Source organism: Melopsittacus undulatus, chromosome 9 (assembly GCF_012275295.1).
Source record: "Melopsittacus undulatus isolate bMelUnd1 chromosome 9, bMelUnd1.mat.Z, whole genome shotgun sequence".
Lineage (NCBI taxonomy): Eukaryota > Metazoa > Chordata > Aves > Psittaciformes > Psittaculidae > Melopsittacus > Melopsittacus undulatus.
In genome coordinates this window covers 32,020,457-32,308,814 of record NC_047535.1, presented here as the reverse complement: position 1 = coordinate 32,308,814, position 288,358 = coordinate 32,020,457, and the positions used below count along the sequence as shown (strand labels likewise).

The following is a 288,358-nucleotide window of genomic DNA, read 5'->3' as shown; positions in this document are numbered from 1 at the left end:
TTTTCCCCCCTCCCTCACTAGCTACACAATTAGAGGATTATTTTTTTTCCAGTCCAAGCCTTATCTCCACATCTGGTTCTGAATGGAAAAACTAAGGTCACACACTCTTAACATTTCTGGAATGCCACCACCCTCTTCCAACCTGATAAAAGTTTCATTTCTGCTGCATCTGCTCTGATGAAATGTTCATACAAACTTTGCTGAGAGAGCACAAAAGATTTGCACAATTCTTCCCTCCAGCACTGCTCCCCCTTTTCTGAACTCCTCTTTTAACCTCCTTTCTCCGGCACCATACAAACACACCTGATAACCACCCAAGAAATCCAACATTGTGCCCGCTTGAGATTTCCAGCACAAAAGAGCCTAGAGGCTCTCTTTTTAATCATTTTAGATTAAAAAAGAAACACAGAAAGAAAAGATCTAACTAAAGCTATATAAGATGGCAAGTCTGAGACTCAGAAAAAAGGTAAGTCTCTGCCATTTCCTGAAGACAGACACTGTGCTCTTAAAACAGAAGACCTGGCACTGCCCCAGTGTTACACACAGCATATTATACTGGCAGTTCATCAGTCCTCCTGCCAACCCACTGACCCTTCTCCCATTAAAAAGGCATCAGCTCTTCCCTCTATTGACATTTGCCATTCCTCAACCCCCTGAGCCCATCCCTTCAGCCTAGACACTCATTGCCTTTTTCCAGGTAGCCACGCTGGGCATTAGTCTGACTCACTGCAATTTCACACCTTCTTTCAGCACTTGTTCTAATAAGCTCAGGCAAAAATTAATTTTCATACATAAGAAAGGCTGAGAATGCTATATTTTTGTTGAAAAGCACAATATTTTTACTTATTTCTCCTGAATATCACAAATGTTCATTGTGCCACACTATTGTATATTGTTATTTACATGCACTGGTGTTACACTGGGAGCAAAGATGACCAGTTCAATGGGCTTTCCCATGGCTTTGTGCTACTCCTTAAGGCAACTGGTGTGATGTTTTCTTCTTTCTTTTCTTTTTTTTTTAATAACCTGGATTGTTATTATTGCTGCTGTTGTTGCTAAAGAGCTCTAGGGGGAGATGTGAAAATAGTCTGCTCCCTTGTGTAATGCCTGAAATCAAACCAGAATACATCAGGCTGACACTGCCTGCCTGTTATTGCCTGAAAGCTTGTTATTAAAAACAAACACAAACAACTGCTGCACCCCTGTATTTCACCTCCCCCAGAATGGAAGGGCAATTTAATCTAGTGGTGAAAGGTACACAGGACTCCAGACTCCTCACAGCAACTCAGGCCAGCCAAGATCACCATATGCATTTACATCCCAATCTCTTTGGGATATAGGAAATGTGGAGAATACCCAGCCAAAGCAAATCCCATTCACTTATGCAGTTCTGTATGTATGCTGTTTGCACTGGAGAATGGCAGATCACTCAATAGCAGAAGAATTAACACAAAACAACTTCAGGAAATATGCATATAAATTCTTTCACTTGAAAGGCAATAGAATAATAAATTCTGAGCTCTGAAATGTGCTTTCAAAAGCCTGTCAAAGTAAAACTCTCCTGTAGCATCACAACAGCTGAACCAGTTTTGTATAACATATTGTAATCATCTGAGGATACATATCTGCAGAGGATGTGTTCAAATCCAAACCCCAGTGTTGCAGTGCTTTGTGTGCTGTTTAGAAAGCGAGAGGCACACCACCCACAACACAGAGGTTTTCAGCACAACCCCTCCCTCAAGAAGCCAACGTCACTTGCTGTCTTGCTCGCTGCCCTCACAGGCAGCTCAAGCACCTGGAAGAACCTGACAGAGCACTACAGAGGCAGCTATTCTGATCATAGAAAACTCCACAGTTTGGCCTCCTAAAAGAAAACTGTGAATCATTTCTCTTTGGACCTGACAAACGCTGATGCTGGAAGTTCTACATTTTATTAGTCTTTACATAAAGAATTTCTTTCCCCTCCTCCTGCCCCCCAACTTGGAAAGAGTGAAGGCTGAAGAGCTGCTTTAATCTCTGTGAAACATTATCTCAGTTGAAACTATTGTTCGATATTTTTAAACTGTCAGCACCAAAAATAGAGAGACTTTCTCCACAAGAAATGCTTTTAAAATACCAGAAAGGCCACTCCAGGGAGAACTGTTATCATGAAATAGTTATGCCCTTTTGGAATATGAATATGTGACTGTGCTTTATGGATTACAGCAACACCCTACATGAACTACAGCAGAGCAATGTCTCCTGTTGTGCTTTTCTCTTAAAGGCAGGAGGATTCCTGTCCTTCCTCTCCCATTTCCAGAAGATGATTCAGGCACCTGAGTGAAAATTGTGCTCCTAAGAATTCTAGGAGAACAAACAGTTGGGACTTTCCTACTCTACAGCCATTTGTGTTTCTGTATTTTTAATGAATTATTTTGGCTATCCATTCAGGTAATAGTTGTACGTGATTTGGTATTTGGAGATCATCTCATTACCAGACAACCCTTTCGCTGCTGAGCAGGCAGCTAATATGACAGGAGCTTTACTACATGGAATCTGAATTGCACACTATGGATGAAGAGAAGCATCAGGACTGCCTTCTGTGAGAACAAGGCATAAGCCCTTCACAACTGCACTGTCCTTACAAGTCCCACAGTTTGGTTTCACAGAGGCAAGTAATTCAAACCCCCATGAGACTATCAAAGTAGATTCAAAAACACTGTCAGCTGTATGTGAGGGAAGTACAGCTCCAAATCCCCATCACTTGCACGTCTTTACCCTACTGATCATCTCTAGGTCACATAAACATACACACAAAATAGTGCCTTACATATATTGTTGTGTGTGCATATACAAAGTAGTAGAGCATTTACTGTTCATAATACAGCAAGGCTAGATATAGCATTTAAAATATGGACATAAGGACACACCTAAATATTAGAAAAGGAATACAGTATTTAAAGATATTAAAGCAGACTTAGAGGCAGAGCCACACAGATGCAGGGAATTTCAGTGGTGAAATCGAGGTGAGACAGGGCCAGATTTAGGGACTGGGGCCAACTCTAACCAGAAATTCACAGTCAGCAGTGCTGACATCTCTTATCTGAAGTAAAGAAATTAAAGCCTTTCTCAACACATACACAGGGAGCTCCACCTGCATGAAGGAAGCCACCCTGCTTCCAGAGAGCCATGAGAAGGCTCCCAGTGCAAAGAGCTGCTCTGCTGTCTCCCTCTGGGAGGTCCCACCGAGTGTGGAGCTGTGGCAGAGCTGGGTCCACACCATGCAGCTCATCCCAACCAGCTCAGCTCACCTATGCCTGTCTCCACACCTCAGTGCCAGTAGCACCATGAAAGTTGGGACTCTTTTAAGGTTATTCTTTTTTTCCTAATCAAAATGAGAAAAGGATGTAATGTCTGTGAGGTTTTGGACACTCTCCCAAAACAGTCATCACCTGGTTTGGAAAACAGCCTGAACTGCAACACTAGGGACCTGTTTACACAGAGAGACAAAGTCAGGACAGGGCCCACACCCACTGAGGGCAGCAGGCTGAGGGGCCAATTCAATGGCTGATAGGAGCTGGGAGGATGGGAAAAACTGCAGGCCAACAGGGAGCTGGACACCAGAGTGTAGACAGAGAGGGGGTGGGAGATGAGAAAATATTAGAGTTCAATAGGGGTAGGAGGCTGACATGGGCTGGGACACTGACAGTGGGTTGGGAAGCCAGGAAAGAAGTGGATATTGACAGGCAGTAGGAGGCTGGCAGGGTGTGGGAAAAATGTTGAGGCTGACAGGGGTGGGAGGCCAGAAGAAAGGTGGAGGCTGAATGGGGGTGTGAGGCCAACAAGTGTGGGATTCTTACTGGGATTGGGAGGCTGGGAAACAAATAGAGGCTGATGGGGTGTTGAAGGCTGACAGGGTTGAGAGGCTGGGAAAAATGATAAGACTAATAGGGACTGAGACCAAGAATAAAACAGAGGCCAACAAGGTGTGGAAAGCCAAGATGGGATGGAAATCCAGGAAAGAGTTGAGGCCAGCAAGGGTTGGGAAGCTGAGGAGAGGGTGTATGCCAAGTGAGGGGTGGGAGGCCCCAGAGGGAGAGCAGGCCAACTGGGATTTAATCACTGGAGTATTGACAGGAAGGTTTGGCTCAGTACTTCTAAGGGAAGAAGCAGGCTAAGGGAAGAGTTGAGTCCGGAAGGGAAAGGGAAGAGTTGAGGCCATAAATGGGAGAGGAAGCTGAAAAGATGAGGGAGGTTAAGGAGGAAATGAGGGTGAGAGAGCCAGGGTAGAGTTGGGGGTGACACAGGGTGGGAGGCAAGAACCAGTGGACTTTCAAGAAGAGGAAAATGGATGACCCAGGGAATTACAGACAGTCAGTCTGATCTCTGTGCCTGGCAAAATCTTGGAGCAGATTCTCCTGGATGGCATGCTAGGGCACATGAAAAACAGCAAGGTGCTTGGTGACAGCCAGCATGGCTTCACTAGGGGGAAATCCTGCCTGACCAATTTGGTGGCCTTCTATGACGGGGCTACGGAACTGATGGACAGAGGTAGAGCAGTTGATGTCATCTACCTGGACTTGTGCAAAGCGTTCGACACTATCCCACACGACATCCTTGTCTCTAAATTGGAGAGACATCAGTTTGATAGGTGGAACACTCAGTGGATAAAGAACTAGCTGGATGGCCGCACGCAAAGAGTTGTGGTCAACGGTTCAATGTCCAGCTGGAGACCAGTAACGAGTGGTGTCCCTCAGGGATCGGTGCTGGGCCCAGTCTTGTTTAACATCTTTGTCGATGACATGGACAATGGGATTGAGTGTGCCCTCAGCAAGTTTGACACCAAGCTGTGTGGTTTGGTTGATACGCTGGAGGGAAGGAATGCCATCCAGAGGGACCTTGACTCACTTGTGAGGTGGGCTGATGCCAACCTCATGAAGTTTAACCATGCCAAGTGCAAGGTCCTGCACCTGGGTTGGAGCAATCCCAGGCACAGCCATAGGTTGGGCAAAAAGGAAATTCATGGTAGTCCTGCAGAGAAGGACTTGGGGGTGCTGGTCGATGAGAAAATGAACATGAGCCAGCTTCAGTGTGCGCTTGCAGCCCAGAAAGCCAACCATATTCTGGGCTGCATCAAAAGGAGAGTGACCAGCAGGTCGAAGGAGGTGATCCTGCCCCTCTACTCTGCTCTCGTGAGACCTCACCTGGAGTATTGTGTGCAATTCTGGTGTCCTCAACATGAAAAGGACATGGAACTGTTGGAACAAAGCCAGAGGAGGGCCACGAGGATGATCAGGGGACTGGAGCACCTCCCATATGAAGACAGGCTGAGAAAGTTGGGGCTTTTCAGCCTGGAGAAGAGAAGGCTGCATGGAGACCTCATAGCAGCCTTCCAGTATCTAAAGGGGGCCTACAGGGATGCTGGTGAGGGTCTGTTCATTAGGGACTGTAGTGATAGGACAAGGGGTAACGGATTCAAACTTAAACAGCAGAGGTTTAGATTGGATATAAGGAAGAAATTCTTTACTTTTAGGGTGGTGAGGCACTGGAATGGGTTGCCCAGGGAGGTTGTGAATGCTCCATCCCTGGCAGTGCTCAAGGTCAGGGTGGATGAAGCTTTGGGTGATATGGTTTAGTGTGAGGTGTCCCTGCCCATGGCAGGGGTGTTGGAACTAGATGATCTTAAGGTCCTTTCCAACCCTAACTATTCTATGATTCTATGATTCTATGACTCTGAAAACAAAGGGCAATCATATCTGCTCCAATCAAGGCAGCTTTTGTAGTCTATTACTGACAAACCTTAAATTCATGAACAAACTCCCATGTTAATTATGATTTCTGTTAAGGAATTAGAGAAGAAAATGACAGATATATCAATGTGCTATCACAAAATTTGCCTTTCTGGTGCAATACCAGCCATAGGCTAAAACAACCAACAGAAAAAAAAGATCATTTGGCTATGGTTACTGCAGTTCAATAGACGGCTCTTCCGCTGGGAGAATTGAGCACAGAGTGCAGTGATTAATGTGAAAAGCTGGGTGGTGTATCAACTGTTTAACAGAAGACAGCACTATGGCATGCAAACTGAACTAAACCAAACATAAATAAATTTAGGCACCCTTGAAAAGATTTATAAAGATTAGATCCTCTTTGGTGTCATGTCAAAAAAGGGGGGGGGGGGGATTTCTTTGCTTATTTATACAGAGCAGAATGAAAATAGCACTTCAGAAAAAGGAATCTTTCACTTCTGCCCCCCAAGACAAAATTAAGGAGCATCTTGGTTAAAAGTCTCCTGAAAATTTGGACAGTAAAATCATGTTCATCATTGCTACATAATTACATAGCAAATATTTATTTCCAGGGTTGCAATTAATACAGTATAGAAGATGAACAACACCAAACTGTGTCTCACGCAGCTTCCAGACAGGTTCAGCATTTAAAACTGTGCCCACACTGCAGATTAGAGCGGGCTTAGGGGTGCCAAGCCCTGAGCAGTACAGTTCTCACAGTCAGAAGAGCAGAGTCTATCACATATTCACAAGAGATGATTACAGAACTCTTCACGTTCCAGCAAGCCCAACTTCATGAACGGTCTTTGGTCAAGCAAGGAATTGTTATTTCGTCGTTGTTCAGACTGCGTGCCAGAGCAGAACTTGCTGTGGGATGCCTTTCACTAACATGACAATACCTGCTGTATGCTGTTCCAGTCTAGTAACCAAATAGCACAGTTAAATAGGGAAGTACTGAGCCAAACCTTCCTGTCAATACTCCAGTGATTAAATCAAAGGCTGTGGAAATTCATCTCACAGTTAAATACAATTGGATTTATCTTTCCAGCCCTATGTACCACTGCCAAGCATCACGTATTCTGTCATTTGAGCTCAAGTTGTGGAGGCTTTGGAATCCTGATGTACACAAATCAATCCACAAAATCAAGAGCAGCAAGCATGTCATTGTTTTCCCTGGGTGCTCTGAGGTTTCTCTGTAAAAGTGAGGCCAAGTTTAAAATAAATCACCACAAAGCAGAATGTCTGGATCTGAACCTTGTGCATCTCCTGCAACACAGACTCCACAGCACTGGTGTACGCAGGGGACTCGGGATGCTGTGCATCACCAGACACAATGCACAGCCCTCTCCCAGCTCAGGCTGCACACTGAAGGCACGGCCTTTGCACTAGGTTATATAAAAGCACCAGGGATTGTAACCAAAGACATGCTCTTTACCTGTTGCACCTCAGAGGGCTGTAGGTAAAAATAACAAAGCAGCATTAACACCACAGTTGGACAGTATCATCAGAGTTTGGAAGACAGATTTTTTTATATAAAGAGTTTTGGATATTTGCCTCTATTCATCCACATTGGGCATACTCTATATGGAGTTCCTCAGCAACAGATAATGCCTTCAGCCTGAAGGCAGTGGTGTCCCAATGCTTACATATATTTATAAGAGAGCCCATCTTTCTCTGAAAGCAGGATATGCCTAAGTCTCATTTGAAGTTTGAAGGCTTGGTTCAGAAGCAGAACAAAGCCTCAGGGTTTTATCCTTTTTATTGCTGCAAATGCCAAGAAAAGTTTAAAATTAATAGCAGCCAGCATAAAGTGGAATGAGAAATAAAAGAAACATTTACTGCCTTAGATACAGGCCTGTGCCCCTGACATCTCCATATCAGGGCAGTATTCCCTCTGCTTTAGCAGCAGGCAAGCATAAAACATGCTCTTACTGCAAACACCATGAATTTTTCTGTCCTTTTAAACTTAGCCATGGAAGCCTGCATACTATAAAAATAGAGAAAGAGAATAGAAGACTTTCATTCTACATAAGGCAATTACCAGGGCTGTCAGCAAGAGCAAGATTTACTACATGGAAAGGGTAAAGAGAAAGGAACGTGCCAAGCAGTTGAGAAAAAACTGAAAGAGACAGGGTTGTGGGATATTTTGCCAATCACAAATTTGGTAGAGGCCTGAGAGGTAGAGGCTGCAGAGCAACCTCCAAAACCCCAAACACCCCATAGGTCTTTACTTGCACAGGAGGCCTCACTGAGACCAGGACAGGTACCTGTGGGATGTGTGGCTCCTCAGAAGCTGCATCTCTAACAGGAGACACAGGGCCACAACCCTGATTTCTGTGCAGTTCTGAGGTTATCCCAAATAGGCATCTGCAAAACTAGAAGCTATAATGGGAAATTCTGCCAAGAGACACCTGACTTCTCAATAAATTGTATTAACTCTCCAGACTCGAGAGATGAACCACAAGTTCTTTCAGTGCTGCTGCCATCACTGGGAGCGTTACCAGATGGTCCAGGCAAAGCAGGTCATGAGCTCTGTGTTCTTATTCAGTGGTATTGCCCAGGGAGCTCAAAGGGAAACCATTGCTCAGACTCAGCCATCCCTGGTTCTGGGTGATTAGAAATAAAATGCCACATCTCAGCTTGAAGATCTCAGAGCATCTACTGACTGCAATTGGTCAGTAACGCTACTTAGGAGTCAAGTTCTTTCTCTTATAAATTACCCTGCATCACAGGTCTGTTTTGAGCATAGCACTACTGTAAGCAGTAACTAAATATCATCTCACCCAAATCTTACTGTACTCGAAATTCAGGTACTAATATTAATAACATGAAATCATGGTCATGGTTGGAAAGACTCTTTATGCTTCTATGACACTCTCAGCTGCAGAAGTTATCTTCCATGGTGGGCTAAAGTGAGATATTCATACAGAGGATCAGCTGAGGTTCTGCCCAACAAATCTCTATGCAATTAATAGTCCTTGACAATGTAAGACTCTCCTAAAGACTGACTGCTGCCTTTTTCTTCAAATAGCGAGAGACTTTGAGAAGATAGATTTCTACCATTCTGACATGAAAAAAACACCAAATTAGCATTACAACTTTGAGAATGTGATACAAACTAAAGAATAAGTACAAAAACCTTTGGCAAATTCCCAAACAAAGCAAATATATTGGAAGACTCAGCCAAACAAACTTCTCACTGGAGTAAAAAAGGGAATTTATTCCATGCAACATGTGTTGATGGTTTTTTTGCCTTTCTTCTCAAAAGGATCCTTGCTCAGCCATGACTGGAGGACACCATAGCAATGAAAGCTATAAGAAGGTTAACACTGAACTGGCAGTTATTGCTATGATTGCTGGTATCCATAATTTTGGATTCTCAGCTAAGAAATGATTGGTCCCTGTAGACAAATTGTCAGCACTAGCACAAAGTATACCTGGTGCCCATACAGCCAGTGAGAAAAGCAGCCTTTCAAGGCACAGGCAGAGAAGTGCGTGAAGCTGAAATCATTCTTAAATTGCTAAGCCATTGTTATGAAAGATTGTGCATAAATATTAACACCACTACTAAGCACTTGTATTTCATATTCCTGCTGGAAGCAAATTTTTATTGCTGAGTTGTAAGTGCCTGAAATTAACACCTTTTCCTGGAAATGCTGACAGATCTTTCATTGTAATAGTGCCATAAGGCACAGAACACAGCTGTAACACTAATACCAACCTATTTAAACCAAAAGGTAAAGCAAAATAGAGCTCTGGGTGTTAACATTAGCCAGCCCTAGAGCAGCCCATCCTGCCTTTACAGCCCTATGAATTTCCACAGGGGCATCAGCAAAATACCCACTGTGAGTTGGCATTGCTACTCTGTGCCTGACCTGAGACACTGGGGCTGCTGCTGGGGAATGAGCATCAGTAGAAGGCCAGGATTCAACTGAATGCCACAGATGAACCAATCTGCCATAAACAAATCCATTTTGCTGTTGTTTTTCAGGAGATATCAACATGGAGCAACATGATCATCCTGACCTGGCTCTGATTATCTTCTAGATGTTCGTTTCCTACCCTTAATTCCATTCCACAGAAGCAAGCTGACATGAAGCACCTCCCCTCCCAAACCAAATGGAATAATGAAGGGGGCTGAGAACGTGTCAGATGCTGAAGCAATTTCACCCCCCATATACTTCTCGCCTTCCCTTTCTAAACAAGCACACTTGCAAGGAAATATTTACTCATTTCAAAATTCTGTAACATCTCTTTTTAAAAACATTGATAGTAGAAATGCCTGAAAGAATTGAAACTCCAACCACACTGCTTTGTATATCTACTTTGATAAGGTTTTTTTCCACAAGACATTTCAAGCTGACAACTTTGTTGAAGTTACAGACACAACTTCTACTTCCTTTGCAGCACAATGTCCCCAGAGCAATCCAAACCTTTCATATTGATCTCAAGTGAAACCCTCTCGCTAGGACACTGTTGCCAATCCCAAACTAAGGTGAGATTTGTGCACAAGAACCCTGGCCATGCTTTTGACAAACTACATTTATGTCTCACTTTAGCCAGTTTGGATGTGGCCCAAGCTGCAATCCCAGAAGGAGAACCCTTCTGCTCCATCCTTGCCACCTCCCAGGCAGAGTTCCAACAGCTCTCACCTCACTGCTCAGCAGGAAAGCAGCTCACTTTTTCTCTCCATATGCAGCAACAAAAAGCAGCTCATAAAGCAGTTGGCTGCCTGATTCCTGGCCATGAACAACTCACACAACCTCACAGGAAACTGTAACGCTCTGCACTGCTACAGTGGTTTCCCCCCATTGGAGTATTGCTGGTCCAGGGTTTCATTCTATACTCCCAAGCTGACATTGGTCATTGACATTATTTGGGGGCTTGGAAGAGTCAAGACATGGGATGAAGCCCAGCTTTTCCAATTTCTGGCCTTCTTGCCTTCAGCAGGTAAATTAGTGAAAAGGCCTGATAGCATATTTGCTCCACTGCTTCCAGAGAGCATTAAAACAGCTTACCTTGAAAACTTCAATGCACATCAAAACTGGAATATTTTGTCTGCTCTGATGACTGAAGAGAACCTGCCATCTCAACACTGCTGTTCTGTAACACACTATCCAGCCATACATTTCAAAGTAACCTGCCTCTCCTAGCACAATGCTTCTCTTTTCACAGTTTGGACAGAGGCACCAAGAGTCCAGCACTGAGCTTTCCAAAAGGCACTTAGCTTTAGGCTAACCTCAACCCCTTTCGATGTTAGCAGGAGCAGAGTTAAATCAGTGCTGTCAGGTACTTCGACAACTGAGGCCTAAATTGACTCAGCAAGTGGTGGCAAACTCAGAAGGGTCTTGACTCCCATTAACTTGTGCAGCTTCTTTTAGTCACAAAGTAAGAGCATGCAGAAGAGCTCTTTTATTCTGCATGGGTCATTCTGTATCAGATTTTGGAAAATGCAGCCCAAAACACTGGCTCTTTATGTAGCAAACAATACCCTGTACACACTTGTTTCATGAAGAACAGATTTCCTCATCAGCAATCTTAAAGGTGAATTTCTGGTTTTAACAAGGTCCTTTGTAAAATACCTGGGGGAGAAGGCAGATCACTGAGCTGAAGTAGTTTTTCAGGCATACACTTTAAGACCTTACTTTTAGGATCTATCTGATATTTCCAGATTCTGAACCAAGAGAAGGGAGGAAGAGCTTAAAATTTCAATGAAATACATAATCCATTCTTTGCCTAAATCCTCCAACTCACAGCATGCTCACCACCTGCTTTACTTTCACACATGCAGCCTGGGCTCAGCGGGGAAGTCTGTTGCAGTGAGGATTTCAATACAATTGCAAGGGCAAATGCTACAACTCAGTTTTAAAGTGAAAAGAGAGAATTATAAACAAAATCTACTGAGTCAGGCTTGCAACCATTAACACCGTGTTTCATGTACATGCACCTGTGCATCTGCACACATAGCAAGAGCCCAGAGACCTACCTTGTGACACTGGTTATAATGGAGAGGAACAAGCCTGCTAGACAAAAACACTACAATGTATTTCTGCAACCAAAGACTGAGATGATTAAATATATATCAAAGGACACCTAGCAGAGTGGGGGAACACCCAGAATAGCTTTTATCACAAAGGCTCGCATATATGGGTTTATATATAGATACCTCAATTTCTGCAGCTCAGTGATTTTCTTTGTGTGTTTAAGAAATCTAAGCAAAACACACTCTGGACCCCCAAAGTGAAGGAAGTCTGTCTTTGCCCACTCGTTTCCTACACTGCCTTGTTGTTAAAGGTATGCAACACTGCCACACTGCCCAATGCTTTGATAATACCCTGATGAAACACTGTGTAATCACAAAAATAGCTAAAGTAATCCATGAGGATCTGCAAAAGCCATTATTTATACAGGAAAGGCTGAGCAGATGCTGACCTTCCCTTGTGTTCTTTCCTAGCCCAATGGCACATAATCTGCACCATAGTTATTAGCAAAGACAGTCCTGTGAGCCCGACACGGTTAAATGATTTAGCACCTACAGGTACAACTTTTATACTGCATCTTAATTTACTACCCACTAGCGACCCTTCTTTTTTATCAGTCAGAACAGGATAGATTAGATCTTCCATGTACATTTTATGTTTTGTCATCTAGGAGATTTACGATCTTAGTTGCACCTACTGCATTCAATGAGGCAAAGCTGTGTAATAATTGTCCTTTTGCAATGCATGAAGCTGTAGAGCATTACACTTCTGTAAAGTATTAACCAGAATACAGGTCAGGATTGTATAAAATCAAAAGGCAAACAAGAGGCACACTACAATAGGAAAGCTCAGACAGACCCTAGCACTACCCTGAGAAGAACTGGGCATGAATTTCCCACCAAAGACTTGAACCTGTTTCCTGTGTCACACGACTGCTTTAACCATGAGGATACCCTTCTTTACCAGCTGCTCTTGTGGAAGCTGTTTTGTATATACAGATCATAAGCTTGGCCACTGAGGACTTGTCCAGCAGAGCCACCGTATTCCTCTTTGGGTTTACACATATGAGCTACATTGTACACACAGAGCATTTCAGAACCACTGCATGTGACCTGTGGACATCTGCGAGAATACTGATAGGGCTTGCAGAGATTCACAAATTCCAGCTCATGTTTCATGTAAATTTGCCAATTCCAGCCAGAGAAAATGTCTAAATAAAAAAAAAAAAAAAAAAAAAGGATGGATCTGAGGAATCCTTGAGTTTTAGTCATGGTGCTCATTTGGAACAAACCACCTTATTAAAAAAAGTCTTTGTACTTCAAGCTGGCAGGATTCAAAACGATCACCATTCAGTAAGAAAAAAAAAACAACACAGTTATTTTAAGCATTGTTTTTATAAAAGAAAATCATTATACTCAGCCCTTCAACTCAAACAGGAGTATCAGTTGTCAGGTATCTCATGTACTTTGGTCGACAACAGCACTGGAAATAAAAAGTTGCAGAAATACACACACCCAATTTGTACATAGAAACCTCTGTTACCAACAATAAAATGGTTGAGATAAAATCACATACGTATCTCCTTAAGTACATACTTAAAATAAAATACAGGCAAATACAGCTAACAATCCATTTGCATATATGTTTTTTATCAAACACAAAAGCACAAATGATGTTAACCTTAATCTTCAAAGATAACTTGTGTGTGCAAGTGCATTATCTCTTTATGTGTATGAAAATCTCCAAAGCCCTCTCAAACCTTTCCCTAAAGGGTTAATGAAGGCATCAGAGCATCTGTGAGGGTTTTTTTTTGCATGGCAGTGCCAACACTTTCTGTATCAGGGATGAAAACCATGAGGACAGTTGTAATGGGATGGACAGGTGTTTGATTACAGATAAGATCCTCATTGTTTACTAAGCCACATCTGAGCTTCCTACAAAGGGGTAGAGAAGACAGCTAAGCAGGCTGTAATTCAGACAGACAGAACTTTGCTTAATGAGAAATCTTGACTCCACGTTTAATCAAAATAAACTAGATTATGAGCAGTAGGGCAGTCTAGCATGGGTGCTATTAATCATACATCAAATAAGCTCTGGGAACTTGCTACTAAAAATAAAATATCACTATTCACCAGCAAGTTTATCAGAAATGTAATCAATATAAAGAGCAAGAATGTAGCTTAAAAATGTATTACATGAAACATTAAGGTTAAGCATAGTACCTGAAGCATCAGGTATTATGTATGCACATAAAATACTAAGCATTAAGAGCACATCTTTCAAGAACACCGACATGATGCATCAAAGTGAAATTTTACCATCTGCAAAGTAAACGTAAGAAGTTGCTCACAGGCTATGAAAAAAACCTCTTTTCTCAAAACCAAGTGAAACTGAGAGTACCTTAAGAGTCACTCCAGTTATCACCCATTTAACATCAGCAGGATAACATTTGTCCAAATATGCAGGATAGCACATTTGGAAGTCCAGTACCATTCTGAGCAGGACCTCATCATAATCTGATTTGAAAGTTACACTCTTGTTTGGATGGATATGCTTCTCAAGATTAGTGTCAGCACCCCAAATGCAATTTGACTGCATTTTGGGGAGCAATGATTTTTATTTGGTTTCAGTCAGAAGTGAGATTCGTGTTTATCATTCCCATGGTGAGGCAGATATAAAATTAACTTATTTCAGTACTTGGGATTAGCTATGGAAAACTGCTGATTCCTCATATAAGCACTGGGTATGTCTATCCCAAAGAGAAGTGTGTTATGGAAATACCTGAGCCACCCAGCTCTGCAACTGGGAGCAGTGCAATTGCATCAGAAGGTGCTGAAGCTGGAAGGAAGCACACAAAATGCAATTGTGCTGCTGCCAATCCTACACCACTTTGTCTTCTTAGATCCTTACTAACAATCCCTGAAGCCAACTCCAGCCTGTGGTACTGACACCACTCACCTCTCTATCAGTATCTTGCACATCAGAGGTAGAGCCACAAGCATTCCTTGTTCTTAACTCATTATAAATGTTGCCGCTCTGTGGCTGTTTTGTTTTAGTCTATCTTTAAGTTAAATTTGGATTGACCAATGATTCTGGTTTAAAAGCAAGTATCTTCATACCTCACTGTCTTCTGAACTTGTGGCCTCACAAACCATAGGAGCGCTGTGGAAACTGAGTCTGTGAGGATGGAGAGAAACCCTTACTCTATAGGCATTAATTCCTTTCAAAAACTGAGACCCTGAGAAACCCACATTTTCAAAAACCCACCTTATTAAACTGTTTCCTCTGCCTTAATCCTTGTGACCGATCAAAATTCTCTTTATTCTCAGTTTTCATCCAGGCTCTTACTCTACCAAGGAACCTTCTTAGTTCTTTCTGCATAACTGAGGACTTAGGCTTTTAATTTAGACTGCAGCACATGCATCATCTTCTCTATACAATTCCTCAAGTAAGGCTGTGATTCCCATTGATGGAAAACATATCTGTATGTGTAGATGCAGACATAGATGCTAAAGGTACTGCTCAAACCAGTCTCAACAGAACTGAGGGATCATTTTTAAGAATGGTTCTGAGCAAATCAGAAAAAAAAGAATGTATCGTATGAATTAAGTACAACCCTTGTCAAATATCCACCCACTTTGTTCTTTACCAAAATATTATCCTACCATAACACTGTACCCCACCATAAGTAATATCTAGCAAAGTATCCCTCAATAGCATCCCCTGTTACTCTAATCTAGCTTTATTTTATTACACAGCCACTTCCTTATTAAAACCCATTTCTAAAGACAACTCAGTGATTGAATGAGGTAAGAACTTTTGTAACATGGAAATCCTTATAACAGTTCTGTACCTGTGCAACTGTAATAACATTGCAAAACACACCACCCTGTGCTACCTACCTGAGGAACCAGAAGGGCTCTGTCTCAAGTGTGAGAAACAGCTTAATATATCTTCATTGATTTTGTTGTTGGACTCCTCACTGAGAATCTCAGCTCATATGTCAGCAGTTATGCTGCTTTTTCTTCCATGAGTATCTATTATGGACCAAACTAAAGTCACTGGCTTATTGTATAAATATCATGGCAATGGTGTGTTTTGGTTATTATTCACCAGGATCAGATCTCAAGTGAGGAAAAAAGCTCTGAATTCCCTTCCCAATTGCCAGAGAGATCAAGGACCCTTTTTCCCCATTGATTTTTTGGTGTTATTTACTTTACAATAGTAGGAATATCCCTTTGCATGTTCCAGAAATAAGAAAGCTAAAGAAGTCATCTATATGAGCGTAAGATAGGATATTGAACTAGATTCCCTGAAGCGGAAGTCGCTGGCATAGAGGTAATATTTCAGAAGGGTGGAATTGATTTTTAACCCACTACTTCAGCATCCTGTATTCATGAGAGCTCATATTGGATGAAAACCAGTCAATACAAGGGGCATATGAGATTTAGAATGCTATGAAGTACAGTAGGATAACAATGGATAATTTACACATGATGCTTAATAAGCAACTGCAGAAGCTACTTTTTTCTTTTTTTTTACAATTACAATTAAACTTTATTGGGTGATCTTGTTAAACCTAAGCCAGGCCAGTAGCTCACACTCCTGCAAACCCTTCTCTTTCTAATGTAATAGTAGACTACCCAGCAGACCAGCATATTGCTTCTTGCAAGTGTATCTCACTAGCCATTAGCAGTAGCAGCTAAGGGGCACCCAAGTGGAAATGTCTGCCCATCCAACACGGTGTGAGCCAGTCTGACAGCTTCTTCCTCTGGGAGGGGCTGTAGGTCCTTCGTTGGAAATATACTTGGAAAACAGACAGCTTCCTCCTTGCTCAACTGGAAACGCTGGTGGAACACTGTGCCAAACCAATGTTTTCCTGAACTGAATGCGGTGGTTTAGTATTAAAGAGCACATGCTGAAGAGGAACATTACTACAAGACCATTTTATTATTCTCTGTGGTACTCAAGCTGCTGTTTCTGGTTCTTCCTCAGCAAGTCTTGATCAACAGCAATCTTTCCAATTTTATCTCAGTCTCCCAGGATTTATATCCAGGAAAGCTAGGAGAATTTGGCCTTGCTCCAATTTGTCAAAATAACCAAAATGCTTCTTCTTTCACAAAAATCTGTGTAATGGGACTGTTCTGAATACCTTTAGTTCATATTCAACACTAACAGATTACTCTTGAAATCAAATACCCAGTCTTACATAAGAAAAGCCTGATTCTGCCTCTTTAAGTAAACCTATATAGTAACAATGCCAAGTACTGTCAGGTTAAAATATGAGACAAATTAACCCTCATTAAGAAAATGCACCTGCAACAGCGTCTATCAGCTGTGAAAAAGCAACTGTGCTGGCTTTGTACTTGCATTGTCTTCACCCCTCATTAAACAGCCCTGCTGCAACCTGCTGATCAGCCACTGCCTGCTCTATGTTCAGCAAGAATCATCTCCTTGGAATCATGACAACTTTGAAGAATCAAATTATTTACTTAAAGATGTTAGCTGCGTTTTTTAAGTATCATCACTCTCCCCACTTCCCCCAAAATAGAAAACTTTCATGTAAGAGTCTGGTTCGCTGCAAGGCATAGTTTAAGTTACAAAAATAGCTTCTTAGATATTTTATTAGGGTTTATTTTTGAGCGAGCAGAACTAAAAACAGTAGATGAAAGCAGGATTACAATTTGACATAAAGGACTACAAAAGTAAACAAGACCTAATCCCATCAGAAATGTTTTCAAGCGACTTCTAGAGACTGATGCAGAAGTTTTTGTTGAATTAAACATTGCTCTATACAGCATTCATTTTCATCAGTTCCTAAAGGCATAAAGGTACGCATAAAGGTACACATAAAGTAATAAAAGCAAAAGTGAAATAGCCCAGGCTTTGCTTCTCATTTCAATTGTGGTGTAAGCAGCAAAACTATAAGGATGCTTGACCACTTAAGCACTTCCAACTATATAATCCAAAGGATATTAAGTTACCTGTAATACATTTAAACAAAACTAGCTTGAAGAGATGTTGTATTTGCTTTTACTACATTTTGCATATGGGGACCACTAAGTTTTAATTAATAGCTCAAGAAATATAGAATCGTAGAATCAGGACCAGACCTAATAACGACAAAACACAGGTATTACACAACACAGCAATGGGAATTGGGAGAAATTAGCTGAAAATTCTCTACAGCTTCTGTTGCACCATTCCATTACAGTGGCTTTTTCACAGAGAAAAAATACTGCACATACTTATCTCACAAGTGAGACTCAACCCATTGCATGCAACTGGTCACACAGGTGTATGTGCTGCATGTGTCACTTGAAGCACAGAGACCAGTTCCACAAACTTCAGTAAGGGCAGAAATAAGAAAGCATTGAACATGGCTCTTCTTCGCTTCTGCACTATTTGTTGCTGCTGTGCTCCAGTTTTCAACTTGTATTTAATTCAGAACTTTTAAAACACCATTTTTTGTGTGTTCCTTCCCACCTCTACCATGCTTTTCTACACTTGCTTATGGTTAAAATATCAAGTACATCTGCTGGAGGGATTTGCAAGACCGCATTACTCTAAGTTTGCACCCTTTAAGCACATAAAAAGGTGATTACTTGGTGAACCAATATGTGATTATTGGTCATCAATACCTGAAACACAACCAACTTCAGACAGCTTCCAGCTGGGTCTGAAGTTCTGAAGCCATGCACAGAACATACTTCAGAATAGGTGAGAGAACGATGACAGGAAGTTAAACGAAGGTTTAACCATGATGATCGCTCCTCCAGCAACCCAGTGTAAGGCAACTAACTGGCATAGGTTGAAGTTCTGCAGATGGGCAGCTCTGTGTACCCGGCTCACAGCACTTCCATTCCATCTCTGCCAAACACTCAGTCAAAAACCAGTGTTCTTCAGCCAAATTCACACAGAGTGTGCTGTACAGTTGTACTAATTCTTCACACGATGCTCATTGCTTAAATCAGAGCCATCCCACTTAGCATGTCAACCACACCAGAGGCACTCAGCTTTTGTTTTTCTGGTCTTGTGCACAACTGGCATTAGCTACTACCCAGAGTGATTTGGGCATAGACCCTTATGGAGGTGAGCCTTGTAATCATCACAGTAACATTCTCTGTTGGCTGCCCATCACAGAGGTCTGCTGCAATGCTAAGTTTCATGTAACCCAACTTCTGAAGCCACCTCTGGATCTAAGCCTTCCCCTAATATGTTGTCTAATCTTGTATTTGAGTGAGGACCTTCCAAAAGTCTGATTTAGAGAGAAAAGTTTATTGGTTGCACATAAGCATGACTACAGTGGGTCAGGCAAGAATCCATGAGAGCAATACCACCTCCATCAGCTGCCATTGACAGACATTGATGAAAATGAAAAATGTACAGTGTGCATGTAGTGATACTTCTGTTAAGAACTCTCCACAGCTCAGTTATACAAGTCTGGCTTCCCTGTACCTCACGGCCTACCAGAGATTTTTGTTCTGTGTTTTCCACACATCATATGAAACAAGAAGTTGGCTTTTGGACAGACTGCTAAACATCTACACTCATCTGCAAGCACACATGCCTATGTGTGCATCTTTGACAAACACAATAGACCGTCCTCCACTGACTACTATAGGAAAGATAATGCCTCACAGACCTCATTTGATTTCTTTGTGTGCATTTTTCCCCTGCAACTTATAGCATAATTAAACTAAGAGATTTAATACTCATGGATCATTGTCTGGAAACTGGGGGAGGGTGTGTGGAAATCATTGCTCTTTGATTTTCAACCTACTCAAAAAACCCTGCTCACCCAAAGTTCATCCATCAAATGAATGGTTAAGTTATATATTATCCAAGACAGACAAAACAAAATTCTTATATAATTCTCCATCAAGAAGTGCTGTATCTTCTGTAGTCTTTAGGTACATTATTCATGTAGATCTCATATAGCAGAGTCACAAAGATAATGTACCAGGCACGAAAAATATATCACTGCTTCTGTAGTATATCTGTGCTGGATTCAAATGTGAATTGCTTTTATTTAAACAGAGAGTATTATACATAGCTCTTTTATACCTCTATAACTATATTGAGGTCTATATTCACATAGCCAAAACTCAATAGGACCATTGTTGCCATGTGTTAGTCCATTCCAAAGGTTTCCCAGCTGATGAAAGCATATTATTTGGAAAAACCTGTCTTGATCTAAAACCTTGAAGTGACTCCATCCCCTGGCTGGGTGTTTAATTATCTGTATTAGTACAAATATTTCCCTACGCAAACAGCCATTTCAGAAGCATTGCAGTACAGACTCAAGAGAAGCCACCACATTTTTCCCCCATCAGAAATGCACCCTTTGGATGAGCTGCAAATGTATTTTTATATTTCTGGAAGGCTGTAATCATTGCCATGCATGTTTGCAGCTCTGTACTTTGGGTTGCCAAGACACTGCCCTTCTTAGCCCAGCAATCAGCACATAATTAGCTCTGTATTTTACTGCAGAACTGATATTTGCAAAATCAGGTGCTGCTATGAATCATAACAGCTTGTGCTTCAAACAGAAGGTGAACTTTTTACAACAGAAACACAGGCCACATGAAAGAACAGGGTTCATACTTCCCTTTAGTTCAACCACTTTGCTGTGCCACTCACAGCAAAGTCCTCCTGTGACAAGGTCACAGCCTAATTCTACAAATACTTTGATGTTACTCATGACTTCATGGCCTACCTGAATCCCTTTGATTATTGTGCTTTCAGAGGTGCCATCAGACAACATATATCTACCTGAATTGCATGAATCTAAAGATTATAATAGTGAAAATAATGTACCCAAGAATGGAGTAATCTCTGTTTCCTTGGGAGTCTTGAATTTGAGGCTGATTGTTTTTCTAAAATGGATGTCAGAGCCCAAAGAGAAGCTATCGACTTGATACAGAGATTGATGGGTGAGGGTCTGTTGCTTGTGTGGCACAGGAAGTCAGACTAAATGATGGACTGCACTTTCTGGTCTTCATAAAAGCTCTTGTTGAGGTATACTATTAAGACCTCACCATTACAGCCCATGAAGCAGAGAGGCTGTGGACAGCACATGCAATCTGTGCTGAGAATATTGCAGTTAAAAGCTGATTTATTTTTAACTTTCCCATATCAATCTGAGAAGAAGAAACTAACAGCAGAAGTCACATGTATGTGGTTGTCTCTGCCAAAAGCAAAGTCCTGTAAAGGCTGCCAAAGAGCAAAAGGGTAAGAAACAAGACATTCAAAGACAGTACCAGAGATGTAAACATGTAAATACTCACAGACCTCTGAACTGATACAAAAGGGGTCTATTCAACCTCTTACAAAAAAAAGAATCAATGAACTATCAGGAAAATTAAATTAGAGGTCAGCCAAGGGCTGCACCAAAAGAAGCGTGACCAGCAGGTCAAAGGAGGTGATCCTGCCCCTCTACTCTGCTCTCGTGAGACCTCACTTGGACTATTGTGTGCAGTTCGGGTGCCCTCAACATAAAAAGGACATGGAACTGTTGGAAGAAGTCGAGAGGAGGCCACATGGATGATCAGGGAACTGGAGCACCTCCTGTATAAAGACAGGCTGAGAAAGTTGGGGCTATTCAGCCTGGAGAAGAGAAGGCTGCGTGGAGACCTCATAGCAGCCTTCCAGTATCTGAAAGGGGCCTACAGGGATGCTGGTGAGGGACTCTTCATTAGGGACTGTAGTGATAGGACAAGGGGTAATGTGTTAAAACTTAAAACAGGAGAAGTTTAGATTGAATATAAGGAAGAAGCTTTTACTGTAAGGGTGGTGAGGCACTGGAATGGGTTGCCCAGGGAGGTTGTGAATGCTCCATCCCCGGCAGTGTTCAAGGCCAGGTTGCATGAAGCCTTTCTTGGCATGCTTTAGTGTGAGGTGTCCCTGCCCATGGCAGGAGGGTTGGAACTGTATGATCTAAGGTCCTTTCCAACCCTAACTATTCTATGATTCTATAAGTACCTCAGTACAAGTGAAATCCACAGCTAATGGAAGACAAGTACTGTGATGTCTCAAAGGACATTGATTGTTCAAGGAAGTCTGACTTCCATCCAAGATCCTGAGAAGCATGTAAGCAGTAAAGCACACACTGCACCTAAGTACCTGCTGCTGGGCAGACAGACACATCTCACTCTGCTCATTCTCTGTACAAAAAGCTATACTGGCCATCTCATCTTAATAACTCTGCTCTGTTTGGCAGCAGTCCAGTAAAAAAGTGGGAAAGAACTGGGGAAAAAAACATTAACATAACAGAAAAATAGAACTATAAAACCATTCATTTAATTCTCCCAACTGCCATGGTGACCTTCTCCATGTGCTCTTTCAATGTTTCCCTTCCCCTACTAGAAAACCGTGACAAAGAAAAAGCTGTTCTTTAGCAGGAGCCCAAGTGTCTGGTGTAATTTCTGTTTACTCTGAAAGTAATGTCCACTTTTTCTAGTTGCTCTCCTTCTGCAGGTCTCCATGGGAACCTTGGTGCAATTCCACCTTTCTGGAACATCCTTGCATGCCACAAATTGAGTAATTGTATTGCATGACCCATTATCCCACAGAAGTTGAGTCACAGGACAAAATGATTCTGTAAGGAACACAAAACTTCCTGTTGAGATCACAGACCAGCAGTTTACATTGTCTCTTTAGTGTACTTGTACAGAGTGTAATGAAGGGGTCAAATGATGAAAACCTGGCTTGTTGAGTGATGTGTCTGAATTAATGTGTAACCTCAGAACAGAGTATGGCTAGAATCTAGAAAAGGGACAAGAAGAATAAGTATATGTTTGTTCTTTATAGCTAGAAAAAGTAAAAGTAGAAAAAGGACAGCTGGACAACGGTGTTCTTGCTATCATTCCCAATGAGGACACCCAAACTTCTTGTACAATTAATTTATTTCTGTACAGAAGCAAAGAAGCCCTGCTGAGCTTGATGTGAAGACAGAGTTACATGTTCAGGCCTTTTGGACCTTCGTGCCTTCTGAGGGACTGCCAACAAGAGAATCAACAGGGAAATCCTGCTATAGCAATCACGTACAAAATAATAGACAAAGAGCTGCTGCACTGCTGAGTTGTGAGGTTTTTGAAGAGAACACATTCTTCATTTCAAAAAGAAGCTACAATAATGAAATACAGCTTGTAGGTTATAAGAGCTCTGCACTGACCATAGAGTCAGATGATTATGTATGAAATGTAACATCGGAGAGGCTTAATCACACTGGCTTCATTCCTACAGCCTACCCTGCCAAAAGGAGAGTAAGTCACCTGAAGGTACAAAAACACCATTAAGACACAGAACCACCACCCCATGACTGAAAACCAGACTTGTTTCTACCTTACCTCATCATCAGTGACATTCCTACAAAGTACAACATGACTCTACTGAGCAAAGATTCTTCAGCATCAGTGGCAATGTGTGCTTTTAGCAAATTCCAAGCTATAATGTGCAGGAGTAACTGCAGGACAGTAAATTGATAACAAAGAGCAAATTAAGTAAAACATGCTAATAAGAAGTCTCTTGCAGAGTAAAGCTCTTTGCAGCATTAAATAACAGCAGCAAGAACTGTTATCTCAGATGCCTATAGGACGCCTTTATGTATAATTACACATTCATCAGCGCTGCAGGCAACAAAGCAGACACCTCCTAACCACAAAGGGTTGAAACACCATGTTTTGTTCTTACCTTTTTATCTTGGGGAACCATTTACAGGATGATCATAACAATGTGAAGCACTGCATGGCAGCAAATGCAGCCAGGGGCAGCAACAGAAAATGGACAAGTATAGCCTGCTGGGTCCAGATGTACTGTCACCTCCGTACATTCAAGGGTCAGCATAGCAAAGCTATGTAGTGAGAAACACTGTCTGACCTTTGCTGTGCTGGAGTTTTGTTCCATCTTGCCCAGCCCATTACACTGCTTCTCTGTAGCGTTTGAGGATTATAATTGACACAGATAGCCAAATCTGTTTTCTCCCAGTTACTACTCTTTGTCTTATGTTACTGCACAAGAGCTCTGTTCTGACAGAGGGTTTCCACAGAGCACAACCCTGACTATGAAAGGCAGCACAGAATGACTGTGCACACCCCACAAAAGCACATCATTTAAAGAGCAAGTTCAGAGACAACAAATGCTCAGGGAATACAATGTGATGCAGAAATCCTTAGCCCAGTTACACACTAAATCTGACCTCAGGTTTCTGAGCCTATTATCTGTACAGTAAGTGGCAAGTGTGTCACAGGGTAACAAACCTAGCAGGGATGCAGGCTTCAGCTCAGCAAATGCCCAGGGTGCTGGAAAGGCTTGTGCAGGGAAAAGAGAGAGGCATTATCAGCAGCTCTGGAAAATGTTAAGATAGATCTAGAAAGTAAATCTTTTAATTATGAATGAAAATTCAGACTACATCATTTATGGTTTTGTATCACACTGCTGCTTACTCTGCTTAGATACCCTTCCCTCATATGATTATAAAAGTAAAAGCTCTATAAGAATCAAACACAAATGCTATTAAGAAGCAAAAATAACACCCTAAATGTTGGGGGGTGGGGAAATGTAGGTAAAAATCTATCTAATAACCATTAAGCTAAAACTGGGGAAGCCTCTAAACAGACAAAGAAAAAAAAAGAACTGTTGCAGGTTCTTAAGATTTCTTCTAAGTAACCACTACTGTTTTCTTTAGGCTCAGCTCAGAGTTTCGCAGCTCAATGGCTTCTGGGGTTTGGCTCAGCGCAATTTGGCTGGGCCATTTCTACTGAAAGCCCAGTGATTTTGGTAATACAGGTCTTATCAGAAATGGGATAAATCTTCTGACACAAGAGTCATGCAAATGTGTGATAAATACTTTCATTAGTCCAGGAGACTAACTTCAGATGTAGAATACTTCAGTTGTTAGCTACCAGTCAGATGATTATTCTCCTATGCCCCATGCAGACACTTGGAGTTTCTCCCTCCTCAACCCTGTTTTCTAAAACCTCATATTAAATATTGATTGGAGCAGGGATTTGAATCAGGGTCTTTCACTTCGTATGCAAGTGCTGCAATTGCCAGGCAAGTGCCTATTAAGACCTAGATGCCCCTCTTCCATTCCAACACTGGAAGCCTGAAATCATGCCACAGCAACGTGGGGTTTAAAGTCTCAATGTTTGCAGATGCAAAGTAACATTTTCCTATTCACTACCAACTTTAAAGGAGAAGTGAAAGCACCAAGTTCTCTTTGCTTCCTAATAAGACAGCTCCACAGATAGCTGGGAATGTCACATTCCAGCTTCCTCCTAACAAGCTTAAATGCTGGGCTCAGCAGCACCTCCTAAGCCACACACATCACCAGAGAGCAGCAGATGCCTCAAAGCCACAGGCACTGCTAGAATTGGTCTTGCTAGGTACAGCACTGCACAGAATGGGAAATTCCCCACAGATTTCTAAACCATTAAAGTAATTCAAATGGATATTCTGTGGTTTGCTTTGTATCATTCTAACTCCAACTGGATGCAGAGTATTACTTGCTCTGGTAATCCACAACCCAAGTGTAGTAATTATGTAATTTAAAAGAAAATCCCCCCCCCCCCCCCCCCCCCGCCCCGTTCACTGGAGCTTACAACAAGCAGGTAGCTTTTTGCTTTGTTTTTATTATATGTAAGAAGCTTCCACAAATCTGCGACCTCTACAGACAATTCTTCAAAGCAGAGAGTTTGTTACTTTATTTATCTAGTTCTACTCCAAGAGCACCAGTGCTCCAGGGGGAGAGGGAATTCCCAGGACAGTGACTGTGCTCGATTTAAACTCAAGAGTGTGATACAGATTACAGGGCTACATAATTCCACATCACCTTAAAAAAAGGGCTTATCACAAGTTAACAGTGTGAAAGTATCCAAATAAAGACAAATATTAACACTAGCCAAAGAACAGCAGCAATTATTCTATACCCCCAAACAGTTCTTCACCGTTAGGTAGCTCTCAGCAGAAATATCCATGCTCAGTTTTGGAATGCTGATACGCTCTTTGCAAGTTCGCACTTGTGCACAAGCTTCAGCTCATGCCTTTTGGTAAAACATTTAAGCACTAAGCAGACCTTGCTGTTGCTTGTTATCCAAGTTGTCTTAACACATACTTCGTATTCTGGAATCTCATTCACAACACTGGCCCAATGCTGCTACACTTTTACAAAGTCCAAATGAGTTTTCCAAGTCTTCCCTGCTTTACCTTTGCCATTAAGAGGAAGAGACAGCATAACTGTATAGGGCACGGTCCTGTCTAAATACAAGTAATTCCATTCATTTGGTGCTTTTCAAAACCAAAAAGATGCAACACAATTTCCTTATGGAAGAATTGAAATTAATGTATTTCTGAAGCTTTTAAAAACAGTTTGAACTTCATTACAAAAGGACCATTGCACTTTCAGCTTCAAATCCCTGACCTGTTTCCCACAAGTGTTCCACTCCTTTCTAAAACACAGAATTTAGTCTGCATAACCCTAATGTTAGGTAAGGCTGATAAAACAAAAGGATCAATTGCCTACCAAATACTGTAACCAAGAAAATAAACCTCCCATTAAAAGAGCCCTGGGAAATGACATGATGAGATTGGCATTCTTAGTCTCTGGGGAGCTCAGGCAGACCATCCCAATGCATCAAGTCCTTATTTATGCTGCCAGCAGCACATTTGGGAACATCAGGATGACACCTGCCCACCTACCAAAGGCTCACATACAGTCGAAACAGTTTCCATGGGGCAGAACTGGTTTCCATTCTATGAGCATGGGGAAAAAGAAGGTCTGGGCAATGGGTTAAATGCCTCCTGCCAAATCTTGCAACTTTGTGTATCAAGAGTTTGAAGAGCAGTTAAGTGAGGGGTAAGTGGTGCCTCAGGTTTTTCAGGTTGCACTACACCCATCCTACTTCTCTTGCTCTTCAATAGCTTCTTTAGAAGCCCTAGGTGGTCTCATTTGGCCATTTTTAAGGAACAGCTGTCAAGCACAAAGCAGTCACAAGATGGGTATGTGGGTTTTCTAGTTTGGAAGGAAAACAATTCCCAGGGCAAGTTTTAAGAAATCCCAGAATTCAGTTTCTCATGGAGGCACCAAGTAATGTAGTTAGTGTTGAGAACACCAATCTTACAGTGGGACATGGTGGTTACTGGACATTAAAAAAAGCAAGCCTATGTTCCTCTGTATCCAAACCAACATAGGAATTCTTTCACTACTTTACATGCAGGGAAGTGAGTGTCATCTACAGTTTACTCTGAAAAACAAACACTTTCAGACTTTGGAATAGGGAAAATTCCACACCAATTTCTTTAGACTTAAGTTATTGCTCTTTAAAAGGAAATTCAATACAAGCACAGATACCTAATTATTTGTGAATCAGTCCTATATAAATATTAGACCATAAATTAGGCTGTTTGAAAGCAATTCCTCTGCTTCCTGAGGTCTACTGAAAAATAAATTATAATAAAATAGCACCATGCCACAGCACAAAAGCCTTCATATTTTACCAGAGCTGAGATAATGAAAGATTCAGAAGCTTTAAATTCTCCTTGAGATTCAAAATCTTGGCAAATCCATACATAGACCCACATACAAACTCTTTTATGAACTGCCAACAGCCCTGCTGCCTTCAGAGCTCTATTTTACCAAGTTAAGCCTAGGACTCAAAGCCTCCTAGCAGGGGACAGATCCTTTCTCTCCAACTACTATTATTTTCAGGTAGGACCTAACTTTAGAAAGCAGAAGAGTTTTGATGAGTTCCAAACTGGCCAGAATAGATCCGGGCCCTTATTATTTCAGAAGTGTCACTTCAGTGCTGAAGCATCAGTGACAGATGGAACAAGCTGCATCAAGAGAGTAGCAACTGAACTGCCAGTCTCCAGAGGGATATTTAGCTACAGACAGGCACATATGTAGTAGAAGACTTCAAGTACCATTTGCACCACAGCATGAATCTTCATCTTGTAATGGATGTTAACAGAACTGACACTTGGCATCATAGCATTCTCCAAAGACCTAGGTGTTCTCTGACACAAAGTGCTATAAATCTCCAGTAAGGAAAAGAACATATTTAATAATTAATCTCCAGTGGGATTTTAACATTGGCCACTAGCAAACTCTGCAAAGCGTTAAAGATTGAGCAACAGAGCTGCCTTGTTGACAGGTGGATTTGCCCAGCGACGGCTCCAGCAAAGATGCTGCTGTAACTCAGCATCACATTCTTTAACAAAGAAGCTTCAGGCTTGAATGAGTTCTGCAGTGGTAGCACAAAAATACACAGTTGTACCTTTACCTCCCCACCACAGTGAAACTGAAACAATCCGTTTAACTCCTTTCTCAGCACACACACACAACTTTCCTTTCTTTCATACATGTAATCATTACATAGATGCATCCACCACATGCAGCTAAACCAAATGATGACCTAGCTCTGATCCTGAGGTTGCCAAATGTTATCTGCAAAGCCTGGTGCTGAGTGATAGGGCATCCTAACTACACCTCCTTCAGGGATAGCTTCTGTGGCACTCATGGTATCCAGCTAGTAGAAAGGTACAAGCCTAGTTACTAGTTACCAAACTTCCATACACAGTGTTTACACCATGTACTTGCACCTATAGTCTGAATTTCCTCGCAAAATCTAAGACCAGACAGCAAATCAGTGTCATAAGTTACAGATCATCACAAATCAATGGGTAGGATTAATTCCATTCCCCACCATCCACACAGAACCGTACTAATCTCAAATGCATCTCCTTTACCTACACAAGAAAATAATCCTGTACAAAGTTTAAATAAAGGTTCTTATGATGTCATCCAGGATCTCTCCATGAATGAATATAAGCTGTGATCGTATTCATTTAAACCTACCTGAAACTGCATAATTAAATTATATTGATACTGAATTTGATCTAACAGTGTACTGATAAAAGAACTAAAGGTTGAGAAGGTATTATAAAACACCCCTTTATAGCTCCTCATCAAACCACTGCCAGTGATTTTAATCACAGTTTGTGAGGTCTGGTATCTGGAGATATTTTTGTTCTTACAATGTGCTGTCTCCAAGATTAGCAGCACAGCAACAATTTTATATTCTTGTATATAAGAAAAACAATATGCAAAAAATGGTTAAAAAATAGCACTTTGCATAATGTCCACCTTCAGAGAAAAGCCTATCACGTAACAAATAGCCAAGAAAATTACTAACTTTGTCCATCTCAATGAAAAATACCATTTCGAAATCAATTTAAACATGTTCTGTACAAACAGCCTGGATGCCTTGATCCAATCATCTTGGTTTGATATTATGGATATAACATTTAAAGCCAGGCTCAGCAGTATCTACATGCCTGCATTCTTAATACAACTGTTGTCTTAGAGGAGAGAGAAATGTTAACACATTTAAGCATTTCATCTATGCATTCTTAAAAAACCCCAAACCACCAGAAAGATTCATGTAGGAATTCCTGTACATTAAAAAGCTAAATATAGCCCTTTGCTCAGCCCCCCCCCCCCCCCCCCCCTTCTTCTTCCAGGCCCCTTTCACCAGGCTACTTTCAGAAAACTGCTTTTCTTTAGCTGCATTGCCAATCAAGATTCCTGATTGCTTTCACTGTGTTAACAAGTGTCAGTCACATCCTGTCCTATCACATTGACAGTAAAATTCAAAGTGATCAGTATACCTCAATGTGACAGGGACACAGGGCACAGCTTCTCAGATTATGCTGTGACAAGGTGTGGCATATGCTAAAAGCTGAACGTATGCTTACTAATAACCTGCCTTGCTTAAACAGCAGCAGCATTGGCCTTGCAGCAATACTGTGGGATATAGAAGTACTCCTCAATCTGCTTAGTCCATCATTATGTAGAATTTTATTTTATGACAATCTCCAGCAATTTCCAGCAAAACTACTCTCATTAATGCAAGTAAGAACATGCAGGTATCTGCAGAATTGGACAGCAGACTAAACAGAGTCTTTTTTAATTAAGTGTATGAACAGTGCAATGAAACCTGAATTGAAGTCTCTCAAGGTTACAGCCATCCAAGTAACAAAGCCACCACAATGGCGAGACACTTGCCATGTGCAATTGGCACATTAGGTCCCAGCACACCAGTTAATAATACTGATTTACAAGAACACACATACTCACTACTGGAAGGGTCTTGATCTGCTCTGACTCAACACACGCAGGTCTGCATACTCTACAGACTGTGGCTATATTCAAATCACATTTCAAGTGAATTACCACCCAGCAGCATTTGTGTTTTCTGCACCCCAGCTTCTTCCCCACTTTATTCTCCAGTCACTAGAAGTTAACCCAGCTCTGTCTCTGAAGCTGGCCTCTACCATTCAAGCCTGGAATATGATCAGGCAAAGTCGGATAACTTCTAGACAAACACAATCTATTTTCAGTCAAGTTACACACCTCATATGCAAGCCAAAATTTCTCTGGTTCACAAATTATTTAATTAATTATGATCTAGTATTAAAGAAACCTGGATTAAAGCTGTCCAGAAATACCAGTGCTAGGTAAGACTTCAACCGGTTTGGGTAGAAGGCACAGAACTAAACCAGAAGCCATCCATATTTTTGATCCAGCAATTTTCACCAATTTTTAGTTCATATAAAACCATAAACCCAAAAATTAAACTCTAGAACCATCTTCTCACTGAAACCACGGGGGGAAATATCTTTTCACACATCAAGCAGACATCTAAAGATCTGCTTCCACTCAGCCCCATTAACCATATTAGGGTACAAAATAACAGACCCTTGCTGGGTAAATTGCTGCTGACAGTTGGAGCTTTTCCAATGAAAATGTCTTATAAGCAATAGGGACATCTCAAATGAGGGGGATATTGGAAATCCTGCTCTGAAACAGCTGCTATTTTTCATGTTATCACCCCCTTGGGAGCTCACGTCCTTGCACAAAACAGATTTTGCATGAGTAAGCCATGTAGCTGGGGCTGGAGCACTTAAAGGTGGCTCACAATCTATTCTCAGATGTGCTCCATTTGGCTTCCCCCTAAAAGAACCTATGCCAGCCAAGACTCGGGCATGAAGCTGCCCTCAACCGGACATCAAATACACTGTACTGATTTACAATGAACCTGTAAAGGGCTAAAGTTCCTCTATTCCATCCCTCATTGTTGCTTTTTTGCACAATGGAATTTCAGTAACAGGACAAATCATAATGGCCTTCAGGAAGCAGACAGGATTTTATCCTTCCTCAGGAAGTAATCCCTATGAATACTGGCATGTTCCTACCTCCATCACCTGTAACCAGCTTTCAAACTAAAGTATGAAGTTTCCTGTGGCTGCTTGCATATTTTATATTTCATTCTTTCTGTGACTGGTGTAATTTTTTCTCCCCTTCTTTCCGGGGTTAGTGGTCTAAGAAACTGTATATTTAGTTTTTCTTATTATAGAGGCACAATAGAATGCAAGTCTCAATCCTGTTTCCCTCTCACCCACAGCTTAAACACAATTAACTTTTCATTTGATGCATTCTTCCTGTCTGCACTCATAATGCTCCCCCAGGAAATGAGAGCCAATAAGTCCTACACAGGAGTAGGAGAGCAGGGTACTGACCAAATATTGTATAATGCTATATTATAGGCCTATGGGAATAAAGTTAATTAAAGACCACAGATATCCTCTGGGATAATGTTTAATATATCAGCTCTTGCAGCAGAGCAATACAATATCAACAAACCCCTCCTTTTAGAAACTGTGAATGTATCACACGTTCATGGGGAAAAAAAACCCAGCAAAATACAACACTATTTTATTAGTCATTGGCTACAAATATATCTAATAAGATATACAAAGAACACACTTAAAGAATATTAACTTCAACAAACCTGATTTCTGCTGTGGCCTATATATCACCTTCCTGAATTGGGAAGCCCCTTTGTACAGTTCAGGTCCTGTCACGAGTTTTATCACAGTAATAACAATTAAAAAGCATTTCTACCTAGCTCCTAATGCTTGGTAAGCATACAAAAAGGCTCAAAACCAAACCCAGGCTTCTGAACACTCCTGGAGCAGAAGCCTTGGAAGTCTGAACAGTTGTATCCAGAGACTGATTTCAGAAAGTCTCTCTCCCTGCCTAACTCTCCCCAAAGGGATGTGCAACATTAATATCCTATAAGGTATTAATTTGGAAGGTCAAAGACTACATGCTCCAATAGCCACACATTTTGTGCAGAAGAGAAGTGGAAGTTTATAATTAGTAAATAGCTTACTCATTAGCATACATTTTCGAAGGAACAAACCCAGTCTCTAAGGTAACATTAAGCAAGCCCCATGGCTAGGTTTCCTTTTACTCACGTTATTAACTCTGCTGGAGTAGATGCCTAATTTAAGCACCTGCAACAGGCTTAAACAAGTGTTAGCATTTGCATTTGAGTGCAAATAGGATGTTTCTTTGAAAATTAAGTGCATTTTTTTCTGCAACAGGTTCCTATAAAAGCCTAACTAAGCTAATTCCAATCTCAACTTCCACAGGCTTTGATAAGGTATAGGCATACTGTTACTCTGTCTCTTTGGATCTTCCACTACCATCAGCAGGAAGGATAGGTGTTCAGCATTGCTCTGGAAGAGCCTGTGCTTGTTTTGCTCCAAACTGATGGATCACATGAGAGGAAGTCTCTAGGCATGCAGACTTTGGCCAGCATGTTTGGTGACATAAGTTCCTTAACCCACACCACAAAACAAGGATAACATGATTTGCAGTGGGGTCTGAGATCTTGCCTGGTGTGATTAACAGTCCCTCACTTCCTGCATCCAGTGCCACAGCATCCCAGGTATCACTGAAGTGTCAAACTTCAAGGCAGAAAGATTGATCTGGAAGCTGAACTGAAGGAGCTGAAGAAGCTGAAACTGAAGTTGTGTGTTCAGTTTAAGTGAAGAACAAATACCATTTGAAAGTGGTTACTTACACAGTTGAACCATAGGCTTTTAAATGACACCAACATTTTAAAATCATATATAATATGCAGCTTTCTGTCCTTCCTACTTAACTAGAACACTGACACTTACTGGATCTTGCCATAAGAATTGCTATGTATACAGCTTCTCCCTTCTCACTCATGCTCATACATGTTTTCACCAATATATCTTAGAACATTTTATTTCAATAGGTATTCTAGTTGAGGAAGGAGGATGACATGGCCTATCAGGCAACTGCCAAAGAAATAATGCCTTAAGTCAGAGCTGAATCCTGTAGGCAATATTGCCAGCTCCAACAAAGAGGTCAGCCCCCTGTATCAGGTACTCATGAGACTCACAGCAGCAGTAGCCAGGTCAGCTCAAGGGAATGTCCTCCTTGGTATTTGTTTTGGGACTTTGAATACAAAAAATCCACACAGAAAAAAAAAAAAAAACATAAACTAACCCCCCAACACACAGTTTTTATCATACATATGTTCTTTTTCTGGTTCTTGGAAAAAAAGAAAAGCATACATCTGCAACTAGGCCACACACAAACTGAAACATGTCATTTGTCTAGCAGCGTTTCTTGGTGGAATATGCAACAAGACAGACACAGCCTCTGTGCTAAAATTAAGTGCATATATTTGCTATGTTTAAAGTTTTAACTTTCAGCTTCTCTCTGAATAGAGCTATTGTACTTATGATTTACCAGGCAACATATTGCTATTTACTTTTGTAATTACAGGCACCTTTTCCAAGAACACTCAGATGACTGTCAAAAATAACCTCACATGAAAGCAGCAATAAGCACAAAATGATGTTTCATTAAGACCACTAAAGAATTTTTATTTGCAGTTCCATCAGTTTTAAGTAGCATCTTTAGTATATGCACGTGCATATGTATAAACTGTGTCAGATTTGTCAGCTTTTGATGGATGTTTTCACTCTCAGTGTTATTATTACTCTTATACAGAGTAATACTGGCAATGGGGACCTAGTTTATTAAACCTTATGTTGCATCTGCCACAATGCCCTGGGGCAGAAGTACAGTCATCTATTCCAAACACTATTTCTTGCAATTACACTTGATTGTTAACTGTGTATGTTCAGTACCACTTACATTTGACTGTTGCTGTTCTGAGGTTTCCTTCTGATAGGCCATGCTTGAGCTCCCAAATGGTTAATGGGATTACACAGATCATTACAACTGAAACACAAAAGTTGCATTAATGTAGTTAACAGTGGATTAAAATATCCATGATAACATGACAATATCCATGATATCCAAGACAACAGTGTGGCTTTGAAACCTTTTGGTCATATACTTTAGAGGCAGCAGGTTAAAATTTCAACACTGAAGATCTGATGTGCCAGTGCATTACAGCAGTGCCAGGCAAGCAGTACTTCATCAGGCGCTGTGCCACCCAGCCCCTCAGTGCATTCAGGCTGCACTTACACCATCCCTCCCAAAGCCAGCAGCATCCTCCTTCAGCCTACAAATTATCAACCACCAGAGAAAAACCCAGCAAGATAAAGCCTGATGTTGTCAGTAGCACATCACAGCCACATTCAATGAATGCCCATTTGTGGTAGCGCACACACTGAAAAAGGAGGGAATGGATTGTGTCTGTCATTCAACCCTGAGGTGACAGACCTCCAAGAGCATGCCAGTCAAGAAAGAATACACTGATTTACATGGCTGCTGCATCACTGTTTGAGCATATAAAACATAAAGCCAATATCTTCCAAGAGGAGATTTACTTGAGATGTCCTCGGGACTCAAGAACAAGGAACACAGAACTAACCTGACAAATAGCAGCACAAGGCAAAGCAGGAAAGCTACATGCTGAACAGTCCTACAAGCAACAAAGCAAAGCAAGCACACCTACTGCTCCACAGAACAGTTAACTTCAAATTACAGAGTAAACAACCAAGAAGGGAAGCCAGCCCATCCACAGTGTTTGAACAGAGTTGTGGAGCTGCTTTTCAACAGCAGAATGTGCTCGCTTGTCACCAAATCTGGCAGTTTAGCCTGAAAGGGTGAGATTAAGGACAGAGCTTTGTGTGAAAGCTACTTTTCTGAGGTACTGCGTGCAAGTCTCCCATTTGCAGCAAAGCCCCTGCAAGCCAAACAGCAAGAACAGCAGAGAGTGGAACTAAATGACAGTATTTGCTTCCATCAGGTCAGAAAGCTCTTCGCCAGGTAAGCTTATGAGGTAAGCTCATAGCTCAGGTACAGCAACGAAGCAGCATAAACCAGAGACATGGAAACAACAAAATAATTTGATAGTGGCAGATGCTTAAGTTATGCTTAAGGGTTGACTGATACACTTTTAACATCAAACAACATTAAGCTTGGAAGCTCTGAGATAGAGTCATCATTCACCAATTAAAGTTTCAAAAGACCCAGTGAGAGATATTAATTAATATGGAAGCTGTTAAGATGTCTGTGTGTAATTGTTGTTCTGCAACAATTAGGAAGTAAGTTTGCATCATTTGCTATAAGAAATTGCTAAACCTGCTACCAGTAACAAATCAGGTTCTCTCTAACAAGCTGTTAATCTTGAATAGACACTTGCATAGACATCTTTGTTCACAATTTTCTGAGTACACTCATCTACTGAACATGAGTTTTTGTACATTGAACAAAGTTTGAGTTATTTCATATTCAGAAAAATGAAAAGTGTACTTTGTAGAAGTAACAGAAGCATCATAGCAGTCTCCTAAAAATAAATTGAATAATTAAAGTCATACCAACAGACAAGCAAAGATGGTCTAAAAAATATCAAGAGACTGAACGCATAAATCATGATTACAACCCATATAATCTTTGACCTACACACAAGCTACAGGGTTCAAAGGTGGCATTGCATTATGTATTTATTGCTTGCCTAAGCCATTATTCACCAGTCTTCGTTTTAAGAGGTAAGTATGATAGGAGTCTCATACAGGGAAGAATACATCATAAAATCTTCCACATAAAGGATGGTACATCTCATTTATCTTGTGTTGCCTTCGTCTCGATTTATGGCATGGCAGCTTTCTGCAAAATGAAGATTCACAATGCAATGCAAGAACAGAACAAAGTGAAACCATTCCCAGAGCAGCCTGTGTGTTCTCCATAGGCCTCAGAAGATCAGCTCATCATACTGATAATTGAAAAAGGCACTATACCATCAGCATGGCACAGAGCAACAAAGCACAGAGCTATTCCAATGCCAGCGCACCACCATAAACCAACACCTACAGTGTTTAACACAAGACTGAAGCACCCCATCTGCCCCCATGGCACGAGGATCAGGTTGCCAAGAACTCCCACTAGAACCTGCTGGTGTGCCAGAGCAAACACACCCCGAATCACGTCCAAGCTTTAAACCACAAGCACTCTGCTGTCTTGTTCCCTTTCTCCTGTGCATTTCTAACAGTGCCACACTTTCAGTTAATAGGACTCCGGTGAGGGTGAAGTTTCCTATATTTGACAGGGAAACCACAAGCAGCACTGTATTGGTTTTGCCTGTTTGTTCTACAGCTCTGAAGTTCTCAAAGGTCAGTGAGGACCTTCTCTGAGCCATGTTGGAGAAGTTACACCTTTGGAAGTCATAAAAAGAGCAATGCAAGATCAAAAACAGATTTTCACATCACCCACAACGATCTAGAAAGCCAGGAACTCTATTAGACCCAATAGATCCCTATAGAGAATCTTATTTCTGATTTGAAGTAAAACCCTAATCAGAGCATCACATTTGGTACATGAAACTTGTTATGCTCTTCCCCATACAAAATTGTTAGCATTCCTTGAAATTAGCAGGAGTGAGATGTTCAGCTTTTGCTAATTCATTGGAAGAGCTGGCATCCTGGCCTGTGACATTCCCACCCAGACAGCCAGGATATGGTTTGTCTCTTAAGGAGCTTGTGAAAGGCAAAGGCCAACTTTTCTTTTTCTCTGTCAATCACAAGAGACTTCTTGTGAGCTGCTTCACTTAGGAAGAACAAGACAATTTTTTTGACTGCACCTCATGGAACACAGGGTTGTTTTAACCACCCAAAGCCAAGGAGTTGTACCTGACTAGGAAAAAACACATCCTAGACACTCCTCTGCCAATATTCAGCTCTTCCCAGTAATCCAAGAAAACTATACACCAGACACCTTACTGCAAAATGTTCACAAAGAGCACAAAAAATATTGCAGCTTACTAACAAATGTTCATCCCATTTCTTCTGCTTCGACACCAGCAGAGGAAGCCATTTCTGTAACAAGAGTTCTGCTGCACAGTGATCCAACATGCCCTCAGGCACTTATCTGTAGGATTTACATTTTTCACCAACTTACCAAGAGAAAATGCAATTGTTCCTAATGACAGTCACACTGCGTTGCCCGTTCCCATATACACGGAAACAGTATTAGCCATTTGTGGTAATTAAGGCACTGATGTTATATGGATCCATAAAGCCACGTTCATTAAGCAAACAAAGGCTTTCTTTTTTGACTCTCAAAGCTGCAAAAACATTTATAACTAAAAGCTGTTACAATGCATAGCACAGTTTGAAGAACAAACCTGTATCAGTGAATCTAGAGTGTTCTTAGGACTGGAAAATAAACCCATGGTCCATAAAATAATTATTTTCCCAGCATTAGTTAGAAAGAAACAACATAATTAGCTATAAAAACATTAGAAAGATAGTGTTTGACAATGACTGTATTGAGCTTACCTTGTGAAATTGTTAAGCAAACTGCTTTACTGCAAGTTCAAGGTTATGTATTACCAGGGGAGGGGAATCTTCCATATCCTTTCAGACACTCACATTATTTGTTTCGGATAGATTTAAATCAATACTAGAGGAGTGCTGCCAAATGCCACTGCTCTTGCCAGAGACTTACTGAACAGTAATTGTACTGAATGAATGTAACATTTCCACCAAAGGACTCTACCAAGTCAAGCAATTTCTTTAAAACCCAGCAAAGTAGAGGAACACACTAAGCCCAAAACATACAGAACAGGTTTCATTACCTGTTTATTATTTTAATTTCATTTATTATTTCATTTATTTTATTTTATCAAACATGTAAATTAAATGCACTAAAACCAGTTAGACCAATTAAAGCCAATCTAGACAAGTTAAATATCTAGTCAGGACCTTAGACCCTCACAAACAGGACACAAACCCTCTGCCACAACAGAGCTCTCTGTACTTCAGAGAACAGGATTCCAGCACATCACCATCACAAAATCCTGAGAGGCCAGGCGAAAACCCAGAGCCAGCAGAGTCCATGAGAACACTTATGTTAAGCCTTGGGTTCATTCTGCATCTTCTTGTTCCTCTGTAGACACACTGCACAGCTGCAGAATTTCATGCAAACATCAATTTTATGTCATTACGTTTATTCTTGTGCAGGACCCACAGAGCACCGGCATTCCTCCAGCAGAAACACAGCTCTTCATTTCTTGAAATGATCTTGCTTCACATCAAGTCCTGCTATAATTTCTCTCTTGGCAGGGATATCCACTGTAACACATGTGAACTAGCGTTGTAATACTGTACAAAATTATTTTCTTCCCCTAGCCATGCAGCAAAACAAACGTTCCTCTGCAAACCCCTCCTGTAAGTGCACATACAATTCCAAACACAACAGTCACAATGACTTTCTTTCCCTGAAAAGCTGGAAAAAGGGCAAATTCATCTCTTCATGGCACAGATTTTAAATGTTTGGAAGAGGTATCTCACTGGAGCTGTATGAAGTTTCTGTGAGGATGACCAAATCTTTGCAAGTCTGGATTTCAGTGCAATATGTAAAATTTGGCCTTTGTTTTCTGAATTTTGAACTAAAGCCCAAATCTGCCTGGAAGGTTTGCAAACAGATCTGGACTGATTTCTATTTTGTTTGAAACTATGCCTAAAACTGTGATTAAGTAAGACAACTCAATGGAGTGGTCTCATTTTCCAGCACGATGACTCCTAATGCATGCACTCTACAAAAGGAGGATTGTGTGAGCAAGCTTCTCCCAGCATATTGAGATGAGCAAAGAAAGAGGATGCAAAGACAATGAAGTATAACACAACACTCAGCTCAGGTGTCAAGAAGTGACACAGTAAAACAGCTTTGCATACATTTCTCTTGATTAATATCCCAATTTAAGAGCAACTCACACTTTATCCTTCCAATTTAAGCAAACAGTGAGTGTGCTCTGGTACTGGGGAACACATTCCTGTTTTATTTTTCCCCTTTGATAACTGAGGGCAAAGAAAACCAGCTGCTCAGTTGGAAGAAGTCAATACAACACTGAAGTGAACACTAACCTAAAGCAAGAGATCTCTTGGGCAGGGGTTTAGCCCTGCTACAGAGGTGGTCTTGCAATTTACAGTCATTTCCCAAGCCTTCAGTCAATCAAACCTTAAGGAAAAGGAATATGCTTTCCATTCAAGGAATGAAAACAGCCTCAGAGCCTCCAGACTGAAAAAGCAGGGTAGACACTACCATCTTCTGTGCAGATTTTACTTCAGCAGCTTTGTAACAGCTTATCTATTAACTCCACCTTCAGCCTGATGAATCCAGATTCCACATCACACATTGACATGTTTGATTTTAGCATGCAAGATACAGCTATCCACATGTAAAAGCTTTCCAGCATATACCCCAAAGGAGTTTACAACCAGCTAGTGAAGTTTAGGGGTGACAGTATATATGACTTACTTTTTAGGACCCACTCCAATCTTCATTAAAAAATTCCTCAGAGCGAATGGGACTGTGTGTTTAGGACTGTTTCTCATTGCTCTGCTTCATAACATACTGCCAAAAGTCAGAGTTCGTCTTGGTGGGGGGTTTTAAAAATCAAAATCTATTTGGCACTTCAATGCCATTGCATGCTACACAGCATAAGTGGAATTACTAATTATGAATATGACATTTTATTTCTATTATAAAGGCTATTTACATATATATTAAATCCAGTTTGCACTTAAAAACATAGGAAAAGTCATGTGTTCGTGTTCTATGACCAGTTTCATGGCCTTCTACGATGGAGCTTCAGAACTGATGGACAGTGGTAGAGAAGTTGACCTCATCTACCTGGACTTGTACAAAGTGCCCAACACTGTTGCACATGACATCCTGGTCTCTAAATTGGAGAGACATCAGTTTGATAGGTGGACCACTTGGTGGATAAAGAACTGGCTGGATGGCCGCATGCAAAGAGTTGTGGTCAATGGCTCAATGTTCAGCTGGAGACCAGTAACGAGTGGTGTCCCTCAGGGATCAGTGCTGGGACCAATCTCGTTCAACATCTTTGTCGGTGACATGGACAATGGGATTGAGTGTGCCCTCAGCAAGTTTGCTGATGACACCAAGCTGTGTGGTTCAGTTGATACGCTGGAGGGAAGGAATGCCATTCAGAGGGACCTTAACTCACTTGTGAGGTGGGCTGATGTCAACCTCATGAAGTTTAACCATGCCAAGTGCAAGGTCCTGCACCTAGTTTGGAGCAATCCCAGGCACCGCGGCAGGCTGGGCAGAGAAGAGATTCAGAGCATCCCTGCAGAGAAGGACTTGGGGTATTGGTTGATGAGAAACTTCATATGAGCCAGCAGCTTGAGCTCACAGCCCAGAAAGCCAACTGTATCCTGGGCTGCATCAAAAGGAGCGTGACCGGCAGGTCGAGGGAATTGATCCTGCCCCTCTACTCTGCTCTCATGAGACTTCACCTGGAGTATTGTGTGCAGTTCTGGTGTCCTCAACATAAAAAGGACATGGAACTGTTGGAAGAATTTGAGAGGAGGCCACGAGGATGATCAGGGACTGGAGCACCTCCCATATGAAGACAGGCTGAGAAAGTTGGGGCTGTTCAGCCTGGAGAAGAGAAGGCTGCATGGAGACCTCATAGCAGCCTTCCAGTATCTGAAAGGGGCCCATAGGGATGCTGGTAAGGGACTCTTCATTAGGGACTGTAGTGATAGGACAAGGGGTAATGGGTTAAAACTTAAAACAGGGGAAGTTTAGATTGGATATAAGGAAGAAGCTTTTTACTGTAAGGGTGGTGAGGCACTGGAATGGGTTGCCCAAGGAGGTTGTGAGTGCTCCATCCCCGGCAGTGTTCAAGGCCAGGTTGGACAGAGCCTTGGTTGACATGGTTTAGTGTGAGGTTGGAACTGGATGAGCTTAAGGTCCTTTCCAACCCTAACTATTCTATGATTCTAGGATTCTATAACAAGGTTGGACTTTATATTTTCAATTATGTATATGGTTGAAAGGAACAAAAATTGTAAAAGAACCAAAACTGAGTTTCTACAATACCTAAAGTCATTTTACAGACAGAAAGGTGGCTCAGGACTAATATCACCTCTAACTGCATCTCAGCTTCAATACCAGGAGTTGCAATTCCAGACAAGAATTCCTGAATCCTTTACAATCCTAAAATTTGGTTCCTCAAAAAAAAAAAGCATCTCCACAACTGAGCAGAGCTTACAGCACATACCAGAACACATCACAATCAGCATGTTACCACAGATTGAGATACGTCGAGTACCAAAATGAATATTTAATCTTAATTGCTGCATGATTCTAAAGGAACAGTCCAAGGTTCACACTGAAAAGAGTCAATACAGTTCTAATATCCCAGTAGTAGTGCAGTGAGTATCTTTCCTAGCCTCCAGCTAGCCACTAAGGGAAAAAAATCAGCCTTGTTTCTCCCTGCTCACATTTCTCAGTGTAGAGATTCTCATTTGCATAAGCTTTAAAGGTTCACATCTGTATTAGCAGTATACAGCCTTGTAGTTGTATACATTCATACCACCTACCTCAGTGACATGCTGGGCTGGGTGCACAGATCTGCTTCCCACAGGGAAGGAGATAGAATTTGCCATGTGAAGCTCCTGTCTCCCTTTACAAACAGGCAGGTGATTATTTTTTTAAAATCAGCCTTCACCTAAATATACTTATATCCTGGGTCCTGATCAAGTCCCATCTTTATAAATAGGAAAAGAAATGCTCTTATTCTTAAACCACAGATAAAAATCACATCTGTTTTGCTTCAAATGCTTAGCATGGTATTGCCAGGAAGAGTACTTAGGAACATAACCACTCAAATTATTTGCTATAATGGTGCCATGCTATAACTCCCAGCAGAATTGGAATTGCTGAATGCTACAGTCTCCACAAGGAAGGAAATGCTGGTGTGGTGCTTATCTGAAAATTCACTAGTTTTCTGCTCTCAAGGGAATAGTTTCCTCCTGTGATAACGCTAAACATAAACCTCACTGAGTTTTACACTGATGAAAATAAAATTGGTGTGAATAAATTATTATTTATATAAAAATGTACAGTCAGGACATCTACTGCATATATAAGCCCATAAAATTTAACTATCTTACTTTGTTTCTATAGCATACTCGTGAAAGCTATTGTCCATTTGTGGGCACACGTTTGCTCTAATCATCTACAAGGATCACTGCCTGAGCAGTGCATTTCATTAGTTAATGGAAAAGGAGATACAACTGCTTGAGAACTAGGCTGTCACTTGTGGTACACACAGTGAGAAGACATGCTCAGTTCACTGGAATGCTGTTAGTTTTCCCTTTGACTTTGAAGACCACACTTCCCAGTAATCACTTGCACCATTACCAAGAATTCAGAACAAACAAAACATATTCTACAGAAGAGCTTTATCATAGTTTTCACAGAGTGGCCTCCCATGAATATCATTGCCTATCCTCTTCCTCACCATCTCTACTTCAACTGAAAACTTGTCAGGGGTAATAGTCCTGCTAGAGGTGATACAGATGCTAGAAGGCAATGTACTTCAGAGATGCAAGGTAGTGCTTTATCAAGCATATGCTAATGACACAGGCTGTTGCATTAATGTGACACAAGGGCTTAATGCTAGTTTTAATAAGGGTTGTGGTTTCTTGTGATTTTCTAGCAAAGGTAGAAATAGAAAAGCTACTCTGGCTTAACCTGAAGTCTACAACTGACATACATTATAAAACCTTCCTTCAAACTGAGAGTCACTATTAGAAAAATACACTTTGCACAAAGTTTCTAGAAGGCTTAAGATTAGCATGACAGTTGCTTAGATAGAGGTAAAATGCTTTTGACAAGTTTCTCTGCTAGAACTTGATTCAACAAAGCACTTCAGCAGATGCGCACGAGCTTTGCTGAATCAGAGCCCAGAAGAGACACCCCTTTTGACAGCTTCCTTATAACTGTTCGAAGTTAACCCTCTTGCAGGGACCTCTCCCCTCCCTCAGGCACTTACACGTGATGGAACAGACATACGGCCTGGCGCTCTCCTGCAGTGATCTGGGACTTGCATCATACCGGAGGACAGGATCTGGTAGCAAATGGCATACGGCAGCAGATGCACACGGCTCCTCCCCTGGATTTCTGGTCCAGCAAAAACAGCTGAAAACCAACACAATTGCTATTGCTAAATGAGGATTACAGAACTACTGTTTAAGAAAAATAAATCACTGAACAACTACCTTAAAAGGTGGATAATTCTTTCTTGATGGCATTTCAGTAACACCATTACTGAGGTTTCCACCCCACTGCATGTTGACAGAGCTGGTTATTTTGACAAGTATAAAGAGAAACTTCAGCTAGCTGTGTAGTGACTGCAAGTTACTTGTATTCTCTATTGTGTTATCTACTGCAAATATAAGCTAAAAAAATTCATCTGGTGGAACAGGCTCCCAACAGTTTGCTGTGTGCCACAGCATTCAAATCAATCGGGTCTAGCATCTGATTTTTTCATTTTAACAAAAATCCCCTATTGAGACAAACACTGCCTGTGAACTCTGTGTTGCTCATGCATGTAGAAAGAGTCAAACTCTTCCTCATTTCTCCCCTCTCACTTCTGTCATCACAGCAGTCACTTCTCTACAGCAGGTTACTTCCACAAAGGGAAATGGTTTGGTGTGACGAACGCTTGCCTGCAATGTCGTGCTGTGCACACACAATGTGGCTCTTTGATCCAAGCTGCCCCCTCTCTCTCAGCCCAGCAGACTGGAAGGCAGAAAGGGCCAGTTTAGTATCTGATGATGTCAATCATGTAGACAGGACTGCTGCCAGCTGCTTTTATCCTAGGTACCCTGCTCCACAAACATCCCACAACTCTGGATTCGCAGCTGTCCTGCAGGTATGTCGAACCACCCATCCAAATCAGCCACTCCACCTTTCAGCCAGGAGTTCATCACTCCTCTGTATGAGGTTCCCACCCCATAAGACCTAGAGTCAGGGCTCATCACCAGGTCACTGCTGCTCTCGTCCCCTCTGTGCATGCTGCCCAATGCTCCGTACCACAGCCCTGTCAAGGCTGTAGCAGCTGGGCTCCCCAGCACCTATCACTTGCAGGTCACAGATTTTTATTCCAGACTGATTCAATGTTTGTAAGACATAAAACTTAGAGTCTGCTTCCTAAAGATGGGGAAAAAAAAACCCCAAACTCTAAGGCTATTGTAAGATGTGCTTTACACTCTCCAAAGCAAGATTTAAAAACCTCTATCTATTGATCAATTACTTAACCATCAAATAATACATTTTACAGTCCAAAGGGTGATTTATAAAGATATCTAAAGAAACTATAAGAGGAAATAATACCGTGACCTATTGCTTAACATTTGCAAGTCAACACACATAATACTTGTTTAAAGCCCCGGTTCATTCGATTCATGACAGTAGTGGCTAAAGCCCTCATGCACAGCCTGGATTTTCATTCCCCACCACTATCCCTTAATGCTTGCCCAAATACAGCACTCTTTTTGTGCTATAAATTGAATACTAAAAAATAATAGTTCACTGAATGCAAGATTTACTATAAGACATAAAAATAAAATGACAATAAAAGCACATACATAAATTAAGCGAGAAGCCTGTAATCTAGTCTGTATCAATGCTGTATTTTCCCTCATGTCAATGTCTCATTCTTCACCTTCTCTGAAGTACAATAAGTTACCATTATTGGTAAATATTTATATGCAGTTCTGCAGTATCAAGATAATGACAGTTAATATAAGTCCTCAAAAACACACTCCCATCTTCCCAAGACAACCCAAATACATGTCTTTCTGAAGCCTTACGCCTTTTTGGGAATGAGTGTTAGGATTATCTTTATTCTTGTCTCAGCAACTTTCAGCTAAGAAAACTCAAACAAATTAGGACTCTGTTAGCCACATGCACACCAGCTAAAATCAATAGCTTTAATTTTCACATTTAAACCTACAATTTTCCTCTGACAGGCTCAGCAGGTTTTAATGCACACAACAATTTACTTTTACTGTTCTAATTGTTTTTAGTCAATCACTTTTATTGCTTCTCTGCATCTCACTAAACAAATTAATACAGCTACGTTCATAAATGATTACTCTGTGAAATGGCTTGAGAGATACATTTGCCAGTTTCACCTTCAATTACTGCCAACATTAGTAATATTTAGACCAGAATACACATTTATCCAGGTTTTATAATTGAGTAACAGGAGCAACGAAAGGAAAAAAAGGAGGGGGAAAAAATCTAGTCATGAACATGATGGTATCTCATTCCATCTTTCTAACAAAAAGGGCCCCCAAGGCCAAAGGAAAACCAGCAAGAATGACATTATTACAGGGCATGAGAGACCTGGATCATATTCCTTGTTTTCTTCGTTATGCAAGAGCAGCCAGAGTCCAAACTCCAGAAGAGACTTTGGAGTCTCCTTGTTCCCACCCAACTCTGCTTCTTGACCAGACTGGATCACAGAATCACAGAATCCCAAGGGTTGGAAGGGTCCTCGAAAGATCATCTAGTCCAACCCCCCTGCAAGAGCAGGAACTTGTCCAGGCGGGCCTTGAATATCTCCAATGCAGGAGACTCCACAACCCCCCTGGACAACCTGTTCCAATGCTCTGTCACTCTTACAGTAAAGAAGTTCTTCCTGATGTTAACGTGGAACCTCCTATGCTCCAGTTTACACCCACTGCCCCTTGTCCTACCACTGGATATCACTGAAAAAAGCCTAGCTCCATCATCCTGACACCCACCCTTTACATATTTGTAAACACTGATGAGGTCACCCCTCAGTCTCCTCCAAGCTAAAGAGACCCAGCTCCCTCAGCCTCTCCTCATAAGGAAGGTGTTCCACTCCCTTCATCATCTTTGTGGCTCTGTGCTGGACTCTTTCAAGCAATTCCCTGTCCTTCTTGAACTGAGGGGCCCAGAACTGGATGCAATATTCCAGATGCGGCCTCACCAAGGCAGAGTAGAGGGGGAGGAGAACCTCTCTTGACCTACTAACTACACCCTTTCTAATGCACCCTAGGATGCCATTTGCCTTCTTGGCCACAAGGGCACATTGCTGGCTCATGGATGTGGGTCAGGTACAGGATAACCAACATCCCTGGCTCTCCACACATCCACAGACACACTCCTCCAGTGTATGTATAAGTGCTTCAGCTACAGCTAACATGACATGTCAGTTATTCTTCCTACTCTCACCTATCATATCACCATTTTCCTGGCATTCTGTGGATTTTGGGATCTTTCTTAAACATCTTGCCTTGTGATTGGTAAACACTTACTCAAAGCTTTCCTCTCACCTTTACAGAGCATGTTCTTTCTAAGTAGTCACCAGAGTACTAAACCAGCTGCTGCTTTTGTACAAAAGCTAAAAATTATTCTACATTGGTCAAAACTGCTGACATCAAACTAGTTTTTTCATTTAATATTCCTACATAATATCCCCCGCATTTGATTTAAACCTTCATTGGACACGTGCCCTCAGAAGCATCTGGGTCTTAAGCTGCAGAAAACTGATAAACTGCATAGCATGGCAGAAGGGCTTTTTTTCTGTTCTCTTAGAAACCTGCATAATATTTTATACAAAAAAGCCCTGATCTCTGGCTGAGGCTGCTTGGTACTTCATTAGTATAAACCAAATCTATTAATCCTTTTGGTCCTTAAGCTACCAAGCCTACATTCTACTGCAACAAGGAAAAAAAACAACATGAAAAGCCTGCATGAAAAAAAAAGGCATCTTACTTTTACTAAACTGTGTGAACAGCAAAGAACAAACCTGATTACTTCCTGAGGTCTGAGATTCATACAAAAATACAGACTCATAGAATGGTTAGGGTTGGAAAGCACCTTAAGATCATCTAGTTCCAACCTCCCTGCCATGGGCAGGAATGCCTCACTCTACACCATGTAACCCAAAGCTCTGTCCAGCCTGGCGCTGAACACTGCCAGGGACAGTGCATTTGGATTTGTTTTAGTATTTCGATATTCCTTGAATCAGCTCCCTAGTCTGAATATATATATTTTTTATTTTAGGCTGCTTGGCATTAAACAGAGTCCTTCTCCACCAGCAGCTTCCACAAACCTACCCCTTCTCCCCTCCCTGCAGTGAGGGAACACAGCTGCTCCATAATCCCATCTTTTTATCCTCAGGCAGGACAGCGCTCACTGAAATGTCAACCCGAGGACAGCCCCCTCACTTGGATGACTTCCCCCAGAGCATGTCTGCTGTTCAGGGCTCTTTATTGAAGAACTAAATCTAAAAAAACCTAAACAAACAAATCTTGTGTCACAGATTACCCAGACTGCTGCTACTCACGGCAGAGATTAGCAGGAAGAACAGATAAAGCCAGAAGCAGCAACAGCATCTCTACCCACAGCCAAATATATCTGTTTTGATTAAACAAAGCCAGTCCCCATCACCACTGTATCACAGCAGAGAGAAGTGATCAACAGAGCCACAGCCACAGCAAAGAGGCACATCTGTATTCCCACAGAAAAGGGCCAGCAAGATCATCTCAGTTCTGTGTGGCAGCTCAGCATGGCAGCAGCCTCAGCTCATTTTTGGACTTGCCTTGAAATGGTACCAAGCAGCAAAAAGTCATGTATTTTACTGCAGGCTGACACCCTGGGACACTGACTCACAGACTGCTTGGAGAAGGATTAAACTGGTATCCAAAAGTGGCCCTGAACTGCCTTGTACAAGACACATACAGGCTGGACTGACTCATTAGAAGTTTTACCGTGGTCCAGCTATAGAAAATTTCATAGTTCTATCAACTAATGACAATATTTCATAAAGAATAGTGAAGAGTTCGTGGAATTGCATAATTTCGAAGGCCAATTTTCAAATATGGGCAAGGTGTGCCTCATTGCACTCATAGACAGAGACAGACAACATGATATAGCTGATGAAAAAGTTTGTAGATCCCCATCAATACAGTCTAAATAAATAGGTCGACCTGCTCCACATGTTTCAATTAGGGACAGAAATCAGCACTAAAACGTGCTCATGGTTATGAAAAGTTCATCACTTGGCAAGATCCTTCCATCTCGTCTACCTAGAAAGGAAAAGATATCACCATGCCAAGAGGCCACCACCCTGCAAACATTCAAGACTTTTACAGAGATGTTACAGGGTATATTCCCAAGACATAAATACATGAGGAATGCATCATTTTCTTGCCTTCACTGAACTCTCTAGCATACAACTTGCATCTCACAGTTCACTTTCCAGCAGCCAAAATAGAAGAAAAAGGATCACGTCCAAGCTATAAATCATATCAGCCCATTGCAATTAAACACATTCAAATTCTGAATCCCAGAAAACCAACTTTGTAATGATACAATTGCTGACTGCATCTAGCAAATACTCTATTGCTGCCCTTCAAACGTGCTTTCCATTTACAAGCACACAGAAGCTACTTTACTGCCAATTCCTCCACTGATGGCACATTTTATTGACAAAATACAGCTAAGCCACCTAAAGCAATTTCAGCTACAGACTAACCTTTCACACAAGAAGTTAACCAGCTCCTCCAGCCATGTGCAGTAGATTTAGATTAGCAAACATCACACAGACACATTTGGATCCTTTGAACAGCCTCATGCCCAAGTGACAGCTAAGGACAGCGTAATGTTAGAACAGTATTGCATGCTTTGAGTTCTGGGAACTGAGCTCTTACTTCCTTACTCAGAAGTAAGAGGTTCAGATTCACACTCTGCCACAAACTGTTTGATCTACCCACACCTTTCCTTATCCATTTCCCCTTCCTTTGTCTTCTCCTTCTCCTGCATTACACTTTTATAAAGACTGACCTAGTTCAAATAATGCTGGTTTAAAATTAAAAAAGCTGCCCAGTCTTCCTACATATTTAAATAGTACCAGATGTATTCGGGTCTAAAGGGCAACCACTGGCACAGGAGCCCTGCTTCTAACAACCACCAGCCAAAGAAAGGCTGCGCAGCCACAACCTGACAGGTTCACCAGCAAATAAATAATTTCATTACTAAAAGCAGGAGACTCCAACGTAAAATTACACTTCTTTTAAATGAAGTTATAGAAAATATAACTCTGTTTAGAGTTATATATATCTATATATATATAAAAATTGCTCTGTATTACTTCTGGAAGGAATCACAAATCTTAAGACGTGCCAAGACTTGGAGCTCCACATCAATGAAACTTGCTAGGAAGAGAAAGTTCTAGGAACTACTTTGTCAGGCTTAATTCTGCATTCCTGTCAAGTCTGCCCTTTAAGTGAGTTTGCCTGATCAAAGATCTTACGGCTGACCTCTCAGATTTTGTCCATAGATCACTCAAAGGACTAGCTTACTATCAGTTGCCCTTCCCATCTGTCCAGTGCTAGCTGTCATGCCCTCTTCAGTGTATTCTGTACTAAACAATTCCAGGGGTGGGTGGGAAAGGGGAAAGAGCCCATACAGCAGCACATTCTCTCATTAACTCACACATAAAGCACACACCAGATCAGGCAGTCTGCTGGAAGAAGCTAAATTCACTAACGTATCTGTACCAGTGCAAGTCCCAGGCAGAGACTGCTAAAGCAGAAGTGAAGCTGAGTAGTGTTTGGAATCAGAGTGCACGTTTCCAGAGAAACATCAGACATCCCCAAGTGTGAATACCTACCACATGAAAGCAGGCAAGGCCCTGCATTATCAGATCATACGGTTCAGCTGCTTCTCAGCCTGAAAGCACGCACAGGAGAGCAATGCCAGACACCACACTCAGCCTGCTGCTGACTGCAGAAGAATAATACAGCTGCAAACAGAGATGTATCCCTGCAGAAGGTGCTATATGGGAAATTATTTTAGCTATGGGAGGTTGGATGACTTCTCTCAAACTTTTTAATTAACCCCATGCAAAAGAATTCAGCACTCCCACCTAAAGCCCTTTTATGTTTCATAGGTCAAACCCAGTTTGTCTTGGTGTGTACACACAAGCTGAAGCTCTTACTGTCCCACATGAACTTTTTTCCACAGCTCAGCTAGAAGGAGCAAATCCAGTCATTTATTCCTGCATGCTGGGAAGTGAGCAGAGTCATAGTTAAAAGTAGCACTAAAAAGAAAATCAAAGACAGATCTAACAGCCAGACACCACACAGAAAGTAACAATCAATACGTTACTTGCCCTGGACAGAAATTCACACAGAGCAAGAGAAGTCCTTGTGCTCACAGGGCAGCCTGCTCCATCACACCATTAGCTGGGGGGCTCAGTTCTCCTCACTATGCTGCTGTTCTAGTTCACCTGTGGTGAGATCAGATATTCCTTGCACTGCTGCTTTGGAGAGCACAGATGTATCAGCCTGGAAGGGCTCATTTGTTTGTCTGCCTTTACTTTTTAGTTCACCTGCACAATAGCAAAATGATTTTTATGCTGTGGTAGCCACAGTTTACACTTATTTCTTTGTGCTTCATCTTCCCAAGGAGGTCACCTAATACTTCTTTTCTCTGTGCAACCCAATGGTAACACAACCATCCTGTGTCAAACTTCGAAAATCACTAAAGTACTTGCTGGCATCTCATGAGAGAAAGATACTGCTGTTGGAAAGCGAGTGCATTATTAGTTGCTTCACTCATTTACAAAAGCTGATCAAAGCCATACTGGTCCCTGAAGATGTTGCACTTTATAAACTACTACAGTTTCCTAAAAGGAGACAGTGGCTTAAGTCCAAGCTGGTAATGCACTATAGGCACTTCTCTTGTCATCCATTTTAAAACAGGGCAGGAGAGGCTGGTCAGCCCAGCGTTAGTTGGCTAAAATTCAGCTGAAGTAACATCAGAGCTGGGCTTCTTGCCTCCTTTCCCATTCAGAAGGAAATACACCTCCTTCATCAAAACCACATCTTTCATGTGTTAGGTCAATGTCCCAGCCATTTCATTAATACATCACACCTCAAACATCACATAGCCTTCCTTCTAGTTAAAAGAGATTTAACTGAATTGAAAACAGTAGCTTAGGTTCTACTAGGGGAGGAAAAGTCACAAAGAAGTTACAAGAAATGTCCATCCTTACCTGTAGAGAAACAGTAAAACCCAACAACCTCAAACCTGCACCAAGCCCAGCCTCTTTACCCTACTCCACTACTGCTAGGCTGATGAGTTTGCATTGCTAAAAGACATCCTCCCAGCTGAAATAAAGTAGATGTTAATGGTGAAGATCCCTCCTGCATACTCTTGTGAAGGATTCTTCTCAAAGTCCTCAATTTTTCATTGAGAATCTGTTTTTAAATTTCTAGGGGAGTTTTGTGTTACTCTAGAAAATTGTGAGTAGCCTGTTTTATAAACATCTGAGAGTTTATTGCCAGGCATTACAAAAGATATGTCTATATATTTACCCTCTTATGAAGATACAAAGATTGGGTTAATGTTTTTCATGAAGTTCCTAAACTGGAAGTTCATTTTATTATTTAAAAATTATTTAACAATATATAAAGATGAAATGAACACTGTAAGTATTTCAAATGAATGGAAAGAAAATGTTTATGTTCAAGAGCTGGTTCTTTTGCAACTGCAGAGTAACTTACCTCTAAAAGTTCCTACCTCTCCATATTCATATATAGCTATATAAGATAGTTTTGTGTGCTTATGAAGGGTATTCATTTGGCTGAGAAAGCCTGCGTAAGGGTTCTGTGAACCAACAGAGTTCTGCAATAATGCCTTGGTAATGCAAAACTCTGCTGTTTAGAAAACCATCTCCTTTGAGATCCCACAGCCAGGTCTATTTTTTGTGGGGTATTTCAGCAGTAGTACTGCCAAATCTCCAAGCAGAGGCTCTGTGCCTAGTTCTCATCTTTGCCACACACAAGCCCCTTTGAAAACATGTATTTAAACACGATAGCAAAGGCCCACAGTCAGAGATCTGAAGATGCAGGCCTTTGGTGCATGGCACACAGCTCTTTTGACTTGAAAGTCAAAGAAAATGCAAAAAGGAATAAATAATCAAAAGAACAGAAGTAGAAAGAAGCTCGTAAGACTCTGAGAAGCACAGACATACTCTGATATTCTTAGATCACTGAGAAAACAAGCATTCCTTTTGCTGTTTAAACTAGACTTTGTTCTAAATTACACTATTACATAGCAAGAAGTGCCTCATAATAAGTTTTTTATTATCCACATGACTTTAATTTATCTCTTGTACACAAGAAGAGGCAAAACGGAATCCTCTGTATGGATTCAGAAAAAAAAAAAGAAAGATCAAGTTGGGGCATCACCTGACAGCCCAGTGATCAGAGCAGTCACTTTGGCAGGGAATAGACGTGTCAGCACCCTGCTACAGGTGCTTTTCAGGAACCTACAGGAATCACTCCTTGAATAAACTTGAAGTGCAGACAGTGCCTGACCAGGGCCTGCTGTTTTAAGAGGATGTGCCAGCATCTGTAACATCCAAAGGCAAGGTCCTGGGCGTGGTACCTGCACGAAGGGAGGAGACCCATATAAACAGGGACAGTCACTCCTCACTAAGATCCCCAGGGAGATAAGTGACGCCAGTGATAAGTAGGAGCCTCTCTCTGTCTCACACATAAACAGTCATCTACTTGATGGAGAACCCAGCATGTCTCCTTATCATCTTTACAAGTTGTAATAAAACGCACCACAGGCCCTGGAGTTCAGGAAGGAGCACCTTAAGTCACTGGGACTCATTTGTGAGCAAAGACAAAGAGTCGATATGAAACACATGAGAAGAGTGGCCCCAAAGGGAAAGGCTTGTCCCACAATAATAGATGTAAGTTAGAAGAACTACCATACCTTCAAGTATATCTTGGGGAAAGAGGATGGAATAAAGAAGGTTTATGAGGAACTAAGGGGAATAAAACCCAAGGAACTAAGGGGAATAAAAACCAAATAACCAACCATTCCTGAAAAGCAAGTACACTGGAGAGTAGAATTATCTTAAACACCTCAAGCAACTGAGCTTTATCACATCTCTTGAAACCAGACTGGAAAAGGCTTCAGGTACTGAAATTTAGAGATAGAAAAGAAACTACCTGGAGAAAGAAAGAGAAAACCAATTAATCTCTCATTTGCCGTGTAACTGGCACTAGATGATCTTAAGGTCCTTTCCAACCCTAACTATTCTATGATTCCATCATTCCTTGCAGGAGGCATCCTCAGTTTCCCAGATACTGCATCTGAGGATCAAATTTGAGGTTCTGAATTTGATGTATTTTGCTTCCAAGGGCAGAGCAAATGCACAATTTCATACTTTCCCATCACCCAATAAAATAGAAACCTTCCAGAAGCGCTTACAAGGAGTGAAAAATAGAGGCAGGAATTGCCTGAAGAAGTCATCTAGTCCACCCTAAATCACAGGGCTGGGCTCCATCATGGGGCAGCAGGGCTTTATGAAAGCTGGGTGACCTATTCCAGCACATCACTTATCCTCACCACTACCCCAGCACCTGGCCTCTTCCCTGTGGCCATCTAAATCCATAACTCCTTTTCTCAAGCACTATGGGCAAGGAGAACAGATGATGGCCCTCCTCAGTGCAACTCACAGTGCATAAAAGCTTCCTGTTACTCAGACTGATTTGATGAAACCTTTTCCATGGTCTTGCTGCAATGGTTTGTGAGGTTTGGGGGACTGCAGAGGGGAAGCAGAGGCTGGGACACGACGCAGGTGTGTTGTACTGTATCCCTTCCCTTGATTTTCCCAATAAGCTGGGCTAGCAGCACTCTTGCCATGGAATCCCTGACAGGATCAATCCTGCTCAAGGAAACTTGTGTTAAACCTTCAGCCTGTTGTAACCTGCAGATACAGTAACAAAGTTACAGCACTCTGCAAATTTGGCCAGGGAAGGAGCAAAAAACCCTTCTCAAGGCTCACTTCTTAAGCTGATACTCCCACAGCATCTCCAGTACCCATTCTACTGTGTTGTAGCATCTGTTTAAAAGCTCCACCTTCTGGAGCCATGAAATCAATACAGAAACAGCCCGACTTTCACTTGAAGTAAGGGTGCGAAAGTTTGTGAAGGTGTGGATCTTAGAGGGCGAAACTTAGAATTACAGAATTATCTTTGATTTAAAAACAAACAAACAAAACCTTGAATTTGGATACTCATCTCCTGATCTGGAGGGAAGTCAATTTAGTTTCTCAGCACTTAGGTGCGGTGTTTGACAGAGTTGCTGCAACAGCTCTGTTTAATGTGTCACCACATCCCACTGAACTGATGATTTAAGGCTATTTCCGATTTAAAAACATAAAAGCAGTTATGACTGCTATCCCCCCTATTTAAATCGTCCCCTCTTTTCACGCCTTTGTCCTTCCCACGGCGGGCATTGCGCAGCGACCTCAGAGAGAGACCGCTGCCTGCCGGGCACACACCTGCACGGCGCGGACGCCATTGCCGCTACCTCACGGTGAGCACCGCCCCACACAGCCAGCGCCGCGGGCACCCAGCGCCACCCGCCGACCGCAGCATGGCGCCGCGGCCCCTTCCCGACGCGGTGACGCCCTCTGCCGGCCGCAGCCTGTCCCGGCGGGGCGGGAGCGGCGCGGAGCAGTTTGCAGTGCCGCTGCCCGCAGCAGGGCCCGCCGGAGGGGCACAGGTCGGGGGCTCTCGGGCAGGAGGGTTTTGGGGTCTGCGCCCCCTGCCCGCCGCTCCCTGGACCTCAGAGGCCGCGTCCTCCTCACAAAGCGCCCACAAGGCCGGCGGGCCCCTCGGCTGCTCTGCCGGGTGTAACCGTGTGTCTGAGGGAAGAGCACTGCCCAGAGAGCTTTACTGTCACTGTCAGGTGCCACAGACCTCTCCTCCACTTGGCGCACACAAATGTAGCAGTGCCACAGGGAGCCTCTGACCTTAGGGAGAGAGGGAATGCAGGAATGCCATCCACGGAATGCGGGTCTCCACTTAGGGTGCAGCCAGAGGCCCAGCATCTCCCATGCGTGCCTCAGATTCTTCCTCATGCCTTGCCCCTGTGTCCCAGAGGGCAGCTCTGCATTCCCCGCTCTCAGGTTCCTCATTACAGGAATGAGCCTGAACATAAGTTTCCTCTTCCTGCTTACCTACCCCGGGAATCCATGTCCTTCTGCTCACTAGCTGAAGAGTGTGAAGACTGCTGTGCTTGGCTGGGCTCACTGTCTCCACACTCATTACCACAGTGTGCTGCTGGTGCTGCAGGCAGAGAAGGCTTCACTTCCTCAACAGCCTTTCTATCAGTCACCCTCATCTTGTTTTCCACAAGATCATAAAACAACGTTAAGGGCTGTTGGCCACTCTGCAGCCTGGTTTGAACCTTTTCACCAGGCATTGTTCAACTGCCCTGCATTGTTCAACTGTACAGAAGCAGAATCATGGAGTCACAGAATGGTTTGGCTTGAAGGAACCCTAAAGCTCATCCAGTTCCAATCCCCTGCCACAGGCAGGGACACCTCCACTAGACCAGGTTGCTCCAAGCCCCATCCAACCTGGCCTTGAACACTGCCAGGGATGGGGCAGCCACAGCTTCTCTGGGCACCCTGTGCTCACTCCTCAGCACCCTCACAGGGAAGAGCTTCTGTTTAAGAGCTCATCTCAGTCTCCCCTCTGTCAGATTAAAGCCATTCCCCTTGTCCTGACCCTATAGGCCCTTGTCCAAAGACCATCTCCAGGTTTCTTGTAGCCCCTTTAGGCACTGGAGCTGCTCCAAGGTCACCTCAGAGTCTTCTCCAGGATGAATAACCAAGAAATAAATGCTCAAGGAAGTCCCTCTGCCCCATCCTGCTTTTGAGCTCCCTTCCTCAATCCTCGTGACTGATGTTCTGCAGGTGTGAGCATTAGAAGTGCACCAGGAAGACTTTTTGGTCACTGCTGGAACAACCTCAGAGCCCAGAGCGAAACAGGCAGCAGCTGGCAGCCAGGCAGCTTTCCCAGGTCATCCCTGCAGTTCTGCCTCTGAGCATTGCAAAGGCCTCACCAGCAGCCCCAGGTTATTGCAAGAGACAGTAGTGAGAGGTGAATGGTACCAATGCCGCCTGAGGGGCAAGAAGTCTGGACCTGTTGCCTGCCACAGTTCACCTGAAACCGACAGGGATGAGCCACTTCTGCCACACCAGTACCGATCCTCACTGAAGACCCTAACGCACAACTATTGCATTTGTTGCATAAATACAGAATAAGGAAACAAACATGAACTACACTGTCTCAGACATAAAGGTTGGGCTCTCTGCCTTCACTGTTCTCACCTCCAGCACAGCTTAAGGCCAGTTTGAATACCACAGGTATCTGCCGTCGGTCCAGTTCTGCTTCAGACTGTTAATAACAACACGGCACTGCAGATAAAGTGCCCCTGAGAGCACAGGGAAGGGAAAACCACTTTTAAAGACCTCGTGGAACAGGATGAGAATTAAAGATAAATAAATTGGAAAGGGTGCAAAACATCACAATGTAGCTGGGAGAAGATGAGGGAGGGGAACAGTGTGCTTGAGATAAAATACATGCCACAGGACATGGCAGCTCAGAAACAACTTGGGCAGAAAATGACATGGAGGTCATGATGGACCTCAAATCAAATACAGCTGAATCTCACCTGGAGATGTACACAGGACACCCCAGAGGCATGGCTTGGGAGGCCCCAGCTGGCATCCTGGGTCCTGGTTTGGACACAGCAAGACACATGGGAGAAGAGCAAAGGCTCAGAACAACACATACAGTGAGGGAAGGGCGGGAGGACGGGTTTGTTTAGTCTGGCAAGCAGAAGACAGGGTGGCTGGATAAATCAAGTGGGTTGCCAACACAGTGAAGAAGTGCCTGCAGGAATTTGGTCACCAGCCGTGTTCCTCATAGAGTGGAAGGGGGGACGACATGAGGAACGATAGCTTAATTTGCTGCTGAGGTGATTTACCTGAAGTATCTGGGGACACCCTCATTGACCTGCAGCGCATCCCGAAGGCTGTCCCCTTGCGGAGGCCGGAGTCTGTCAGCAGGGGTCTGTCACCGGAGCCACCCGGCAGAGACCCCGCCGCCTTCCCGGGATCCCACTCGGGAAAACCCTCGTTTCCCACCGCAGAGCTCTGCCCGGCCCCACAGCCTCGGTCTCACTCCGCACTGCCTCACGGAGCCCTGACCGAGGGCCGCCGCCGGCCGCTAGATAGCGCTGCCAGGCTGCACTGGGCCGCTGGGGTAAGGAGAGCACTGAGCCCAGCGCAGCCCAGCAGCGCGCCTCGTTAATGACCTTAATGAAGCGGTGACCAGCCTGGGTTAGTGGGAGACATCGCTCTGGAGGGGGGACGAGCCTTTATAACCCCAGCACATGCTGCAGGAGCAAGCTTCCTCTATTGCAAGTATTAAAGTCGGGCCCGAGGCCTAAAAATCAAGGCTGACAGAGCACCTCAGCTACTTTAAGGAAATGGACTACCCAAAATAGCAGGGTTCTTTTTAAGTATCAGAAGCAGAATTAAGGGCTGTCCTTTACCTTGTACGCAGAAAAGTAAACTGCCAACCCCCTCTCCATTCTGCTCCTATATAAGGTTTTTAATGGGAAATATACCCATGAACACTACCCAAGCACAATGCAGCTGCTTAAACACAGGGCATGCATTTGGGGCTTTAAATCCACACTTAGAAGAAATCGCTGATTTAGTAAATGCAGTCTTTAAATGTAGGCCCATACTTAACACTAAGATGTTTACTATGATGTTAAAGCATGATGTCATTTTATTAGTCATGGTGACAACAGCAGATATTTAAGTGCCTTTATATGTCAAAGTTCTCCTGCAAGGCTTGTTGCTAAAACAAATGTATCAGAAGGTCAGAGGTGCTTAAAGAAGAAGTTTATTGACAGTATCTTCACAAATAAACAGTCTAAAGAAAACTTCAGAAATCTCTGAACTTAGAAACCTTAAAATTGTCTCATTGGCAAAATATTAAAAAAAAGAAAGACCCAAGACCAAAGCAGTGGAAGATGTCACTGTATTTTCAACTTTCCTCATGCCAACGTTTTGGTTCAGTCCTTTAGTTTTGTAACACACATCCAACCCTTCAGCACAATGTTAGTGAGTCACAGTACAATTTTCCTTCTGTAAGGGGACTTCCATCAATGAGATGTTTATTGTTTTAGCAAGCACCTCCCTGAATCCCATCAGCTTAGAACTTGAAAGGTAACATCAGCAAGAAATAGCTTTATAAATACTCCCTCTGAGCCAAATTATTCCGGTATTAATCAAAACCTTAGAATCTCCCCAACTGATCCCAAGCATACCATGTAATAGTACAAGAAACTATCAGCATGCATTTTAGAGGTCATTTTTGTACTTCAGCTCTGAACTTAAAAACCAAAAAGAGGGACAATTCTGATAAAAATGTACTCGGATATTTCATAACATTAATATTTATTGCTTTATATGAATACTGTATTGAAAGCCCAAGCATTCAGTTTACACACAGGAATTATACAATTATATACCGTTCCACAATGGCAGTGAGCACTCATTACAATCTACAAAAAATCTACTTTACAGAAATTTAAAAATTCTAAATATCAAAAAAGTACAGTTGAAGAAACAGGTAGAAATTTGGCAGCCAGTAATTGTGACCGGGAGGTTGCAGCTTGCATGTCTTTAAATATGGGAACTGGAAAATACCAAGGGTTTAAAGCAGTAGTTTGTGCTTTGAGCTGGTCTGGAAAAGAAAACGTAACACTGGCTGTCAAAGTAGCATGTTCAAAAATATCTAGTTCACTTCCAAAATGTTGTACAAATTCATGGTGATTTCTCTGCACCCCTAAACCTTTCAGTCGTTCAGCTCAGGTACGTAACTATGGTCATGGATTAATCCTTCCAATACAGTAGTAGTGTGAGCTTACCAATGCTATCCTCCTACCTTCGGGTAATTGAGACTTCTCTACAATGTTCACAATGTTCCAAGAAGCATTCAAAAAGGCAAGTACCTGTTTTGTTTCTTCCAAGGTATTTTTCTTATCATGTTTTCAAACATTTCTCCTACAAAAGTTGAAGCTAATGTTTTGATTACAACGTTCTCAACATAAAGCACATATTCTCATAAATAAAATGAAATCCTTTCACTCAGGCACCTCAGAAGTATACAAAAGTGTTGTAATCTGAACAGTTCTCTTGGAATGTGTTTACTCTGGTGTTTTCAACGTTAGTAGTTCCAGGGTTTCACATGGGCCAGATTTCCTTTGTTTCATTTTCCAGAGGCAAAACAAAGTGCCTTGAGAGGTGAACTCAAGTCTTTCCCTATAGAAAAAAGTATTTACTATGTTTATCTTTTATAGAAACAGAAAAATATACCATTTCCCCCTTAGAACAGTGAGGGTACACGTAAGTGTGCATGCGTGCATATATATGTGTGTGTGAAATGTAACACATTTGAAACACACAACATAAGGTTTCATAGTGTGTATTCAAATAAAAATCTGGAAACCAGCATGAAACCCCGTAAGTTCACATGTCAAATGTCCAAACTGTAACCAAAACATGAAGTAACTGCTAGAGCTGTCAGAAAAAGACAAAGACAAAGAAAGCTTTCTTGCTTACATACAACTAGGTGTGGTAATTTCCAAAAAAGTTGTCAAAATTATAATTGCCTTCCAGTTTAAAAACTTTTATTCTAAATTAAAAAAACTATACACAAACCACTGATTTGACCAAACGAAAGTTCAGCGGTAAGCAGGACCTGAAGGAGCTGGTAGTCACAGTTCTTATCATGTACAACTCTTTCAAGGTTCAATCCTTGGAGAAGTTTATTTTACAACCTGCTTTTTTTTTTCTTTTTTTTGTAAAACTAAAGGTCCACTTTATTACATAAAATTATTTATACAGTGTAAAACTGGAGCCTTATGGAAAATACTGCATCTAAATTTATTTAAATTAGTCTTGCTCCATAGGTTCATCTGCAGCTTCTGTGGCTTCACTGCTGTTTTCCATCGGGGTCTCTGATGATGTCTCTGGAGTTTCACTAGCATAGGACCCTGACTCATCTGCTTCACTGCAGTCGGCTCCACTACTGGCAGATCCACTAGTTTCACTGTCATCCGAGTGTAAACCCTTCTCTGCTTGAGACTGATCAGACTCCTCCATTTGATTGTTCTCTTCGGAGGTCTCTTCATTCACAGTTGAGGATTCAGTGTCTTTTTCTTGATCTTTTCTGTCTGGACCAACATTTCTGGGAGACATGAAGGACTCTAAAAAAAGTGAAAGTACAGTATTACTGAGGCATTTTAACCATTTCTTAACCCTACTACTCTCCATCCCCGGCAATACTTCTGCAACATAGCCTGGGACAAGCTCTGATGTTATCAGAAGATATAAAGTATTAGCCAGCATCATCAGGACAGCCAAACCATCCTAATATACCAGAAAATAAAGTCTATTATTTTAATTAAATAGGTTGTTTTGCTTAATTAAGCTTCAGTGCACAAAGACACAGGCTAACAAGTATTTTTAACTTGTCTCCCCACACTCCTTCACTTGTCTTCAGCTGCAGTCTTTTGGATGCATTGAAGACAGTGTTCCAAGTGTACACCCGCCACCATCTAGAGAAATATTTTCCAAATGCATGAGTCTCAAAAACATAATTATCAAAGGAAACTCTGGAGAATATGTAAGAAATAAGTATTTTTTTTTAATTAGGTACAGTGCCTGCATTATACTGAGGTAGTTTCTACTGTCTTAAGGATCTGAAGAGATTGTTGCTCTGCTTCCTCATTCATACGGAAAATGAACATAATTCATTTTCAACATGGAAAGAACACAACTTTAATCTGTATTTCAGTAATTTATATTATTAACAGTCATAGACAGAACCCAACCCCATTCTAAATAACGTATCTCATGATATCACAAAGTAGTGATGCTCAAGTTCTTTGTGCATCATTACAACCCTCGTGTCACTTATTGCCCATGAGGATTTTAAGTACATTTTGTAAATTTAATAGAGATGTAGAACAAAGAAAGCAAGCAGATTGCCAAGTAATGCAAAACGGAAGGATGAACAAGCAGTCTATTTTTATGCACAACTGGAGACATTCAGCAATCCCAGCACTGGCCTCCAGCAAAGAAAATCCCATCTCTTTGGAAAATGTACACAGCAAAGACAATAAAATCTGAAATACCTTCCTCCTCTTCCTCTGTACAGTGCTGCCTGGCACAAGTAGCATCCTTTTCTTTATCCTGAGATGTAGAGGATGTCTCTGTCTCTTCCCCCATGCCTACAGAAACTTCACTGGAAGCAGTTTGGTTAGGTGCATCTCTGGCTTCCCCTTCCTTGTCAAATTTAAGTCTTTTTACCTCATGCCCTTCTGCTTCTGCAGGATCATCTTCAGAATGTTTATTTTTTACTGGGCTGCTCTGAGCACTTTCTGATTCAGATGCTGGTGATTCACTATAAAGAACAAGAGCACCTGTAGTTATTACTGAAGTAAAACATTCTGTATCATCACATACAAGAATGTAGCAGCTATCTCAAGTTAAACACTCTGCAAGAGGTAATGGTAGAACTCACTTCACTTATTAGACAACAAAACCTCAAAGCCATTGCTCCTCCCGATCACTGATGAAAATACAGAGTGGTCAGGCTATTCTGGTGGGTCCAAATTACAGACAATTGTGGATTCCTGAACACTATTATTGACTTTTCATTTTTACCATACATTGCATGTACCTACAAGATGTGTTACTGCAACTGTGGGAACTTGAGCTAATTGTCTGGACACTCGAACAGCAGCAAAAGTACACATCAAATCCTGCTGCAGATAGTTGCCTGTTAAGTTATTAGATGTTATTACGCATACCTGAGGTGGCCATTCTCTTTTAGAATATTTTTTGTATGTAAACAAAAAAACTGAGAATAATAAAACCTCACAATATATCCTCCTCACCAACCTGTGTTTTTTGTCTTCTGCTTGCTGCAAGCTTGAGTCTTTATGTTCTGCACTGTCTGGCAAACCATTTGTTGTCATAGGAGCTGACAAAGAAACCTTCGGTCGATTTACTGGTCTGGGAGTTCCAGGACCATTCACATTAGACCTTGAAAAAGAACAATACAAAAACAACCCATCCTTTTAGCAGTGATTTGTTCATGATAGGCAGAAAGCAGCTAGAACTTTGTTTTAAAAAATTCCTCGCACACATAATGTAAACTATGATAGAACTTTAAATAAACATAATTCTAAACAAGAAAGCCACAAAGATCAAAGAATAGAGTGAATAGTGTGTATGTTCATGGCTCCTCTACCCTCCTTCCCCCAGTATTCCAGGTCACACCCCATTTTTGAGGCTACCTGGTTTTGATCAGAATAGGCAATAAGGGATCTGAACCCACTATTTCCAGAACTACCTTGCTTTAATCCAAAGAAAGTTAACTCCAAAACTAAACTTACCTGTCAGAATACCCTGGTGAGTTTCCTGGGAACATAACACCATTCATCCGATTTAAACTATTGGAATTATTTTTTCTAATAAAAACAAACAACAAAGTTATTAATAAAGGAATTTTAAATTACATGTTTGCACAGAGTTCCCCCCAGCTCAAACAGTCCCTCACTGTCAGTCCTCAAAGGGTTTTCTACCTGTATATTATATCAGGGAAACGGACTGGGATATGAATTCACAGTACAACAGTTAGATGGGTATCCATTTTTCAACCACCAGCTATAGGACAAAATAAGAGCTTAGTGTTCAGGGATAGTACCGAACTGTACCATATCCAATTACGAAGCTGGTTGTTCATTTTCAGATTACTACAGGTAATGCTTGCAGACCACTATCACTACTGTTAACTATTGCTAAGGAAAACTGAACTCTGCACATCTGTCTTCTCAATACAACTACCGCCAGTGAAATATATCAGACACATTCTCCCTCCTAACACAAAGTTTCAAGGAAAAAAGGTTATACTTACTCTGAAGATGGATATACACAGCTGACAACCATGACATTCTGTAATACACAAACAATGTAAAAGTTCAGAAACTGAAGCTTCAGCTTTTGACAACACCCCAAAACTAAAGAGTTACAGGATTTTGGTCACATCTGCTAAAGTATGTCTACAGAAAATTGGGATGAAAGCTACCAGCAGATGACAGATACATAAAAAAATACCCTGCTCCTCCTTCATAAAGTCAGTCCATAACTGCACTAAAAGTGAGTATTTCCATAAGTGGGCTACTCTCACAATGAGACAGGCACATTAAGCCTCAGGACAAAGTGTTTGTAATTTCTAACTGAAGTATCTCTGGAAAACAAAGTATACCAAAATGCTGATCAAATTCTGAATTGCTGGAGCAAGGCTCTATTCACACACAAGTCCTGCTTCCAGAAGTGCACAAGCACTATTAGTTATTTTTGGCACAGCTGTATTTCCAATGTTAAATTATTTCATCCCCACATAAAAAAGGGCAGAAATAAAGATTAATTCAGTACGTTTTGCTCAGCCACCTCTCCTCCTGCATGACACTGCGAACTATGTCAGGTTTTACATCCAGAAACCTAGCTTAAAAGTCAGGCAAGTTTCTCTCTTCAAATCAACACATAGTCCAGTTATACAGGGGGACTTTTATCACAGGGCCAGATGAATTAACCCAGATGAACTCTGATGAGGGCTCTTCATAAGGCCTGAAATGTGGTTTCACAGATCTTGTTGATGGCTAAGAAATGGGTTTGTGAAATCCCCGCCTCATTTATTCCTGACCATCTCCTTCCCATCTTATCTTCCAAGAATACAACTGATTGCATCCACTGTAACAGGGGGGATGGGGAGAAAATCACTCCATTCACGAGTTAAACTTTCTTTGGCCAAGAAGTTGAAGTAGGAACCTCAACCCAATTTTGCCATCCAGAAAATCCTATGTGGAAACATCCTGAAACACCATGATCTACTTTTGAATGATCCCACATTCTGAAATAAGCTATAAAATACTATTAGACATCTGTATGCTTTTATGAAAGCACAGTCCTCTACAAGAAGGATTTAAATACTGAAACAAAAGACACTGAGGAAAGAGGCCTCCTTTCTCCTTCTTCTACTGGATCTAATCTGAACCCAAATGTGGAAGCAAATGCCTGGTCAACAAATTCAAAACTATTTCAGCTAATCAGCTGAATAATCATTTCATTTTAGCTAGAACTCAAGACAAAAAGTGACATTACACCCCTACAGACTACAGCTCGAGTACTGCACAGAGAGGAGGAAACACAACAGTTACAGCCCTGAGATTTATGTCTTAGCTTCTAACATCAAAAAGCAGTTTTAAAGTAAGTTATGAAACAAACTTACATATTTAGAGTAGCTATTAGCTATACTATGGCTATGAGCCATAATGAAACTAACAGACCTTTGGCAGCAATTCAGAAGTTATTTAAGCAGTAGTTGTGCCTGTTTAGCTGTGTTCTCTCTCAGAAACATACATACCTTTTCCACACCTCTTAAAAATTTGTCTGTTCCTGTGTAATTCCTCCTAGGATCTGTCAGCAACTCACAGAGTCGCTGAATAGTGAAGGGGATGCTGCAAGGAAATAGATTTATAACAGTTAAATATGATTTTAATGAGCATGACTGTGAGGAAGTAACATTAATGCCTCCTCCCTCTTACTGCGAAAAAAAGAAAGAAAACAGCATCAGTCATCAGCAGCAATATAGAGCAGTAACTCAAGGCCTTATTTTCCCCCCATCTCATACACTGAGGTAACAACACACCATGTTTTGTGCTCACCACCACAAAACACATTGGCAGAATCCTAAATACATCATCCCACAACTCAAATGATTCATTAAAACAATGAAAAGGAAATCACATTGTCAACAGGAAAATAGTTTAAGACTGTATTTATTATTCAAATGTATGGAACAAAAATAGTAAGTGATGCCAAACAAATTTGAGTCATACACTAGAGCTAAAAAAAAGAAAAACTCTCAACTCATCTTTTATTTCATATTTTACAAAATACATTTACAGAAAAAACATTAAACATTGGAATCAGTAGAACTAATAAGTCTTTAGCTATTACAAATACTCTACTTGGCCACAACTGGGCAGTATACTTATCTATCAGAGATCAGCTCAGCAACAATAACTAAATTCAGAGCAAGGTACATAAACCCATATGCACCACATTCACACATTCCAGTTCCTGACAGCTCTGCACTGCATTTCATCCCTACTTACAAGAGAAAGTGACCTTCTAGACAATCAATTCTTTACATACATTTCCTAGTTACCTGAGATGTCACACACTTTCATTGCACATTCACAGTATCACACTTTAACAAACTTCTGACAGAACAGCAAAAAGTTAAAGTTTTTTTCGATAAAATAATGCAGAATCATACATTTTTACAGTTCACTATTTGAAGTTAAAGCCATAAACATTTCAGTAATCAATCTATGAAGAATATCTGATACAATACAGCACTGAAGAACCATTGTTTTTATTGGGAATATGACTGATACACCAAATCCAAAGCAGTATGTGTAGAGACTTACGTACGTGTGTGCGTGTGTATCCCTATACCGTAAGTTTCGTAAAAACTGAATTTTTATTTTCTGATGAACTCTCTACAGACTCTTAAGCCTATTTCATTAGCTAACACAGTATGTGCCTCAAGCTTAGGTCATTAGTTAAAAAGCCACATCTTAAAGATGCACAGACCTACCATTAGTTCAGTGCAAACAGGCCGGCATAGCCATGATAAATCATACTACATGACACTTCACTTTAACTAAAAGCCAGGAGTAATCAGTCCCCAGTGTCAACAATTTAATTCTGTTTTTAAAGAACTGTCAGTATACCACCGTTACTGCAGGAGTTATAACCCTCAATTGGAAGACTCTAAGGAGTTCCAACACCACTATCTGAAAGTACAGAAGGTACATACCACATTTACCCTACAAGTTAATGCCTTCCCTTGCTATTTGCCCTGAATTACACCACACCAACTTAAGTTTTACTTAACTTCTGAGAATAGAAAAATTAACTTCATCAATCAGCTGTGCCGAGTTAAAATACAGTTGATGAAGCATTAAATACATGAACACTTGCAGAAAGTAACAGTCTAAGACAACAGGCTTTCCAAAACATTTGTCTTACTATATTATTGCTTAAAAGTAAAATGGCAGAAACCAAGTGTTTTGGCACACAAGCAAGATATTCCTGGGTCAGAATAAGAAGGTGAAATATATCTCTTCTCCCATTCCCAAAAACCAGTAAGTACAAACAAGAACAAACCAGGAAGAAGTGTTCCTTTTAATTCAGTTTATTACATGAAGGGTTTTAAGCTTGACAATGGTGCTGACATTATTCGTTTCCTAAAGCTGCCTCAGTATCAACCAAATTGTGCTGCTGTTGAGCAATTTTTGGTCAATCAGTAATCTTTCTGACACCCAAATTCGTTATTATGTTCAGCGTCTGTGTAATGACCTCTTGTAACAAAATTCCTAACTCTAACTCAGTCACAAAGAATGTACCTGATCTATTAACTTCTCCACATGGGTACACCACTAACTGTATCTCCCATTTCTCGCTGATGGCCATTTTGGGTTTGGGTTGACAAGTCCATAATTAGAGACTTTGTAATTTTTTAGACTGATTATACTGTCCATTCAAAATCTATTTATTTCACAGAAATAAAATACACAGCTAAATCAGCAAGTGTTCTGGAGAATCATTGCCTAACATGTATCCAGCTGTACCTGGCCAGTCACCTGAAGTGCCAATGCAGAAACTATTCTGTGAAGATCCATAATTCCAGCTACATGGGGAATAAGCATACTCAAAGTGTGCAGCCTCAACTAACTCCAGAAGTTGCCTTTCTATTTTACTCTCAGCTGTAAGAAGTTTGTTTAAACAAAAGCTTAAAGCAGCTCATTTCCCTCCAAAATTTTCCACTACAAACTGAACTTCGTTTACTGAGCAGCAGATGGCACCAAGTGTCACACTATCATCTCTGCATGTCATTCCTTCAACATTCGTCAATGTTTCTGGTTGGCAAAACCCAGTTAACTTTCACATAATGAATTCTTTTCAGTAGAACTTAACTTCTTTAAAATAGAAGTAAATGAACCTGGTGTAAGTTTATACATGAACACCAATGCAGAAGTTTGTGAGCACTACGGGAATTGATCTTCAATGCTCAGAAATGTAATTAGTTCAGTGCATGAGCTGCATGAATAGTCCTAATGTGCCTGCTGAAGATAACCACTTCAAATCCTATACAAACACCACAAATCAGCACTATAGTTCAGACTGAATGACAAACCTAACATTCATCAGATGGACAGGATTTAAGAGGGATCTGGGAAAATGTCAGTCTAACAACTGTACTAAATAGTAGCAAAAAATATACATAAATTAACATCTGGATTATGATGTTGGCTATTTTATTCATGTTGTGAAGACTCCTCTTTTGGAGATCCCCAATAACTTACTGCAGAACTTTCTGCTTCACTAGCAAAACATAAAGAAAATGCAAAGTCTTTCAAGAAGTTCCTACTCCAAAGCATTCTAAAGTACAGACAGCACGAGAATTTGGCTCTGCAAGCATATTACACAATGTCAAGTGAGGTATGGTAAGGTTAAACCAGCCAATTTGTGGGTTTTTTTTTTTTAAAGACATTTCCTCCAGAAAGACCCCAAACCAGGGGTCATTCATTGCTTCCTTGACTATAAAAAGAAATTTTAAATCCTTAGGTACTTTTACTGAACTCTTTCACTGACTCTTATACAAACACCAATAAAACCATCCTAATAAAAAAGTTACATCAAGTAGCTTCCTTCTCCACTACAGCAACCTGAAACGGCTTCAACAACTCTAAACAAGAAGCCTGAATATATGCAATTGCACCAACGAAAACCTGCTGTTGATGCTTTTTGGACACATCACCACATGATTCAGCTTTCACAACAACCACTGTATGAGTTGCAGGATTGACTAAATTAGCTAGTCTACAATCCTAACTTCTGAAACATCACAAAGTATTATTTTCTTTAAGGTCACCAATGCACACAGCTTGCTTCCTCAAAGACTGGGTGGTTCACTTCAAAATATGAGGAAGTTGAGCGCTGAAGTGTTACAGCAATAGATCAAAATAGCAGGGCCACAGAATAAGCTTCAGACTTGTTATTAAGAGGTTTGTTTAGTACACTTCAGAACAAGAGAAGATAACAGCAGCCCGTTCATTAGCTCTCTCCCTGTGAGAACATTACAAATTTTGTGGGCAGAGAAGCATTAACAAAGAGCTGGGGGAGGTGGGAGAGAGAGGCATAAAGAATAGGTTTGTTTTTAAATTCCTTCAGTGAAGTAGCCTGGTATAAATATTGGGTAGCTGAGATCTTGCTGAATCTCACATTCTTATAAGTACCCTACACAACAACAATGGGGAACAGGAGGGCAGAGGAGATCTGATTTATAAGAGACACTTAAACTGCAAATAAATTAAGTAGCATGGAACAATGACAGTAAAAATTATTAACCTAGCATCAAAACAGTATACTAAGGACATGTTAGTACCACCAGCAAATCTGGAACATCAGGGTTACAGGGTTATTTACTGACAGGCCGAGAAAAAATGCTGAAGAAGTCTTTTGTAAGCATTGAGACCCACAGCAGGATGACTCAGCTTATGGGAAGTCATCTAAGCTAGAAACAAGAACAATACTACACGAGCTATTAAAAAACAGACACACCAAGTGAGACACCAAAATCAATCAGGAGCTTTATTTCAAAGGAAACAAAATTTCCACAATTACGAAGCCAGCAAAAGGGACACACTTTAAGACACTGTCAGCAATAGATCAAATGCCCCAAGTCTCTCAGTTAGCAAATATTGCTCTACCTGTAACGTTGAATCTGGAACACCTTAAGAGTTCAAAGCCAGGGACAGTTTGCTCCTGGCCAAGCCAGGTTCATCACAGAATCACTTCTTCAAAAGCTACTGAACTGCCATAAAGGAGCTGAGAGCTGAACACAAAAGGCTTTTCAATTGGGTATTTCAAAACAGACTGAAAGAAATCTTACTTTCCTGTCTATTTTACCTGTTAAATGCACAGTGATGCCATGCTTCACTGAATTGTGTTACTTAAAAATTAGCTACATATTGAAAACACCAAAGTGACTGATTTGTCACAGGATGTCCTAATTTTCATTCAAAGACAGAAAAATAAAGTAAAAGTTCTGAAATTACTATCATGTATTTCCAAGGTATGTATTTTGCTTCTGCCCATCTACTTGAGGAAGCAAAACAGTCACAGATAGATACTAAGTTAAAAACTGGAAAAACACTTCTGTTATCCTGATTTTATAAAACAAATTATACATACCCATTAAATCCAGTGACAATTTTCAGGATTCTTTCTTTCATTTCTTCAAAAGGAATATATTCCACATTTGGATTGGGGGGCCCTCTTGGTTCAGGAGCTGAGGTTCTGAAATCATCCATTACTTTCTCCAGTTTGAATATGAAATAGCCTTTGAACTGAGACCACTGAACCCTGCAAAAAACACAAAACATGTGCAACTCAGCCCTAAACCCACAGAAAAACAGTGTAACTATGTTTGCAAAACAACACTGATGCTGGTTATGCCAGTTCTAAGATAAATGAGGCAAGTAACGCAGTATTATTTTTCTTCTTGAATCTAAAGCATGGTAACTCTTCAAATAATTACAGAAGAACAATATTATGGAAGTCAACTGCCATTAACAATAGGGTAGCCCATTTCCTTTGAGAACCAATACCCACTTACAATTCAAACCTCAATGTGAAATATGTGCAGTTTACTAGTAAGCCTACATGTCACCTAAAGCCTTCACTGAGCACCGAAGAGAAGGGGGGAAAACCAAAAAAGAAAAAAAGGAAAGGGAAGAAGTGTTCTCAGTCTGGAAACCACACAGCAACTGTACACAGCATTATCTGCTTCAGTTACAAAATGTTACTGAAAGGCCTTTTGTAACTAACTGCTCAGTATCCAGGCACCTTAAAAGCATTTAATAGCACCTCTTTTCCCCAGAAAGGCAAATATTTTGTGTAACAGTTAGAACTTGCTGATGAACATTTGAGCAAAACAACTGACTCCTGAAAAACTTTCCCACAACAGTAAGTAATTAAGGTCTTTCCGAAGTACCTTCTACCTTATAACTTAGAAGCCTTATCATTTACAGACTCCTATAGAGAGAGATTTTCCAGCAAATGTGTCTCACATTGCATACAATGGGCAAAGTGGGAAAGAGCTGAGAAACCCTTCTATGCCCATCACCCTACACAACAGCCAGAAGTAGTTCTGGGCCTCCTTTGGCTACTGAGTTTGTTAGCAGCATAGGGAGCAACATGAAAGCAACTGATTTAGCTGTTTTTATTGTTTTAATGCTGATGCAGGATGGGGATGCTGATGGAGGCAAAGAGGAAACAAGGAGAATAACAAATCAACAGTAAAGAAAGAGAGAAACTATCTTTTACATTTATCTGTAGCACATGCAATCTGGAAGAAGAGGTTCAGATCAAACAAGCATAAGATCTGAACTGCTGCTGAAAGAAATACTATTTAGCCACAGGCTGTACTTCTACAGGCTGTCACTGGTAGCAACAGCCCTGACTATTTTCAACCCTTTGTAACATATGACCTTCTGTTGGGCTGATGCAACTGTCTGTGCTGTGAGGTACATGTGGTGACTCCCCAGCAAAGTGACAACGCTTCTTTTCTGCACACTGTTCCCAAGCACTGGTACTACCAAATATAAACCCACACACCAATGAAGTCACATTTGCCTACCCTCTCCAGAAACACACTGCCATGTTATCTGTGCATTCATTTTCTCCTTGGTCTCAAAGAAACGATTATGAGATTAAAAGGGGGAAAGCTTAACTTAGGTTTTTACCTACAGAGATTCAAATAACCCCCAGCCTTTTATTAAGAAGGATAAATTTGCAAGAATGGGGGAATCTGATGAGGAAAGCAACTTCCATTTTTCTTACAAGAAACCATTAAGCACCTCACAACAGAGAGCACAGGCTGCAGCGAATAACAGAACCAGAAACTAAAATGGAAAGTAATAAGAAACAAGGTCCCAGAAGGGAATGTCATAGATATATTAAACAGCATCATTGAGCAAAACAACTGGATTATTGCTCCAATCAGCATTATACTGGCAAAGCTGAATACTATGTTTCCAGCATACAATATCAGGCATTACTACTACAAATGTTAAATTAAAAAGCTATGCAACTCTGCAGTGCTACCACCATGATACCAAAGCTTGCATAATAAGCCACAGATTTAAGACATAAGCACATCACAAAACACATGCAGAAAAGACCCAGTAAATAACCCCATGCCAGAGCAGGATTACTCCCAACAGAGCATCCCAAGAGCTTTACTTGCCTTATGAAAGAAGAATCCACTATTATTCTAAATATTCTTTGACACCCCCATTTGGGTATGTTTTTTCCATGCTTTAAAGCTTGAGCTGTTCTTCGTTTTCATTGTTACTTCTTTCTTGCTAAAGACTTCTCTTTCCACAGACTAGTAACCCAGTGTTGTGTTGCTGAAATAAACCCAAGTCTAAAATGGCAACCTACTGCCTGACAGCAGAACCCACCAGCTCCTCTTTACAGACTGAAGTCTAGAAAACTGTCACTTGTTTTAAATCCATGTAATTTGATTTAGTATTTCTTCTATTATAAAAAGACCCAGAACTTGCATCTGCAACACACTGCACTATTGATATAAAAAGCCTCTTTCATCCTGTATTTCAAATATACTCGGTAAGTGACTGCCAACCAGGTGATACAGTCCAGCTTACAGACAAAACCAGCAGAGTTTAAGGATAAACTGATCCTGCAGTCACAAGCCTGACAACAGCTAACCCAGACATAACAACACCAACTTGAGATCAACTAAACGAGCTGTTGCTAGCAGCAGTGTAACCACAGCGGCAGGAGTTCAGGCCAGGTTTGCTGTCCAGGCATTTACTCTGTTTCTCAAGCAGGTTTTTCTCACCACTGCTGAATTCCCTGCTGCTGGGGCTGCACTACTAGCACTGTGAAAGCTAATTGGTTAAAAGCAAGTGTTATGTTCACATTTCAAACCACAGATGGAAGCAGTTGTTTATGGTACAAAATGCAGTTACAAGTCAGAGGTGTCTCATGCTTCTAGATCTCCTAAGCTCAGTGTTGTAATTTAGACATTAAAATACTCTCCCATTTAAGGGACGATCTTGAAGCACTTTCAATCTATTTGACTAGTTTCTAACAAACAGTTTGATCCCAGTAGCAGAAAGTTACACAAACTCCAGCCACTCAACAGGAAGTAGCATTTGTACCGTGAAGACTGAGTCAGCTCCAGACTCATCGATCGTGTAAACAAAATTCAGTCCTGCACTGGAAACACTGTGGATTCCTGGACAGCAGGAAGAAAGAGTAAAGGTTTCTAGAGTCTACAATGCAGGTCACTTTTCACTTTTAGGCCTGACACCTCTATCATTATCCTAATATGAAGGACCTCCGACTTGTGCACACCATCCTTCGGTTACCTCCTTCCTGCCAACCCAGTAAGCAACAGTCCCTCTTCCCCTCTTACCTCATCTACTTATCATTCTCTGTCTGTCATTCTTCTAGAAAAGGAGCACAACTGCAAGCTATTCCTACATAAGAGAAATACTTAGAAAGCAAGGGGGAGCAGTGCTGGAAAGCTGGTTTCTGCTGTTCTTGCTTTCACCCAGAACTGCAACTGCTTCCTTTTCCTTCAAATCCAGTCTCTTCCTCTGCAACAACGGCATCTAGCACAATATTATCTGACAGTGACAGCTGCATACTCTGCCTCTACCTTAAGATAACTCTGAAAAGTACTCAGAAAAGAAACGTAATATACAAGATAGATTTACATTAAAGAATCTTAATTCAAGCAAGCTTAATTACACATATTTGTTAAAGAAACTTATCTACACTTGTGATAAAGTCAGAACACTTAAAATTGTTTATAAAAGATTACACTCAAATCAACCTACAAAACTGAAAAGAATCTGGCTTGTATCTGAAAAAAAAAAAAAAAAACAGCATTATTTTAAATTAACTCACTTCTGACCAAAAACCCTTATTTCTGCAGGGACAGTAAGATTTGCTTGATTTCCATTTACTCCAGTGGAAGTGATCAAAAAGAGGGAAGTTACCTTTCCTGTTTTACCAGTCTATAAAAGTGCCATGGAGAAACTGGTATCAGCTGAACACTTGGAATTCACATCTCATCCACAGAGAAAAACAATTTATTCATAAACAATGGGTAGAACTAATAGCCAATACAGAATAAAATTTAATATTAAAAATGTCATATTCTCCTACTTATCACAGCAATCCATAGCTACACCTCTAGACATTAAGTTGTCAGCATGCACTGAAAGCCTGGTCACTTAAGACAGGTGGACAGCAGTAGTGAGAAGAGAGAAACAAATGGCAAACCCCAGTTGTCAGAAGAAAAATTCCTCCACATGTATCAAGCTCCTCGAGCACAATTCCAGCATTAGGATGCAAGACCTCTATTGCATCTGCTTTGTTACCAAATGGGAGACACTAAAAATGAGCAGTTTGGTCAATAGTTCTGCAGTTAAATCAAGAGCCAAAAGGAAGTGAAAGATCACTCTTCTGCACAGATTTACGTACATCTCATTAAGTTTTACACTGGAAAATAACTGACCAACACTCTGTAACAAAACCCAATTGAAGACATTCCATGGAGAAAATGCTATTCATGCTTTCTTCTGAGGAGGCTTCTTAATAAATACTTGCTCTTCCCACACAGCATTGCACATAATCAGCCTTTTCTAAACACACACTAATGTCTTCTAAAACATGCTTTTCCTGCCTGCTAACTTTGCTGTTAGCAACTTTGAGAGCTCCTTTATAGTCACTTAGAAAATACAAATCCTGTGAACATTGCATGATCTGTAATATTATCTTCAGAAACAATGCTTCAAAAAAATCAGTGTTTGGGTTCAGTGGACTCTCATTCTATTGTATGCAATGAGAGCATTGAAGCTGTTTACATTTTATGTCTATCTAAAGCACCTTTCACTACAATACGTGGGTCATCCTGTGTAAATACATCTGTACAAGGACATCTCTCCTGAGCTAAGAAGCCTGTAGCTCCAGATACTCCAAATCATCATAAGCTGGCATTTTTTCTTAAGAGTCCTCTGCTTCCCCTGGGCCAGCTCCTGCACCATCCTTCCCTTATAGCAACCTAAAGGTTTTGTGCTGACATACAGGGAGTAAGAGGAAGAAACTGATTTTATTAAAAAAGCATTTAGCAAGGAAAAATGTCACCACAGGCAGTAATGAATGGCTGAAAGGAAGTCCCAAAAGCACACTTCAAAACTACAGCTTGTATAAATATATATGTATACAATAGATATATACCATAGCAAAGCCACACATCTCAAATTCTCCCAGGACCAACATAAGTGCTAGTAGTTTAACTCAACAATTTATTTTTTTCTTTAAAAAGCACCTTTAATAGTCAAGCAACACATGAAAACACAGAAGTATCGGAGTCCAGCACTTCAGGCTCTGTACATTACTCACATATGATACTAGGGTAAACATACGCCAGTAACTGTGCTTTAAGGTATGAAAAGATGTTTAACACCACAATACAGTAGCAGAGTGCAGCCCCTGACCTTGCCATTTATGTAAAAAAACAGAAACATAACAGAGAAACATGGATAGAAGACTCTGGTGTTAGAATACACTGAGTTCTATTTTACAGAAATTAAACAGGAAAGCAGGCATCACCTGAGCAAACAGCCAATGACATGAGAAACATAAGCAAGTTCTGAGAATATTTACATATAATGAGAAGCAACATGGTAAAATGCTAAAACCACCTCCCAGTAATAAAAGGTAAAGAAAAAAATCCACCCTCCAACTACACAAGACACGAGGATGGGTAAGAATTACTCAGGACATGAAAATTAAGCTCTGTGAAGTAAGACACAAAGGAGTGCAAGTGAACTCCACAGTCAGAATGGTACTGCCCTAATGTACTTTCTCACTAGAAGTTGATGAGGCAGCAAAAATAGCAACTAAACAGGGCAGGAAAAATAAAAAGATAAAAAAAAAAAAAAGAAACCCCAAAACCCTGACTCATGTAAACAAGGGACATTCCCTGGCATTACCAGGGTGGATACAAGGCAAAACACAATCCTAAGTAACTCTGTTCTCCAATAAAAACAAACCACTTCACATCTGTACTTGAAGTACATGATTTTCTGTTGGAACTAATCCTTTCTGTAGAGATCAAAGTTAGCCAAGTTTGGAATCCGTCAATTTTATTTGCTAAACAGCACACTTCAACAAGGGACAAAAGTCACCTTCCACAGAAAGCACTTAAGTCACCTGATGCTATGCTTTGATTCAAAAGATGAATTACTAGCACCAAGTTGCCTGCAAGGTACAATTGCTTCTCTACTAACACAATTTGCACAGAATTAATCTTTCCAAACATGCATATCAAAACCAAAATCACATTTTACACGGAAATAACCTAATCCTATCACTCCCAGAGCACAAAAGACTTGCCCCATTTCCTTATCTCCTGCTTACTCAAAATGTTTGCAGTGATGAAACAGAGAAAGCAGCTTTTTCCCTTCCAGCACTGATAATTGTGAAATAGGAGAACCCTCAGTCTGCACTATCAAGATGATTTTTGTATGCCATTGAATTAACTGATTATTTTCTTCCAAACATTGGGCAAGTTTTTATATTTGATTCTGTTGCCACTTGGTATATTCACTTTGGAAGACTTGAAATCTCAAAAAGCAAAAAAAGCCTGAAACATTTAACAAACATTAAAAGCCAAGTAGCAGAAAGAACAGCAAAGGGCACCTTAAGAACCTGAAACAGAGGGGAAAGTCTTGTAATCTGGAGAATCATAGAAACACATGAACTGTCAGAGAACTATAACACGGAAAAGTGAAGTTATGACTGCAAATCCCCACCTCCCCTTCATACACACACAGTGCTTTCCCTACATTTAAGGAAAACTACTGATGTCAAACAAGTGTATGTAGCACTCACTATACTGAAAGGCTTTACTACAACACAGTGGTCCCCAGCACTACTACATGAGTTGGGACACTGAGTGTAAATTGCACTGCAAGTCTCCACAAGCGCAGAAGACTGTTCAGATATGAGACATAACACTAAAGAAGTTCATCTGGCTTACACACACTTTTGACAGATTTTAAAGGATTTCAAGTTTCAAACTTCAATAAGGCCCATGGAAGGAAAACAGGACAAAACCTAACATTAATTGAAAAACAAGAGGAAGAATTCAGAGTGTCTGAAATAAGGCAACCTCATGAAATGACGGTACTGCAATTATTTAATAAATCTTTCTGGAATTGCTTCACAGATTACAGGTTTAATTAAGAAAAACATTATATTGAAAGGATATTAAGCTTCTAGAGACTTAGCTATGTACTTAAAACATTAAGAGTCCCAGGAGCCCTGGTGGGACGTCTGGCTTCAGACTTCAGTGTTTAAGTTCATTACAAAATTACTTGGTTTAAATTTTAAAGAGGATGCCATCTGTTTTGGAAAGATGTGATATACCACAAAGAACATCAAATGAAAACAAAGTAGATCTACTATTGATTCTGTTCATTGAACAGGCTATAAAAGAAACGCTAGAACTTAGTAAAAGAAAGCAGCACTTCCCTCTCCACCCTTCTATTGTTAGCTCTCTGACAAGCAGGAATTAAAGTACTAAATCGTGTATTTAGGAGGCAAACACTTAATGTTGAACTAAACTGATTTTAAGGCAAACTCCTGAGAACACAGAGGGTAATCTCTGAGGGATTCACTTACCACATGAGAGATGAGTCACTTAGATTAGCTTCCCCCCCAACTCCCATTTATTGCTGATTTAGATTATACTCCCACAGAGACTTGTAGTAAGTAGGAAACAGGTGGTTTTAAGTGAAATAACTTTAATAACCAATTCTTCTCTTTTGTGCCTTGCTCTAGAGCTCTTAGAAGATGAAGATATACTCTAAGACACAGTCATTTCCCCAGGCTGTCAGAAGGAAATTAAAGATTCACCCAAAACAAGTTAATTCCTTTTCTACTCAGGTCTATCAATGGTATTTCCAAAACTCTTTGAAAAGTCAGAGGCACAGAATAAAGCACATCCAGCATTCACATATTCAATTCAAATCCCAGCACCAGGTGGCAAAGCTTTCCAGCATGCTCTTCCACAGCCTCTGCATGAAATGTATGCAATCAGGAATACTCTGGACAAGATGAAACACATCACTTCTCAAAACAGAAGCCCAGTCTTTGCCACCAGGGAGCACAGAACCTTGCTGCAGACTGGTTGCCTTCCTCCAGGCTGCAGAAAGGGCCGCTCCAGGGAGCCAGTGTCCCACTTCCTGGCAGCAGTACAGCAAGCTGAACACTCTCCAGGACAGTCAGTAGCTAAAAGTGCAGAGGAACTGGTAGACTGCAGTCCTCTGGGGGAAAGAAGTCTCAGGCCATGCTCCTCACTCACCTCCTTATTCTGTTATTGCTTTTCTTTGGAATGGAAAAGCAGCAGATAGCGCCTATTCACTCCATTGTTTTGTTCTTTTGTTTTAATATTCACCTTACCTAGCACACTCTAATTTCAGCTACATTGATTTGGTATAAACACGGATACCTTGAAGCATGAAGTTAGACAGAAGTGAGTGCACTAGATAAAAATCCTGGTAAGAGCTTCTGTAAAACACAACCCCAGCATTTTCATTTAAACACAAACAAACAAACAAAAAATCCTGCAGTGTGAAATGCAACAGCTTTTTACAGGAATTACTATTTCATTATTTATTATAAAAATAATAAAGAATGCTTCCTAATGAGGAGTACCCGCTGGTAGAGAAATGGCTTTCAATTTGTTCAGAAGATACCTCTGAACAGTTCTAGGGTAGAAAGGTGGCAGCACTGAACTCCCACAAGCAGGAGATGAGCCATACTGCAGGGATTTCATCACAGCACAGAGGGAGGTGCTGCTCCACCACATACTTAACCTTCTATCTGGTCTACACCAAAAAGGACAAGCCTGCTCTGCTGCTCCCACACATTCCTGTGATCCCACACACAGGGAGGTGAAGCACATCACTAATCTAACCACAAAATTAATGCTACAGATAAGGAAGAATGTGTGCTGTGACTCGTAGAGAGCAGAGCCATTGCCTTAAGCAGCTGCTCTCAAGTACCAGATAAAAGAAGGCACCTTACATAATTCCACTTTCACTTCAAATATTCTTCTAATTTAAAACTTATTTTTCTACTTAATTTTAGGGTCCTCATTTTGCTCACTGTTGCTATTTTCACCATCCACACAGTGCAGATTAATACAGGGAATTCCAAACACTGACAACAGATTTACATAGTAAAATCCCCCGTGCACCAGTGCAGACTAGTTTCTTAAACGCTTCTGGCAAGCAGACAAACCTTTCAACCTAAGGCTTAAACTAAAACCATAAGCAAGTCCTGGATTCTTTATCGGTGTTTCTAAAAGAGCAATAAATGTTAAACTTGAGGTGATAAAGCAGGGTAAATTTACTGAACCAGTGTACTTTGGTGTAAAGGGTATGCTCCTGTTCAGAAACACACTGACAAGCATCCCTCCAGAGGGAGCATCCTGTTCACTTTCACCTGATAACTCATGTAAAATGCTCTCACATTTTATCTTCAGTAGCATTTGACCTCATGCTACCTTTCACTTTAATTAAAAATATATTGAAAAGCTCAAAAGAGGAAAAACTGGTTATTTCCCACAAGCATAGGAGGTGTTTTGCATTTTCACTCACTGATTGTTGTCAGCCTAAATTAAGTCTTTGCTCTCCTTCCTGTGAGTGATGAGCCTGTTCCAGAACCACAGAAACTAATAGATTAGAACTACATCTACTTCGGCAGAACGAGCCTTCACTTCTCTACTACTTGCAATTTACTACTGCTATTGCCAGGAACATAGATTAAGACTTACTTATGAAAACAGCTGATGAAAACATTAAACTAGTATTTGTAATTATCAAGGGACTAATTCTGATCTCTACTGATAAATATTCAGCCGACTCCAACAGAATACAGCTGTTCCACAAGACAGAGAACATCTGACCAGGACTCAGAATTTTCCCAGAAACTATATTTCTTAGAATAGTTATCTAAATACAAGCTCAAGTACCTTTCACTTTCTGTTTTAAAAGCAAAAACTGACAACAAAAAAAAAACAACAAAAAAATCACAAAAATAAAAAAGTACAAGTTTAAAACAGTCTTCATTTTAGAATTCAATTCCTTACAGCAGAGGGCAAAGCAATACACACAATGTAACTGAAAGCCTTCAGAACTTCCACAAACCACTGACAGTGGTTTATCTACAAAGACAAAAGTAGATGGTACTGTCATTAAAGTTCCCTCTTCCACTTGAAAACTTACTTGAAGTTACCTTTAGCTGCTAAGAATGAACTGGTGTATTTACTGGACTATCATGCTTCTGCACTCTGTACCAATTAAGTCTTGCCTTACTCTGGTTTCTTCATATAATTTTACTTCTGTGCATATTCAAGTAACATTTCTTACAAATCTCAAGTTTTATTACAAGTACAATGATCACCCTAGACAGTGACTTTCCATGAACTGCACACCAGCTACAAAGGTCTCCAAGCATCAAATAAAACACCAGCGACGTCTCTTCACCTGAGCAGCATAAACCACACTTACTTACAATTTAGCTAACCAGTCTAGTGAACACCAAACTTATGCTAAACAATACATGCACATTTAGTATCTTCCTGCTGTCACGTATTTTACAGAATACTTTACCTCAACAGATTTTCTTTCTCTAGTTCTGGATCATTTTTTTAACCCATGTTCTGTGTAATTATTAAAATCATTTAGTTACACCCTTTGTTCTGGATTATTTAAATAATTTGAGTTCCATGCACTTTCTAATCTGACTGATCATCTTCGAAGCAGTATTTCCTGCATAACTGAATTACAAAACACACAGAATGGTTCAGAACTGTCAGTAACCACTTCATGTACCACAGCTGTTCTCGTGCCACATTTCTGAAGAATGGATCTTCAGAACAGCGACTAGGTGACTACACGTTTCTGCAACACTTAACTGCATCAAATTCTAACATTATTACTAAAATAAACTGTACTAGAAATATTATTTCAGAGGCATGATTCCAGTGACTATATTCTTGAAATTTAACTTTTTGTCTTTAAACGTCCATTAAAGTACACTCACATCAACCTTAGAATTGTAACCAATGAGCAAATAGCATATAAAGTTTAGGAGAAAGGAAGCTATCCAACTTCTCTCACAAGTTACAAGCACGGGAGCCTTAAGAACATTCATATTCATCTGCTCTACCAAAGATAACTGGAGGTGCATTTGAACAGCACCAGCCAAACAGACAGGCAGTAGCAGATAGGCATTATCTGTGGCAAAATACCTCCTCAAAACCACTTACACATAGCTCAGATCTGCCTTCAACACAATTGAATGTTTTGCTGAAATTCAGACAACATTTATTTCAACTCTAACAATTCTTCGGATTGTTCTTAGCTTTTAGTGATTTCTTTTTCAGATAAAATTTGACTGAACAGATCAGTGTTTGCCGAGGCATGTTTCAAGAGTGATGCTGTGCACTGTGTAATAGAGATTCTGCTGCAAAGCACAAGTCAGAGTGCAGCCCATTCAATAGATACTGCACAGAAAAATACCAGGCAAATACACAGCATAACTCTGTAGTACTCTGGATTGGATGCAGGCAGAATACACAAACATTAAATGGATAATGCTTTCTCAATAAACCTGTATAGAAGCAGCCCAGGAGTCAAAGTTCAAGAAAAGTATGCAATAGGTGAGGCATATTTGAGTTTTTCTGAACTTGCAGGAAGGAGCTCCCTATAGAAAACTCACTCCAAGTAACATAAAATTAATGTTTGTATAATTTCCTATATAAATACATCATTTATTCCATACGCTAAATTCCATATACGCACTAATACAGGACACTGAAGTGGTTCCAGGTATCACCAGTTTGCACAGAAGAACCAAATGAACAAAAGAAATGCTTTAATACTCAGCTGGTAAGTGTAGCTTTCCTTGGTAAGTGACCAGTGCATACAGATCCACAGGTTATCACAGAAGAGCAGCAGAGCACACTGAGATAATGCTATCAGATCTTTCCTATATTGAAAAATAAAGCTGAGAAACCAGATTAAGGAAAATGTACACTGTGCAGCTTCTTCTGAATCTGAACTTACTTTGCCCTGTATTCCTATGCCTGCCAGTTCATGCATGTCCTCAATAACCCAGGCTTCACTCAGGTCTGAAAGCAGCACTACTAGGATCAGGTAAATTGCACTACTATTACTAACTCCTTCCAAACCAGGACAGAAGCAACACACAATTGACTTCTACATAAGGCAGTTCAGGTGACAGACACTAAGCTTGGACTCAGAAGGTGTACCCTACCCCAGTGACCTAATGCAAAGGCATTAGGTGTTTCTGTGTCACCACACTCCCTTACCACTCCTGAGCAAAGTCTCATTTGGTATACCCAACATGGAAAGCTTGTCACTGTCTTCAGGTAGTTATTATTTCTAGAACTGAGACCTGTCAGGCACACACCAGCTTTGTGGAAGAGTAAGTCTTGTTTATCCAAAAACCTGACAAATCCATCACCCCCAGAAAATCAGACTGCTTCTATTCGCCTTTCTGCATGTACCTTGTTCCTTCGCCCCAGCATACACCACTGAGCATGAACCTTTCCAAAATCTGAAGACTGAAGAAGTACCAAGGCTCATCAATTACAAGGTCAAAACATAAAAACATCCTTGCTGTTGTAAAGCGTAATACAGAGTGGAACACCCCCCCCCCCCCAATGTTTGAGAAAGTACTTCAAATGAAATAGCCACAAGCAAGGCCACCATGGAACAGGAGGCTTGAGGCCCACTGGAAAAGATAGAGGTAATACTGAAGCAGCCCCCACAGCTGTGAAGAAACATTACTAAGAGCTAAAGGTAAGAACTTAGAAAAATTCTGAGGATGAGAACAAATCCAATTGAACAATGCAGGAGAACTGAGCTTGAAGACTATTAGGATGCCAACAGAATACTATCAGAGTTCATAATCAGAAGCACATGCAGCTGTACCAACTGCTATGAAGTTAAGTGGCAGGATGGTTTTCTGTGCAAAGTAACAGTGAGCTGTCTGCAGAAAGAATAGCAGGGACCATGCTTGTAAAATCAGACTATACAGCAACAGGGAAGAAATGTACTTACTACTGCAAGTCTGCATGTGCATACATTACATCTGCAGTTATAATAGTGCAATGACACTGAAAAGTTATAATTTCTATGAGAAGCTGGCCTTTCGTCTTTCCTTACATGTGTATTCTAGAGAGAGACTAAAGTTTATTAGGATTGGTTCATGATGCATATTTTATGATGGCAGTTAAAGCTTGACCTTTACACTGTAAACCCCACTCCCAACAGATATGAAGTGGCAGCATTTAAAATGAAACACTATGACAGTGCATGTTTCCTAAAGTAGCAAACAATCTCACCTGTATCACAACTAACTCTCCTGGGGTACTGCAACTGTACATTTGATTATATATATTTTTTTTGTAATATAAGTAAAAAGAATAAGGAACCTAAACCATCTTTGACAAAAATATATCAGCAGGCTTTTCAAATGTCTCCTGTCCTCTGGAGACATCAGAGGATTATGAGACAGAAAACAGTGTCAGTGGAATAGGAATTAGTGGGAAATAATTCCAGCCGCTTAGTTGAATGGAGTTAGTGAGGGATAATAGCAGGAAACAATGCAAGGAAGTTTACTCACATCTCTTGCTTCACTGAGAACATGGAAGTGGAAGAGGCCTACACTAACAGAGGCACAGACTGCTTCAGCAAGTATTATCCTGCTTCTTCTTGCAGCAACTTGAGGATTTAGTGTTTTTTTCAAAAATCCTATGGAATTACATTCTCCCAATAGTTCTGCAGAATTCCAAATAATGATGTGCCTCCAAATCAGAACAAAGTTTTCAAACTAGTCAAAAAATACTAGCATACACATGGCAAGCAACAAAACTGCTGCCTATTTGTGACATAAGGAAACTACTATACAGGAGTTCAGAATACACCATTATAACACTAAAGCCAAGAACAGGAACATATTCTCATTGGTGTTCCTTGCTAAGATACCTCCCCTCACATCCTTCCTCCAGCTGACAAACTATTTCATTGCTGTAACACAATAATATAAAAGCTAAGCTAATCTAAACAAGTGCTCAAAAAATGCAGTTAAAAAAAAAGTTCACTGATACATAGGGTACATGAAACAGTATCAAAGGGTTAAAAATACTTCTTGCCATTATCTTTGGTTAAGTTACATAACTTACCTTTACAGCTGTATTATTTACCAACAACAGCTATCCCTGATCTACCTGATGGGCCTGTGGGCACTTAACTGAAGCAAGACATACAGCACCATTTCCCATAGCATCTCTGTAGCTAAACTGGGTAGCTGCAGACTCAGTGGACCATCCGTCCAACACAGCAGCCTTTGTGGCTGTAACTGCAACCAGTTACAGATAGTGTTGCTCAGAGTCATGCTGATGCTATAGGTATTACATTTGCTTTATAATGACATGTATTAAACTTGACTCAAGAAACTACACAGAAAAGCATTTAAGTTGGTCCTCAAGGAAAGCAGCAAAAAGACATTTCTGTCTTCAGGCTTAGATGAGGCACAAATTAGCATTTCAGATCTTCCAGGGAAACTCTGAGGAAAAAATCCAACTACTAAAAGAAATAAAAACAAAATGTATTTTAATGGCTGTTTATACTGCATTCAGGGCAAGAACTGGTAGAACTACATTACACCCTGACCTAGAACTATTTTACAGCTAATCACTTCTGCCTATAAATTGTATTTCTCCAGATTTTGGTACTCCACTACTTATTTCTGGACGCCTTCACTGTCACTAAGCACTTACATTACACTTGCCACTATAGTAAGCCATCAAAACTATGCTTTATAGACTGCTAGCCCCAGGGCAGGAGTGGGGCAAACAGAAAAAATTGACATAAATTTGGTTTTCACTTCCCCCACACACAAAGTTTTATTTTCAGCTTTAGAACCAAAGAAAAATTATAGTTTTCCCTTCTAGTTCAATAAATTATATTTTCTTGGTGCAGTACCTAAATAAATGGTCTAGAAACACTTTTGCTATTGGGAGGGTGGAGTGATTTTAAATCCAATAGAATTTCCTAACAGATAAGAGAAAACAAATTTTAAATACAAGATCACAATTGATAAGTGATTCTCACATCCTAGAATTCTTCTTTGGAATAAAAAGTATTTCGTTTTTGCATTTCACCTCTAGTGCTGCAGGTGCTGTGACTTTTGTACTGTCTCTTAAAGCCATTTCTACTTCACAAAAAATAGAAACGCGGATTTCTTATGCAAAAAAAAGAAAAACATACCCTATTTTAAAAAGGTCTTTCAGACACTGTGAAGTATTAAGACTAACAAATTTTATATCTCTTTACCCAGTCCCACTGATCTTTAATAAACTAGAGAAAAGGAGATTATAACAATTTTTCCCTAAGTACACCTAGTCTCACTAATGAAATTCCATGTTAGCTTCTTAGTAAAACATCAAGTCACTTAAGCAGTAGATCACTTGTGAAAGTCCTAAGACTTAACACAACATTAAAAGAGGTTGAACCATAAACTCAGTATTTCACCTAAGGCTAAGTCTTACCATAGCAACTGTTAAGAAACAAAAACACTTGGAAGTAGCCAAGCGATCAAACTTGTGCTTCTGTTCACAAATAATAAGGGAAGTTTAGACTGGCTCTTGCAAACACAGCTATAATCTTGCAAACCATTAAGTGAATGGTTAACTTTTTACAAGATAGTTTAAACTTCAAATAGGCGAAGTTAACACATGTGATTGCATGATCAGGCTTTTACTGCAATGTACTGATAACACAATTACATTTGTGCTCATAATATAACCAAATTTAGCAAAGTTTTTATTCGAGACCTTCCTTGTAAATGAAGAAGACTCTTAATTACAATAAAGACACACTCTGAAGAGCCTTAGCATAGTTGTAGTGCTGGCTCACACAACTCTAACCCTCCCCTACACCACCTCTGCAGCTACGCTGGGCTTTGACATACCAGTTTACAGAGACAAAACAAGATGGATCAATGAACTGAACCCTGTTAAAAACAAGCCCTGCCAAAAATAAAGTTAGTTTCAACTGTGAGCAGTTCCCTACACTTGGTTACCAAGCAGCTACATAAACAGTTCAACAAGCCCCAGTGAAATAGTGACACAAAAGCTGCATTAGCCAACACTGCTGCCAAGAGAAATAAATACTAGTAAAATTACAGCCTAACCTAAACCTGCATCTACCTGTTCATAACTCATTCGGGTGAATAAGCAGACTGAAACAAATGGGGGCAGGGAGGTACCCAACAGCCTCAAATGAGCCTCCGCTTTCAATCTGTTAAGCAACTTAAGAATGCCATGGTCATGCTTTGACAAGAACCTTGAAAGTCATTTTAATTTACTCCATTGCACCCTTTCAAACTAAGTTTACTAACTGCTTACAAGACCTGCTGCAACTATGTGCAGAAGAAATGGCAGGGGGAGTGAGAACAATCTACATTTAACATATGAACTGCAGTAGGTCACCTTTAAAATAAATAAATAAAATCAGCATTTGTCATTGACTAAGTTCAAAAGCTGAAAAACACTGCAACTGCTAGAAACAGCAACAACTCAAAGCAAAAAATACTTCACATCTCACTTGTCCTTATTTGCCTTGGTCCTCAAATGGGTACTTTTTGTTTGTTACTTCAGGAGCAGGCTGTGACTGAGCATGATCCATTGTTTTTCAATAAATAGGTCTGCAAACCATTTGTGTTTGCACAACCCCTGACTTCAGCATAATTTTTTTGAGAAACTGAGCTCTGAACTTCATAAAAATCCTACAAAATGTCTACAAAGTATTATTTTAGATTTCATCTTCTCAATCCAAAGCAATCAGTTTTGTACAGTTCTTAAACTATGTAACATAATAGAAAGGTTCAAGTGCATTGAAGAAGAGCATTCTTTCCAAGTCACAGACTTGGGGAAAAAAAAAGCAAAAGAAAACCATGGCAGTGTATGCAGCCAGGGTCTGCATGAGGTTCCAGGTAAAAGCTGCCAGTTTAGGTTTAAGCAATAGCTTGTAATAATCAATAAACGATAATAATAATCTAGAGTTCCTAAACTGGAATAAAGTCAGGGGTCTGTTCATTCTCCAAGTTTCACATCTTCCCAAGAACCTGCCCCTGTAACAATCACTTTTTTAAATTACTTTGAAATTCATATAATAGTGGCAAAAACAATACAAATAGCCTGAAGAAATATTTTAGAATAAGGAAAATACTTTTAACATATTATACAGCACAAATACACCGCAGTGAGCCCATTCTAAAATAAGTACTATATCAAAATATTAAACATTATGTGTTTCTGCTGAGCCAATGCCTTCTCTTCAAAGAGCAAAGTACATTTCAGAACTTGTTTTTCTTTCAAAACCATTAATTCAAGCAGTACCAGCAAGCTGCAGAAAAAATAATGAAAAGAAAATCCACACACACCAAAACCTACAAACCTCTTACAATTCAGAGGGATTCTAGAAACCCAAACAAAGCCCCTGCAGTCACTGGTTGCTAACAAAACACTGGTAAAAGCAGGTATCTTCTGCAGAAGCCTGTAGTCTGGCACTAGGCCTCAGAAACAAGGAGACAGCCTGGGAGCCAGAAAGTGAGCAACTCTATAGCAACGCACCCAGGGAAGCCTTTCCTCTTCCTGCCAAATAGTGATCCACCAAGGAAGTCACCCAGCGCAGCACCAGCGCTCATCCTTGACAAGGAGCACGGCTGCTTCCAGCCCCAGCGCACCTCCGGACGGGAACCCGCCAGCGTGAGCTGCGAAAGGAAGCCCGAGAAAAGCGGAACTCCTTCGAGCTGGAAAACGGAAGGCTACAGAAACACGGAGCAGTTCCCACAGATCTCCTCTGCAGAACGCACCTACCGGCTGTCCCCTCCTCATCAGAAGCACTTAAATGCAATCCCCACACAGCGTGGTGTACAAAGCCTGGAAAGAAATAATCTAAGCCATTCGTATCTTTATGTAAATAATGCTATTAGATACTGTATACAACAGATACTGCAACAGTATACAACAGACACCACCACAGTGAGCTAAACTTTCCACTTAAAAACCCCCAGATGTCACATAAAATGTACAAAGCGCAACAGGCTTCCTGTACTGAGTAGGACAAGACCTGAGAGAGCCCCCTGAACAAAGCTATGCAAACCCTGTCAGATAAAGCTACTAGCAAACAAAACTGCTCCATCCAAAATTAAATGGAAACTAAGGCAAGCTCGTTCAGCTCACATATACAGGCAAAAACAAAACCCACGTAGCATCCCATTGACTTAAAATGCAGACGTGTTCTAAGGTACAACTGAAGATTGCCAAGAGTCACTTACATCGTCTCTCCAGTCTTAGCAACATGACAAAGAAACTGATCCAGTATTGGACACACTTCCTTCTTCCCTCTCTTCTCAAAATCTGTTGGTATGAGAATGACACAAAAGAATGGTAAAAGAAAACAGAACAGAAATTAAAAATAGTTATCTAAGTGATCAGTACAGCTCCCACAAAATTATTTCCATGCTTTCACAATACTTCAGTTGTTCCCAAGAGCTCCACCAGCCCTGTAAAACACTTAATATTGTCATGTGGAGAAACATGCATCTGACTAGCAAAAGTTGATTTGCAACTTCTTCTGAGCAGCTACAACAGAGAAGGAGGCTGGTGTCCTCAGGCTGCATCCAACAAGGCAAGCTAGCACAGAAGCGGGCTGCGGAGGCAGAGAAGAGCAGGTCGGGGCGAGGGCCGGGGACGGAAGGCAGGCAGGCTTGCGGGGGCCAAGAGGGCAGCAGCCGAGAGGAGCCCCGGGCCTGCAGGAAGGGGGCAGCCGCTGGGGTCACCAACCTCCCTGGGCTGCTCCCCCTCACGCAGCCCAGAGCGAGCCCGGGGAGAGCACCAGGGCAGCGCGGAGCAGGGGTTCACCGCTCCCCTGCCCCACCGGGAGCCCCCCAGGCCTCTCCCCGCTCTGCGGGAACCGTTTCCCTCCTACGCGAGCAGCCCCTTCCCCACAGCACGGGCACCCCGACCCTCGTCCGCCGGTGGAGGGGAGCTGAGGCTCCCTGCCCACAAGAGGGTCGGCGCTGCGAGGAGCCTCTGCCTCCCTCAGCGTGGGGACACGGCTCCCCCCACCCCCCGCAAACCCCGGCACCACCTTTCAGAGCCTCCTGCAGCCTCTCGATGTCCATGATCCGCCTGGGTGTCTCCCCCCGGCTGCGCGCTGCTCCCCTCCTGCAGCCCCCCCCCCCCGCCCCGCGCAGGAACCGGGCTGCAGCCGCCGCGCACACACAGAGACCCCGAGCTCAGCAACCCTCCAACATGGCGCCCGGGCCGTCCCCGTGCGCGGCCCCGACAGCCCTCCCTCCCTCTCGCCGGGGGGCGGGGGCGCGCGGGAGGGCGGGGCCGCGGGGCGGCTCCGAGGGAGGAACCAGGAGGGAGGAGTCTGGGGCGGCTCCGTTGGGCGGGCGCCCGCTGCAGGTCTCACGTTCCTCCTCCTTCTCTCGTTCCTCCTTGCCCTCCTCCCTCGTCTCCCTCCTCGGGCCGGCAGCTCCCGACCTCCTCACGCCGACCCAGCCGCGCGGGTCCTGGGTGAAGGGGACCGCAACGCGGAGCTCCCGCCTGGCGGCGGCCCCTCAGGGAGCTCCTGCGCCTTCCTCCTCCCCCCGCCTCAGGCTGAGGCGGCTGCTCTACCCCACCCTCAGATCCAGCGCACAGATAACGCCCGACTCCCTTTTACTGTCAAGAATGAGCTTTTTTTCCCCCCTTCCTCACTCTTCCTACCTCTCTCTCATCAAGCCCCCCAGCTGCGCTCCTTACCTGTGTTCAGGAGATAAGCCCTTCTACCACCCTGTGCCCTCCTGGCGAAGAGGAGGTGAAGTCCAAGCAGCCTCTTGTCACCACCTCAGCGGGAGGCCGGGAGCTCGGCACAAAGCCGGTAAGCAGAAGCCAGGCGAACACATACATCTTGTTCACCCCACACGCTCCAGTAGGGCTGAGGGACATGCGGTTCCTGGAAGGAGAGGGAAATGGTGATTTAACACACAAAAAAGAAGTTGTAAATAACGTAGCCAAATATTGGTGCCAACTGTTACTCCAGGTATATGTGAGCTGGCACATCTGTGGTGATTCACTATTAGGTAAAATGCCGATATAGCTCTGGATCGTGTCCCTGTCTCCTCTTGAGGCCTGCGCTTGCGAGCAGCCCTGTGCACAGAGGTGGCCTTGCTCCCCTGCAGGCAAATCCGTCTGTGCTCACGGCTGCCGCTGGCCTGGCAGAGCACAGGGTTGATGGCAGGCAAGGGTGGCCAACTGTGCACAGCAGAAACAGCCTCAGCCCTACCATTGCAGGGAGCATACAAAGAAATGGTGGTATCAGCAGCGGTACTACACTCTCCAAGCACCACCTTGACAAGAGAGAACCTCCAACATGGCTATGTTTCTTAGAAATGCTGCCTAATGTCAGTGACACAGTTTGTGGACCATCCCAAATAGGTAAGAGACCGACTTGGCACCCATAGCAAGCAGTCCTGTGCTGCAAACTGCTTTCTTTGACCCCTGGTGTTGATTTTATCATGCAGGAGATAATCCAGAAGTTGTGCAAGTAATGGTCTTCACTGGTAACTGCATCACATAGAAACACTGACTTTCCATAGAATCATAGGATGGTTTGGGCTGGAAGAGACCTTACCAGTTCCAACCCCCTGCCATGGGCAGGGACACCTTCCTGGCCTTGAACACTGCCAGGGATGGGGTAGCCACAGCTTCTCTGGGCACCCTGTGCCAGTGCCTCAGCACCCTCACAGGGAAGAATTTGTATTTAAGAAAACGTATGGTTTATAAAAATAAAGAACCTTTCAAGTTTCTGACAGTTTGAGGACTACATGACCCTATTAGGGATATTTAATGTTTCATATCTACAGATCCCCTATACAAAATGTTTCATACTATTATGAAAACCTTTGTTACAATAAGCAGACTTTACAAAGAAATTTCTGTGGTCTCTGTGAGGGCTGTGGTCAGGCAGAGAGGAGCTAATGACCCTTCTCCAGCCCCTCTGCCTCTGTGTGTCAACAAGAGGAGGGAAAAGCATCAGCATGAGTTAACAAACTGACGTTATGGGAGAGAGACAAAGGTACAACTTGCCCAAACCTGTAGGGAAGGAACAAAACAAAACCCAGCAAACTCTTGTGCATGAGATGGCATTAAAACCATGGTGAATTTAGCTGCTGTTTTGCTTCTGACCACTTTGTTCATCATAGAGACATGGCCACCCTTAACAGTGGTCATTACTGGCCATCTTGCCCTTGCAGCTGTGCTATACCATGACTCTCCCTGCCTGAAGCCCTCTGCAGCACATGTACCTTTACAGTAAAAGACATTTCTCTTAACTGAAGCTACACTGGTCTGCTTTTATAATGAGACAAAAACACTCTACATGGAAAGCAAGTGAAAAATCTCTTCAACACAGAAAAAAGCTGTATTGTGAGAAGAGCTGGAAGAGGATAGGACAGGGTTTCAAAGCAAGCAGCGCATATTGGGCTGAAAACAGAAGCACTAAGGCCCATATGCAGATAAGCCAACAATTGAAAAGGGCAGTGCAATTCAGACTACAAGTTAGTCTATACCCTTTTCCTTGAAGTCCACTCTATTGTTTTAAAAGAGGTATCAAAGTCCATTTGAAGTAACAAAAATACTAGCTTACCTTTGCAACCCTCAGCAAAACTGAGGGGCAGAGCTTCTCTTATATGATTTCTATAGCGCAGCTGACCACATTTCCCTGGCAGCAAGGGGATATCCCAGCCCAGCTTGCTCTTTGCAATAACTATTAGAGCTGGTCACATGCTCTCAATTTTCAGCTCCTCCTGAGGAACTACATTTCCCAGCATCACTGGTCTTAAAGAATCCCACCAGCCAAAACAAGCTTAGAGAGGCAGAAACATGCATATTCCTGTCCAGTACAGTTACACATTCCACTCTAAAAACCCTAGGAGAACAAATTCAATCATTCTTAACAATATCCCATTCCATTTACAGGTGTCACCAACACCAACTAAATAAAGCTCATACTTACCAATTTGAAAAGTTGTATTGTTAGCCTGTTCCTTTAAAACAGAAAAAAAAAATGCAGTTGTTTCTAAGATACCTGGAGTTACAATTGAAAATTGGGACAACGAAGTATTTCTTCACTAAAAAGGCAAGTTGCAGGAGACAGAAATAAGAAATATACTCTTTCTAAATTCTTGTGCTACATTCTATGGAGAAATAGAAAGCTAATGCCACAGTTATAATCTCATAAAAGAAGCTCAACCAATTCATTAAGTGCTTTAGAGCTACTTCTTTGCACTCAGCAAGTTGCAGGTGAGGTTTGATGCTAATGCTGCATAGTGCAGTGTGTATGCTTGCAGCCCTCTGACTTTCTGCACTTCTGCTATTGACAAGTTCCACATCTCCCTGGTGCTGTTCAGTCACACAGGCCCTGCTCCAAGGGTGGGTAAAGCCAATGGAGGACATGGCTGTCTCTAAAAGTGAGATATCAGCTAACAGGGCAGTTTCTACAGGATTTGCCTGCTACGAAATGCCTCTGGTTTCATTCCAACTCTTCTATTTTGTATTAAAAGTGAACTTTTATTTTCTGAAGAAGAGCATTTATCACACAGCTGTCATACATCAAATAAATTATCACTGTGCTACGTTGGGCTGAAGGAAGATCTTTGTTTCTTTTTTTGGCAGAATCCACAAGAAGTGAACGAACTGTATGTTAACATTGACTTTTCATTGCTGAGAAGCTTTTCTAATTCTTCCCATCTAGTCAGACTAGGTGGCAAATCTTTCCTACATCTAAAAGATGATGGCATTTTATAGTTCACACAGGTACATGTCTGACACATAAGAAAAAACTGGGTTACATCTACCACTCAGCCATAAGCTTAATTCAACCCTTACTTGCCGTGGGCTCATGCTGGCTTCCTTATTAGCCAGCCAAAGGCAAAACTTATGGGAGAGACAAAATGTTAATGTGCTGGTTACAAATACCTTTTAATTCAAATGACAAAACACTGACAATCATTAAAAACAAAAGACAATAATATGACTGTTTTGCATGTAGTAGCAGACTACAGAAAACAGTGTTTCTGATCAGTTTTAGTTTGATGTGCCTTCACATCCATGTGGGCACTGACACACCAGAAACTATTTCCTTCTCTTTCTTGAAGTCTTCTTTTTGATACTGGTCACTAATAGAGAATGTGCACATACATCTACCAGCCACTCTCTGTTTGCACTGAAAAAGTATTTCAGGGAGACAGGAATCTTTCATTATTAAAAATGTCATTTCCCATCTTACAGAAAATACACACTAAAGCCACATTCCCTATCTTCTGATCTCCTGCCCTCCTAGCACAGGAGGAACAGTAAGAGAAAGCACTTTCCATTTTCCAGCCCCCTCTCTCTTCCTTCTCCTATTAGAGGAAAAAAAAAAACCAAATAACAGACCTCTGAAAGCTTTTTGTTTTCTATAGGAAAGACATTTTAAATTTCATCAGTTTTGGGGGGGTCGAGACAAACATTGAACATGAAGAAGTCCTGGGAATTCAATGACAGAGATAGATTTAATGAAAACACTGTTTGTTTGGGTGTGTTGTCTTTTGTTTGTTTTTTATTTCAGGGAAAATGCTTAGAGATACACAAATAATATCTACCTGTTTCTGAGGAAATGAGAACCACATCCTCTGGAGCAGGAACAAAATAAAACCCATAATTATTTCTATGGAAATAAAGCAAAGAAAGCGCATGAATGACTTGTGTATTTTTGTGGTAACAAGGATTATTTCACATGCATTTCAGGATACAGCTCAGCATGGGGGAGGTTTGCGTATTTTGAAACCCACATCCCCTTAACTAACTGAATCATATTTCAATTCACAGCAAATGATCTTTTCCTTCCATTTTCAAAGGAGAAACATTTAAATACAACCCTAGAATACAAAAAAGCTCATATGCATCTTCATTGATGTGTTGTGTGATCTCCAGCAAATGGGTTAGGCAGTCATCCTGTGTTTCTTCATTAATGAAACAGGAATGATAATTACTCTTTTTTGTAAGGTATTTGGCACACCTTGTAATAACATGCACAAAGAGTATGATTTCATTTGGTGTCAGTTCCTAATGCCGCTGGTAGAGTACTGAGAATCAACAGTGAAAACAATCACCTTGTTTGGAGAGGAGATGTGGTAGGTTTGAACATTTAACAAAAGAATGAGGAGAAATTGTCTGACAATCCAGAGTGAGTTTTTCTTCTTGCACTGAACTTACACAAAGCCTTGTTCAGGTTTACATTTTATGTTTGTTTTCAAGCCTCTGCAAGACACTGAGACTTTTCAAAGAGAGCAGGTCCAGGTCACATGTACAACACGAGTCCAGCTCAAGTCAAGTCCCCACATGTTTTCTTGCATCAATCTGAGCCCATGGCAAACCAGGTTTGCAGTTTCCTTCCCAAGCTGTTCTCTCACACCTTCCTCCTGTGCATCTGCAAGACAGAAAGCTTCATGTCGACTGCTTGACAAACTGCAGGATCATTCAGATTAAAACCAGACTTGTTTTCCCTCCCAGCGCCCCAGGTGTGAGGAAGCCAATAGTCAAAACAAGCTGCCCTTTAGCAGCTCTGAGCTGAAGAGGTGGGAAGGCTTTAAGGTGTGCACTCTGTGAGGGCACCTGCCTTGCACTGGTCTAACCACCACAGCAGGGAATTAACCACTTCCAGAAAGGTTTGGGAAGGATATTTCTGCAGGAAGAGGTCAACTGATACCACTTTATGCTTTAGAAAATGGGCCGTGTCATTTTAGCATCATTATTTCAGTATGACCAAAATGGGTTAGTTCTAAGACACCATTACACATTGTTGGACTATACTTATTTTCAAATAAAAGCAATTATGATTTATTTATAGAAATGTAGAAATCAAAACAAAACATCTTACTTCAAAAGAAAACACAACCAAGTGCTTTGTTAATCTTAAATGGCCATTCTCATCTTGGTGTTTTGTCTCAATTTTCATTTCAAAGGAAGTGTTGACAGTTTTGTTTTTAGTCTGAGCAGAGATGAAAACAAAATTTCCAAACATTGCTATTTCTTTTGAAGCAGGAACAGCAGTTCCTTATCTCCTGTCAATGGGAGCCTGTGCTCTGCATGGATCCCGGTGTAGATGTGCACTGGCCTCACAAGCACAGTGGAAGAACAGCCCAGCCTCTGCTGGAGACAGCCCATGTTCCTGTGCCATACCCCCTCTGGGGGGTAGTTGGTGTCCCTTTAATGGCATCATGTTTGTATCTAACTGAGAGAAGCAGAACATTCTCTGACAGTTGCCTCCCTTATAGTTACATTCTTGGGAGAGGAATCTCTTCTTGAAGCAGTGGGAAGGAAATTATTTGAAATCAAATGATCGACAGTTTGTGCTGAAGTTGGTAACGTGTCAAGATCTATCACAGTATTAAAAGTCTTCAATTTTTCTTCAGTTAGTTGTACTTTATTCGCAGCTCTGAATGCCACAGAAAACAGAGAAGTTACCTCTGCTAGGAACCTACTTATGAGATGAATGTAAAATGACAGCCGAGCTCTGTTTAGAATCAATGCTCCATGATGTATCCTGGAGTCCAAACCATGGCTACTGATGTGTGTGCAGTAGTGAGGACAGGGAAGAAGGAGATGATTCCAGTATCCATGTCCCTCAGCTGTGGGTAACGAAGCTCAAAGGCATTGCCTCAGTGAACCGAAGTGTGTGTGTTCCAAGAAGGAGAGCTGCAGACACTGAGACTTAGACTGATGTAACAAACCCAGCAGTACAGCAGTGGGGACGGGAAAATCACAGCTCAGCAGCAGCAGGGAAGTGCCCATCCTGTTTGCTGTTGTGCCTGGGATACCTCTGCAGAGCCTCTACCTCACAAAAACTGTGCCTTGTGCCCACAGCAAAACTGACTGAAGCCATGCTTGCAACTGAAAAAAACCTTGGCTCAGGACATCAACAACCAGTCTGATCATGGAGCATGTAACCAAAACATCACACAAGTACACACCTCCTGGGCACGGACAGAGCAGCACTGGACAGAGAACTGTTGTTTTACAGCTGCCCTTACCTTTTCTTGTGAGTATCAATGGGAGTTTTATTCCTGACTTCGAAGCGAGCGTGGCTGAGCCCAATATACCAAACAGTGAGCAAGTGACGAATCAATTTCATCACCAGGCTGGCAACTGGTTTGGCTGAACAGACACCTCACGAGCTTCTGTCACACAGAGATGTTGTGGCACAACCAAGGAGATTGCAGCAGTGACCATACAACAGTGTCAAAAGTTAAGATTTAATACCAGAAGGGAAGGGAAATGGTGCTTAACGGCCAAGTCCTCCAGGGAGTAAACCATAATGGAGAAATGTTAAAAAGGTGAAACTGGTTTCCTTTGAGATCAGGTTCTGATCTATGGCCACCGTAATGCAACTGGAGTTGTAGCAGAACACATTAGCACTTTGAGGCAAGTTGCAGGTATGGATTTGTCTCTTTCAGTAACATACCCAATTCAACAGTCTCTTGCTACAGTGAAATTGTAAAAGAGGAACACTGTTCTCTGCTCAAGGCAGACATACTTTGTATACACACACTGTATCATCACCAATACAAAACTCCATCCCAACCAGACCCATCACCCCCTGACACACAGAGACACAAAATCTTGTATTTAAAAGGAAACTATCAAAATACAGAGCTTGATTAAAACTTCATTTATTTGTACTGTAAGCCAAAGGATCTTAACAAAGAAATGCACTGCTAGGCCTCCTTGGGAGCTATAAACAATTGGTGCACTTGTCAAACAAAAATATACTAGTAATTAAATGATAGAGAAAAGGTACAGAATTCTTTACACACACACTCCTGTTACACACACACACACACACAGAGCAGTTTCCAGTTTCCTCTTCTAAGTGACAGGACAGTGGAGCTATCTAAGCCCGTTTTGTAACATGCAGGCAAATGGCCTGGAGAAATTCTCACATTAGAGAAATGATGCGACCAAATGCTTCCCACTCCGGCAGTTCTTTGTGCTACAGTGTGCACTGGTAGCCTGATGCCTTTTAAATGAGTTTGAGCTAAAAGAAGGTGCTCAGCAGCACTTACTACAAAGCCCCTATTTATCTGTCTTCAGCAAGTTCAAGTATAATATAGCAACTTTAAACCCTGAATATCTAGCGCTGATACAGCAAGGACTTGGTTACATGCTTAGCATTATGCGCTGCACATAAGCCCCTGAATACACGGGCAAAATTCAGAGTATCCAACATTTGCTGGGTTGGGGCTTAAGTTCAGATGAAGCAGGCACAGTTCTTTGCTGTACCCTGCTGCTTCCTTCTCAGTGTGCAAGGGGATTCTTTCCCTTTGTTACTCATACATTCCATGTGCTGGAGTGTAAAGAAAACTGGTTTTGTTTCCCCCCTAAGTTAGCCTGACACTGCTGAGGATGTTGCATTAGCAAAGGTGGTTTCACTACACTGTGTCATTGGAAATAACTAAAATACATGAGAGGAAGGGGGAGTGAGGATATAAATTCTATATACGTATTTACATATCCCATTATTAAAATAAATGAAGGCTAATTAACAAGGAATTAGCCACAAGTATGAAATAGGAAAGGAATTCAAACTGGTTTCTAAATAAGATTAATATTAGAATCAACTACTGTTAAAACCAAAATATAACATGGTTTTGGAAGCGGTAATAAAACATATCTTAATAACTCTAAGAGCAACAAAACTGAAATTACAGAATTGGTTTAAGCCACTCTGGGGAGCTCAGAAGCAGCTCAGCAGGGGGGAGCCTCCCCCTTTCTTCCTGCAAGTTGATATTGTATTTAAAAAAGTCTTCATGTTAAAGCATATACTTCATATATTTTAATAGCTGTTGAGAATGTAACACAATTCCTTCTAAACATAATGTAGCACCTCCTGTAAACAAAAAAAGCGCTGGTTTTATCTCTAATAATTTTAAATGCAAAAATGGTTTTGTTTTGTAATGAATTCCATTCCTTCATTTTAATGTGCCTGTAGTTGCTGGGTTCTGCTGAATCACAGCTTACACAATCCCAGCCTCCCAAACTTCAGAGGCTTAGCACCAGAGTTACAACTGTCTGGGCAACAGGACTTTTGCTATGCAACTTTCCGTGGCTTGTAGCTACCATAGAAATGAGGAATTCAGAGAGCCCAGCATGTGCCTCATTTGGCCTCATCTGACCCACAGTCAGCTTTACCCTGATACTTGAAAACAAACATCAAAAAGCAAGCTAATATAAGCAAATATTTTTTACAAGTTCTCAGTATTGCTATCCTGAAAGGTTTACCTGTACTATGTTAGGCTTAGATGATCTTAAACTTTTTAAAACAGCATGCTGAATTCTCCTTTCATTGCCTTCCAATTCTGAAGTCTTCAGTGTTCATTTGGGTCACATATTCACACTTCTCTCTGTAACTACAAGTGTTCTGTTCTTTTTAAGTGGCAACTATAACTTTAGTTAAACCAGACAATACTAAGTTGGAGAAGCAGTAACATCTACACTTTAAGTATCTTTCTGGGTTTTGTGCTTTCAAGAAAAACAGATGCAGAGCTGCCAGTCTCCTTTGCATGTCAATTTACATGTTAGTGGCAAACTACAAGAGAAGGGACAAGAGTCAGAATCACACAGATCACTGATTAGAATTTGCAGCACACAGCCTGCAAAGTTTCTGTCTGTCTGTCCTACCTGTGAGGACTAGCAGAGAGCAGCAGTGAGACTGCTAGGACCAAGATAGTATGTCCCTTATTCCAAGCCTCTATCTTAACACCTCCTCTACTCAGATGACTTTGTGATGCCGTTAGCCACCTTGTGTCATTCACCCAGCACTTACGGATGTGTCACAGGCATTTTCACACTCTGGTGTTTGCCGGCACTTCACCCTGTGTACAGGCTGTTCACTGCAGCTGAGATGCCAGCAGGGCCTGCCTTTCCCTCCACTCAGGAGATGCCACACAGGGAGAGAGGAATGTGCAAACCAAAAGGACTTTCTCTTGGAGTCTCTTTTCCTATGAAATTGTGCATCAGTCCTGACTGGACATGGCAGAAACCCCCAGAATTGCAATTTTTCAGAAATCCTACATTTTGAGACACGTATCCTTTTTGCTCATTCCCACCCCCTAGGATGGTTATCACTAATAAACACACGTTACGTGTACAGGATATACAATCTCTATCAGTTTGCCCTTCAGTACAAGAAAGCTCCATGTATCTCACCCTTCTCACCCCTCTCCTACTTTGTCTATTAAAGTGAGTAGTTCCAAGCAATGGCTAATTTTACCTGCTGAACAGACCTGGTAAGATAATTTTCTCTGCTGTCTTCCTCTAGCACTTACACACACACACCCCTCGGGGCTTACACTTAGCAAACACCCTCTGGGAGTCTACTCTTGTATCACCACTCTTTAAGAGCATCTTCACTTTCCCAGTGACTTGTGCCAAGCACCTTTCAGCTACTTCCAGTTTTAATAAGCTGTTGTCTGTGAATCTCATCAGGTGATCATCATACTTGCGAAACCTAAACTACATGAAGTATTTTATATAAGCAAAGCCATCCTGTATCCTCTTTCACTTTGAGGCTCTTCATTATGATCCTAGCATAGAACTCTCAACTTTCACAAACGAAAGTGCCAGGCAGAAATATATGTCTATACCCCAAGTTTCTGGTGAAGGAGAGAAGGTGAGTCAGAGGCAGCAGTCACAGTATCCCTGGTTGTCAGTTGCATATTATTGTTACTGTGTGGTAAACAGCAATTAGAGAGGATTAATTAAAGAGGAAAACAGATCAACAGTACCTGGTTTTGTTCTCTTCATTCACAATATTCTTGGACTGTGCCTAATGCAATTAGTATTACCAAGTTACATTCTTAAAACTGTAAGACACTGGAGGGGAAAACCATGACCATACACCACAAGAAAGGATTGTGTTGCTGTTCTCCACTCATTGTGCAGGTGCCACAGCTTCCACTGCATCCCCCTCACATTTCTTGTACAGAGTCTTCCTATTGATGCTGCAATTATTTTCCTTGTAATTCCTTCATGAGACGCCCTCACAAAACTACTGAAGAGCAGAAGGGAAAAAATGACAATCACTAGACAAAAAGTGCTGTAGCACTTCTATTCCTCTAATCTTTTTAAGTAAGAGAAATCTTAGGTCCTACATGTGAAGAACAGCAGGTAATATACCTTGAGACAGAAGTGCAATTTAAAGCAAATTCTTTCCCTTTACTACAGTAAATTTTAACTGATCCTATCACACAAGTGATCTGCTCTTTAATTCAGTGCTCTCATAAGTCAAGAATATTTGCCCTGTCATTTCAGAGTTATATTCCTGATGTTACATAGTTCAAAACCATAGTTTGTCAAGCCTAAGATCTGTACAGGCTACAGTGAATACAGCTGTTCTTAAACAAGCAAACTAAACTCATAAATGAAAGTGAGAATCCTCACCTCTCCCTGTTACAACCAAGAGTAAACACGGGAAGAGAACAAAAGACAGTTTAGGTCCTAGGATTTCCTCTGGTTTTGTCATTTCAGAGGTTATTAGGAAATTGGATAAGGGAACTATTTTAATTCTGAGTTTCAGAAAAGGAGTTCATATTCTTCATTTTTATGCTTCATGAGATGGGGTGCAAACTTAAAAACTGTGCTTAAAAATAGCTACATTTAGTATCTGTGGTTGGCACCCAAGTAGACAATGACACGATTTTCATACACCTTCTTCATAGTTTTCTCAATTTGCTTCAAAAATACTTGTGGAATTCTCCCACATAAAGTGTGCACTGTATCCAGAAACTTGGACTGCAGAGGGTAGTACAGAGACTGGAAGAGATTGTCTTCAAATGGAAACTAAAGACAAAGAAAAGAAGAGTTATTAGTTTTCACCAATTACAAAATGGCATTTTAGAAGTTTCTTTAAGATAGAACCTGCTGCACATAAGCAGTGACTTGTCCCCCACATTCCCACAGTGTCAGCAAAGCCTGTCAGCTTCAAACACTCCTCTGCTTGAGGGTAACTGCTTTCAGAAAAGGGGTATTACCTGAAACAGCTGACTGCCCAGAAGCTGTACTTCTAGAGTCTGCATTGAAAGGAAGTTTGCTAACACAGGGATACTGTAATAACACAGCTTTTAGAGTGGAGATGTACTCATACAACATCCAGAGGGGGAATATGGACCTGTGTCTATATGCAAACTTTTGCCTTCTGTGTGCCCTGAGGCTCTAGGTGCTCAGGGAGGACAAGCTTGCTTTGGGTATTTATGGATCAGAGCTGCAGAACTAGCAGGAATAGCTCCATCTAAACAATTCTTTTTCCTACCTCCATTATTAGAGAAAAGCAATTCATCAGCATTTTTATTAGAATTTTACTATAACATGAAAATTATTTAAACCACCTCCAATACATGCATGCAGTGAAACAGTTGAGACCAAAGCAACCTTGTTATCTTGTGTCTGATGGGTACACATACAGCACACCTCTGCTCAGCCTGATCTGCTGGAAGAGCAGTCTGAGTGACCTGGTTAAATCCATAATTACACTTCAGTGTAATAAAAGGACCGCCTCTGTCGAGACAGAAGACTTACATCACGTATCACTTCATAGAGTGCCTTGAATGTAGGCTGTTTGTCATCATGGTAGACACCCCTATTTCCATGTAGAATAGAGACACCTTCTTCTTCTGCACCTTTGCAGTTGCTTCCATACATACAGTGATCAGGCCGGTAATTCCACTGACAGGGAAACACATAGAGACATTCTGCCCATGTTGGTGAAGGAAGACGGGATGGAGGAAAGAAAAAGACACATCAAACAAGAGTTACAACCAATTAAACCATGGTTCTGTGGAAAAGCTGCCACTGATATCAGGAAAAATTCAGTTAGTTCTTCTGCAAATATCCCCAACAGCAGATACACAGAGAAGCTTCCTTGCCTTAGGGGATGACTATACAAACCTCAGCACTGTTAGACCTGAGCTAACAGAATGAGAGGCCAACACAAAGACTGGGTGCAAAGAGAAACCAAGGCAGCATTTTCCAAAGCTAGAAATGACAGACTCAGACCCAGAGAGTGTGCACCAGGTGGCACCATCCAGCACCCTCTGCCCCTAAGAAGTTTCTGGAGCTACAGAAATGACTAGGGAGGCACACACAGCCAGTGGGGTTATGCAAAATCCTCAATCCGTCTGGAAACAGCATGGGAAAACTTGCAAAGTATATCTGGGGTCGGCTGCTGAAGCTTTCACTGAGGCTATGGCAATTTGTTATACTGAGATACAGCAGAGTGTAAAAGGTATTTTACCCACAGTCCTTCTAAAAATGGCCATCCATTAGTTTCACAGGTCTAGGTTATTTAAAGATGAGCTGAATTTCTCAAAAGGGCTTGCAACTTCCTCTCTCCTACTGATTCTTTTTCCTTTTTTAAACTCTCTGTGCACCCACAGGATTTGCAATCTGCTTATAATAAATTACACCAGTCCCTGTGACCTTTCCGCTTCAGAAATGGAGCACAATGAATCATTGCATGATGCTGGCAGGTCATGCCAGACACGCTGAAGACTGAATTCTTCACTTGGCCTTTCCTAGCTTCCCAAGAAGTCTGCAGCTGGTCTTGTGTAGTTCTTGAATATGTAGGAGATAAAGTTTCTGAAACATTTCTTCCCTTGAGGGGAAGAAATCTCCCTCTATATAGCAGATTATCCAGAAAGGGTAGATTGTAAATGGTGTCCATTCCGTCTGACCCATCACACATCCAGAACTGCTCCCTGGTGTTGCTGAAAGGGCAGGAAGAGCAGTAATGTCTGATCCAAACCCTGCTACAGGTAACAGGGATCCTTTCAGTAACCCTGAGCAGATGTTTCCCAGTACCGTCACCAGCAGGTCACTGTGGGGAAAGGATGTCATCAGGTGCTCATGAGCTTTCACACATCATCAGAGCGTTCGTGACCTTCTCACAGTGATGCATTTGTGCATTTTTGCTGTCCCAGCTGGACTCGAGCTCCAGCTGCTCTGGGAGCCTTCAGACCCATCAATCACTACAGCAGCCTTCAGACATGGGAGGAAGGACACATCTCTCCAGGCCCCAGGCTACACAGTGCTGGGCATTTTTAAGCCAATGCACTGCATCTACAAAAAGCCACCTGCAGGATCTTGACTGATCCTTTCCCAGAATGATCTCAACAACCCAGCAGTTAAAACCTGGGGCAAGTCTTGTTTTCTGATTTAATTGTATCCAGCTCTTTTGCTTCCTTGTGGAGTCTGATGCTACGTCATTCATAAAAAATTATTTACCAGTTACAAGGGAAGGCCAGAGACTGTGGTGCAGGAAAGTCCCAACATGTGGATCCGATAGAGAATTCAAATACTTTCGTAATCTTTGCTTTTTCCTCCACACTGAAGTTATCAGCTTGGGTTTAACCTCACAACCAACATGGCTTCAGCTTCTTCTTTGTCCAGTAGGGCCTATTCCCATAACATCCATTTCTTTTTGGAAATTCATTTATGATTTCATGATGATTTCTTCCACCTTATTTTTTTCCCTAGGATTAAGAGTAATATGTGGTGTACATCTGATGCTTGACATCTGCCTGCAGCAAACAGACAGTAGCTTATCGCTTTGCTTTTGTTTTCTCCTTTTATTTGCCTGGATTTGGGTATATCCAGTTACCCAGCCTGTGACTCCTCAGAGAAAAAGAAAAGGGAACAGAATAAATAAAAATAAATCCAAACTTACTCTGTTCCTAAGATCACCTGAGTGAATGTGAGGTCACATGGGAAACAAGAAAAAGTAAGTAAGAATGGATACTCAGCATCCATTCAGAAGCATGAAATAAGGCCCTCAGCTTCTCTGAGAAGCATGTACTATGTTGCAGTTTTGAAATCCTTGCATTTCTCAGATGTTCCTGGGTTTGGAAGTGCTTGAAGTCACTTCTTTGTAACCAGTGCAACCTACTTACAAGGGGCTGAATTCCCAGAAACTGTCTCAGCACTTGTGGAAAGTCATACCCTTTTCAAAAACAGATGCCCAAACTTGCCAGTTCCCTGGTAATGAACTCATTGGAATACAACGCCAATTCAAGGAGAAAGGGGCAAAGTGAAATGCTGTGTGCTGCTTTCAGAGGCATTGTGCAAGACTGACAGGTAGGAATCTAAGAGTACATTTTTGCTGGGCTGACAAGTACATATATGTTGGTCATGCTGGTCCACACTAGGATAGGTGGGTTATGCCATCTCTTCTCCGAGAATAAGGACTGGAGAGAGCCGCTTTTAGTCTCAGGGCAAGCAGAACACAGAAGCGTAGAAAATGCATAAATGTAAGGAGCAGAATATAGATGACATGACCCTCGTGCCTGCTGAGGCAGGATCACTCAGCTGAGAGGCTGGAAGCATCTTTCTCAAGAAGTAACTGTTAGTGAAGGTGCAAGAGTAGGGAGGGCAACTTAGAAGAGATATTCCAATGGCTGTGTCCATTTGTATTCACTTTATTACTCATTGCATAAATACCAGAATTCAACTGTATTGCAGAAAAATAAAGCGCAGCTTTGGAGAACATTTGGCAATTTCACATTCAGATAAACACCTAAAACAAAAATATTTCTTCAGCCAGACTCTGATCCAGTGGTGCTTTTTAAGCACACATGAAACTTGAACTTCACTGCTGCATCTGATCATTAATGTTACACTTCCCTATTTTCTCAGAATCTTCAGAAAACAGATTTACATATCCAATGGAACCAAGTCTGAGCCCCACTACCAGAACCACATTCAGAAGTAGTTTCATAAGCTGTAAATCCTAGTACACTCACTCATTAACTTCATGCCCAAGTACATTATACATATAAATAACAAATAGCATTTAAGAAAAAAATATCAAGAATGTTCATGACAAATCTAATGATGACTCCCAAGAGTCATTACTTACCTGGATTAAAGTAAAAAATTATATTTAGTAAATCCTGGTCTCCCCATGTAATGTAGTTTTTGTACTTTTGGTATAATGGATATAACATTTCCTCCCAACTCAAACCACTCGGTATCATGCTGTTCTGCAGGGCAGAAACCAGAAGCAATAGTTTAGTAGAGGGACATGATGTGATGTATAAATCAGACTGTGGCACCACTTACTTATAAATCTGCTGAACCCCTTCAGATCCCCAGGTAAAAAATGAAGAACTACCAGGAAGTGTTAGACCTGGATAGGTTTGAAACAGCAGAGCTGATGGTGCTCCTGTTTATTCAAACAGGAAAGCAAGGTCTAGCTCTGATGTCAGCTCCTGCTATTCAGAGTCTTCCTATTCTGAGCAACAGGAGGGAGAAAAAGTGGAAAAATGCAAAAATGCAGGGACAAGGTGAAAACTGAGTGAGGAAAAATGCAGACTAAAAATTATATTCCCTGGATATAATGGTATCAAGACCAAGGGCTCAAGCTGTTCCTGTAACAATACAGGAAACTACCAGCTTTGGCTGAGGAATAAAACCACTTGGGGCAAATAAAGTTTCAAAGAGGATCTAAAGAATACGTGCTCAATGAAAGACAGATTCTACAAGTCAGGCCTTTCGCAAAATAGGGGACATGTCAGATGTCAGTGAAAATGTTCCCCTCTCATTTATATAAATTCATGGAGTCACTTGATCTGCAGCAGAATTCAAAATTCTATTTACAGCAGATGCAAAACATTACCATTTTCTCTGGGTATTTACATCAAGCTTTCCAATTTCAACAACAACACAGTGACTGCACTGGAGATCCTGGAGTTTATTCTTTCATGGATCTTTCTAGGGAAAATGGAATGTTGAAGAAGCCAGTTTCACCACTACTGCTAACAGATTGCATCTGCAGTTCTCTGTGCTTCAGTCTCTTGAGGAAGCTTCACTTGTTTTAATAATCATTTACCCTATAACTTATTTTAGAGCCCAATTATATATATATTCTCTACTTTTCAGATTCCTTATATTACAAACTTTATGTAATTTTATACTAAGCTTTACAAGCTGTGAAAGATACAGAGCTCATTCGTTCCTGCAACAGCTGTATTTCTTCTCACCTTGAACTGAGTGTTGCGTATCCGTGTTAAATTCATTAGCATCACTCCGGAATTGACTCCAGTTGTCCCATAATAAGGGTGACGTGCAAAGCGACTGTACCAGCCAATCTTTGGTATCTCATGCTCTGGGGCCATAGCAGCTAGCTGTGTGGAGTTGAACTCTGTCAGGATGTGCCAGATGTCATCGATGGGCCTCAGGAAGAGGACATCAGTGTCCACGTAAAGGAGAGAATCCACATCCTTCAAAATGACCTTTTGGGTTTGCACAGCAAGGAGAGGAATAGATGAAAAAGAAAACAGACAACAAACAGGAAGATTATTGGCAGAAGGTGCCTTTATTTTAAAAGGATAATTTGAAAGAGGTTATTGATTTATCAGCTAAATGTAATTACACACAGCAATAGCAGTTATCAGGTTATTGGCTTGTTGTTTGCTTAGTGGAGTTTTTCGAACTGCACAGCAAACAGACCACACAAGCTGGATTCTAACCTTCATATGAAACAGTAATCCACTGAGCTCTCAAAAGTACCTACAAGGACTATTTAGTCTCAGTTCAGAAATAAAATGCATAGGATATTTATTTAGATAGCTTCATTAGTGGTGAAACATACAGCTTGCTCCACCGACAGAAAGGGTAAGCTGGTAGAACAGAACACTTTTCATCTCCATTTGATATCATGTTTCCTTATGCTTTTCTGATGACTGCTTTTCCTATTACAACCCTGTGCTCCTGGGAGACTTACATGCAGTATTAATATATACAAATGTTCCCCATTAATTAAGAAACCCCATTGATCACCAAATGTACATGCATCCTCCTGAAGACCAAAATTTGCTTGGTAAATTGAAATGTCATGTTAAAACTCACCAGGTCACATTCTGATTTCTGTTATCAGACTCTATCAGGAATAACCACAGTGAAGTTAGTCAAGTCAGAAGGGCGTAAACTGTCAATTAGATGCAGGATATTTCACCTAGTCTTGCTTAAAATGTTCCCCCTTGTGGCTATCCATATCCTTACATGCTCATTCCTTAACTGGAGTAGGGCAACTCATAGAGCGCTTCAACACTCCAAGAAAACTCCTCCATGTTTGCACCAGTGATTTGTAGAGATGGTTGTTAAGTAATAAATATCATTAGCTAAAGTTGACCATCATTTCCAACTGCATTGTTATTGCTCTTCATTATTTGCTAAAGCTCAAAAATTCCCAAAGGACTGAAAATTTCTCATATTGGTCTCAGCCAGAAGCCTCATTTCTCTCTCTTTCTGTCTTTAAAAAGCAAATCCAAAAGGCTATTGATTTTCAACATCCAGTGAACAGGATAATCACTCTCTCCTCCATGAAGCAATGATACTAATGACAAACTATTCAAGCAGGTAACAGTAAACGCTACTAAATCAATTGAATTTTACATAAATTGAAGTGCATTGTGACTGACAATTACCTGTGCAACAGAGTGAGCAACAAAGATTCTGAACAAGTGTGGGGAAAAAATTACCTCTAATCTTGCTCAATAGGCACCCCCTTGATGTCAAATCACTGAGTATGGACTTAAAGGGGATTTTTCACCTGACTCCACACTTTGGGATTCAGACTGACATTTAGCTAAGTTTAACAAATCCCTGACCTGTATTCCTGACATAATAACTACATCTTCTTCCTACATATCAGAACAAAAAGGCAAGCGTCTCTACATATTAAACACAAGTTATGCTGCCAAGGAGCTCAAAGAAAAGTCCAACACAATGCCCATCACTTTGCTGGATAGAAGGTTACAGCAATACACCATTTTTCCACAAAAACCATACACACCAGCGTGTGCAAGTATAAATAAACCAGTGACACAGTTCAATAACACACCAGGAGCTCAGAGGTAAAGATTTGCAAACGTTCTGTATCCTGGACTCCAGTACTAAAATAAACAAGTAAAAAAAGACAAATCAATAGAAGTCAGATGGTTGAAAAGAAGAATGGGTTTTTCAACTTCAGAGTATCCTAGACATAGTGTACTATTCTGCAGCATCTACAAGTCCTGTTCATAGGGACCTACTATATGAAGTCACTGAAAATTAAAATATGTTAAGAAAAATAATCACCCCAAAATTCACTCCAACATAGAAGATAACACATGAGGAATACTGAGCTTTGCCTGAGGGATCCATGGCACACAGTACACCATGAAAGGTTACTTCTAAGGGTACCCTGGTAGGGAGACAAGTTTGGGTATTTTCCAGCAGAGAGTTAAGGGGGAAGCCAGGACATTGCTTCTTCCAGCAGAAAACTGTTCTTTCAGCAACCTTAAATCTACACATTCATTTAAGACTGTGGAAGTCAGTTGACTGTAATAATTTTCCTACACACAGACATGTCCAAGCAGGTATTCCAGCTCTTAGAGAAGCAGGTGCCCAGCAGCATCTGACCTACAGTTTTGCACCTTGTATTCCTCCACTCGGGATTCACATACTCTTTCAGAAGATTCTTCCCTCTCCTGTGTTCACGGTGTTGCCCTGCAGTGACACCCAACAGGCTAATGAAAAAATCTGTGCTACTTCCTTTAAGCCCTTCACACTTTTCTCTTTCACATGTGAAGTGTTAAGACTTATTTAAAACCTGTGGTGTCAGTTTGAATTGATCCCATCTCCTTCTGGCTGCGCATTTAACTTCACCTTCCTTAGGGGAATTTAACTGCAGAAATTGTGGCTCTAAGATTTCCTTGTGTAGCTCCCAGGATTTCAGTGGAGTTACACTGGGATACACTTCATCTCAGTAACTCCAGCATTCCCAGTGACCCACAGTTTTCACTCCCAAATTGAAGAAGTTTTTGAAAAAAACAAATATTTTAGGCTTTACTCAGCCCTCAGAATAATACTTAGCATTTACTTACTCAGAAGCATACAAGGAAGACAATGAATTTTGACCTTGCTGCTTTTCAATGTCAAAAGCAGTTGAGTACCACAAGATAACCTTATGGTGCAAGAGACTTAGCTCCAGCTTGTTCTGCCTGCTCCAGATGCTGCACAGCTAGGGCTAGGGGTGCTTCGGGCCTGCCAGGACAACCAACCAGAGCAACATGACTGCAGCTTAAAAATGACATGCATCTGACCTGGAGCATAAGACATGCGAGACTGTGTCTGGTAGCCCAGGTTCACACTTGCTGGCTCAAAGCATGCAGACATACCTGACAGATCGTGATTTTTGAAACGACTGGTCAAACATGGCTTGACTGGGCCTGTCTTCCTCCTCATGCTACCAGTGTGGACAGCTTAAGAGAGGTGCAATTTTCTTGCAGCTACATAAAATATTCTTAGTAATCTGTCAAAAAGCTCTGCACAGAACTGCCTATATTTAGCCTAACACTTCACTTAAATACTCAGTTATCTGTAATTTGATTTCACAACTTCTGTCTCCATAGATTCTTCCTGTGTTAGCAAGGTTAGCAAGTAATAATACACAAATTAGTGTACTGTGAAGCTGTGCTACCTAATGGTTTGCAATGGCCAGCATGGCAGTTAATCAGAGCTTTATCCAGAATTAGGGACAAATCACAAATCTTGATGCTAATGGAGCAGTGCCACGAAGTTCAGTTACTAAACTTAATTGTATTAAGAAATTAAGTCAGATGCAGAAACTTTTGTCTAGATAAGATCCTGGTATCTTACCTAGTGCTGCCACTAATTCCCAGTGCTTCCACTGATCCACTGGGTTGAATCCTTTAGTGTACTCAAGAGGACAGTTGTAATACAGGGATATTGCTAATCTACCTTAAAAGCTCCTAAGTAGATTAAGTGTTATGAGAAGGGTTCTAAATGTTAGTTACTATGAGAGCTAAAATCATCCAAAAATCCCTTAAGCATTTCATGATATAGCTGATTGTTTTGGTAGCTCCAAACCAGTGATATAGACAACTGTAAGGCAGCTCTGTGGAGTGTGACATTTGTGAGACCAGAAGACAGTTTTTTCACCTGGTGTCTTAACATCCATATCAGTATACAAAAGAGTTTCAAGTGATTGCTAAGAGCATTACCCTCCTAGTTAAATTTCCTTTTGTGCTCATGTTAAGATTCATGTCTTCCTTATTATGTCTTTGCAAATCTCATTGATTGTTCTATTGCAGGAGAGTGCTACAAGAGATTTAGACTTCTGAGCTTATGTGGAGGCTCAATATCCTTTCCCTGCATGTAAGTGGCAAACATGATCAGATGCCACAGAACACCTCTATAAAATGCAGGATGCTGTATGATCTTAATACTTTAGCAAGCCCAGCAGATTCAACAAACTGAGAATGGTTTCATCAACACCAGCCTGCTCTCCAGGACAAAGCAGTTCATTACTACAAGCTGCAGGATCACATCCCAGAGCTCTAGTTTTGTCAGTGAGTAAAACCATCGAAAGATTCTTTAGCAATTTTCTCTTAACACATTCCTCACACCCTCCTGTCCACTTTCACATGCCTGCTGGTGCTGCAGAAGAGATTGCTTTGGCAGGAGAGCCACTTGTGAACCAAAGACTCACATTCCACTCAGGCTTAGCATTATCAGGAAAAAGACAATTTGCACAACTGAGAGCTAAACAGCTGATAACTACTGCTCTCCTGGGGTCCTCCTTAAATCCAGGCACATTTTATGCCACTGTAGGGGAAAATGCTTATTGCAGGGAAGGCTAATAAAAAAAATAGGATGCTGACATCCTGCTGATATTTATTTAAATTCTAAGGCAAAATAGTTCTATAAGCAATACCACCAGCAACCCTCTGCTCCCACTGTGCGCAGACTGGATTTCCACAAAATTGGCTCGTTCAAATGGGATATCAGAACCTCCTTATCAAGCACCAAAGTAAATAATAACTGTGGCTGAAATTACCCAGGAACATCTCAAGGTTCTGTCACCCTGTGAACTTCAATACCAAAGTCCAACTGGACTCTTGCCACCACAGCTATTACTACAACTTGTTTTCGTTACTATATTCACATCAACTTAAGTGCCAGCTGCAACTACTCTCAAACAACCCCCCCATTTGAAGCCATAAATCTCAGCCTGAACACACGCAACATTTTGCAACTGCCCCAAGAAAAACAAACATTTACAGTTCAGGCTGCCTCCTAGCTTTGATAAGACAATATGCAACGCTCTAATACTCCTTTACAGAACATTACTGGTGAACTTTGGCAACATGTGAGTGGCAAAAAAGGAACCAAAGAAACACTGCCCAGGCTGAAGGAATCAGAATGGATACATAACCCTTTTCTGTCATCAGAAGGGTGGTGGCAAATAAAAGTGAAATTTTTTCTGTGACGAGAATCTACCAAAATGCCAAAAATTATCACCGCAGTAAGAACAGGGAATTGTGTTAGCGCAGTGAAAGGTGTCCCATTTGAGTACATCCCTACAAACAATCTGTACTGAACAAGCTAACTCCTGGGGATTATTTTCCAGGTGATGTAAATATTTACTCAGGGAAGACAGCATTCCTGCTGAAGCTGGAGTTACTTTCAGCCCATCTGGCCTCTGTGCGTTTGATAGTCTACCCCTAAATGGCAGATAAACAGAACTGCTGACAGCACATATTTTCTCACATATGCATTCATAGCCTACGTCTCTGGACCCGCAGCTGTCTCCTGATTGTTTCCATCTGAGAAAGTAAAGATTTCTTTGTCATCCTCCCCCGTTTCTGGTAAGGCAGCAATGAAATCTGGATCATGTGAATAGCCTGTCACTTACTGGAGTCACCCCAATCAACAGCAATGCACATGATATTTTTGACAGATGTTCTCAATTCCACAAAAATCGCTTTATGCAAAAGTTCTTTCCATTTTGATATTCTGTGTATGCAAAATTGTTATCAACACCTCCCTTCTCTCCAGCAACATTACATGTTTTCCAAGTTTATGACACATATATACAAGGAAAAAATACAGCTTTCCAGTGAGCCTGAAGATCCCAGGATACACAATGCTTTTGCATGAAATCTGACTTGGAACACATTGGAATTAGTACCTTAAGGGCAAATCTGACAGTCTTGGAAAAAGAAATAAAACTCATGGAAGAGGGATTGCCAAAAGCATCAGTCTAAGGACTAACATATGGAAAGGGAGATAGTGGGTGAAGAGGATATGATGACTGCACACTGAAAATAACGTTATTTATGGAAGGTATGCAGCATCTACCCTGAAAGCATCCGCCCTGAAAGAGCTCTTGCACTGTGTCTTAAAAGTCTGAGAGCCTAATGGAACTAGAGACAAATAAGAAACACACATCCTTTGTTAGCAGGAGAAAAAGTGAGGCTGGATTCCTGTTTTGTTTTGCTTTTAAGTAGCTAAAGCACAGGACTAAAATATCTCTAAGCAGATGTTTTAGACTGAAAATGGTTTTAGTATTACATTAGCAAAGCTTCCTTTATGTGGAATTAACCTTTTCCTGAAGCAACCCACTCAGAATCCAGGTGCCTTACCGGAAGAAAAAGGCGCTGGGCAGCACATGGTTTGAATAACTTTTTCCATTCCTGAGCATTTCCTACTGAGAAGGTTATTGGGTAAATGTTGTATTCAAACTTCTTTGTGTATGACAAAGGCCATTCCTTCAGCTGAAAGACATGGGGGGAGGAATTAGACTACATTTATATAGCTTTTTAAAAACAAAATATATGCATCTGTAAGGAGTTTCTAAACTGCGCACAGCACAGAAAGTGTTTAGTTGCTACTTGTTGATGTCAGACTAATTTTCCTCAGAGATTTGTGACTTGTGACTCGTGTATTTATTTACCAAATAACAAAGAAACTCACCTTCTTCTCAAATTCAGGCTTAAGGGAATCCTCAGCAAAAATGTGAAAACAGAGCCTCCTGTTGCTGAAGAGAAGTGCTGATTTCAGCATGATCAGCGTCTCTTCCAGCCGGTCCCCACATGCCACAACTGCCAGATGCATGCATTGCAAAGATGAAGGCTCTTTTGAATGTTTCTGTTCTCCAGGCTTCCTGGAAATTCATAAATAGACATAGAAAAAATACTGAGATAGACATAAAGAGAATCCTGCATTAACAGGTATCAGGGAGGTTTTTTACTCCCCTCCATTCTGTAAGAGATCAGGAAGTTTGTTCCTGATTACAAACCCACAGAACATGTGAGCCACATGCAGTTTTTGTCAACAGCACAAATCAAGAGTTTTAAAAGTGCAACACAAAGAAATACACTATTTTCAGAGATTTTCTAGTTATCCCTGCACTTATGGATTTGCATAAATCACTGGTACACACACAGATGAAACTAATTCAACAGTATCTCAAACCAGACAACAACTCGCTCTGTGCAAATGATAGTTGTTTTCTTTTCCCCCAACTTAGAGGTTATGAAGCCAGAATGGACTGATTACTACCCAGCCAGCTTTCTAACAAAATACAGATTGCAGAGCCACATCCAGTAACTTCATTACCAGGCCCATAATGGCTAGGCTGGAAGAAGACACCCACACTTTCAAAAAATCCACTCCATCCATATGTAAATTATTCTAAGAGTTAATTAATTTTGCTATTAAAAAGGCATGCCTTAATCCTGGCCTGAAGGTACTGGCGTAGTTCCAAAGGACCACTCTCCATTTCTCCCCATGGAATCCCTGAGATTATCCTAAAATAGGGATTTTTAAAAACAAACATATTCACATGTCCCAGATGAATCAGACTATTCCACAAGCAGTCAAGGACCAAACTATGGAGTTTTCACTGAGCACCCATCTATGTGAGCTTTAAATAAATCTCAGCTAAACTATAGGGGAATCTTTGTGGAGAAGGCACCGAGTCCATTTGCTGGCCAGAATAATCAGGGTTCTTTTGGGGAGTTGAAGACATTGTGAAAATATGTCCTTTTGGTTTTGTGTGTCCCCCCCAGCAGTATGGAGAGGTATAAATCACATCATCCAGGAATGCTTCTACTGTATTGTATCCACATTCCAACACGGATGGCATTTATACTCCATTACACGGATGTGTGCTGACAAAGCAACTAAATCACAGGCATCGTAATCATTATGGGAGAGTTCAAAAGGCTAATCATAGATCACTACCAGTTCTTCACATATTACTGAACAGAGAACATCAATCCCTCCCTCTTCTCAGCACAAATAATTACATACATGTAATTAATCAGCAAAGTTAATATCCGAAACAACAGTTCTAAATAAAGAGAAAAATTACAGTTATAAAGCTGTCACTATCTGCTTCCAGACATTAAAATGCTGCTCTGTGTAACAGCAGTGTAACCCACCTCTGTGTTAAGGAATACCAGACAGTGGTACTTACTGACTATACACAGCAACAAGTTTCATTAAGGGTTTAATGTCTTAGGCTTTAGTCTTAATTAAAGCCCAATTTCATCAGTGTATAAATAATAGAATACTACATCTCTGTGAAGTGGTATTTACTTTCCAACCTATTAGTGTAAAAACCACTGAATTATTGAAGTGAATAATTAGCTGCTCACACAGATCCCCTTTTCCCCCCTTCTCCCTATCTGTTTAATGTTTCCTCTTAATTGAGTCTCTAAATCAAGCCATATGCAGGATGAGAACTGCTTTGATATAGCTTGTGGCAATGGAATTCATTGGAAGAGGGACTAAACTCTAAGCTTTTATTGCAACATTTCAAAACCCAACACCAAAGCACTGAGCTTTTCTTTGCAATTTTAGCCTCAGTGAACTCCACATTATGCAGCTATTTCTTAGTGAAAAAGCCAGTATATGCAGACAAGCGCTTCCAACAAGCAGACCCAGCAGAAGCAACTCTTGATGAAAGCAGAATGCCCTGTAAGCCCACGGGAGCTGCAGATGAGTAAGAGACATCCTGCCTGCCAACAAAGACACCCTCTCAGCCCCAGAGACCTGAGCCTCAGAGATGAAGTATTATGAGTCTTGAAGGCCTGGACTGAAGGGGTTCAGGAACCTGCATTGGCCTAAGTAGGAATAAAAATCCCCAGGAAAAGGAGCACGAGGTTGTATTTCAACTGCCCTAGAGGCAGGCTGGGACACTGAGAGCAACAGTTAGTTAAGAAGTACATAAGGAAAACAAGAGGGTTGTGAAAACAAAGATGAGCTGGAAAGGGAGATACAAAAGTGCCACAGCAAGATGCATTTAACAGCAATTTTAGCTTAGCCTTCATAAAATTACTATTATTATCCAGAAGTCTGGAAAGAAGCAGATGTAAAGGCAAAGTCTGCAAGGAAGGCGAAAGAGCCAGTTATAGCAAAGAACATCACAATTCCCCATCCCTCCTCTGTATACACACGTACATAAAAGTGCAAGGAGGAACAAAGGATGGTGAGAAATATACTCTGAGTCAAAGGATATTCCTTAAAGGTCTGCAGGATACAGACAATGTCATGAAACCAAAACTGTGGAGACAGTGTTCTCACAGGAGAATGGATATTTGGTACATGAGCTCTGAATAACTCCGAGGGATACAGCAAGGCCATGGGAGGCCCGAGGAAGCCTAAGCAAGCAAGATAAGAAGAAGCTGGAATTCACTGAGTGATGAGAACTGTGGACTGTTGGCAAGCTTTCGAGATCAAGTTCTCACACCTGTGCTTAACCAATTATATGTTAGTCACTAAGGGTCTTCAAGACAAGTATCCAATCATGATATGTCAAATTGCTGTAGGTGTGTGAAAGCAATAGTATATAAGGAGTTAATGCTTTGCAATAAATGGCTTTTTGTCTGATCATATTGATCTCTGAGTCCTTTCCGTGGCACAAAACAGTTCCAGTTTGACCAACAGCATCTATTCTGCCTCATACAGAATAAATGGCTATGCTGGCTTAGCTGGATCTCCTCATGAAGGTATGAGAGCCACCATCGTGTGTTGCAAGGAGAGAAACTGGAGGTTAGAAATTAGCTCATACCAATAGAGCAGGTACTTTATTTCTACCGGGGTAAATTGGGCTGGGCACCAGGAGCCTTCTCATTCAAACAGACTTACTGCTCAATAAAAGCTGCTTTAAACTGAGGTTTTGTATAAGGTACATACCAAATCCTGAGTCATAGAACCACAGAATCGTTTAGGCTGGAAAAGACCTTCAAGTCCGACTATAAACCTAACACTACTAAGTCCACCACTAAATCATATCCCTAAGTGCCATATCTACACATCTTTTAAATACCCTGAAATCAGAGGATGTCTCCTCTAATTGCAAATGTTTATTTATCATGCAGTTACCAGTGGCTGATTCAAACATGCTGGGAAGCTGAAAGCTTTGTGAAACACTCGCTGCCCAGGTGTTCCTGGACAACACAACTAATGGAACACAAAAGATGCATACTTTGTTTTAAGGGATGCAGTATGCTAATACTGTGGTAAATTGTACAAAGGATAAAATGTGATACATAAAAAACAGCTGGCAAGCAATAAATAATATATTGGTAGATATCAAACTAAGACATTGATGGGCATTTGATACAGAGAAGTACTCAGGTTGAAGGGTGAGTACACATTGGTTTCAGCTCTATTACAGTAAGTCAGTCCTTGCAAATCTTTGGGCGAGTCATTAATTCTTTCTGCTTTAGTTGTCCTACCCGTAAAAGGGGAGCAGCTGTTATAGTACTAATGGTAACCTACCTCAAGAGATTTCCAAGCACATTAAAAGAGCATGTAGATCCACAGAGTGCTACAATTATTATTATTAGCTAATTCTTTCTAACATTTACACGCACATTCATTCATTTATAGTCCAACTTACTGGCTATGGATAGAGTTTATGACTGGATTTTACAATCTAAATTAGATGTTTAAACGCATCTAAAACAATACAGTGACCTAGGCCTTAAAGTTTAATGTGTTTAACAAGAACAAATAAAGAAACTGAATGTACAAGATCTTTGTTACAGGCCTTGATATCCTTCTTCTAGTTTCAGTACATAAATGTAGCTTGTTGATGTATTATAAATCTAACTTACGTAACATGCCTCTTTGCTCTGTTCAGAGAAAAATGCTTCATGCTCTCCCTTATGTGCTGTTCTCATACTATTATATGGCTTTAAAATTAAGCACTGTTGCCCAAGATTAAGCACTACAGAAAACAACACCAAATACTTGCAGAATACATCCATCTGAAACAGCTGAAGACAGGCTTGCTAAGACATAGTACAATAAAATGCTTATACCAAAGGCTTCTTTCCAACAAGCCAGACCAACTCCCATCCAGTTGCCCAAGAGTATTTTATTTATTGTGTACATTTTTTTCTGACAGGCATGGTTACTGAGACAGCAGAGGCCTGAGTGCTTCAGCACAACAGAGAGCATTTCTAGGCCTTAAAGTTTAGATTACATGCAATTTTCTTATTAGTCACAGCCAAAGTGTCTCAAACATAATGAACCCAAAACCTGTCTAAATCAATCCAGATTCATCCAAAATAATGCATTCCCATCTCGTTACAGACCCTGTTAATCTAGTCAAGCCTCCAAATTCATTCCTGAAAAATAAAGCATGCAGACTCTTACAAAATGCTGTAGAGTTGTTAGTTTTTGGAAACTTCTTCATATTATGATCTCATTTACACTTGCGGCATAAACAAGGTTAGATTTAGGCATTGTATCAAAACTGATGATTCACTAAATAGGCTCCTTCCCTGACAGTCAATACTGCCCCAGTGAGTCAATGTCCCAACAGTGGCTCCATTATATGAAACACATTCTCTCACAGACTTTAAAACATAATTGAGAAAGGCTCTAAATGTTTTTAAACATTTTTCCTAATTTAATGCAGTTGCACAAAACTGACTCTAGCTGCTGACAGTCAAAAAAACTGCTGAAGTTTCAACCTCCTACTGCTCAGAGAAAGGGAAGAAAACCACTCAGTATCAGAATGGATGTTTCTACCTTCTTTTATCAAGTGGGCTCTTTGTTAGACAAGTCTGAGGTATTTGGGCCTTCAGCCTGTCATTACAGGCTATCAAACTTGAGCCAAACCTATATGTGTGCACACAGACGGCAAAGAAAAAGCATCTTGACAGGTTACCATATAAGATATGTTTTGCTTTGGAAGAGCTATTTCAAGGGAACTAAATGTGCTGGCAAAGGTTCACTTCCATGCTGGTTTAATAGAAAGTGTGGTCACATCTGCCCTTCAAATGTAAAATAACCCTTTTGCTTTTTGATACTTTGCACACGTTGGTTTGGCACATACTTACGATTATTCCTATAAAAAAAAAAACCCTTACTGAAGGCAGAGGACTTAGTACTTCCAAGAGGAAGGATCAATAAAACCAGCATCAAAAGTCAGTTTTCAGAGCTAACCAGAAACTTAAATGCAATGCTTATCTAGATTTGCCAAAATTATCTAGTAACCAAAGCAGGACATATAAACACATTTCCCAGCATTTGCCAGGTACCAGCCAGCTGATGCTGTGTGACTGAGTTCAGCTTTTATTATATATGACTACTTACAGTAGAAAGAACCTGCAGCTCTTAAAAACTTAACATTTTCTGTTATTATCACACATAACAACACTAAACACACCAAAGAAAGCAGTACTACAAAATCCTAGCTAAAACACAATTCCCCTCTCTGGTGACATGACTGATTCTTATACAGCAAACATGCATCCTAAATAACATCTTTGACTATTTCTGAGTTCAGCTCCAAAGCTGCATCCTTCTGATGAAACTACACAGATCAACTTGGCAAAACTGAGTTAAAACAACTTTTTATATTCATGTAGACAAAACTTCACTAGGGTTATTTGAGTCCATCATGCAGTCTACATAGAAACACCTAAAATGTGATCAGATCACAAGGTCTTAAGCAGTCATAATCATATGTTTTATTATCCTGAAGGAAACATACCATATTATGCCTCTCACAGCAAATAAAAAATGTTTTCCTTTGCACATAAGGAATAACTAAAATAATAATTATTTATACTATAGGAATGAATTGGCAACAACAAACCCAATTCAGTATGTTATATTGGATGTACTTTAAGCACACACATGAGCAAAGTCTATTATATCCAGGGGAATACTCAACCCCCAAGTTAGTAACTACCTAAATCATTGCCTGTTTATTCCACTCCAAATTGAAGCCCCTCTCACTGCCTTCAGTGTATCCAGGATCAGGCTTTTTAAGCCAAGCAGATCCCACCACCTGATGCCTTCACCATGTGAGTGTGGATGTGATTCATCACACAGTGGCACCCAATGGTGGGTATTTCTGCCTTTCCAAGAACACAAACATCTCCTTGCCTTGGACCACATTATCTCACACTCCCCCAGCAAAAAAAGAAAAAAAATCTATTTTTATGGATATTCTGACTTAAATTTTATTTTTATAGTAGCTAACACACTGCGCAATCTTTCAGCAAGGGACAGAACTGGACCCCCTGGAACTGTGCTTCTCATCTACACAAGTTCCTGCTGGTGCCAGTGGTCCAGGATCATGTGCTGCCAACAGATGTGAGGGGAAAACAACCACCACCAAAACCTACCGAAAAAACCCATAACTAAGTGGCATGGCTTAAATAGAGCATTCCTCTCTTCTTTGTGTTGTGCTGCACATCTTGTAAGAAGTACTTACAAAGTCAATAAATAATAGAAAAGTTAGATAATGTCAAACTTCGGAACATGAAGATGCTCACTGAAAAGCTCATTGAAATGGAACAGTTGTTTACACTCTCCAGCAGTTTCATACTTTCTGGGCTCCTTCCTTCAGTGTTCTTGATTTCCATGATAATCGCAGAAATATGCCTTAAAGAAAAATGACTTCAGGAGGTACAGTTGCTAGTGGAAATAATCCTGCTTTAATACACACATTTGAATTCTGCCCATGACCCATTCTCAGCCATGGTAAACATCTCTTGCATTCAGCAGAGTAACAATGCTGGTAAGAAACCAACCGCTTTTAATAAGTTAAGGAATAAGAGCTCAAAAAAACAGGAACAGGCTTTCATTCAGAACATATCTGTGAAATCGTGAATCAAAGACACAAAGACATACCAAGTTAATTAGATATATGAGGTCACACTGACCATAATATAGTTGGAATGCAAAGGGGAAAACAGTCCTCCACCCACCGAGAGCACACTGCCCACATCTTTTGCTGAAGTAATTAGTTTTTTTTAACAAATACTCTGCCTGGAAGGTGCTGAAAGAGGAAACGCAACACACCACGATTTCAAGCTCGTTTTTAAAGTTCCGCTAAATTAATTTACATATTAAAAGTATTCAAAATAAAACGCTCAAGAACTTAAAATCCGCAGATGCTTTGCAGTTTGGAACCCAGCGGTACCACACATAAATAGCCACCTTCCCTTCTCCCTGGGGCATTAGCGACTAATCAGTATTAAGTGTAGCTCCCGAGACTGACAGCGGCTCCTCACGGGCTCCAGCCAGAGCGCCGCATTCCCCACGTCAGCCTTCAGAACAAGGCCAAAACTCATGAAAAAGCGGCTATTCCAGAGGCCGCCGTCGCACAGGCACGCAGCGGGGGTATCGCCCCGCTCGATGCAGGGACCAGAGGCGGAGGCGAGACCTCCACGTACTTTCGTGGCATCTCTGGCAACCACGCTCCGAGTGAAAACTGGCAGGAAAAAGTTTGTGCTTCGGCAGCCGGAGCAGTTTGCAGAAGAGTTTCTAACCGCTGGGCACTCGCAGACGCGAGGGGAAACCGACCTGGGACAGGGGCGTGCCCCAAGGACCGGGCGGCCGGGAGACACCAGCCATAGCAGGGGGGACCCGCGGTGCGGGAGGGCCCGGGCACGCGTGGGGCCGCGCACGCCGGACAGCGACCGTGCTCCAGGGGCCGGAGCGGGCCGGGCCTGGAGGGCTCCCCCCCGAAGGCAGGGACAGGGGCGGCTGCGCGGGGGGCGCCGGCCGGTCCCGCGTGGTCCAGGCGAGCTCCCGCGCCCCGGAGCCGCTACCGTTACCTGGCGCTGACGAGCCTGCCCCCGGCGGGGCTCCTCCGCGGCGGGCTCCGGCTGAGCCGCGGCTGCCGGCGGGCGGGCGGCACGGCGGGGCGAGCGGGCGCGGAGGGCGGCGGGCGGGGGGGCGCGGCGGCGCTGCCCGCCAGCAGATAGAGCAGCAGCAGGCTGCCGAGGCACAGCAGCGCCGCCGCCACCTTGCACGACAGCCGCATGGCCGCAGGTCAGGCCGCCCGCCCGCCGCTCTGCCCGCCCGCCGACCGCATCGCCTGCCGCACGGAGCGGCACGGACGCAGCCCGGCCCGGTGCGGGGACGTGGCCGCCGAGCCCCGGCCCGGCGCCCGGCAGCAGGGGCGGGGCGCGCCCTACCGTACTCTCTGGACTAGCCGCCCCAAGCACTCCGCCCGCAGCCGAACGGGCCCGGCACTCGCCCCGTGGCCACGGAACCTCCGGGACACGGTTCGCGGATGGAGATAACGGGATGGCGGGGGCTCTGTGGAAAATCTATGATATAACAACACAGTCAGCACGTAGCGTTCCCTCGGTAGAGGAGAATGAACAGCCGGGCAGGGCTCTGGGCCCCCGGCTCCTGCCCCACTGCCTTGCTCGAAAGGCACCTCGAGACTTCTGCTTGTGCAGGTGTGCAGTGGTGGAAAAGCCTAGGTATGCTCAGAATGTTGGGCAGGAGGAAAAGAGAGCTGGTCTCTGAAGCATGTTTTACCTGACTGTACTAACAGGCAAACTGCTATTTCCCTCTGCTGTGCCATTCTGGTTTATCACCACCCTATATTCTAGGCAGGCTATGAAGGCAGGTTGTGTCACAATAAACTGCAATAGATGTAGAACTGTGAAGGAATACAAGCATTAACTTACTTTTGGGTGGCTTTGAACTTGTCCTCATTTGACTGATCTGAGCCAGTTCTGCTGTCAACCACAGCAGAGACTGCAACACTGTGAATTCAAGAAAAATAAATCCTTCTTAGGTTCATAACCTGATTAATGACTTTTAAATGTACAGTATAACAAAAATACCAGTATTCTTGGAGTATAAGCTGTGCAAAGAATGGAAACACCAACCTTGAAACGGGGAGAGGAGGAATGTGGAACCTCATGTGTCCCTTACGGTGTTAATACAGGACATGTACTCGACTCTGGCTGGTTTCCGCTCCAGGGACTGCTCCACGGTGCAGTCACCACTCGCTACTGCGCTGCACTGGAAAAGGGCTGAGGGGCGATGCCCAGAGTAGCTCCTGTCATACGTACAACCTCCATGGAGCTGTACTCTCTGCAGTGCTGTTTGATCTTTTAGTTTCAAGTAACTGCTCAGTGCTACAACTATGCTGTGAAGACCACCACTGCAGAAGCCACAGAGCTACCCGAGGGAAGCCTTACACCTCAGATAGGTAACTGTGCAAAGACCTTGAACTTGTAGATCAGGACCCTGCCAAGGTAAGGGCTCAGCAGGCTCTAACTATATCTGCCGCTGCACAGCTCTACTTTGCAAAGGTTTACTTTTAGGATAAATCTTCAGAGAGTTATTCTTTTCCTACTTAAATGGCAGCCGTTTGTCAGTGAAACTGCAGCCTAGCCGTTCCGTACTGCTGCCACAGCATGCCTTCACTCAGGGTATCCCAAAATGTCCTTTACCTTATTACCAATGCAAATGCAATGAATGATTCCTGTTCCAGAATTTCATCCAACTCAGCATCTCAGCAGATGCAAAAATATAGATTACTTCACGTTAAGAGAAAAATAGCAGTACTAAATGAGAAACTACAGAAAAACCACACTGCATAAACATATGCTCTTTTCTGAGAAAGCACATACTACCGTAAAGCTCCATCAGGCTTCATACTTCAAAATGAGTACCAGTAGAAACCCTCTGCAAACCCTCAACCTGCACAAATGTGTGATTTCATACTGTCAGTGAAATCTCTCTCATAGATAGGAGATGTGTCAGCAATTGCTGCATAAAAATACGATGGTAACCATTATGAAATCTGATTCTAAGGGATTTTCAGAGACTTTTCCCCTTGTTTCTGTGATGTGCTGTAGTGTACCACCACCCTGCCAATTTGCACCGTTTTCTTTCAAAATTAAGTTATGTAAATCCCAAATCTCCCATGCCACCAGCATGCATGCTCAAACTAGATCAGTTTCACTGCTGGACTGAAACAGAATCACATTGCATAGCTTCAAATCCGTGCTGCTGAATCCATAGCTCCCTTCAAAGTGTTTGATGCTAAATGCAAGGTCCTACACCTGGGTTGGAGCAATCCCAGGCACAGCTGCAGGTTGGGCAAAGAAGTGATTCAAAGCAGCCCTGCAGAGAATGACTTGGGGGTGCTGGTCGATGAGAAAATGAACATGTGCGCTTGCAGCCCAGAAAGCCAAACGTATCCTGGGCTGCATCAAAAGAAGCGTGACCAGCAGGGTTACAGTTTGTGTTCTGCAGTCACTAAGAAACTAAACTATATCTCTCAGATGAAAACTTTACTTACACCTACTTCAAAGCAAGTCAGGCATTTGTCTAGCAGGTAACGCCACAAAATGTAACACCAAGAAAAACATTGCATATTTGAATCCCTCACCATTACATTTGTATTTTTCTAAAGACTATTGCAAGTTTCATCCTGACTTTATCAAGGCCACCATCCTGCCTCCTAAGCATAACAACATCTACATTGTTATGCTTATTTGAAAAAAGACTTTGTGTTTCAGGATCCTTCCCTCCTCTGGAAAAATCAAGCGAGAAGCTTCATTATCTTTGGATAATGGAAACTGTAAAAGAAAAGAACAAAAATAAGCTATCATGATACCATAGTATTATGAACATGGTGCACCTGCAAGTGAAACTGTTAAGTGTTATAAACTGGAAAATTACATCTATGGGAAAAGGACACTCAGATGAAAATGCATTAGATTCAGAGGAATGTTTTAGGTAACTTAGATAAAAGATGTACAAACAGCTGTTTTTCACTTATTTTTAAAATAAAGGGAAGAATAATATGAATTCTACTCACGTGAAATGATATCTAGTTCCATCTCAGGCAAAGCCTTTATTTACTATTTACATTGTTCACTTGCACTGAATTTTTGCAGTCTGACAATTACACAACTACTTCTAGTTCTTTATAAAAATTACAGCACTGTTAATTCAGAGAATGGAAATAGTCATGTATTTCATAATGTATTTCACAGAGAAATACATTTCATATTGAAATATATACCTACCCTATTTCCAGTTGTTTCCTGGGTAAATAAACAGTTTTTTAATTGTTAAATTGAATGCACATTTTGTATCTGATTACCATTTCTATGTACATGTCCATTGTATGTCTACAATACAGTATGTATCACATCCATGGGATTATGCCAGATTTGTTATTGTTAGCCACACAGAGTCAATTGTGCTTGCAGATTGTGAAGCTTCATGTTTCTATTTTTCAAAGGGACAGCAAGTTTTACTACTTACTTGGCCAGAACATTGTAGGTAATGCATGTTCATTCTTCAGCAATCCATTAAACATACAGCAGACAAATTCACTTCTTCATCAGAAAGATGCACCAAATACGTGTTTTTTCTACATTTCTAAATAAAACTTTTTCCCCAGAGTCCAAAAAAAACTCAGTATGCTTTTTCCAGAAGAAAGCAATAAAAAGTTTCTAGAGATGCTCCTTAATACTTTACTTGGATGGAAGAGCAGAATGGCTGAGGCACCAGTTTCTTCATTAAAATCAGCATATAAATATTTCTTTTACAAGATAAGTATTACCAGACAAAAAAAAATGGGGGTTTCTTAGACTCTAAAGCAAATAATTCTGAGTCAGTCTTGGAAAGGGTCAGTTAGAAAAGAACAAACTCTGATGAAACTTATTCCTTATTTTTCATAGTCTTGTCATTCATATTTGAACTTACCCAGTGAGGATGGTGCCTACTGGTTCATAATTCAGCTTCCTGCCCAATATTCTTACTATGGATTGCATTAGTAAGGTCCAAAAGTTAAAAAACCAAAAAGTTAGTGCTGAAGTTGTCTGGAAATGCACCAAAAATTTCTGAAGGCTTGGTTAAGGCCTTGGTCCAAGTCAAATCAGAGTCTGAAATGACATGTCATTAACTTCTTAATATATATAAAAAACGATAAGCCAAGCATCTTCAATTTCTGCCTGTAAAAAACTGGCACACAGGAATGTTTAGGCAGAATATTAAATGATCTGTCAATTTTAGGTCAATGGGGGGATGATCTGGATCTGTTCTGTAGCACAGATTTATTGTTTGTGCAGTATTTAAACTGCTGATTCAGTTCTGTACAAGAATAAAGATGTTTTTTCATGAAAAGATGCCATTTTCGGTGGATTTCCAGCAAGACAAACCAGTCTTTATTACCCTGGAAGATTGATTGTCTATTCAGAAAACCCAAAACCAACCCAAAAGCCCCAAGCACACTTCATTAGCAGAAGTTACATAATTATGGGGTTTTCCCCTTCAGGAAAAACGTTTGAGTGCATTTCAAAGGGGGCAGGGAGAGAGTCAGTAGCATTTAAAAATGTAGGGAATTATCTGGAACCAGACTATCTTTCTTAGTCTAACGTCAGAAAAAAATCAGATTAATTCTACATTAGGTGCTGCATTTAAAGATAAGTAAATTATGGCTTTTAAACCAACTTTACTGCTTTTAGCAATTTTTTTTATGCGCTTGTTCTTAATGCCATTTTTCTTTTGATTCATCAGAATCAGCCTCTATTCACATTGTCAATCTTGTTCGCTTTTATCTGCTTAGAAGAGACTTACATAATCGGGAATTACTATTCCAACAGTGCTCCTGGGGCCACTCTTCTGTTTCCTCTATTTCTGCAGCTCTCCACTTCAATGTATTTTGGTTCTTGAAATCATTTTATCCTTACCACATCAATTTAAATTACATTAGGTCCGAAGCTACTTGGATTTACTCAGTTCTTAACTTCATTCTCTCCTCTCCAGACGCATTTGCTCTCACTGGATGCTTTATTTACATATACAAGCACTTCTTATATTTTGAGCTGTGAGATAACACCATCAACTTTCGCAGTCCATTATGTTTAAGCAGTATTTGACCTCGTCTGATGCCTACTGCAGCTATCACAAAGTGGGCTATGGAAGCCATCACAGAGGCTATGGAAGCGATCTTCAGACTGTAGCACCCCATCCTCTGAACAGCATTTTGATGGGAGTTGAAGGTTAGAATCTGATCAAATACTACTTTTATCTCTTAAGATCACTGGATTTCCCTTGAAGCAGGACCAAGCCCACCAACCCCTCACTTTTGTTCAAACACAAAGCCAGCCGGGGACAGAGGGAAGGAACGGGTCTCCTTGACCTGCTGCTCCCCGGCCACCAGCAGATCGTGAGGGAACAGGAGGCATGGCCAACCCGGAGGGGTGGGAGATGCTCCCTCAACCACCCCCGTGCCATTGACGGCTCACTCGCCGGTTCCACCCTCTCCAGTCCCTTCCGTTTTTGTTCTCTGAGGGCGGCAGCAGCAGGAGGGGCGGTCTGAGAGAGAGGAGGAGGCCGGGGCATCCCCCTCAGGGTGGAGCGTGGTGGGTCCCGCCCCGCCGTTGCTCCTTGCGCCTGCGCGGTGAAGGCAGTGGTATGGCGGCGGCGGCGGCGGCGTGGTGAGTAGTGGTGAGGGCATGGTTTGAGTGGAGCGGGGTTCCTGCCTGCAGCCACGGCCTTGGAGCCTTTCTCCGCTCTCAGAGACGTCGGGGGTGGCGGCGGTTCGCGGCCCTCAGCCGTAGTGATGCTCTGCGGATGGCGAGCCTGGCTTATGCCTTCCCTCACTGCTTCACCTTGGCTTGAGCGGCTTCTCCGCTCGCCCTGGGGTCGTCTGGGGTACGGCCGGCGGGATTCCACTTGCGTGCCACCGGTGCGGCTGGAAAGCTGGCGTTTGACCCAGTTTATCTTGGAGCGGTGCCACATCTGCCTTACCGTAGTGCTGTGAGGGAAAAGCAGTGTTACCGTTTTTCTGAAAGCTCCTGGATGCAACAGAAATACTTCAGTTCACTTTGCTCTTACTTTTCTGTAGTAAAAGGCTGAGAAACTCCATTATTGTCGGATACGTTGATTTTCGGTTGTGGGAAGTGCTGCTGGGGATTGAATGTTGTGATGTTGCGTGGTTCCTAAAATGAGGTCTGTGAAATATCTGGGATTTGTGTGGGAACTTCCAGATTAGGTTGAGGTCATTAGGGGATGCCGAAGGTGTGGCAGTGCTGGGAGGTGGGAACAGCTGTTGGAAAATAAACATGCAGGCTGGCACATCATCCTTGAGGGGTATAAATGGGGGGTTGTTATTTATCCTTTCGCATTGGACTGTGTGGTGTTTGGATAGAGAAGTACATAGAAGTGTACATCAGGTGTTTTTCAGGCCAGGTATCTCTTATCTAGTTACAACTCAGTAAACCCATGGCAGCTTTTCAGCGTGGAAAGGATGGGAATATTGCCCTGGAATCTATGAGTTTATTTATTTTTCATCCTTGTCAAATGATTTAGATTACCCATAGGGGAAAAAAAGTGTAATCTGTTAACTTAGCTCTCCTGAAGTTGTCCGAATGGGGATATGTTTAATAAAGGTAACTGTGAAAGTCAGTGACAACTTGCTCTTTCCCAGGTAATAGTTTTATTTTGCATTTTGTGATAAAAATACTTTTGTCTGAAAAAATTATTTTGCAATTTTTAAAGATGTGTGATTCTGTTTAAGTCCCCTTCTTCCTTTTTCTCCCCCCAGCTGAAATCTAAGCTAAACCTGAGGAAGTGCCTTGCATTTAGAAACTATTGAAGGGTCAGACAAGCTGTATATCAGGTGAGTGGTACTGTGTGAGTTCCTTCTCTCATGCTAAATATATACACATGCCCATGTACATACATATGTATCGTTCTGATGGATGCTAATCATAAACTGTCCTTAAAAACACTTGGTGAAGGAGGTGGCAGGTATCCTCTAAGGAATTTAATTCTGTTACTGCTACTGTGGTACGTTTTCTTCCACTGAATCTTTGGAAGTGTCGTGGTCTAAGCCCGGTCGGCAACTCAGCCACGCAGCCGCTTGCTCACTCCTCCCCCTTCCTCCCCCCCCACTCCCAGAGGGATGGGGAGGAGAATCAAAAGAAGGTAACTTCCACGGATTAACATAAGAACAGTCCAGTAACTAAGGTGTAACACAAACAACTGCTGCTTCCACCAATAATAATAGTGATAAGGGAAATAACAAGGGAAGAGAATACAACCGCTCACCACCTGCTGACTGATACCCAGCCCAACCTGAGCAGTGATCTAACCCTTCCAGGTAATTGCCCCCCGTTTACACAGTGGGCATGACGTGCTGTGGTATGGAATAACTCTTTGGCTAGTTTGGGTCAGGTGTCCTGTCTCTGCTTCCTTCCGGCTTCCCCTCCTCCCTGGCAGAGCATGAGACTCAGAAAGTCCTTGGTCAGAGTAAGCATTACTGAGCTGTAACTAAAAAACATTGGTGTTATCAGCGCTGCTCCCAGGCCGAAAGTCAAAACAACAGCACTGCACCAGCTACTGAGAAGGAGAAAAATTACTGCTACTGCTGAACCCATGGCAGGAAGGCATGTGAGTTTTTTAGGATGCTTCCTCAGATTTGTGAAACCCCTGCAAAATGCTCAAAATAGTAAGCATACTCACACTGGACATTCTGAGTGTGTCCAGCTGCTCGTGTTTAAGCTCTTGTGTCATGAATGTGCTGCGAAGGATCGTTTTTGAATTACTGTGTGTGTGCTATCCCATTATGCATTGAATATAGCAGTATGCTTAGTGCGTGTGCCCGTATAATCTGTTTGGGGTGTACTCGATCTTTTGCTTGTGTTCTGGTTGATAGGTGTATGAATTATGAAATACAGCCCTACTTTTTTGGAAGTATTATCATATTTCAGTATTTTCTAATAGAGATTTGTGATCAGTTCATTAATGAACTGTAAAGATTTAAACATAGTTATAAACCACAGCTACAAAAAGCTGACAAGTTCCAAGACTGACTTTAGTGGGTTTTAAACAGAGCATAGTAAGTGCTTTCCTGTGCTCCAAGTGTTTTCATTCCTTTATATTCAGTTATTTCTTTAAGAGGCACAGAGGTGGTACCTTCACATTCTTGATAAATTTTGTTTTGTTGCTGCTGCTGTGTTTTATTCTTCAGCACATGGAAGACACTTTTGTTAGAATCCGAAATGTTCCTCCTGGAGATTTTTGAAGAGGTACCGTTTGCTCTGATAAGTTGGAAACTACAATAATCTTTCCTTGTTTTTCTGTTTTGATAGGGCCAAGTGGCTTTTCCTGCTGGATTCACCATGATAACTCCAGCTTTTGAACTGACCCAGGATCCTGACTTTCTTACAATAGTAATCAAAGTGCCTTATGCCAGAGCTTCAGAGTTTGATGTGTATTTTGAAGGGGAAGACTTTAAATTTTATGCTAAGCCATACTTCCTTAGGTACGTAGTGGAAGGATTTATACAAAAATTGAACTTTATTAAATAAATATATTCAGTAGAGAAAGAGCTTCATTTTGGTCTCTTCAGAACATTCCTCATCTGCAGCTTTTACACTGTCAACTACAGACAGCCCATTTCGTGCAAAGGATTGCTTTTATGGATCTGGCCACTTCATTGTTAGGCATTAAATTACGTTAAAGGGAGTTGAAAGGAATACTCTTCTAAATTTATTTTACAATAGATTATTATTAAAGTTTAGTAGCTTAATAGATTAAATGCTAATAGATGATGATGATGATTATTAAATAAGTTCTTTACTGTGAGGGCGGTGAAGCACTGGAACAGGTTGCCCAAAGAAGTGATAAAATCCTCCATCCCTGGCAGTGTTCAAGGCCAGGCTGGACAAAGCCTTAGGTGACACAATCTAGTGTGGCACATCCCTGCCCATGGCAGGGGGTTGGAACTAGATCTTAAGGTCCTTTCCAACCCAAACTGTTCTGTAATTCTATGATTAATTGTAAAATGGGAAGACAATTCTGGATGTAAGATGTGTAGAACAAATGTGTATTTTGCCTGTTGAGAGTGAGACACGGTATATTTGATGAAGAATGGATTTTGATGCACTCTTACTGGCATAAGAGAAAAGCCATGTGAGTAGAGGGAGTAGGAAGTGAGCTTCCAGCTGTATCTTTTCTTTAGGTAGAAGAGTCCCTACTATTCTGCAGAAAAGGAGAAAGAGGCAATCTTGGTGTGAGAGTGTTAAGAGAGCCTTTGCCATGACAAACTATTAACCTTTCTTATTTTCTATATCCTATATTATTGGGCATGCTTCTGCTTTAAACATTAGTAGACCACTAGGGATTTTAGTGGACTGGTAGAATGAGTGACTTATTCTGAATAAGCAATACAAGAGCTCTTGAGAGTTCTCATATCCTGTCACTGTGCATTAGCTTGTAGTTTTTAAATTGTAGTATCTTCCAAGTGCTGCATATAATGCAAAGGGTGTCATCTCTGTGGTGGCTGTAACCTCACCCAGGCCAGTAGCCAGGAGTCACAAATCTCATCTCAGATGCTGATCTCTTGTGCTAATATTTAGGGAAATGGATTTTGAAGTAAATGGGGATTTAACTGGATGACTTCCATTACTGTTGAAAGGAGTCATGTAGCTAAGTCCTTTGTGCTACTTTTGGAATATGCCTTACATTTTTATAGGCTGAGACATTAAGTTGTAGAATTAGTGAGGCATTCAATCAGGCATCTCATTTTTGCTTGTAGGTTGACTCTTCCTGGAAGAATTGTAGAAGATGGCAGAGAAAAAGCATCTTACAATACAGACAAAGGTATTCATGAGTGTTATTACTATATATGTCAATAAAAATGCTACTAACTCTCCAATAGTTTATACTATGCACTGGAATTACATAGTACTTTAGTGAAAAACACAATAATGTAAACAAAGGTAAAGTTTCTCCTATGTTACTTAACTTGAATAAGATTTTTTTCGTACTTTCTTGTGTGTATTCAGGCCATCCTTAAGCTCAAAGGATGTGTCCAGAACTGTCTCAATAATGAAATGATTTTGTACACATCCTCTTCAAGCCCTTTGGGGGCAGATATGTTACTGTACTAAGATGATAAGTGTAGTAAATCTGCAAAGAAGTCAGGTAGTGCTGAGTAGAAGTGAGATAATCCTGAGGCAGTCCCTTGGCTGTGTTTTGAGAGAGAAGGCATTAGCTTTTCTCTATACTTCAAGGTGGAAGGTATTTCTGGAATAAAACACACACCTTTTGGAATTAGGTGAAAATTTGTGAAACCTACTAATAAAACCTATAATTTGCTGCTTGCTAAGTCTTTGTTACATGCTTGATTAGGACAATGGATTGCTGAATATAGTTTCTTATGATCTATTGATTGCTTGATTGATGGTGGAAGGATTAAAAATAAAATGGAGCTTGCATTTTGTTGGTTTGGTTTAAATAAAAGTGAGTCAAAAGACCACAACATGTTAAATGTTCTCTTTCATATTCTATCATTAGAATACTTGGGTTTTGTGAAACTTGTGAACTAAGGTTAAAAATGTGCACAGAAATTGATGCATAATAAAATGCGTATGTCCTGGTTTCTATGAGTTTTTCATTAGAAGAAAATGCACTTTTTTGTTTGTTTTGGATATTTTCATGCAGTAATTATATTCTGACTTTCCTTTAAGGAACTTTTACAATTTGGTTACCTAAGGAGATTCCTGGCCAGTATTTTGAGGGACTGGACATGCTGACATCTCTTTTAACACCAAAGAAATCAAGATCTGCAAAACCTTTAGTTGAAGAGATAGGTATGAGGAAACAATACTATTTATACATGTACATAATGATATAGAACTACATAGCGATACATGTAGAAAACTACAGTATTTCTGTTAGTGTCTTGTCCGAGGTACAAGAAGGCTGTGAATTGATCTGAAAGTATGGGTAAATATAGAAACAAAAGTATTGTACTTGATATATGTGTCATCTTAGTTATATTTGCATTTTTTCAAAACATGTTTAGCTTATGCTCATCCTCTGTAGATCGTTGTACCCCTCTAGTGGCTGTATCCACCACACACAGTTGAGTCTTCTGCTTTCTACACACTAGCACAACTGGACCCATAGCTCAAATGGTAGAGGCTAATTAAGGTTACATCAGTAACATCAGTATTTAACAGACAAGAATGTTTATTTGTGGCTAATTTTCTTATGCTTTTCTTCAGTTGTTGATAACATGGCTTTGTTCCTCGTTAATATTGTCTCAGCATCGAGTTTTGATCTTGCTGAAATCAGGGCAGCAATTATTTCAGTCTTTGAGGGCATATAGTTAAAAACTTTAGTGTTCCTGGTTTTCGTTTTTAAAAGTTGGAGAATTCGGAGCAGAACCTATGGATTATTGATATTAGCATCTGCCTGTGTGACCCACTGTTGTGTAAGATTTCTTAGGTGCATTAAAATGAAGAAGGCTTATTGTATTACCAATGTTTTCCTTTCAATTAGAACACAGGTATTTTCTGTGTAATAATTTTCCTTCTTTGACCATGCGATAAATACAGCTGCCTCTGCTGAGTTGTCTGAAGAGGAGGAAGAAGAATTTGACTGGGAAATAGAGCAGACCCCTTACAAAGACAGCGCAGAAAATGGTCTACCACTACAGTACTGTTACGGCTTTGGGAACTTGCGGTCAGGGGTGTTCCAGCGGCTGCAGGTAGATGCGTTTTTGCCTTTTCCTATCATAAAAGTACTGGGTATCGTGCAGTCATCCAGGCTTGTTCTGTGGACAGGAGGGAATCATTAAGTAACTGTTTTCCGTTATCCCATTCCGTTATTCCCACTCCGTTACTGAGAATACTCTGCTTTTGCATGTAGTGGTACAGACAAACCCTTGTTCCTGTGGAAGTAGGGGGTGGTCAAGATTGAGTAAATTGCATAGCAGATTCAAGAGGCTGATCTGTCTCTGGAGTAATTTCAGTGCTGGAGAAAAGGGCTAAATAGGGCCCTTGGTGAAATCAGGCTCTGGAAGTGTGCTGCCGTCACCAGCACAGCTCAGCTGGCCTGTGAAGACATGGGAAAAGGTCTCTATGAAGTAGGCCACGTGCCAGGTGAAGAGTTCTGACAAGCTGCAAACAGTCTGCAGGCTGTTAACAGTCTGATTTAACACTTTTGCATTATATTTGGTACCGTCTTCTGTTCTGACTTCAAACTCTTTTAACATTGTTGTAGAGTGTATTTTGGATGCCATGAATTTTAATTACTTTTTAAGTTAAAGAGAAATTAAAACCAAACCAAAACCAGCAACCAAATGCAAGCTGGCTAATCTGTGTGGTTGTTGCAGTAAAATTTTTTATCATTGTGAAATTAGTGGTGATTTTCTCACTGTACTTTTTATTTTAGACTCTTCTTACCAGACATAACTTTTGAAGTGTGCGTTCTTCAAACTGTCTGTCCACCTAGTATCTGTGGGATTTATAAGGGTTATGCTGATGCACTGCAATTTGCTTTTGCTTTTGCAGATTAATTGTTGAGATAGGAGCTATCAAATGCAGTTACTTTGCTCTTATGTGTTAAGCAATTTAAGTTGTAGCTCCTTAAAGCAGCTTAATTATGTAACTGTACTTACTGCATGAATTGTAGAATTATCAGAATTTGGAGCAGAAGGTTTGCTGTTTATGGAGAATGTATTTAAATGATATTAGGATGTATACACTAGTTTATTAGAGTGAAATTTGTGAAGGAGTACATTTTCTATCAGCTTTAATGTGCCACTACTTAATGATGCTTAAATGTTACTGCAGTTGCCCATTAACTAATGTATGGCCACTTCAGACTCTGAGGGTAATCTCAAAAGTCACAAAAACAGTATCTGTGAGTTTTATCATGCCTCTGTGGTTGCGTGCCTTTGTTAAACATTGCAGATTTTATCATAATGCAGAGTAACGCGCTGCCTTATGATAAAACAGCCTGAATAGAATTCATAATACCCTGAATTCTAAGGAGCTTTGAGTAATTGAATTTCTTTGGAATTTTGATGTTTTATTTGCACAATGGAGCATGAATTTGGAAGATTTGAAAGGGAGATTGAAGAACATCTAGGGATTTCAGTGTAGTAATGCTGATAAGCATTCTTCCTGAACTCTTACTGAATAAATCTTGTATGTGATACATATGGCCTGGTACTATAATTTTTGTTGCATTTTCAGGATGAACTCAGTGATGTTATTGACATTAAGGATCCAGACCAAACTCCTGTAGATGAGCGCAGGAGGAAACGTCTGGCAGCTGAGGCTGCCAAGTTTGAGCCTGATCATTACCTGTGAGTATTGATTTACTTCATCTAGTCAAGTAGAAGTACCTCAATTGAAATATTCACTTTTTCTTTTCAAAAATGTTTGAGTTTTTGGAAATTATAGCTTTACAGCAGAATGAGGAAAAGGTCCAAACCAAGACTTCATGTTTCTTTCTGCTTCATCCCATGAATGTGAAGGTGGAAGTGATTCTTCATGCCTTTCAAGTTTGAGTATTTCAGGCCAAGTTAGGTTCAGAAACTTCCAGATAAGTAACTAAAGTGAAACTATGAGCTCTGTTAATATACTGTGACTCGTGCAAGATTGATTTGGTGGAAAAAGAGCATAGTCCCTGGTAGGGGGAATTAATACTTCTGTTTTGTTGGTGAGAGGGAGGCTTAACACACTTTGAGTTGTTTCAGAAGTTATCTTTGCAAGACTGGTATTTTTCCCATCAGGTTTTTCAGAGGCAGCTGTATGTGTTTCTGTAGCACACAGAAATTAGAAAAGCCTTCTTGAACCATCACTTGGAAGAATGTTTCACTTAGAACTGAAGTAGTTCCTAACCTATAATGTGATGCAACTGACAGTAATTGTAAGTTTCCATCTTAAATCCTGTGTTCTGGCTTGGTGGATGAGCTACAAACATTCAGTTTAATGACTGTGTTTTTGTTGCTTCAGATGATACCAATCCTTCTTCAACAAAAAGTGGTTTTTTTGTGTATCCTGATGAGGAACAGGGGAGAAACTGGCAAGCAAGTGTTCTGTTGCCTTTCAGGAAAATGCAGGCTTGCTGATCTCTTTTAGTTACTTTGTAAAGATACTGAAGGAAGGCAACAAAAAACAGGCAGTGTGAGAGTAAAGCAAATTGTGTCTGTGTTCAGTAGACTGGACAGGTTTTGTGTCATGATCAGGAAGGTATAAGGAATTTTCCTGCTTTTTTTTGTTTGTTTTTGTTCTCGGTATTTATATGATTGCTTGTTGTGAAGAAAAAACTAAAATAAGAGGAGACTTAGAACTTGAATCACTTGGTATAAATCCTCCCAGAAATACTGTATTGAGATTTTTACCACAGTGGCTTCATGCTGAGGTGGAGGTAGTCTCTCTTCCAGAATTCATGTGCAACTCTTCTTTTCCCACCTTGCTACACTAGGTAGGCCCTTGTTTACCTAGAAGTTCATCCCCATCCCTACTGTATCTTTGCCCTTCAGCTGCATACCGTTCCCCAAAGTATATGCAAAAGTACCCAAAGTGGGAGTACTTCCCAATAAAATGCAATTTGCTGCCAGTGACATTGTTGGCGAATTCTTCTCTTTGGAATGTCTTCCTTTAACACCCAGAACAAGTAAGCTTTGTTCACCTTTATGTCATGCTGCAAGCTCATCAATTTCCCAGGTTTCTGGGTGGCTCAGGAAAGGTGGAGGAAGTAAAGAAGGGATGTTGTAAAATAGGAGAATATTGTTTATGCTTTTAATAATGATTATTTTCTGCTTTTATGTCAGAAAATATTTCTAATGTATGGAAAATAGCCTACAGCCAAGTCAGGTGTATTCTATGTATGCATTAAAATATACCCACAAGCACTAGAAGTTGTTGTGACCAGTCTTGTTTAACATCTTTGTCGGTGACATGGACAGTGGGATTGAGTGCGCCCTCAGCAAGTTTGCTGATGACACCAAGATATGTGGTTTGGTTGATACGCTGGAGGGAAGAAATGCTATCCAGAGGGACATTGACACGCTTGTGAGGTGGGCTGATGCCAACCTCATGAAGTTTAACCATGCCAAGTGCAAGGTCCTACACCTGGGTCAGAGCAATCCCAGGCACAGCTACAGGCTGGGCAGAGAAGAGATTCAGAGCAGCCCTGCGAAGGACTTGGGGTCTTGGTCAGTGAGAAAATGAACATGAGCCGGCTTCAGTGTGCGCTTACAGCCCAGGAAGCCAACCGTATCCTGGGCTGCATCAAAAGAAGTGTGACCAGCAGTTCAAAGGAGGTTATCCTGCCCCTCTACTCTGCTCTTGTGAAACCTCACTTGGAGTATTGTGTGCAGTTCTGGTGTCCTCAACATAAAAAGGACATGGAACTGTTGGAACAAGTCCAGAGGAGGCCACGAGGATGATCAGGGGACTGGAACACCTCACGTATGAAGACAGGCTGAGAAAGTTGGAGCTGTTGAGCCTGGAGAAGAGAAGGCTGCGTGGAGACCTCATAGCAGCCTTCCAGTATCTGAAGGGGGCTGTAGGGATGCTGGTGAGGGTCTGTTCATTAGGGACTGTAGTGATAGGACAAGGGATAATGGGTTCAAACTTAAACAGGGAAGGTTTAGATTGGATATAAGGAAGAAATTCTTTCCTGTTAGGGTGGTGAGGCACTGGAATGGGTTGCCCAGGGGAGTTGTGAATGCTCCATCCCTGGCAGTGTTGAAGGCCAGGTTGGATGAAGCCTTGGGTGATATGGTTTAGTGTGAGGTGTCCCTGCCCATGTCAGGGGGGTTGGAACTAGATCTTGAGGTCCTTTCCAACCCTAACTATTCTATGATTCTATGATTGGGTTTGATGTTTGTTTTCTTTCTTCTTTTTTTCACTAGTGCTGATTTTTTTGAAGATGAAGCTGTTCAGCATGTTCTGAAGTACAAACCATGGTGGGTTGATGCTCATAAAGAAATGACAGCCTTGAAGGGGGAAAGTCATCAGGATCAGGACACTCATACAGTTGGTGAGAATATATATGTGTGTATATATATACGCACTTGTTGCTTGAATGATAATTGCTGTGATGCCACAGTATCTTTTAGGTTATTGTTCCTAAGGGAAAAAATATGGTTTTAACTCTACAATTTTTGGTCTTAACCATTCTTCATAAAGGCGTGTTCTGTTACTTCTGTCCTCCAGTAAAAAAAATAGATTCTCTGAGGGACAGCTTTATACTGAAATCTTTGAGACACTTGCATGTGTGTAATTAACAGTATATTATAAAGTGGTTGTTTCATCCTAAGCATTTTATCTGTCAGTTGCCTAGTGTAGTGTGTGATCTCTTTAATCAACAGAGCAAATTTTGGAGTTAATTGTTCATAAAGGCTGTTTCAGGATTTCAGCTATCAATGAAGAAGTTCCCTTTTAAGGGTAAAACCTTTTAAGGGTTTGCTGTAGTAGTTAAGATTTCAAAAGAGATATGAATGTCAGTAAGTCATAGTAATTGAAATCAAATCAAACCTATCTTTGTTTAGTGATTGTAACAGCTAGAAAATGGGTCCTTTGTTGCTGGTGCTTATTTCTTCTCTCTTCAGATTTTTCAAGTAACTGTTCTCCCTTTCTTACTTGTATTTTCAATGGAAAAAATAGCCAAAGCTGGGTTTTGTGCCCAATTCCAAATAAGCTGCAGACACTTCACAGCAAGTTTTGCAAGAATCAGCTGTGGAAGATTGTACTAATATCAGCCCTTTGGCTCTGATAAGCGTGTCTTCTGTAGGGTGTTTTATTGACACAGTAGCACACATGCTTGTGGCATTTATTACTCTACTGATACTTTTATGGGTCTTGGAGGCTTTTTTTCAAAGGAAAATCTTTATGTCCTTTTAGAAGCTAAAAGGGATGATTTCAGGTTTAGTAGGTGACCTTGTGGCAGTACTGTTAACAGGTAACTGAGGTTATCTGTCTGTACACGGTGATTGCAGAGAGCATTACAAGTTACTATTATGCATATTCTTTTATTGTCCTTTGTTCATTTCCTGTGTAGTAGGAAAATCCAACGTAACTGAAGTAGATAATGATAATCCCTTCACCAGAGGGTCTTAGCAAATATTGGTGCACTAATAATACCTGTACATTCACATTTCCTTCAGAACAATGGAATCTGTGTAAGTGTTGTGTACTTCACTGTGAATGTAATCTGATCTTCATTACCGGTCTCTTTTCAGCCTCTAAAGCCAGAAATTGTAAATTATATCCACCATAAGCATTTGATTTAAAAAGCATTGTACAAAGGTACAAGAGGCTTGAAAATAGAATAATGAGGGGTTCTTCTGTTTGTTTTCATCTGTTTACTCCTGAGTAAATGAAACACTGCTAATGTTTGCCTGTATTGACGAATATAATGAAAAGGAAGAGCTGCTGGATGATATTATTGATAAAGGATGGTTTTAGTCCAAATTGAAATTCTGAAATAAAAATGCACACATATGTTGCTGGGTTTCAGGGACAACAGCAGCAGACAAACTGCTCAAAGCCTGGCAAGCTAATGAAAGTTATGCAGAAAATGGAACTACATAAAGGATCATCTTTCTCTAAAACAGTTGTTTTAACAGATGCATTTAGTAGGAGTGATCAGAAGAATTTAGTGTGACCTTCCTATAGCTGAATGAAGTGGCTCAGGTAGTTTATTGGATCTTGAGGAAATTTAAGGAACATGAGAGGCCATCTGGGTTATGTTAATGACAACAACCCACCCTTTTCCTTAAAAAGATCTCAGTTTTGCTAAGGGTGTTTGAATGGGGACAGCAGATGGGGATGGCAAAGGGCAGAATGGAAATCTGAAACCCGTGGAGGTTCTTAAACCTGAGTGAGTTGTGGTGAAAGCAACCACCATGAGAGGGAGTACAGGTTCTACTTGAAAGTTTTTTAGGAATAGAATGCAAAATGGTAAAAGGTAGATCTGGGTTCTTGGACCTGGAGCCTGACTATCAATAGGATGTGTTACCTGTGGTTTTGTATTGCTTTTATGCTTTATCCAATCAATGGGATGGTCTGGTTAATATGAGTTACAGATTCAGGAATTCTTACCAGCTGAATGCAGTTTGACTTTATATCTGTGTTAACTCGTATTCCAGTATGCATGCTTGGTAAGTGGAAGTGACATGAAAAAGGCACATAAAAACAACAAGGACCATGCTGAGTGAAGGGCCTTCTTTACTACTTGAGAAATGTTATTTCCGCTAGAACTGGGGAGAAGTCTGCATTAAAGGAAGGTGTGCTCTACAGCTAGAAGGATAAGGAGGCTGTCATTGGCATTAGAGTGTGCTTGTAGTAAAAAGCCTTTGAACACTAGTGCTAAACTATGAAAAGCCAAAGGGTACTTGAGCACAGAAGCTCTAGGGGCACAAACGTGTACTGCAGTTATGTTTTGCGGTGTGTGGTAATTCTTTGAGCCTGTGTATATGTGTATCCCTGTTTGCTTCTGAACCAGTTTAAGGGCATAAACAAGGAGGGATTAAAACTGTCATGCAGTTTCTTTTTATTTTTTATGGGAAAAAGGCATAAAATGAAGAGTACTCAGATTTCTTCCTCTTTCTGAGTTGCAAATTCATGTTTTCTATTCAGGAAAACATCTGAAATTAGGCAATTTCCATTGTCTTTCATGATGAGGACTTCCAAGCATACAGCTTGTAAAGAAATGTCATATATTGGGATGTTTAAAAAGTGTACAACTTGTGATAGGTGTAATATGGCCAGCTTGCAGAAATATTGTCTGTCCTGTGTCCAGGAAGGTTGTGTTCTTAATTAAACATGTGCTGCTTGAAGCCAATTCACAAAAACATAAAAACAGAGATAAGATGGCAATAGCTGTCAGATGTGCAGCATCTCGTACTGAGGAAGCCTGCTGCCCTCCAACATGAAATGCTGTATCTTTTTAAAGGGTTGTTAACTGAAGTTAATCTGGGAAGACAAGAAGGTAGGAATGGCAATGTCAAAGCATTATTGATAGTGGACTACAGTACAGGCTACCACAGTATTAGGGCATTGGAACTAAAATTTGACACTTGGTACCTTTAGAGTCCCTGTTTTCTGTGCTTTGTTACTGCTGCCATTCGGACAGGTGCCACCCACACAGTGTCTGTGGAAATAGGAATGTTACTGAGAGCTGACTTCTCAAGTTACTACGTGGAAATGTGAGTTTAGTGTGGGAAAATGACACAAATTACCAGGTTCTTTAAAAGTACGTTTTCTGATTCACAAACCCTGAACCAAGAGTATTTTTGTTTTGTTTCTTCCTTTGGCTAATTTATATTGATGTCCTTTTGGTTTTTATCTTCATTGGTTCCTTGGAATCAAAAACTTGATTACTTTTGTCTTTATAATGCCTTTGGCTACAAGGAGCAATTAGAAATACAGATTGCTTTTTCTCCCATGGCATTACAATTAACTGCATGTTTTGTTTGGTTGATACTGTTCTTACTTTCAGCCCTGATAATTCTCTCTCTTATTTTTTCATCATCAGGTTTTTTTAATGTCTCATTACCAGATTTTTTTCCTTTTTGGATCATTTCTTCTCATTAGCATTTACAGTCTTCAGTTCTCTTCTGTCTTTGCTTGTGTGTGTGGTATATTTTGTCTTTTTAAAGTTTCTTTTATTGTCCTATATGTTTGTTCTTTCTTTTGTCCTTTTTTACCTTTTGCTGTGTATCATCTCTTCTTGCTCTTTGTGGGGTTTTTGTTTATCCCCTCTGTCCCCCAGCTTACTAGCCACCCAGCAGCTGAGAGTATTGCCCTTGCAGTGTGGCTGAAGAACCAGAGGAAATACGAGAGAGCAGTTTTCACCATCATGTTTGCAGCAAAATACCATTTTTGGAGTGGACGTTTTCTAAAGCTGAAAGACCCAGATTTTGTTCACGCTTATAATGTCTAGCTTAACTAATTACACAGCATTTCTTCCCATGAGGGAGCAAAACCGTTGGAAAGCTCTTGCTTTCTGCTGCTGTTGAAGTTTATGTTACAGTCTTGCTTCTACAGATTCCAGATTAAAGATTTTGTGTTTTCTAACAGTCACGTTCAACTTAGTGAAAAGTTAATTTTTATTCTACTTTGAATAGCACAACTGTAAGAACTCCTTTTTAGGCAGCACAAGGATCTTCAAAGGCTCAGGCTAACATGTATTTAATGTTGTATCTGTGTGTTCCAAGGGTATTTTATTTTGCTTACAGTAACCTGTCATACTTACTAGTGACCATTCTGTCTTTCCGATTTCTTTATAGGTTGGGAAGCAATTTCTTTTTAAAGATCCACCTTTCAGGAGGGCTCTACTCAAAGATAAACCATTAGTTGTAGATTCATAAGTTTAAGATGAATCACCAGATTTCTACAATTGTTCTGTTTACTTGTTTTACTTGATCTTCTGGGCTTTTGCAGCATGTGTACATTCCTGCCACAGAGCAAGTGATCTTCATGTGAGGAAAGACTGCTGTTTATTCATGCAAAATTCTTAACATATCATATGTCATATGATAGGACAAATGATAGGTCTCTGCTGTAAAGTATCTCAGATTTTAAAAGGCAAGAACAACAAGATGTGGAATAAAGAATGATGTACGGTTTTGATACAGTTTATAGGAACTGCAGATTTGTTAAAGAAGAATGACAAAAATTAGCATAAAGGAACTTGCAAGATCCAGGAAAGAGTGTTCAAGTCCAGTGACTTTATGGAGAATACCTGGAGGAAGAACACCAGAATTGGTATGGAGGAAATATGCTGTAAATGTTAATTTGAGAATTAGAGAAAGAAAAGATAAAAAAGCAAAACTTTGAATGGAATGATTGTAAAGGAAGGGGAGGGATGAACAAACCAGATTTGAATGATCATAGTTTAGAGCAAACATGGTTGTTCAAAGGAAGACATTTTCATGTTTTTAGGGCTTTTGGCTCACTTCCTGGAGAACTGAAGCTCATCTGATCGCTGTCTCCTTGACAGAGTTCTTGTGGGTCCTGGGTTAATGTTTGGACTTGATGATCTTAAAGTTCTTTTCCAACCTAGTTGATTCTATGATTCAGTAATTCTGAAGATGGCCACTTTCTGCAGGTTCTAAAAAAATGGCCCTTGTACAAGGGGAAGAGTGCATTTATTGGATCGACATTGTATAGTCCATGCAGGAAATATGTTATTGGCATGTCAGCACTGTGGAAAGTGTCAGTAACCTTTCACATCTTACGAGTTAGCAGCAAATCCAGACACAAATCAGTAGAAAATTTGGCTTCATTATTTCAGTTACTGAAGTTTACAGTATTGTTACCAAGTGTTTTTATATGGCAGTATCCAGCACTGTGGGTAATGCTGATCCTGAACAAAGCCTTTTGGTGTCTTTCTCGTCAGAGTAGTGCTGCCTTTCTTCTTTTAATGTAAAAGGATGGTGGTTCTGCTCAGTTATTTTCCTTTGAGGTAGCTCTGGAATTCACAACTTGGCTTGACAGGACCATAAGCCAAGGCTCTGCTTTCACAAGAAGAAGGCTGGACCAGCTGACTAGCCTGGCTCCTTCCTGACCTATACTTCGCTGTAATTTTCTGAGTCTGACCACTGAGTCAGCTATCTGTCCAAATAGCACATTTTAATCTAAGTGCCTCTAACACATTTAAAACCATAAGTGTCATAGTAGTCTTGAGATACTAATCTTATGCTGTCTTGATTTAAGTGATGTTATCGGCAGGGTAAAACATCAGTAAGACCATAACAAAACACCCTCTGGTGTCAGACCTCATCCTCCCCTTTAAAGATTAAACTGTACTTCATTGACAGTTGGGGTACTGAAGGGCAATTTGAAATACATTTAGCATGAGGAATGACTAGTTTAGAGTAAGTGGAGGAGATGATTAAAAAGTAAGGCTAATCTCTGCTGTATCATCTATCAGGAATTCTGGATGTGAGATTAATTTGGTTCCTTTAGACATGCATATATTAATACATTTATACTGTGGCTAGAAGGAGTGTGATTTTGGCACTGACAAATGTACAAAACGTTTAAAAATAAATCTCAAGGAGAACTTGCAAATTCAGGATTTGATAAGTAGCAGCAGATGCTGCTTTGCACTAGACTAATATCATACAGATACTGTTAAAGCATCGGTAACACAAGTGTACAAAAATGAACAGGCTTAATTGATATAGCAGAAAATGCAGTTTTACTTGTTAGTCTTGTAGTATGTACTTGTATTTTTGAATTGGGGAAACAAAGTAGGTGGTGGTTTTGGCATGTTAATAATGAGTTCCAGGCCTGGATAATTTACCATTCAAAAACTTTAAGGAATGGATAGACACCTGTTTGTAAAATTGAAGTGTTTTCTCCAGAGAGAGATTTTATTTAGAATACCAAGCACTTTGCATTGAGTTAATGAACATCTTGTAACATTTACCTTTGGAGCTGTCTAGCCTACATCTTGACGTTGCTTTCTAGTAGACTTGCAGTTCCTGTGTTTATGGTCCAGTTGTATATGTTAGATGCTTCAGAAAGTTTGCATTCTAGAGGAAGAAAACTTTATCTCCTGGGTTTGGTAAACTTCACTTGGAGTTCTTTTGCTTTCTGTTTGTGAGGAATGTATGGATCACATTTACATATTCCTTTACAATGTGGATTTTAGGGAATCTAGCCAATACTTGTTAGTAAAACTTTAATATTTCCATCTTTCTAACAAACTTCTTCATTCCTGTAGTCATCAGAAGTGATTTTAAGTGTTATGACTCTGATCTGCTGTAGTAGTCTTTGCTACCAAACTTCTGGCCATTCACTTCTCAGTTTCTTTCGCATCTTTAGCTTCAGTTTCACCTCTTCTCTTTTGTGCTTTTCTTGAGGGTGGAAGTGCCATTTGCATTATACAATAATAAATTGTCTTGTATTCCAGGAGAGGGTTTTCTAGTGGAAGGTGGCTGAAATTGGAAATGTCTTTTTTAATTTCCAATTGGACCAGCTAACTGTAAACACCCTGTTATGATACCTTATTAAACCCACCCTACTGTAGCAACTTACAGAATGGTTTGATTTTATGTTTTTCAAATGTGCTAAAACTTTGCATATATGGTTTTATGGATCATTTTAATGTGAGTGATAGAGGTGACTCATTGAAGAATCAATGCAATTTAAGAACTTAGAAAAAAATTGCCAATAGAACATAGATTAATCATCTGTATTTGTGATATAAGGGGTAATACTGCACCACATTGCATTACCAGGAAAACAGAACTGCTGTAGTCTTGCTAAATTGTCACTTTGCACAAGATCATAGCAAGTGGGAGAGATTGGCTTTCTCCAGATGATATAAAAGTTGGAATTTCTTTTTGTGGGAGCTTATAAATAAATGGAGACTGGCTTGACTCCAGAGAAACGTTTAGCTCACAAGAACTTTCCGTAGACATTTAAATCAAGTATTTCATGTTTATGAAGCTCATAGAAACATTTTAAAAGTTCATACAGAAGAAACATTCAACAGTGTTTTGCCTAATTCATAACTTTGTCTGGAGATGAGGTGTGTGCATATGTACGTGCCACAGACATTTGTTTCAAAACACATAATAAAATTGGGAAGTTTGTAGAAAGCTCCTGGGATAAAGAAGCTGCATGTCTTAAAAGCAGACTCCCTGCCTCAGAAACCCTGAGCACATGGATTGTGTAAAACAATGATGAGCAATGTTTGAGGAGAAATATCTATAAGCATACATGAAATTATCATCCTTATGGTAAAGAAATGGTCAAGGGCTGTAAAAAGCTTTATTTATTAGGAGTTGTAACCCTTTTTCTGTCTGTAACCTATGCTGTCACATCCCACAGTCCTGAGGGGATTTAGCTGTGTCCCAGGGCTCTGGATTCTGGGTTGTGCCCAGCTGTGTGACCTTGGCTCATGCTGCTGGGAAGGAGCTGTGAGAAGGTCTGCAGGAAAACAGGAATAGTCAAATTGCAGGTAGGATTGTTAGTAGCTCGAGGACTCCACAGGTAAATACCAATGTGGAACATTTAAAAGCCTAAACTGGAAAAGCAGGGATCAAGTTAGGGCAGAAATTGCTGAGTTATCAGGTCAAGATGTAAATGCTGATGAAGCTGGTGGAAGATGGTGGCTCAGCAGTACTCAAGGATCAGTCTCAGAATCACAAAGGCTGACCCTTCCCAGCTGCCTCCCAGTCTAGCAAGAACTCCTCAGGTGCTTTACTGGGGTGATGAACATATTAATATTTAGTATCACATCCTCAGCTTAGTGTGTTAACTATTAATTGGTTTACATTTTAAAGTTTGTATATCTTGCAAACAGCTTTTCTCTGGTCTCTCAGGTAAGCATGCCGGAACATAGTGACTCAAGGCGTAGTAAAGTATAATTCAAGAGATACATCAGTAGTAATTGTAAGGGTTTGGCTTTGCACCCTCTTCCCTAGAATAAATAATTAAAATTCAGCAAGTTAAAGCATACATCATGTACCTGCTCCTGGCACTCAGGGTTTCGCTTGAAAGTGTGACAAGAGTGCTGTCTTAGGCTTGTTCCTGTCCTTAGAGAAATCTCCTTCAGTCATGGTACTGTGAAGTCAAGCTGGTTCTAGTGTTACTGGTGCTTGAAGAAATTATGGAGTGTGACTTCCTCAGTGCAGCAAAGCATCAGCTGTCAGGCTAGGGACATGTCTCTCCTGTCAAGTCACCCTGTGTGTGTAACTTTCTTCTGTGGCATGACCAAAATGTGCTCACTACATCTGTCCTATTCAGTGAATCAGAGCCTGCTGACATGGAATGCCTGCGCTCCAGGCAGCCTGGCTGAAAATCTCTTACCTCTGGCTTCTGGCTGTTTTAATTGTACTAAATGGCTTCTTGATAAGTGAGTTTGTACAGGGCTGGCTTCTTGTCAGTTATCTACTTAATCTCTACTGTTATTTCAGGGCACTTATCCCATCCTTTCTGAAGTGTTTCAAGTACTCTTCAGAAGGTTACCATGCAATATTCAATCCTAGCTATCTCTGTCTATGCCACTCTTTCTAAAGAAATACTTTGATGCATTGTCACAACATGCCTCCTGTGTTGCTGTTGTCTTCCTTACACATCTCAAAGTGGAAGTACTGGATGACGAGATTCTTGGGGTAGGCTCAATATAGCCACTCTAAATACTGAAGATAAGCAAAATATGACAGTCACATAGTACACCGAAAGTCTTTGGAAGGAGATACAACTTTCATACCAGCATTGGTGGGATTAGGATTTTGATCTTTCTTTTTCTTCAGACACTGAAATGATGTTATCACACAACATAAATGAAGCTCTTAAATCATATCTAGGTCATGAGTCAAAATTGATAAGTCTTGGAAGTGCAGAACTGTACATTTCCTTTTTTCACCTTCTCTGTTTCTTTAGCTCCTACCCTTTTCCGTAATAAGAAAATGTTTTTATTTATTCCATTTTCTTATTTTTATCCTATGCAATGTGGACTTAAATTTACTTGGATCCTAATTATACATTTATCTCTGCTAAAATACCCAAATGTCCACAGAAATCCTTGGCACTTTTGGGGTGGGTACATGCAGTACATTGCAGGGCTGGAACTTGACTTTGAAAGGAGCATGACAGAGTTTAATAAAAATTAAAAATGAAAGTAAGAATGATTTAGGCCTCTTCTTGAGTGATGAGTGATCCGTGATTAGTTACATGCTTCTTTTTAAAGAGACTGTTTAAGTAGCATTACCACCTATTAAAATGAATGTGCCAGCTTTAAATTCATAATCAATTATCCTTTGACTTTTTATAGTTGTCTTCTCTGAGGAAGAGAGAGAGCAGCTGAGAAAGTTCACAAATAAATCTTACCTTCTGGATAAAAGAAGCCGTCATCATGTGTATCTTGGTTTAATTGATGTCCTTCTGGCCTATTGCTATGAAATCCGTGTCAATGAAGGAGACAAGAACGTAAGTCAAAAAAAGTTTCAGGAAGTTACTGCTGGACCTGGACCCTTTGCTGTCATTTAGGAGACTTACCTTTTAAAGTGAATTTACTTCCAAGCATTAAAAATATGAAATTAAGTTAAAATCAAAGATTTTACATCTCTAGCTATTCGGATGCATGTGGGAATTGTTATGATTTCTAAAGATTTCTGCTCTTCTGGAGCAGTATTGTAGCTGTAGAAGAGAACTGCAGTTGCAGGAGACTCCAGACAATTGTTTGTTTCTGATTCATGTTGTGATGTGTCTTGATTTATGTAAATTTAGAGTTCACAAAATAATTACTCTTTTACATTGATGTTTCTTCCTTCTGTGGTTTGGACAGTTCCATAATAGGGAATTACAACATAATAGGTATTATTACAAACAGGTATGTGTAATAATACCACTAGTGATTTGGATTCTGAAAGAGCATGGGAAATCATTGTCTGTAAGACTAAAACTATGCATTAGGCTACCATTATATGCCTTTAAAAAAAGTGAGGTTTTTTGAGAGTTACTTTGGTGGGTACCTTTTTTTAAGCTTATGCACAGAGCATAGAATCATAGGACAGTTAGGGCTGGAAAGGACCTCAAGATCTAGTTCCAACCCCCCTGCCATGGGCAGGGACACCTCACACTAAACAATATCACTCAAGGCTTCATCCAACCTGGCCTTGAACACTACCAGGGATGGAGCATTCACAGCTTCCCTGGGCAACCGATTCCAGTACCTCACCACCCTTGCAGGAAAGAATTTCTTTCTTATATCCAATCTAAACCTCTGAAAGGTGTTTCCTGGGGGCATTCTGGAAACCAGAGAGAGGCATTTAAAACTTTTTAAATTGACACACATTAAAGAAATGATAATAAAATGCTAATGCAGGGTGTTCTTCTCCTGGTGTTCAAACACTCAGGGAGGTAGGAAGGCATGTTTCCATTTTCAGGATTCTGGTGTTCACCCATCTCTTCCACAAGCAGCAGCCAGCTTTATGTTCTGTATCCCAGGCTTTGTACAGGATATTAAGAGAAGAGTGGAAATTTAGTATGGATTTCATGCTGTGCTGTGGACCGCTTGCCTTTTTGAAATGGACTCACTTCCCAGATACAGCATCTCCTCTGCTGATATTAACCAATACAGTGTTTTCTCAAATACTTTTAATCAAAATATTAGAACATATAATCCAAATCATTCTGTCTTAATCAGACTCACGTGTGGGGCATGGATTTTAGAGTGACAGAAATATCCAGACCTGTTTATTCAACAGAATAATCTGGGATGGTTGTATTGTGTGCTAGTGTTGCACAGAACCACAAATACACCAGGAACACAATTGTACCATCATTTAGTGACCTTTGCAATAACTGTATGGTATATGTGGAAAACACACTGTAGTCTTTTTTCCTATTCTGTTCTTTTACACACACCCCTCCAAGATCTTCAGGCCATACAAATCTTTACTAGAGCCAGGCATTCCTGGCTTTATGCCCTAATCATCCCACTAGACCACACTACCACACAAATACTGTGAATCTGTAATGACATTTTACATGTACTGCTGGCTTTAGTAGCCTCTTTGAAAGCCAGAGTTTTGAGCTGTTTTCACGAAACAAAACATTTGAGTTTGAGCTTTGTTGAATCAACTTTGTTGCTTGGTGAAAAAGGACAGAATTCCACTGAAAAACTGTTTTTTTCTGTGATTGCTCGTGTATTTAAAAGGCTTTCTACGTAGGCTAGATATTCCCAATATGGAAACCAATTCAGTTATTTAACATCTGCATTGCAATATAATTTTTAATGCTGTCCTGTGGCCATTTCAATGCACATAAAAATAATTGCTGCTTCATAGTCACAGAGGTTCTTAAATTGCTGTCAGAATGTTACCTTAAATAGTTTGCCAGCAGTCTTGAATGTTGAATTAGATAACACTTGTTTTAAGGTCTTCTCTTAAAATCAGGTTGAATCGTCTTGGAACATAAGGAAACTGAGTGCAACATTGTGCTGGCTGGAGGTAAGTTAAAACTTCAGTTTTGCATTACCTGCTTGCTGTATTATTTGGTTTTGGTCGTGGATGTTGCTTTTGTGGAAAGCTTACTCTTTCAGTATAAAGATGAGTTAAGTAAATGTCCTCTTTTTAATAAATGTTATGGGAAAGATTGACTTCTGGACTTCCAGCTGCTATCACCCTCCACAGGCTGTGTATGATCTCTCATCTGTCTGGGAATGGGCTGCCTTCTGGCTCATTCTGGAAAAGCTGAGGATAAGCACTACAGAAAAAGCTGCTTGTCCACACACTGTCCTGAGCTCCTGGGCTTGATTCATAAGTTCTGACTTTTATTTAGGAAGTAACTGTAATTAATCTTCACGTATGTGTGTACAACTCCATGCTTAGGGCAACAAAACAGAGCTACCTAGCTCCTTTATCAGAAGTCATAGATACCTTCCTATTTAATTGCCAAAAGCATGTTAAAATAGAAAGGGCATATCAAGGACATAAAAAGCAGAGAATGTAATTTCTTAAGTGTTTGTGTGTCCTGTAAGTCTTGCCTCAGATACATGTTTTAATAACTTTTAAAGCTGGCAGGCCCTGATAAAACAGCTTATTGTTCACTTCTGGGTTTTTTGACTACTGAACTCTTCTTCAGCCTTCCTAGTTCATTATTCTGCACTTCTAGCTCACTCTTTTTCTTGCCTGCAAATGAGGCACCTTCTGGCTCCTCCTCAATTCTGCTGTGTGGCTTCAGAATATATTGGGGGAGCATAACTGGGAAGCCCAGACATAAATGGAAAGCCAGTGATAGCAAAAGCTTTTACAACTCAACCTAAAGGTGGTTGGTGGTTCTTTTTCTTCTCACCTGTCATGGAGAAGGTGAATTCCATATTCTTGTAGCAAAAAGATTTCAGTTCTGTGGTTGTAGAACTTTTGTCTCAGGGTTTAATGATTGTGTGATCTTTTGGATGCTGAATACTTTTGTTTCAGGTTTCTTGCAGTTGGTGGTTGTGTGTTGCTTTACCTGCCCCCTTCTTTGCAGCATTATTGCCACGTGCCTATTTGTTTAGCTGCTGTTAGCCCTTTGAAACCAGCATAGACTAGAGGAAACAAACTGAATTCTGTTCTTTGCACTTTCACTTTGTTTACTGGAAGCACACAAGCCTGTATCATTAAGTTATGGTCCTGGAAGTGGACCAGAATCCAGTTTCTTACAATGACAGTAAGCTAGAAAGAACTGTCCCATCTTCATTCCTAAAATTACTGAGCCCAGTATCAGTTTGCAGGATGAAAAATGGAAATTGACAGGATTTTTTGGGTTCAGTCCTTTAAACATCTCTTACAGTGGTGAAGGTTATGTTCAATGCTGTGGTTTTCTAGATCTGTTTTAATTAGTTTCCACTGAATGTTCTGCAGTCACAAAGGAGTACAGTTAAAATGCAGTGATTGTCTTGAATCTCGATTTCTTTTCAGATCCACGTCCGAACATAGCGAAGGAGCTTTCTGCATGTGCTCATCCTATAAGTTCTTAGTGCAGTCTGTGCCAACAGTATATTTCACACCCAGAAAATTCAGTCTCCTGGCACCAAGCTGTTAATAACTATATCTGTTCTACAAACCATGTAGAGGCGGGTGTTTTCATCAATCTGTAAACAAAATTGCCTCAGCTATGGTTTGATTGAACTGACTGCCATTTTGCTGTGTGTGACATGTACACACCTTAGAGTCTAAATATTAAATAAGAAAACATAAATTATTTAAATGCTTACCGGTGCTCCATTAAAATGAAAAATGGGTTGAGGTAGTTCTATAATGCAAAAAAAGTGCTGGCTGTCAGCAAAGCATTTTTATTAATTTGAATAAATTGAAAGTTCGAGATGAAATAGGTGTTTTGATTTGCATTCATATATGGAATATTTTGTCTTGAAAAGTGAAAGCTGGAAAGGAAATTACTCTCTTAAGTTAATGCCTCTGGCCTGGGTAAATTTGAGGTCTTCCTCACTTGTAAAGAAGGACAATGAACTGCTTTCCTTGAGCAGGTATATTTATCCCTGTCTCAAATATCTGTAATTTTCATGAATGACAAAGTCATGTATCATTTTTTAAAGAACTTAAATGTACATATGTATTTTGTTAATATCATGTGGTTTTAATTTTTCTTTATTCTTAAAAGGCTTTTTATAGGTTTCCCTTTAATATATGTAATAATGTAGGACAGATGTAATATATCGCTTTAATCTAAAGGATGGCAAAGGCTTGAGTTAGATGTTTTATTCTAATGTTCTCTAAATTCTCTTTTCTAGTTCAAAACCACTAAAACATATAGGACTTCAGTTAACCTGCCATGCAAACTAAATGTGCAGTGTCTTGTTTCTATTTAACATGTTGATTTCCATAGCTATTAAAATACAGTTTTAGATGAATAATATATTCAAATGTGCTCTATTCTGCTATGATTTTTTTCCTCAAAGGAAAACAAACAAAGACTAATTCTTTGTATAGGAAATCACACAGACTAATTCAGATTTTTCACTGACACACACAGAGTTTCACTAATATTCATGATGTCCTGGTATCTTTTGGAAGAAGAGTGCTGTGCTATCCTCTGTACAGACATTTTGGATTGGTGACACGTGCCTTCAGTGATACAGTCATGATACTGCAACTAGGTAAGTTTTTTAGGGATTGGAAGTGATGCTGCATAGCCACATTTGGTTTATGTCTGGGGTTTCTAATGGTTTCCTCTAATCTTTTGGCCAGTTTCAGCCACAGTTGATAGATAGTGACGTTTCTGGGCATCCTGTAGTTCTGTGAAAATGGGGCTGGGGAGAGAACAAAATTGTGTCCTTAGCAGGGAAAAGCCCTTGAAGCAACTAATTTATTAGCCAGAAATAATGTATGCAGTTGTGGTGTAAACTCAGCTGTATTATTCATGCCAGAAAATATTATGAATGAAAGGTACAAATAAATTTCATTAATCATCTTTAGAAAAATCTTTGATCCAATCTTGTATTTTGATAAATCAAGATTGTCGAACCGTGATTTGTAAAGCTTTAGCAAAAGGGTCTTAAAAGTGTTTTTCTCTATACTGTATTTGTCTGTAAAGAGATTTTTCTGTTGGACAAGAACATTTTAATGAAGTTTTTGTTATGGTAGGTTAGATGCTATAAATTTTTAGACCCTATTCTAAAGGTGTCTTAATGTTTTTATTTCAAAGAGGATCTCTTACAAGTATAGCAGTAATCACTGTGTTTTCTGTTATTCTTTAATTACCTGACTGAAACAGTGTTGAAAAAGATTGGAAGGATTTCTGATAACTTCCACGATTTGTCTCCTACAGGAAGTTTGTAAAGCATCATTGTCTTCATTTATTCCAACTGTTCTGTTTGATTAAGGTCTCCTCATTATGGTTTTGTAGTTGCAAATCTGGGCAGCTTCTCTGCATAACTTACTGTTTGAAAGAGATACTGTTTTAATTTAACCTTAGTCAGTGATGATGAGATTTTGACAGAAAGGAAGCTTATCCTCATGTGGACGTTCTGCTCTCCTTGCCAGCCTCTTTTTCTAGAATTACATCTTCTGTTGGTCTGTGTGTTGTGGTTTTTTGTTGTGTAACTGAGCCAGTCCATTAACTCTTTTCCTTTTTCCTGTTCAAAATAACTGAATTACCATTCATAATTCCTAAACTTTTCTGTTGCATGTGCAATACAGAATCACACATTTAAGAGCAAGAGGTGGATTTGTAATTCATGTTCAATGTTATAGCTCTTTGTAGGAATAAGGCAAAATGGTTGAGATGACTGTGCAAGTCCAGTGGTAGTTTGGGAAGATGAGAGATCCATTTTTTATCAGCATAAAAACTTGTTCTTTTAGCACTTCCTATATATTTTTTCTCTCCCAGAAGAAGAGGCCAAAATCTGACTTGCATATGTCATCTTAGTTCTCTGCTTGTTAGTAGGAAAAAAAGATAGCTGTAAGTAACAGCTGAGTAGAGCTGTTCATAAAAAAACCAAGCAGTAAATACCATGAAAACAATTTTATTGCAAAATAAATAAATAATAATAATAATAATGGAAATTTAATTTAAAAGTGAAGAATGAGAAGCTGACTCCACACTATGTATTTGTAGCTTTGTTTTGTTTCACATTCAGGAGTGGAGCTGTCACCTTAATGACTGCAAATTATCCTTTCAGCAGTGACATTTATATATATATTCCCTGTTTATCCCAGACATCTTTCATGTAACAGAACAGGCTTTCCAGTCTATGGTTATTCCAGCTTCAGTTGTGCAGTTGTACACAGCCATGTTTTATCTTGGGTTGTTGAAGTGACTTGCAACTTTTCTATTTATTACTACTTTCAAATAAAAGCATTAAGTGCTAGGTACATATATTACTTTTTGGACAGCAGGATCACTCAGAAGCAGTTCTTCTGTTTGTTTTCAATGCATTTGAGTTGCAGGATTAAAACAAACCAACCAGAAAAACTAAGCAAACGAAAAAGCCCTGCAATCAAAACACAACTGCAAAAAAACTATTGATGATTCAAAGTACATTATAACAGTCAGGTAGTGAAGTTCTAAGGGGAAGATGTATCTCTCCCTCTTTACTTATCTCCACTGGCTTATGCTGCTCTTCATAAGTGGAAAAATGAAATTCTGATAACAAAACAGAAATACAGAGCTGTCAGCCTTTTAGATCTTTTTGCTAAGAGAGTACATGAGAAGTAAGCTGTTTGCTTTTCTTTTAATGCTACGATGGAAAACGCTGAACGGATGAGTGAACATTCAATGATCCAACAAAATACTTGCAGCAGTTTGGTGAGGGAGGTGGCATCTACAACACTCTGTCAGGTTTCCTTATTCATCCTCCTACACTGAATGTGTGGCTGATGTTGCCTCCCTACCCTATGCTTCCAAAGCACAGTGGCCCAATAATGCTTGTCATCGTGGTCTCCTGGTGTCACTCATAATGGTCTTGTTCCAACCGCAAAGTCCCCGTCTTATTTGGAGGAGTAATTTTTATGCTCACTCATTCTTTGGTGGGACAGGAGATAGGCTAGCCTTGTTTTTTCTGACCTCAAGGATTTGCATTAAAATCACTGCCATAAGCTTTAGAAGAAATTCAGCTTTTTAGCTGATGGTTCAAATGATTTACAAGCAGTGGAAGAAGTTAAGAAATGCAGTGGAAGAAGTTAAGAAATGTGGCAGTTTTGGCTTTGTTCTGTGTCTGTGCTGTGCTGGTTTATTGGGAAGCAGTCTAAAAGTCTCTTCCTTCAAACTTCACTGGAAGTTGAGCCATGCTTTTGAGGAATTTCTGTTTTTCAAAATCCTTTGCAAAACCCTCTTTTACAAAACCCTATTTGTTTGCTGGAAACGATGCCTCCCCAGTTTGGCACTGTGTTGCAGTATATTTCTGATAAACATGAAAAATTGCTGTCAAATAACAGATAATTAATTCAATGAAATACTAACACAAAACTGTTCCTCCTTGTATAGATGCAGGAGGATAGTGTTTACCTTAAGGGGAGAATTGGTTTGAGTTGACGCAAGCTGCATCCTGACTTGAGGTTTCTTTCAGGTTGTTGGTAGCAGAAGCTGGGACATGGTGTAATACAACGCTTTAATAATAATATGCACAATAAACAAATTTATTTTAAAGTACAAAAGAATTTTGATGGGACTGAATTGTTACGCCTCAAGTTATGTGACTTGGCTTTAAAAATCTTAGAGCTGTGTTGGTGGATCGCTTCCAAGGTGCAGAGTACCATATTTCTGAGCTATTAAGGATCCTTGTGTGTGGTTGAAACACTTTATTTTGAATTAATAATTCCTGCCAAAGTGTTAATTGTAAATTGGATGCATTAAGCTGATGAATGTTGAGGTTTTCAGCAGATATTTTCATAGGCTGTTTTAGTGATATATAATACTTAAAATACTTCAGCAATAGTGTTCAAAATTCAGCAGTTACCTACTGTACTTACCTGTCCTTTGGATAGGATTAATAAAGGAAAAGAAATGCAGAGGTACATCCAGCTACAATGCTGTTTGCAACACGATGTGCATACTTCATTTGACTAACAGAACTTCATCAGGTGTGTCTTTATGTAAATACGTGGAGCCCTTTTTCTTTTTGTAAAGAGCTGTAATAAGTTGTGGGTTGATTCTGTCTGTATTTACTGACACTGTAGCCATTACATAATACTCATTTTGAAGTTATTGTCTATGAGATAGTAATGAAGAGAACTCATTTGCGCTTTTTTCTGTGACATAAAAGTTGCTTTGCTTCTTTCCATGCAGAAGTTAATACTAATAGATTTTGGACTATACAGTTCCCTATTAAAAACAGTACTATTGCCTCACTGGGGTAAGTTATCACCAGGACGTTTCCATTTAAAAGTCACTGAGTGCTTTTCCTCTTGTTTTTAAGAATGCTGCTGTTCTCTTTTTGATGAGACAATAAAGTTCAGTTTCTCTTTTTCAATAAATGTTCTTCCTTCTTGAAAACATAGGAAGAACATAGGGAAGTCTCCAGGAAAAATAACTTACTGTAAAATAGACCAATGGCGCTATTAATTTCCTTTGCTTCCCATTATTCACTATGAAAGCTGTTAGAATTTCATGATGATGTAAAATCAGTGTGTTATTTATATCAAATGGCAGAGAGAGCTGGGGTCAAATGATTATTATAGCCTTTTCTGAAGTAGTCTGTGGAAAGAGGACTGGATTTCTGCAGCTGTAGAATTAAAGTTGCAGGCTGTTACCTGCCAGCTGTTGTAGCAATGAACTCCAGAAGAATCCTGTGATCTGCACAAATCTGTTCTGACTTCTATGATTCTTGCCTAGTCTGATCAGCCTCTCTGCTTCTTCTCTGAAGTTGCAGCTCATCCTCTCCCCAGCAGGAGTACAATGATTTTTTTAATGGCAGGTAAAGAAAACCACCTTTGTCTCATAAAAATGATGGGTTAATACTTAGAGTTGATATCCCATCTTGCAATATAGTCCAACTGCAAGTTGGTTGTTAACCTCCTTTACATCTAACACAGATCTTCATGGTAAAAGACAGAGGGTATTAGAGTGTCTTACATTTTTTGATCCAATTCACTGTATGGTTTCAAATATAGTTGCAGTGGCACATGGTAAAGAGCTGTGGGAAAGAGGGAGGCAAAGGACTGCAACAAAGAGCACTCAAGCCAATGTAAATAATAATACTACTGACTACATAGCCATAGCCTTAAAGTTAAGACCAGCTGTCCACTGAAGACTGAAGTAAATAGCCAGACAGAACCTGTGGTGTGCAATTTCACAGAAATAGGCCCAGAATCATCATCTGTGTGTGAGAATATCCTACATTAGGCTTAAATAGTGTTTTTCAGCTCTGATTCTTTTATTCCTGTGGTAAGGAGTTAAATGCAGTTTCGTCTGATGATGTCTTGTTTATAAGGTGCATGTACAAGCTGCGTGTTCTGAAAGCAGAAGTAGTTTGCCATAGTTCATGTGTTTGCCTTGAACAGAAGGTTCCCTTAGTAAGCCTGGCTAGATTTGAAGCCTCTCTGATTAGAGGCCCATTAAGGTGCTGTAATCCAAACCTTTAATTTATGAAGTAAGACTACTTTTTATTGAGAACTAGTGCGTTAGTCACTGATTTACATTGTTACTTGGCAGGTGAGTAAGAGGAGAGGATGTTGGGCTGGCAGCTTGACAGCTAGAACCTTAAAAAATTAGCAAAATTTTCATTCCACATATAATTTATTTTTAAAAGAGCACACTTTTCATTCACAATAGTTAAGTTCGACAATCTTGGCTCGACAGGCAATGCTGGTGATGCAATCAAAAGTTCATCAGTTACATTTGGGACTTTATGTTCTTTTTCCTGACGTTTCTTCAGTTGGTCGCTTCCAAACCAGTGGAGTTTTCATTCTGTTGGTGGCTTTTTACTTTCCACGTCCTTACTCCTTATTGCCATCACGTCCTTTAACTTTAATTTTCTGGCTATAGACTTAAAAGTAACGAGACAGATTTTGTGCTTGAACAGCAGGGGGAGTTCTGTTGTTTTTAAAGGCTGTAAAATCTAGGTTCATCCACGTTCAGGTTTCCTAGCCTAGGAGGAGCCAGCCTCTTGGGAGGTTATTAGATTCCATTTGCAGTAGTGGCTGTTTTCATTTGAATGGGGTTTGGGGTTTTTTTTCCCTCTCATTAAACAGTGAAGATAATTATTTATTTTTGTTTAGTGTTCCAGCACTTAACCCTTTAGCAACTTCCATCAGAAAACTAAGGGAGGAGATTCCAGTTACATCAGTCAGTTACATCAGTCAGTTCTTTTCTTCATAAACTGTGATTGCATATGAGGAAAATCAGACTACAGAAAGCTTTCCAGTTGTAGAATAAGAAAACATGCAAGTTTTTAATCTTTTGCTGTATTTATCAACTGTAGGTCCAATGACACCACCTTGGGACTGAAATGAGTTTTTCTTCCTGGGGCCTCAATTTGCCGAATTATTCTGTAACTAACAAGCAGGAAAAGTTCTGCTGCTTTAAAGCCATAGTGAAATGTTAGGTGATGGTATCGCTTATGTTGGCTTACACGATTCCTGTGGCTCCTGCGTGCTTAACCCTCTTGTAGGCTGTGTGTTCCCAGCCTTGCTGCTTTCCAAGGCAGGTATTTGTGTTAAGCATGTAGTGAAATAAGTTTCCTCATTCTTCACAAACTGTATGATTGTGCTGGAGATCGGGCCAGCACAGCTCAGAAGTGGAAAGGCTGGGGGAAGGGGCTTCTTCAGCTGCAGGGAATTACACGCATGACTCTGCCTTGAGACTTTAGTCGTGAGGAGAGATTACTGCTGAATTCAGAGGCTCCACATCCACATAGCTGTGGATACTGAAGGGCATAGTCCTATTACTGCCGTTCAGAGACTGTGAATCAACTTAAAGGTACAAGATGTTTGTAGATAGTATGGTTATTAAAGTCTCAAAGGTGAGAAGGTGGTAAAGATTATCTATGATTTCTAGTGAATTACAAACCTAAAAATCTATTTCCAGGAAAAGCTGCAGTTTTGAAGTGTCTGCTGGACATTCACAAGATTTTTATGGAGAATGACCCTGCCTATATCCTGAATGATCTCTTCATTACAGACTATTGCATCTGGATTCAAAAAGCTAAGTAAGTTCTTAGGTAGTTATTGATGAAAGAAATGTTTTTAGCATACTACATCTATGAACAAGTATCAGTAAAATTCTATCTCCTATAAATGGAAATGTGATAAGTGCTTTTCATTTAGTAACCTTGGCTGTCCAGCTAATAAGCAAAGACATTGAGTGCATTTTTGTATGTAGTGACATCATTGAGGGAGGAAGGGAGGAATCACATTTTAAATAAAATGTGATTTTTCATTAATATTTTAATTGTTTTTGAGGGGGGTGTAGGGGGACCAGCTTCTGGAGAACATTCTATTACGATCTTTCTTAGGAAGAAAAATGTTTATATTGCAGTCATGTAGCATTAGGGAAAAGCTTGGAAGCAGCTCCTAGTTTTGGATTAAAGTCTTGATTTCCAGTAGAAATGACAACTTCCCATTCTGGTCAGACACGTGCAAACCATTTACATCTGTATGAAAAGGTTGATTTATGGATTGTAGCAGTTGTACTAATTGATTATTAACAGCAGAATGTGTTGCATATCTCTGTTCACTGTGTACTCTTGTCCCTGTACTTGCTGCCAGCTCACTCTCCCTGGCAATATGCTTTGGCTTTCACCTCACTTGAGAGGAAACAGTGACTGCCACTTCCAGACTAAGTGCCTGTTCAGCACTTCTGCATCTCACCTGTGTTCTGTCAACTGGAGCCAGCATGGCTTTATTTATTTCCGGAGTCTTGAGAACCTGCAACTGGACTGGTTAGAAGTATGAGCATGCTTTAATCATTTAAAACAAGAAGTATTAGTAGGAAAACAGAGAGAAATGGATTAAATGAACAAAGACAGCTGCATGTTCAAGTCTTACTAAGCTTTATATTTTTCTTGCCAGATTTATTCTATTTTTCATAGCTATTTTTTTCTCCTTTTTTATGTCTTCAGCAGCCTTCTCTGGAGGCTTTCGAAAGTACATGTATGAGTTGTAAGTAACATTTCTCTCAAAAGGAAGGTATTACTAATACAAACAAAAAATGCCATTGGTGCATTTGTTAATATAGCAACATATAGACTCAAAGAGTTTAAATATAGTCTTTGTATTCTAGCTCACAATTTAATGAGACTGTAGGAGGAAAAATAACTGAAGTGCACAAGACAAAAGAAGCAGTGAGGGAATATAGAGGGAACTTGGTAATAATCATGATCAGAAAGAGGGATATGAAAAAGAATTGAGCCAGCTTGCATAAGCTTTATGCTTAGGTGTGACTCTACCAGTACTTCTTAGAGAATTAAAGGCTTTCAGTTTGTAGCTGCTTATTACATGTTGTACATATTGCTGATTTCTGTTCTTTTGTATGCTTTTGATGTCTATATTCTTATAGATAACAATATACAAAATATTTTAAAGCAACAACAGGCATTTCCAAACGTTTTCATTCGTCCATCCTGATCAATTACAGGAACAGTTAGGAATAGCCAGTTCATTTTACAATGTCTTGTGGAGGTCTTGGCCCCACCTTAAATACAGGAGTTAAGAAAGTAGATGGAGAATAAGAAAGTTATTTTGTGCATCTTTCACAAAGAAACGAGACATAAGAGTGTAAATTACTGCTGCCCATATCAGTGTGTATAGTATCTAGCAAGTCAGTCATAAAAAACAAGGCTTTCTTTAAATACACAGAGGAAAATGTATGGTAGATATAAGTGACTGATACATTAGCACATTTACTCCCAGACGCATACATTATGTACCAGTTAAGCAGAACTGACAGCTTCTGGAAAGAGGGCAATTAAGCTATCTTATTGTCATAATGACATGGCACAATAGTTGTCTGTCATTAGGAGAAGAAGAGAAAGAGGAACTGCAGAAACCTTTCCTATTTTTAGGGTCTGAATCAGGAAAGCATTTAAGCATATGCTTAAGTCATTCCTGTTCTGTTTAGCAGTGAAGCATGTGCTTGAGTTAAGCATGTGTGAACAGGAACACTTTGTTTTTTCCCTTATGTTGAAGGTAACAAGTTCTCTTGTCATTCAGAAAATACCTTAACAGATACAGAAATGGGTGGTGGCTTGTCCATTAAGGACAAGGGTTCCCAGCTCCCCAGGGTGAGTAAGACATCTGAAGAGGAGGGTGGTACAGCATTTGTTCCAGGGGAAGAAGGTTGTAACATCCCTCTGGTTATTGCCTTTGTGGAGAAAGAGTTTTGGGAGGTGAAGGTGTGTATAGGTATTTGTGTGGTGGTCTTTCAGTGAGGTTATTTGCACGTCTAGTCTGTCTCTGTGTTGTGTCTCAGCTATTCTTTGCTCCCTGCAAGCTTCATTAACTTTCTTTGTCTCAGTTTCCTCCTCTCTGTAGCTGTAGTTCCAGGGCACTCTCAAAGCCCTTGGAGGGTTTTTCTTTGATTCCTCTCTTTCCCTGTTATGTAACCAAGTCCTAGTGGAGGTTGGGGCCTCTTTGCTTAAACAGTTAAAACAGACTGTAGGTCCTTTTTAGTGAAGAATATGGTCACTTTAAAAACAGCTGGAAGCAAGCTTTTTAGCTCACCTGTGCTGGCAGAGAGAAGTCTGAGAGCTGTAGGTTTAGAAAAGAAGGCAAAAGGTAATGGAGGTATCAAGTGGTGGGAAGCTACAGTCCTATTCCAAATTAAGTGTCCAAAAGAGGAACACTGCTGGTAGGTACTAGCTTTTAAATACACAAAACTCATAGCCAACAGTGTGTCAGTAGCTGATGACAAATTTGGTTTGAGATCATAGTTTGGCTGTGACTAAATTAGATGAGTAAGTGAATGTGTCACTGGGCTGGCAAAAGATGATTTAAGCACAATGTACCTGGAACTGGAAATGTTTAAGCTGAATAAAACACATGCAGGTGGCTAATAGTCACTTGGGTATGATGAGTACAAGCTAGTGCTTTAATTCTATTTATTTTTTCCCCTCTCAGAAAAATTATTTCATTCAGGTACCTCCTACTAAGTGAAAAGTACTAGAAGTCTTAGACAATGCAGGATGTTAGCTGAGTATAGCTAAAATGTCATCTTCCTGTTTGTAATTGTAAAGCTAACTTCACCTGCTTTCTAGGTTTCTAGAATCTCTCTTTGAGTGTCTTGTGAAGTTACTATTAATAATCTGATCTGTTGTATAAAGAGGCATGTAAAACCTTTCAGCTGTTCATTAGGCTTTGAAAAAAGGGAGCATGTTGCTCAGCAAAACTTGCCAGAAAAGAGGGAGAAGTAAATGTTAACCTGGGTAACAAAAGCGAGACAAAGGCAGCTTGTAGTAAATCTCGGCAGGTGGTGTCAACATTTGTGTTGAAAAGCCAGATGCAGCCAGATGGAAAATTGCATCTTTAACCCCTGAGGTCATAATGACATGTCATCACTTCATTTGATCCCCCTGCTAAGTGAGCTTATCATCCACCCTGCTGTCACTTCTGTTATTACTTTCATTTCCATAATAAAATTAAATTTAATTTGTCTGCTTTGCATGTCTTTTTTTCTTTTAGGTCAGAGCTTTTACAAACCCCTATTATACATATGGCAGCCTCTCCAAGGAGAAGTTTGATTGAATTTGTATTATAAGTCTGAGCTTTTCTCCATCTTTCACACCTTACATTGAGCAGAGGGAGAGGAGGAGTTTTGGGGAAACCTTGGTTGTCTGATAGCTGCAGTATGGGCTGCTAAGATCAGGGGAGTCTGGGTGTGGGTTTGTTGCAGGAGAGCTTTTCCATTTCTGCCGGAGGGGACTTACATGTCTGTGACCCCATAGGAGTTGTGTCCTTCATTATAAGTTGGACATTTACCCACTGACTCTTGCTGTGCTGAGGTTCCTTTGTGTAGCCTGATGCCTTTCTCCAGTGTTTTGTACCCCCCTTTGTGCCATTCTCTATTCATGTTGCTTTTTGTTGTCCACTGTTGTACATATGTGCCTTCTGGTAGCTGAGCTGCTTGATGCCTGCTGGCCATAGCGTGAGTGGCTAGGCTGACTAGAGTCCTTCTCCAGGCAAGCAGTTCAGTGCATGCTGTCCTGCATCCCTGCATAAGAGAACAATTAAGCCCATGCTGATTTTAAGTATTTTTACTTGACATTTAAATACATGTGTAGTTTAAAATGTGTAACTTTACTTAATGTGTATCATCTGTGTTCCTTGATTTGAGGTGAAGCTGTTAGTGTTCCTGGCAGTTTCCGAAGGGTTAGTACACTTACTTATGCACAGCTGTATACTTCTCAAAGATTTACGGCTATTAGGAATGCAGGAGAACAAGACATTCCCATGTAATTTGGTTATATTTTTCATCACTATTTTTTTACTTTTTAACTTACTGTCTTACCTTTTATTCATGTTCTATTGCAAAAAAAATATAGAATTATTTGTGTTGTGTATCGTAGTAGCTTCAACTTACACAATAAAGGGGGTCTGTATGTTGAGAGAGATGACCTGCCTCAGTAAGCCCTTTGGAACTGTATCTGCCACTTGGTTTGTTATACTGGTATATAGACCGGTTTAGTGTATGTGTGCTCTGTGTACACGTGTAAGTATACATGCTCCGCAACCTAAGACAAATGTAATCTTGCTAATTTGGGTGACTGTAGGTGTAACATACCAGTTCAAGCATGGACTATTTAAATAAAAATCAGGATTCCTGGTGGAATTTATAGAGTCTCTGTAGAAGCTGCTGTCTTTATTTGAATTAGCTAAATTAAAGTGAAGATATTCCTAAGCATGTTATGTTCGCTTGTCTTGATTTGCAGGTGAAACATACCCTAAAAGATAGGCTAGGTTCATAGGTCTCTTTTACTTTTCATCTCTTTGTTATAATTGAAACCTACTCCTTGTTACAGAATTACCTAGTCTGAAGCCAGCAGGGAGTTGCTGCTTTATGTGTAGGATGTAAAGTTCTCTAAATGTAGGATTAATTACATTCACAGCATGTCACTGAGGTGATGAGATTGACTGTGATTGTTCAGCCCCCCCTTTCCTTTTCCCCAGGTTTTCAGAATTACTGTTTTAATCAATATAGTGTAATGTGGGCCTGAAGAGTTAAGACCTGATGTTGCAAATGTATTAAGGAGACCAAGTCTTTCAGAATAAGAAAATAAGATCTTTGAGATCTGGGATTTTTACTGCCTGTGTCACATTGGATCGTAAAGTGCACAAAGGAGTAAGGAACGTGACCTTCAACATCATAGTTTGTCTGTTGCATTGGTTAAAGTTTCGTAGAAGAAAGATTTCTTTATGTTCATTCTGACCTCTTTCTTGGCTTTGTCTGACTTTTAACATTTATTTTACAAGTTATCTTCTCTTTCTATTTGCAAAAAGGATCAGTTTTCAATGTCTGAGACAGCCTTCTAACACTTCTTAAAGCATACGTTTGATCAGCAGCGTAGTGCTGATAGTTTGACTGTGGTTGTGCCTATTTAAATACACTGCACCACACTGAATCTTCAAAAGCCTCTCTTCAGTTCATGTAAGTATTTACATAGCTATATGGGTTTATTACTAATTTGCATTAGGTTCTCTACTCTGTAGAGCATCTTACTTATTTTCCTTGCATCTTGTTACACATGACCAGCTTGCCCTTATCCTGTGCTGTCCTTGCTTGTAGGGCATAAAGCATCTGAGAACAGGTTATGCACTGTAGCCTTCCTGAAAGATTTACCTTAAGCTTTTGTTACATTTGGAAAATATTTTGTAGCATGTAACATACTTGCCTACAGAAGCTTAAAGATTACAATCTTTAGATTAATGCAAATGGAATTTAAACATATATTCCAGTTGTAGGTTAAAATTATTGGTGAAACTGATAGTCTATCTGCAAACTGAAGAAATTTGCCATGGCTATTATTTGCTAAGACCTGGGAAACTTCAAAAAGTATTTCAAACTGTGTGGAAGCTGTTTTCATTGTGCCGTTTCTTGGCATGTTTGTTGTATTTAGTGGTTCAGGGTTTTATAAAGCTCAAAATACTTGAATAAAGCAAAAACAGGCTGTTGATTTATCTTTTTGCTGCTTATAGAGTTGATATTCGTGCAGTCCTATTCACTCTGTGGCATTGCCATGTAACATTTGAAACTTGGGAGTGTATTGCTAAATGAGGCCTGAACAGTAACTTGTTGACTGTGCACCTCTGGTATGAAAGCATTCAGTTCAGATAGGACGATGCAGGAACAAAATTATCCTAAAAGGTTTTCAATGATGAATTGCCAACATATTTATTAAATTTTCAATATGTAATGGGGGGAGGAAGGAGTGTATTAACAGATAAGGAAAATTAATCAGTGCTTTAAAGTGTTGTCATATGCTCAAGGAATATGCTAATCATCGGCATCCAAGATTCAGAAGAACAAAGGTATAAGCAGTAATATGTTCTGGATGAAAATCCTGCTTCTTGGCTCAGTGGGTTTAAACTGAATTGTACACCATGTTTAAAGCACTTCATACATTTGAGACCTTAGGCAGAATATACCTCGTGTAGTATTATATTTTATGTCTATTAGTTTAATGGTCAACTGTGTCTTACTCTCTAGTTACAGTTAAAACTCTCTAGGTTTTACTTTGCCTTCACTTCTGCCCATGTTAACTTTGGCTTAGTGAAGGCTGTGGTAATGTCAGGTTGGATTAAAAACTCTGGTATTCAAAGCAGGTGGTACAGAGGAAAGCTGAATTGCTTTCACCTTACTGCTTTGAAAGCAGCCTTGCCATCAGCATTATGTTCTGATGTAGCCAGTTTTATTACTTCCCAGATAGTGTAAGCACCCCATTGCCATGATCACAAAATCTCTTATTTCAATCTGTGTTGAAGTTAGAGGATTATATTTTTGACTATGCTTCTTCAATAGTATTGTCATTGTGGCTACACTGAAGCCACTTAATTCCCTCTGCCACCCCCTGCAGAACAACTTGGTGTTTGGAGATTTTTTATTTGAAGGCTGTTTCCTTTGCTGTTTCATCTTATTAAGAGCCACGCAGGTAAAAGGGTTAAACCAAAACATCGTGGTGCTACTTGTGGTCATGTTTTTTCCATAAACACAGCAAGAAAGCTGTGTTTTATCTGGTTGTCTCACTTCACCCTTACTGTCCTGTGATGACTTGCTGTAATTACTGTAATTCCTTCTTAGCAGGCTTTGCAAACTGGCATTACTACCACTGGCAGCTAGTTCAACATGCAGCAGTATGTTTGCTTACTGCCTTGAGTAATCATGCTGCATTAGGTTTGCTTTTCATTCACTTCTTTGGTGGCCTGTGGTGCTGTATTAACTTTCAGATGTCCCAGCTGATTTTTGAGCTTTTACCAATAATGGGAGTGGCCACTTCAGATGTTCTCTTTGAGGTTCATTTTATGCATATTTCAGCTTACATACCACCGACTGTAGGAGTTACTAATATGTCAGTGTTCTAGGAAACATTGGAAAGGGGGGTTGTGAACAAAAGCCTGTAAAAAGGAAGGCTTTTGTTGCTACGTGAACTTAAGATAATCCATTGTTTTCAGAGTCTCTGCGAGTACAGTCCAATATCTTTAACAATCTATAAGAAAATACAGTATATGTCTTTTTAAATAAAAAACTGTGATACTAAATTTTATTTAAAGTAGAAAATGAATTGCACAGGCAACATGTGCAACTGAGCAATGTGCATTTTAATACAGCCACGTATAAGGTGGCATATTCACAATGAAAGGTTGTAGATCACAGTTATACATTGGAGACTACAAGACAGTTGAGGGCAGCAGCTCTAGAAAAATAGTCTGAGCTGTGTTTGGAAATGGTTTGAATCTGAGCACCTATTTATCTCTGAAGAGGCAAGAAGGTGAGTGCAATCTTCAGCTGAAAAAGCAGAGTAGTATCATTCAGGAGAAGGAAGTGGTATGACTTAAAATAGGTGATTTCTGAGACTGTGTTAAACCACAGACTAATTCTAGTGTCTATTCAAAAAGATGTTGAAAAAATGAGAGAATCTGGGGAAAAAAGGTTCCATGAATGTACACATCTGAATGACCTGTGTTACAGTGAGAGACTCGATGAACTCAGTAGTTCATTGATAAGAAAGTTAAAGATTGATTTGGACTTGTCTGCAGACATGATGGGATATAGATTTCAATTCTTAGCCATTGTTTAGTATAACAAAAAAGAACTGCAAATAAAATCCATGTAGTTGAACAGGAAACGGGAACAATTCAGGCAGCAACAAGTTTTCATGTTTTCCTAGTGAAGAGGAATTACGAGGTGGCTCATTCTCCCCTGGATGTTGGGTAGTTCTGTACCATCTTATTTGTTTCCACCAAGATAGCCTAGCTAAAAAACACCTCGTGGTTCCAGCACTAGCTATGGGTCTGGTGTGGAAGATTTTTGAGATTCTGTGTAATTTATTCTACTAAAACAGGCTTTTCTAGTCTTACAAAAGGAAATGCTATCATTTTTCTTAAAACTTAAATAAGGGTTTACCGATTTATCAAACAGTACATAGGCTGTTGGGGCCCAGATTTATTATTTTCATCCCAAATTATCTGCTCTTAATCCTTAGATCTCCATTCTTTGATTTAAAAATAGTAACTAATAATTTGCAAGCACATTGTATGTCTCCTGTTTCATTGTTTTGATGCATGTTTTTAATACAGTTCCTTTTTTTTACTGTCATCCTGAGCTGGCATGCTTCTCATTAAATGTTGCATCTTATTTAAGGCCTGAGCTGTCACTTCAATTGTCTGTAAAGCGGTAGGTGCATGTAGAGCACTTTGTAAATAACAATACCCAAGTAATGTAATATGCTGACTTAAGAGGCTTAAAGCAAAACACTGTTAGCCCTGAAGGCTGAAAAAGGTGATAGACAGGTGGATATAATGCCAGAAGTTCCTCTTTATATATGTTTTAGCAAGCCCTGTAAAACATGGATTTTTAACAAGGGATTTAATCTCTCCTCCCAGCTGCTAGCTGCAGTTTCCTTTGATGTCTTTCCTCTCCTTTCCTGTGTTGTTTTTTTTTTCCTATTTATTCCATTGCTTTTCTATAGCTCATATTCCTTCAGGCTGTGTCTGAATGCACCTTGCTGTGGCTAGAGAAGGCAAAGAAGAAAGCCTTTTTTTTCCCCCCCTCAGGCTACTGCTTTGATTTTCCAAAGTTGTTGGGAGGCAGTTCCTCTCTGCCTGCAGAAGGGTCAGTGATCTGTGCCATGTCTTTTCAGTCAGCACATCTCAGCTGACTCCTCTCCTGTTTTGACTAGGGGAAGGATGAGCTTGTGTGGTTGTTGCTTCTCTAAGCAGGTGGAGTGTGCAGCTGTGATCAAAGTGGAAAACTGATCTGCAGGCTGATAATGCCTTCCCATTTTGTTTCCAGCCTTGTCAGTAGCTTGCTTGGTCTCTTCCACCTACCCCTTGCAGTGATTGCCCCATGAATCTCAAGACAGAACAGAAGTAGAATGAGAGAGGAAACAAGCATGGAATGAGATAGTGTTTTAGCCTGTGGCCTATGCCTGCTCTCCACTATTCCCTGGGAACATCTCCTTGCAAGAACTCCATGCAAGGGCCATGGCCTGCAGGTTGTCCTGTTGTGGTCAGGAAGACAGATCTCCAGCCAATTCAGTGGGGAGTGGTACCATTATTATGACTGCTAATTACTGTTATTCATAAGGGGCATGATCATCCTCTACAGTATCTGATAGTGGGTGTCCCACAAACACAGCAGGGTGTGCGGAGTGAGAGGATGGGAACAGGCCATTCAGTTTATGCCCTTGCAAAAAAAATCTGATTTCCTGCCAGGAGTTTCCAGGATGCTCAAATACAGCGTCTTGTTATGTTTGGGTTGTGTGAGTTGAAAATGGATTGTGAGTGGGAAGGCTACAGGTGGTGTTCTCCCTTCAAGTGTTAAGGGCCTCAACAGAAGCAATGGAGCAATGTTGGAGTTAAAACTCTGATCAACCTGACTAGGACTTCTGTTGTTTAGTGGTTAAATTCCATTGTAAAGGGGTAGGATCATGTTGGAGTAATGTGTTTGTTATTGTGCCTTTAAGCCTGTCCATTGTCCTTGTTGTTATTTTTGTAATACATGAATTTACTAGCATTATCCTGACACTGAAATTCACATTTTCTGCACTGCTTTGTGTGTGTACCTTTCATTCCCATATTGTAATACAAACTGTATAATTTACAGTATTAAGAGTGCTGCTTCTGGATCACCAGCAGTGATGGTGAAGGCCAAATTCTAGGTAATGGCAGTCAAGAAATTTGAGGGAGACAGGGCTAATATAGAACAATTGTCAGTGTTCAATTTCTGTAACGTAGCCAATACTTTCTATCACGTTATAAAATCTGTTCCTTTCTCACTGTCTCTATTGTGGTGAATTATATATGCATCTTTCGTTATTTATATTTATCATCTATGTCTTTGGAAGTTGTGCCATTGTTAAATGTTTGGACTGTCTGCAACTTTCTGAAGCTATTTTGGCAACACTGAGCTACTTCTCAGCTCAGTTAAAGTATTCCTAAAACATACAAATACCATCAGATTCTTCTTATAGTCCAATATTAATTCCAAGTCTGTTTTTTCTTATGAATATTTTCATAGGATCAGCTACATAACTAAGCTGTACTTGATTACTTTTATAATCCGTGATTCTAAAAGTTTGGTTTCAACTTATCAAAAAGACCAAGTAATGAAAGTAAGATGTTATATTGGAAAGCTTCATCTTTTTTTTTTTAAATATTTATAAATGTGAAGTTCAGCTCATGCAGTATTTAGCTCAGTATGAAAGAAGTATGTGGAATTTCAGAATAAATACAGAGGGAAAGTCACTTGAAATACTCAGACTTATTAACATAAAAGAAGTCACTTAAATTGAAACGATGTCGCTGTGCTTTATATTTGATTTATGGTTAACAAACTGTAATACTTTAAGCTATGTAGATAGCAGTTCATGTTTACAAGGCTGCAAGTTGGATTGAAGTGTAAGTATATCATTCTCTTAGTTTCAGAATTCATTTAATGCCTTTTAAAAGCCAGAATTTCAAGATGAAAGCATCTTATGTTCCCCTTAAACTCACTGGATTCTTCCACATTAGCCTGTGGCGCAGAACTGCTTTTTGTCACCTGAAGATAAGTGGTGGGTTTCTCTTGTTAAAAATAGTCTCTTTATACAGGATTTCTGCTTTTCTAATCCTGTCAATTTGAAGTGGTGGCATCTTCCTTACAGGGAGATGTATTTTCCTGACTCCTTTCTGAACCCAGTGCTCTCTTTTTTTTTTATAGTGTGTTTTTCCTATGTTTAAGATAAAGATTTTGTGTGGCGTTAACACTTTTCCAGTCCCCACGTTGTCTGATGTCTACAAGGGAGGGAGCAAAAAAAGATGCCATGTACTTCTACAAACCCAAGCCTTATGCCTTAATCTCTTCACCATTGTTTGACACCTCTACTGGTCAAGAGGCATCATAAGCAGTAGCTGGTTTTAGCAGTGATCATGTTCAGTGCGTGCATGTCATGGCTTCCTAGCAAGCCAATACATGATAGCTGTGTTCTGCTTGTCTTGTGAGGGTCATTATTTATACATCTGCTTATTTTCATTAAATATGTAGGAATTTGAAGATTTATTTTTTTTAAACTCTAGTTGCTGTTAGGTTTGAAGTAGCCTGGTTTCCAAGAGTTGTTAGAAAGGAAATAATTAACAGGATAGACATGGACAGTATAAACCTATATATACCTGAGCTATTCAGGCTAAAAACCAGAATCCATTCTCTTGAGAAGTGGAAAGAATGAGTTCTTACCTGCAGTTACACAAATACCTTGAATAGACTGAGCACACATTATTTTAGCAGCTGTCTTTTCATAAGGAGGTATAGAAATGAAGCAGACATTAATGGTTTATGTGTTTCTTTCCTATGAGGACAGTGGTTAATCTAGTACTACACCATGTGAACAAATGTTGCATTATTTCTGTTGTGTTTACACTCATTTGTCTCCTTTTTTTGCTGCAGATAATGTAGAAGATTAGTTAAAGTTTAGGTCCATTTTTACCTGACTCCTGAAGAAAATGGTTTTGTTTCTCTTTCACTAACACATTAAATTCAGCTTTGTTCTTATATTATCTTCCATACTCATTGATCAGAGCTAATGAGATTTTAATAGTTAGTGGTTCTGCCCCTTGCTATAAAAATGTATAATAAACTAAGCATGTGAAACTGTTGAGTGGTGCTGTTTGTGTTTTTCTCTGTTAATGTACTCCCTATTCTGTGATAATTTCAGATCTCATAAGCCAGGTAAGGTTATGATGAGCTAGTCAGCTAATGAAGGCTGGAAAGTGACTTAGTAAATGTTGCATATTCATCTTTCTGTTTGATTGATGGAATAATGAACTTTGTGGCTAGAGTTGTTTTTTTTGAATAGGGATGTCAAATAGGTTTTAAACTTCTCTGTTCTTTATGACCCTGTGGCATTTTCTGTGCATGGTGCAAGTATAAAAGAGTATTATCTGTGCTCTTCTGAATGAGGGCCTTTTCTTTCAATGAAAGGGTTGCCGTGTGGTTCAGGTGCCATTTGTATTTTCTTTTCCATCTCATGCCTAAAACTTCATGGTAGTATTGTTACGCTTTGTTAAGTTTTAGGCATGTTTCACCATAGAGAATAACTGTGTTCCCAGAGGCCAGATGAAATAAAAGTTTCCCCAAGCTTGTGGGGAATTGGGGGAAATGTGTGTATGAGGTACTTTGCACTAAAATGAGTGTGAGGTTACATTGCTTGTCATAGGCTGTAATGCACACTGTGTGTAGATAGGCAAAGTGGTTGTCACTGTCTGTTAACACTTACCAAGACTACAGGCTTTCTGTTGTGCATTTCCTTCAGAATTTAATTTGGAGCATTTTAGTTCATTGATCCTGAGCTTGCTTTTTCAAAACTACTTCACTATGGTTGGAGGTCATGGACTAGTGTATAATTTGAAGCACTCCTTAGGAGTAACCTTGAAAGTGAAATAAAAGTGGTGAAATATAGTATCTCCTGTAAAACACATGCTAAAAGGTATAATTGAATCTTAGCCTCTTATATCCAGGCAGATTCTAAAGCTCATGTTCTTTTGTAACCCATGACTTCTAAAGAGCAGTTTTGTCAAATGGATGATGTGTTTGGTGTGATGAGTTTCTCATTATTGCAGCTGAATGCCCATTTGTAAAGATTCTTTTCTGAACTGGAAGATACATTTTTTTCTTTTTTACCTAATTTCACTATTCAGTCATTTGTGCTTTTTTTGTGCATGTTGACTTCAGATGTTTCTACATTAATGAAGTCTGCTTTTGCATTCAGTGCCATCACCATTATTGCTTCTGTGTTTTACCAGTTGGGGGTGATCAAACCTAGACTTTTTCAAGTCTTGAATATTTTATTAATATCAATTTGCCTTTCAATTCTGTGTCATAAGAATTCAATCAGTATATTGTTTTCTTCTTTCTAGCTGTTTGAAGCTGTATGTCAAGTGTATACGGATGCTTGGCTTTGTTAGGTGCCTTTCTGAAGGAAGCACACTACTTACTGTTGATTTAAAGAACAGAAGTTAAATTATTGCAGTTTGAGAGTATCTGTGTCTTCTCTCACATTATCTCCACCTTTGAGTGTCAGAATATGCTGTTCCAGTGACTTAGAGTGTTGCCCAACAGGCAACAATGCTCACTTAAGGAGTCTTTCCCAAAAGCTCATCAGTTTGGTTGCTCAAGCAGCTGTGCAGAACTAGAGAGGACATCTGGGTTTTAGATGGAAGAGCATTTTATTTTTCTCTCAAGTATATTTAAGAATAGTTGGATGTTTTGTCAGCTGTGTCATTTTTGTATGAGCTTATGTTTTATCTTTTGGTGTCATGGTTGGCTGTGCCTTCTGCTTTGAGAGAGCTTAAGTAGTAGACTTGCTGCCATAGGATTATTGATTTTCATCAAGATCATGACAGAGTTCCTGTGAGAAGTTAATGTTGGCATTATCAAGGGATTGAACACTGAACAACATCTCTTGATACCCCTTGTGCCTGGGCCAGACAGTGATGGATAGAATCCAGCAAGAACCACTCTGGGCAGGGGGAAAATAAGATGATTTGAAGGGTCTGGAGGGTCTGCCCTTTTTGCAGGTCCCCTTTTGGTCACCAGTGGCAGTCCATACAGAAATAATTACTCATGTCCTATTGCAGTCTGTCCTCAACAAGTCTTGTGGCAAGGCAGAAGATTTCATTATCCCTTATAGTTTAACTGTCATTTCAATGTCTTGCAGATGACTAAATTTACATGTTCTCTGTATCTGAACTGCTGAGGCTCTACTTAAGGATAATATCTGATGATGTCTGAGATATTAACTCTGGAATTGTCATAATACTTATGGTGCCTCTGGCTAAGAGAATAATTGTGGGAAATTGTAAGCAATGCTGCCAGGTATGTTATTTGGAACACATTTAAAGTGGTTATACTCTTGACTGGTTGTACTGCTTGTTATCTGATTTATCTAAGAAGAGGGTGTCTGTGAAACTTTGCCTCATATAAGTCTGAGTTTTGTCAGGCCTTGTTGGGAAAGGTAGTTTAATTATAGACTGATGCTTTCTCCTTAAATTTGGTAGTTTCTCATTCAGTGAATACATAAAATTAAGGCAGTTGAGAAAATGTTGTGATCCCACAGACAAAAAGCCTTTTGCTTAATGCAACAACTTCACTATTGGCTGGATTTTGTGTGTCAAGAGCTCTTGCTAGGTGGAGCTAAGTTAAATAGCTGCCCTTTTTATATTTATCAGCCCTGCTGACTGGCACAGCATCCGGCTACTTGGTATTTGAATGCATCTCAAGGAATTGTAGGCCTACCAGGAGATGGCTGCTTGACAATGAGACAGATCTATTTTCATATTTGGTGGAACCTATGACACTGCAAAGGCATGTCTGCACTTGAAGCATCTACTGTTTCTATGAGACTTGTTTATCTTGCCTGTAAGTATAAAGATAATTAAAGTGGTTTACACTTAAAACAGGGCTTGTCAGCCCTGTAGAGCCAGGTTAGAGCACTGCTAGCATGGAGGACTGATTCCCATTATGGAAATATAGAATAGTTAAGGTTGGAAAAGACCTTAAGATCATCTAGTTCCAACCCCCCTGCCATGGGCAGGAACACCCCACACTAAACCATGTCACCCAAGGCTCTGTCCAACTTGGCCTTGAACACCGCCAGGGATGGAGAATTCACAGCTTCCCTGGGCAACCCATTCCAGTGCCTCACCACCCTAACAGGAAAGAACTTCCTCCTTGTATCCAATCTAAACTTCCCCTGTTTAAGTTTGAACCTGTTGCCATTTGTCTTATCACTACAGTCCCTAATGAAGAGTCCCTCTCCAGCATCCTTGTTATTATAACATAGTGAATAGCCCTAACCACATTCAAACAACATAATATAACAAGACTTAAATTGATTCCAAGATTAGTTAGGCTTCAGCGTGGTTCCAGGACCAGTTAGGTCACATTCAAACACCAGGCTGGTAATAAAAGCTGTTAGCAACGATTTAGATGTACAGGTTCCCATGCTTGCTTTTGTGTTGTGCTTGGGCAAGAACAGCTCAATCTGCCATGACAGCACTTCCATGCTGTACACTGACTAGATTGTGATTGAGCCAGGGGAGATAATGAGAACATTCTGTTGTATTTTGCTGTGTCTTACACCTAGTTTACACTGTGTACTTCAGAAAACTTAGGAGGCAGTAGAAATAATCCTTCTATTGTTTACAAAACAAAAGCAAGCTAGAGCTTGTGCCTGTGCAAGAAAAATCATTTTTCATTCCATGGTGAAATATTACTGACTTCTGCTTTGAAAGGCTGTGCTGCCAATTTGACTGTCTACTGCCATGTTTGCAAATGCTCTATGCAGTGTTTTAGATACATAACTCCCATGCAATGATGGAGTATGTAGTGCCACCAATCATACAGAATATTGCTGTATTTTCAAGTACTCTTTGAGTTTTGTTTGCTTACTTTTTTCAATATAACTAAACTGCTAAAGCAAGAGGATTGGATGTAAGGCAGATGGAAAGGCCTGGTACATTAATACTCCTTAAAACCTTTTTGTTTTGTAGTACTCTTGTTGACTGATGGACATAGTACACAGAAGCATGATTACTTATTTTAACATTTGGGAAGAAAGTGGCTTTTGTGGCTGGATGTATCCCCAAGTCCTGCATTTATTTTTTACTTTCTGTGGCTAGGTTGACTTTTTTTGTCTTCCCTTCCAGCTTATGTTAAATCTTCCTTGTAACAATCAAATCCCCAATGTGTCTTCTGTGAGACCTTTTCTCACAGCTCTGTGTTCTGGAGATAGGAGCTGTCCTGATTCATCAGATCCTTGTGCCTTCTTTATTCCTTGGGACAGAAGGTGGAACCAAAGCTCTTAGAAGCATTAATCTTGAACTGGAGAAGTTGTGTCCTGCTCTCCTCCCACCCTGGCTGCTGCTTATGTGTCAGCATTGCAGTCAGTCCCTGTCACCATTACTTCCCTTCATGCTGCTGCAGGTGGGCTTTGCTTTAAAACGAATGATTTCCCTTTCCTATTGCTGTAATCCTCTTTTTTCCCTTGTTTTAGCCCTCTCCCTTTATTTGCTAAATCTCATGATTGTTTGTTCTTTTAACCCCAGTTTTACTCTTTTATAATCTGAGATCTCTGGAACAAGATTTTTTTCTTCTAGAGAGACTCTTTCCTGTGCCTAAGACAAGGTCTACAGTAGTTCTGTCTTAAAATCTAAATGCCAGACTACGTGGGCAAGCCCTGAGATGCTGCTGCTATCTGTTCCTCAAAGTTATATGTTAAACAAAACATGCATCTGCTCACTTTAACCTGTAATTAAACATTTTCCTTAAGCAACTGATATTGTGATAACTAATAATTATCATGTATAGCACCTTTAAAGCTTATTATGCATGTTTATGTAAGAACTCTAACACCATAATAATTCAATATCATTACCACACACATGTGCCTACTGAATGAGCATGTCTGAAAGCAATCATGCAATTCCATTAATCATACTTGAAAAATTGAAGTATTTGCTGTCTAATCTCTAAAACACTCCTCAAAAGATTTTGGAAACAGCAGGACCTGTTTACTGCAAGTCTCTAATACACAATCTCTCATTTTTGGTGTCTCATTTTTGTATCCTGAATTGTTCCCTATCTTTCAGCTAAGGAAATCATTAGCTCAGAGACCCACAGTCTTGTGTTGTAAGTATTTCCATGCTCTGGTTTTTGTGTTGATTGCCTTGGGTTTTGTCCATAAAGTGTTGCCATCTTTTCTTAAGGCTGATGTGAAATGCACTTCTGAAACTCGGTTTTCCTTGATATTAGGTAATTGCCTTAAGCAAGGACAGCTAGCTGATTCCAATTCTGTTATGGGAAAAGCAGGGGGAAGCAAGCTGTTCTTCAAGTAATCCTTTTTTCCCTTTTAATGGATTTGAATTTGGGGAATGGGATTTTCTGCTTTTATGTATAAATTTTTCAAGAACATGAGGTTTTGAGTTTGTTTCTAGTACTGAAATGTTGAGCTCTGGAAGAGTCTGGCCAGAGTGAAAGCTGGGAAGAAACACGTAGCCTACTAAGAAATCTGAGTAACTGAAAAGGAGACTTTCATGCTGTGTAAATCAAATACCTGATGTGGCTAAGAGCTAAGAAAAATAGTAAAATATATTCTATTTTTAAAATTGTTTATTAGAAGATTCCTGCTGTGATTGGCCTGACATGGTCTTTGGGGCATTGACAGTGTAGAGAGAAAGAAGGTCTGCCTCTCTTCCCCTGTCCTGAAACTTGCTGGTTGGTCAAGCATGGACGACTGTATGTATTCTTGTGCATGGTTTTGGCAGTTGCACTGCTCCATGGGACCACAGTGTGAGAGAGTTGAAGTAAGGCAGTTATGGAGGTTAAGAGGGCAGATGGAATTGTTGGCCTTTGCAGGCGTTTAGTCATCCAAGTAGAGTATCTATTTGTGCTGTGATTGTTAGAAGGGAAGAGCAGGCTGTTTAATCAGTGACTTTTTTTTCCCTGTAATCCTTTGTAAGGATAAAAAGCTTGTCCTCTCTCAGTAGTTCCATCAAAACCTTTGGGGAAAAAGGACTAAACATGAAACTTGAAGCCACAATTGGTTTATGAAATCAGTTATTGTCATTGTTTTGATGTGTATTTTGATCACACCAAAGGAATTAACCCAAGGTTTTCAGGCTAAGAATTCCTTCTGCAGTTTTACAGTTACCCAGTAGGACTGGTGTCTGTCTCTATCTGCCAGGCACCAGCCTTTTCGCTTCTCCTCTTTGAACTCGTTGATAAAAACCCATTTGTGTATAGAGTGATCAAACACTTGCTGCTTTAGAGAGGCCATTCTTTTATCTGTCAGCAAGACCACATCTAATTTAGTAGCATAATGTGTGTTGAGTCAAATCAGTCTATCACTGTGTTTTCTTCTTTAACACTAGGCATTAAGCAAAATGGAGCACCGTGAAGTATTCATTAATGCCAGAAAGTACATGATGCCATACATCTCCTTAATACTTGATGCAGTTATGTGACATGTTTCTATATCTAACATGTTAAGTGCATTATAAGAGAACAGTAAAAGAGGAGGAGAGGATTTTAAGGGTGTGATTTCAAGGACTGAGAATATCTGGCAGGAAAAAATATTAATAAAAAATAAGAACAGTAGAAATAGGGAAAATTTAAAAAATACATAGAGGATTTGGAAACAAAGTAATAGACATGACAGGAGAGGCAGGAGGACAGACAGCACTTTCAAAGTTAATTTGCTATCTATAATGGCAGTAGTAAAATAGGTGGGTGAGACTGAGGTGGCTGGAGCTGGAGATGTATCACTAGAGGAAACGATTGTGCCTACAGTTAGTTGCTCAATGAACTACATATAAAATGGGTACAAAAGAGTGTTCTCTGTCACAAGGCACATTCAGCTTTTAAAGATCATTGGGTACTTGTGAACAGTCAGGCAGTAAGACAGTAAAAAGGGTTGTACTTTCATGTTATTAACTCTCACAGAGGAAGGGGACACATGCACAAACGTAGAATCACAGAATGGTTTGGGTTAGAAGGGACTTTAGAAATCATCTGGTTCCAACTCCCCTGCCATTGGCAGGGACACCTTCCACTAGACCAGGTTGCTCCAAGCCCCTGTGTCCAACCTGGCCTTGAACACTGCCAGGGATGGGCAGCCACAGCTTCTCTGGGCACCCTGTGCCCGCTCCTCAGCACTCTCATAGTAGAGAATTTCTTCATAATATCTAATCTCAGTCTCCCCTCTGTCAGGTTAAAGCCATTCCCCCTTGTCCTGTCCCTACAGGCCCTTGTCCAAAGCCCTCTCCAGGTTTCTTGCAGCCCCTTAGGCATTTGGAGCTGCTCTAAGTTCTCCCTGGAGCCTTCTCTTTTCCAGGCTGAACAAGCCCAGCTCTCTTAGCCTGTCACCAGAGCAGAGCTGCTTCAGCCCCCTTATTGTCTTCATGGCCTCCTCTGGGCTTGCTCCAGCAGGTCCATGCCCTTCTTACATTGTGGCCCCAGAGCTGGATGCAGGACTGCAGGTGGGGTCTCACAAGAGCAGACAAGAATCCTCTTCCTCAGTCTGCTGCTTATGATGCAGCCCAGGACATGGTTGGTTTCTGGGCTGCAAACGCACACTGCTGGGTTATATTGAGCTTCTTTCTCATCAGCCAACACCCCCAAGTCCTCCTTCCTCAGGGCTGCTCTCAATCCATTCTCCTTCCATCCTCTATTTGTGCCTGGGATTGCCATGCCCCAAATGCAGGACATTGCACTTGGTGTTGTTGAACTTCATGAAGTTCACACTGGGCCACCTCTCCAGCCTGTCCCTGTGGATGACATCCCTTCCCTCCAGTGAGCATGCATAGGTATAATTAGAAGGAAGGAAAGGGACTGTTTCAAAAGCAAAGCAAAATGCTTTCTGAAAAGAATATAAACGTGTGACTTGGGGTATAAACCAGCTTCTCACCAATGTGTTCAAGAAGCAAATTTCCCTGCAAGCCTCTTACTTTGTTACCACCTACTGCAGAGCTTCATGAACCTTTCTGTTTATCACTTGGCTTCTTTTCACGTATGGAACGGGGGAATGCTTTCTGTGTTCCCAATTGGGTTGGCAGTTTCTCAAGTTCTCTGTAACTTTTGAAGAAAAATTTCAAGTCCTTGACAAAAATAAAATGGAAATGTATCCTCAAACAGCAAAAAAGTGGAGCAGTGTGAAGTAAGCAGCTTTCTCAGATTTGGTACCCGTGTTTATAGTGCTGGGATGATGTTATGATTTAATTTATAGCTTCAGATTGAAAAATCCTAGAAACAGAAATGTTTCTTTGTTGCTTCAGTTACTTCTGGTAAACACTTGCTTATTTCTTAGTTTTCTAAGTCTAAGGAAGTTTTAGTGTTTTATCCCAAGTTTAGCGTTAAACGTTATGCTGTCTCTGTCAAAGGAATCTGCGTTGACATTCCCTTCCCCCACTGTTAAATACAATTCCTTTAGGAGAAAAAAAAATGACGTGTCTATGTTATACTGAGTAATTATGCCCCCTGGGAAATAGAATATAAAGATCTTTAAAATCGTTCAACTGAGAGAACAAGCACTTTAACTTTTGCCTCGCAGGAGTCATGTATTACATTATCAGCTACTTGCTCCAGTGTCAGTGTGTCATGCCTTGCAGGTTAGCAGGTTTGGCAGAGGAAATGAAACCCAGTCAGTTACTGCAGGATTTATAGTAGACCTGCTGTTGCAGGAAGTGGTGAAAAGTTGATTGATAGTCTGAGGCAAAACTCTACAACAAGAAACAGGATGTATGTTTGTTATTTTATACCCCTTTTTCCCTTTACCCTCCCCTTCCCCTCTGTCCCTCCCCCCATTTCAAGGCACTCTCTTACTTCTTGTTCTCTCTATTTATAAATCCATGATGCACATTTCTGGTAAAGCATGGGCTGACTTCAAAACACTTGAGGAAATGGGTTTGCCTGTACCAAAGATCTGAAGCTGATGCAGCGTGCCTGCTGTATCAGAGTTGTTTATCTAAATGCTCCTGATATTTCTATTGAATTATATTTCAGCTGGGTTATATGTGAAAAGTGAAGCATATCTACAGACAGCACTGAACATCTCTTGCTATCATGGGTGCACCAAGCTAGCTTTGAAAGGAGGAGAATGTATCACCATGATGGAACTGATCAGTTATGTTCTATCAGTTCATCTGCATTTAACAGACATATCTGGAAGGGTTGCAACACAAAATCATATTGGTGTATATAAACTTAATCCAGCAAGCCAAATAATGCAGGATTTGCTGCTATCAGCATTCCTGAAAAGGTCTGTTTTCCCTTACTGTGCACTGCTGAAACATCAAAGAAGCAGTATCTTTTCTGAAAGTGTCACCATAGACTTTCACTGGGGTATTGGCTACCCTTGTGGGAAAAGGTTACCCAAAATAATGGTAATTGTGAATACTTTTCATCTCTCCCTCTGTAGCATCTACTTTTACAATCATAATTGAAGGAGAAAGTTGTCTGCAAACCAAGCAAATAGTAGGAATGTTTAAGATTTGTGTTCTCATTATCAGATGGGAAAGTTCTGTTTGTAAAGTTCTGTATCTTGTTCTTTGTTAAAGGTCAAAAAAGTTGGCTGCACTCTCTGAGTCCTTGCAGAAAACCACACTCACTAAGTCCCACATAGGATTTGAACTAGAAGAGCTGGAAGCAGCAGCCCTGCTGGTACAAGAGGAAGAGAGCATGTTAAAAGCTGCTGGCGGAGTTTCCAGGCAACAGCTGCCTTCCTCTGAGTCGGAGATGAGTGACTCTGAAGAATCAAGCAGTACTTCATCTGAGACAGAAGGCTCTGATTCAGATGAGCCAGAGTCCTCAACCAGTGAAGATGGGGAAATAAATTCTGTACAAGACACGCTTCAAGAGGAGAGGACAGCTCCACTTATTGACTGTAATGGATTAAGGCAGGGCACAAACACTTCGACATTTGAGGTTAGTGATGAAAAATCAAAGCTTTCTTTGCCATCTACAACTCCTTCTGGAAAATTGATAGCGGAATTAGAAAAGCAAATGCACGCTGCAATTAGACTTTCAGAACAGCCTGAAGGATCGGCTACTCCAGGCTGCATTTTACAGGAGCAAGACAAAAACCGTGTATCTGAACCTGACAGACTTTCAGAAGATACTGATGGGAAGGGAAATTACTTAGAGGTGTCTTCAAAGACAAATCCATTGCTTTTTCTTTGTGGCATAAATGAAGATGAAGACTAAAGGACTGTTAGAGCAGTGTGACCCACTAGCAATGCAGCTTGTTGCTATAATGAGGTGTTCCCAAGGCTATCTTGAGCTGCAGAAAGAAGCTGATATTTTTCTTCTTTGTTGTGTTGACAGTTTGGAGGGCAAGACTGCTTTGAAAAGAATTGACACTACTGTATGATAGATATCCTCATAGTTAGGTTTTTAAGTCTCACATTTTGATCTCTACATGTGGGAATGTGTAATTTCAGTAAACTTCTAGAAACAGTTTCCATTAAGCTTGTTTGGTAGTAGAATGATGTCCTAATCAAATACAATTGAAATGATTTGTAGCATCATTTTAGTTAAACTTTAGCTGTTGGCATTTACTTGAAAAATATCCTTATTGTGTTTATATGAAGTTGTTTATGACATTTTGCTTCATAGCTCTTAAAAAATTGGTTATAACTTTAAAAGTCTAAATAGTGTTGAAAAATATTTTGAAGTGTATATTTTCTATTTTTGTACAAAATAAAGGAATTTATGAGAAGGGTTATAGCTTATATTTCTGCAGTTTTTCAATTATTTCAATGGTTTTGTCATGTATTTATTCTTTTACTCTGTTTTTGGGAAGTTTCCATGTGTGGATGCTACTTTTGCTCTTCAAAAACTGGAAATTCTAATTGTTTGTTTCTTTCTGTGTACTTGGTATCACCACAGTAATGTTAGTCAAAATGGAAGAAACAACATGGTACAGCAATTGAATATAGGACTGAAAGCAAACCAGTACTGTCTACACCTAGCTGTGTTACCAGTGTTTCATGTCTCTTTGGCTGACTCATTTTTGTCTTGATAATGTTAAAATAATCCAGTCAGTCGATATATTTTGGGCTGATTTCTGTTAACTGTAAGTAAGTTCTTGAAATCAGGTGGCTGCTGCAAATTCTGTGCTGTTATTCAGCCTCTACAAAAGGATCTGGGAGGGAGACAGGATGGGACATGGACCACCAGGTTTGCTTCACCTGCCTGACAGAACAAGAGCCCCTGATTCATGCCTCTGGAGCAGCAAATGTAATTACTTTTGAACCTTTTTGCTATTAAACAGTGTATAAAGATCCTAAGCTTAAAGACTTATTCTTCCCCAATGCTACACCCTGCTGGAAAGCAGCAGGCGCGCTCTGTTCCTGCGCCGGCTCCTGTTCAGCCAGAGCTGCAGCCCTGATCTGCCAATATTTTTTATGTTCTTAAATGCCCACCGGTTGCTTAATCAGTCTCTGTGTTCTGTTCCCCAGGGGAGGAACCTTTCCCATCTTGCGTGTCAGTGAGCACTTACTCTTCTAAATGGTAGCAATAAAACCTACACTGCAGCTGCAATTATGCAGCATATGCCTGAGAGAGGGGGAAAATGTGCTTAAGAAAAAGTAACCCTCCTCCCACTGTCCCCAGATTACAGGTGTGAACTCTGAAACTTCGTTCAGCTGAACATGGGCTGGAGAAACTATATAGTGTGAGTTAGGGAATATGTGTTGTGAAAATTGATAGGTATTTGTAATAGCCCAGGTCTGGAGCACTTTTTATTTCTTCTTTCCTCACTCTCCCATTTTGTGGCAGACTGAGGAGCTCTTTCTAACAGAACTTCTTACTTGCAGGGCCTGGCTGCCTCTTCTGGAGTGAGGACAATGTCTTTAGTTAATATTTTTGCTCTTTGTGTGCCTAAAAGCATGCTTTCTGTATGCCATTCATGAGCCTTTTCCATCAATCTGTGTGAATATCATTTGGGTGTAAGTGTCTTCAGTGCTTGTACAATGTGATGCGACAGTAAATGCACACAGATGAGAATATGGACACAGGTATTAACTTTGTTGTCACTGATGTCCTCCCCTTTGAGACCCTGCATAACTGAGCTCTGTTTCTGCCTCTGAAAACATCTTGGTGCTGCTCGCTTCCCTTCTTTCCGCTGCTGCCCTGCTCTTCCTCTTCACATCTGCACTTGGGGAAATGTGCTGTGGGGGTATTGTACCCTGGGGCCCATTCCCAGCTTTCTTCCCCTTTTACTCCAGTGTTGATGTTCAGCATTGCCTTTTTGCAGAACTCCACACTTAGTGGTTGTGGAGCGGATAATGAATGTCAACAGTTACACACCCATCAACAGCAATTTTATGTGACCATTGTAGTGGTGGGGTGGGAAGTTCTTCCATACTGGGTGATAAGAATTTCATGTATGGCTGTGTTATCCAGCCCCCCAGAGTGCTCAGATGGGCAGTGTCTGTGTGAAAGAGAAGCTTTGCTTCCCCAAAAAGCAGACACAGAGACACTTCTGAAAGGTCACTTCTGTAACCTTGTTTAGACAAAACCCAGGCTTGCTGAATCCGTGAACCACTTGGGGGAGTAAACACCCCCCCAAACCCCACCATCCCTGATGCTTCAATCCTTTAAGCTCCTGTGGGTTCTGTAAGAAGTGAGTCAAATTTATGTAGAGCAGCTATTTGGATGCATCTATAGGAATTGTTCTTACACAGTTTTCCCAGGCTGGAAAATGGTTCATATATGTGGAACTCATGTAGTCTGTTCTGTTGGTTTTACAATTCTCCACTTCTAGTGCCCCTGCCCACCTTATCCACCCAAGCTTATTCGTAGCACAGCCAATACTTTGTTTTAAGGCATTTATTACTTGTCATCGTAAACAGTCTGAAGGGAACAGAACTGCAGTGTCTGGACAAAATTCCTGCTGAAAATAAGTTGGAATGTGAGCTAAGCCTGAGGGGGGAAATGCTGTGGCATTTTGCTGGAGGAGGGGAAAGTGGGTTGAGGTGGATGGAGGGCTCTGGGGGAGAGATTAGGCAGAACTGGAAATACAGTTTGTAGAATGTCTTGTTATTAATCAGTTACTTTTATGGTAGAGATTTGGGCTAAATAGAACATCTTGTCCCAGCCTTACATTGTGGCAGTGGTGCGGAGCTCCCCCGAAGCCAGCTAAGGTGGCTGTGGGAAGGTAGCTCCAGTTAATGTCCTGGCACTCCTCCACTGCAGCAGACTGTCCCTGGGACAGCACCAGTCTCCATTCTTACCCAGGCCCTGGTGATGGCAAGGTCTGGTTCCCAGCCCTACATCCTTGCAGAGATGTTTGTGAGCTGTCCTTACACACAGTAAGTAACCCTGGGTAAGTAAATGGCAGCAGCCTGGCTTCATGCCCGAGGTCCCAGGGGAGTCTGTTCTCCATCCTCTCTGCTGCCTGGAGTGCTCCTGCCAAGGATGGCAGAGAGGGATCTGCAGGACCTGTTTGTGCTCTCGGTGGCAGCCCTGCTCTCTTGACCTGCCAAGTGTGACAGAGTCCTGGTGAATGAGAATAAAGGTGATTGCGATGCTCTCAAGCCTTCGCTCTGCTGCTTGGCAGGACAGAGGGGAATACAGTAATGCATGTGCAGAGGGAGGGAGGCCCTTGCATCCAGGAGCTGGCTCAGAAAGAGTGTGGATGCACTTGTGTTTGGGAGTCACTTGTTCATACAGTGCTTTGAGAACTGGAAACAATCAGAAGTAGCTAAACACAACTGTTTTATTGTCTTCTCCTTTTTTCAACAGGGACAGGGTGACCCACAGGATGTTCCACAAAGAAAAAAACAGTGCTGAATTGATTAAATACTCCCACCCACCCCACCCCCCCCTTGCTTTTCCTAATTCCAAACAGCTTTCTGAAAAGTCTGCTAAGGCTTTGCTCTATATCAAAAGAAGAAAGCATCGATTAGACTTGATTTACTGCAGTAAATGATAAATATGGCAAAGAAATTGATTCACAGCAGTGGAGCGAAGGAGCCAGGCAACCCTCTGCCATTGACACAGCTGAATATTGTCAAAGCCTCAGCCTCCTGTCTCAAGGCTGGAGAAAACAAACAGGGAAGCACATGTCAAACAGATAAATAGCTCTGCTGTTTAGAGCTCTCCTTGGAGGCCATTTGTCTCTGAGATAAGCAAGAATGCACTCCAAAACTGTGAGAAGATAAGCTGGGAGAGCAAAATGAATGTGAAATTGCTGTGGTTGGACTTGGGCTTTTACATGCAGCAAATCTGGTTTCCACACCCTGGGGGTCTTTGCAGTGAGCAGGGTGCAGCACCCAAGGAAATAACTAATGGCAACTTGCAGGCTTTTCTTAAAGGCTTTGGCAATGGCTGGTATTTACACCTTTATAGCACACAAACAAATGGTGTTGGTGTCAGTTGTGTTAGCAAGTCACTAATTTTAAAGTATTTTCTGAGCCTGTCATGGGTCTGTTTCCCTCTTTTTTTAGTGGTAAGTGGGCTGCAGCCTGTGGTTATGTGGGCATGTGTGAGGCATGATTTTGCACTGACACAATGAATTTGTTTGTAGTATTGTGGTACCCATAAATCAGGCTATTTTTATATCCTTAGGTTTTGGAGAAGTGACAGTACCACTTCCACAAATACTGCAGATGGAGACCTGACTTAAATCATACTTGAAATGCATTTGGTAATGTTGGTTTGCATTTCATTAAATGTCCTCTCCTATTCAAAAGCTGCAGTACAATTGAGCACAGTTGGCGGCATTTTGAGGATGTTTGAGGACAAGAACAAAAGCTGTGTCCTTTAGGTGAGGACTAAGATGTTGGCAGAGCTCCGTGGGGGAGGACAGCTCTGCCCCAACATCTCTGTGGGAGGAGAAGCTTCATTTACTCGGGTAGTGCGGATAGTGATTTGCATGGAAAAGGACAGAAGGTTTCAGGTCAGTGAGGTGATAACTTTACTCACCAGTGACCCCAGGAGCTAAATGAGTGGTCCTTCTCTCTACTGTTGATGCTCTGAGTAACTTCCAAATCATTTTCCCTGGTCTCACAAAGGTATCTAGCCTAGCTCAGGAAAGTCCAGGTTTTGAAAAAGGAAGACAGAAATACATTGAAAAGGAATCAGCTCAAATCTGGCAGTGGAAACTGCTATTGACCTGGGCTGAGCAAGGGCAAGAGACTAAAATCTATGGTTACTGATGCATCGTTGAATACCCCTCTGTGTGTCAGTAACAGTGCCTGACTGAAGGCCATCAGTGCTTTGGGAGCTGTGGTTCTCAGCCACACCAGCTGGAGTCACTGCTCCTCTAAATCCCTGAAAATTAGAGAAACCTGGCCAAAAGTAGATGCCAGAAACCTCTTACAAAATACAACAAAAGCGTGTGTGAAGGCTTGGCTCCCTGCTCCACCGTGTCTTGATACCTCTGTAAAGCAGACCCCTTAGCCCTCTGCCCAGCGGGGTCTGTGAGGCCTCACACTACTTGAACAATGCTTCAGTGGTTGTCTTTTGGATAGACACTGATCTCTGGTGATCCCCAGGCGTAGCCTTGCTTCGAGTCAAGAAACGAGGATAAAACCCACTGTGTGTGTGCGAGACTGCTTCTAGCACTGGAAACAGATCCCTGGGGTTTCCTCTTGGCAGGCAGAGCACCTTCTTTGAAGAGCCCAGAAATTTAATAGCCTCTCTCCTTCTCATCACTGATTTGCTTTCTCTGGGTACAGCCCCACTCTGAGCACAGAACCCTGCTTCTCACGTGCTAGGCTGCTCTTGGTGTACCTCTGTACATCACTCCTGTTGTCACTTTGCCTGTTCACAGGGCATGTGTCCGCAGCACGCCTACTCTTTATGTCAGCCTGTTTTACTTCTCACACCTCTATTCTGCCTCTTGGATGTGGTGAGTCTGCACCATCTCCTTTCACCGGGTGGGAGCTGCAGGGTGTGAAGGAGCAGAGGAGAGAAGCTGCTGCGCAGGGAGCACAGGGCCAACATTGACCTTAAACAAATCTGTGCCTGGGGAGCGATGGGAGGAGGAAGTTCAGGAGCCAGTTTTGTCAGGAGACAGCAGCTGTGTGTGCTCGGCCTTTGCCATGTGAGCTTCGGCTTTCCATGAAGGGCAGGGAGGGATGCTGCATGCAACAAGCGTTTTGCAACCTGCAGTTGTGCTTTTCAGTGTGGAGGCAGCAGTAGGGTGAGTGGCAGTAAACATCGTTCTCTCTAATTATGGACTTGTGAGAGATTTGGGAGTACAGCTCATAAATGGTAATGAGGTGTTTTAAGCATAAATCAACTACATATCAAGATGAGAACAAACTCCCCTCAACTGTGCTCCATGCAGTCCAGGTAGTGACCTGATTGCAGCACCCTACCTGCCAGGGTTCTGATTACTTCTCATCTTGTGCCCCCAATTTTTTTGCAACGGTGTAAAAATATCCCATTTCCTGTAGTAAATAAATTAGGATTTGTGTTTTGCCTTGATGTAACTCCTCCTCCTCTAATATGCTGCATTGTCCATTGATTTGCCTAATTATGTGTATTACAACTGCATAAGGCGCTGAGTAGCAGCAGGGGTCCGTACTGTGGAGAGGAGGAGGGTGATTGCTCCATCTGTTCCTCCGAGCCGCTGGGAGAAGCATTGGAGAGTGAAGTGGGAAATGGAGGGGAGGAATTACCATTTAGTGCAGGTGCCTCTGGAAGGGGAATCCCACTGCCAGGTGCTGGCAGGCAGCTCTCCTGAGCTCCTCGAGTGCTTAATTACCCTATAGCGAGACTTCCCATCTCAAATTAGAGCAGGCAATTGCAACTGGAGTCTTGAAACAAAATGGGGAGTGTATCAGTGCTTAATCTATTTCACTGTAGAGACCTGCATTTCTCATTCAGCAACATTCATGCCCCATTCGTCTGGATTTAAAAGCAGTTACCTGGAATTAGGTGATTAATTTAAAGATCTGAATGTAGAAGTGTAAAAGCAGACAAGGTCAAAGCACCTGAGCCTGTGAATCAGGGTTTCGGTGATGATATGCCAAAAAGAGAGGGCAATGCTTTGTTCTGTGGGTTTAGGAAGAAGTTGCTCAGGACTCTCAGAGCCAGAGCTGGGAGTAACAGACAGAGCATAAGGACAAGCTGTCACTGCTACTCAGTGTTTGCTGTCCTGGACAAGCAGCTTAATGCCTCTACAGCTGCTCTTCCCTTTCACACCCTGAGGATTGCTGATGGATCAATAGTGGCAATAGGGTAACGTGTTGCTCACTCTCCTGCTGATTTCTGCTAGGCTGCTAACAACTGGAAGCAGGTAACTCATCAGATTAGTTTGTCTGTTAGTCCAACTGAAAAATACCTGAGGAATAAAAGATGGCCAGGATGTGTTGTGTGCCATTTTAAGGACTAATGCACAGGGGCTGTAACATCCTGGAAATAATGCATTTGGAAGGTGGGAGACTATCATTAAGTTAAAGTTGTGGTGTGTATCCTTCTGGGTTTTAAATTGCCTTACCAGTTGGAACAGTGCTGTGAGGAGTCACAGTGTGCATCTGTGCAGGTTTGTGTCCATGGGCTGTATCCTAACTTCGCTGTACCTGGCACATTACTCAGGAGCTGCAAGTCCTGACATTAATTTAGGAATTCTCTGGAATGATCACATAACTAAGACAGCATTAGAAAGTTGAGAGTTTTGGTCCATCCTTCCAGTTGCTTTCGCACGCTGCTTTATACCTGTTGTGAGTGATTGCTCTGTGCCTCGTCCCTGTAGCTGGGGTGAAGGAGTGAGCTGAAACTGCCTCTCCCCAAGACCCGGTGTAAGATATAACACTTTGCTTTTCTTCCTAACTCTGCAATACCTGTGCCCTGCTCAGGTCTGCAAAGCAACATCTGAGCTGCTTTGGGAAACAGCAGAGGCAAAGGCACAGGAGCAGAAACAGCCTGCCTGGAAGGATTGCTGTGGCACCATGTGGGAAGGACCACAGCTCCATCCACAGCGACACACCAGGCTGTATCCAAAGTCGGAGTTGTGTGAGGATCATGTAGGAGAGCTATGAAACTGGACCGAGGTGCCTGGCAGCACTCCAGTCATTCATCCTTGCTCTGAAATATTAGGCAAGGATTTGGCGTGGGGCACCGGTGGAAAGTTGCCTTTTGTCTTCAGATGTCTGACAGCAGACTTCATTGGCCACGGTACTGAAAGATATGTACTGCCTCTGAGAGTAAGTGCAACGGTTCTAAAAGCTGGGAAGAATCTTTATTCCAAGAAGATACTGATGCTAACGTGATTATGTTCTCAAATCCTCAGGGATTTGAGTTATGAATAATTACAGTTATACGTCTTTCTTGAATCTGTTCTGTATTGCAGAAGTAGTAAGCTTGTGCAGCCTTAATCCATGCTCTTAATGACCCTAATGAAAAGTCCTAAATTGCGCTATTGTTATTAACTGCACAGCTGATCGGGTGTCAATGAATGTGTAGCACGGGCAGCAAAGGAAGCCTGTGTGTGTGTGTGCGCGCACATGTGTTAATCAATTTGCTTTCCAAAGTGGCTAAAATCAAGTCTGAGGGGTTCCCCTGCGAGGTGATTTCCCCAGGTGCTGCTCAGTTTGCAGCCTTAGTGCTAACTGCTTCTTACGCTAATGGTATCCTCTCACCAGAGAAAGCATCCCTACTTCAGATCTAAAGTGGCTGGCAGAAGCTGTAATTGAGGTGTGAAGTGACTTTCCACACAAGAACCTGCCTTCCAGTGCTGGGCTCCTCTGCCTCCCTGCAGAACGCTATTAGCGGAGGCTCTTTGGCAATTAGCTGTTTATGAATGGTCTTGGGAGCCTATTCCTATTACTGCTATTCTGTTTGGATTGTTAATTCTCTGATATGCACCTTAAATCCCTTAAAACAAACATGGAAATGGTAGCACGCCGACTGTGGTAATAAATGTAAGAGAATGAAATATTTATAATATAAACTATTATTGGTCCCAACTTTATCAAAACCGAGCTGCAGTTGTTACTTTTTCAATACTGATAGTTACTAGAACAGGAATTATGAGGCTTAGAAATACAGTTTATGATCATTTTTTGCTTAATGAGTCATTAGCTGTATTAATTTAGTATAGATTTATATGGGGAAAAAGAGAAACTAAAGAAAATGATGATATATTAGGGTGGTAGGAGGTAAGATTCAAATTAATCTGAAGAAGCAGGTGAAGTCCCAGTCCTTTAAGAGAATCAGTTGGAATTTGGCAAGTCACGGGAAGATATTTGCATTGATAATGGGAGACAGACCCTGCTGCACGTGCTTGTGTGCATGGGAATGCAGAAGGCCTTGTGCTGGCAGCCCTGAGCTGCAAGTGTGATGCCTGCTGCTGCTGAGGGATTGACATCAGCTTTCATCAGGGGCCTCTCCCTAACCAGGTCCTGCAAAAAGGCCTGGAGTTGCAGTATCAGGTTTTCCTGGCTGTTATTTTAATAGAGCCTGGAGTTTTAATACAGCCCAGGTATTTCCACTGGATCCAAGCCCAGGTACAACAGAAGGAAAAAGAGGCTGAGGAGGAGAGGATGTGGGATAGGAAACAGGTAATTTGGGCTCATTACTCTGCTGCCATTCTCTTGAGTGGCCACAGTCACCTCCTGGCATCTGCTTCCCTTAAAATGGGCATAGCAACACTTCCTTGCTGTGCTGCGGTACTCCCAGTTACAAGCATGAAAGAGATGAAATCTGTGTTCAGATTCTATTTTTGTCCTAAACTTGTATTTTACTTACTTAAATTACAAGTTAATCAATGGCACAACATAACTGAATGATGTAGTTTAACTGGGCCTGAAAGCTGGAGAAAAACTGACAGCTACAAGCTGTAGCTGTCAAAGCCGCACTGTGATACAAATATTGGATGTATAGATTAGGAAAATGGGCTGGATGACTGACAGAGATGGGGGAAATGTTAAGTACCTGTAGGCATTCAACACTGGAAGTGTGGTTTGAGTGCTAAACTGACCATTGCATTACACAAGCAATTACAAGCTGTGTGGGAAGCAGATGTGAACTCCGGGGAGGTTTTAAGCTGGTGTAATGCATGCGTGAGGTCAGGCAGAAGAAGATACACAAAACTCCCCTGGAGAGCATGAGCCACACACACCGGAGTCCTGGCTGGATTTGGTCCATGAGCATGCTGGTGTGATGGTGTAACTCTGCTATGGTGAGCTGGATGTTGCCTTCTGCGAGCCCGGGCTGCTTGTGCTTGGAGCCATGGGGCTCTGCAAGCAGGTACAGTGTGGGTTCGCAGCCTGGGATGGATGGAGCACGGGAGCTGTGTTTAATCCACCTGAAGATGCAACAAGGTGTTAAAGCACAGTGTCTGTGGAGGCTGGCTCTGTGTTCAGCCACAGGAGATGCTGCAGTCCCATGAGCTGTGCTTGGGTTTTCTATGATGAGCTCTAAGCCACAGCTCTACCAGGCTTTGATGAGACTTTTGGCACTGCTGTGTCCTGGAGGACAGCCTCCTGTGAGGACAAGGGCATCCTTCTAGGTAAGGGACTGGAGAGTCCTTTTCCAAGTTGATTGTGGCTGCTGCTGTTTTGTCCCCTGAGCTCAATCTCTTGTCCTTATAGCAACCTGGCATAGTAGATTCAATAGAGCAAGAAGAGGCTGGGAGCTCTGCCAGAGGTGAGACCACAGCTTTCCTGGCTCCTTCCCTCACTGGTAAGTTTGCATCTTGCTTTGCGGAATGTGGACAGGAAAAAATGGACACGTTCGGCTCCAACTTAAAACTAAGTTGCTGAACTGCAAATTCCATCAGCGCCAGGAGATGCCGAGGTGCCCAGCAGCGGGTGGGGTGGGAAATCCAAACCTGGAGACTTCACAGGCAGCAAGACGCTGGGGCCTGACGAGCTATGCAAAACAAACTGAAGAGCCCGATGAAAAACTTCTCCAAGCTGCCAGCCTGTATTTTCACTCCACCCTAGTCCAAAAGCAGCCCCTGGCAGTTATTTGTTGGCTGAGATTAGTACGTGGGTGTCTTTAATCTCAAATGCTAAATCAGAGAAGCAGTTTCAGTTTGGGCAAACCCGCCCGTGTTCAGTATTCCAGTATTCCCTGCGAGTTCTGATTCTCTTTTTCCGTTACTTTCTCCCTGTTGCTACAACAATTAATTAAGAATGGTTCTGCTGAACCCTGTTGATTCATTTGGCACTTGGAAGCTTAATGAGGTGTAAACCTGCAGGCTGTGGCAGTGATATAGCTGACATGGTAATTTATATCAATTGGCGTGATTAGTCCAGGTCCTCAATCACTGCATTGTTTCTCCATGCAATCTGTCATAGCCCTAACAGGGGGACCTTAATGCTGGATTTCTGTTACATTGGCAGTAATGTTCTCAAGGTGCTGCTAACAAGGAAAATACAACTCATGTGATGCTTTGAGAATAGCAACATACAACTGGCTTCTGTAATAACATGTACTTTTCACTCCAGAGATGACTGAGATCCAGGCTCCGGAGCTGCCTGCTGTCTAATTTGTGTTTGCAGTTACAGCAGCTGCGGGTCTGGTGTGCAAATACCTGCTTGAAGGTATAACTTCAGTTGATGTGGTGTCTTGGGAGGGTTTTCTTTCGAGACACAGAAGCACCTGGCCAAAGGTTCTCATTGCTTCAGTCTGTTGGGAGCCTGCTGTGAAAATCACTTTGTGGGTGGCCGTGTTCAGTCTGCCTTGACGATATTATTCATCAGTAACTATTAGTTCTGCAAATTTAGTCAGGGATGTTGAAGCCACCCTAGAGGAGTTCTCTCTTCTATCAATCACCCATAGCAGAGGGGTTGAGTAGAGCACAGCAAGGGTTGTGTGACCTCTCTGCAACCACATGCACTCCAGCTATGTCGTTAGTGATGCCACTGTATCCTATTAACTTCCATGTTCCAAACAAATGCAGCTATTCAGAGTTCTGGAAATGACTTGTTGGTGATGAGGTATGACAAGAAATAGGAGGAAAAGCTCCCTTTTGGCAGTGTAGGCTCAGCAAAGCCAACAATGAAAACATCAATCAATAGTTATATCTCTGCTGTTCAAAACCAGTTGGTTTGTGGGGTAAGCATTCCGATAGGAGGTGCAGTTATGCAAGCTAGGATTTGAAAGCATATTGTCAGTTGCTGTATAATCCCCAGGTATCCCTGTACATATATGCCGTGTTTCTGCCCTTTGCTGTGTGAGGAGGGCACTTTGTGGGCCACCAGTGAGTCCGTTGCCACATCCTGGCTTGGGGCAAGGGCTGGGACAATAGTGAAGACCATCGTGAAAGCTGCTGCTGGAGACAAAGAAGTGTCAGAGCACAGCGGGACATAAGAGGAGTTACTGTGCAGCAGTGGCACAAGGGCTTAGCAGAGGGCAGTAAAGCAGCCCTGGCAGTGGGGGGTGGTTTAAATCAGCCCGACTGAGTTTGTGCGGTTTGTATGGAGATGGTGCTACTTTTGTTTAATCTGAATAATGAAAACAATCAAACCACCCCCGCCCTGAAACCAGAAACATGAGAAATTGAGCTACACCAATATAAACCCAACTTAGCGTTCCCCTAAAGTGGGTCTCTAATCAGGTTAAATGGATACATGAATAAACCTAAAGAGCGGTACAATTAAGGTAAAGATCTTCTTAGTGTTTGCAGAACCAGCAGGAAACTGTTGGTCCTTATGGAAAAGAAAATCTGTCATAAATTCTGCATCTTCAATGTTAATGATTTTAAACTAAGCAATGAGGCAAGGGCTGATCCATTCCCCTATCAGGACTCTTCTGTACCACTGCAGTTGCATAAAGTGAATTTAATGCCCTTTCTATTTTCAGTGCAAAGAGTCCTTAGAGTAAATGAGTGTTTGACCTGTAATCACTGAGAGTGGTATTCACTTTAGGGCCTATGTGTAGAGAAATATAATTTATTTTAATGATATTTCAACTAATGAGCTTGGCTAATAGATATTTCTGAAGCCCTTTATAGGGGTTCAGTCATGGGACAACATGCCACTGGGCACAAATGCTCGTTTACACTGTGAAATGTCAGAGAATGGCCCATTTATTAGTAAAGTGCATTTTGTTTGATTTTTAAGAATATATTTCCATAAATTACTGGCCCAAGAAATGAAATAAATCAGAGGCTATTCAATGGGATCTTAAATGTTAATTGAGAGTCACAGGAATGACTGGAGCCACAGGAGAGAAGGGCATGGAGGGGGTGAGCTGTGGGGAAGGCTCTGATGGGTGCTTGCTCAGGGGCCTGTGTCACCTGCATGGTGTGTTCTACTGACAGGTCTCCTATGAATGCTTTCACCACAGGTCTGTATTACCTTTTGATGATGGGTACCTTGGCCAAAAACCTCCCCATGGCCAGGTTAATGTCCTGCTGCCCTGGGTGCTGGCTGCTGAGTGAGTGTGGGTAACTGGCTGTGCTGGGGCTGCTCCTCAAGCCTGAACTGGAAACTCCCAGGGGAGGAGGAGGAGGATTGAGAAACTGTCTCAGGACCAGAAAGGTGATGGCCAAATGAGTCACCACAGCTCTGCCCTGAGTACCAAGTGCAGGTATCTGAGTTACATCTGTGTAGGCTGAGGTGTCCTCCCTACACACCTGGTTGAATCTTGTGCCTCATCATTGTTCCTTCCTGCATTCCTATTTTGCACAATGCTGGCTAACCAAGGTTGCCCTTCGAGGGAAGATGGTTCCTACCAGCAGAGCATCTGTGGCCAGCTTGAGCTGGTCCTATTTTCAGCATCCCCAGAACTTTCCAGGACCGGGGAGGGAAAACTGCACCCTTAAAGTCATCAGATCAGGGAAAATGGGAAGGGAACAGACCTTTCAAGGTCCATTTTCCAGCCCTCAGGCAGGTTGATCTGTGTCAAAATCATTCCCAGCAGCTGTTTATTTAACTCACCCTTCAGCTCTGCCAGCGCTGGAGGTCTCACAGTGTCTCCCTGCCAGCACCATAGCAGTTTCAGTTACAGCCTGTGGCATGGATATATTGTTGTACAAGTGCTTCATAACAAGGATGGTGGCTTTCTCTTCCTCTTGTTAACAAGCAGCAGTGTTGTGAAGCTCCTTTATGCCACAGAATAGTGGAAGCAGAGGGAGGGGGCAAGGCAGCAATTAAATCAGTGCGAGCCTTGTCTGTGGGCAAGCCCTGGGGCTGCGGGGCAGGGAGCGAACGGCACCAGACAGGCTGCTCTGCAGGTAGAGCTGTGGCACCTCCCAATGCCAGCAGCCCGAGTCTGCGCTGAGCAGCTGAAAGATTATAGTGATCAATTTGGTGAGAAGGGAGATTTTTCTCCATCTGTCCACCCTCAAGGCTCTATTTCCTCATAAACCATTCCCCGAGACATCAAGGAAATTGGAGCTGTTCAGAAATGGAAAAGATAGTTAACCCAAAATGAATGAATATCTGACACACTGGCTGGCTCTCCTGAAACAGAAGGGAAGCAGCCAGCTGAACCAATGGCTTTCCTGCAGCATGCTGATTTTTCAGAACAGGAAAGTGCCTTTGTAGCTGTTGTTTTCACCCAGCATTGCTCATCCCTGAGCTCACTGAAGTGCATTGCAAACTCTCATCCTCCACTGCTCAAAGGTGCCTCTTCCCCAAACCATGCAACATGGGGGGCTGAGATCCAGCCCCCAAAACTGAGATGTTGTTGTATGCCCTGGCTGTGTTGTTAGTGCTCATTAGGAAAGCCTGGGGCTAACGGACTGGTCCTGGCTGGCCTCGGCAGCTGCCATTTCCTCATTTGGAATATGGGCTCCCAGGCCCCAGGCTTTCTGTTCATTTAGTAATCTAATGTGTAATGTGTTTTGATTCTCCTTTTAAAGGAATAGCAAAATATGAAGAGGAGAAGACATTTTAAAGGGTCTATATTTGTGAAGCTTTCATGTCCTGTAATCCTCTTGGCTTCATTAACACTTGGTGCAAGGTGCTTGAAGCAGGAAGGTCACCTCTGGGGAGCTGCTGCAGGTTTCCAGGTGGGACCTCGGGATACAGCAGGGCTGCTGCCTCTGTTTCCCTCCTGGAGCTGGATGAATGGGAGGGATGTAATTCTGTGTCCTTATCCTAGTGTGCCCCTCTCCCTGCGCTGGTTCTTGCATGGAATTTAACTGTCTCTTCCTCCTCCATCACTTTTTTTTCCTCACTGCAAGCACGGAGAACATTTCTTACAACCACACACAGGCTTCTTGCCAGCTGAATACACACCTCTGATATGCTCATGCATTTGCAGACTTTTCTTAGTGCATGTTCTCTCAGATAGTTTTCAAGCCACCTGCCAGGGATTTTCTTTTCATTTTCCATCACATGCTTGAACTGCTCAGGACCACTGCGTGCACATCTAAGGAGCTGCAGTTACAGGAGAGGGCCTGACGCAGAAGTGCTATATCCCATTCTGTGGCACTATCTGCAGAGCAGCTTCTCTGCATGTGCAAAGACCTGCAGAAGCTATAGTTTCTTCTGCAGGAGATGCCCAGCCAGCTGGTGTCTCTCCTCCTCACTTGCTGATGGCTTCTATAATGCACAAAGTCTCAGAGTTAATGTGGCAAAATTGCTTGTCCTTAAGTTCTGCTTTATTGCCTCATTCTGTAAGGTGCTGTGTGTGACCTGGTTTAGCAGCTCTTAATTCTGTGCTTCTTATCATTCTCAAGGGGTTAACTTGTTTTTTCATGGATATATGAGTAGGTCAGAACATGTGTGTCACTGCATCTCTGACCAGGGTAGCACTAGGTGTAGGGGCCAGTGGGGTGGGATGTTAAAGAGGGTTGAATGGGAAACCCAAGACTGGGCAAGACTATCTTCATGGGCCAGTGCAAGAGAATGTGGCCATTCCCCAGACAGACCAAACAAAGGTGTGAGGTGCTGGGTGTGGAAAGAAAGGAGAGTGCTATGGATGGATTTGTGGATGAGCCTGCTGAAGGGAAAAGCTGAGGGTTTTCTGTAGGTGTGCATAGAGGTGGCTTTCCCAAGGGCCAGATGTGGCCAAGGAGCATGAGCTGGAAGATGCTGTTGCTCCTTGGAGAAGCTGGGAGCTGCAGGGCAGACCTCAGTGTCCCTCTCTGCCCTGTTCAGCCCACAGATGCTCCATCGCCTTGAGGACATGAAGGCACCACATGGTTTTATTTTTGCCTAGAGCTGTCTGCCTGCCAGGAATCTTCTCCCACACATCCTGATCAGAGGCTGTGTGGGCAGCCCCCAGCAGCTGGTGCTGTCTCCCACCAAAGTCCAGTGCCTGTGGTGGGCAGACCAGAGCTGCATCCCTAAATAGCTGGGGTCCTCACAAGCTGGAGACTGGTGGAATCCTACACAAATACCCCAGGCATGAGCCGTAAGTGATGCTGGAGGGTTACAGAGCAAGGGAGAACCTCATGGGAGCTCCTCGCTGTTGCCTCAGCCTGTTGATGTGCAGGTCAGGGCTCAACAATTCCCACAGCACCATCCCTGTCCCTGTTGTTCCCATCTTTGCAGCTCCCTCTGGGCTTTCAGATGCTTCTACAATGCAAGTAAGGGTATGGAGCAGCGTGCTATTGTAATCATGAATGCAGGACCAGTCCTTTTCCTACCAGCTGTCAAAAAGTATTATTTAATCTCAAATAGCTCTCTGTAGCTTTTTTTTTGTTTTGTTGTTGCTGTTGTTTCCTCCAGTTTGTTTAAAGAAGGTTGTTGAGTGTGAGAAAGCAGGAAGTGGTGTCAATAACACAGGGAGCTTTTTCTTTTCACAGGCACCCTTTGAACTCCTTTTACTCTGCCTCCCCTCCAGTTACATTTACACACCCTATAAATAACCCTCTAGTGCTTTGAAATGCTTTTATTAAAGCTAAAAGAGATTTTTTTTTTTCCCCCCAAATCCAGTGTTATTTTCTACATTATCTTTAGACAACCTTCAGAATAATTATTATATATGGCTTTAGGTTTTAACCCTTTTTACTGTGTTTGCTAAATGAGAAGGAAAGGCATGCATGAAAGTGGCAGAAGCTTGTGCAGGTGATGATGGATGTAATCAGCCCCCAGTCCCCACAGCTGAGACTGAGCCTGGTGCCTGTGGTCCTACCCAGGGTCAGCATCCAAGTTCCTATGTAAGTGCTGGATTCTGGATCCTCCAGTCTCTACACAAGATGGATCTGCTGGAAGGCACTGGGAGCAGTACTGGGGAGTGAAGGTAAGTGGGTGAGATTTATGGCTGGCTCATGGAATGGGTATGGGTACACCATGAGCAGACTTCCCCTGAGTCCAGCCTGCTTTGCCCAAGCCTTCAGGAGAGGAAAATGTGTCCCCTCTGCACCCAGGGAGGGGACCTGGGGCTGATGTCCTCATATCTGGGATGAGTTTGGTGCAGTCTGAGTTGCTGGGATGTGTCTCTGCTGCTTAGTTGCTACTTTGGGCTTTGCCTTAGTAATTCCATGGGCATTCCATGGGCACTCCTCATTGACACTGATGTCAGTCAGAAAATGATCAATTCTCTGGTGCATGCAGTGCTGTGTGTGCTTGTTTTCCCCTGCTAGAAGCAGAGCTTGCAGTAAGGCTTTGGGACACCTCTGCTCCAGGTTGCCTTCCTTCCTATTGCTGTCTGTCCTTTGTGGTGTAGCAAATTGATGACAGAACCACACTTATGGCTTTATTGGCCTGCATTTCTTTCTTTACCCAGTTTTTGTGTATTAATCATCACTAATACATCACTAAGACACTTCTGTGTCTTACAGAATTGCTTGATACAAGTTTTGCTATGTCTCCTGGAGTCAAATCCCTGGAAAACCACCCAGTCCCATTAGTGTAGCACTTAATGACAGCAGATGAAGCTTTCTGTAAAGCTAATGAACCATGAGGGAAGACCACTCCTTCCAGGCTTGCAGCCTACAGAAGTATTTGTCTCTGCCTCTTGTTATCTTACTGAATGATGGAAATCTTGCTCACCATTATCAATCTTCAGCTTCCTGCATCAACAGGTTGATTCCAGTAGGTAAAACCTGCAACTCACCTGAGTGAGGGATGGGGGTCATGGGGGGTCCCTGCTGGGCTTTTTGATCAATGTCCCTTGCAGCCACCCTCCACAGTTTCTGATGGGAGGTGGTGTCACCCTGAGATGAAGCGCATCTCCTCTCATACTGGCACACCAGCTACTCTGCTACAGCATTTAACACACCTGACTCAGTGAAAGATTAAGATCTGGTGCAGGGACATTCCTTACTAAGTATCTGAGGATGATGAGGCACTTGTCACCTCCACTGACAAACTTGTCACCAGGTTTAGCCTGGCCAGGCAGTCGCTCACATTTCTAGAACAAAACAAGCCTTTGACCTGCAGTTTAAACTATACAATGTAAACAGCTAGTTGATTTTAAACCAAAGAAAGAAAAGGAATCAGCAAGCAGTTGTGCTGTCTTGCAGGTCTTGCAGGTCATGCCACATGGCCTTTCAGGATTTGGCTTCACTGGCAAATGTATATTCTTCTTTGGGGTGATTTATAAAGATATAACTAGAGTTGTTAAATCTCAGCAGAAACAAGGGATGTCACATTGCCTGCATGAGGTGGGGTGATGTGCCTAGTTCTAGGAGAAGCTCTGTTACCCGCCGTGGATGTAGAGCAGGTTAACTGCCCTGTGCTAGCCTCAAGTCTTTTCAGTGAAGACCAAGGAGGTGGCCAGATGCTTGGGAATGATTTAGAGGAGCAAAGAAGTTATCACTTCTCTCCTACTCTCTCTAATTGATTGCATGAGTGTTAATAGCCCATAGCAAATAGATGTGCCGCTTAGGGACACGGTTTAGTGGTGGACATGGCAGCGGTAGGTTTATGACTGGACTCAGTGGTCTTAAAGGTCTTTTCCAACCTGAACCATTCCATGTGAGAGCTCTGCTTAGACCTTTCTCTGCAGGGATCTACTGAAGGTGTTTCCTCTTGAGTCTGTGGATACAGAGTATCCACATTATATGGATGTTACATATATAACATTTACAAAGATGCTTCTTTACATTACTTGTAACAAAACCTGTTTTTGCTCAACTGCTTCCTTCCCAGTCTGTTAATTTCTGAGTTACCGGTGGCTCTATTTCCTTGGCTGTGACATTCATAATTTTCAATGTTGACCTGAAAGTGGGAAAAAGGTGAATTTGAAAGTCAGGAGATGCCAAAACCCATCCCATGTTATTTGGGAGTATTCGAGAGCCTTTTTTTCCTTGTCTTGCTTTGTTAATAAATACAGATGTGCAATTAAAAACAGACAGCTCCTTAATGGGTGATGTGAGTAGAAATTGCAAAGTCTTTGTAATGAATTTAAATCGATTACTGTAATAGTAATGTCACAGTAGCGGCTTAGATGTTCTTTAACTTGAACACGTATTCTTTTGCTATTGATTTCACTGTTTTGAGGTGGATTATTTTGGAAAGGTGAATGAAAACAAACAAAAAAGGCCCTTGGGAAAATAAACCTAGTTCTGAAATATCTATAAACACGCTGTTGGTGTTGCTGGGACAGTGGCTTTTGGAGGAGCTGAATGAAGGAGGAATGCTTTTGACCTGTTTGCTGCAAAGCCTGGCAGGTCATTTCCTATTCCATATGTAGCTTTTGCAGGAGAGTGCAAGCGATGAAGGGCATTAGCTAAATAAGAGATGATTTAGTGGTGATGGCACTGTTGGTCTGCGTATCCCACAGCTGCTAAATTTCAATATAAACTCCATAACTCTGGATGCAGAAAGAAGTGAACATGCACCAGAGACTGTTTCTGAATATATTTCTCCCCCCTCTCCCAATAAAAGGCACAAATAATAGCATATTTTTCAAAGCACAAAGCATTTTACATTGCAAATAGTTGCATTAAATTTACATTTCATGGGTGAGTGGCTGTAGCTGCTGCTTGCCACATCCTCGCTGGTGACACTGCAGCACTTGTACATGATCTACTGCCCGCTGGACCGTGTGTGCCTGTATTGTCCAGGATTAGAGGTGGCTGAGGGCAGGGTGCTGTTGAGTGTTGAGTATCTTCCACAACCTTGCCTTCAAAGTCAAAGGCAAAGGAGCATAAGCACAGGCTTCTGGTGCTGGGAGAAGCCCTTGTGCAGCTGTGCAGTGATTTCTGGGCAAAGCCAAGGGCAAACTGGTACTGTTGTGCCCTCAAGGCAGGGCTAATGAGACACCTCCTCCTTTTGATGGTAACAGGCAAGCAGAGCACTTGTTCTCTGCAGCAGAAAGCCTGCAGATATTTGGTGTCTTCCCTGTAAAGGTCAATAGAGAGGCTGTCCCCATTCTCTGCAGAGGTAATCGATGTAATGCAAACACTGTGTTGACAGTTACGCCTGCCATGGAAAACTCATTTTCTGCTGCTCTTCATTGGGATGTGCACAATGGCTGCTGTTACCTGATAATGGCTGCGTGCACCCTGCCATGGGCAACCTTTTTGGTTTGTGTTGGTAGAGACAACTTCAATGTGCTCTTTGGGGAGCTCACAGGTAGGAGCCATCCTGGCAGTAGGGGCTCCTCAGTTTTCCTCCTGATCAGAAACAGCCACCCTCTCCTCCCTGTCCCTGCAGATGACCGTGGCTGTGCCTGACACCACTGTGCCTCCCACTGCCGTAAGAAAGTGTGGGGATCTTTTTCCTCCTTTCTTTGCTTATCTGCAGTAGCCTCAATGACTTTTCTGGTCAGTCACTACTGTGACCTTTCTGTCTGCACACTGTTTTATTTCTAGTTTGGGACTCAAGGTTTGTTCTTTGTCATTTCTCTGTGTTGGCTTTGGCACCTGCTAGCCCGGGGTGTGTGCCTGAGGCACTCCTTACCTGGCAGGGATTGTTCATTAGTCGCTGTGCTGGCAGTTACCATCCTAGCAGCCTCGAGATCCTGCCTGTTGCGTGAGGCCAGGCTGAGCCACAGATGGATTTGCATCCATGAAAATTAAAGGTGACCTGAGAAGCACCATTGGCATCTGGTCCCATATCCTGAGGGGGCAGTGGGGCAGGGGAGCCAGCACAGGGAGACCCAGCTGGGATGTGTCTGTTTCCCAGCCTGGCCTAGACCTGGGAGAAGCATTTATTCCCTGTGGGATTTTCCCTGCTTAGTTTTCTGTCCAGCAGTGTCCATACTCACAGATTAGAACCCAGTGTGGGTTTGCAGCCTGTGCTGCAGTCCTGCTCTAATGTGCCTGTTGGGATTTGCTCTTTTACATTTGTTTGCAGGCTCCAGGGAGGGATCTTCTGTTTTATGGCTCTTTGTGTCTTCACACTGTGCTCTTTCTCCCCACGGCTGGCAATACAGAGGCATTGTGCCACCAAGCCCTGCACCATCTCACCCAGCCATGCCTCACTGTGGGGCCAGCTCCTGCTCACAGCTTGTCAGAATGGTTCCTCTATGGAAAAATCTCGGGCAGCTCCTTCATATACTCATTCCATGTATAAAGTATTCAACTGTTGTGTAATTTCCTGGTAAGCCAGCAGGTCCCCTAATAAATGCAGGAGCATTGTGCTGGCTCAGCCCCAGTGCCCAGGCATCCATGGCAAGTTGCCGTATACCAGCTCATAAAACCCTCCCTTGCCGTCTCCCCTTCCCATCCTGCTCCCTCGTTAGGACCCCAGAGAGGGCTGGAGAGCATCACCTGGCCACCATGTCCTCACAGCTCTTGTGACAGAACCGGTTTTTCTCCTCTGCATATGAAGGAAGCCCTTTCCCCAGGGATCAGATGGTTTCTGGCATCTGCAGTAAAGCCACAGGAAACATCACCAAAATTCTGGGGTTTCTCCTGGTTTTAGCTGTTTCTCACCCTTCGGGGCAGGGGCGAAAATGTGGAAGAGTGATTCATCCCACCCTTGAAAACCAAACCCACCAGGGAACCAGCTGAGCCTCAGCCAGTGAGTTAAACCTCCCTGCACCCTAAAGTCATCGCTGTGGGGGCCTGTCTCAGACACCTTTAGGGTCTAATCCTGGCAGCCTGACAACTCATCCTTTCTTTCTGCTTATTAATTCAGCACTCCCCAGCAGGTACCTCCCCTGTGAATCTCCCTTCAGGCACAATGCCTGGACCGAGATGCTGCCGGGGTGCTGCTGCTGCCATCAATGTGCTGGCCATCTGATGGAAGCTGTGCTGCGTTTGAGCCAGGAGGGAGGTGGGACCAGGATGCAGCTTCAAAGGCTCTGAACCAGTTGCCAAGAAGTTCAAAGTGGCAGATTTGGGGTTTATTTCAAACCTCATGAATCTTGATACCTATTTGCTGAGCCATCAGGATGTTGTTATGGGGTTAGGAGGGTTTGTTCTCCAGGCCAGGCTGGCTGCTTGGCTTTGAAACAGGTTGTGTTTGCAGCAGACATGCTCTGGCCAGCAAATGCAGGAGCTGATGGCTGAGTAGATGTAACAATCTCTGCTCCCCCCTGCCCCTGCAAGCCTGGGAGAGAAGGAAGGAGGGGACCGGATGCCTGTAGGTGTGAAGTGAAACCATCTGGTGATGGACAGACAGACAGACATCCAACACCGGGCTGTGGGAGCCTGGGCAGGCAGTGGGGTGTCTCCAGGGAGGAAGGTGACGAGAGGAGGATGCAGGAGCTGGGCTGTGTGAGAATGCCCTGTATTTCCCAGCCCGGCTGCTCTGTGAGGGGATTGTCTCTTACTCCAGTGGCTGCTGGGACTGGGCACACTGTTCTGCATATGTTTCCTGTGGCAGCTCTGTGCCTGGCATCAGTTATAATCACCCAGTTCTATGCTTTACATTTTTGTTTCAAACCCTCTACATCTTGAAATGAGCATCTGTTTGGCTGTGAGCAAAGACTGAGCTACAAAAGCTGTGTGTGGCTGTCCCGTGCTTCAGCCGCATTAAAACAAAGAGCAAAGGCAACTTCCTGCCTGCTCCAGGCCCAGTGCAAAACCTGCTGAAGCCAAGTTTTTCTGCTAGCTTCGTGGACTTTGGACCCTGCCCTTTGTACCACAGGAAGCGATAAGTGCCCTGTGTGTGAGAGAGGGAACTGGTGGGAAGACCTTTGCATTTTCCCATCCCTAGCACTTCTTTCTAGTACTGGACGCTTCATTGTATTAACACATATTTATTGGGTAGGATGGATAAAAGCGCATGTAAAATTGTTATCTCTGTTTCTGAAGGCGAACCACTTGTAGGATCAACCACAGCATTTGAAAGGTGTCCTGGCCCCAGATGCAGCGGTGCTGGGGGTGATTCTGAGCTCTATGGGTAATTTGTGCCAAGCCAAAGATGCAGCAAGAACATCATGCTCCTTTTGCAGATTGAATGCTCATTGGAAGGATTTAGTTTGCCTGGGAGTTTTGTTACTGAAAATGGGCTCAGCAGGGGGTGGCACTTTTGAATGTGGCAATTCCTACACCAAATGCACGAGAAGGTAAAATCTACTGGTAGACCTTCCCTAGAAGTGCTCTCCAGCCCCCATCCTTAGCTCATTTCTCATCAGCTAGGAGCTGAAGTGCACATTTCAGTCCTGTCCACCTTCCTGGTGAGCCCCTGCATACATGTTCTCCACAGAGGAGAGTGCCCAAGCACCTGCCCATGTGCTCTGCAGAGTCCTAGCTTAGGGCACAGTGTATCCATGGTACAATTGAGGCTTTTATTCGCTATTTTGTGCAGGACCTGTATGTACCTTGTTGCTCAGTGTGGTTTTCTTTTTCTCTTTCCAGGCAAACTGCAAATCAATCTCTTTGCCTCGCTTGTCCTGCAGCCATCTGCTGCATCAGCTTCTGTGGGTGAAGGTTTCACTTAGACACGTGTCTCATGAAGACATCAATTGTGAGTTTGTTTGATATTGTGCAGAAGGTAACTGGTTATCCAGACTTTCTTATTTTTGGTTAAGTGTCCATCACGTCCTTATGGTAGTTTGTCTTCTTTTTAACTCCTGTACTCAATTTACAGCCTAATTGCCCTTACCTTGTTTGTTCAATGAAGCTTATATAATGGCTCCTGTGATCTTCATGAAACATTACACTGGGATTTTTTTTTGTTTCTCTTTACTTTATAAACTGGGATTTTATATTAACGTTTTATAACCTCAGGTTTCTAATCATGAAGTTGTAAGGGGTTTAATTGATTTGAAACTAGCCATGCCCTGAAGTGTGTACATGTCAGATTGATTCAAATTGATCCAATGTGTTTAAATAAAGCTCATGCCAAAAGCATGTAGCACCTTATGCTACCAGATATTTGCCCAAAGCCCTCTGGTAACTTAATTATGCTGCCATCCCAGTACAATAAATTATTGACTAGGATATGTTTTTATGTGTGTTTGCTGTAGTTTGAGAAGCCAGAGAAAACCCCCAGTCCCACAAGACAACATAGGCACATCGTGTTGGAAGCAAGTGATGCAAATCCATTCAGTGCTGTTACCACTAAGAGCGCTGCAAAGAGCTGAGGCTCTGCTCACTGCACCACTTTGCAAATGACTCCTCACATCCTTGCCTCTTCTCACAGCTTCAGTCCAGTTTGGCGCTCACAGAAGCTACTTTTGCCATTTGAACAAAGGAATGGGAGGTCAGAGAAGAGAATACGATGTTGTGGAGCCAAGCTGAAGCTGAGAAAGTGATGGCAGCTTATTTCAAACCCAGCCATCAGCCTGGAAATCCTCTATGTCTGACCTGCTTGGTATGACCTTTGTGTATGGACCTGCAAAATTTACTCAGATCTGGTGGACCCAAATGGTATCAGATCACAGACATTCAGCTCTATCACGCAGAGGCAAATAGGGTCTGCTAAGGCTGCAGTCCCCAAGGTCTTGCAAGCTGTAACCAGCATTGCATCGCACAAGGTGCTGGATTTGGTGTCCCTGGCTGAGTGATGCAGCAGCTATTTCTGCTGTTGAAAACATCCAAGAAATGAAAACATCACAGCTGGATTGACCCTCATGGTGAAAACCCTGCTGACTGCTATGAAGCAATAGTAAGGTCCTCAGCAGCTGTGGGAAATGCCTTTTGAATGTAAGATGTGATCTATGCACCCAAGATTCAATCAGCAAAGTTAAGTAGTTGTTTACCTGAACCTGCCAGAGCAGCTCTTGGGTTGTATCAACTAGGGGTGTCTCACTGGGGTTCCAATCCCTTCCTTGGATTCTTTTACATGCCTAAAAACCCTTGGTGGGCTGATTTACATGAGTACAAACTTGCGTGAAGTAAAATGAAGACAGTTTCCTCTAGAAAGACAGCAACAGGCTTTTGTCTTTAATTAGACCTCAGTATTACTATTGGATTTTTATTTATTCTATAGCTGGGTTGGGCTTTAATAAACCAGTTATGTATGTTAGTACATACAGATGAGCACAGACAAAGCTGCTGAATAGGCTAAACCACAGTGAAGCTGATTACAGTGACCAGTACTGTGCAGTCTATAAGTAATGAAGTCATCATGGTCAGCAGATTCTTCTTAGAGACTCATCCTGTCCTTCTAAAGACACCTCTGGCTAGGTGCCTCTGTCCCACCTGAGCAAAGGAGTCAGGATTCCTCCCTGAGGAGAGCACAACCACAGTGATGGGCATTTGCAATGCAAGGCTTGGATAGAGTCTTAACTTACCTCCTCCTGCAGCCCATGAAACCCCTCCAGGCTGAAGAAAATACTTCCCTGTTCCTGGGATGGAAGAAATAAAACCCTCAGGGTTTTGTTTTTTGCTATCTTGGATTGTTTTGTTATAAATTTGTGCAAAACTCAATTGGCTGAGCTGTGATAGGAGTTAATGCAAAGGTACATAAGGAAATTAAACCCCCCCAGGTCTGAGCATTCTGAGCACCAGTATTTCCTAGCAGAACTCTTCCCTCTCACAGCCTTCATTGCACAAAGAGCTGTGACTTACCTCCTTTGTAATCACAGGGGTGAGAGGTTGTGCCTGCAGACCTCTTTGTGCCTGAGGTGAAGAGCTTGGGCTCTGCTGCTCCTATGGTGGATGGGGAGGTGAATCACATAGAAAAGCATCCCTGGGGTCATGCGCTCCTGTGATCTGCCTGAGTCGGCAGGGCAGGGCAGGCAGCATGGGTGTAGCAAAATGCAAAAACGCTGTTATCATTTGAGCAGCTGATTTCCAAGTTTCGGGGTGAATTTCCTGTGCTGCTCCAGCTTTGGTTTTGAATGCTCTTTTCTATGTAAATGACACTAATTAACAAAATGAGCTCTCTTCCTCACAGGCAGGACCTGTGAATTGAAAGAAATCAGAAACTGCACCCAGTGGGTTAGCTCAGAAAACCAATGTTAGAAGAAAATTACTTCTAATTCAGTTTTTGGTCCCTTGAGAGCACAGAAGTAAGGGAGGGCTTTGGGCACACAGCACATGCACTGTGCAAAGCAGTGATTGCGACTGCATGAACACCACTCGTGAGCTCTGTGTGCAGCCCTGGCCTGAAGCCGGCAGAGCCAGAGTCTTCTCAGCTCAGATTTTACCCCTGGACTCCAAGAGACAGAGTTAGTGCATGCAGTTCTCTTTGTAAACACCACAACTTCCATCTCTTCAGCAGATCATGACCGATGATCTATGATCTGCCTGAAGCAACATCCTCTGTCCCATGAGGAACCCTTGTGATTGATTTCCATGAGTGCTACAGTCAGATCAGGGCAGCAAGCTGGCACTTCAGTGCTATTCAGAAAGTGCATTGAGATCCTCAGGTGTCAGGAGCCTTGAACATGACTGTACCAGCATGCGGCATAGACCAGCTAATCCTTGCTCAGTGCTGTGAGAAGATGGGCATCACAGTGGGCAAACAGCACTGGCCTTACTGGAGCAGTTTGCTTCTCTGCAAGAATTCAACCCAGTGCCACGCACCTGGGAAGAAGACACAGGTGAATATATCTCATCTGGAATTTCATGTTTGGTTTTGTGAGCACGTGAAGAGTTGGAGGAAATTGCTCTGCTTTGCTGAAGGCATTGAAGACAATAGCAGGAAAAGATGCAGGACTACTGTGGATTTTATTTTCTCCATCACGCTGACTTCTGTCCTGCTTGAGAACGTTGCTGTTAAAAGTGTCTGGTACTTTCCTAACAGGAGAGATCCACATAAATCTCACCTTAGGTTGTCATCTCTCTGCAGGCCAAACAGACATGTTGTGCATTGATTTTAGGGGAGAATTCTCCATGGAGCACTTGTGCTACCCATGTTGAGGTAGTCCTCTGCTTTCATTGTGCAAACCACACATCTCTGCACTGACTCGCTAGTAAAATACTGGAGCTCTAGAAATAATGTGCATGGCTCTCATGAGAATATTTGTTATCAATTGGCCCATAAAAGTTCACCAAGGAATTATGCGTGCACCAATATATCTCTAACATCTTCCCACTGATGCCAGCATCTATATGGTACAGATGAAATTGAATTTTAATTTGTTCTCTTTCACACACAGTTTTATTTTCTGGGTGTATATATGGTGCTTACATGAAACAATGAGTCTTCTGGGATTTTAGTTATATGCATCACTACTTTTCGTGACTTGGTGGCATTGGCCGACAGCAAACATTACAGGCTTTACACTATATATCTATGGCCAGCCAGCTCTGTTTCAGTCTCTTGCATATAGCGTGCCTCGTAATCATTACTGAATCAATTGGAAGGGACAGATTTCCCTGGGTGGCTGTGGCAGCTCTGCATCCCCTTGGCACCATCCACTGCCCATACTCTGGACTTACAAGCACTGCAGGCAGCAGCTGTCTCTCTCTTTATGCATAACCTGAGATTTGCTCCGACTTCTCACACCTGAGGACATTTCTGTGCTGCCTCCACAGCAGTCATGGTCCCTAAGTGCTGGCACTGAAGTCATTCCCATGAAGCCTGGGCTGCTCTGACAGCAGCCTGCCCAGTCTGCCAATGGGCTGCAGCCACACAGACTGCAATCCCAGCCCTGCTGGCAGTGCCAAGGTGCTCTGGGCCATAGTAAAGCCTTTTTGCAGTAGCAGTATGGCAGACGTGAGCTGCGGCCTGTGTAGTGTGTAGTTTTCTGCACCCACAGAGGTCTGGGGCAGTGAGAGGTGTCATGCATGTCACAGAGCCAGCTGTTACAGTGGGGTTTGTGCCCTGTGGTGTGGTGGGGCAGCAGCACGTGCTGGCCTCCAGTGGGACCTGACAGGCAGCCAGGGTTGAAGGCACAAAGAGATGGTGACACAAATGAAGCTGGTGAGTGTTTGCAGAATGAAAGGGTATTGCCCAGCTGGTGCCAGGTCCCTGGACATCCCTCAGGATCCAGCCTAAAAACCAGGTGGATCCAAGCAGTGTTTGTCCTGGTGCCCAGGTAAGTGTGTGCTTAAGCTGGGGTCTCCATAAGCTCTTTACAGGGCATTGAAAGCTGAACTGTAAATTAAGTGCTCCTTTCTTTCCCACACTGTGGGGAGAGCACTAGGACAGTTGAAAAAGACCCAGCCACGGTCCTTCATGCTGGTTCTTGCAGCTAAATTGTGTGACGATTGGAAGGGGCCAAGCAGGGGTTAGGCATAATGGCAGCATGAGGACAGGATGATTTATCCCAAGTCACTGCTGGGCAGGGGGATGTCTTTATCTCTGCTGAGCCCCACAGCTGGCTGATAGAGCACAGCTCTTTCTCCCTCGATAAGCATGTGGGCAGCATATATAATTCTTGCAGAGGTTTCCTGCTAACCTAAACAGAGATTCTGCAAACTTTATGTGCTCAGAAGATAAAAGGTAATGAGACTCCATACATTTCCTGGCTAAGCCCCTTTACCAACCTTCCAATTGCTTCCAAAATGCCCTCTTGTAACCTCTCCATTAGAAATAGATTGGAGGTCTTAATTCTCTTCTTATCACAGACAGCGCCCAGGGGAAGGAGTCATGTCCTTCTCCTCCTGCTCTCTGGGAGAGATTTGCTTCCTGGTCAGGTTATAACCCAGAGCAGGTCCTGTGCTTCAGGCTGTAATGCACGCAGATGGGGAGGTGGCAGGGATCTGTGGCAGTTCATATATCTGCGCTGATGGAGAAGAATGAAAGAAACAGAAGTTCATTGAAAGCAGACGATTGTGTTCCTGAGGTTGGGCTATTACATTTTATTTATCATTTAAAAATAATATGTCTGCTGCCCTTTGAAACCTGCTGAAATCCAGCGCTGCTGGTGCAGTCCTGAATTCACAGAAAAGAGCAATTTCTCTTCTTCATTAAACAAAGATGCCACCAGCTTTTGGTTTTGTGGTTCAAAGCTGCTCATATCTATTTTAAGGCTCCAGATTGTTTTAAAGTGCAGCTGGCTCTTGGCATGCCCCCACTTTTCATTGCTCCCTGGCTCCCTAAAGCACTGCTTCAGTCTGGTCCAAACTCAGAAATCCAGGGTCAGTTCCAAACCACGAAGGAGCGATCCCATTTCGAGCACTGAATTATGTGTTTCCTGTTCTGTTTTTGCAGGTAAATAAGCTAAGCTAAGGTGACCCTTCATGCTGTGTAGTCTTCCAGAAGCAGGCTGGGAGCGGGTCTGAGTGTGCTCCAGGGAGCTCTGTGCTCGCTCTCCTGCTGCAGATGCTCAGTGTATCCATGCTCCACACTGGTGCCAGCTGGAGATACCTGTTGCTGGTGTAGGCTGGGATGTGTTTCATATGAATCTGACATATATAAACCTGTCAAGGCTCTCATGAGGCTGCTCTGAGGTGTGCACCCTGGTTTTCAGGACTGTCAGGATGAGAGAGGTGTGCACTGCACTGCTGGGGGAGGACATGGGGAAGCCCAAGGGACCTTTCCAGCCATTTGATGAGCTGGGGCAGTCCCTTGGACAGACACAAAATGAGGCTCCTGAAGTTTCAGATGGATTTATCAGGCTGTGCTGCTCAAACAACCCAAAGCTATCTGCCCAAGGCCAGCCTGACCCTTGCTGGTTTTCACTTACTCTGGAGACTGGCAAATCAGAGCTGCTCCTCCCAAGGCATTGCAATGCAGCGAGCTGAATGCCAGAATATCACCAAATGACTATTGATTTTCTAGCAGGGCGTCTGAGCTGTAGGCAAGAGAACTCTTTAGCCTGGCTGCATGTTGTGAAGAAGACAAAATCAGTAAAGTGTCATTTAAAGACACTGGTGTGCCTCGCTGGCTTCACACACGCTGGGTACCAGAGATCTTTACTTCCACAGGCAGCAGTAGGCATCTGTGTTGGTTCTGCATAATGTTGATGGAACACTTTGGGGGCAGTGCAAGCAAAGGAGGCACAGCAGCTTGCTTTGGTATGGGTCTGTACCCATGGATGATGGTGCAAATGTGGTTGGGGAGCTCTGAGAGTGCCCAAGACAGGCATGTTGCAGCAATGTGCTCATGCCATGTGTGAGAGCTGCACCCCTTGCCCATAGCCCATGGCGTTTTGGTTGCTGTTGCTGCTCAGAGGCTTTATAGAGGGAGTTGCACTTCTCAAGGTGCAGCCCAGAGTTGCATAACTGGTGCGGATCAACAGCAGTGCCTGTTGCTATAACTACAGCACTCAGAGAGCCAGCCTGCACATCCACACGCGTGTCGTGCAGGCAGCACTCCCTGCGTGGTGGGGTGCAGGAGGGCTTGTTTGGGTTAATGTTTATGGCATCAACTCGGGTGAAAATGTCTCTTGCAGCTGAATTCGGCCCAGTTTGTGTCTGTGTTTTGAGGACCTCAGGAAGAGACTGGATCTCCGATGGCCAGGCTGCCAGCTGGCAGAGTGGGGAGGGTGTCCCACGGCCACCGTGCTGGCACCCCTGGACTCCAGTGTGGTGCCTCCATGAGCAGCACAGCTGGCCTCCAGCAACACACAGGTTCATTGCCTGGGGTCATCACTGAGATACTATGTCAGGGCCAGAGCACTGAAGTGATTCTCCTCTGGCACCTTGAGAGCCATTTGTGTTGCAGAAAGTGCTGCCTCAGTCTCCCCTCCATCTCTCCAATAAGTTCACACTTATCCATGGTATGAACACAGCTCCTTTCCCTGTCTTTTATAGGAAGACACAGTAAGAGCAGACCTGACCTCAGTGGACAGCTCTGTCCCACTCCTGCTTCCTTGCCTACCCCTGCTGCTCCTGGTCAGAAACCTCAACGATCAGGTCAGACCCCTGTCCATGCTGCTGCTCCCCTCACAGCAACACTCCCAGCAATGCCTGAGCATGATGCTCTGCCACAGACCTGAGCTGGCATTTTTTGCATGTCCTGCTCTGATCTGCCAATCCCAGGCATGGTCCAAAGGATGCTTCCCAGCAGAAAGCCCTGCGGCAGAACGTAGGAGTCAGTTCTGCCTTGGCAAGTGCTTCGTCAGGAGCCATGTCCAAAAGCCACCATTCTTCCCACTCATTCTCTAAGCCACAGCACCCTGGGGTGGGAGGAGTGAGGCAGCCTGCAAGGTCCCTTCCAAGGCTGCTGCACCCCAGAGTTTATCAGTTGCTCTGTTCCCCCTGCCCTTGAGAGGTTGTTTGGCTGCAGGAGAGATCAGAGGGCACAAAACCCTCTGCAAAACACGGCCAGGTCAGGGTGGCTTGCAGCAAGTTTTAGCTGCTCAGCATCAGCTCCTCTCTGCTACAGCAGTGCTGGGGTAGTCTCTCTGCAGGGCCAGAGGTTGGCAGCTGCTTTGTTTGGGAGGCTGAATATTTCCTGGGCTGAATCAAGCCTCCAAATTGACCATCTCTTTAGCTTGAGGAGATGTGCATCCTCTTGGGGCCTTGCAGTGAAGATCTGAGCCAGGTAATGACTCTGCTCGGCTAATTTAGCTCCTGCCCAACTCGAAATAATTACAAGCCCTTTTAGCTTTGTCTTGCGTGACCCTTTTAGTGTTTCCTTTGGAAAAGGCTTTGCTTGTGCTGAGTGCAGAGCCTGTGAGATTCCTAAAGCCTTTCCAGGATAGCATCAGACACAGGCTGCCAATAGACCAGACTGCAACATGTGTGGAAGGGCTGCGAGTCTGGCAGGGGAGTGCTCAGGGCAGGGAAGGTGCTGGCAGGAGCCAGCAATTTGATATTCCTCCTAGGAAGGAGGGAGGAGGAGGAAAGTACAGCCACGTTGGACAGCATCTTCCAGCTGCACCTTGAACTGAGCAATAAAACTGCACTGAGGGATTCGTGTTCGATGCTCAGGGCACCGCTTGCAGGGGGGATGTGGGATATTAATTCCTATTGGGTACGGCTTTGCTGGCCTAGGCCGCTGCTCCGGTCCTGCTCCCACATCTGTGGGGTGACCTTGTGCACCAGGCGACTGTATGTCATGGGACTAGGATGGGGTTTGCCTGTGACCTACTGCTGCAAAGCACCATCTGAGAGGCTTTTATCTATGCTCACACAGGGCTGCTCCTGTGAAGGTAGGTGTTGCAGGTGTACACCCATGCATTCAGCACTGTTTGATGAACTGGAGATCATTTAGATGTATTTTATAGCTGCAGCATCCTGGAGACAGCAGCAAGAAAGGGGCTCCCTGGGGGATGCTCCCTGTCAGAAGCAGACCCTAACCTGGCCTCCATCAGCACTAGCAATGAAGACCTGTGCTGCCTCTTCCTGGCATCCACGTGCATGCTGGGGCAGCTTGTGCTCACATCTCTCCCAGTTTGGCAGGGTGGGGAGGCAAAATCCAGGCACAGAGCTGGTGGCAGTCCCCTCCTGCTGGGGCCGGGCACCTCAGGGCTGTGAGCCATTGTGCAGCCTGGGAAGCAGATGGGCAGTGATGGTGCTAAATTAAAGACAATTTGTGTGGTGTGGGCAAAGGTGGGTTACGGAAATGAACAGCTACCAGAGTTATGGAATGGGTCTGGCAGTGCTTTTGTGTCATGCGCTGCAAGGGGATTATGCATGGGGGAAGCATGGCAGAGTTATCCAGGGATCAGCAACCCCACCAGAATTTATTAACCACAAAGATGCAGTATTTATGTCTTAATTGCCTGCTAGAAACAATGCCCGAACAACAAATGGCTTGTTTTCTCTCCCCAGCTCTAAAACATGAATGATGATCTCTTTCCCACTTTAAGAAAGGATATAACCCTGTCAGTGTTGGGTGTTTAAACATGTCAGAGTCCAGGCTGGTAAGACAGGGAAGGACCTGTGCATGTTTTCAGCATCACAACTTCCCTGGCAGCACCACCGAATAGCTGGCATCACACGGTGCTCTGCAGGAACAGGGAGGTGTGTGCAAGTGTGGCAGCGACACAGAGATGTGTTTATGAATGTAAAATAGTTATTTAGCAAACCGCCAGAACTGGAGGCTAAGTGATGTTAAATGGAGCAGCTGTTGGCTTCTATTTTCCTCCAGCAGCTTATCAGAGATCATCTCTTCAATCAAAGGCACTTAAAAAATCTTTGACAATCAATTCATATTCTACTCTGTGCCGGGGAGGGAACAAATACTAATGAAAGACCTCCCAAGATTGCCTCTATAATTTCCTTTGTGCAAGATAAGTTTAGGTCCCAGTTTGTAAAGTACAACACATAGGACATTAAGTTGTTGTTTTACTCAGAAAAATGCTACCAGCCCCTAAAGGATTCAATTTTGTGATTCATTAAACCTTTATTCCATGTCTCTATATCACACTCTCTGAATACATAATCCCAGACAGACTTGATTGGTTAAAAGATAATCCTATTTTTAGCTTGTAAAAACATCTATACATCAGCAAGGAAAACTTTCATAGCAGAGCAAGGAAAAGATGTAAGACCCTGCGACGTCAGGGTAACAACAAAACGCTCATTAAAACTGATGTCTTTATAGAAGCTCACTGGAGCCAGGGAAAAGACCGTACATAAATACACGAACAGCACTTTGTTCTGTCGTTATCCTTTATTATTCATGTCCTTGAAGTATCTCCTGCAGAAAGACAAATGTTGTTGGGATCCCAAGGAGATGGGTGAGATTCCCGCTGTCAATGCAGGGGGAGCAGGCTCTGGCCAGAAGGATGGCCTGAGCCTCTGACTGAGGTTGGGCGGGAGAGGTGGTGGTCTGCTGCTTGCCTGGGGGTGAGAGGCAGCTCTTCTGCCCAAAGAAATGCAGGGGGGACATCCCCAGGAGGGGTCAAGGTTAAGATGTGACTGGTTTTACCCTTTGCACCACAGCAGAACAGGTTTGCAGTCTTTCTGCTGCTGGAATCTGAGCTTTCTTCTTGAAGAATGAAGCGGGCTCTGCAGTGTTATTACCTTTGCATCTTGGTTAAGGTCTTGACAAGAAGGTTGGTTCATAGCTGACTGCCCCAGAGATGTGGCAGCGGACTGCTCAGGATGCTTGGAAAGCAGCTCCCCTCCACTGATGAAACAAGCTTATTAGGAAAATGCAAATTCACCAGAGAGCAGGTATCAGGTGAGAGATATTATCTCTGCCCAGGTGTTTGTGCTCAGGATGCAGACATTTGGATGTGCTATCTTGGATTTTGCTCTTTCTACTAATTGTAAGTAATGGGAAAGCAGATGTTTAGGGCCACATTCAGCAAAGGCACTTAGGTATCTAACAACTGCTGTATGGTTTGCAAGCCCCAGACACACATCTTCAACTCCCTTCTTCCAAAATCTCTGCAAGGAGGATGGGTTTGGGGTTTGTTTGCTCTTTCATCAATTAGAGATCAAAGGGATGAGCAGGGAGCCAGGTGCTGGCAAAACTGCCTGCAACACCTCTGCTGCGGATATGCTGCTGACAGCTTCCAAACTCTGGACCCAGCTCCTGAAATGTCTGTGCTCCTCAGGGCAGGTTTGGGGTTTTACTTTGTGATTTAGATACTTGAACCGAGCAGTGTTGGGCACAGGGGTATAACCTCCAGGAGCCCCCAGCCTGGGAGCTGCCAGGTTTGTTGGCACCTCTTCTTAAGTGAGTGGCTTAAATAAGACCCATGGCAGTCAGCAGTGGGGATACCACAGCCACAGCCATCACCCCTGCCTGGTCCCTTCCCAGAGAGGCTGCATGGGTAATAAGAGAGCTGCTACCACATCCCTGGCACTGCAGTGCATGGGCACTGGGACTGGGGGGTGCCAAGGTGCCCAGCTTCCCCACCCTGGCCGGGACCCCCCCATAAATCCCCAGGATCCCTGTGCACCCATTTGTGCCTCGCTTTCTGCCATTCCTGCTGGGAATGGAGCTGTTTGTGCCTCCTGATTGATGGTGGGTATAAAACCCTCCTGCTGAGATGAGCATGGTTTATTGCTCTGTAATTCATCCCCTGAGGGAGGCGGCTGCCCTGTGCCCCTATTGTGATACCCAGCTGCAGTGAAATACAGCTCGAAGGCCACCACATGCCCTGTGGTCCCCAGCCATGCCCCATGGTGGGATGGGGCTGGCGTGGGGGAGAGAAACCCTGGGGGTTGCAGGAGGGGCTCAGTTCAGGCTGCTCAGTCTAAAGCTCTGCCAAAGAAGGTGCCAGAGTGTGTGTGCGTATATATATATATATATGCACTCGAAGACCCTCTCCCCAACACCCCCCTTGAGACTGGGGGTGTCCAAAATCTCCCAATTAGCCGAAAATTAGTCCATGCAAAGAGCAGCTGCCTGTGGGCATCTGCAGGGCAACAGGTAGCAGAGCCATCCGCCATACAGTGAGCATCACTCCTGACCTTTATCTGCCTGAGGAAGGAGAGCGATAACTCACCGGCAGCATCTCCACCACCGGCTTAATTGGTCTCATCTCATGAGCAAAGATAAAGGTCGCCTCGTAGCTCAGTTCAGCCAATATGTTCTCCATATGGACAAGAAATGTTTCTTTTGTGTTAGCCATGTGCTGAAGCGGGGCTTGCTTTTTTTTTTCCATGAGGTTTTAGACTTCAATGCAACTAAGCACCAGTCATTAAAAAATAGGTTCAGTGATGAGAAGCTATGGTATTTATAGGCATTTAAAAGAAAATCACTTAAGTGCATGGTTAAATTGCAGCATATGATGAATGCTCCCATGTCTGGCAAAGCATCACGGCATGTGTGCACCTTCCCTTGCTGTTGGAGGGACTTGAGCATGCTCTTAAGAGGGGAAAAGCAATATTTATGGGCTTTTCTTGGGGCTGGGCTGAATCGAGGCCATTTTATTAGCAAAAAATGTGGTGGTATTACATCAAAGTAAATGTTATTGGTGAAGAGCCACACTCCTTTTCTGCTGACAAGACAATTGTGGGAAGTGATCAAAGAAGGTTTGAAAACCAAGGCACATAGGCGAGGAGGACGTCCTCACCCCTCTTCGCCCGCTCCAGCTTATCTGCTCACGAGCTAATATTGACATGGGCTCCCAAACACCATGCTTAAGGGCACTGCTTGTTTAAGCAGTGGCATTTAACATAACAAACACGGTAATCATTGTATCAACACTCATGGTTGGGAGAGCTTGCATATCTGAGGAGGGTTTCAGCCCCCAGGAGCTGGCTGCTGGGAGGGACACTGGTCTTGGACATGGTGGTGCTCTGTCATAGGCATAGGCAGGGTCCTCTCCTGAACATGCTCTTCAGAGCAAGGAGGAGTGAGGACCACGGTGTCCAGCAAATCTCTATCTTCTGCCACGCTTCTTTAGCAAGCCCTGGCTGAGCAGCCTCAGAGGCATGGAGAGGGACGTGGGGTTTGGGGGGTAGTGGCTGACTCCTGCCTGATGTTAGACACCATGTGAGGGGTATCTCTCCTGTGAGCTGGCACCAGCAGGAGGGGACTGGTGGGGGTGCGGTGATGCTCATGCCCAGTGCAAGCATCTGTGGAGCCATTTCCTCACGTCCTGTTGCCTCTGGGCAAAGCTGAAGCCTGGATTAAAGAGCTGAAGCCTGAATTCAAAACCCAGTCCTGGAGCAAGGAGGCAGGGGACAGGGACAGGGCTAAGCATGGAGGTGTGGTCCCTGGAGGGGACCTGGCAGGGACTTTGCCTGGGGAGCTCCACCTGCATGGAAAAAGCCCCCAGGCTCAGATAAGGGGCTCATTTACCTCCCAGGAGGAGGATTGCGAACGCTTGTTAAGTATTCTCTAAATGGCACACATTAAGAGCATTTACTGTGGGGCCTGGTGGGACAGATGGGTGGGAGAAGGTGAGGAGGAAAGCCAGCTGCACTGAGGAGCTCCCCTTCATCATCCCTGTATGTATGTCTAGGGATGGCAAAGCACATTGCTTGAAGGCTGAGAGCTGCAAGCCCACCCTTTCTGAGTTTGTCAGTCCTGTGCAGGAGGGTCCACAAAAGTAGGAGCATTTCCTCTGCGACGTAACTCCCTCCAGTGCCAGCTTTCATCAGAATGTAAAAGCCTGAATAATCTCAGCTGATCTTTTTCTAGTTCCCCTCTCAGGACCGAGGTGTGGAGGATCAAATTCCTCTCCCTCCTTCCTGGAAAAACAAGTTATCCAAAGAAATCCTATTGTTATGCAAAGAAATACCATTGTTCTCTAAAGAACTGGTGTCCTCAGGAGCTCATAGTCACCAGTGACTAGTCCTGGCAAGCTTGGGGAGGTGAGAGCATAGCAGCTCTGCAGGGATGGTCGCCAGCTCTGGCATGGGATTCACTGGGGTTGAGGTGAAATCCAATTGCTTCCTTTTCAGATGGCAGTAAGACTGTGACCCAAGGGCTTGGGAACGTCTCCGGTTCCTGAATTTGCTTCCCTTCCAACACTTGATGCCAAATAATAATAATAGAAAAGAAGTAGCAAGATCCCAAGGTGTTCTGGTTTCATGGCACTGGTGTCACTGCTGCCTCAGAGCTCACAGTCACTGGTGTGACAGTGGTGAGGGCAGCCCTGCCCCAAAACAGGAGGGTGGGCTGCCTGGGAACGAATGTCTGCACCCAGGACCATTCCTCCTTCAGACATTTGTTAAGACTTTGAGCCCTTGAAATCCACTATTGAAGACTCTTTTTGAGTTCAGCAGGAGCAGGATTTAATCTTCAGTCCAGGTTCTGAGCAGAGGAGGGATTTGAGCTTGGGCTGGATTAGTCTTTTGTGTATGGACTTCAAACACGTTTCACATTCACTTTGGCTTTACCTGTGTTGAACCAAGAAATAAATAATGTATATGGGAAGTAGGGTAATGCATTGTGGCACCGAAACCCTGGAGATGGCTGAATAATAAATAAAAGCCTCTCTCCTTTTATCAGTGCCTTATGTCCTCGCTGGCTGCGTATCAAGCTGGGCAGCCAGAAGAACAGTGTAAGGGTGAAGTGAGAGGAGAGGGAAGAGCAGCAGGAGCACAGAGGCTCTACAGGGAAGCCTCCCAGGGACCTCCCAAGAGCAGCAGCAGGCTGCCAGCAGCACTGCTGGCCCAAATCTGGCTCTTGGGAGCCACAGTTAGCAGCCACTGTACTCCCCAAACCCTCCCACCCCGTACCTTTTGGGATGCTCCCAGAAAGAGCAGTGCCTTCCCTGCATGGTGGTTTTGTATAGGGGCTGTTCATCATTTATGTGGCTGTATCACACACAGGTTCAGAGCACGCACGGGTTCTGGTGAGGATGGGATCTTGCCCTGCAAAGCAGTGTCCCCCCCACAGAGGGGTGTGACCTGTTTATGGGTAGGTGCTGAGGCAGGGTTTAGGGAGTGCTGCTCATTGCCTGGCTGGGGTGTCCCATCGAGCCGTGCCAGGGGAAGGTCAGCACCTCCAACACATAGAGGGGAATCCAGTTCAGGGTGATCAGTTTAGAGAGAAGTGTTAAATCCTGACCTCCATGGTCATGAATTGCAGGAAATGCTGGGAGGGGCCATGGGAAAGGGGGGAGCCTGAGCCTGAGCTGAGCCCCAGGACAATGTGTGTGTAAAGATCTCGGGATCAAGACCCACTCCCACAGAAGCAGGACCCAGCCTGTGGTCCTGGACCGCAGCCATGGGAGCTGTGTGTGCATCCCAGCAGCTGCTCAGCTGCTTCAAACAGAGGATGCTTTGGAGCTGAAATGAAGCATTGGCAGTTACAGGCACGGTTTGCTTATCCCTCTGCATACCTGTCTCCAAACCTTTTAACTGCATTGTTCATATTTAGGCCACAGCAAAGAAACGTGGTTTGTACATAGTATTTGTCTCCTCTGAGGAGTGATCCCAAAGGGGGCTGGTGGTTTCTGGGTCCTCATGCCCCAGTGTGTGCTCCTGGAGGATTTATCCTCAGTCATCGGAGAAAGGGAGTAAATGGGGGCTCACCCCACGGCTCTCCTGAGGGAAATGAGATACCAAACCCCCTCCCTAAGGAGAGAAACCGATGGAGGAATTTGTGAGACCTGCTGGAGCCCAGATCCTTTCTGCAAATCTCTGCCCGCTGGAGTTAATCGATGCAGTTTGTTTGCCTTTGGGGCAGAGGGTATCGATCTCCTTTGTCTCCCTCCCTTCCTTGTGTGATGCCAGGTGTCTGAAACGTGTCCAAGTTGTGCCGGTGCCAGGGCGAGTGGCAACTGAATTATCACCTGGGTCACCCGGTTGCTGTTGGAAATACACAATGAGCTCCCAGCTAAGAGGGAGAAGAAAAGAAAGCCAAACAAAACCCACAGCAGCTGCTCAGCCGCTCAGGCAGGCAAACCCTCTCCGTGCAAAGAGCATGGCAGGAACAATGCCCGACCCGTGTGCTACCCACTGCTCGGAGCCAGTGTCCCTATTCATTTGGCACAGGGGTCATTTGCAGGGGCTGGTTCCATGGTGATGCTGCACCCATGGGAGGTGTCCATGGCTCCCCATTGCCTCCAGGGTGGTTTTCCCTGCTTAGCAGGGGGGGTGGCTGCGGCAGGGCTCTCCTCCTCCCTGCAGCTTTGCTCTCACCATTAAACAGCTTAATGCAATTCCCTTTCCAGCCTGGCGCTGCAACAGGTACCGGATCTAATGAGGAAAACTCAAGGGGCCATATGCGGTGGTTTGTGAGCTGACTGAGCTCTTGTATTCAGCCAGTTCCAGTGTGCAGCTTCCCCAGCGAGGTTTGTGCTGGGACTGCGTGTGCTGCTGGCAGGAGAGATCCATAACCCACCTCATACACATGTATTGTAACTAGTGCACTGCCACACTGCCCAACACAGAGAGGAGCAGGATGAGGCCACTGCTGCTGTGTGGGTGTCCTGAGTGCCTGTCTGGGATTTATGTGGCCAGCGATGTCCATATGTGTGTATATACACATCCTGTAATGTGTGTGTTTGCCTTCTGAGGACATGGAGCTGCAACAGGCTCACCTCTCTCAGGCTGTTGGATCCAGCATGGTCTATTTTCCTCCAACAGCCAGGACTATGCCAAGTGCTCAAAACCGTACAGTGAGTGCTAGAAATAGTGATAATGATCTAAGTATTGTGATTCTACATTAACAATTATTTGCTGCTTCATTTCTTTTGCACTGTGGTCATTGAGGCTCTGCATGGACCAGCTTTCCAGGACTATTTGGAGGAGGAAGAAAGGATTCTATACATGATGGTTACAGTCACACAGCTGCTAGAGATGGAGGTTTTGTATGAGTTGATTCATTAATTTCCCAACCAGCTAATGAGAAATAGTGCTGCTAGTGCCCTTTCAAAGCTAGCAGTGTTGGTAACAGCCAGATCTGGTGGTTGCTCTGATGGCAGCCAGGCCTGAGCGACCAGAAGGGTTCAGTGAACATAACTAGAGTTGGAGTTGCCCTCCCACTTGAGCACAGGGATGATTTGACAGCATCCCAAAGCACACGGCCTTCAGATGCTGTGCATCTCTCTAAACTGGCTAAGGCACCCATGAAATGCTCAGAAACCCATCCCTTCCACAGACTGGATTCAACTGTACACCTCCAGGAGCACAGTGAGCACTGAAGTAGCAAAATGTGTTATTCTAGCACAGCCAAAACCATCAGGAGTGCCTCTGCTAAGGCTGGAGAGGCAGGTTTAATGCCTCTTTTGATACTCAGCAGAAGCAATAACAGAAAGCAAGGAACATTTATCAAACACCTGAAGTACACATCTCTGTGGCTGATGCGAGCCAGCTGCAAATGTTTATACTTGTGCCTTTGCTGAGGAAGCAGAGAGGGGTTTCCTCTGTGACAAGGAAGTGCTGTGTAAAAGCTGCAAGTTAAGTGTGTTTGGACTGGGGCTGCTGGGCTCTGGCTTGTGTTACTGGGGCTGAGTGGTGTGATGGGGTCTTACAGTGAGTCAGCACCGGGCTATGAACAAATGGCTAAAGGAAGCTCAGTGCAGGCTGATTCCTGAGCCCCGATGGGCAGAGAGCAGCTCTCTCCAGACATTATACCAGGCCAATTCCATTCACCTGGATAGCAAGGGAAATCCCAAACCAAGGATGAATTTGCTGCTTGGGCACATTGCTGTACCCAGCATTCACATGAGTTCATCGCTCCTTTTCATTTTCCTGCAGGAAACAGCAGAAAAAGCCCTCCTCCTGTGCCATGTGTCACCAGGGAGCCTACAATCTCCCTGTGCAGCTGGGAACACTGCTGAGCGGTGCCAGACATCTCATTCCCACAGCATGGCCCTCAGGTACCCGTGCTGCAGTAGACAGGAGAAGCACAGCCCTTGGGAGATGCAGGACCCTTGGGAGCAGCCTCTGGCAGCTGTAGAGGTACCAGCCTGATCCGTGCTGTCAGCTGCATCATCTCCCCAGGCACCTTCACTGTAAGAGGGTGATGAGCACGGGGATGAGTGCCACAGGGCCAGCAGCACCCATGAGAACTGGGCTGGTAACCACGTTTGTCTTCTTGCTGCTCAGCCAGGCATCAAGTTCCACAGCCGCTCTCTAGATGCAATTTAGAATCCTGTGTGCACATTATTGCCATTCACCAAAAGGTATTTTGACAGAGCTCTGTGATACACTAATTAGAAACAGTCACTTAAAATCCACATCTGAAACGCGTTGTGGAATTGAGGTTCAAGGAGTGCAGGTTTGCTGCAGACACTGGATTCCTAAAGAACAATTTCCCACACCTAAATAATGATGTTTTCCATCATGTTACATCCATTAGCTATAGCTTGGCAGTTGCATCCATCATAATATGCTATTTCAGGGAAATAAATGAGTGTATTTTTCTCTGTGAGAGCCAAGGCAAAAATATCTTGCTGCTGAAATATTGAGCAGGTTTATACAGCTAGACCAAGTGCAGATTGTTGCTCTAATGTGTTGATTCACCCATTAATATACAGCATAGACTAGTCTTTCTTATAGTCTTGTAACTTCAGAACTAGCATTTTCATAGTTCCTACTTATTAAGTTTGCTTTTAAACTATGCAATTAGCCCTCCAGCAATGTTACTAAATGATATCATGACTCCACCAGAACCAGCCTGCCTGTATTTATAGCTGTTCCCAATAGCTGAGGTACTTTTTAGTCTCCTTGTCTTAGAAGGTGTCTGCTTTCCCTTTGCTTTTTAAAAGCATTTCAGTTGAATTTCCTAAGTTCTTCCCCACCATAAGGATGTGTCAGCAGGTCCCTGATTTTCTGTTTCCAGAATGGGGACTCAGGTAATGCACTTCAGAGAGAAGAGTGTCACAGCTCCAGACACATATGCTTTCCCTGGTCTCTGTGTACCACTGATGGGAAGAGCACTGACATTCCCGTCGTACTCCGTCAGCATCATTTCTGCTTTCTGTCGGAGCAGGATGTGCTGCTCCGGTGGGATGAGCCAAGGAGGAGGAGCAAAGGAGTGTTGTGCTGTGCCGTGAGTAGCACCCCTCATGTGAGCTCCCTGAGTATCCCTAGTTGCCTGTCCTCTCTCATTTTTCCAACTCTAAACTGGAAATGAATGCAGTTCGGCATCCATCTCATGAGGGTTAACAAGTATCTTGCAGTGCTTGCAGCATGCCAGGTAAAAGCTGCATTTTGCCAGTCTTACCCAGTTCCTCTGAGGTTGGTGGGACTTGAAACAGATTTACCAGCCCCCTGGAAGGAGGAGATGGTCCATCTGGGGTTGATTTAAAACTGGCCCGGGCTGCAGTTTAACTGCATCCATGAGGCTGCTGATGTGAAACTGCTCCTGGCCTGGGAGGAGGAAGAGAGAGGAAACAGCGGCTGCCAGATGCTCCCACATCCCCATGGGTGCTGCTAGGCCCTTCCAAGCCCCCAGCCCTTCAAGAAATGGAGTCCTGTCTGTTGGGGTGCAATCAAATTGTGGGTTAGGTGAGCAATACTGAATGGGAATGAGCAATCAAATATTCCACATTGTGGCCACAGGTTTTGCTAGCTGGGAATCCTTTCTCTGATCAACAGTGGGGAAAAAATACATTGTGGATTGTCCTGGTGTATCACTCTGCCTTACGCTTGACACCCAGGTGATGAAATGGAGGATGGAGAATCCTGGGCTGATTGATAAACATCACACAAACAGCAGAGAGTTTGGAAAATGTGCCAGTAAGAGATTTTCAGTGATACAATTGCAGGGCATTTGAAAAGCTTGATTCTGAACAAGCCTAATCAAAGGGAAGTTCCTGAACCTCAGCTACAAAGTGAGACCTCATGCTGTAACAACACGAGTGCTAATCTCAGAGGCTTTAATAGACTACAAGAGCAAAAAGTGCTCCTGGGACAGCAACAGTAGACACCACATGGAGCGAATAAGCAGCAGAGAGAAGCAGGCTCTGGAGTCAGCACCTTCCTCTTGCATGCTGGGAGCTGATACAGGAGGTGGGAAACAGCAACGGATCTTCTGCTTCCAACAGTGCTGCTCCCATTGATTTCTAAAGCAATAAAATTGGTCTTTAGTCAACCACTGCGAAGTTGCATAAAGCAGATTTGATGGATTACACCTATCAAAACTTTTAGCAAAGGGAACAGGTACAATTAACAGGCTGCGTACAGGATCTTCTCTGCAATTTTTCCCCTGACATCATCAGTAATTACCTGCACCAAACATGCTGCTGCTGCGCGTGGGCTTGTCAATCAGGAGGCAGCTCAGACCCAGAACATCATAAATTCACTGTCATAAACTTTGCTGCCAGATTGAGGGGGAAGTGCTGTCAGAAGGGCTCATAGCATCCGCAGAGCTTCACATCCCTCCCCGTGCCCTTGTGGCTGAGGACAGGGAAGGAAATTACCACGGAGCTGTGCCACACACACCAGCTGAAAATGCCGGTACTTCCAGCTCTCCAGAAGAGCCATCCCACAATTACCTTATGTGAGCCTGGCAGTTCCCTTCGCTGGAGAGATACAGGGTTATTAAGCAAATATGATTAATGAATAAAAGAACCTCTGGCAAGCTGGAACGAAGCTCCAAGGCCCGTTGGGCTCCGGGAGGATTCATCGGCTTGTGCTTTGGGAACTGTGTCAGGTTTCTGCAGTAATATGATTAACACGCTGTGTAATGGGCTAAATCCATCCCAAGCGCCCCTCTGGTTAAGCCTCTGTGTGGACACCTGGGATGAATTTGGACCTTTTAAGAGTGGATTCATTCAACAGAGCTGTACTAAGCTGGAAGAAAGGAAGGTACCGAGTTACTGCTACAGCTGGGGAGGAATGGAGAGGAGGGATGGGTCTGGGAGGGATCCAGATCAGCCCCTGTCCTTGCCACCCTCCCGAGCATGGGGTGGGCTGTGGGGTCAGAGCAGATGTGTGCTGAGGCTGTGTGCCGGCTCTACCGTGCCTGCCATCCCCATGGCTGCCTGCCACACCACGGCACCTCCCAGCCAAAGCCGTGGGGTTTGGACACACGCTCCTCTGCCACGCGGCGCTGCTGTCCCCAGCTCCAGAAAACACGGAGCTGCCAGACCTCACCGGCTGGAGGAAGGGGAAGGACGGCAGGACTGCCTCCCTTATCTGCGGGGACAGATTGCGAGCAGCTGTGGGCAGATAAGGAGCGATGGAGATCGGCTGGAGGAAGGCGTTCGCTTCCCCTGCAAGGCAAACTCTCCCTTTTCCCACCGCACTCTGGCAGCGGATGGGCTGCCTTCTGGGCAGGGAATCTTCTCTGCTGCAGGGATAGAAACAAGAGGATGGATGATGTAAGAGCAGGAACTCGAGTGGCTGATTTCAGTTTATTTGCAGACTTCTGCTTTATCTCACCCCGTCGTGGCCACTGCTGCTTCCTACCTCCGCTTGCCTGGGATGGGTGTCCCCTGATGAAAGGCAGCGTGGCCAGGAGCAGCCCAGCACAAGCTGCACTGTGGTGGCCAGGCTCAGCCATGGGTTTTGCTCTGGCACTGCAATGCTCCTTCATAGGTAGGCTCTGTTCCGCTGTAGTGTCCTGTGCAGCATTAATTGCAATATGATATTTCTTACCCATTCCAATATACTTTCCATTTTGGGTAAGTTCCATATTTTTGTGCTGTTTTAATCATTCTCAGCAGTAGCTTTGTTTTCCAGCCTTGGATAGTTTCATGCACGTGTTCATTGCGGTGCCTTACAGTTTGCTTTAGTATCGTAATTACTGAGTGATCTGAAGGAATCAAGTCATTTAAAGGAGCTGCCTAGAAAGGGATTAATCACAACCAGACCTTGTTAAAATCCCATTGCCACACCAATTCCCCACACTTACAGAACCTGACCACAGTGTGAAAATTGATATTTACACCGAGGAGTGTCAATGTGCTGCCTGTGCACCATTCCCTGCTTTACTGTCCTCTGGAGCTGCACTGAGACCTGGGGCTGCACTGTTCTGTTTCATTTCCAAGCCCCAAGAATGAAGTAACTGTCCACCTGGGCCCTTTAGCACCAAATGTGATCAGCACATTAATGCTGCCAGATTCTGTGGATGATCAGCCTCCAGCTTTAAGTTAAGTTGCCTGATTTCTTGCAGTCTGATTCCTGCAAACTTGTTGAACCAGATGAAAACAGTAGCAGAACAGCCAGATTTTGTGATAGGGATTAAAAGTCTGCTGCTGGGCATGATTTAAATTCATTCTTCTTGGCCTGTGGTCTCCCTCCATCCTGCTGGTTAATGGGGGACAGCTTCACTGTGCTGGTGACAGGTTTCCAAGGAGGCCAAAACTGTTGGGGGAAGTATTTTCAGAGGTGAGGTGGCTCCTGGGGTTGTGGGGGACCCGTCTCCTCCCTGGGCAGCATGTCTTGAACCTGGTTGAAGAGAGCTCCCACCCCAAGGCCTGGGACGAGTTTCAGGGTTTGTTGGGAATGATAAAAATCTCTCTTAGCTACGAGTATTATGACACAACAAAATAGAAGTTTTTGTGATGTTCTCTACAGTGGAAAATCTCTGTGAAAAAGTGTCTGTTGGCTTTGAAAATTGCTTGCTCCAATACTCTTAACAGATGGACGGCTGCTCGCAGTGATGTGGCTGGTCTGTGCTTGCAACTCTTTAGCTCCCTTGGAGACGTAAATGCTGTGTTAGGAAAGAGAGCAAGTTCTGGCTGAGATCACTCTGGGACATGGGTGCAGGCAGACTGGAGAGCAGGAGCCCGATACCCCACAGCTGGTAGGGCACACCATGCCCAGCTCACATGGTACCCAAGGCACTGGCGTCATGTTTATACTCTTCCATGGGATGCTGCTAAGGCCTGGGTGGAGCATCTTGCTGAGAGGGATGCCAAGGCACACTCACCAGAGTGAGTGCAAGGGCAATGGATGCTAAGAATTGTAATGATTCTGGTTTGACCAATAATGGATCTGTTAAAGTAGACTTTGCAACTAGGAAAGACAGGTTTATTTCTGTACCTCCCAGAAGACAGGCTGAAGCTATTATAAAGTTACTAAGCTATTATTATACACAGGTATTAAGGTTGAACGAAGGAGTTGAGTGATATGAGGGCGTACAAAAGATAAACCTCAGAGGTGCACAGGAGAAGCTAGGGGAAGCAATAGTGAGGCATTTGAAGTGGGAAGGAGGTGCTTTAGCTGTAGGACCAACCAGAGCTAGAGAGGACAAACCATAAGTGACCCTGGAGCTCTTGACAGGGTGTGTAAACCATTTTCTTCTGCCATATGGCTGATTTGGGAGATTCCTGCAGGGAGGTGAGCAAAAGATCTGGCCCCATGCTGAGGACACTTACTCACCAGGCCTCTAGATGCTGTTGTGCTCTGCAAGTTGTGCAGAGACCACTCAAGCTTCAAAACTCAGGTAAGAGTCCACCTGAGACTGTGCTTGTTACAGGCCTCTCCAAAAACTGTGTTGTACTCTGCAAAGCTTCTGTATTTGGTGTGAGCCAGTGTGCAAAGCCTCTCAGGTTTGAACTCAAGTGGCTGGATGGAGAAGGGAAGCTTGGTAAGAAGGGAGGGTGCCAAGTGGAGCTGGCATGTGGAGAGGATGCCTCAGTTCCCAGTGTGGGTAGCATCTTGGATCTGCTCAGAGCTTAGAAGCTCTAAACACAGTGGGATACAGCAGCTGGATCGTTTTCCAGTGATCTGAGCATCCACCACAGGGAGCAGAGCCAGGGCTGTGACACATGAGCACAAAGCCTTAGTCAGAAAGGACAAATGGAATGTGAAAAACCACCAGAAACTGCCAAAGTGGGTCAAACTCCTTGAGAGATCTAACAATAGATGTAGGATGGGAAGGGCAGAATCAATCTGGTTGCATGCCATCCTGAAATCTGTGGGTCTGACTCTATCATCGTGCAATTCAAAGCAGGTGGCTGAAATAGTGGAAGCCAGAGGCTCCGGCTGTGCCTCCTCTACCAAGGCCTGCCTGGCATAATATTAGCTTCACGCCTGAGTGAGGAGGACTTAGCTTATTAAACTTGCAAACCTGCCTTGTGCTAGCCCATGGGTATTTAGGACTGCCGGGTCTCTGGGGCAGGATGCTCTAATGCTGCTTTTACGCCACATCTACCACAATGAGGCCTCCTTAATTGGCTTGTGGTTCCCATCAGCACTGCAAGCAAAGAACAAGCGATGGAGAAAAATCTGTCCACACCACAGCTACCGTTCGGTGCTGATGCATCATTAGTTCACTTCATCCCTGTCCCCAGAGACAAACAAGCTGAGTAGCCAAAAAGGTCTGTGGGGAGGATACACAGCAAAATCCAAGCACAAGAAGTGGAGGGACAGAGGCAGTCCTTGCCCCCAGGGCTTCCCCCTGCCCAGTCTGGTTTCTCCCCTCTGCCAAGTCCTGAGTTTTTCAGTGGCATGGAGGAGCTTGAAGAGAAATTTTCTTTTTTCCTCTATTTAAAAGAACCACTCCCCCCTTCCCTGCTTTAATCACTTTAAAACACCCCTGGAGGAGTGAGAGGAGGGTAAATAAATGTGGGAACCTTGGGAGTACTTGAACTGTTAAAGAAATCAATATAAATCACACAGTAACCTTGCCCTGGTATCTTCCTTATCACCTCTGAAGCTCTACCTGCCTTTGTCTAACAACAATCTCAGTTAATTAGATAATTAATCTAATTATCTAATTAGGTGGAATTGCTAATAGCTATTCCACTTAATTAGGCCAGTGGCTGTATGTCAGCAGCGGTGGTTCGCTCTTTCTGGCTAACCCTCCACCTTCTGCCATGCCTGAAACCAGGTTCTGACACAATTCATGGCTCTTTGTTTGCTTTAACCAAAACCACCTGGAAATGGTTTTACAGTCTCATTCGGGCTTTCCTTGAATGAAAGCAAGGTGGCCAGTTGGGAAGTAGAAAAGGAAGCTCTTAGCAGAATGAATGCAGGAAACTCTTCATTTTTTTTAATTCATTCTCCTTGTGTAAGATTAATTTTAGGTCTGAACACAACAACTGGTTAGGAATTGACCCTAGGGAAGCATATTGCTCCGAGGCTGGGGAAACAATGTAAGTAGCTTTCCCCTGCCCCTTATTTGGACAAGCTTAGCTAAGTTGTGGCTGCCATCCCAAGCACTGTCTATTCCCCTGCAGAAATGCAGGTTGTTCTCTTGCTGCTGCTTTCACAGTGTGTCCTGTGCGTGATGGCATGAGGGAGCTGGCTAAAATTAACATCAGCCTAAGGCCCGCAGACAGCAGATTCCCACTGGCAGCAGAATCCCACTGCTGTCTCTTCAGGGATGCTGTAGCTGGCATCATGACACTAGTTTTGAACCAGGGATGGCAGCACCGCTGTCCCCTCAGGAGCTGTAGACGCCTCTGGGGCTACAAAGCTACCATACGGTACTCAGGTTTTTTTTTCCCTTAATGCCTAAATTGGATTGAAGGGCTTTTTTGTACATTCCAAAACAAATTGGCAGCTGTCTGCAAAACAAGCAGCCAGACCTGGCCCTGAGGAAAGATTGATGTGCTCATGCTTTGTACCCAGAGCTCTGCTTTCTCTGGAAAGCTGGTGCTTATGCACCAGCCTAAGCATAGGAAAAGCCATTCAGCATATGAGGCAGTGAAGAATTTAGACTCTTCCAGTCCTAGGAATGTTTAATGGCTCATGCCATCGCTATTTGCTGCTGGAGAACCTTGTCGGGACCCCTCTGATGCCTACAGCCATAGCAGGCTCCACTTGGTGCGGTGCTGGGGATGGAGGCATTGGGCTCAGAAATCACCACTGTGTGTAACAGAGTCCATGTGAACCCTGAATGGAGTCTGGGCAAGCTAAAATGGCCAGGTAGGGTCTAGAAGAGCATTTCTATGGTAGATCACTTTTCTCTTCTGGAAATGCTTCCTTCCCATAAAGCTCTCAGGATAATCTGCTGCAATAGCATCCTGACCTATGATTCTGGCTCTGGGGAAAAAGTCCTCCTGCTTACACACTCCTGTTCAACTGGGAATGATGGGCAACAGACAAAAACGTGGCTTTTCATTTTGCTTTCTCTGTTTTGGTTTGGTTTTATATATATATGTATATATAACTGTAGCACCATAAAATGACTCCTTGGGGTAGTTTGATTTTTCTTTATAAAAAAAACCCAAAACCAAAAGAAGCTATACATTATATATATATATATTTCAACTGCTTGGAGCAAAGTTGTCTCAGCATTCTCATTTTGAAACCCCATATTGAGGTGTTTATTACAGCATCATGAAAATTCACATTTAGTTGAAACTTGGCAAATGTCTTTTGGCTTGAAGAAAGTTTTCTTTTGAAGAAGTTTACTATTAAGTGTTTAAGGATATTTTTTTCCCTTTCTATTTTTCTTTTCAAAAAGCAACACCTTCCAGAACCGGGTTGAGAGGCAGTAGGCCAGCTCGGCAGCAAGTGTGAAAGCTGAGAGTCAAGCACAGAGCTGCAGCTATTCATCCTTTTTTTCTGACATCTGTTATGGGAATGGGAGGAAGGGAATTCAGCTGTACTCTAGGAGAAAAGAGGCTTTTTTGTTGTTTTGGTGAGTTCTGAATAGCTGCACTCCTACCAGATGCCAGTGATCCTAATACCAGCTGCCCAGAGCACAGCATCTCTGATTGCCTGGAGCTGGTCCCTTCACACAGCCCAGAGCAAGCCAGATTTCCTGTACCTGTAAGCAAATCGAGTGTGTGGCAGACTTGTTGCTGTTCTATGACATAGATGCGTACTGACCAGTGACACTCCTGGCAGGGACTGGGATCATCTTGTTACAGTTCCACTGGAGCAAATGCAGTTACTGCCAATCTGGTTTGTGCTGTGGCCTCTATAATGATGACACAGTTTATATATACATGGCTTTATACTGATATGCTTTTCTTCCTTTTCAGGTGTGCAGACCCATCTTTTTCAGTGTGAGGATGTGTGGGTAGATAACTAGGTTTATATAACCTGTACCAGCAAACTGCACATCCCACAAAGCCAGGAGCAGGAGTCAGCTATATGGTCCTCCCTTTAGGCATCAAGCCTTGCTTCACCCCTTCCCTGCATGGAGCATTTGCTACAAGGCAGGAGGAGTCTATACCCAGAGATCTTGCTGGGATGCTCCTCTATGTCCTGTATTTTTGCATAACATGGTGGGTGTGCAAGGAACAGCCCAGGAACTGGCATCTGGCACCAGTGGGAAGTGGCTGTTGCTGACCAGGGGAGCCCAGCAGCACTGCCATCATCCTCTGCCTGTTTTCAGCCTGTGAGCTGTGAGCTGGGTGAGGATGAGCACAGAGCAGACAGTCAGATCTCAAGCAGCACATCATCAGTAGGGGCAGCCCTAATGGTTTCCCGACAGAAGACAGTTCCTAACCCTGAACCCAAATGACATGACTTCTGAGATTCTGAAATGTTGTAAACAGGATAGTTTGGTATTTTTTTGGTTGGCTGTGGGTTTTTCTGCATCCACTTCCTAGCAGCAGCCACAAGTTGGAAGTACCCAAGTCTCTAGAGTAAGTTTGCTCCCTCTGACTCTATCTTGCAAACTCAGGAAGTTTGAAGAGGTCTAATAATCATCCTGACCCTTCCTTATTTACCAGCTTAGGCTTCACTCGAGGGTGTTCCCAGTGCCCTACCTGAGGTGGCTCTGCTCTCATGGCCTGTCTGGCTGCCATAGCAATGCTCACTAGAATGGGAAAAAATATTATTGGTACTTTAGGTCCATTCCTTCTGGTGCATTTTCTATTTTTGCTCTCCTGTTGAAGTTGCCACAACAACTGTGCTTGTGCTGTGAAGATATCAACCTATTACCACCATCTTGTATCACAGACATAATGATTTTCACTGCAGTGTTTAAGATACCTTGCTGAAATACCTGCAGTTGGACAAGCGTGGCTTTATCTGTACTGGGCTTTATCTGTACTGAGCCTTTTCAGCCCCTCTGCAATGCATGATTTACTTTGGTGGTTGAATTGCAATGATGACTTCCTCTTCGCCCCCCCTCCCCCTCCATGTTATCCTAGTCTTTTTTAATTTATTTTATTATATATTATTTTTTAACCCTGTACTCCCACATATCATCACAATGCAGATGTTACACAGATCTGTTCACCATTTTCCACTTGCTGTATTTCATTACTCTATCCAGCAACTTTGTGTCTTTCCTTGTTGCTTCCATGTTATACAATCTGCCTGGAGCTGGAAGATCAAGATCCTGCTTTTTCTTGGTTGCCAGCATCTAGTACAAAAGGGGAGGCAGATTTGGAGACGTTGCTTGTTTCTATGGACAATAATCAATAAGACCCATTAGGGAGACAACTACATACATCACTAAACTTTGACCTCTGCTCTCCAGAGCAGTCCCAAGATGCCTATTCATATGCTGGTGACATCCAGATTGCGCTATTGCAAAAGCCTCTTTGCTTGGGAAGGGATTACAGATTTAAATTGCACAGCCTTTGCTATCTGTAGAATACAGCGTGCAGGATGCTTAGCTAGAGCCTCTAGTTTTTGTTGGCTTTCTTTGCTACTCATCCGAGTTTTATATTTAAGGCTGTTGCACGCAGAGGTTTTTATGCCTCTCTACCTTTTCAGGCTGTTTTCTATTCCTGTCTGTCTGGCATTTTAAGGGTTTGCAGACCCTGGAGATTCTTGGCACTAGCTGTTGCTTGCATACTGCTCCTCATCTTTCAGATCCTTTTTCTACTATGTTGTTCTTCAGCAGGCTGTTCCTGATAGAAAGTTTTTGGCTTGCTGTTTGAAGTTCCTGATAGTCGGCATTTGATCACTTGTTAATTCAGTTCTAAAACTACTTTCCAAAGAACCCATGAAAGACTATCTATAAATAGATTATATTAGAAAAAAGAGAGAAAACTTAAAAAAATAGCCTTATTTTGCTGGATAGAGGAAGTTCTAAGTTTTCTGGAAGGAAAAAAAAAAACCCATATACCACATTTAGAAGCAAATCAGAAATCCTTGGGTGTTTGAGAAACAAGTCAGATGAGATTAGCTGGTGTGGGTGAGGAGGGAGAGCCAGGACTCTGGTGACAGCAATGGGATCTTCCCTCAGAGAGATCATAGGGCTGGGAGAGACTGTGTGAGCCATTCTGCTGTGTGATTCCATCCATAAGTGATCAAGGTCCGTCTTTACATTGAGTGCCTTTGCTCCTCACATTGCAAAGCTGTTTCTGTTCCTTGCTCCTCTGAAGGTTAGAAACAGATGTCTAGTTTCCAGCCTCCATGTCCAGCATGGATCTGTTGTGCTCTTCATTCTTGTCTACTAGCTCTTTTATTGCTGTAGTGTGCTGCTTCCCTCCCCACTGTATTTTCCAGAGTGGTCACATCTCCTCCCAGCCTTTGTTTCCCTAGGCTGAGCAAGCTGAGTCTGTAGAGACTTCTCTCATAAAATAGGCTTTCCATTCCCCTGACCATCATAGAAACTTCTCCATGCTTCTCCCAGCTTGAATGCATTTTTTGTCTTCAGCTGGAGAATTGTCTGGAGAATGATAGCTCCAACAAGATCTCGCCTGTACACTGTTCAGTGTCATTATACACTTCCCTGTCTCTATTTGTTGGTACTTCTTCTGATACCCTTTACTTAACATTGACCTTTTCAGGAGCAAAGTCACACCAGCGCCACGCAAATACCTGAGACAGGTCTTCTCTCCCGTGTGTGCCATACCAATGAGCTTCTGCTCTGAGTCAGAAAGTTTTATTGCAGGCACCCAGCTGCCTAAATTGTATTTCACCCTATTTCCATTTTGCTCTCTTTCAAAGTTATTATCTTCTTCCAATGTGACATTCTGCTTCTCATCTTCAGGTTATGAGAACAATCCCTTCTTTTCCTAATGTGGTCACTAAGGAAAATACCAAGTAATGTGTATCCCAAGGCTATTTTTTGAGAAGCTCTACCAGTGATCTTCCAGCTTCATGGTTCTCCTTGCTTCATCCGTTGCCAACTTTGCCATGTCTGTGCTCCCAGCACAGCTAAAAATATCACACATCTGAGTCTTTATTGATGTCTGGAAAATGGAACACTGTGTGGTAACTCTTCCTTATCTTTCTCTCCCATGATTATCAGTAAAGTCTCTCAGAGCCCCTGTATTAATCTGGGATTCTTGTTAATTCAGTACATTCTGCTGAAGCATGCATAAATCTCTGTGGAGCACCAGGGCCATCCATCAGCTAGTTCTGTGTTTACACAATCCTTAGCACAATGCTTTCCCCCAAAAGCTTAAGAACAAAGCCGGGGCTGCATTTTCAGAGATGCTATCAAGTGCTAAGTGAGATTTCCAAGAGTAGTTTCTTCCTGACTCCTTTCTGGCAGCAGCACCTGAAGCCGATGGTAGTTAATGCTGTGCTTTAAGAGCAAGAGAGGATGCAGTTGGCCACCAGTGTCTCAGGCCAATGCATGTTTTCTGGTTTGGTGTTTTGTTTTGTGGTGAAGACTTCCAGATTTCTGAGCATAGGCTCCTGCTTCCCTTGCCAAGGATGCTCTTATGGTGTGGCAAGCATTATGCTACTTTGCATGAAGTCCACTGGCTTTCACACAGCTCCTTTTTCTTCCACTCCTTGATATTTCTCTTCCTCCTGGAAACCTGGGAAGGCCAAACACATTTAATTCCCTTCAGGACACAGTGAAATGAATGCTGGCTTTTAGGTGCTTTAGTGTAGCTGGTTCACCATTTCTATCCTCAATTGCTAATTTCCCTTGCCACCCACTTCATCTAAAAGGTGCTAATTGTGTGGTGATACACAACTTTCCTGCCCCAGAGAGCAGCAGCATCACTTCTGATCCTTTTAGCTCTGGCTAAACTAATAGAGAGACCTGTGTCCTGAGCCCAATTCCAACTCCTATGTGAGAAGCTCCTTATTAAATCCACAGAAAAGTCATTTACTAGTGGTTACACTCTGGCCTGTTCAGGGCAGCAGTCACTTCTGAGAAGTTACGCACATCTGATGCAGAATTACAAAAATGCATATTTACCACAGTGACCAAAGGGGCTGAGGAACTCAAGTTAATATTTATATTTGGCATTGAACCTTATGCACAAATACTGACTTTGGCTGCATGTGTAGCGTCCCAGTTTATTTTTCAATTCATTTATACCGATGGTCTGGGCACAGGGAATTACCTCTGTGCTCTTTGCATGCCAGGTTTCAGAGGTCTCACTGTGCCGAAGAGGCTAACAGGGTGCTTAGCTTGGAGTGTGCCTCTGAGCACCCTTGGGCAGCAGCGCTGTGGAGGGTACGGAATGTCAGTTTGGACTGTCTCCTGCTTTCAGGGATGAAGCAAAGAAGCAGGAGCAGCTGTGATGGTGCTAGGGCAAGGGATGGTTTTGGCGAGAGAGATGAGATGCTGTGATGGTGCAGAAGGGTAATGGTGCTCCATCCGTTTCATCCCAATTTCTCCATACTCGACATGGAGGATGTACTTGTACAGCCAAAGCCAAAAAAGCCATTTGTGCATAAGCTCCCAGCATAGGCTATAGGCTCAGGTTGGCCTGAGAGGTGTATGCCCTGTTCTCCCAGCTGCTGTGAGCATGCCGGTTCCAGTGCCATGTCTCTTGTCACAGTCCAGAAGCATCTGCAAACAGTGTTTCTTTATAAGCCTTTTGTCATTTAAAATACACATGGTGGGGGAAGGAGAGAGGTGGAGAGAAGTGTGTTAACAGGATCCTTTTGCAGCTGGGAGTGCTCTCAAACAAAGAGTTGCACACAGTTGGCAACGATGAGAAAGCGGCATCTTCTGGAGGCAAGGGTGGGAATTTCTTCAGGGGGATTTACCACCAGCTGAACAGCATTGTGGAGTCCACAATATTTAGTTGGAACGAGTCTGGTTTTGAAAACTTGTACCATAGGTTCAGGTGTGAGCCTAATTTCTCTTTTGTTTCAAAAGTTTCACTTTTGAAATCCAGACATCTGGAGTTCATGAGAAGTACTAAATGACTTGTCCAAGGCTACCTGTGAGCATGAGAGACCCCAGACTCCATTCAAAATCCCTAAAATCTCAGTGGAGTGTACTGCCCATGCCACCTTGGTGAATTTTGAGCCCAGCAAAACAGCTCACTGTGCTAACACTGCAGTGTGAAAGAAATACCACACCAAGGCATTTGTCATTTATTTTGACTGTATTTACAGCCCTGATTTCTGCCCATGGTTCCTGTCTTGGTGAGTTGGTGTCTGGAGGGCTCATCAGGGAAGTGCTGCATGCAGGACACAGCATCCCAAAAGCTCCACCAGGATCAATATGTGAGCCCACCATTGCATTCCTCCAGGAGCCACCGATGAAGGCAAAGACACCCAGATGCAGTTTTGAAGTGTGTTTAACAAACTGGGAATGATCACTTTCCATTGCAGGTACATGATTGCATGAAGTCCCACCACACTTAAGTTGCCAAATGACTTTTGAAGGCTTTATTTACTGAGGAAGGAAGGTTTCCAGAGGAATTGGTAATAACGGACGTAGTAAGATTTTGGAAAGAAAACAGTAACTCTGAAACTTTTTTGAGCAGAGAAATTGCTTTCTAAAACGGGCTGCAGCTCCCTAATGTTTCTACAATAACTTACTCTGTGCCTGTTGTTCTGCTGAATGCAGCAATGGGGAGCTGAGAGAAGCAGCTGTGGCAGAGAATGGGAGTCAGACTGTGCCTAGATCTCCCTCCAAGCCAAAATTTCAGCACTTTCTGCCTTTCTGTGCTTCTTCTCAGTTCCTCTGCTGACCTTGTTCTGAAAACCAGTGTTCTTGCTGTCCCCTTAAGCATCATTGCCATGAAGTTCTGGTAGCGATTGCACAACAGGACTCCGTGCTTAGCAGACCCCATGAGCACTGCTGAGCTACTGTTCCCACACAGATTCCCGAAGTAAACGTTACTGCTGTAATCTAAAAGAGCAAAAATGTTTGGAAAACAGCAGATGCAATGGGAAAATGACACTTCCTACATGTGATAATTGCACAACCTTAACTCTGCCCTTGGAGTATGTCTGTTTCTTGCTGTATTGTTTGGGAACTTGTGTGATGTAGCAAAAAGTCATCGGAAGTCTTCATCTGTGCAAATCGCAGTTAAAGTTGTTGGCGGAGGTGCCAGCAAGGGTTAAATTACCTGTATGGGGACGAGGGGGCTGGGTAGGGTGAGTGGATTACTACCAAGTACTGGGAGGTGACTCTGTCAGCATGATTTTACTGTTATAATGGACATTGGCAGAAGGGAAAAAACCTCTGTGGCTTGTGAGTGAGTCCAGATCACTGAAGATTTAAAGCGCAAGACGTGGTTATGCTTGCCCCCTGCTACAGTAGGACTGTATCCTGCCATAAGCCACTTAAATAGGTTTGATGTTTAGGTATTTTTGCCTTATATTCAGGCATTGGTTAACTTGGTTTAGGCTGTCTTCACCCTCACTCTGCGGCGCCGCTCACCACACTTTCAGGCACAGCCCTGTGCAGCCCACAGACATCCCTCCTGCCTGTGCTGTTTCTTGCCTTGTGTTGAAATTTGCTTTTCACGGGTGGGAGCTGTTAGCTTGGCTTAGTTACCAGTCAGAAACTGGGAAAGCACGGTGCAAAAATGTCTGCCCTGCAAGGCTTGTGCTCGTGCAGCTAGGAGTGGTGGAACCGACTTCTTCTGTCTTTACTCATCACTCATTACCCGTCCTTCCTCGGCTGTTCAGTGCTCCCATCTCCTCCTGCAGCTGCTGCTGAGGAACCAGTCCTGCATGGAAAGAGGTTCAGACAGTTAGGTCTCGTCCTTGGCACATCGACACCCAGCCCACCGTGCCAGTGTTTCCACAGACCTAAAGAGCCAGGGGGGAAACTTGGGGCAGGACTGTCGTTTTCTGGGAAACACCACTTTTTGCCACCTCGGGAGTTCCGCAGAACCACGGCTTGTGCTTTTGGTGGAATTGAAAGATCATGGAGGGATTGACCTGGAAGACCTCGGCCGCGCTACCTAAACGCCTTCGGCTCTGCTCGGGTCGGTGACCTGACCCAGAGCGTTAAGGAGATTCACAAAGGTGGCAGCCGAGGTTTCCGTGGCTGCACAGCGGGCCCGTGCCCGAGGAAAGGGGCCGGAGCGAGAGCTCACTCCTGCCCGCCCAGCTCCGCCGGGTGACTGCGACCGCAGCGGCCCAGCCGGGCGAGGCAGGGGTCCGGCAGCCCGGCCCCCACCCGTACCTGCCGCCCCTCACGCGGGCAGGACGGGGCCGCACGGCCACGCTCTCCCCTGACAGGCTCCCGCCCGCAGCAGGCCCCGGCGGCACCACCGGCTCCGGCCCCGCTGCCCCGGGGACAGGCAGGCGACGAGCCCTCCGAGGGGGAAGGGAGGGGGAAGGAAGGGGCCACCCGCCACCGCCGGCTGAGAGGAGAGAGCCCTCCCGCTGCAACGGGCTCCCGTGCGGGGCGCAGCGCCTGAGGCGCTGAGGAGAAAGAGGGCGGGAGGCAGCCCGAAGGGGCTCCTGGCCGGGGGCGGCGCGGGGGGCGCTCCCCGCCGGGGCTGGCGGCGGGGCCGCCCCCATTGGCCGCGGCGCGGCGGTGAGCTCCGCCCGCCGGAGCGGCGCGGGGAGGGAGAGAAGGGAGGAGGAGGAGGGAGGGCGCCGGGCTGCGCTGCGCTGCTAGTCTGGAGCGGAGCCTGGCAGCGGCAGGAGCGGCGGCGCGGGGGTGAGGAGCAGCCGGAGCCTGCTGGACGGAGGCAGCCCCGTCCCCCTCCCCTCCCCCTCGCCTCTTTCTTTGTGCGCAGGGCAGGGGCGGCCCCGATCCATGGTCATGGGCGACAAGAAGAGCCCGACCAGGTGAGTCGGGGGCGCGGGGGGCGAGGGGAGAGAGGCACCTAAGATGGAGGGAGCGCGGCGGGGGCCGCCCCTGCCCGCTCCGCACCCTGCCCCAGCGGCGGGCCCGGCCCGGCCCGGCTCGGCGCTGGCGCGGCGGGAGGGGATGGCGGTGGGTAGGCCCCTGCCTGGCAGTTCTGTGCGTGTGCTCCGCCGCGGGGACGGGGGTGGGGGGGGCGGCGAGGGGCTCCTAAGATGGAGGGAACGCTGGGAGGGGGGCGGCGAGCCCGCGCCAGCCGGGCAGGTACGCGGGGGGCCGGGGCGGAGGGGGGGGGGGGCTACAGGCGGCGAGGGAGCGAAGGAGGCTCCTAAGATGGAGGGAGCGTGGAAGGGCAGCGGGAGGAGCAGTGCCGGTGTTTCCCTGCCTGCCGCCGGTGCCAGGGCTGGTCTGGTGCGAGAGCAGCCATGGCGGCTCCGCTCGCTCGCACTCCCGCTCCGCGCACTCGCTGCTCCCAGACAAAGGGAGGTTTAACAAGGTGGAGGAGGGAACGCGCCTCCCAGCCTTCAAACTCTCCCACCCTCTCTCCGAGGGGAGGGGGCGGCCCCCGCCGCGGTGTGGGGGGCGCAGGGGGACGCGCCCGGCTCGGCCCGGCTGGGTTCGGCCCGGCCCGGCTGGGCCCTCCCGTGGCGCGGGGCCGGGGGCGGAGCGCGGGGCCGCACCGCACCTCTCCGGGCGCCGGCCCCGGTAGGTGTTTGTCGGCTGGTGCCGGGCGGGGGGAGCGGCGGCGAGAGCGGGCGCTGGGTTTCGGGGCTCTGTAACATGGTTTCTCATGTGTGTGTTTTCTTTCTCTCCTCCTCTCCCTCCTCCCTCCGCCGCCTCTCTCCTCCTCCCCAAACACACACGTACACACACGCTTCCCCTCTCCCTCTCCCTCCCCCTCCTCAAGGCCGAAAAGGCAAGCCAAACCTGCAGCCGACGAAGGCTTTTGGGATTGTAGCGTGTGCACCTTCAGGAACAGCGCCGAAGCCTTCAAGTGCAGTATCTGCGATGTCAGGAAAGGCACCTCCACAAGGTACGTCCGCACCTTCCGACGCGGCTTTTGCTCCATGCTGGGCTGCGCTGACTTGTTGATTTTTTTTTCCCCGTGTTCCTTGGATATCGGCTTTTTGCATCCCTCCTTCCCCCGGTACAGCCCCTTCTGTCCCCGTTCAAAAGCTTGTGGATCTTAGAAATTCTCTTTCAAGCATTTAATTGGAGCTGGAAGACATGTTCTGTGGATGTGTCGGCGACCTGAATCTTTTTGTTGTTCTGTGCGGTTTTTGTTGCTGATGTACTGAGGACGTTTTTGAAGATCCGCAGCCAGCCAGAAACATTATGTCCGTGGTTTGGGGTACATAGTCTTCTGTGGTCTGGGTGGAGATTTACCTGGGTTTTCTACAGGAGTAGAAATGACTGAGGATTAGGGGATGAGAAAGGAAACGGCTGATGCCATGAGAACAACAACTCCCTTCCCGAGATGTTGATCTCTCAGTGTCTTTTGTCATCTGAAAGGGATCGGCTTTATGCTCGGTGTGGGAATGGTGTGGATTTCTGAAAGCTTTAGCTGTCGGGTCTCTGATTGCCTTGCACTGGGTAACTGTGGAAGTCTTTGTGAGATGGTGAAGCTGGTGTACAGTAATGTAATTAATCTAAATAACCCCCCCAAACTTGCACTCTCCCAGTTAATGGGTTCAGAAAGTTTGCCCTAGAAATACCAGTTGGCGCTAAAACAGGCATGTGGCGCTCTGCTTATTCTTTTTCTGTTTTGTTCTACTTTTGTTGACTTCTGATTTTGCTCCTGTTGTACCTTGTATATTTGAATTCCGTTGCTCTGCCAAGAAAGTAGTCCTTTCCATTGTGAAAGGCATCATTTCCCTTCTTTGAGTGCAGTGGCGTATTGAGATACTCTCATCAGCAGGCTGTTTGCATGACTTAGCTGTCTTGATGGGACTGACAAAGGAGGTGAAAGCGTGTTTGGTTGGTTATTGTTCACACTGTGCTTTAGACAATGTGAAGTGCCTACATTGTTAATGGAGAGCATGCTTTTGGGCCACTGAAACTCTTGAGTTACAGCAGCAGAGAACACTGTAGTCCTTTACTGTGTGTTTTAGGATGCATGTTGGTTACAAGTATCTGCGTTTTACAAAATATACAGAGGTCTTGAACTTAAGCATTTTAAATAGCATAGTTGTAGCATTGAATAAGGTCGGGCTTTTGGGACAGTAGTGTTCTGTACATACCTACAGCTGATTCTTCACTTGTTTTGTTCAGTCTTGTTGTCATGCAACTAAACCTTCACAGCACGCTTGATTTCTGTGGGGTTCTGTTTCCTTGGCTTCCCTGTGTGCTCAGGTGAAACACATTGATCCTGCAGTTGCTTGGTCTTTGACTGTGTGTGCTACTACAGCGCGTAGCCTTGCAGTCACGGCGAGCTCTCGCAGCGTGGCGTCAAGCATGTGCATGGGTGTTTGTAGGAGAGCCTTAATGAGATGTAGGAGCCCATATGGGTTGTATCTTGTAGCAGATTCAGTCATTTTCATTTGGCCACCATGCTGATGTTCATTTTGAGAGCTTTTTGAGCAGCTTTCTCTCCTGTGCCTTTACTTTTTTTAATGGTAATTTTCAAACTGTTTGTTGAGATAGTAGGATGTTTTGTCTGTAAAGGGCCATTAGGAGGGGTAGCAGTTGATGATTTCAGGTTAAGAGCCTTGCTTGCAGATGTGATCCTTGGGTCTAGAACATTGTATTTCTCCTTAGCTTTTAATGGACCCTTATGAATAGCTTCTAATTTTAATTCATTTAATTCATCAGCTTTCTATTCATATTTGCCGCTTTTAAAATTGCCTTTGTTTGGAGAATTTGAGAAAGTATTTAAAATATTCAATGGACCATCATGTCGTCTTGCATATTTGTATAATTTATGAATAAATATAACTGAAAGCAGGAGTGATTGAGCATTGTGAGGGAGTGTTGTGTGTTGAGAAGACCTGGGAGGTCAGAATTCTTTGTGGTATCTATTGCTCTGAGTGTTACCGTATGTGACGTACGAGCCGGTGTGGGGAGATTCGTCAGAATTTTTTAGCTAAATGACTGATATAAAGATACTTAACAAGTTATGATTGATAATTTATGATTTGAAATATAAGGTGTCTGATGAGCTTGACTTTTAAGTTGCAATCTGACAGTTGATTACACTTTTCCACATTTAAAAGCTGTGCTTCATTAAGGCTTACTTCAGTAACACTTATCGGAAATCTATCAAACTTCCTCTTTAAAAAGCTCAACAAAGTAGTGAAAGACAGACATAGACACGGTGGGGCAACCAATTTTCATCAAATTACTGAGCGCAATTACAGCATGCCCAGTTTTTTAGTAAGATCTGGTTTGACCTACTCCCCCCCACCCCTCCACTGTGAAGCCATTTATTTGCTGTAGAATTTACTTTGGCTGATAAATATCCTCTGATTTGAGAACTAGTTAGGACGTTGGCTAATTCACACTATGTATTTTTTCAGGCTTGATATAATCTGTTGGTGTGTAGGAGGGTTGGCTGGCAGCAGTTAGAAGTGTTACTTCGTGAGATCCAACTATCCTCTTTCCCTAGGATCTCATAAAAGAAGCTTCAAACGTGAGCTTTAGAGTTGACCTGCCAAGTCAAAATCACTATAGATGTTAAACAGTTAAATTGCACCTGAATACTTTTTCAAAGGTCTGTTTATAAATACTTCAGTTTGCTTTTAAATAAAAATTAGGTTAATTCCATCTCAAGAGAATTGGGAGTTGTGGTGCAAAGATTACATTAACATTAAACCTGTAGTACTTGTTGAATACTGGGTTTGTTACATACAAAATGTCACTTAACTCCCTATCCTCAACTTTATTCTTGCAATTTTATGGTTAAACTTTATTACACTCTCTTTAGGCAAATATGTTGAGCTTTTCTATGGTTTTCCTTTTGTGGGGATTATGGCAAAGATATAAGCTGCCTTCAACACAACATTCAGTTGGGTGAGACAGGTGATGTAACTGGTTAGCTTGGGAGTGAGCAATGGTGATGTGTTTGCTAGAGTGTACAATGTTGTTATTCTTTCCCAGAGGTTTTTGTATTGGTGTAGCAGTGCAGGGAACTGGTGCTGGCCACCACTTCCACTTGAGACCTGCAGCTCTTCTGGTGGTTTGCTCTGATGTGGCCCTAGCAACCCCTGCACACAGGAGAAGGGTTGAATTAAAACTTTTACCAGGAAGTTTGCTTCACGGACACGTGTTACTTCCTATATCCATTACTTCTTCAAACATAGAAGGCAGGTTTGCTTTGGATTTCCTAGGAATGTGAGGGCAGAATTTGGTCTCGTATTTCTGGTTACCAGGAGCTGTGTATTCCTATCTTAGGGCAGGAGATGGCTCCATTTTCTTTTTTTTTTTTTTTTTTTTGTTGTTGTTGTTGTTGTTTAACGGTATTCTTGCTTCTCTTTCCCTTTGGTTCTCCAATGGTTTACATACATTGTGTTCTGTATGCCTTGTAGCTTCCTCTCTCCTCCCAGGCACAGCCATTCAGAGTGTTTCTGCATGGGGTTGCTTTCAGACATCATTGTGAAGAAAGAGTGTTTCCCCCTCCCTCTTGATTTCACAGAGGTAGTTTCTATTATATGAAGCTTTCCTTCTGGGTAGATGGCAAGCAATGTGATGTGGTAGAGCTTCTGTGATGTTAATTTTTCTCTAACTTTGGGATAAGTGCTTTCCTTGTCTGAACTTCACATCCTCTATCATGAATGTGCCTTGATTACAGAGAAATGCACTAAAAAATATCAGTGGAAGATGTGAGAGCAACAACTGGATGTCTGATGTGCAAATTAACAGAACAGAGCAGCCCAAAATTAACAAGGTGTAGCATGTGTGTCCTCTGCAAGGCATGCATTTAATAAGCATTTCTGTTGTGTTTGTTGCTAATACCTGTATGCTTGAAGTGCATGGTTTGGAGTTTGGATCAAGTGATTTGAACATAGGTTTCATTGTGGAGTGCTCATGGAGCATATGTCAGTAGTGCTTCACTCTTTTGCTGCCCCTATTTTTGAGGGTAGACAGAGCTGAAACTATGCATCATAATTAAAAAATGTATTTTCTCTTGTGTGGAATAGGTGTCTCAGATGTTGTTCTTCAGTTCTCCAGAAAGTTCCTTTGCATGTTTGAAGGATATAAGCTAGCACCTTGAAGGATGTAAACTACTCTCCATGTCACCATTGGAAACTATTCTCTTGTTCTGCATCCAGGCTGGGCTGACCAGAATAGACACCAGATAGTCCTGCTATTCCTAGAATGACAAATTAGGCTTCTGATCCTGATTTCTGTACAACTAATATATGCGTTGCTGATTTGCCATGTATTTGCAGGACTGTTCTAAAAATGTGTAGCTGTGGTGTAGGTTGAAAGCAAAGTGGTTTCATTCAGTTCTTTCAAGTTGGATAGCTTTCACCTGCATTAAGCAGGGAGATTGTTATTCAGCATCATAGCTGGAATTTAAGTGGGTTATTTTCTATAAAAATGGAGTATGTGACTCATCTGGAGAAAGCTCTTGTGGAAGGGACATTGGTGTCTTTACTCTGGGATATTTGTTTTCCTAATTGGCCATTCATATCTGTGTTTAAATCATCCGTATTTTTCCCATTGATTACTGAAGTTAAATGGCTCTTGGATCAGGTTGAGCAAAATGTTGTCTGTCCCAGCCTGGAGCTGTGCCAGTGCTCCACGGAGCCATCCACATCCTGAGGATGTGTTCCCTTGGGTGATGGATGGGAACAGCATATTTCTGCCTAGATAGTTCTGAGTGCTGGAATACATGATACCTATATGCAAAATGTTTGCCCACATACAAGTAGATCTTGAGACCTCTCTTGTCTCATACCAGCACTCCCTAAAAGTAAATTACCTGTTGCAGTCTGAATCTGTAGATGGAGGAATACTTTTGCTGGGCAATCCTGGCAGGGCAAGAGGAACCTCTTGCAAAGCTAACATTTTACAAGCAGACAATGCTGATGGTTCACAGTAAGCCCTGAATTCCGTGACTGTGGTTTGACAGTATACTAAGTTTGACTTCATAACTTGTGTTGCTGGAACCTGGGTGTCTTAGCCATGTGGCTTAGAGTATTGATCCGTTGATCAATATAAACTGACTGCTGGTAGAGATTCATGCTATGCTTGCCTTTTAACTAGCATAGTCTGTGAGACTCCATCTGAGCAGATGAAGCTCTTCAGCTTCAGATCAGCTATTATCTGTCATCCTGATGCAAGCATTAGCCTGGCATAGGATCTGTGTCTTGTACTTTGGCTGTTTGAAAGAGTTGTGTCCTGATTTGCTCTTTGCTGGTGTTTGGCTCTGGTATTAATGATCTCATTACCTTCACCCAAGGATTTCTCTTGGGTTTCAGTACCTCTGGGAAACCATTCTCAGCAGGGAGGATCCTCAGCATTAACATGCAGCACCAAAGCAATACTGGTTGTCAAATTTGGGTACTTGAGATGCAGTAGGTAACAAACACAGTAGGTAGTGTGGTGGGTACTGTCACTTACTTTGCTGCTGCCACATTGTGTTCCTGAAGGTCCTATAAAGGAATAATGCCTCTACCTGCTAGGGTGCTTTTTTATTAGGTGAAAAAGATGCTGGGGTAATGGTTGGACTTAATGATCTTAAAGGTCTTTTCCAACCTAGTTGATTCTGTGATCTTTTTTGTTACAATAAATAGTAGAATCTTTAGTGTGGCCAAGGTGTATTGTTATTTTTATGTAGATTACCCATTTGAGTTAAGTAATTGTGGGTGGTAGGGTTTAATATTAATCTTTGATTTCTCTTGGAGACTGTATAAAAACCTAGCAGATAAGCTGTGACACGGAGCATGTTTATCACTGGTAATATGCAGTGTGGATATTATTCATATTTCTCTTCCTCCGTAGACTGCTTTTTTGGGAGATAGGAATCTAAACCAAAGTATGTATGTGCATGTAGGAGGAGAGGGCATGCAGCTTTCTATTATTGCTGCGACCAGACGTTGTGTCCACTGGGATACTGACCCCTTGCTCTCTGCAGGTCCTTGTGGGGAACTCGTAGGCAGAGGAATGTAGAGTGACTTTTCTCTGAATGCCTTTCTTAATTGCCCTGATTGTTTCATGTTCCCATCAGCTGGCTGCGGAGGGGCTGCTGCTGCATTTGCACCCTGATGTGGCTTTGTCTAGCAAGTAGAACCGTACATTAAATGAAAATAAAGCATGCAGTGTTGCTTGGAGTAGTAGAGAGGAGGGAAGTGGTGGATGCAAAGCGTTGTTCTCTGGGACTACCCATGGCTCCTGCCAAAATGCATGGGACCAAAGACCCATGAGGGATGGGGAGTCAAGAAATATGCTGTGGGCTAGATGGATTGTTTTGGCTGGCTACATCCAGTGTTTGTGCTGCAGCTTGGCCACCCCTGCCATAACTCCAGGCTGGTTCACTACTGATCATGAATCAGGTGTCCCTTGTACTTTGGCTGCTGCAAGACCTGCTTTGCATTGGCAATGTGAATTAAATGGCTTTGTTGTTGGTAGGCTTGCTGTTCCTCACTGTTGTGCTGCTCCTTTTCTTCCTGCTCCATTGGGCTTGAGCACATCCTTCTGCGAGCAGACATGGCCTTCCAGGGTCCCTCGGTGAGAAACACCAGAGTTCATGGCACTTCTGGGGAGTCCTGTCGGCATGCAGGAATACAGCAGCAGGGCAAGAGTGCTTGCTCCTGCGCTCTGATCGTCCTTTATTATGTGCCTTTCTCCTTGTCTGTATAATTTTTCTTACAAGGAAACCCACTGACCTATTTTGTGGGATTTTGGGTGGTTCTGTAGGTTAGTGGGTTCCAGTCTCACAATGTAGGTCACTCGCGAGGTGTGCTGGAGTTTCATAATGCAGAGTTCTGACCTGAAATAAGATTCATACAGACTCTCTGTGACTCTGTCTGGCAGCTGTACTTGGTATCTCTTTTTGCAGTAGCCTCCTTCAGAAGGTAAAAGGAAAAGTCTGGACATTCACAGAGGGAAGGAGTCTTACAGGAGGGTTGTATTTATTTAAAGTGTGCATGTTTCAGACAGGTAAGGACATGGCAAAAAAAGCAGACCACAAATACTGAGTAACCTGTACATGTTACCCTAAGCAGATGTCCACAATACTGTAGAAATAATATGGAAATACTTCCATTACATTTGTGAAGTTCCTTTTACAGCTGACACATGCTAAATATGTAGCTTTTTGTGCAGACAGATTTTCTTTACATCAACCAGAGATCCTTTCACTTTTTTGGTACATCTGGAGGTCCAACCAAGTCTTTAACGCTGCTCTTCCCATAAGCCAGCTATTAATTAGGAACATGTTCTTTGTAGCAGATGCTAATTGGTACATCAACAAATTCTCTGCCTGTTTAACATGGGAAAGATTGTAATTCTGAGTGGCTCAAATAGAAATGAGAGGGTAAAGCATCACTTGTTTTTGCTGGCTTGGTGAAGTTTTGTTTGAATGTTCAGTAACTGTATCTTCAGTCGGGTGAATCTCTACTCATTATTTTGTTGGCATTTTTTATTTTGGAAATAACAAACCCAAACCAAACTGGCTAAAGCTGGGCGTTGTTTTGATAGTGTTTTATTATTGAAATGCTGCCTGTGTTTCTGACAGTTGAAAGTACACCCACAGCCAATATTCTGTTAAATAGCACTGGAAATACATGCAAAGAGGGGGTTGCAGGGATCTGAAGTATGGATTGTGAAACCAGGAGACTTGATTTTGAACCGTATATGATCTTATTGGAGATGCTGGTCTCCTGTAGTAAACCTTTATGATACAAAGATCAAAGTACTAAAAATTTGTAATGATGTTCTTTACTGCAGAATCAACAGTCAGATTGATTTTTAACTTTGACTGATAAACATTTTGAAACATACATTTTCTGGCAATTTGCTGAGAGCTGAAATGTTCCATAGTTGGGTAAGCATAGTATATGTTTTACATCGGTTACTATATGGAGGTGCAAGCTTCCATATTTACAGTTTAGATAGGATTATGGACATGACAATATGGATAGCGGGACTGAGTGTACCCCCAGCAAGTTTGTTGAGACACCAAGCTTTTCGGTGTGGTTGACATGCTGGAGGGATGGGATCCAGAGAGACCTTGACAGGCTGGAGATGTGGGCCAGCACAAACCTCATGAAGGTCAAAAAGGCCAAGTGCAAGGTGTGCTGCACATGGGTCAGGGCAATATTAAGCACAGAATGAATTAAGAGCAGCCCTGAGGAAGAAGGCCTTGCTTGATGAGAAGCTCGACAAGACCCAGCAGTGTGTGCTTGCAGCCCAGAAACCATCTGTGTTGGGCTGCAACAAAAGAAGTGTGACCACAAGATTGAGGAGGGAGATTCTGCTTTTCTGCTCCACTCTCCTGAGACTCCACTTGCAGTCCTGTGTCCAGCTCTGGACCCCCAACTCAAAGGAGGATACAAAGGTGACAGGCTAAGAGAACTGGGAGAGTCTCTAGGGAGACCTTAGAGCAGCCTTAAGGTACCTAGAGGGGCCTTCAAGAAACCTGGAGAGGGACTTTTTACAAGGTCCTGTAGTAACAGGATAAGGGGGAATGACTTTAAACTGAAAGAGGGTTGGTTTAGATCAGGTATTGGGAAGAAATTCTTCACTGTTTAGATGGTGAGTCACTGGCACAGGCTGCCCAGAGAAGTTGTGGCTGCCCCATCCCTGGCAGTGTTCCAGGCCAGGCTGGACAGAGGGGCTTGGAACAACCTGGTCTAGTGGAAGGTGTCCCCGCCTGTGGCAGGGGATTTGAGCTGGATGAGCTTGATGGTCCCTTCCAACCCAAAACATTCTGTGATTTGATATTCAGGAGTTCTAGAAACTTTAGTTTGGGGATCTTACCTTATTGATTGTCTTTAAATAAAATGAAAGCAAAGCAAGTAGGTTTTGAATTTCGTTTAGGGCTAAACAAGGAATAAATGCTTAGATGTGTTTTCTGAACCAGATTGTTCTTCAGGATTTCAAAGTTAAGATGGATTGCTTGCAACATTCATAGGTGCAAAGTGAGATAAAATATCTCACCTGAGATAAAGCTGTGTCCCTCAGATCTATATTGTTGAGTACAGACATGAGACTGATCATAATCTGAAGTATTTTTCCTGAACTAAATGATTTTTGTGCACATGGAACTACATCCAGCTAATTCATGTGAAACTTCACATGATTGAATTGGGGAGGTGGACAGAGGATGCAGAAGTATTAGGATTTGGTGGCTTCAGTGATGTTGTGCAGTTGCTCAGAACCTGGTGAGCATTGAGCGTGGGTTACCCCCTGTGCACAGTCCCAAATGTGCAGCATTTTTTTAATGTTAAGGTGTACTTCTTCACTGAATAGGATTACTGCCTTGTATTTTTTTATCTATGTCCTAAGTACATGGAATGATTTATACTTTCTTTTGCTTCTATTTCAGGTGTCCATAGGGATAGTGCGATGTTAGTGTGATTTGAGCCTGTGTAAAAGAGGCTGGAATTTACCCTTTTGTGAATCAGCTAGCTAAATATTCTTGAGTTTTCAGTTTTTAATCTCTGTGGTTGTATTCGCTGTCCATGTTTTAATTTGATAAATCTGTGTATATGATAAGGGTTTAATTCCCTTGTTTAATAAAAAAATTACAAAAATCACTTGGGTTAGCAAAAGGACATAGGTCTTACTTGTCCTGGTTGCACAAAGCATGCCATGTATGTTCAGGCTGTTGGAAATGTGTGCTTCTGCTGAAACATTTGGCTCCAATTACGTATGTTGGAGCTCTTATTCTGAAAGTGCTTTACTGTTTTTTCAGAAGTGGTACTGAGCACTTTCTCTTCCCGAGATGAGATTTCAATAAGAGAGGCAATACATTGATGGATGATGGCCCTGTGATGGAGTCAATCAGCCAGTGCAGTCATTTGTCTCCTGGGAATACAGGGTAGAGCACATCATTAGCAGCAGAAGGGGAGGCTTTCCTCTGTAATGCTAATAGGGTGAGGGAGCTCTGGTTTGTGCCTGTTTGCTGCTATTGCTCAGTTATTACAGGTGTCTTATGGAGAAACAAACCCCTTTTCATTTGTTATCTGTAACAGTTGTGGGTGTGGATCAATTTAACAAAAATATTTAATGAGCTCTAGGAAATGCTTCCAATATAGCTTAGTACACCAGTTTGTAAACCTGTATCACATAAAACTGCTTGTCATAAAAATGGTGAATTACTTTGGGGGAATTGTGTGTTTTATTGTTTTCACGCATGAATACCTTGACTTGTATAGGAAAGACTGGCAGCTGCCCAGTGCCAGTGTGGGATTCGAAGGATGGTGTGTCTTAATCAGAGGAGTGTGGAAAGTGAAGCCAGTGGGTTGCAGAAGTTGCTCTTAATAGCATCTGACAGCACTGGGTTTCTGTCAAAGCAAAAGGGAAAGCACAAGGTAGTGATGGTGGGTGGCGTGTCTGAGGGGTGGCTGGGTGATGTGCTGTTACATGGCAGCAGTTAAAGGTAGCTTGGTGTGCTCATCTAAGGTGGTGGTGGGCATCATCCAGCTTTGCTCAGGGAAAATGAGTTAACCTGGAGGTGGCTGTTCCTTGATGGCTGCTTTCCTCCTTTCTGGGGTCTTGCATCTCTGCAGAGGTGGTGTTGCAGTGGGCCCATTGGGAATGAGCATGGGCTTTCCCTGGGGTGGGCAGGAGCACTCTTGTTACAGGATACAGGGCTGCAAATCTTGCGTAAGCAGTATCTCGGTGTCCAGAGGTGGTTAATTCCCATGTGACACACAATGAAACTATAAATACTGGCTGAGCAGTGTTACTCCACTTGGCTGGTGGGTATTTCTGTATATTCATCAGTACTGTGAGCTGCGGCACTGCTTGGTGTGGGGACTTTCCCTCCCTCCACCCTTTTAACTTGCTGTAACTCACTGAATCTGTGCAGTTAGGTTACTCACATGCATAGGTTTACCTGTCTGTAAAGCAAATCTAGCAACAAGTCTATACTACATATGGCTTACAGGAACCAATCACTGGAAAACCCTTTGAAGTTCTGAAATGTCTTCTCAAAAACCGCACATGAAGTCAGACTTAAAACAATGTTTATCTTCCTTTCTCTGAACTGTATATAAAATCACTTAAGAGCAAGAGCAGCAAGAAAGCAAATGATAATAACTGCTGGAAAAGTGTGGTGGGTAGACTTTGTGCACTTCATTACACTATCATGTATAGCGATGTGTTTGCTCCTAAAGCACCAGAGGAATGCAGAGCTGTGTGCTGTATGGGTACTAAAGGCATGGGATTGCTATGAGTTGCACAATTTTACGTGGGCTAGCAGAGTAGGGAACATGTTTAACCATGGGTGTGGGAATACAGTACTCTGGCAGCAATTAAAAGCCATTAATTAGAAGTACTTATTACCGGAAGTGACTCAAGTTAGTTGTAAGTTGCTTAACTTTTGAGGTCAAGAAGATGTAAAGCATCTGAGACAAGCATTGTTAGTGTCCATAAGACTGCGGGGCTATCCACAGGGATGGTCTGTAATACCAGAGCTCTAACTGTGAAATTTTGAGGTTCATTAAATGGCTTATTGACAGTGACAGTTTCGCAGCACCTCTGCACGCTGGGATCACACATTTGTGTTCAGAAGTTTAGACCCATGAAGGGTTTGTTTAGGCTCTTTGGTTGCATCGGCTGGGAACGTACAGTTGTGTGCTGGAATTTACACTGTTCTGTTGAGAGTTACTATTATTCAACCCACAAAGAAGTGATAGTGAAAGATGTATCGTAAACAAAAGCTTTCCTGTCATATGAGGATGATGACTTTTTTTCCAATCACAAATTAACCAGTTGATAGAAAAATCAACAATGGACAGGGTGGTTGGAACATCATTAAGGTGCATACCTCTTCTGTAAGTGCTTGGGAGATCACACCTTCATGTTCAGACTGTGGGTTTGTAAAGATGTGAGGACAATCTCACCACTTGTGCCTGGAGAGGCATTACTTCTTCCAACAACCAGGCACTTTGGGCAAGTAATGGAAAAAGCTCTGTAATATGGTACCTGTTACAGTCCTATGCCAGTTCTCAGGGTTTTCCAAATGTGCGGGAAGAGTGAGGGATGATACCTGGCAGTAGTTGGGTATTATTTACAGCTCTTGAGTTTTTCCCCCTCTTGCCATTTTCTTTTTGTGTTGTAAGCCAGACTGACTTTCCCACTGGTGCTCTGAATTCAAAGCTATGAAATTGCAGTTAGGTACTACACTTACTTGTTTTTAAAAGCCTGTCACAGGCATGAATGTTTTGTTTTGGTTTTTTTTCCCATGTAGGCATATAATGTAAGGAACAGGTTTACTTAGTCATGGGTGTGGGAATATCGATGCTGTGCTAAGAAATCAGTTTAATAACAGTTGGTTGCTTTATTTTGGAGTGTGCTAGCTTTTGCAAATCTGTCTTGGTTCAACACAGTTGTTACTTGTGGAGAATGTGACCTTTTTGTTACTTGCATTGATGTTTCCCAGTCATGTCCAGAGTTCTCAGAAGTCAGTGCAGCACTTTGTTGTCAGCTGAAAGGGCTGGATCAGGCCTCCAAGACTGCATTGAGAAGAAAGGGAATAAGTTGACATGAAACTTCACACAGTCATCTTCTGTGATCTTGTGTTGTTCCGAGACTATTTGTTTCCTAGTGAGATGTTTTTAATAGATAAGAAAGAATTGAGAAATAAGTTGTATTGTTTAAAGCCTTAAAATGAGACTCAGGGGAAGAACTTGATGTGTGTGTGGAAGCAAAGGACTCCTCGGACAGCTTGTTGCCCTTGGTTGTCCTGGAGCCACTGAGGTTTGAACAGAGGCTGAGGCTGATAAAACTTTGGATCCGAAGTTGGATCACTGATGGTGACCTTAAATGGCATTTAAGCAGAAACAAGCAAAACACCCAGAAAGCCCAACATACTTGCCAAATTTTTTTAGGGCTGTTTTTTAGGTCTGTACTTTTCAGTGAGTCTCATCTGTCCTAAAGTTTAGCCTTTGTAGTGCCAACTGTATAAAGTTCTTGGGTTTGATGTTAGTGTACAAATATGCTAGCCCTCATATACTGATGTGCTCAAAAAGATTATATTCCTTCTCTGTGAAGCTGTGTCCATGCCTTTGTTTATATAGCCAGCAGATTACTAGCAGGTAAGGGGTTGATTATCAGTGCCTTGCTGCTTTTCCTCCCTGCTCTAGTTCAGAGTGTTATCATTAGCAGGTTTTAAAGCAAGGTTCCTCCTGGAAGAATTTCTGGCTCCAGGCAGAAAAAGTTTTCGTACCAGTTTTGAACCACTGCGTCTGTTGTGTTTTTTGAAATCCTATTCATCACTTCACAAAAGTACATCTTGCTTCATGCATAGCCTGAAGAATATCCTGGGGATAGAGAGACATAAATAATTGTTTAATTGGGCTGCTCTGCATATATCTTATATCATTTTGAGTATATGGAAAGAGCTGATTTTATTTAGTGTCTTACTGTAACAATTCTGTGAGTCTTAAGCTGTGCATTTGTCTTAGTAAAATTTGATGTGGTGGTAAGCACGACATGCAAATGCATTTTGATTTAAGCTTTTAGCTTTTTAGTTTGCACCTTTCAAATGTTTGGTAGTTATGCTAACTGAAGTCTTAGAAGGAAAACAACATCCAATTGGGAAAAAAACGTTGTGATTAACACAAATAGTTAATAACTTTATATTTCATTAGATTTATTAAAAAAAAGTGTCTCAGTGGTTGTTAGCAGAAATGGCAAATATCTGAGTAATGTATCAATATTGTTTTAATTAAGAATACATTGATATTCTCATAAAAATTCACTTTTGACATCCAGCTCTTAAGCTAAAAACAAATGTCAAATGTAGCTTTTACACTCCAGGAAAACATACTCTTCTGCTCAAAAGATGCACCAAAAGCAATCCCATGAAAATCAATTAGAATAATAGAGTACAGCCATTGCAAAATATTACAGTAGTTAAGTAATTATCCCACTGCATGACTTAGCAAGAGGGATAAATAATGCATGTAGAATTGTGTTGGACCTTGCAAGGAAGATACATGCTAGCAGAGTTGGATGGGAAATGCCAAGGCAGAGCCCTGTCTGAGGAAGGGGTCTGCTGGGTCTGGCATGTGATGACTGAGACCTTTTGTATCCGTGATAACGAAGATGTGAGAGAGACCCAATTTTCTGTTTTTCTTACAATCTCAAGATGGCTTTTGGGATGAAATCTGCCTTTGTTGTGTCAGCGCGGCTTGATTCCAGTGGCTTCTTGTAGCCACCCAGCTGGTCCTAGATGGGTGGATGTTGGGCTTTGGGGTGTGAGCACAGACAGCCTGTGGGGGGTCACCTTTTGGAGTAGTGGAGCAAGCACCCAGCCAGGGTCCAGCTGTGCTGCTGAAAGGATGGGAGAACCCTGGGATAGCGCTGCATCGGGATGCTGATCCCAGCAGGTTGCTGCCTTGCTGGCACACCACTCTTAATTTCCCTGTATTTTACCCACTGTTTCACCAGTCTGTATGTCTGGGCTTGCTGTTCACAGGTCTGAATGAGCTGCGTAGTTCATTAACATGAAGCTTGGAATCCCATCAGCAGTATGTCCCAGGCCTTGATTGAGCGGCAGGTCTGGTCAGCAGGAATACTGGCTGTTTTTAAAGTGGACAGATGAGGGGTTTGATTTTATTTTTATTTTTTCCTTTCAGCTATATCTGAATACTCCAAATCTGTCAGTTGCTGTTAAGAGGATTGTACTTTTGGATTAGTGAGCTACTGGAAGCAGTTCGAATCATTGCAGTTAAAATTGTTGTAATTAGTACTTACATAATATCATCGAGTTTAGGAAACTAGAATGTAACTTGGAAAGAAGCACAGCCCCATGCCATCCTGTGTCACCTAAGGACCACCATGCATTTAAAGAATGATGCTTTTCTTCCTGGGACCATTATGGTCAGGGCAGGTGGATGTTGTGTTGGTTCCATCCCGAGATGTGGAAGCACCTTCTCCCCCTTTCCCCCTTCCACCTTTATTTTATCTCTGATGTCTCTCATCAGGACCCAAGAACCTTCTCACCTTAGGCTTGTTAGAGCTATTCTTTGCTTCTGCAATTGCAGAAGTCTTCAATTGCTGCATAATTGTTGATGCTACATGAAATAACTTCACCACATGAGGATAATCCATGTTGTTGCATTTTTTAACAGAAATTTCAGGGAAATCACACAACCTTTCTGTTGTACAGTACTAGTAAAACTCTGTCAGCCCCTTTACCACTTGTGTTTTTAGGGAAGCTGAAATGCTTACTGAGATTTCCAGAGTAGTTTGTTTTGTGACAAGCTCAAACCTGTCTAGAAAAACTGTCTCATTCAGCAAAGAAGCAGATGGGGCTGTGCACCTGAGACCTTCTGTCTTGTAGGTATTGAGCTGGAGGTGTAATGCTTTCAAGTTGTTTATGTTAACTTCTGTGAATATCTTAAGCACACAGAGACAGTGATCAAAATTCTGGGTGAGTTTGATAAAAAAAATAATGTAACTATTGTTCCCTTGGCTGACTGGATGCTTCAGTTGTCTTAAACACTTACACTCCAACATGAAAAAACACTTCTAGGTGATGTGCAGATGTGGTGCTTATAGTGGTGACTTGGCAGTGTTAGGTTTATGATTGGACTTGATGACATTAAAGGTCTTTTCCAACCTCAAGATGCTGGTCCAGAACTTGGTGTTTCAGTTTCTAAAAAGGTACCTTATCAAATTATTGATTGGGGATTAATTAGAAAGTAATTGTCATGTCTAGAAAGAGAAACTTTACATTAAAACGTGATACTACTGCTAAGCAAATGTAAGGCTTCCTCCCCTCCAGCTTTGTATCTGCGTTGCTTCCTGGAGTGTCAGTTTGCTCAGTGTTCACTGCCATTGACCTTGGATAATTAAGAAAAAAGTCTGCTGTTCTGAGGAGATAAATGCAGCTTATGTTTGGAACGTGGCTGATTAGCTCAGTTGTGACAGTAATTTTATGTCTAGTTTCTGGCAGAATGGATGCTGCCTTTGCAAAACTTGATCTCTCTGTTTTGCTCCCTGATACCCAGTTGAAACTGTTGATGAAAATATCCCAGGACTCAGAGAACTGAAACTTGCAGTGGACCTCTTCCATTGCCAGTGAAAAATAGTATAAGTTAATATAGTTGTCTTTTACTTACTGAATCACTTTTTCACTTTCTGCCTGTTTCCTGTGCAAATACAAGGCTGCAGTCGTGCAGTGGATGGTTTGAGATTCCTGGCTGGGGCAGTGACTGGAGCAGGGGTTAGTGCATGTGGACCTCTTTGAGAGCAGAGTTTGTGTTAATGCTGGCTGATGAGAGCTGGAGCACACTGGGGCCACCAGCACTATGTGCTGGGGTCTGAGGGGAGAGGAGAGAAACCAGTGGAGGGGAAAGGCCAAATCATAGAAGCAACAAAAAATTGAGGAGAAGCAAAATTTTCTTATATGCTTGGCAATGTTATTTGTCAGAATTGGAAGGTAGGGGCTGGTGGGCACTGCGATCTGTTGCCAAATCCCTTTTCTTTTTCTTCAGTGCTGCCAGCTGGGCTTAATTTCTTTCTTCTGGGTTTTCTCTCAATGGGTTACTTGGACCAGTTGGGACTTTCATGCTTGTTCTAGTTTGGGGGCCATTTATTTTTTAAACATCTCTGTGATGATCACCTAGTTGCATGGTATTTTGGTGGGCTTTTTTCTTAGGTTTTCCACATGAGATGTTCCACAATTGTATCTGGGCTGGCAAAGTACCTTGGTCTGAAGATGGTTCGTAAAGGTGCTTTTGGGGGGTTTTTGGGTTTATTTACTCATCTAATAAGACCATCTGAGGGCTAGATGCTACCCAAACCAAAGCACATCTTTAAAAGTGTGACTGCATCCATGCTGTTTTTTCCAACTGATGTGTCAACCTCTTTACCTTCTTTAGAGACAGTACTGTAGTAGGGATATTTTGCATATTTGCCATGTAGTTGTCTTTTGTTAATATGCATTAGGGCACTGTTCCTGATGGGATCTTCAGGTGTTGATGCTATGTCAGTGCTTAGCAGGAAGATTTGGGATGGCATATAGTTTTTACAGACTCTTTGCTTTAGAAGCCAAATCTACAGCCTTGAAATTCTTTGGGACTTTGTGATCTTCCCCCCCTACAAGGATATTACTTATTTGGGAAATTGCATAATACTTGTTATGCAAGTGGTCTCCTCTCAGCCTCTGTGTAAATGCATTATAGAAGAAAGTGTAATTCATTTTCTTTTTAAATTCAGGCAGCAAGTGGCACAAAATAAATCCCACAACTGAGATGTTTTAATGAAGAGAGGTTTTAATGAAGGTTGTATTCTGTTTGTAATAGGGATAAAGCAGAACTGAGCACAGCTCCAAGAAATGTTCACACCTGTTTCTACACAAAAATTCAATTCCCACCGTGTGTCTGATTGTGAGAAGTGGTGATTGAGTGGACAGATTGTGTTGTGGATAAAATCAACATAGGTCTATTAAATCGTATTACATTTTTCCTGGAATATTTCTAATAAACAGCATCTTAAGTGAAATATTTCCATACCTTGCTTTGCAACATCTCATTTAAGGATTTACTGCTTACATGAGGTCCTAGGTCTTTGTGCACATGTCTGTACATGTCCTGAAATAATGCATTTTGTAGACAGCTCTCCTTTTCCTCTGCAGGCCGGTGCATCATCTTGGTTTTGACTTTCCCTGAGAATCTGGTGTTTAGAAAAGCAGGAGTTGATTCAGTGGAGTATTGCTGGGGTTGGAGGACACTGGAGCCCTCATCCCCTCTGCACCTTCATAGGCAGGATTGGTGAGGCTCAGACCCCACCACCTTAAAATGCACTGTGGCTGCTCCCCAGCATCAGGTACCTTACAGGTTTTGCATTCAGGTTTTAGCTGTGTGCCTTGAATATGTGTGTTCAGTTCAGATAGGGTTGTTTCATGTAGAATGTCTGAGTAGAAGAGTTACTCACTTGAACAAAAGAGACTTAAAATGAAGCTGTTAATTGTCACAGCTGGTGACTTTTTCTCTGTGTGTTGCTGCCAACCCAGAATGCTTTAAACTCACATCCGAGGCATGAGAAGACCCATACCTCTTATCTCCTCCTCCCTGAGTAAGGAAAGGAATCATTCAGTTATTTTCTGTAATTAGTGTACTTCAGTGGGTAGGCAGGTGTTAGTCTTTTTCCACTGTCTTTAACTTTAGCAGGAGTGTTTGCCTACCAGTATTCTGCTTAGTCCTTACTTCCTGAGACCTGTGTGATGGGTGGGCTGCTCCTAACACTTGTGAAAGGGGGAGAGGTTCAGATAAGTAAAAAATCAGTCTGGCTGATGTAAAGATGTCTTGTCCAGGTTCAAAGAATTTCAGAGGTGCTGTGATTTCAGTAACCTGTGAAGTGTTTAGTTGGTCCAGTTTTGCATGGCTGCCCTGAAAGCAGGCTTGCAGGTCTGAGGGTCTGTTTTGTTAACTACATGGTGTTGGTTTAGACTAAGCTTCCATTTTCCAGCAGAAACTTGAACTTAAAACTGCAGACCTTCATGCCCCTAGTACTACTGTTGCTGCTGCTTTCTGTGAAATGCAGTTACAGGTATTGCAGCATCAAAAGGTTTACTCATCACTGAGCACTTGTAACCCAGGCAAGTTGTTTGTGCACCTGTGTATGGTGTGGAGGGTGTGTGCATATAGGATTAAAATAGTTTAACTGCACAGAGAACTTTGCTGGTCTGTAAAATTCTGTCAAAAACTGTTAAGAGAATGGTTTTCTCCTGTGAATGAACCAAAGGGGGGAGTAAATGGCCTGAAGTTCTTGCTGATACAAAAAAAAAATCTCAAAACTGTGAAAGAGGATTTTGTTGTTGGAACCTGTCTTATGAAAGTGCCCGATGAGTGTGCCTGTGAAACTGCTGTGGTGGTTGTATTGTTTCGAACTGGTGAAGAAATACTTTGTGAAAGGCTTGTGTCTGGGTTTTGCAGTGGGCACTGTGCGTGGGCATGATTTGTCTGTTGCTTGCTAATGGGCCAGCTTCATTAGACTTGATGATTCAAGTTTCTTTTTATAAGCTTATCAGGTATTTCATGTCACTGCATGTCAGTCATTGAAATGGCAGTCTTCAAGAGTGAACATCTGTTTGAATTAAAAATCTGCTTTCCTGAGAAACACCTTCTCTTAGTGATTTCTTTTATCAAATACTTCGGGAGTCTCTTCCTGGTGATGCAGAAGGCAGAGCAGCACAGGATCCATATGCCCTCCTGCCAGTGTGATTCCCATTTCAGTCAGTGATGCATCCCTGACCACTAGGTCCTTGCAGCTTGTTTTGCCCCATGTGACAATTACTGCGTTGTTTTGCTGCGTAAAACACAGCTATGAACTACAGCCTGCTGAGTGTTGGATGTGCCCAACCAGCCGCTGTGACTGCTCACCTCTACTCTGGCTACAGCCACCACGACTATCATCATTGGGTACAAACGCTTGCACAGTCTCTGCAGTGGGGCTTTGAAGGCCTGTCCTGATGTCAGATGTGTTATATCCTAGCACTCAACTGTTAGCCACATTACAGTATCACAAGTTCTGCTGTGCTTCATGTACACTGCAGTCACATGCCTTTTTTTTTGCTGGCAAGGTGTAGCTGAGATTAGGAGAACAATAGACCTGATTTTACACCTTAATGCAAGCACACCGTTCCCAAAGAAAGTAGAGCATGACTTGTGCTCTGTTGAAATGCCATCTGTCCCTGGAAATCCCTGTAGAGGAGCTCTGCTGTTGATGTCAAAATGAGCATACTTTGTTTGCAAAGGATGTTCGGTATATGAATTTCCTGCTACAAATGTGTATATAAAAAGTGTGTGTTTTACTCTTCCTTCAGCCCTCAGTAAGTCCTTTGCCTGCCTCAGGCAAAAGTAACTCACTTGAAGTTAGTAGAATTGGTATCACTGAGGTTAAACTTCAGTGTACGGTGGATTGTCTGCAACACCACTGAAGTGCACTTGTCTGTAACCAGAGAAGTCTGATGTTTCCCAAGCATTTGGTCACCATACGAGCATCTCTGGGGAATGTCTGCAGAAGTAGCAGACTTCCTTTCCAGCCTGTGCTGGTTAACAGTTGTGCAAGTAGCATTTAAGCTACATGGAGCTTAGACTGTGTAACTCCATTGGTTCTTCCCTTTTTACCTTCATTACCTTCTTTCACGTTAATGTGACACTTGGGGAAATAAAATAGGATTTTTTTTCAAGCAAGCTCTGAGGTGACTTGCAGTGTTTTCCTGTAGAAAAGACATGGAGCTTGGTCCAAGTTCAGAAGGACCATGTGTACCTGAGTTTCAAAGAGCACGATAGAGCTCATGTCAGGGTCCAGGACTGCTTGTTAGTTTTCGATGAAGCCACTTGCCCTGTGCTGCCCTGACTGCCACTGAGAGAGGAAAGAAGCTGAATAAACAGGGAAATGGTGAAATAAACAGAAACAAAACCTAACCTAGCCCTTGCCTCAGGGCATGGGCTCATGGCAGTGAAGCAGCTGTTTCAAAGTTAGACTTTCTTTTGTTAAAAGGAGGCACACAAAAGCTTTTCTGCTGTTGTTTGTATGCCATGATGATAATTTCTATGTGTTTTCCTGTTATTTGACTGCTTCCAGTTTTGTCTGAGGAAACTTACTTGAAAAGTGAGGAGTTATTGCAGCATTAAGGTGGTTGCTTCAGTCTTTCCTACTATACGTGCACCTAAGTTTTCTAGCCAAAGTGACTGTTTTCAGGTAGTGAACTTAAGCCTACGTGTTTTTCTAAGTTACACCTCAGTCTTTAAAGATGTTAAACAGATTTCTGGGGTTCCAGGTCAGGCTGCAAATAGTTGTACTGGGACATCAGTGCTCATGACCTGCATTGCTGCTGTTCACCATGACCACTGGACTTGCTGCTGCTTTGTGGCTGCATTGGGAGCTGGTGAGGGGAATAGGTGGAATTGAAAAGCCAGTGGTAGGAGCAGGCAGGGCTGTCTCATGTGGAAAGCTTTTGCTATTTGTACTCCCTGGTTTTGGTGCAGAGCAAGGGTGTGAGCTCCTTAGGAAGTGGTTGCTCAGTTTGGTCCACACTGTTTTCCACAATGGGGTTTGAGTTCTGTTCTTTTTTCGTAAGGACAAGGTTCTGTTTTTAGCTTGCTGTAACTTGGGAATGCTGTTGATAAGCAATTAGCTGCACAAATCCAGGAAGAAATTAGAGGAAGCAACATAACATAGTAATCTCACAAAGTCATTTTTGTAAATCTCCAAAAGCGAGTAGCTTCTGTAATCTGGTGGATCTGTATTGCCAGTGTGGTGTAGTTCTGGGGCTCAGAAGGACTTAATTCATTTTCTTATGCTGTAGTCATGCTGGAACAACTCAGTGTTTGTCAGAGTAAATTTGTAGCTAAATGGAAACAAACTGAACTAAGGGGTCTTGATAAATACACCTGGCACTGAGGTGCCTGGATGTTGTGATATTGAGAGCTGGGGAATATGCGCAGCTGGACTGCTTAGTAGTGGTTTTTAAGTCTTTCCTTTAGTAGTTCTGTTAACTGTGTTTGCTGTTATAAAATAATTGGTGTATGTTTGTTAACAGAAAAATAGGTCTACAATATGTTGTCTAAAAATTGCTGTATTTAGTTACATAATTGTTAATCTTCTCAGATAATTCACAAAAAATCTGTAATCTGACATCAGATATAAAGTAGAAAATCTTTGCTATGCTGTCAGAGGAGGTTGTAGAGGATGTGCCATGTGCTGTGCTTGAGCTTTCTGTTGTATTTTGTTGTATAGGGGAAGTGAAACTTTGGCTGTATTTTGCGTTGTTTTTTTTCTTCCATTTCCAAGTAACATCTCTGCTGGCTTCTGTATTTCATTCATCTACAAAGAAGTTTCACTTTCATTACACTTTTTAGTTAGGCATGCTGTTAAATTTGCATTTATTTGCTATTTGCGCAGTGTGTGGTATTTCCTTTTGTATATTCATCCTGTAAGACTTTACAGCAGGATTTACAGAGCTGATGTGTTGCCTCACACATGAAAATACCTCTTTGCATAGAAAAATGGCCAAGCCCCAGTTCTTTCTGCCCTGCCTAAATGCCAGGCATATGTACAATTTAATAGCAATCTCTTATACTGAAGAGTTACAACTGACTTGGTGAGAACTCATTTTTGAGCCTGTATCTCTAAATCTTCACTGCCATTATTTAGTTAACAGGAGGTGGGTAAAAAAAAAAAGGCCACTCAAATCCAGATTCTTGACGTGCAGATTTAGAGTCATTGCAAGACAACAAGCAAGTGAGGATGGATGTTTTGTACAGAAAAACCCTGTGTTAACTCTCCAGCCTTTGCTTAGAGTATTGTGCTGAATGCTTTTTGCTCTTACCTTGTATATTTGCCTCTCGGGAGGCAAGCAGTGGCAGCCACCCAGACTCACTTCTGTACTTTTTCCACCAGTGAAGTGTAGTAGCTGGAAGCTTTGGGATCCATCGGCCGTTGCTATGTGGACACTATTGGGTCCTGCTTCGTCCTGAGATTCTCCAGATGACACAGTGCATTAGGTTGACAAACCCACACGTGTTGCGGGTCAGGCAGGCTGCCAAGCGCTCAGCGCTCAGCCAGCGGGGAGAAAAGGCATTAGGAATCCCAATAATCCGCACATCAGTCTCCATGTGCTGCTTGGTCAGTGGAGACAGAGCGAGCGAGCTGTGGAGAGATTGTGGGTATTAAGTGGGATGGGTAATGAAGGGCTATGCTGGCACTGATGTGGGGCTCTTTAAATGGAAAATGACTTTAAATGATGGTGCTGGGGCAGTTGGGGTGATTTGCAGCTGGCAGAGGTTCACAGTGTAACTGGTAGTTTTCAGTGAGACCTAACCACTCCTTTAGGATGGAGCACTAGAACTGTTTTGAGGAATTAAGGAAAATAAAATTAACTTTTAACTCAATTTGCTTGTTTTCCCTCCTTGGGGCTTGTAGCAGAATGATGGCAGTTCAGGATGTATATGTGTATATGATTGTATATGTTCGTGTGTGTCTGTATGTGTACAAATACGTACTATGTGAGAGTATGCAAAGCTGCAGACTAGTAGACATCTGGATGAGAACTGTGGTAGGACTCTTAAGAATACAATAAAATGAACTTTCTTGAAAAATTATAGTTTTGTCTGGGCAAGTAATCATCTTTGTTATCTGCAGATCAGGATTTGATCTGCAGAGGACTCACAAATGTTTCTATTGTTTTAATTAAGTATTCCTGGGTTTTTGTTATGTAGGATAGTGCTCTCTGCTAGTTTTTCTTTCTAAAGGTAGGTTAGTTTCCCTATCCTACAGTGTGCTAGGCACACGTGGGTAAGTCACACTGCACTCCAAGTAGGGAACTAAGTTTACTAAATAGGTTTCTTCTAAGGCTTTCTGGTTAGGGGAAGAAAGACCTTCTGAACTGAGTATTGTAATACTGTTTCCTGGCAAATTTTGAAACCATCTGGGTCAGTTCCTCACGCCCAGGAGTAATAATGCTGAAAGCAAAAGTTTATGCTGTTGGACTCTCTTGTTCCCATTGTGCTTGAACAGCAGCTATTGATAACAGCCCAGTGCTTAACTCTGGTTTGCCTGGATTGTTGTGGTTGGGCCAGGTGGAGCCGGACACCCTGAATTGTGCATCTGTGTTCCTTTACCAGATTGTGTTCAGAGGACACAATGGGGAGAAAAAGACCTCTGAGCACATGGTGGCCTCTTGAAAAGGCATTTCTGCCTTGTCTCATCATCCTTCAGTGTCTCTTACTTGCTGTGTTTAGAAAAGCAGACCAGTTTACTGAGCAGTTAGGTTTCCTCTTAAAGCATTGACAGTGAGTATTTCACACTAGATTGTGCTGTGAACAGCATATGAAGGAGTAGGTAGGGTAATTCTTCCCAGTACCAGTGGGTACCAGCTCTTGTGCTGCTGCTTTAGTAGTGTCCCCTCCACATTGCAGCAGCCCTGATGTCACTCCTAAGTTGCATAGCTGCTGCAGGCTGGAGCTTTGTTGGCAAAGCTACACTCCTGGTTGTTCAAGGACTCTTGAAAATGTTGTTTCATATGAAAGGAAATCCTATCATTGATGTCCCTCCTTTTTAATATAAAGGTTTTTCTTGCTGAGAAAACTCACTGTGTCTCATTTAGGTAAAGCCTGCGGTGTCTGATGTAGCTGAATTAAAATTACTGCCTTGCTCAATTTGCCGCCTTATTATTTTTTTAATTACTTTTATTATTAATGGCATCCCTAGAGATTTAGAGCCCATTGAATCTCTTCAGCATCTGCTGTAGAAACGATAGTTCCTCTTTTTGCTTCTATTTGAACTTAGCCTGGTTGTTACATGATAGAGAAGTGTAGAGTGTTCCAGTGCCATGCAAGCTCAGTGAAATTTTGCTCTGATAAACCAGCCTACCCCTGCATTGCTAGGGGACTCTGCAAGAGTTCATTAGTAGAAGTATTTTAGGTTAGTTTTTTAAGCAAAGTTGTTACACCTCTCTATATGTAAGTCAGGTGTTGAGGTTATTTGCCCCTCTTAAATAGTAAGTTGTATGTAAGTTTAAGCATTATGCTATAGTGATTGGAAACCCTGTGATTTAGTTCTTGCTAGTGACTATCGCTCAAAGGTTTGTAGGCTTTTTCAGTCCTGTAAATTCTGAGTTCAGAACAGTATTTGACAGGGCGACAGTGATGGCAAAACAGTGACTCTTGATCTGTCTGCATCAGAGCTGACTTCAAAATTAGAACCTAAGCATGCAAGTTTATAGAGGTTCATCTTGCTTCAAAGTTAAAGTTTACCTTCCATTTGCTAGCAAATTGTGGATGTTGGAAATGTGTTGTCAAAACACAAATTCTGAACCAGTGCAAAATCTTAAAATCCCATTCAGCTGTGGCTGTACAATGGGGTGGGTGGGTGTTTAGACTGAATTAAATTTTGGTGGGTTTTTTGCAGACATTAGGCCATATTAAATTCTCTCTTAAAACTACTAATTGACAGGCTTATTTAGCAGTGGTGCTGTATATGCCATGCCCCATTATTAGGCATTAAACGCTGATACATACTCAGATTTGGAGATGCTTGTTCATGTTAACAAATGCTTTTAGAAGTCATTTTGCTATGAGAGAAGAGTACAGGATTTCTTGGTGCTTATCTAATAACAAGTTTTTAAGAAGGATGCTCTTGGAAATGTATTCTGCTTTTGTTCTAGTACAAGCTTTTGGGGAGATGATGAGTTTCAGCATTTATCTGACTCTTTCAGTAGGGTGCTCCTTTTCTCAGCATCTCTTTATTGCTTGTTTTCCAAATTTGGTGCCTCTCCTGTGATTTTTAAAGGGTGAAACTTAAGTATCCTAAAACCTGGAGACAGATGCTTGCATGTCATGTGTACATCATCCTTTAATCCAGCTTGACAATTTCTGTTATTATTCAAGAATGGAAAGATACGTCTTGGCAGCAGCAATAAGGCACTTCTTTAACATCAAGTGTGGTGTTCCTAGTTTTTAGCTTTAGTTACAGCTGCTAAAAGTTTTCTTCAGATGTTTATTTTAGTTTATAAGACAATAACCATGAGCAGTTGCTTTGGGGAATCTTAAGTGTTAAATTTCCATCAGACTCATTTATACCCTCATGCTGCCAACTGCACCTTCTTACTCAACAGGAAGTTTTGAGCCTCTTTGCTTTCCTCAGGATTATACATAGCTTAATAAACAGTCAAATAGGAAGAAGTAGTTAAGTAATTGATTTTGTTTTAAATCTGCTATATTATGCACATCTTGGTTGCTGCCAGCTTTATGAACTGGTTTGGAATTTTTGCTAGTGAGAGCAGCTTATTTTTGACAAGAAAGTAAAATGGCCTTAATTTTATCATCATTCTGGTTGTAGTAGGCAAGTAAATTTTGTGCTGAGATCAGTGAATTTTCCATAACAATTTTGCAAGTCCTTGTAAATCATGAAACATTTGGTGTTTTGCAGTAAGGTGTGTCTGTAGATGAAAACACCAGAAGCAGCTGCATGGCACATTTACAACCTGCTGAAGCACTGGTTTGAATTTTCAGTGATGGATTAAAGTGAAGCCCTGAGTGGATCAGTGAATGGGTCAATAGCATGATGAGGGCGGTTGCAATAAGTTTATAGAAATGGAGCTTGTGCAGCACTTGCAACATGGGACTACAATTATTTAGACCGGAAAATCTGCACACCTAAGAAAAATTATGTGGTAATCTCAAGGCCATCTTTATATGGTTACATCCCCATTTCATAAGCACTTGGTTGTGGATTTTGTATAGACTAGCACAATTTTTCTCCTGATGTAGAACTTCTTCCCAACAAACTCAATAAATGAGTAGGAAGCAACGCTTTCTGCTGAATGCTTTGCTGTGGGCTTAACTGCTACTTGTGGCAAGCAAATGCTTAGGCAGAGAGCAAGGAGAGGAGTTGTAAAATTGTTTTAGTTCAGCTGGAATTTAGGGTGATGTTGCATTTGGAATTGATGCCATTTTAATCTGTTACATATTGCAAATTTTGTTTTAAACGGGAGATGTATTGTGCCCTTTTTTCCCCTAATTTCTGTTTATTTTTTTCAATGGGCCATTAAAAAGTTTAATGGAAAATTATTTTTCATGTGAAATACTGGAACAAGAAAGCATCTGAAAAACTCATTCTGCTATATACTTTTGTCTTAGATTTTGTATATGCTCATGAATCAGAAGTAATTTTACAATGTTTGTAAATGAATGAAATTGTGATTACTTGGGCAGTCCTGCATCCCCATCAAACAAGACAAAATGTGCTTAAAATATGGTAAAAGTGGTGTTTTGGCAATTCTTCACTAATTTTACCTTTGTTTAGATATTATATACATACCCACAAGCTCCTGCAGTGCCTGCTGATGGGTCGCTGTGCAGGTCAGTATCACACAACAAGCACAGACGGGCACAGTGATCTGCAGCTCCAGGGATGGAGCAGAGACTGTAAGGGAGCAGTTGCCATCATTGGAGCAGGCCTATTCCAGTGATTCAGACTAGGCAGAGAAAGCAGCTGCAGGCTGAGCATCTGCTGGACACCCTTGGAGCTTTCGTTAGCACTCGTTAGCTGCTGCAGATGAGATATGAAATTATCTCCTGTTGCAGCTTAGGTAGGTGCTACAGATGAGAAGAGGAGCAAGGCTGCCAGTGCTGTGAGAGCTTCCAGGCAGGCTTTTACTCTGAAAGGAGAAACAGAGCAGTGTGTCTTCCAAAACTTCAGCATGACTTTTGTTTTGCCTCCTGCAGACGTAGTAAGTTAAATTTTATGGTATTAGTGGTTAAGTAAATGTCAAGCTCTCTTCCAATAACTGATACTCAGCATTGTTATTCACCATCACTGCTGTTTTCCATCCACACTCTCTTATCAGAAGTGGCCTTGTGCTTAACTCTTCTTTTTCCCATCTTGTGATTTCAAATTAAATAGCTGCAAAAGGGAAGGGTTGTTACCCTTGAGAAGTGCTGTTTTGCACGAGTCCTTGTAGCTGTGGCACTTCCTTCTCCAGAGTGTGTGGGAACTTTTGTTTGCTGCAAAGTCTTACACTACTTAGTATCATGAACCCACCACAGAGGTGTATCAGAATAAACCTTTAGTCCAAAATGTGCATCATACAATGTTGGACATACCTTTTTTTGAATTATTTTCATAGGGTTGTGTTGTAGGGAAGGATGAAGACCTAGGGCAGTATGGTAAGCAGAGCCTGTGAGACTAGAGGGAAAATACCCAGGTTTGCAGTCAATCAGTGCTATTTCATAACCAGAAAGCCCAGACTGATTTATCAATTTCCCTTTAAACAAGACAAACCAACCCCAAAAAACAAAATAAACCAAAGTTTTGTGCAAGTTCCGTACACTTGCAGAACTGCAGTCAGTGGTGCTTCTCCACTGAGAATTTTCCAACAAATTCCCAGCTAGCCCTGTTCTCTGGAAGATGTTTTGTACTTAATTTGACAGGAGGTGAATGGTCCTGATTTGCTTTCAAGTTTGGATTTGTGGTAGTGTCTGCAAATGGTATTTGCAGTTTCCAGTTCTGTACTATATTGGATGGATGTTTTGAGGAATTACTCGGCTTCAGGATGGCAAAATTCTGGTCAAACTGCTTCAAAAAATATCCTGTGGCCCTGACTGTTTGTCATGGGATTGTATGAAACAGTGTATGTAAAAAAGAACTGTGGAAGTATTGAAATATCTACTACCCTGTGCTATTGGGCAGTTGTACTGAAATAGTTTCATAGATCAATTCTAGAGCTCTTAGTACTGGCTTTGTGATTTTTAGCGTATTTTCACTAAGGAAGAAAACCAACCCAAAACCCAGAAACATGAGCTGCAAAATCTGTGCAGTGGCAACTCTGGGAATAAAACCCTGATTTATAGGCTTTGATTTGTAAGTATGCCCAAATAATTAAAAATAAGCAATGCTGAGGCTGCTGTCACAAGTACGAATCGAGTATTCTTTCTACAGGCACCATTCAAAGAGCTTCAGCTACAGAGGCAGTGACTGGCCACTTTACAGCAAAACGTGTGGTGTATATGGAGGTGATAGCTTGCATTTCATTTAACCAAATTAAGAATGGGAAAATTATTCACCCTGAAAAGCAGGGAGCCGGCAGCTTTGTGAGACCACTAAATATTAAGTACTGCAGATAATTCTGAACTCTTTAAAGTTTAAAACCTAAGTACTGTGGAAGGTGTTCAAACAACTCTTCTGAAATCTGAACAGCTCAAGGTTTGTTGTTGTGGCCAGCAATAGTTATTGCAAAGCTGAGGCTTCTTTATCTCTGCTTTGCTTATTCTTGGCTCTTTCGATGAGGTAAGGGAGACAGTGACTGGATAGTCAAGGAGGATGTTGAACAGTTTGTTGGAGGCTTTCTGGAGGTGGCCATACATTCTTAAATGTACTTGGTTTATTTTGTGGTAGGTGATTGTTTTGTTTGTGTGAAGCTGTTACTTTCACCTTTTCTTCCAAATATGTTCAGACTTCACACTCAAGAGCCTTTAAAACACATTGCTGTGCCAGCCCAGAAGTAGATGTTCCTTAGATTAACTTCTGTATTTTTAAACATCTGTATTTCGAACTAAAAACACAGCATTAGGACAGTCAGGGTAAATTCTTTCAACAAGATATTGCTCAGTCACATATTTCTTGCTGTTTGTATCTTTCTAGTTGTCTTTTACTGTTTTAGCATCGCTTTGTGGTCTTCTGTTGTGCAGAGAACTTCCTGGATAAATGCAAACAACTTCCATACTGCTCCGCAGTTGTACACCAAGGACAGTTTATTAATTCATTCTCATTGCTCAAAAGGACTGTCTGGGCATCACAAATGATCTGGAAAATATGCATGCAAGAATGAGTGCTCACCTGGTCATGGTTGGGTTTTAATTTCTCTAAAGCTTTGGTTCTTCTAAATGTAAAATTCTTTTAAGGAGATGTCAATGTTCATGGGTTAGTTTCTAACCTTGCTTTACAATATCACTCAGAAGTATGCTGATTGTATTATTGATCTGGCACTATTTCATAAACAGGCATGAAAATGCCTTTAGTCTTGTTTTCTTGTTCTTCTTTGAGCAAAGATATATTGCTGTGTGACTGGGATTATTAAAATAATCATGCACTCCACACTGCACAGCGTATAAAACACTTTTCAAAGAAATGGCAAGCCATGCAGAGGTCTGCTGGTATCGCCTCTTGCATCAAAGCCAGAACAGCATGAAATTATCCAAATCCTCAGTACTTCATGTTACACGAGGCTTTTGACTCTGAAATCCCACTCGATGCCACTTTCATTCTTCTGATAACATAGTTGTAAGGAAGCAGCAGCATTTGTAATTAGATCCACATTTCTGGGGATTGCTGGGGTTCCTCAGGGTCTCTGTGTTGCTGTGGGTATAAAGCCAGCCGCTGTCTCTGTTCCACTGTGTCCACAGGAGGTGGGTGGTTTGCCTTTTCTCAAGGCAGCAGGACCAGGGAAATCCCAAACATATACAAAAATTAGGGGTCACATAAAAATATGGTGCAACTTATCCTCCTATATCCCTGTTGAAATCCAGGTCTGAGTAACTACCGTGTGTTGATTGTGCGGTGATTTGTGCTGCTCTGCTCCTAAGACCACTTGCAGGGGTTACGAGTGGAGCAGCAGAATTCCTGGGCAGCAGCGCTCTGGAACTGGTCCCGAAAGGGGCTTTAAAGAAAGCTTTGAGATAGAGGAAGAAAATGCAAGTAATAAAACACTGTGAGATGCTTGCCAGAACCTTAAAACTACAGTTGTGGTTTTGTTGTTGTTGTTGCTTTTCGGGGTTTTGGTTTTTAATTATTTCTTATTTTTCTTCATCTCGAGCACAGTACCATGGGCAGTGAGCCCTTTGGAAAAAGACTAGCATTTGTTTCACTTCCTACGAGCCAAACGTCTCAGTGTTGCTTCATATGACTATCTGAGGGTATAGTATTTGCAGGCATTATATTTTTGTTGAAGGGCTGTTAGTGAAAGATAGTAAAGAATATCTGTGTGCATCATTTATGATAGTTGATGGTAAATGCCAATGTGCCAAAGCTATGCTCAGAATAGATGAATGTATTTCAGTTCTTTGTGCCTTAGTATGTCCTTGCTGCAAAGATTGTGAACTGTACAAATATCTGTTTCTGTGATGTAAACTGCGTTTAACCAGTGTGAAACAGTTTATCTGGCTGAAGGTAACTTAGAAAGCACAGTTTAAATCAGTTTAATTGCTCTTAAAGGGGTTGAAAAAAAAAGATAATATTCATGTATTTGTCACATCAGTGTTGGGTCATAATGGTTGAGTCTTTAGCAAGACTGTTGCTTAAATTAGGGGAAAATTATCCAAGCAAAACACAACTTTATCTTAATGTTCCTTCAGGTAGAAGGAACTTCACCTGTGATACTTGCTCCAGGATTCAGGGTCTGCTTAGGAATATAAAAACCAAGTGTAATACTAAGTATTGCAGCTCTTAAGCTATTTCTTTGGAAGTTGAGGCTTGTTAGCTGAGATTTTTGTGTAATGTTGATACTTTAAACCTTCTACTAAATGACAATATACTTCTTCAGTGCAAATGCTGGTTAGTAAGTTTGGAAGAGACCGAGTTGGGGTTTGATTTTTCTCACTTAGATGTATTCTTTGTTTGTATGAACCATTTAATGTCATGGAAAGCAAGCTGATGAGCCAGTCTGGGTATAAAACATGGTTAATGCTTGTTTCTGCAGCTGTTTATTCTTACAATAAAAATATAGAAATGCTTTTAACTTTCTGTTCAGTTTTTTACTCCAAATTCTGCAGTAAAAGCCAGAGCAGCTGAGAAATGAGGCTTTTTTCTCTCCGCTGATACTTCTTTCTTCTTCCATGTTCAGATTCTGCAGGGGAAAATGACTAGTACCCACTGTGGATTATCAGTGATTTATTTTTTTCTTCATTACTGAAAGCCAATACAGGCGACCTGCTGCCACAGCTGGAGCAGAGCTCACAACACTCAGGAGGAGAGTGGCTGCTTTGACAAACAGTGACCAGGATATGGTACAGATCGCTGTAGAGGCAGGAATGGTGTCTGGAAGAATGATCCGCAAGAGCACATAGTGATAGGCAAAGGTGGGGAATGGCTTTAAACTAAGAGAGGGGAGATTTAGGTTAGATATTAGGGAGCTCTTCCCTGTGAGCATGGTGAGGTGCTGCTACAGGGTGCCCAGAGAAGCTGTCGCTGCCCCCATCCCTGGCAGTGTTCAAGGCCAGATTGGACAGGGCTTGGAGCAACATGATCTAGTGGAAGGTGTCCCCGTCTGTGGCAGGGGGTTGGAGCTGGATGATCTGTAAGGTCTCTTCCAACCCAAACCATACTGTAATACTGTGGTCTTTGCTAGGGGTGTTGGGTTAGATCGGTATTTGCCCTTGAAGTGTTTTTTTGGTAGGCACGGAAACTGGGAGCAAGTTTTGGATATTGCAGCTACTTTACTTGATTATGGTTACTATGGTTATAGTTTGCTTTGGTTAAAAATGTGCTGCTCTGCTTGCTTTGCTTGGCTTTTTTGTAAAGGGTTTGTAACCAGTGTGTTCTGGCTGTAGTGGCAGTGTGTGTCTTCTTTGAAGGATTTTATTGCTCCTACTATTATTACTATTAGTATGCCAGTTGCTTAACCTACCTGTTTTTTAACCTTCCTAGCCTTGCTGCTAGTGTGTGAAATGGCCAAATTAGGAATTGGAAAGTGAACGGGTTATTTGCATTATTTAAAATAAATAAATAAGTCTGTTCTAGTAGATGTTGAAACATGCTTGGTGTTGACAGGAGTCTCAGCAGCTTTCTGCTTCCTTCCTTGGTGTGGCAGGAGAAACCCCATCAGCAGGCCTGGTGCCCTTTCTGCAGGTCCCTTGTCTGCACATGCTGCTGCCTGCTCTCTTCCCTTTCAGTTTGGGGTTTGCCCTTACCTTACCAGGGAGCCATCCTGGCATGTAAGCAGGAGTATGCAAATAATGGGGTTTGGAGACGTTGTGCTAGTGGCTGGCCAAAATGTGATAAAACTTAATAAATGTACTGTGCTGTCACAGATAAGGAGTGGAAGAGCATGGGGCAAAGTGTCCCTGCAGGAGCACTTCAGGGCTGGTCTTTTTTGGATTCCAGCCTTCTCTGGGGAAATGCAGTGTGATTTATTTATGTATTATTTTTTTATCATTTGTTTATTTTAGTTGAAGTTTCCATTTTAAAATGTGTATCTTCACTCAAGCAGTGCAGCACTCCTGCAACAGGAGCGGCATCTCTGTCACTGCAGAGACTGGATGTAAGCCTTAGGAATAACATCACAAGCAGGCACATCAGTTGTGCAAAGCAGAAAAACTTTGAAGGTGCTCTCAAATTCTTGAAGTGGGATTTCCCATGAATGGCTGGGGTTTCTGGCTTAGCTGGCTGTGTAAACAGCAAATAACTGTAAGTCTGAGCAGAAGTGGCAGCTTCAAGCAGTGAGGTTAATCATGTATAATCACGCAGGGAGATGGTATCTGCCCTCTCTTTGAAGATTTCTTGATACTTTATCTCTTTTTCCTTTTTTTTTCCTTTTTTGAGTAGGTGGTTAGCAGGTTGCTTGACACAAGCTACTGTTGTCAGCTTTTGGTGTGGTTGCATCAATCTGAAAGTCTTTTCTGTGTAACCAAAACACTTCTTCTGACGTGTTTATTCTCAGTGTTACAGACAGAAAATGCTATATATGGGACTTCAAATGCAAGGATGCCAAGTATCTTCTCTGTTCTGTGGAACAGGTAACTGATATGATCTGCAAAATGTTTCAGCATCATAGTTACTTAAGGCTGAAGATCAGATAATCTTCATTTGCTCAGAAATGAATGCAGCTTGTAGCATAAAATGAGTTATAGTTTCTGTGTTGGGTGAAAAATCCAAGTGCCAGTGGTATTAAGACAGGTCACAGTCCTGATTACAGCCTGTTCCGTAGTTCATAATAAGCTGTGGTTCTGAAATGAAATTAAATATTTGGATATGTCTGGCTTCAGTAAGAACATCTTGGTACCATTATACAGAAAACCAGTGTCAAGAGGTTTATTAGGTACTTGTGTTTTCCTGTGACAGGAAGTAGAACTTCTCTGGGTGTTCCATTGTCTGTATTATCTCTGAATGCAGGTATGAGCAATTAGTGTTTTGTACTTCTTTATCACATGATTTTGCTAAGTAGCTTATTAAAGTCTCTCTAGATGTTTCTAGTAAAAACTGGATGCAGGTACAGAGCTCTGCAGCAGAAACCCTTGGGTTTCTGTGTGCCAGTTGTGACTTAATGATACTTGTGTACTGTTTTTCTTGGCAATCTGTTGTAGGCCGATGTGAAATACTTGAATTGTATTTATGACCAAGATAATGGCTATGAATGTGCTTAAACAACTATTGCAAATAGTATTCAGCTCATAATGGACAACTAATGGAGTCGATAACCTGGTTTTCTCCCCCCTGCAAGCTGTGTGGACACAAGGAGCATAGATCTTTCTGGCATGTTAAAGAGGTGGATCAATCACGAGTAGTCCAAATGTTCGAAGTATAAACGGCTTTGTGATAGCCAGGCCAGGAAGGAGAGGTCTTAAGCTGTTACACTGAGAGGATGTTAGAGTTTGGATGAGGAATGCAGGGGGGACGAAGGTACCAATTTCTACAAGACACGTGAGGACCAATAACCAAGCTGTTGGTTACTTGCAAAGCTACTTTTTTGTGGAAATCATAATTTTAAATGGAAATAGTCTTTGAAAAACAGTTTGCCTGTGTATTTTGTCCAAACACCATTGGAGACTGCAGACAATAGCATAAAGATGGTGTGTCGGAGCCTGGCACGGCTGTTGCCTCATGGAACCATGAATTGCCCACTTGTCTTCTGCCCTCCTGTCAGGGAGCTTCAGTCATGGTCCTTGGGACAAAGTCCTCTCAGTTACCTTCTCTTTGTTATTTGTGCAAGGTTTGCTGCTTTAGGGAGCCAGAAGCTCATTTGAAAACTTAAATTGAAAATACGAAGGAGACTGATGTTTATTGGGAAAGTTACTTTTATCACTCTCTGTTTTTCTCTTGAAGTGTACCCACAGCATGCAGCTGGCAAACTTCTTGAAAGCTACTTTTTCAATATTGTCCCCCCACAGTTGACTGTGATTTCATGACATAGATGGAAGAAAGGGAGCATTGCACTTGAGAATGTTTAATGAGGCTAAAACCTGACGAAACAGCAGTTTGGAGTGTTTCTTAATTTTAAGATTTGTATAGTGTTTGGTAGCAGCAGTAGTATTTCACATTAAATAAGAGCATCCATTTGGTTCTTTATATCGAGTGTTCTTCCCTGGTTGCTGAAATAAATCTTCATACTGCTCTTGGTGAACTGATTTTTATGGTGTAAAACTGACTATAGATCTCTCTTTTTATTGTCATTATAGAAAACCTAGAATAAACTCTCAGTTGGTGGCACAACAAGTTGCCCAGCAATATGCAACCCCACCACCACCTAAGAAGGAGAAGAAGGAGAAAGTGGAAAAACAAGACAAAGAAAAACCTGACAAAGAGAAGGAAATTAGTCCAAGTGTTACAAAGAAGAATGCTAACAAGAAGACTAAGTAAGTTTGAAGGGTACACTGTTAAACATGGTGTGGTTTCAGTAGCATTGTGCATTGATTAATCATGTAGTACAACTAACATCATGCTCTCTGTCTTCCTTCCAATTTTACAGACCAAAGTCAGACATTGTGAAAGATCCTCCTAGCGAAGCAAACAGCATACAGTCTGGGAATACTACAACAAAGACCAGTGACTCAAATCACACTTCAAGGTAACTTTATACTACAGTTAAGCTCTTGGTATCTGACAGCTGTGTTAAATAGCAAACTCTGTGGTTTGGTTTGTTTTTTTGGATGGACAGAGTACTATCTAACCCACAGGGCATTGGTTTAGTATGGCAAGACCATCAGTAGTTATGAGCCTTCTCGGTATACAAGCACTCAGACACTCTGATGGTGAGGACAGATTCAGGCATTGGAAATACTCTGTTGTCTATTTCTCTGCTACAATAATTACATTGTCAATTGGGCACTAATGCTTTTGGTGTAAAGCACAGCGAGTGGAAAAACATTAACCAGCATTTGTAGTGGTCTCTAACAAATTCTTATCATCACTTGATAGCAGTAACAAAGGTCATTTTTTTAACTTCTTTATCTGTAATTCAGTCCCTGTAATTGTTAATTTTCCAGGTATATTGGATTAAAAACCTGCATGAACAGCTTTGCTAGAATCTTGGTACCAACAAAAAGCATGAATGGTTGGGTTTGTATTTATCTAGGTTTCAAGTGAGTAGTTGTCTGTGGAGAAAGGTTTCTTCCTAGTTCTTCCTGTATCAATACTCCATGCTTGTTTTTTTTGAAGTAGCGCCTTGTGCTTTATTTCTTAAATCAAAAATTCAGCATCAAAGAGCAGTTTTTATATTATTGAACTTGGAGAGCTATAAGAGGCAGAATTCAACAGAGCACTTTGCCTGTGTGGGCTATAGAAGAATTGCATTTCTTTTTAAAACATGCTATAATAAGTATTTTACAGTGAAGCCACATGAACTGAAGGAGTATTAGCTGCAAACAGTTGTAAAGCACATGGGAAATATGGTTCATGCTGCTGTTAGCATGAAGGTTGTCAAGACATGACTGCAGAAAACTGTTGTCTTGCAAGTTTTTAAATAATAGCATGAAAATCTTTATATAAGAGTGAATATCCTTTGCAGAGTAACTGACTTGAATGTGGTGAGGACAGTGTGAGATTTGCTCTGCTAGAAGACTGAGCTGTTTGCAGGGAAAGCTGTTAACTCTTCCTCAGCCCCCTAAGATCTAAGTGTCCATTCCTCATTTGGTTAGAGAAATACGGCTTTATTGCAGTGATTTATTTTTCCCTGTTCTTTTTGGAATGGTATTTATTTTCAGACTTAAGATGTAGGAGACTTGATGCACTTGACTGATGACATAATATTAAATTGATAGATTACAACAAATAATTGTTTTTCTTCCTTGAAGGAGTCACTCTGTCTACTGCAGAGTCTTTTAGTCCATGCTTTGTAGCAGGCTTCTGTCATTCCTAATTAATCCTTAATAATATCAGGTCTAGCTGGATGTTTTTAAGAGATACATCATCTCCTTCTGTTCTTAAACAGTCTTTTCAAGTGTTCAGTTTAGTGGAACCTTTCTTGCAGTTCACTGCCCTCAGAAGTGCTGTCTTTTTAAAGGATCTGGATTTTATACAACTTATATGTTCAGATTTTTTTGTGCTCAGATTTCATAACTGTTTTTGTAAATTGGCTTTTAAGGATCCCTGGATTTTTAAGAAATTCTTTTTGAACTTTCTGGATTGTTTCTGACAAAATATCTTGGTCTGTTCCATGACTTCCTGTGCACTTTCACATTCATGATTTTGAAACACCTTTCTTATTTGGCCATGAACCCTTTTAGCTATAAACATAAAACATCAGGGTGTTTAATATTGCAGAATAACGTGAATGGGGCCATTCCTTTGCCTTCTATAGGAAACAGAAATTGTATGCATGTGCTGAAGAGACCATAGGTTTCCATCTGTGCTTCATCAGCTCTGCATGGGGGAGACCCCTAAAACTGGCTGCAGCAGTGGTTGGAGAGCTCAGTTCTAAAACTGACATTGAGAATATGTTCCTGAGCAGGACTGTAGAGGTATCCTGCACCTCAGCCCTGCTTCCACCCAGTCCTTTCATGTTACTTTGTCTTGGCCTTCAAAGATACATGGGCAGTTTCATTCAGGTGCTTGGTGCATGGCTTATCTGAAAGGCTGCTGGTAGCAGGAGCTTTTCAGGGCAGAATGCAGCTTAGGCCATATGAACTCCTTTTATTCTTCCTTTTTTTGTCCCCTGAATACCACTGTCAGCACTGGCTTTTGACAAGCAGTAGCAGGAGTTCATGCGCCTGTTCAACCCTGTAGAAAGTTGGAGGAAGAAAGGTCTGTTCCGGTATCTGGGCCAGCATTTTTTTGACTGTTTCTGAGTAAAAGAGAAAACAAATGACCCAGGCAAATTACAGGAAGAACTGGGTTTCCTAGAGGAACTTGGGGCTTAGGGAGGAAAATACGTATGTGTACTACGCTTCCGGGAACGCTTGCTGCTGTGTTTGCTACTGATGCTTTGGGGGTAGCCTGTGTCTGCAGAGCCGCTATCTGAAAGCTGACGGAAACCCCAAAACATGCTGATCTATCTGGCCTTTCTTGTTACCCACAAACAAGGTGACATCATTTCATCTAGCCTGTGGTTACGTGTTGAGTTTGCCAGCGCCTGCAAGTGCGTATGCACAACGCACACATGTGGGTGTGTGTGTCTCACTGCTGCGGGAATTCACTAAGCTCAGCTGTGGGTTCGAAAAGGCTGGTCACTGAACCAAGGGGCTGTTTCAAATAAGAGGTTTTACTGACAGTTACCCCAGTGCAGTGATTATTTGAATTGTCTTTTCTATCTATTCAAAAGGCTTTTCCTGTAGTACTTGTTAAAAATTGAACCAGCATCCTAAGCTAGGTATGCAAATACTGTTTGTGGTGCAGTAACGTTGTTTTTTGGTAAGGAAGTTTGCAGAAATGCAGTTGTTCCATTTTTGAAGCCATACATCCAGCCTTAATGCTTTATTCTGTCTAGTTCTAGAATACCACTTGGATAATGACTACTTAAGTACTTTCCACTTGTTAACTTACCCCTGCAGACTGTTGAGTGTGCATGGCGAATGCCAAGTTTGCCTAATTTCCTCTCTTTTTTGCTTTGACCACACTAGCCTTATGTGCTGCAGACAAGGAGAAGGAAAGGCAGATTGGTTTAAAAGCTGGAGCTTGATCCCAAAGTAAACTAACCTTCCCTCCATCCCTTGGAATAAGGCAGTTCTCGGCAAGCTACTTTTCAGTGATGTATAAAGACTCTCCATTTTAATTTCCCTTTTGGGAATATTCCACTGCTTCAGCCTGACCTTTAATTAGGAGCAAAAGCTGTAAATTGCAGCAGTTGCTGCAGCTGACTTGGAATTCTCTGGTAGCTGAAGGAGGAAAGCTTTGGACCAGCCTCTGAAATGTGCGTGAATGTCAGCTTCCTAGAGTCTAGACCCTTATTAGCTGCATTACTAATTGAATGATAGCACAGCATGCAAATTACTGAGATAATCTTGAGTAATAAATACCAGTGTGGTGTGTTCTGGTGGCTTTGATCCCTCCATCCTTTCCCCTAACCAAAACCGCTAGCTGAAAGAAACACTGTTACACATTCTGGATTTTATTTACAATAGCCTCAGTTCCAGAGGGAACATTTAGAGCAATTTTATACATAGGCTGATTGGGCATCTGATTTGTATAAGCTCAAAGCAGTTGAAAGAGAAGCCAAGTTGTCCCAGTGCCTGTGTTGTTTGCAGCTGCAGAGTTCCAATATGGGAATGAAAGAACCGTGGACAAATGCTTTCATGTGGTTTTGTATTGCAGAGTCACAGCCTTGTCTCATAACATCAGGGCACATGATGAGATGGTGAATTTAGATAAGAGAACTCTTTCATCTGCCCCTTGGGGAGAACATCCTTTGGTCTGTCTGGCTCCTCTCTGCTTGGCTCTGCTGTAGTGTCCTCCTTTCTGGCAGAGCTGGATTAGGAATAAGTCCACAGCAGACAGCCTTTGCAAGACAGGTCTTTCCTCTGGGGCTGAACATGTTGCTCATGACCCAGGCTATCACAGGGAAGCAGGTCAAACCTGCATTAACTGCTGCCTGGGCTCTCCCATTTACTGCCATCTGTGCAGACAAGCATAGGGAAAGTCACATGGAGTTTGTTGTCAAAACTTTTCCCTTCTTGCTTATTTTTATCCGTTTTATAAATGTTTCCTCATTTCTTTTAGACCCAGACTGAAAAATGTGGACAGAAGTACCGCACAGCAGCTGGCAGTCACAGTGGGAAATGTCACAGTAATTATCACAGACTTTAAAGAAAAGACTCGCTCTTCTTCCACGTCGTCTTCTACAGTGACCTCCAGTGCAGGATCAGAACAACAGAATCAGAGCAGCTCGGGCTCTGAGAGCACAGACAAGGGCTCGTCCCGTTCCTCCACGCCAAAGGGGGACATGTCGGCAGTCAACGACGAATCTTTCTGAAAATTGCACATGCAGTTGTGGAAACTATGAATTCAGGGTATGAAATTCAAACACTCCACCTGCCCATGCTGTTCAGATCCTGGAGAGCTTCTGTGCTTGAACACACACACTCGGACATCGACCTCTTACTGATGCAACCAGGATAACTTCTGCTTGCCGTGGGCATCTGGCCACCAAGGAATTTCTCACCCTGACGATTACTCTTGACACTTTTATGTATTCCATTGTTTTATATGATTTTCCTAACAATCATTTATAATTGGATGTGCTCCTGAATCTACTTTTTTATAATATCTGCTGTGCACAATTTTCCATGAACATTACAACTTTTTGTTTTGGGGTGGGGAGCGGGTGGGGAGGGAAGGGGGCTTTATTTATTGCATTCACAAACTCCATCCTCTTTCAACATATCCTTTTTAAGTTCAGTTCTTCTTCCAGTTATACTGTGTACTATCAGTTTTGATATAAATTATATATAAATATATATATAAATAAATATATATAAAGGGTTATTTGAAACCAATACATGGAAACGCTGGTGCTTGAAACACTGTGAAGTGAAAAAAAAAATCATTTTTGAACAGTTCAAGATCTGGGACAGTCCCCTTCTGTGAAAGTACTGAAACTGAAATGGAACTGGTCTTAGGTGAAAAGTGTTCCTGAAGGTTTGAACCTGGATGGGACCTGTTCTCTATTGTTCCTTCCCCGTTTCTTCCCTAAGCAATGGCTAAAATACTGGACACACGGTTTTGATTTTTATAGCTTGGGATCTGAAATGAGAAACGATTACTCCAGGTAGCTTGTATTTCCCCGAGGATAATTCACATTGGTGATGTACAAGTTCTTGTCTGGCTGGAGCATAAGCGTTCACAACCAGACTGGTGTTGGCATGGCACAGAGTCATTGTTTTAGTAATGTATTACTTTTGTGCATAGCCAGTCCCACAGATGTTTGGTGTTCTTAGATATAATGAATTTAGTCCATCTGCATCAGTGACCAAGATAACTTTAGAACTGGAGCGGTTTGCTTTGGGTTGGAAGGCAGCAGGGAGCTGTAGGGCTGGGAGTGATTGCAGGTTGAGGGAGCAAGCTGGTGCTCATTCCGGCCCGTGGCATGTGGGTCAGTCCTCGTCTGTCCCATATGTGCTGTTGGGGTGGCTCTTCTCCTTGAAATCCATCTCTATTCCAAGAGTGGTTTCTGAACAGAATCTCCTCCAGTGATGATGCTGGGCTTGTCAGCGTTTGAACGCTTCTCAGTCTCCTGTGATGGGAGCAAAAGTAGGGAAAAACTTTCATGCTGGCAAGTGAGTGACATGTGTGGCTCATTACCAGCATCTCCTTCATTCTTGCTCTATTCAGACTATAATTTACTTTCTTGGCCTGTTAATGTTGCTTTACAGTTTACCTTCCATGCATTATCCTGCTAGAAAACACTAGGCTGAAGAGGTGAAACAAAACAACAAATCCCAAACCTTTTCGGCTTTTCATCTTTATTTAGTGGCCCCAGGGTGCTTTGCAGTAATTTCAGGTGCAGAGGCTATGGCTTCATTTGACATCAAATGCATAACTTTTGGGCATGATGAAAGAGGGCCACATTTCAACAACTTTGTGCCAGCTTGTTATATTGTGAATTATTTGCTTAGCAAGAGTAATTTCTCTTTGTGGAGGCAACTGATTTAAGATTTCTTTTAAAATCTGTGTGGTTTTGAGTAGCAGACATAGATTCCTTTCACACTGACGACAGAAATGTGTGAGTAGGGATCTGTTACAACCCCAGCTCCAAGGTATGTGCAGTGGCAGTGCCTTTGCAGCAGTGGTTTTACTCTGAACACGTTAACGTGGGCACCCCAACTTAATTTTGCTTATATTCACAGTATAGGCTGTCTTTACCTTTTTAAGCATTTTTAAAGTATTAAAAAAGAACCAAAGGAAACCAGATGCTTCCTATGAGCATCAAGACAATTTATTATACATAGTTTTAAATACTATGACTTTCTCAATCCACAATTTAACATTAGTGGGATATTGCAAAGACATTCCTTTTCCAGTTTTTACTATTCCTTTAAGGGTCTCAGGGAGGGTAAACTGGTCAGCCATATTTATTTATTTTACTGAAATGTATTGGAATAATTTTTTAAGAGAGATTTTTTGAAGATGCCCCCAAACTTGTATATTTTGCACTGCTTTATAAATGATCCATTATCAATTAGGCTTGCGTGCATCTCGGCCATGATCCAGTGAAGAGTGTGAGCCAGTGGTGAGCCCCTCTGGCTTCAGGCGGGGCTAATTCTGGTGCTTCAAGTCAAACCATGTGCTCGCCTTCTTCACTGAATCTGGGATTTTGTGCAAAAACATAATAAAGCGTTGTGGGTACCAGGAAATGGCTTCTTTTTCAAGTGAAAATGGACCTGTAGATCAGTTGAAAAAGCTTTAATGCTGTAACCAGCTACTCCTGGCTATTGGTAAAGTCGGTAACATCTGTCTCTTTGGGTGTGCCTCCTTGATAAAGTAGCTTGTAAAAAAGTGGGAAAATTTCTTTGGAACAAGTGACCTGTAATTCTGCATTCAGTAGAAATTGCTAGCTAAGCATCGAACCTCCCCAGCCTCATCCGTAGCTGTTGTGTTGTGGATTTGACAGATAGTGTTTGCTTTTACACTTAATTTCTGAAGTTAGCATCCTGACGGCACGTGTCCATGGGTGGGATTCCCTCTGGGTTATCCCGCTGTTGGTGGGGAACGTGTTTAACAACCAGACCAACCAAAACACTAGCATAGGGGAAGAACCAGATTCGTGGTGTTCAGTGGCACAGAAAGCAGGTAAGTAAAGCACAGTGTTACGTTTGCAAAGTTTCAACTCTTACACAGACACACACACACACAGACACCAACACAGCTTGCCTGACTTGCTCAGTTTGATGTAGTTCTGCAAAGGAAAAATGACAGCGTTTTACACCACCAGGCTATTTATTTTAATTGGAACACTGCTTGTTTCAAATTGGACAGATCAAAACAATTGGCAGCAGCTTATGTGAGTTTTATTTCCACTGAGATGTTTTCACCTGCCTTACCAAGATCATTCTCAGTCTACTTTTTTAAGCTCTACCGTAAACTTAAATTATTGAAAATTTATTAATTGCTGACTATATGATAACCTTTGCTTGTATGTAACCGAATGGTTTTAAGAGCCAACATTTAGAGTATGACAATGGAGCTGAACAGTTTTTAATGCGCAAGCAGTTCTGTTCTTGTGTATGACTTGTAACCTTAATTTACTGTGTAAAGATGGTTACATTATTTCCTTAGCTTTGTTTGTTGGAGACAAATATAGAATGCTTGTTTAAGTATGTCAAAACATAATCTTATCTTGTGGATTTTTATGTTAATGTATTATACGAGCTATATTTTTCATTTGCCCAGAAAGACAGCTTGTATAACGCTCTTGAAAGTTTTTCCGCTCTGTAAAGTCTTTAGAGCTGACAGTCCTGTTAGGTTTGTTTTAATCTTCATGCTAAAGTGTCAATGGTGGTTTTGTGAACTGGTCAGAAATTCACAGGTCTTAAATGTTTTTGGGAAATTTATATTGGACACTGCTCTTTGTCTAGCAAATAAAAGATGTTAATATATTCCTGTTACTGGCATGTGCACGACTGTTATTAGAAGCCACTTTATCATTTTCCTGCTTTAAATAGAAATGTCTATTTATGAATTCTGCTTGTAGTTTTTTCACAAATAAAATAGTAAAATTTAATTAAATCTGAAAGCTCTCTTTTTTGGGAGATGCCAGGATCTGCAAAAAGCAGAGCCATCTGTACGTCTTGTTCGTGAGCTGCCGCTTGAGCACCCCACTTCTGCAAACAGGATTGTGCATGTAGGAAGCTTCAGTCCAGTGAGCAAATCCATGTTGTTCCTTGGGACTAGCAACTAATGGAAACTTTGTGGAGGATGTGTCTGCAGAATTTGTGTTCTGGTCCTTTGAAATATGCATTTCCCCCTTGTCTGTAGCTGCAGAAACGACGAGGCTTAGTGCAGAGGATTTCAGTGAGAGCCCTTGGGAGTTCCTTCGGCTTGTGCTAACAAACTCCCATGGGTAAAATTAATAAAGTTTAATTGAGAACCTAATTTTATAGCATAAAAATACGTTTTGCAAGCAGTATTTTGGTGCTCTACCTTGGAAACAAGGTGATGGAATTACTGCACTCTCTAGTTCTTAGTTTCTCCTCCTCCCAAGACAGGGCATGTGTGGCATAACTTCAAATATGAAGTTTGAAACCCAAGCAATAAGTAAAATTCAAAGAAGAGAAAAACTTACTCTGGAGGTTTTTCTTAGGAATCTGAGGGCAGTTCTAAGCTACGAGCCATCTGGGTATTATTGTGTGTGCTGGGGGAAGTGTGTGTTACAACTAGAGGTCACTTGAAAAACAGGCACTGTGCAAACAGACTCTTAAATGCTTTTAACCTCAGTTGGAAGCGATTCAAAATCCTTTGTGCCAAGAATAAGAAGAAACAGGAAAGGTAGTGGTTGTTCTACAGAGCTAAAAAGCACTTGCTTGGCACGCAGGACAAGTGAGTGGAGAAATAGCCCTTGCCTTGGAGAGTGTACAGTCCCTATCACCAACCTGCAAAAGGTGGGCAAAGTAGTGGGAGCTGTGGGAAGCAAAGGAGGTGGCTTCATCTTCATCACATCCACCTCCTCCATTGCAAAGAGCAGCGTTGAATGGAGCCAGCAAATGGCATTCCATGGCAGTGCTGGTACCTGCCAAGCCAGCCCAGTCACCACTTCACTGAGACTGTCTGATCTCCTGGAATTGCCTTGCCTTGGAGCCATGTGAGCTGAGAGCTTTGCTTAATGCTGGATCTGCAGAACTGAACCTGCTGTGGTGGAAGGAGGTTGAAGGCTGCAGGGATAAGGGTACCCAGGGCTGCTTCAAGGTATGTACTGGACTTGGGTGTTGTGTTGAAAGGTTTATGTTTACTTACAGGTAGCACAGAAGGAGCTGGGGATGCGGAAATCAAGCTCATGGCTTCTTAGGGCTTTGTAAACTTATTTTCTGGTCCAGTTACATGTTTTAAGAGTTGGAGGTGTTATAAAAATCAGCACCCACTCACCTGAGAGAGAAGAAGCCCCCCCCCCATGAAGCTCATGTCAGCTAATTCTTCAAACTACATCTGTTTAAACGTACCTCCTTCACACAGCAATTTGGGGGCAATTAAAATGAACAGACACTCCCACCCTGCAGTCTGGCAGGAGCTGTAGGAACCATGGCAGGGCTGTGCCTGTTCCTTACCCACCACACATGCAGACCTCTCCTGATGAGCTGTGTGTGTCCAGCAGAGTTACTGCATCGAATGGGAGTTTGCAGGGGCCAAAGCAAGAAGTTGCCTGCAGAGGACGTGTCAGATGTTCCCATGGGAATGTGACTGCCGAGTGCCGTGCTGAGTCAGCAAAGTGCCCTGAGACAGGGTTTGTGAATCCCAACTGTAAGCAGACTCCTTCCCATCTCATGGAGGCAGCTACATGAAGAAGAAACTGCATTGGTGCCTGCAGAGCTGTTGCCTGTCTTTCCTTGTTTATATGAACAAAACCCCCAAACAATCCCCCTAAACCTGCCTGGGAAACTTGAGTGCCCCTTAACTGCAGAAGGGGAGGTGTGAAGAAGAAGCGCTGCTGTGGGGGCAGGTCTGAGTGTGGCTTCCTCCAGGGTATGTATGTTCGGCTTCAGGCAAAGTGCCTTGCCTTGCTGAGTGTTGGATGGACTGCTGCAGCCTCATTCATTTGGTTGTTTAACTGTAAACCTGGGGAGAACATGTTTTAAAGAGAGCAGAGCTGTGAAACTTCACAAACTCAAAACCTAACAACCCCAAACAAAACCCCTAAACCCCTGGTATATAGGTCTCCCCACATGAATTAGTTTCATTTCTTTTCCCTGTTCTGCTTTCCCTTTGCACCATCAAAAAAAGAAATGAACTGCACAAGCATGATAGAGATTACATTTAATGTAGTTGCTGTTTGCTTGAATCCTCTCCCAGTGCTCTGTGACCATCTGGGTTTCATGGGGTGGATGCCGTGCTTGTGCAGACTTGAGCACAGAGCCTGAGGGCAGCTTGAAACCTTTCATAGGGAGTACTGGGAGCCATAACAGAGCCAATGTGTCCTGATCATGGAAAGCCAGCAGGATCTGGAAGGAGGAGGAGTAGCTGCATTTTGCACCCTTAATTCCTTCAGGGCTTTTGTAGTTGTAATAAGGACAGGGAAATGTCAGCTCTTTCTGCTCTTTTCTTTCTTGGCTGTTTCTTTCTAAGGTATTTAGGTGTGTAAGTCTTGCTTGTCACTTGCTGATTTCCACCTTACGATGGCTGATTGCTTGGTATTTGTACAGAGCCCTTTTCCAGACAGGGTTGAGGCTGATGCTGAACCTGTCTAATGGGAAGGATGTCAGCAGCTTCTGCAGTGTTTCCTCGTTGCTTATTTAGGTGTCTCAGCAGAGACAAAGCTGCATGCAGAAATCACCTATAACATCAGAAGGCTGCCTCAGAAATTCCTAATCGAACCATTTCAAGCCAGGCCAGTGCAATTATCACACTTGCAAAACCTCCATAGCATTGAAGCCTGTAACAGTGAAGGTCACTCCATACCTAACTCTGGTCTTCACCTCGTATCCATACTGAAGCTGGAAAACAGTGGTTAACTGCAGCCAGGTCTTGTTGTACTGCAAGTCTTGCAGTGCTTGCCTCAAGTCCCCTGTTCCTCCTCAAACTGGGATTGCTCCTCATAGAGCAGTGAATGGTCTGGCAGCCTTGGCTGCACAGGAAACACAGAAGGCACAAGCCAGTTATGCTTCCTAGATGAGGAATCATGAAACAAACAGTTCTTTGTTCTCCTCTGTCTCTATAGGAAAGGAAAAAAGAGGAGAGAGAAATCGCTCTCTGCCAGGGTTATTTATTATTTCCAGGATCCTGAAGATTTCAGGACTTTCTAATGGTTCTAATTTTTTCCAGCTTCTTGTTTTTCAGCATTAGAAGCTGTCAAGACTCCTCCAACATACCTGAGGGGCTGTTCCAGCACCCGCATCACCTCTTCTCCAAAACCATTCTGAGAACCGCTTACAAGTGCATGGTAACTACTCGGAAGTTACAGTGTGAGAATTCCCGTTGCTCTGCCTCCCTGCCTTGGCAATCCCCCCTTCTTCTGCCAGCAGGTGAGGCAGAGGCAATCAAAGCTTGTAACACTGATAGAGTTCACTCGAATACCATTAAATTCCCAGTGTAATACACACTTGATAACAGCACATCAACAGCTTTTAGGAAGTATTAATTGCCCACAGCTACTGGGACTGGCTGGAGTTGGAGTTTGGAGGTCTGAAGTGGTTAAGCTGCTCTAAATTGCTCTCACGTGTTGGGAAAACTCAGATTTGGGAGCTGACTTTGGGTATATCCCTGTGAGCAGGAGGGAGCTGGCATGCTGCATGGTTGCCCAGGTAAGGAGAATAGGAATGAATAAAGCTGATTTTTACTCCATCTCAAGCTGTGCTGTTGGGGCTGTATAATTCATGTCACCTGGGAAGTTTGGCTTGGCATTGACAGGAGAAGTTTCCCATGTTTGTATGTGTATTTTAGGGGGGGATTAAAGCTCAGAGTAATGTAGTGAAGCAGGAGAGCCACTGAGATTTTAGTTCTATTTTCCTCCAGAAGTTCATATCTAATATATATAATCTATGTACATATAACCTCTATATAAATATATATAAATCTATAAATCTATATAATATATAATGCATAATCTGAAATAAACTTATGTTAGATTTTGCATAGGTTGTAGAGATAAACTATGTGACAGGCTAAAGACATGGTAAAGGTTAAGTACATGACTTGTCAAAAGCTCTCTAATAGGCGTTTAGTCACTTGTTGACTTTCAAGGAATTGCTGGCATAAGCCAAGTATAAACAGGGCCAACAATCCCTCCCACCCCTTTTAGGTGGTTTATTACTTTGCAAACTGGCTTCAGCAGCAAGCAGGCTGTCTTCCTCTGTTCATGCGCTTTACTTATCAATGGAGTTTATAAAAACAATAAGAAGAGGGCAACAAAAATGTAGCTTTCTATTAAACTCATTTCTTTCTGATCCAAGAGAGACAAAACTACGGAGCAGCAGGAGGGGCCTGGTTAGGGCTCAAGGCTCTGGGAGGTCCAATTTATACATGCAGATTTTCCCCAAGATTTAAAGAAATGTCCATCAGCCTGGAACCTCCCAATGGCTGTTGGAAGAGGCTCATGGAATCTGGATGGGGAAGCCTAAGTGGGTGCCTCTGCCCAGGAGCAAACTAACTGCATCTTTCAGCATTTCCCACATGCTCATGTGCCTGTCATTCCCAGCAAAGAGAAACCTCTGCAATTTCCAAATCTCTCTGAGCAGCCTTTGTAAGAGGTTGAGCCTTTGGCCAAGGGCGAGGGTTGCATCTAGACATTAACAAACCCAATAGCAGAGAGCCAGCTAAAAGCCAGCAGCATCCCTACAAGCCCAGGATTTGTGCTTGCTACTAGGAGACAGAGAGTATGGAAATGTATTTAGCCGCTTCTATTGTTCTCCTTATTCAACCGAAGTTTTGCTGGTGTGAAGTTAAGGAAGGAAAATGTGGCCTGGAGTTGCGGAAACTCTCCCTGGAAAAGGAATACGGTGATTCCTGGGGGGCTGAATTGTTGCTGCCGCGCAGGGCGTGTGACAGCCTCTGACAGCGATCTAATTGGGAGTCACTGCAGTACAATGGCACAGGGGAAAATGAGTGATGGGAAACTCCCCTAACTGCAAATGCTCCCGAATTGTGATGACACTGAGAGGGGAGAAAGCCAGCGGGGAGCAGGAGAGGCGGGTGCGCGGCGGGGCTGCGGGTGCCAGGTTTTGGGAGCTGTGTGCAGGCGTGTGGCTCTGACTCAGCCCCTGCTGCTGTCTGTATCTGCTGCCTCCAGGTTCCCACCGCTCCCAGGGGGGTCTGACACTCCCTGGGCCTTTGCTGCATGAGCAACCTACCTTCTGAAGCAGTGGGAGAGGAGCCTGAGCTCAGTGGCTCCATGCTGCTGTGTTGCTCCAGCAATCCTGGAGCAGGCTGGGGTGGATGGCCCCACTGGCCACCCCTCATCAACAGCCTTGTCAACCTTTGCTCTTGTTTCCTGCATCAGTTTATCTTACCAAGCAGGACCAGCTCTGCTTTTAGACCTTTATGGGCCCATCTGTCCCCTTGCAAGTCATGCTAGAGATGCCAATCATCATTTTCTTTCTGTGTAAAGTTACAGATCCTGCAGATTTATATACAAAGTCTTCATCAATCAAAAGATTGAGTTAAAGGAGATGAGTTAGAACTACTTGGAAGTGACTCTGCTATTTCTTTACCCATAGAGTAGAGGGGGGATGAGCAGGCTGTGGTACCTGATGTGGTCTGTGCAAGGCAGGGGTTCAGGACTGGCTGGACAGTGTGAACGGATGGAGAGAAGGCAGTGATGAGCCCATAAACACTCTTATAGAGATGTGATTTTCCTGATCTGGGTGTAATGGGCTCACTGTACTCTGCCTGTCACTCACACAGCTGTAACCAGTGGAGAGAAGGTTCTGATCTGAAGAACTGCAGGTGAATAGTCTCTTTCCTCCCCAGATCCATACATCAGCCGAGGAAAAGGAGCTGGAAGGAACAGAGCATGCTGTCCTTAGAGCCCTGGTCTCACTCCTAGTCTTGGGAGAGCCATAATGAGCCATTGGAGTTGTTCTTTCTGATGTGTTGACTATTGTATTTTATGCTGGGTTAGAAGTTATGTATCTGTGCAAGAAAGGGATCTGCACCTTGCCCTGCTGGACAACAGGAGATGTTTTCCCAACATCTTGTTTGTAGTGAGTTAATGACTCTGGTGTTTAACAGGTTCTCCTGAAAGCTGGGTTTGTTACAAGGATGTTGGCTTTCCTGAAAGCTGGGATGGTGAAGCAGATCTCAGATATCTCTGGATTTAAATGAGTGCTGTTTTTGTTTGCCTGGGGGGGTGGGGTGGGAGGAGATTTTGTTTTGATTTGGTTTTTCTCCCCCTCCGCCTTTATCGGGTGCTAACAATACTGTTAACACCTGGACTAGGATAAATGGGGGGGACTTTTGAATTTAACCCGTGTATTTGGAGGATTTCCAAGTCACCGGCAGAGACAGAGCTCATCTGTTCCTGCAGGGATGGAGACTGGAGCTGGCAACACCACTCTGAATGCCCCCCCTGAAGC

General features: G+C 42.4%; 4 protein-coding genes across 4 annotated transcripts; 2 read left to right on the top strand and 2 right to left on the bottom strand.

The window, feature by feature from the left end:
* Window positions 1-57,687: 57,687 nt before the first annotated feature.
* Window positions 57,688-88,492, bottom strand: PPP4R2 (protein phosphatase 4 regulatory subunit 2). The gene is made up of 9 exons (XM_005149428.3): window positions 88,314-88,492; window positions 87,499-87,580; window positions 69,205-69,375; window positions 64,301-64,394; window positions 62,792-62,829; window positions 62,271-62,345; window positions 61,774-61,917; window positions 61,005-61,273; window positions 57,688-60,074 (listed from the first exon to the last, which is right to left on the bottom strand). The coding sequence occupies exons 1-9, from the start codon at window positions 88,345-88,347 to the stop codon at window positions 59,761-59,763; spliced, it is 1,221 nt and encodes a 406-aa protein (XP_005149485.2). The 5' UTR covers window positions 88,348-88,492; the 3' UTR covers window positions 57,688-59,760.
* A 7,417-nt stretch (window positions 88,493-95,909) lies between these two features.
* GXYLT2 (glucoside xylosyltransferase 2) lies at window positions 95,910-120,395 on the bottom strand. Its single transcript, XM_034066200.1, has 7 exons — window positions 120,187-120,395; window positions 112,067-112,256; window positions 111,736-111,867; window positions 105,286-105,537; window positions 104,163-104,286; window positions 100,829-101,001; window positions 95,910-100,093 (listed from the first exon to the last, which is right to left on the bottom strand). The coding sequence occupies exons 1-7, from the start codon at window positions 120,393-120,395 to the stop codon at window positions 99,911-99,913; spliced, it is 1,263 nt and encodes a 420-aa protein (XP_033922091.1). The 3' UTR covers window positions 95,910-99,910.
* A 5,403-nt stretch (window positions 120,396-125,798) lies between these two features.
* Window positions 125,799-179,941, top strand: SHQ1 (SHQ1, H/ACA ribonucleoprotein assembly factor). Its single transcript, XM_034066556.1, has 13 exons — window positions 125,799-125,835; window positions 126,945-127,019; window positions 128,494-128,666; window positions 129,942-130,006; window positions 130,876-130,998; window positions 131,749-131,900; window positions 133,393-133,505; window positions 136,065-136,192; window positions 145,949-146,103; window positions 148,074-148,127; window positions 150,652-150,775; window positions 157,144-157,264; window positions 178,854-179,941. Exons 3-13 carry the CDS (start codon window positions 128,524-128,526, stop codon window positions 179,497-179,499), a joined length of 1,824 nt encoding a protein of 607 aa, XP_033922447.1. The 5' UTR covers window positions 125,799-125,835; window positions 126,945-127,019; window positions 128,494-128,523; the 3' UTR covers window positions 179,500-179,941.
* A 57,232-nt stretch (window positions 179,942-237,173) lies between these two features.
* Window positions 237,174-281,862, top strand: RYBP (RING1 and YY1 binding protein). The gene is made up of 5 exons (XM_034066388.1): window positions 237,174-237,352; window positions 238,276-238,401; window positions 273,389-273,565; window positions 273,679-273,777; window positions 277,863-281,862. Exons 1-5 carry the CDS (start codon window positions 237,321-237,323, stop codon window positions 278,113-278,115), a joined length of 687 nt encoding a protein of 228 aa, XP_033922279.1. The 5' UTR covers window positions 237,174-237,320; the 3' UTR covers window positions 278,116-281,862.
* The last annotated feature ends 6,496 nt before the right edge of the window (window positions 281,863-288,358 follow it).

Bases quoted from the DNA above. Each gene is read 5' to 3' on its own strand.
- PPP4R2 (XM_005149428.3), bottom strand. From the start codon at position 88,347: ATGGACATCGAGAGGCTGCAGGAGGCTCTGAAAG. The intron at 69,376-87,498 runs GTAAGTGACTCT...TGTTTTTTGCAG, and splicing joins GCTAAGACTGGAGAGACGAT to GGTTCAGTGGTCTCAGTTCA. The intron at 61,918-62,270 runs GTAAGTTTAGTT...TTCTTTTTCAAG, and splicing joins TCACCAGGGTATTCTGACAG to GTCTAATGTGAATGGTCCTG.
- GXYLT2 (XM_034066200.1), bottom strand. From the start codon at position 120,395: ATGCGGCTGTCGTGCAAGGTGGCGGCGGCGCTGCTGTGCCTCGGCAGC. The intron at 112,257-120,186 runs GTAACGGTAGCG...ATGAATTTCCAG, and splicing joins GGCAGGCTCGTCAGCGCCAG to GAAGCCTGGAGAACAGAAAC. The intron at 100,094-100,828 runs GTAAGTCTTCTG...CTTTGTCTTTAG, and splicing joins TCTATGAAGTGATACGTGAT to TTTCCATTTGAAGACAATCT.
- SHQ1 (XM_034066556.1), top strand. From the start codon at position 128,524: ATGATAACTCCAGCTTTTGAACTGACCCAGGATCCTGACTTTCTTACA. The intron at 130,007-130,875 runs GTATTCATGAGT...CTTTCCTTTAAG, and splicing joins ATCTTACAATACAGACAAAG to GAACTTTTACAATTTGGTTA. The intron at 130,999-131,748 runs GTATGAGGAAAC...CGATAAATACAG, and splicing joins ACCTTTAGTTGAAGAGATAG to CTGCCTCTGCTGAGTTGTCT.
- RYBP (XM_034066388.1), top strand. From the start codon at position 237,321: ATGGTCATGGGCGACAAGAAGAGCCCGACCAG. The intron at 238,402-273,388 runs GTACGTCCGCAC...TTGTCATTATAG, and splicing joins AGGAAAGGCACCTCCACAAG to AAAACCTAGAATAAACTCTC. The intron at 273,566-273,678 runs GTAAGTTTGAAG...CCAATTTTACAG, and splicing joins AATGCTAACAAGAAGACTAA to ACCAAAGTCAGACATTGTGA.